The sequence below is a fragment of the Narcine bancroftii genome, chromosome 6 (genome assembly GCF_036971445.1).
Source record: "Narcine bancroftii isolate sNarBan1 chromosome 6, sNarBan1.hap1, whole genome shotgun sequence".
Lineage (NCBI taxonomy): Eukaryota > Metazoa > Chordata > Chondrichthyes > Torpediniformes > Narcinidae > Narcine > Narcine bancroftii.
This window is the reverse complement of record NC_091474.1, coordinates 64,246,742-64,535,099: the sequence shown is the minus strand read 5'-3', so window position 1 is coordinate 64,535,099 and position 288,358 is coordinate 64,246,742. Positions and strand designations below refer to the sequence as shown.

General features: G+C 41.9%; 4 protein-coding genes, 1 long non-coding RNA gene and 1 other non-coding gene across 23 annotated transcripts in view; 5 read left to right on the top strand and 1 right to left on the bottom strand.

Annotated features, from left to right (window-relative positions):
* Nucleotides 1-97,291, top strand: part of lyst (lysosomal trafficking regulator) — a 344,523-nt gene extending 247,232 nt beyond the window's left edge. For 2 of the 6 annotated variants that reach the window (XM_069885164.1, XM_069885169.1), the window contains exons 28-54: nt 7,155-7,307; nt 15,887-16,048; nt 16,898-17,089; nt 20,243-20,415; nt 21,123-21,329; nt 22,511-22,687; nt 24,395-24,471; nt 25,685-25,873; nt 35,358-35,503; nt 35,604-35,700; nt 36,028-36,089; nt 36,176-36,231; nt 36,856-37,008; nt 50,270-50,514; nt 50,810-50,876; nt 54,124-54,280; nt 55,950-56,090; nt 60,454-60,671; nt 64,968-65,198; nt 65,754-65,946; nt 79,294-79,430; nt 81,183-81,281; nt 85,734-85,873; nt 86,477-86,574; nt 87,366-87,522; nt 90,548-90,619; nt 96,537-97,291. In XM_069885164.1, the coding sequence (XP_069741265.1) occupies nt 7,155-7,307; nt 15,887-16,048; nt 16,898-17,089; nt 20,243-20,415; nt 21,123-21,329; nt 22,511-22,687; nt 24,395-24,471; nt 25,685-25,873; nt 35,358-35,503; nt 35,604-35,700; nt 36,028-36,089; nt 36,176-36,231; nt 36,856-37,008; nt 50,270-50,514; nt 50,810-50,876; nt 54,124-54,280; nt 55,950-56,090; nt 60,454-60,671; nt 64,968-65,198; nt 65,754-65,946; nt 79,294-79,430; nt 81,183-81,281; nt 85,734-85,873; nt 86,477-86,574; nt 87,366-87,522; nt 90,548-90,619; nt 96,537-96,675 (3,938 nt within the window). In that variant the 3' untranslated portion in view covers nt 96,676-97,291. The remainder of the gene's footprint in view (nt 1-7,154; nt 7,308-15,886; nt 16,049-16,897; nt 17,090-20,242; nt 20,416-21,122; nt 21,330-22,510; nt 22,688-24,394; nt 24,472-25,684; nt 25,874-35,357; nt 35,504-35,603; nt 35,701-36,027; nt 36,090-36,175; nt 36,232-36,855; nt 37,009-50,269; nt 50,515-50,809; nt 50,877-54,123; nt 54,281-55,949; nt 56,091-60,453; nt 60,672-64,967; nt 65,199-65,753; nt 65,947-79,293; nt 79,431-81,182; nt 81,282-85,733; nt 85,874-86,476; nt 86,575-87,365; nt 87,523-90,547; nt 90,620-96,536) is intronic. The other 4 variants (XM_069885166.1, XM_069885165.1, XM_069885168.1 and 1 more) reach the window with 4 other exon arrangements.
* Nucleotides 97,292-114,663: 17,372 nt separating this feature from the next.
* Nucleotides 114,664-140,709, top strand: LOC138736154 (guanine nucleotide-binding protein G(I)/G(S)/G(O) subunit gamma-4). Of its 6 annotated transcripts, none has more exons than XM_069885159.1 (5): nt 114,664-114,781; nt 120,872-120,952; nt 128,126-128,235; nt 128,511-128,621; nt 135,373-140,709. In XM_069885159.1, exons 4-5 carry the CDS (start codon nt 128,535-128,537, stop codon nt 135,499-135,501), a joined length of 216 nt encoding a protein of 71 aa, XP_069741260.1. In that variant the 5' UTR covers nt 114,664-114,781; nt 120,872-120,952; nt 128,126-128,235; nt 128,511-128,534; the 3' UTR covers nt 135,502-140,709. The 6 variants fall into 6 exon arrangements, with proteins under 6 accessions (XP_069741260.1, XP_069741262.1, XP_069741259.1 ...); XM_069885161.1 differs by lacking the exon at nt 120,872-120,952 and adding an exon at nt 118,512-118,680; XM_069885158.1 differs by lacking the exon at nt 120,872-120,952.
* Nucleotides 140,710-149,474: 8,765 nt separating this feature from the next.
* b3galnt2 (beta-1,3-N-acetylgalactosaminyltransferase 2) lies at nt 149,475-199,375 on the top strand. 8 transcript variants are annotated; one of them, XR_011340113.1, is made up of 14 exons: nt 149,476-149,699; nt 158,321-158,438; nt 167,490-167,590; nt 169,157-169,350; nt 174,447-174,542; nt 177,207-177,317; nt 177,775-177,865; nt 182,692-182,875; nt 184,907-185,029; nt 189,068-189,227; nt 193,260-193,316; nt 193,780-193,920; nt 195,114-195,207; nt 195,330-196,461. XR_011340113.1 is itself a non-coding variant. In XM_069885154.1 (13 exons), exons 1-12 carry the CDS (start codon nt 149,588-149,590, stop codon nt 193,909-193,911), a joined length of 1,479 nt encoding a protein of 492 aa, XP_069741255.1. In that variant the 5' UTR covers nt 149,476-149,587; the 3' UTR covers nt 193,912-193,920; nt 199,119-199,375. The 8 variants fall into 8 exon arrangements, 5 of the variants coding, with proteins under 5 accessions (XP_069741257.1, XP_069741255.1, XP_069741254.1 ...); XR_011340115.1 differs by lacking the exon at nt 189,068-189,227 and having other exon boundaries at nt 195,330-196,462; XR_011340116.1 differs by lacking the exons at nt 195,114-195,207; nt 195,330-196,461 and adding an exon at nt 189,307-189,459 and having other exon boundaries at nt 193,780-193,811.
* Nucleotides 195,992-280,667, bottom strand: tbce (tubulin folding cofactor E). The gene is made up of 17 exons (XM_069885150.1): nt 280,508-280,667; nt 267,048-267,202; nt 260,221-260,305; nt 256,197-256,385; nt 245,673-245,761; nt 240,598-240,697; nt 239,013-239,115; nt 238,858-238,934; nt 237,152-237,247; nt 235,599-235,663; nt 225,924-225,988; nt 221,591-221,743; nt 212,489-212,642; nt 210,426-210,494; nt 207,275-207,334; nt 198,558-198,649; nt 195,992-197,490 (listed from the first exon to the last, which is right to left on the bottom strand). Exons 2-17 carry the CDS (start codon nt 267,151-267,153, stop codon nt 197,401-197,403), a joined length of 1,593 nt encoding a protein of 530 aa, XP_069741251.1. The 5' UTR covers nt 267,154-267,202; nt 280,508-280,667; the 3' UTR covers nt 195,992-197,400.
* LOC138737797 (U6 spliceosomal RNA) lies at nt 235,414-235,520 on the top strand. Its single transcript, XR_011341239.1, has one exon. It is a non-coding gene; the product is annotated as a U6 spliceosomal RNA (small nuclear RNA).
* On the top strand, nt 264,048-266,122 carry LOC138737518 (uncharacterized). Its single transcript, XR_011340994.1, has 3 exons — nt 264,048-264,188; nt 264,424-264,555; nt 265,858-266,122. It is a non-coding gene; the product is annotated as an uncharacterized lncRNA (long non-coding RNA).
* Nucleotides 280,668-288,358: the final 7,691 nt, after the last annotated feature.

Below are 288,358 nucleotides of genomic sequence, written 5' to 3'. Positions count from 1 at the left end.
TGAGAATGTTTAGTCGTGATTTATTCACACCCGATGTATAGTTATTTGTGTATTATTCCAGATTGGTCTGTGTGTTTGTGTGTTCTTTTGTGAATTCTCCTGTACATAAATAAAGTCCACTGTTTGTTGATAACACATGTCCAGCCTTGATTCTCTTTGAGCCCATTGAACCTATTCTTGAACACATACCTTCTTTTGAGGTATTTCATGATGGACCAAACACGAACACAGCTCAGCGCGGACATTGGCGACTTCAGGGGTTTCTACGAGGCTCTAAAGGCTGTGTACGGCCCCTCACCCCAAGTCCAAAGCCCGCTGCGCAGCTCAGACGGCAAAGTCCTCCTCAGCGACAAGATCTCCATCCTCAACCGATGGTCAGAACACTTCCAATCTCTTTTCAGTACCAACCGCTCAGTCCAAGATTCCGCCCTGCTCCAGCTCCCTCAACAGCCCCTAAGGCTAGAGCTGGATGAGGTTCCCACCCTGGATGAGACATATAAGGCAATCGAACAACTGAAAAGTGGCAAAGCAGCAGGTATGGATGGAATCCCCCCAGAAGTCTGGAAGGCTGGCGGCAAAACTCTGCATGCCAAACTGCATGAGTTTTTCAAGCTTTGTTGGGACCAAGGTAAACTGCCTCAGGATCTTCGTGATGCCACCATCATCACCCTGTACAAAAACAAAGGCGAGAAATCAGACTGCTCAAACTACAGGGGAATCACGTTGCTCTCCATTGCAGGCAAAATCTTCGCTAGGATTCTACTAAATAGAATAATACCTAGTGTCGCTGAGAATATTCTCCCAGAATCACAGTGCGGCTTTCGCGCAAACAGAGGAACCACTGACATGGTCTTTGCCCTCAGACAGCTCCAAGAAAAGTGTAGAGAACAAAACAAAGGACTCTACATCACCTTTGTTGACCTCACCAAAGCCTTCGACACCGTGAGCAGGAAAGGGCTTTGGCAAATACTAGAGCGCATCGGATGTCCCCCAAAGTTCCTCAACATGATTATCCAACTGCACGAAAACCAACAAGGTCGGGTCAGATACAGCAATGAGCTCTCTGAACCCTTCTCCATTAACAATGGCGTGAAACAAGGCTGTGTTCTCGCACCAACCCTCTTTTCAATCTTCTTCAGCATGATGCTGAACCAAGCCATGAAAGACCCCAACAATGAAGACGCTGTTTACATCCGGTACCGCACGGATGGCAGTCTCTTCAATCTGAGGCGCCTGCAAGCTCACACCAAGACACAAGAGAAACTTGTCCGTGAACTACTCTTTGCAGATGATGCCGCTTTAGTTGCCCATTCAGAGCCAGCTCTTCAGCGCTTGACGTCCTGCTTTGCGGAAACTGCCAAAATGTTTGGCCTGGAAGTCAGCCTGAAGAAAACTGAGGTCCTCCATCAGCCAGCTCCCCACCATGACTACCAGCCCCCCCACATCTCCATCGGGCACACAAAACTCAAAACGGTCAACCAGTTTACCTATCTCGGCTGCACCATTTCATCAGATGCAAGGATCGACAATGAGATAGACAACAGACTCGCCAAGGCAAATAGCGCCTTTGGAAGACTACACAAAAGAGTCTGGAAAAACAACCAACTGAAAAACCTCACAAAGATAAGCGTATACAGAGCCGTTGTCATACCCACACTCCTGTTCGGCTCCGAATCATGGGTCCTCTACCGGCACCACCTACGGCTCCTAGAACGCTTCCACCAGCGTTGTCTCCGCTCCATCCTCAACATCCATTGGAGCGCTCACACCCCTAACGTCGAGGTACTCGAGATGGCAGAGGTCGACAGCATCGAGTCCACGCTGCTGAAGATCCAGCTGCGCTGGATGGGTCACGTCTCCAGAATGGAGGACCATCGCCTTCCCAAGATCGTATTATATGGCGAGCTCTCCACTGGCCACCGTGACAGAGGTGCACCAAAGAAAAGGTACAAGGACTGCCTAAAGAAATCTCTTGGTGCCTGCCACATTGACCACCGCCAGTGGGCTGATAACGCCTCAAACCGTGCATCTTGGCGCCTCACAGTTTGGCGGGCAGCAGCCTCCTTTGAAGAAGACCGCAGAGCCCACCTCACTGACAAAAGGCAAAGGAGGAAAAACCCAACACCCAACCCCAACCAACCAATTTTCCCTTGCAACCGCTGCAATCGTGTCTGCCTGTCCCGCATCGGACTGGTCAGCCACAAACGAGCCTGCAGCTGACGTGGACTTTTTACCCCCTCCATAAATCTTCGTCCGCGAAGCCAAGCCAAAGAAAAAAGAAAGAAACAGCCTACTTCTGTTTCTTTATCTTGTGATCTTGTAAATTGGAACTAAATGTGAGAATGGTTTAGGTCATGGTGGAGTGGCCGAGCAGACTCGATGGCCGGAATGGCCTACTTCTGCTCCTTTATCTTGTGATCATATCTTGAAACGCTGGTTATATATCTTTACCTCTTATGGATGCGCAAGGCCTGATGAGTTCCTCTAGGACTTTTGTGTTTTTACTACAATCGCAGCATCTGCAGATATTCTTATTTCCCTTGTACCATAGGGTAATGGCATGGAGAGGATGTTTCTTATGGTGGGGGAGTCTGGGACCAGAGGGCACAGCCTCAAAAATACAAAAACGTCAAAGACGTTGGTGAATCTATGAAATTTGTTGCTGCAGATGGCTGTGGAGGCCAAATTGTTGGATATATTTAAGATGGTAGATAAGTTCTTAAGAAGGAAGGAAATCAAAGGTTAAAGGGTAGAACACACTTGATGATTCGAATGGCCAAATTCTCCTCCTCCTCCTTATGCGATGACAACCTCCATTTGTTCTCTTGCCCTCCACTCTTTCTCTGCATCTTAACTTTAGTTTCTTTTTTTTTCTGGAAAGTAATTCACAAAGCACTATTTTTCTCTTTTGAGCATCTTCTGTTTTTATTTAACAAATCTAGCATATGTGATCTTTTGCTTTTGTAAATGTTAAATGTGAACGTTTTTCTCTCTACCGTCTTTTCAAGCTTCTCACAATTTGTGAAAACACTCTTTTTTTCAACTCCCATCTAATGTCATTAATTTGTACTATGCCCCAATTAAAATTCTCATCACGAGGTGAAACCTGTCATTTTTGTCACTTTATCCAAGGCTTTTATAATTTTATACATCTTGTTTAAAACTTTATATTACTTATCTAATCTAGAGAACACAACTCCATCCTGGCAAATTTTTCCCATAATTAAACTTCAGCCCTGGCAACTTCTTCACAGATTTCTATTCCTATCACATCCTTTCTATAAAACTATGCACTGTAATTTAACTAAAGCTTAATTTAAGCCTTGTTCTCCCTCTCTTGTGTTCTATGCCTTGTACCTGTATAATAAAATTATCACTTGTAACAAGCAATCTGCTATAAAATTAGCTGGTAAAACAACATCAATGGAAGAAAAAGAATTGTGAGAATTTTAGGCCACAGTCTTTCATTAAGACGAGAATGCAGAGGGGAGATAGCCAGTATAAAGTGAATGAGGTGGGAGGGGTTGGACAGGGGCCAGTGGGGATTGGTGAACCAGGGAGGGGTGAATGATCACGGACAGAGGCAGTTGATAAGCATGTGCCAGACACAGGGGGAGAGAGAGAGAGAGAGAGGCAAGAGAGGAAAAAAGAGATCAGGTGGTGGAGACAAAACCTGTCAGTGCTGAAATTTTGTAAGGTGACAGACTGGCATAATGACAGATGGGTCCAGGAGGTCCCAAAGAGGGGAGGGAGAAAAATTCAGGGCAAATGATAGAAACAAAGGATGAGAATAAAATTTTCTTCCTAAAGAGACAACACTATAGAGGTAGTACTGATTAAACATATGGGCCTAAAGGTAAATTAATCCCTTGATCCTGATGGAATGCATCCCAGGGTACTGAAAGAAATGGCGGAAGTTATAGTATATGCATTTACCAAAGATGTCTGGCTTTGAAAGATTGGAAGACAGAAAGCAACACACCTCCATTTAAAAAATGATGAGGCCAAAAAGAAGGAAACCATATAGGCCAGTTGGAGTCAGCCCATAGTATCCATATTCAAGAAAATCCTTGAAGCTATCATTAAGAAAGAAATAGTGAGGCAACTGAACAGAAGTTATTCTATCAGTCAGTAACAGCATGGATTCAAGAATGGCAGGTCTTGGTTACTTGAGTTATTTGAATATAACAAATACAGTGGATAGAGGGGAACTGAAATGTTGTATCCCTGGGTTTCTAAAGGCATTGATAAGGTGCCACAAAAGACATCAGCATAAAGATTTGGAGGTAATATATTAGCATGGATAGAGGACTGGTTAACAGATAAAAGGCAGAGAGTTGGAATAAATAGGCGTTTCTCTAGTTAGCATCAGTGGTGAGCAGAACACCTCATGAATCGATGCTAGGCCTGCAGCTGTTCATCATATACGTAAATAATTTTGAAGAGGTGGCTAGATACTGTGTTTCTAAGTTTCCATATAACACTGAATTGAGTGAAAAAGCAAATTGGGTAAAGAATACGGAGAGTCTACAGAGAGATATAGATAGGGGTGGCCAACCTTTTAATTTTTAATTTAGACGTACAACATGCTAGCTGACCATTTCGGCCCACGAGTTCATGCTGCCCAATTAACCTACACCCCCAGTACATACTCGTGGCTCAAAGTGGCCTGTTAACATGCTGTATGTCAAAATTAAAATTAAAAGGTTGGCCACCCCTAAGTTAAATCAACAGGCAAACATCTAGCAGATGAACTACAATGTTGAATCATCCACTTTGGAAGAAATATTAATCAATAGGATTATGATTTAAATGATGACAGATTGCTGTATACTGTTGTGCAGAGGGACTTTGGAGTGCTTGTGCATGAATCACAAGAGGTGAGTTTGCAGATGCAAAAGGTCATCAAGAGGGCAAATCAGATGTAGCCTTCATTGCCAGAGGGTTTGAACTTAAAAGTTGGGAGGTTTTGCTACATCTGGTATGTTCACACCTGGAGTACCGTGTGTAGTTCTGGTCTCCTGAGAAAGGATATACTACCCTTGGAGGCAATGCAGAGGAGTTTCATCAAGTTGATTATGGAAGTGAGGGGGTTAGCCGATGATGAGAGAGTAAGTCACTATTGGACAGAACTCACAGAAGTTTAGAAGAATGAGGGGAGATCTTATCAAAACAATAGATAAGATTGAAGTTGTTTCCACTGGTGTGTGAGAGAATAGAACTCAAAATTCAAGGGAATAGATTTAAGAAAGAGATAAGGGGGAGCTGCTTCTCCCAGAGAGTAGGGAATCTGTGAAGTTCTCTGCACAAGGAGGTAGTGGAGGCACATGTATTAAAAACACAGCCTGAAGTTTGCGTAGTCAGAGAATTAAGGGTTGGGGGTAAAGATGGCATGTGGAGCTGAGTCTATGGATAGATCAGCCATGATCTTGTTGAATGACAGAGCACTCAATAGACCTATTATTTATGTTCTTATGAGCTGTTGGTGAAGGACAGGCGGACTCAAATAGGGAAGAGGGGTAAGAAAGCAAGGGAAATGTGGTTGGAAGAGTGTGGACCTGAAAAGAAGAGGCATGAGAATCTGTGAGAGGTTGGGTGGGGAAAGGAACAAACATGGGATGGGCTGAAGGGGGAAGAATAGAAGCAGCTGAGAGGAGGGAGGATGCATGGTCTGAAATTGGAAAATTAAATTAAACAAGAAAATCTGCAACTGCTGGGGTCGGGTGCAATACACAAAAGTGCTGGAGCAACTCAGCAGGTCACACGATATCGATAGGAAGTAAAGGGTAACCAACGTTTTGGACCTGAGTGAGCCCTTTGTCAATGTATGCATGTAGATGCTGCTGAGTTGCTCCAGCTCTTTTGTGTACTGGCAAATTCAATAATTGTAGACTGCCCAGTCAGGCCTAACTCTGACTGTAGAGAAGGCCAAGGATGATAATATGGGAAGGGAAGTTAAAATAGCAGGAAGTTCAGGGTAGCCATTGTGGATTCTCTGCAAAACAGTTATCAAGTCTGTGTTTGGTATCACCAACGTAGGAGAGGCTAAATTGAAACTGCCAAATGCAATGGATGAGATTGGAAGAGGCACATGTGAATCTGCAATTGCAAGGGGGATGTACCAGGGGCAAGGGAGAAATGAGCAGAGAGGGATTACCAGGCAAAGGGTTTAAAGATCCCTGCAGAAGGCGGGAAGTGGGGTCCAGTTGCACTTGGTGGAAATGTTGGTTATCTTTAGTGTCACCTTGGCCACATTATCTTCTTGACCTGCTACTTTCAGGTTCGTATGTGCAATTCAAGATCTTTCTATTTCTTTTCATTCCCAGATGTGCAAACTAAAGAAAATAGTGGATCCCTTTACTCTGTTTGTTTTCCCATGTCCACTTATTTACACTTTTCCAAGTTAAATTTAATTTGCCACTTGCCTATGTGACCAAACCAGTGATATCTTTTTGAAACTTTCATCTTTACTATTCAGACTCAGGATTTATTGTCATGGACAAGTCATGAAATTCGGGGTTTGCAGCAGCGTCATAATGTAAACATTCATATTATAACCATCTTACTACATTCCTATAAAAATAACAATAAGAGCACACGAAAAGTAAAGCAGTCTCTTTGGTTCACTGATTATTCAGGAATCTGAGGGCTGCAGGGAAGAAGCTGTCTTTGTGCTGCTGAGTGCTCGTCTTTAGGCTCCTGCACCTTTTCCCCCGATGGTAGCAGAATGAAGAGTGGATGGTCTGGATGGTGGGTGTCTTTGAAGATAGAGGCTGCTTTTTTAAGACACCGCCTCATGTAGATGTCCTCGATGGGGTGAAGTCTAATGCCTGTGATGTCACAGACCAAATTAACAGCCCTCTAGAGTTTATTCATGTCCTGAGAGTTGGCAACTCCATACTAGGCAGGGATGCAACCAGCCAGAATGCTCTCCACAGTACACCTGTCGAGGTTTTCAGTGATATACCAAATCTCCTCAGTCACCTTACAAAGTATAGCTGCAGACAAGCCTTCTTTGTGATTTTATCAACATGGAGGCTCCAGGACAGATTCAACTCAAAATAGCAAAAATAGATAACTTTTAATGAAAGTTCTCCAATCTATACCAGCCTGTATCTGTGATTTGAATTTAATTAATGTCTGTCCTTGTGTAGAAATGGCTGTTATGCTCCAGTTCCGGGTCCTTCAGAGTGCCATTGAATTTATCAAATCAACAGCAAATCAGGATACACAGAATATGAGTAGCTCCTTGCATTTACCTGCAACTCAACACCATGCCATTCATCAGAAGAGAAAGAGTATTGCTGGTGAGTGTTGCAGTTTGCAACTGGTTATTTTTACTAACCATGGGTTAACTATTTGATATGCAAGCCTTTTTCACAATTAGTATTTTGTATTAATTGTGATTATCTCAGAAGACTTTTGCAGTTTTTGTTTTTCTTTGCTATAGTATGATAAATTTAAATCAACCCCTCGTATAAATATATGGAATAAAGCCTGCTAACCTTGCCAACTTGGGATATTGAGCTAATTTTTGAAATTATTTTATTTATAGATTTTCAAACACAAACAATTTCCAGGAACCAATCACAAATTAGATTTATCCATTAGGTACAAAATTTGCCCTTGAGTCCAAGCCATTTATTCCCCCCCCCCCAACACTGAACAGACCACAATTACATACAATGTTCAAGACACCCACAACAAAGTTAGGGAGCACATCAGGGATTTGTCATGGCCTGATAGCCAGCACCTGGGCTGGTACATTTTTCTTGACTTTACTTGATTGGGTTGGAATGGACCTCCCTGCCTCCTCCCTCAGTAGAAGAATAGACGGGAAAGGCAGGATAGCCGAGATACGAAGATCCACACTATAATTGTACTCCTATGAAATTTAAATACGGTTGCCAAATATTTTGGGAAATGTTATATTTTTCCCTTAAGTTGTAGGTAATTTTCTCCAGAGGAACACAGCTTTGCATTTCCACATTCAAGCGTGCAATGCCCAATTGAGAGTCAGCTTTCCAGGTAACCGCTTTGCACTTCCAGGCCACTGTCAATGCAATCATTACAAATTGGATTTGGAATTTGGACAGCTTCATTTTCAGCCTTATATCCATCATATTTCTCAATCGGAACAGCTCTAAGTCCTGTGGGAATTCTTTACCGATGATTTTTTTTTTCTCTAGGTCTTGGCCTAGTTCCCTCCAGAAGGGTCCCTCCTTGGTACATGTCCAGGTTGCATACACAAAGATTCCTGTCGCAATACTACATCTGAAGCAATGGTCCGAAATTTATGGTTTAGCCTTATTCAATTTTTGCATTGTCAAATATAGCTGGTGGAGAAAGTTATACTGCACCAACCGACACCTCACATTAATAATCACGGACATCCTGTTCCAACAGAGATCTGATCAGCACCGCTCATCAATCATTGTTCCGTAGGGTATTGGGCAATTTGATATATTTCTATTCTAAAAATATATATTGTCACCCTTTTCAGAAATCTATTGTGATTCATATGGTGACCGCTGTCTTGTGAATTTTTATTTCCGTGCAGTTACAAATACTCAAAGCAATTAGTGTGATCTTGATATCTTATTTCGCTCGTTACAAGTAACTATTGTTTAGTAAGTCAATGCTGTGTATGCATTCAATTTTTAAAACTATTTCTCATGCCATAAAGCTTGAAATAATTGGTTGTAAATATGCTTGAGTTCTTTTAATTACAGATATGTATGAACACAATGAAAATAAAACTGCTCTGTCATTTCTATTTTTAAATGAAAGAACTTCCAAGATAATAACACAACCCAACACACAAATTAAAAACTGCAGTCATTAGTTTGTTTAGTTGAGGTTATTATTATTTAATTGTACAAGTCCAACCCGATGAAACAGTGTTCTCCAGTCCTTAGTGCAAAAGCATGCAGACGCACAATCAGACATAAGATGTATACAGACAAATAATATATATGCAGTACAAGTATTTCCTCCAAATAAATAAATAAATTAGTGGATGGATTTTGTTTCATGACCAAGAGAATCTCAGATGGTTAGTGTGAGCAGTTCCTTTGGTCATTCAGCATTCTCACTGCCTGCGGGAAGAAGTTGTTCCTCAGCCTGGTGGTGCCAGTTCTAATACTCCTATATCTATTCCCCAATGGGAGCAGCTGAAAGATGAACTATGTACAGTACCACTCTGATTATCCAAAATCAGATTCTCTGAAATCCTCATTTATCCAAAAATGTTTTAATTTAGAATAAATGAGGATATCCGAAACAATCAGAAATCCTTATTTATCTGAAATTTTTTCGGAGCCAAACTGACCTCCCAGCTTGAAAAAAAAATTCACTCAATATGAAATTAGAATCCCCTCGCTTCAGGTAACTCCTCCCCTCTCTCTTTCCATTTCTTCTTTACCTTCCCCTATTGACTTTTCTCCCAAACTCTCCCTCTCAAACTGCGTGCCACTGACTCCCAGCCGCAAGTAGTCCGAAGAATCCCTTGCCCCGGTGTCATCAAGGAGAGTGAACTCTGAGCAGGAGCAGGGCTTCGGGCTCAGTGGCGTTCCATTCCTTCCCCTCACCTTCCCTCCTATCCCCTTCCCTCCCACCCTCGATACAGAGGAACTCCCGACTCCAACCCTCCCCTCAGTCTACTATTGCACACGTACACCGGGCTCCCTGATGTTCGTGTGTGGTAGGCTTAGGGGAGAATTCGGAATCGGGATTCGGCCATCAGGAGCTCCAGTGACTGGGGAGACAGGAGCCTGCTGACTGACCAGTGAGTGTTCTACCGGCCAGGGAAGCCTTCCCTGGGATCAGCGGCAGCAATGGGTTTTTTTAAATAAGAATTAAACATTATTTTAATGCTTAAAAGGCCTTCCTTGTTGTTGTTGTTTAAAAATTGATACGTGATTTGCTGTTGCTACTGGGCTGTTTTTAAAAAATGACCTGTTCTCCAAAAAAATCATTTATCTGACATGGGCCTGGTCCCAAGCATTTCGGATAATCGGAGTTGTACTGTAATTCTGTTAGACAAGAGTGTAGATTGGGAAATCAGTGAGAAAATCAGATTGCAATTTGGAGTTAGAGGATCAGAGTGAAGAATTATGTCATTCAGAATCTGAGAGATTCTTGTACGTATATCTGATTAGGTGATGAGAAAGGAATATGAATGTTCATTGCAATGATGCAGTCTGATGTTAGAAGAGCAGTGTATAGGTTGGGACAGCATAATTTAAAGGATAATTTATCAGAGATGGAAATACTTAGCAGTTCAGACAGAATCTGAGAAGACAAATACTTATGTTTTGATTGATGACTAAAACTGAAAATATTTTGGGGTAAGAGGGGAGCAATCAATAAAAGTCCTGTATCTGTGTGGAAGGCAAGATAATTAAATGAAGTTATAAGGCAAACAGAGACTAATTTTTTAAAAATTCAAATGAAGGTCTAGAGGAGTAATTGATGAATGTAGCAGAATCGATATTTTAAATTGTTGAAAATATTTGGCACATAAGACGTAATATTTCTTATTGAAAATTATGTTGTTTGTCAAATTTGGGTTGAATGTCAGGGTTATAATGGGAATGGGACAGAATTATTTGACAATTATTAGAAGCATGACCTAAAATTAGTTTTGTATTGACCTCAATCTCCAAATTATAATTTCTTATGGTGGAACCTGTATGATTCCAAGCTATGTCTGCTTTTTGCTAGGATATATTGAATATTCTCTTCCAGCCCTACTGAGGGCATCCTTGTGCACTAAAATGAGGTTTTTTGCCACCTAATCTACATTTGGGAGGCTGTGTTGTACTCAGCAATTCTAAATTAGTTTAGAACACTAAATGGACTGAAATACATTATTACACTCTTGAATTTTGAAGGATAGAAGAGAGCTGGTAACAAGTATTTTACCATGGGAAGCTGGAAGGGGGATATTGAAGAAGGTTAAAAAAAGTTACCAGGTTTTGCATATTTTCCATAAGAGGTATCACAGGATAGAAGGGATTGGTAATATTTCAAGGACGAACCGATGAGTTATGATGCAAAATTTCCTTTCTATGCTGATTTGAGTGGGGAAGATGCATCCAATTGCATTGCAGAGTCTTATTAAAAATACTGAAATAGCAGTGTGAGCTTCTGGTAAGGTAGATGGGGAGGCTCAAGTGGAAGGAACCCTGTTGTACTTTTGGAAAAAGGAAAATGGCCTTCTGTAGTCAAAATATTGAGTACAGGAATTGGGATGTTATGATGAGGTTGTATAAGACATTGGTGAGGCTAAATTTGGAATATTGTATGCAGTTCTGGTTGCCAAATTACAGGAAAGCTATCAGTAAGATTGAAAAAGTGCAGAGAAGATTTACTACGATGTTGCCAGGTCTTCAGGAGTTGAGTCACAAGGAAAGATGAAACAGGTTAAAACTTTATTCCTTGGAGCATAAAAGAATGAGGGGAGATTTGATAGAGGTTTACAAAATTATGAGGGATATGGACAGAATAAATGCAAATAGGCTCTTTCCTCTTAGATAAATACAAGAGGGAATAGCTTTAGGGTGAAAGGGAAAAGGATTAGGGGGAACTCCTTCACTCAGAGAGTAGTGAGAATGTGGAATCAGCTACTATCTGACGTGGTAAATGCAGGCTCACTTTTAAGTTTTAAGATAAATTGGATAAATACATGGATGGGAGAGGTCTGAAGGGTTATGGAATGGCTGTAGGTCAGTGGGGCTAGCAGAATGATATTTTGGCATAGACTAGAAGGTCAGAATAGCCTGTTTTCTGTGCTGTAATGTTCTATGGAATGGTATCCAGAAGTTCAACAAATTAATTAGACGGGAGCTCGTGCCCTGTTATCTGTCAAGCAGAGAATCCATGGTTAAAACTGAAAAATGAAAATGGGGAAAAGGGGAAAGGTGGTGGTGAGAAAGTGGAAATGAGGTGTAAACATAGTATGAGATGGCCATGTTGAACTATATGACTATAAATATTAATGGAATACATGACCAAATCAAAAGGAAGAGGCTATTAAATTTACTGGAAAAAAAATAGATACAGCATTCGTGCAGGAAATGGATCTAACTGAAGTGGAACACAATAACTTAAGGAGAGACTGGATAGGGCACGTAACGGCAGCATCATCTAATTCAAAAGCCAGAGGTGTAGGTATATTAATCAATAAAAATGTACCAGTCAAAATAGAGGAGGAAATAATAGATCCAGCAGGGAGATATGTAATGATAAAGTGTCAGATATATTCAGAACTCTGGAATTTGGTCAATATATATGCACCTAATGAAGAGGATCAAAAGTTTATGCAAGATATTTTTTTGAAGATTGTAGATACGCAGGGGAATATATTGATAGGAGGGACTTTAACCTTAATTTGGATTCAAAGATGGATAAAACTGGACAAAAGACTAGCAAAAAGAACAAAGTAGCCAAATTTGTGGTTAAATCAATGCAAGAAATGCAACTTTTGGATATATGGAGGAGACAACACCCAAAGGAGAAGGAATACTCGTATTATTCGAGTAGACATAAGACATACTCAAGGATTGACCTGTTCCTGTTGTCAGCCCATATTCAAGGGAGAGTTAGGAAAACAGAATATAAAGCTAGATTGTTATCTGATCACTCACCCCTGTTATTAGCAATAGAACTGGAGGACATCCCACCAAGAACATATAGATGGAGATTAAACACCATGCTACTTTAAAGACTGGAATTTAGAGAATTTATTGAGCGCCAAATTAAAATGTACTGAAATAAATACGGAATCAGTGAAAGACAAATTTATATTATGGGATGCAATGAAAGCCTTTGAGGGCAGATAATAAGTTATGTAACTAAGATGAAAAAGGTCTACAATCGGGAAATAGAACAGCTGGAAAGGGAAATAGTAAGTACAGAAGAAGAACTAGCAACAAGGGAAGATACAACAAAAAGAAGAGAATTGGCGGACAAAAAAATAAAATACGAAACACTACAAACGTATAAGATGGAGAAGAACATAATGAAAATAAAGCAGAAGTATTATGAGCTAGGAGAAAAAACGCACAAAATACTGGCTTGGCAGCTTAAAACAGAACAAGCTAAAAGAATGATATTGGCATCAAGGAAAAAGGACAAACAAGTTACATATAATCCAATAGAGATTAATGAAAACTTCAAGGAATTGTACGAGCAATTATACCGAACTGAGAACAAAGGAAAAAAAGACAAAATAGATGAGTTTCTAGCTAAAATAGAACTACCGAAATTGCAAGAAGAGGAGCAAAACAAATTGATAAGCAGAGAATCCATGGTTATGGAAGAAGCAAAATGTATTTCCAGAAAGTTGTGATGATCTGATGAACCTAAACAACAGAAATCAGAGTGGAGACCTTAAAATGTATAGGTTGTGGAGGAGTATAATTGAAATATGGTGGATATTAGTCAGTAGCCAATCTTCAAGAATAGAGAATTTAAATAAGGAATTAAAGAGTTAGAAATGGTCAGTACTGTACTGTAAAAATTGCAAGTTGAAACCCGATTGAGGTTAAAGTTGATACAAACACTCAGTGTTCATAAAAAATCAGAAATTACAGTTTACCAGGTGAGAGGCAAAAGAGTGATTTTTTTTTATTAGATCGTCCGATTATCCGAAATGGTCAGGGCCGCGCCAATGTTGGATAAACTTTTTTTTCAGATAACTGGTCTTTTTTTTAAAAAACAGCCCAGTAGCAACAGCAAATCACTTGTATCAATGTTTAAACAACAACAAACCTAAAGGGAAGGCTTTTTAAGCATTAAAATAATTTTTAATTTTCACCAAAAAAGTCCTGGCAGCCACCGGGCAAAGCCACCGGGCAAACGCAACTTCTGCCACCGATCACTGAGACCTCCCAACCATTGTTTCAGCCAATCGCTGACACGAACCCACCGCTGCTGCTGCCTGGACCAGTGGAACACTCACTGGCGAGTTGGAGGGCTCCTGTCTCCATTACCGAAGCTCCTGACGCTGGAGTCCTGACTCGGAATCCTCCACAAGGCCTATCACACATGCACACAGGGGAAGTAGGCCGAGGAGAGGATTCAGAGTCAGTGTGCCAAGGAGGGAAAGGGTGGAAACACCACTGAGCCCAAGGTCCCACACCTGCCTTGGAGGCCACTCTTTTTGATGATGCTGAGACAAAGGATTCTTTGGAGTACCTGTGGCTAGGAGCTAGCAGCACACAGTTTGAGAGGGAGAATTGGAGAGAAAAGTCAATAAGGGAAGGTAAAGAAGAAATGGAAAGCGAGATGGGAGGGAGTTACCTGAAGCGAGGGCATTCTAATTTCATGTCAAGTGAATTTTTTTCAACCTGTGGGGTCAGTTCAGCTCTGAAAAAATTTCAGATAAATAAGGATTTCTGATTTGTTTCGGATATCCTTACTTATCCAAAACGAGGATCCCGGTGAATCCAATTGTACTGTAATTGTTTTTGCGTATGTCTTTAATGTGTTGAATGACCTTGGGGAGGAACACCACAAAAGTTGTCAATCCTGTTCCTTTGAGTGCAGCAGGCACTCACAGGGACAGGGCTGAAGCAACACCTTTGTTGCCAGTGTGCTGGGAGCTGAAGTTCACACAATAGCTGTGGGGCCCATGGGAGGCGACCAGTGAAACTGGCTATCCACCCCATTATCCATTTCTTTCTCCTATGTTAATGTGCGACGTGATAAGTATTTCCTGCATTTTCTGTTTTAATTTCAGATTTCCAACATCTAGAGAATCTTACTTTTAGAAAATTATCAGGTTGAGCTAGTGTAATTCAAAATTTGAAATTTAGGGTATCATTTAGATTGGGAATCAAAGGAGAGGTAGAAGTTGAAGGAGTATTGTAAGGGTGGGGTGGCATTAGAAAGATTGCAGAAGAAACTCAGCAGGATGTTACCTGAAATAGGGAGCTTTACTTTTGTGGAGAGATTGGATAGGCTAGATTTATTCTTGTTGGAATGTGGGATGCTCATAGGTTATTTCATAAAGGTACTGGATATAAAATTATGAGAGCCATAGCTAGGGTAGATGGTGTTTTTTCTGAGAGTGGGGGACTAAAACTTGTGGCCGTAGGTTTAAGGTGAAGAGCAGAGAAATTTAAAGAAGATCTGGGGGCAAGCTTTTTCACACTGAGGGTGGTAGATATATGGAACAAGTTGTCAGAGAAGTGATAGAAACAGATGCAATTATGCAATTACGATCTGAGTGTAGAAAGCTAATCAGCAACTGATCTGAGCCATCAATGGTTCATCCATAATAAAGGATTGTATCTGTCAATGAAACCTGCTTATAAGGACTGATTAAAGCTCAGTTTGGATTTGTAAGAACAATCTTGAGCTCATGTAATTTTAGTCAAAGCAGCAATTATCAAAATTTTAAATATTCATGTGATTTTTTTGGTTCTACTTGCTTTCTGCTCCTTGTTATCTTGGTATCTACATTAACAAGAATTCATTTAAAACTGATCTTTAATTGGTTGAAGGGACAATACATTCATAATAAAGTCTATAGCAAACATTTTGCTTTAGTTTAAAAAGGGAGGGCCTGCAATATTTAATTTAAAGTCTTGTGATGACAGATTGGAAATAAACTCGGCCTCGGTTAATTCTTACATTAACGCGGAAAGACGGGTGAAAGATTATCTGTCAAACACTTGTAAACGTGTGGGCTCTGTTGTTTACTATATGATGTAAGTAGAGATTGGAGAATGTTGTTAGAAATGATATCAAAACTTGGGATGTGGATTTTGCTAATTAATCTAATCCTCTGCCATCAATGTGTTGCAGGCAGTACCATTTATTCATTGTTTAGTTTTCCCCAGCATACATCTCTACAATTTGTTTATTTACAACAAAGGTTCAATTGCATTGAAAGATGCCATTATTCCACGGCTACCAAGACAACATTTCTCCTCGTATGGTCACCTTCCAATGGCTTATAGCTTGAACTTAGTGCATCATGAGTCATCCTTACCACTCCCAACTGGATCCATTTCCTATTCTCTCCCTTCAGAAGCAGGTGTAGTAATGGTCTTCTGAATTAAGAATCTGGAAAAACATTTCATTCTGAAATGTTTTGTTTCAATGGCAGACTGTAAAATGTGCGTCGTGGAAGAGAAAAAAACATCTCTGATACTGTAAACCTACTATATCTTTGAAGACTCAAAGTTTTAAGGTGCATATATATTTCAGCATGAAGTAGAAATACTCTGAAATGGGAATTATATATACTCAGAATTAGAAATTCAACCACATTTTCGGATAGATGACAATTATATTTATTTTTAGGTTTACAGTATTGAGTTCAAATCAGTGCTTGGATACACTTTTTTGCCACTGATTTGTTTGCAGTTCTGCTACAATAGATACAGTACTAACCAAAAATACTACAAAATAGAGTAGCAGTAACCTTCTCCAACTTGATTGGAAGCCATTTATTCAACAATTTACATAAAGCGGTGTGGTTCTGCATTCACTATTTGCTAGCTGTTTACCAACTTCCTTCGGTAGCTCTTAGTGCCAATGTTCATTTGCTAATATTCATAACAGTAATTTGTGAGGACGCTTTGAAATTTTACCACAATAAAAGAGCAGGAAAGATCATTTTGAATGAGACTATTCAGAATTTGTGATGTTAATGGCTGAAATTGTGTTTTACCAGAACAAAATCTTCCTTTGCTCCTTTCTAAGTGTATTGTGCTTTCCTAGCTTGTAGTTTGATTCTTTATTGCTGAGCTTAATACTCTCTTAAAACATTACACTTTATAATCTTTAGGCAGTTTTCACAGGGTGGTTCTATATATATAAAAAAAATAGTAAATATACAGAGTTAACTGAAGCTGATTTGACTTGGAATCTTTATTGCCAGGCCCTCGCAGGTTCTCAGCTGCTCCATCTGATGCTTTATTGATGAGAATGCGATCAGTAGCCAGTGATGAACTCTCTGAGCTCATGCAAAGGAGGATGAGCCATGAAAACTCAATGAGAGCTTCTGAGACAGAATTTGTACAGAGACTACAGAGACTCACAATTTTATCTGTTAACAGGCTAATCTACCAAGGTAGGTAATTTAGTTGCCTTTTCCTTTTTCATAGCTTGGTTTCATTTGAGTCCACAGACACTAACAATTCCCAGGTTTCTCACTGCAGTTGCCTTTCTTCATCATGAAGCTTGGTGGACTATCCCCTTATGGAGGGCTTCACAATCAGCCAACTATTGACTTCATTTTTACTCATTCACTTTCCTGTGGGAAATCATTATGTGGGGCTAATTCATCCCATCTTCATATCTCTCCAGCGTCTCATTGTTCACTCAATATTCCAGCATCTTCACTTTGTGCTTTTCTGTTCTCATTAACATGATTGCAATTTTGCAATGAAGACAGCCCTACATTAAATTGAGCAGAATTTCAATCAAAAGGTAAATTTCTTGTGATGACCAACTGATTTTTAAAAATGGTTTATTCTTGTAAGATACACAAGGACCTGCTAAATGTGCTCACCATTATTTTAAAAGGAAAGGTTGGTCAGTCTGGTAATGATGAATTAAGAATGCTAGTGTAATCATTTAGACATAGTTAGCATGGCTTTTCGAAAGGAATGGTGTCCTAAATGTCACTCCTAGTTTTGATACTAAGCTAAGTTAGACAACAGACTCGCCAAGGCAAATAGCGCCTTTGGAAGACTACACAAAAGAGTCTGGAAAAACAACCAACTGAAAAACCTCACAAAGATAAGCGTATACAGAGCCGTTGTCATACCCACACTCCTGTTCGGCTCCGAATCATGGGTCCTCTACCGGCACCACCTACGGCTCCTAGAACGCTTCCACCAGCGTTGTCTCCGCTCCATCCTCAACATCCATTGGAGCGCTCACACCCCTAACGTCGAGGTACTCGAGATGGCAGAGGTCGACAGCATCGAGTCCATGCTGCTGAAGATCCAGCTGCGCTGGATGGGTCACGTCTCCAGAATGGAGGACCATCGCCTTCCCAAGATCGTATTATATGGCGAGCTCTCCACTGGCCACCGTGACAGAGGTGCACCAAAGAAAAGGTACAAGGACTGCCTAAAGAAATCTCTTGGTGCCTGCCACATTGACCACCGCCAGTGGGCTGATAACGCCTCAAACCGTGCATCTTGGCGCCTCACAGTTTGGCGGGCAGCAGCCTCCTTTGAAGAAGACCGCAGAGCCCACCTCACTGACAAAAGGCAAAGGAGGAAAAACCCAACACCCAACCCCAACCAACCAATTTTCCCTTGCAACCGCTGCAATCGTGTCTGCCTGTCCCGCATCGGACTGGTCAGCCACAAACGAGCCTGCAGCTGACGTGGACTTTTTACCCCCTCCATAAATCTTCGTCCGCGAAGCCAAGCCAAAGAAAAAAGAGTGCATCTTGGGCAGATTTATCAGCATTACTTTGCCAGGACCTGATCTAGTCACCGGGTACTATCAGATGGAAGGACACGCCAGACTTGCTTCCCTGCACATGAATCAGGCGAGTCCACACAATTTATCTGATGCCACTGTGTGCATCAAAATTAATGATGTGAGGGTAAATTGCTTAATAGATAGTGGAAGCACTGAAAGTTTTATTGACCAGGGGTTGGTCAACCACCTTTCCCTCCCCACATGCCCAAGTGAGCACCAGATCCTGTTAGCAGCCAGCAGCCTTGCGGCTGAGGTAAAACAGTTTTGCAGGGTTACTCTAGAAATCCAGGGCACAAAATACGAAGGGTTCAAATTACGCATACTCCCTCACCTCTGTGCCCCGGTACTATTGGGGTTAGATTTTCAGTGCCAGTTAGAAAGCATTAAAATAGTGCACAATGGGCCTCACCCCCCACTACACCTTAAGAAGAAACAACACTGCAGCCTGTCTGTCCTGATCATAGAACCCCCTCTGCTGTTCACACACACCTGACCCCAGAATGCACACCAATAGCCACAAAGAGCAGGAGGTACAGTCAAGGGACAGAGCCTTCATTAGGACAGAGGTCCGCAGGCTACTACAGGAGGGCATCATAGAGCAGAGCACTGAACGAAAGTACTGGATAAACTCAGCAGGTCATGTAACATCCATAGGAAGTCAAAAACAATCAACATTTTTGATCTGAGTCCCTCATTGGGGGATGTAGAAAAGCACCTAGCCTGTTGATTCCTATGGATATTGTGTGACTCGTTGAGTGTCTCCGGTACTTTTTATATACTGCACTTGAATCAGCTGTAGATTTTCTTGTTTAATTCCTGATCTGATCTTGCCTTGTGATTAGATTTGTGTGCAAAAGACCCTGCCATGTGTATTGTCCTGTGGTGGAAATCTGGGGAACTTCTGCATGGATTCTCTTTTGAGATTCCTTGCAGAACTCAAGTGAAGCGAGAACTTGGGGTGGGTTGGAATATTGAGCTTGCATTGCTAAAAACTACTAGTAAATTCTGCGCTGCTGTTTATCACCTTTCACCTGCTGTGAAAATTTCATTTTAAAAAACACGTAAGCTGTTAAGGTAAAACTGCAAGGATTAATTCCTTAATGTGAATTTAGACCGTACCTTGACATTCTACAAGCAAATTGACAGTTGCACCAATTTGTAATATAGTCATAACATGTGCCAGATAGTGCACATATAACATTTTAGCAATTGTGCTAAAACAGTAGGTTGGTGAACTTTGCAGCTGATATTCTGCTAGACTGACTTTGCTGTCTGCATCTGTAGACACAATGGACCAAATGTCCCAGGTAATTTGCTCAAAAAATTTTTTAAATGTAAAAAAGCCATTCTGAAATACTATTGTTTCAACAAAATATACCAAGAGAGAAGAACCAAATTAAAATTGGTGAAATGTCATTTTGGAACTAACATCAAGAGCAAAATGCTAACTTAAATATGATACATTTTTCCAATAATAAATTAAATATGGAAATCCAAGTTTCCGTGAGAACATGGGCAATGTAAAATATTTGTACTTTGTGGGCCTTGCTTGGTAACCCAGACATCTTTTGTGTACATAAAATGTAAGCAAAGTATTTGTGTCAGAAAAAAGTTAATTTAAACATGTTTTTCTAGCAATAAACATGTTGTTTATTCACTAAACGTGTCAATCTGTTTTAAATGCTAAGTCAGTGAAACGTCCATTTCCATTGTGTTATTCATTGCCTATTTTTTTAAAAATCTGGGTATGAGCTGAAAAGTGTTTATTCATGTACTTAATTAGACCTTGAATCTGACTCTCTGGATTTATTGAGCACATCTGAATATCCAGATCTAAGTCACGTACCTCTGAGAGAAGGCTTCGAGGAAGGTGCATCAGAGCTCCCCAGCAACAATATAAAAATATTTCGGAAAGAAATGCTAAAATTGATGATTGAAGGAATTAAAATATCTTTGGTGAGTGATTCACTTCTCCATATCCTACTATTTATTTAAATCAGAGGGTTCTTGTTATTTCTGGCTGCATGGATAGAATCCAAAGGATTTGGATGTCATTTATTAAGCATGAATCCTATGGGAAAGCTACTTTGATCCAATTTTGTAGATTATCTTCAATAATGATAAGTCTGCCCCTTGCTGGACTGGCCACTGAACTTACTTTTTCTAGATGTGGAGGCCCATGTGAGCTGACCCTTATCTAATAGTTGTCCTGTGAGATAGTGTGGACTCAATTATGTGAGCTCACCAGCCATCAAGGATTGTAATGTCTCCAATAAAGATGTTCAAAACCAATTGGAATAGATTTAATTTTTTTTTAGTAAGGTTCAGTGTGTTGTAACACATGCTTCCTAACGTGAATCTGAGGTTGAGAGGCAAAGTGAATGCAAATCCTCTCTTCAGTAACTCAGTATTCTGCCACTGGACTCACTGGTGAGATTAAGATTTAAGCATTTGACCTTGCATTTGGAAGACAGAGTCCTTAAGGTGTAATTGGCTGACATATATTAGATCGTTTCATAACTGCTGGATTCATCCAGTGAGATCTGACCCATGAAGATGAGATCCCAGCATATGTATTCAACAGTTATTGTTTAACTTGATGCAGGTTCCTTCAAAAATTGACTTCATTTTAATCCCTAATTTGTTTACCTGAATTGGTTTAGGAAGCAGGCAGAAACAACCCTCCACGTCAGCAGTGGAAGCGCATGCTTTGGTCCTGCAGGGAGACGTTCCGATCCCAATTGGGTCGGTTGCTTGTTCATCTTCTGTGTCCTGCCCGTCTATTAGAAGAGAGGAAAATGGCTTTGGAAATAGTTTATGAACCAAACTATCAGGAGATTCTGCGAGAATGTCTTAGTCAAATGTTGGAGGTAAGGCATCTGCCATTAAAGTTTGCCATATAAATGCAAGAAGTAGTTCTAAAGCATGTGTGTTAATCATTTTATTATTGGGGTAAAATGATGAGCTAATAATTCTGTTGGAATGGATACAAATGTAAGTACTATAAATGTAATCACTATACAGTTGATATCCATATTTTAACACATTTTTATTGCAGTGCATTGTATTTGAAAATTACCTAAATATATATTGAACTAAGAATGTTCAAAAAAAACAGAAACCAAATGAGGCAGCTTTTTTTTTTTTTTAAATTTTTTATTTTTCACACCATAAATCACAATAGCCATGATATACACTTTTTCTTTTCCACACATTTACAGTGACTTTTTCTCCCCCCCCCCTCCCTCCTCCCAAGCCACCCCCCCCCCTCTCATCCATTTTAGGTATACAATCTAGGTTGCATTAATTCAGTCAGACAATGTTGTCATTCAACAAAAATACACCAGAAATTCTACTGAGTCCATTCTTTTCTTTTCTTCTCCTTCCATCAACTTAGGTAATGTTTGTTCCCGGTAGGTTTTCGCTATTGTATTTAATGTAAGGCTCCCATACTTGTTCGAATATTTCAATATTATTTCTTAAACTATATGTTATTTTTTCTAATGGAATACATTTATTCATTTCTATATCCCATTGTTGTATTTACAAATTATCTTCCAATTTCCAGGTTGACATAATACATTTTTTTGCTACGGCTAGGGCTATCTTGACAAATCTTTTTTGTGCATCTTCCAAGTCAATTCCAAATTCTTTATTTTTTATGTTACTTAGGAGAAAGATCTCTGGATTCTTTGGTATATTGTTTTCTGTTATTTTATTTAATATCTGATTGAGATCATCCCAAAATTTTTCTACTCTCTCACATGTCCAGATTGCATGAATTGTTGTTCCCCTTTCTTTTTTACATCGAAAACATCTATCAGATACTGTTGGGTCCCATTTATTTAACTTTTGCGGTGTAATGTATAGTCTGTGTAACCAATTATATTGTATCATACGCAGCCTCGTATTTATTGTATTTCTCATCGTTCCAGAACATAATTTCTCCCATGTTTCCTTTTTTATCTTTATATTTAAATCTTGTTCCCATTTTTGTTTAGTTTTACCGTGAGGCAGCTTTTAATGGTGTGTCTTGTTCGGATTACTATAGCATGGACCCAAGCTGGCACTGTATTTGTATGAACTGATGCATAACCACATGGAGGCCTTGTCCAATAAACAGCAGTCTGCAGCTGGCAACTTTTATACATCATTAAAGCTCTGTGGATACAAGTGTATTCCTCTTGGTGCTCCACCCAAACCAGATCTCATTAAAGCTGTTGAAGAGGTATGAAGCATGGCTCCCTTTTTAAAATGGAACCTTTTCAGAATAACCTTCTCTTGCATGCAACAGTATATTTAGCTGTCTGGTCTATAGATAAAATAAAACTGCATCTGTAATGGAATGGTAACCATTTGGAAGATATAGTATTTAAGGTGTGGCATTGATACTATAGTAATATTTAAACAAGTTAAAGCCAAGGTATCATCTATTAAAAGCTGTGAGGCATTGTGCCCATCCTGTGTTGTATTCTTTTCGCATCTTGCCATAACCACCTAGTTTAATTCATAGTTTATTTACAAATTCTATGAAAATCAAGATGTGCCCAATTTCTGTCAGCTGGCAATATTTCCATTAAAATTATGCCTTAGAGCTCTCCCAGTTACTCCGTTAGTTTCTCCACTGAGAAACCGAGTTAATTGGATCTGGAAGATAAAGACAACAAATACTAAGATTCCGGTAACTTTGGTACAGTAAAACATCCCAAGGCTCATTAGAGACATTTTCAAATTTATTTTGAAATTGAGCCACGTAATTGGTCCATAATCATATGCCTTGATAAAGGAAGGGTTCAAGCTTTATCTTTGCTACAGCTGAATTTCTCCAGCTTTGTGTTTACTTCAGCCGTAGTGTCTCCAGACTTTTGTGTTTTACCTTGGTCAGTAACTTACCTTTTAAAGAACATTTTGAAGGCATGCAGAGCTGTTTCGGAAGTCCATTCGGCCCATTTACTTACTGTAATCACGACTATCACTGCTGGATACGATTTTCCCTGCCTATATGATAAATGAAATCTCCTGGTTGATATAGTTAATGCTCTCTCGACCACAGCTGAAACCTATTCCACCAAACTGTCTATCAATACTGATTCTGTTTCTGAATCACTAAGATGAGATTATGCTTAACCAATGTCCCTTTACTATCAGAAATACTTTCTCACTTTCACAGAGAGACAAATGGAGATGAATAAAGAACCACTGAAGTTTTTTTTTTCAATCTTATTATTATTATAATTTATAAACACATACAGTTCAAAGAGATATGAAAAATACATAGTAAATAACAAATTAATACAGAGATATTAAACAATAATATTGCAGAATAAAAATATATCATAAAAAAATTTTAGATCAGTTTAGAGTATGAACTATCTCTAAAAAAATATGATATAATTAATAAAAAAATATAAAAAAAGAGAGAAAAAAAAACCCCCAAAAAGGAAAAAAAAACAAATCTGAATTAAAAACTTTAAAAAAAACCTACCGATATAGCTAAATCACGCCGATCACTCCGATCTCATCTAACAGCCCAATTATCATACATAATCATAAAAAGAAAACAGAGCCAGATCAACTCACCACAAATGAAAATATTGAATAAATGGTCGCCAGGTTAACTCAAACTTAGAAGGGGATTCATAGAGAGAGTTTCTAATTTTCTCTAAATTTAAACATAGTATAGTTTTTTTTCAAAATTGGGTTTTGTTTTCTCAGTAATGCGGAAAGATCCTTGCTCTCAGGCCCCCCCACCCCCTTCCTGCCTAGTAAATATTTTGTGTCTCCTACTGAGACGTTTCTATTTACATTTATGGTACAGATCTTGATTCTGCAAACATGGGACTGGGCAAACAGTAGACCATTGTCTCTTTTTTTTTTGATTGAATAAATATAAATAAACATTGAAAGTGAAATACATAATAATTTTGTCTTTCAGGAGCAGATTAAATATGTGAATGAGGAAATTGCAAATAAAATAGCCTGGGAAAAGAAAATTATGACTTCTCAGCAGAGGTAAAGTCGCAGTTAGCTAATGTGTACATTAGGATACCAACTCTAGGGATGCAGGTTCTGCACTGAATTGACCTTTGGCTGAGCCTGAAAGGAAGGGGAAAGCATCAACAGAAATGTCTCAATCAGGATTTCTCTCGTGAATTTACCCCCAACTCCTAAAGCACAGAAGATCTGGTAATTGGGATGTAAGCCACCTCTCCTTTTTGTTGGTTATCCATTGATTCAATAGCAGCAATAAAAATGAGGATGGGTAAACATTTTTAGAACAAAAAAGTGTTTTCCATGATGAGGACAGTTTCACTCAATGTATTGTAAAATGTATTTATGCTGCAATGTTTTTTTTAAAATAGACAACGTTTCATCTGAAGATTGTTAACAGCAACTTAGACTTACAAAGCCCATCTCAAGCAGTGGAGTGCTGTGGGGCTCTGTAATGGGAGAGTGGCTTAAGGAGGAACTGGAGAAGGAACAAAACATCTCAAAAAAGATTGAAAGAGGGAGATTCAAGGAGCCAGGCTCATTGCCAGAGTGGATAATAGTTAATTTGTGGATCTGAAAAATAGCCATAAATAACTCAAGGATATGGGGACAGTGCAAGACTTAATCTGAGTCATCCTCTCATGCTGGATGTTGATATGATACGTTGGAAGGATTAAAAATCTTGTGCCCCAGTATGAATAGAGTAAATAAACAATCTTGACGATAAGTGCAGAGTTGAATCATCAGCGTGCACGTCGAAGCTAAATAAATGTTTATGGATGTAAAAGGCTAAGAATAAATGATTTGTATTTAAGAGAGAATACACAGTGGCCGAAGTAAAGGCAGGAAACTGGTGTTAGAATAAGCTCTGATGAAAGGTCATCATCCTGAAGCTTCAGCTCTGTTTCTCTCTCCTCAGATCCTGTCTGACCTGTGGAGTATTTTCAAAATGTTCTGTTTTTCTTTCTGATATCCAGCATTTGCAGTTTCTTTTTGTGCTTTTCAAGATCATTATCAACTGCCACTGAAAAGTGCATATAGAAAATAACTGGATGAAAATGAGATGGATTCTATTATTAAGTAGCTTCTTAAAATTTGTTGAAGCATAAATCATGATTTATACCTTGATAGCAGTATTGGAAGGCTGCTAGGGAGGGGAGGGAAATAAAGGTTTTTAAAAGTCCTCGATAAAGTAATTTTTCTGCCTAGCTCAAGATTTGTTTTTTTTTTTCAGCCTCCTTCAACGGCTGGATTTGAAATCTAAAGATATTTCCAAAATAGCTGCTGAAATCACTCAGAATATCTCTCTGGAGCAAGGTATGGAGAGGAAGAAAGTGATTCAGCACATCAGGAGAATGTTCAAGATAGATTTAAGTGCTGGCAGGCACTGGCGAGAACTTGTCCAACAGTTAACGCATGAAAGGTAACTTTTAGAAGTAAAAACCAGGTGTTACATTTACCTATGTACATTAGTTACATACTGATAATAGATGCTAGGTTATTTGTTCTAAAGATTTAAAATCCATGTCTCACCAGTGAATAAGATGTTCTTTGGCTTGGCTTCGCGGACGAAGATTTATGGAGGGGGTAAAAAGTCCACGTCAGCTGCAGGCTCGTTTGTGGCTGACAAGTCCGATACGGGACAGGCAGACACGGTTGCAGCGGCTGCAGGGGAAAATTGGTTGGTTAGGGTTGGGTGTTGGGTTTTTCCTCCTTTGCCTTTTGTCAGTGAGGTGGGCTCTGTGGTCTTCTTCAAAGGAGGTTGTTGCCCGCTGAACTGTGAGGCGCCAAGATGTACAATTGTAAAGAAAGGATCCCTTAATAGAAAACATTGAATAATTAAATTGAGGCATCTGCAATGTTCTTATCTACTTTGTTTATAATCCTTGTTTATCACATCCGATTTTTGTATATTTTGCCAATTTTACTTGGCTACCGGGACCTAAACAAAAGTTCTGCTACAATTTTAAATCCTTTTCTGCCTATTAACTCTTATCTCAATTGTATGTTTTACTTTCATACCCTTTCTAGCCATGAGATGATTTCTTCCTCAATAATCTCTCCCCTTTTCCACCCCAACTCAATCCCTTCCCCCCCCCCCCCCCCACGACTTTTTATCATTTTCATTATTTGGAGATCTTCCAATCTGATAAAGTTAACTTTTGTCATTAGGTGTGTAGTGTACATCGAAAGAATCAAAGATTTGTTGATCTGAACCACAGCTTTTATTAACAAAAGACTCACTTGTAGAATGATCTGGGTCTGGCGAGGAGCAACCCTTTAAGACCCGCCATCCTATACTACAATATACACATATATACTTCGGTGATAGAATCGTACTATCACATTCACCCCTTCTTTGAAAACTGACCCTGGGGTGAATGGAGGGCTGTAAAAAAAGGGGGTGAGAAGTGCATAGAAGGGAGCGGATGGAATGTAGGGCGCTAGTGAGTACGTCCTGTCAGCGAGCGGTGGGGAGGCCTTTGGACCGGAGGGAAAACGTGACCGCTTTCCAGACGGTGGCATTCTCTCTTTCGACCTGCTTATTACTGCATGGGTTATAGCTGGTGGTCAAGCTTGAAGCAATACCACACTCCAGGAGGTTCTTCCGCAGTTCAGCGCTCATAAACGAGGACCTCCAGTCACTGTGGATGTAACCGGGGTACCCGAAGATGCTGTGTTAGGCCTCTATAACTGAGGAGGTGGTCATGTCCAAGCAGGTCACAGCGAATGGAAAGCGAGAGTACTCGTCGATCACGTAAGAATGTAGGTGTTATAGTTGGTTGACGGTAGGTCCCCTTGAAGTCCACGCTTAGACGTTCAAATGGCCGGGTGGCTTTGATGATGTGGGTGTTCTCCGGGCGGAAGAAGTGTGGCTTGCACTCAGCGCACACTGGGCAGGCTCGGGTCATGGAGCTAATCTCCTCGACCGTGTAGGGCAGGTTGCGAGCCTTTACGAAGTACATGAACCTAGTGATTCCTGGATGACAGAGCTCCTCGTGGAGTCTCTGCAGCCTGTCCAGTTGTTTGTTGGCGCAAGTTCCACCGGAGAGCGCATCTGGCAGGTCGTCAGCAGTGTAAAGCACCTGCCAGCGAGGTAGTGCCTCCAACGACGTACCGCTTCGACTATGGCCTGGGCCTCCTTCTCAATAGAGGAGTGTCGGCTCTCCGGGCCCTGGAGGGTCCTGGAGAAGAAGGCTATTGGCTGGCCGGCCTGGTTCAAAATGGCTACCAGTGCAAAATTGGATGCATCGCTCTACTTGGAACAGAATGGACTCGTCAATGGCGTGCAGCGTTGCAGCGGCGAAGTCCGATTTGATGTGGTCGAAGGCCGCTCTGGCTTTGGTTGACAGGGGGAAGGAGGTGGTCTTGATAAGTGGCCATGGCGTACTGTAGAACCCATTGGGCGTAGTACAAAAAGAAGCCCAGGCAGTGTCTGAGTGCCTTTTGGGTGTGGGGGGGTGGCAGGTCCATGAGAGGACAGGTCAAGGTCCAGTATTACCACCCCGTTTTCCACCATGCAATCTAGAATTGCGAGCTGAGAGGTCCGGAAGACACACTTGTCGAAATTGTAGGTTAAGTTCAGCCAAATAATTGTCTGAAAAAATTTCTCAAGGTTGGCATCATGATCCTGCGTGTCATGGCCACAGATGGTGATGATGTCCGGATACGGGAAAGTAGCTGTTAGCCCGTTCAGGTCTACCATCCGGTCCATTTCCCACTGGAAAACCGCAATGCCATTCATGACCCCAAAGGGTACCCTGAGGAATTGGTACAACCGCCCGTTCGATTCGAAGGCCGTGAAAGGTCGGTCTTCTTGACGGATCAGAAGCTGGTGATAGGCCGAACGTAGGTCACTGGTGGAGAACACACGGTATTGGGCGATTTGATTCATCACATCCGTGATCCGTGGGAAGGGGTACACATCCAGAAGCGTGAAGCGGTTGACTGTCTGGCTGCAGTCAACCACCATCTGCAGCTTCTCCCTGCTTTTAACAACCACCACCTGAGTCCTCCAGGGACTTGAGCTGAGTTTGATAATGCCCTCGTCCAGCAGTCTGCGCACCCCATTTGTGATGAATTTCCTGTCTTCATAACTATACTGCCGACTTTTGGTGGCCACTGGTTTCCAGCCAGAGGTGAGGTTTGCGAAGAGTGCTGGAGGTGCGACCCAGAGGGTGGAGAGGCTACAAGTGGAGCACTGGGGCGTGGGGGCTGGTGGTATGGGCTGTCGTTGGCATGAGGCCTCCGAGATGAAGTGGTTACAGACAGAGAGTGGGGAGTGGGGCCCCCCCATAATGCAGGTAAACTTCAGAACTGGCACTGAAAATCCAATCCCAGCAATACAGGTGCGCACAGTTGAGGGAGGACTAACAGTTTAATATCAGTAAATGTGATGCCCTGGACTTTCAGGGTCACCATGCAATACCCCTTTATGCCAGTCGAGTGTGATCAGGTCACCAATGAAATCTTTTGGTCAGTGGGGAGAATGACCAGTCCACAACGTTGGGCCAAGTCTGGACGGATAAAACTCTCAGTTGACCCCGAGTCAAATAAGCAATTAGTACAGTGTCGGTGCACTTTAATCAATTCCATCACTTTTGTGAGCGGATGGGGGCAGTCCTGGTCCAGGGTCACTGATGCAGCGACCTGTGCTGGGGACTGTGGAGTCTTGCATGATGACGTCATGCAACGTCGAGCCTGAAGTGCACTACGTGTGTGTGGTGACGTCACCGGAGCAGTCAGGCTGGAGCTGTCGTTGGCAAATGGCTGGAGCTGCTGCTTGCAGCCGGCTGGGGCCGTCGGGCTGCCAACGGTAAGTGCTGGGAGCCGTTGCTTGCAGTCGGCGGTGGGACGGTTGGTCGGGCAGTCGGCGACGGTAGTGGTGGTGGGTACCAGGTCGATAGCGGTGGTGGCGGGTACCTGGTTGGTGGCGGCGGTGAGTACCTGGTCGGCAGTGGCGGCAACAGGTACCTGGTCGGCAGCAGCAGTCGCTGAAGTCAGGGCCAGGGTCAGAGCTGGGGTGGTCATCACCGGACCCGGAGCTGAGGCGACCGTTACTGAGGTCGGAACTGGAGTTGGGGTGGCTGTCAATTGAGTCGGAGGTGGAGCAGCCATTATCGGGGCCGGTGCCTGGATGGCTGTTGCTTCGTGTGGGTGGTCCAAGCAGGCCAACGTCATCGCGGCGAGGACGGAGTGTCCCTTCCGCGTGCAGTGCCTGCCCCGTGATGTCAGGCGCTGCCGCGCGATCGAGCCCTCGCTCTCATTGGACGAGAAGTTTGAATGAGGGATGGTGGTTGGGCCTCACACGAGGCACTGTGTTTGGTGGTGGCCATTTTGGAGCGACAGACTACAGCAAAATGGCCGTTTTTAAGGCACTTCTGGAACCTGGCTTTCCTTGCAGGACACTGGGACCTGCTGTGCTTGTCCGTCCCGCAGAAGTAGCACTTCGGGGTCGCATCAGGCAGGGTAGCGGCGGCAGCCAGGTCATCGGAGGCCCATGGGATAGTAGGGTTAAGAGCAGGCATCCTACTCACTTCATAGCGTGGGGTCCAGCCCTGAGAGTAAGCATCCATACTTAAGACCGCAGCCTCAATCGTCTCTGCAATCCGGGTCGTGTCCTCTAGGTTTTCTCCCCCATGCTCTAGCAAGCGCTGACTCACCTAATTCGATCCGACCCCGGCCACATAAGCATCCCGAATGAGATCGTCGGTGATCTCAGCTGCAGTTCTGTCTGCTCAGACACAGACTCTGCCCAGTAACCTTAGTGCTTGGAGGTTAGCTCTACAGGACTCACTGGGCAGTTGCCTCCTGGTTGCTTTCTTGTACCAACCATAGACCCTGTTCACAGGTTGCTTGTAGAGTCCTTTCAGCACCTTCATGGTTACTGTGTAGGTGGCTGCATCCTGGATGCTCTCGTAGACCCTCGGGGACACCATAGACATTAATACTAGCAGTCGATGGCCGTCCTTCATCATGGCAGGGTCAGAGAGCTGTAGGTAAGCTTCGACACACTTCACCCAGTGCTTGAAGTCATTCAGGGCAGTAGCTGACTGCGGGTCGATATTGAGGCGTTCCAGTCGCAGCATACGCTCCATCCCGAGAAAAGCTTTTGTTAATAAAATTGTAGTGCATGTCAAAAGAATCAAAGACTTGTTGATCCAAATCAAGGCTTTTATTAACAAAAGACTGGAGCGTATCACATGTAGAATGATCTGGGTCTGGCTAGGAGCAACCCTTTAAGACCTGCCAGTAGGTGTGGCTACGCTCTCAGTCAATCACAGCCATCCTATACTACAATATACACATATATACATCAGTGATAGAATCCGTACTATCGCCCCTGACCCTTCTCCTCTCCCGCGGCAGCAACCCCACACCTCTCTCCCCTGTGGTAGCGACTCCTCTCCCGCTGATTGTGGCACCACCCCACACCCCCTGCCCCCCCACGACATCGACCTCTCCCCCCATGGCAGCCACCTCATTCACCCCCCCCCAAATGTGCCCGCCCCCTCTCCATCTTGCGGCAGCGACCTCTTCCCCCAACCCCCCCCCCCCCCCCCCCCACCCCACCTTCACCAGGGGTTTCCATGTGATGACAGCACACAAATGCTGACGTCACAGGAGTAACCGGGTTGGCCATTTTGCTTTTCAAGCCGCCAGTGGACTCATCCTGGGTAAGTTTAACTGGGTTCCCTGACTACCTCGGAGGTAGGGCAGGGATGGACGACACTGACCGGGTTGGACCCTTCCAAGCTGCTTTGTGAGTGGGGTGCGAACCGGGCAAATTGCCCAGTTAACCCCATTTTACGAGGCAGCTTGAAAGCACCTACTGAGTCAACCAGCATTGAAACCACGCTCTTTTGTTCAACAAGTCTGCTCAAATCGTTTTGTTTTTCATATTTTACCATCAACAGCAACTCACCATGCACTCTACCTACAGCTTGCAATTAATCTTTAACCCACGTGTGTTAGGGATGTAGGAGGAAAGTATTCGACCTGAAGAAAGCCTACACTGACAGGGAGAATATGCATACTCCACATAGACCAGCGCCGAGATCATGATTGAACCCAGGATACTGGAGCTGTGAGCAGTAGCTCACTGTGTTGTTCTGAAAACATGATTACTGAACCATGGTAATTAGTCTCCATGTTATGAACAAGTGTTGAACATGGAATTAAAGTTCAAATTTATTATCAGTTTATACCAGGACAGTAAGAATATTGTTGGTTCTGTGAACTGTTCTGAAAACTGACTCTAACATGCATCCAGCAGTACAAAACAGGTGAAATAATGCATTTCTATGTGTGATATTTCAGTGAAAAGATCAATTATTACATAGATAAAGCATGGGAACACAGTTCTGAGGTCCATTCATGAGCTTGATTCATGAGCAATATCTACCTTGGCCACATTCTCTTCTCCCTCATCCTATCAGGGTCAAGGTTCAAGAGTGTGAACTCATGCACCAACAGGGGCAAAGACACTAAGCCTTTTCACAACGCCAAGTACGTATAAGTTAACCCTCCAAATTGGAGGATCAAATCGCAGGAATTGCGCAGTGTGAAAAGAAATAACCGGGCAAGGCGAGTCACTTTCAACCTGGCTCCGAGAAGAGTTGAGAGCCCACTCTGACAGCTCCACGCCCCATTGCCTGAGCACCGCTCTGACAGCTCCACGCCCCGCTCTGACAGCTCCACACTCTGACAGCTCCCTGCTCCACTGCCTGAGCCCTGCTCTGACACCTCCACACCCCACTGCCTGAACCTTGCTCTGACAGTCTACACTCTGACAGCCCCCTGCTACGCTGCCTGAGCCCCGCTCTGACAGCTCCACGCCCCGCTGCCTGAACCTTTCTCTGACAGTCCACACTCTGACAGCCCCCTGCTCCGCTGCCTGAGCCCCTCTCTGACAGCTCCATGCCCCGCTGCCTGAACCCCACTCTGACAGTCCACACTCTGATAGCCCCCTGCTTCATTGCCAGAGCCCCTTCCTATGCGATCCAAGCACGATCTGAGCTCCCCTCCACAGTTTTAGGTCCCCTGAAAGCAGCCACCACTTCCTCTTCAAATTACAGACGCGTTACCCAGAGGAGTGGCGTGAGGGAGCGGGCAGCATGAGGAAATGGGGTGGGGGAGCATGCGGTGTGAGAGGGAGCAGGCCCAGAGGAAGGGAAACATGATGGAAGCAGGGCAGGGGAGTGGACCCGGCGTGAGGACTGCTCGGCTGAGGCGCTGTGGGCGCTCTTGGGCACTGGTGGCAAAGCAGCAGTGGCATCCCACTTGCAGGAAGCAGGGCGATGGTCCGCCATGATGGAGCCTGAGCATCACCATGAAGGGGTGGCCGCTCTGGTTGATGCTGTGGCCTCTCACGTTGGAGCCCATATGACCCTGATGTCCAGCCTTCTGCCCTGCTTGGGTGCCAGCTCCAAGCAGCTGATGCTGGCTCACTCACTGGCCACTCTGAGTGAGGCAGCGCAGGGCGAACTATTGATCAGTATTTAGTAAACCTTCCATCAAAAAATGACACAAAAAGTATTTTTTGTTAAGTATACAGATGTCATTAACATTTCAACAATAAACATATGACACATTAACCTGTTGTGATTTTGTGCTTATAAAGATCATAATATCTAAAGCTCTGACAGCTGTGAAATGTCACTGTGCAGTCAGCTGATTGTCAGAGCATTGTACGTAATACGTCACTTGTGACGTCGCTGCTGGAAGCGGGACCCCCCCCACCCTTAAAATCCCAAGTAGCAGAATTACCTACAAATAATGGTGCAGTGTGAAATGCTGCTGGGTTCAGCTTGCCCTGCAATTTTTCCTCTTGGTGCATGATTTCATGCTCTTGATCCTTGACGCTGATAAGATGAGGGAGAATGGAGTGTGGCCAAAGTAGATGTGGCTGCCTCACTGGAAGAAGAAAGCATGCGTGTTTAGAAAGCAAAAATCAGGCAGAGCTCATGAGAATTATAAGGTAACCAGGAAGGACCTTAAGAAGGGACTTAGGAGAGCTAGAAGAGGACATGAGAGTAGAATTAAGGAAAACCCCAAGGTATCTGAAGAACAAGAGGATGAGAGTAAGGGTAGGACTGCTTAAGATAAAGGGGGTAGGGGAGGTCCTTAATTAATAGTTTGCTTCAGTGTTCACAGGGAGAGGATCTTGATGAATGTAAGGTCAGCATAGCACAGGAAAGTGATAGTACTCGATCTTCTGAAAAACTGATGTCCCTGGGGCTAAGTGGGATATACCCCAGAAAGCAAGGGAAAAGATTTCTGGGGCATTGACAATGATCTTTGCATCCTTGCTGGCCACAGAAAGGGAACTGGAGGATTTGACAATGGCAAATGTTATTCCTTTGTTCAAGAAAGGTAGTAGGAATAATCCTGTGAAGTGTTGACTGGCCAGTCATATGTCAGTGGTAGATAAACTATTGGAGAGAATTCTTAGGCGCAAGATTTATAAGCATTTGGAAAAACATAGCCAGCATGGCTTTGCAGGGGGCAGGCCATGCCTCACAAGCCTAATTGAGGTTTTCAGGAGGTGACAAAGGAAATTGATGAAAGTAGAGTGGTGGATATGGTATATATGGACTTTAATAAGGTGTTTGACAAGGATCCCCATAGTAGGGTCATCCAGAAAGTCACAAGCCTTGGGATCCATGGAAATTTGACTGCATGCTATTTTGAATTGGCTTGCCCTCAAAAGGCAGAAGATGGTAATTGATGGAGCATATTTTGTCGAGTTTGGTGACTAGCGGTGTTCTGCATGGACAGATCTTGTAATTTTTATAAAAATTACCTCATCAAAGAATTTGTCAGTTGGACCAATAAATTTATTGGTGACACAAAAGTTGGAGGTAGTGTAGAAGGTTGACATAGCTTACAATTGAATATAGCCAGGATGCAGAGTTGGGTGGAGAAGTGGCAGATAGAATATAATCTGGAAAAATATGAAATAATACACTTTGGAAGATAGAACTTGAAGTTGAAGTACATGGTTAATGGTTGGATTCTTAACAGTGTGGAGGAATAAAGGAACCTTGGGGACTAATTCATAAATCCCTCAAAGTTGCTGCACAAGTTGATAGAGGGGTTAAGAAGCCATATAGTGTGCTGGTCTTCATTAGTTGGGGGATTGAGTTCAAGAGCCGCAAAGTATCATTGCAGCTCCATAAACTCTGTTTAGACCACACTTAGAATATTTTGTTACGTTCCGGATGGCTCATTGCATGAAGATTTAGAGAGGGTACAGAGGATATTTATCAGGATGCTGTCTGGTTTGGAGAACATGACTTATGAAGAAAGACTGAGTGAGCTCGGGCTTTTCTCTTTTTAGCGACAAAGGGTAAGAGGCAACTTAATAGAGGTTCGTAAGATTTTGAAAAACATAGATATGGTGAATAGCCAGCACCTTTTTCCCCAAGTATTGATAACCAGAGGAAAGTTTGGAGGAGTCTGGAATGCACTGGTAGAGGCTGATACAATAGGGACATTAGAAAAACTCTCAGATAGGCATATGGATTTAAGAAAATGGAGTGTTATGGGTTGCAAGGGAGGGAAGGGTTATATTGATGTAGCGTAGATTTATATGGGAACCAAACTGTGCTGTACTATTCTATGTTCTAATCAACACACATTCTGTCCATATACTATGCTTATCAAGAGAATGATTGATTGAAAGATGTGTAGTGAGTGGGTTTAATAAAAAAAAGTAATCCAATGCAGTATTTCAGTCGGTTTGAAGAACTTCACATGATGATTACCCCAACTGTGTTTTACAGAAACAACTATGACCACTGGTGAAATAAGAAACAACCTTAAGTATGATTGCTGGGTATTACCTGTTTAACAATAAATAACTAGCTATTTAAATATTATCATGTCAATCATTTTATTTCTAGGAGTGTCTGGTATGATCCTGTATCATATCCAACTTCATGGCAATTGGATCCAACAGAAGGTCCCAACAGAGAAAGACGACGTTTACAGAGATGCTATTTGACTATACCCAATAAATACCTGCTCAGAAATCGTCAAAAACCTAAGGGTAAATAGATGGGATAAGCTCCGATTGTTAAGTTCCAGATGGCTCATTGGATGAAGATTGTGAGAGAGTACAGAGGATCATTTGCTTTCTTCTTTTGCAGAACCACTGAAACCACCTTTGTCATTTTTGTTCGAGGATAAATCTCGTTCTTCTTTTTCATCATCTGTAAAGGATAAAGCGACAAGTGAGCCTATCAGGTAGTTTAATCACCTAACCATGTTCTTCATAAATGACTCTTATTCAAATAGTCATTACAGTCTGCACAGGCGTAAAGTGATTGTCACCCAAGTAGTAGTGACAACGGACAACTCAGAACACAGCAAACTGCATTGTACCCATGCCAGCTGTTTAAAGATTAAATCCAATCCCTTGCTCTTTCCCAGTGCTTCCCAATTTTTTTATTTTTATGTAAATACATAAATTCAGATAAAAGTGATTTCCTATTTAAAAGGGAAAAGATATCAGTGGTATTACAACTGTTGGAATTGATAACAACACAGACTAATATTTTGTTTTCTAATTAGATTCATACGCAAATGTATCAATGTTGCGCCTGCTCAAGAAACAGTTGGTGAACTCCTCCTAGGTTAGTAACATATAAATTCTCCTTGTATTTTCCTTTGAGTATTGATCTGTGACATATATTTATTATGGAAATCTGTTGTTTTCCAGGGGAGTCGGGAATGTATTTTGTTGAGGACAATGCGGCTGATGCTTCTGACCATCCTGTAAGTAACACAATTTTTTGAATATTTTATTGGATTTATTTTAATTTAGGAATATAAAATTTGTGTGTTCAGGCATTGTTAAAAAGTTAATCTTTCTCTGACTTGAAAGTGCAGCCAAATGAATCTTTAAACAGAGTTTTAACAATATAGTAGAAATGTAATCATTCATGTTCACAAGTGGTGTGTTGTCTTCAACTGGCAACTTGGCTCAGTAATAATATTGTACGCACATCTCAAATTAAGAAGCCACGTTACACTCTTCATGCCTTAGGTTCTCATCTTTTTAGCAAATCGGAGCTCCCAGTCTAAATTTTTAGAATGAGATCGATTCTGAACGCTGATAATCAGAACTATTGCAACGATGTTTTCCTACCATATGAACTGTCACTCAGCAATACTGAAAGAGTTTTAAACTAAAACCTCATCTGGCATTTCAGAAAGACATAAAGTATCCCATGATCTCAGTCATAGCAAAATGGGGGTGTTTTCCCAGTGTTTTGACTAACTTTTATTTAAGTTTACATAAATTGGGGGATGGGAAATGTTTTAGAATATCCTGAGCTAATTGTAATGCTTATATTTGTGAAACACAAAGATTTCTACCCATTTAACTATATGTTGCAGAGTTCTGCAATGGAAATGGAGCCAGCTTCATTCTCATGGACATATGAAGAAATTAAAGAAATTCATAAGCGTTGGTGGCAGCTGCGTGACAATGCCCTGGAAATCTTCCTAAGCAATGGCAGAACTCTTCTTCTGGCATTTGACAATGCAAAGGTATATCTTAAATGCACTTTCATTCCACTAGAGAAAAGAACAAAAGAGCTCAGTGGCAATTTGCTCTCACATTTTCGATGTGACTGCAATTCCTTGAATATTCGTCATTCCATGAGCAGAGGGGCCTATCAGCACCTCCCTCCTTTCAACCTTTATATGGGTGTCTCTTGGTAAACAGTGATTGCTGTGTTTCACTGCAAGGCAATCTGACAAGAGATGCTTAAAAGGAGTTGTGCTAAGACCAATTTACAGCTAAGTCAATGACCAAACCAGGCAAAACAAAGAGATAAAATTAGCATTGACTTATTTAGCAGAATTGTATTTACTATTCAGTAAATTTGTATTAAATTATCACAATGCTGTTTTCTTTGCATGTTTCTGAAGGTCAAAAGGTTGCATTGTCATCAATTTAGTGGAATGAGACGTGATGGAGTAGTGGCCGGACGGTGAACTCCAGCCCTCTCCAGAAAAGTCGGGAAAAACAAGAGAAAATACAAAGGCACAGAAATACAAGTTAAAGAAAAGTGAGTATAAAGGTGGAAAGAAGATGGAGACAAAAGGAGAAAAATCAAAATCAACGGAAAGAAGAGAGGAAGAGAAGACAACGGAGGAAAAAGGTGAAGGCCTTACCTGTCCGAAGAGGCCCGCTGTGGAGAGAAGACCCCACTACCTCAGGTCGGTAGAAAGAGAACTACAACAATGGCTCACAGAGCCGAGTAAAAGTGCGCAACCGCGCATGCGCGACTCCTCGCGCATGCGCGATGCGCATACAAAAAAACACACCGACGGGAGGGGGGACCAGCTGGGGAGTCGATCTCCACAGCCGGCAACGACAGCTGCAGAACACCTGCAGCAAGAAGAGACCACAGAAGACAATGGAAACAAGAAAGAAGAGGAGGAAAGGGCAGCAAAGAAACAACAGATGGTCAACCTAGAGGAAGAAGAAGAGGAAGAGGAAGAGTACAGGGAAATAGAAGAAGAAAAGATAGGCAAGGTAAAGGAGGTACTTGCTCTTGTTAGAGGATACATGGAGTCATTTAAAGAATGGCAAACACAGGAATTCAATGATTTAAGAAGAAGAATAAACAACACAGAAAAGAAAATAAATAAAATGGATATGACCTTAACAGAAATGGGGAAAAAAATGGACAAGATGGAAGAACGGGCAATAGCAGCAGAAATGGAGGTAGAAGACTTAAAAAAGAAATTGGAGGAATCTAATAAAAAAACTAAAGAGACACAAGAATTACTAGCCCAAAAAATAGATATAATGGAAAATTATAACAGAAGAAATAACATAAAGATAGTGGGCCTTAAGGAAGATGTAGAAGGCAAGAATATGAGGGAGTTTATAAAAGAATGGATCCCTAAGGCCCTAGGATGTCCAGAACTACAGCAAGAAATGGAAATAGAAAGGGCACATAGAGCATTGGCCCCTAAACCACAACCACAACAAAAACCAAGATCTATTGTAGTAAAATTCCTAAGATATACTACAAGAGAAAAGGTACTGGAGAAGACAATGGAAAAAGTAAGAGAGGGCAACAAACCACTGGAGTATAAAGGGCAAAAAATCTTCATTTATCCAGATATAAGCTTTGAACTCCTAAAGAAGAGAAAAGAGTTCAATGCAGCAAAAGCAATTTTATGGAAGAAAGGATATAAATTTACACTGAAGCATCCTGCGGTATTGAAAATATTTATTCCAGGACAACAAAACAGACTATTCTCGGATCCAGAAGAAGCACGAAAATTTGCAGAACAATTACAAAAATAGACTGAGGGATGAAGACGGGTAATGAGAGCAAAAATTATCACGATTGATATGTATGTGGGTAAAGACAAAAATAGACTGAGGGATGAAGACGGGTAAGGAGGGTAAAAATGACCACGATTGATATGTATGCGGGTAAAGAGGTATAAGAGTGAATAGAGACAATGGGCATATGTGAAAGTATCTGTAATTAGAGGAAAACATAGAAAGTATAGACAAGAATTAATAAGGGAAGGTAATGGAATAGAGAGAATAAGGAGGGAACTAAAAGAGTGACCTTTGTGACATATAAAAAACGAAATCTTTTCTGGGGGGGGCTGGGTGGGGGGAAAAGAGCGGTCACTGCAAAATCAGTTGACGCTTGCGAGTGGATTCGCAAATCCAAATGGAGAGGGGAGATGTGGTTGTCCGACAAGGGATAAAGGGCAACTCAGGAGGGGAAGGGGAGATTGGGGATAAAGAAGATAGAAATAGGAGAATAAGGAAAATGTTGGATGTTGTAGGAATGTTGTCTGGTAAAGAGTTGAAAATAAGAAAACAGAAATGGAAAAGGAGGAAAGGTAATGATGGAGAAACGGAAAGAGAAGATAAACAAAATATAAAATGGCTACGCTGAACTATATGACTCTAAATATTAATGGAATACATAACCAAATTAAAAGGAAGAAACTACTAAATTTACTGAAAAAGGAAAAAATAGATATAGCATTTGTCCAAGAAACACATTTAACTGAATTGGAGCACAAGAAATTAAAGAGAGATTGGGTAGGACATGTAACAGCAGCATCGTATAATTCAAAAGCAAGAGGAGTGGCTATATTAATTAGCAAAAATGTGCCATTTAAAATAGAAGAGGAAATAATAGATCCAGCAGGGAGATATGTTATGATAAAATGTCAGATATATTCAGAGCTTTGGAATCTACTTAATATATATTCACCTAACGAAGAAGATCAAAAGTTTATGCAAGATATCTTTTTGAAGGTAGCTAATACGCAAGGGAACATACTAATAGGAGGGGATTTCAATCTGAATCTGGATCCAAATATGGATAAAACGGGGAAAAAAATTAACAGGAAGAACAAAGTAACCAAATTTATAATTAAATCAATGCAAGAAATGAAACTTGTGGACATATGGAGGAAACAAAACCCAAAAGAAAAGGAATACTCATACTACTCGACTAGACATAAAACATACTCAAGGATAGACCTATTCCTGTTATCAGCCCACATACAAGGGAGAGTTAGGAAAACGGAATATAAAGCTAGACTATTATCGGACCACTCACCCCTGTTATTAGCAATAGAGCTAGAAGACATCCCTCCAAGAATGTATAGATGGAGATTAAACCCCATGCTACTTAAAAGACAGGATTTTAGAGAATTTATTGAAAAACAATTAAAAATGTACTTTGAAGTAAATACGGAATCAGTGGAAGATAAGTTTATACTATGGGACGCAATGAAAGCATTCATTAGAGGGCAAATAATAAGTTATGCAACCAAGATGAAGAAGGACTATAATCAGGAAACAGAGCAGTTGGAAAGGGAAATAATAAACATAGAAAAAAAATTAGCAATAAAGGAAGATACAACCAAAAGAAGAGAATTGGCGGATAAAAAAATAAAATATGAAACATTACAAACATATAAGGTGGAGAAGAATATAATGAAGACAAAACAGAAATATTATGAACTAGGGGAAAAAACACACAAAATCCTAGCATGGCAGCTTAAGACAGAGCAAACTAAGAAAATGGTATTGGCAACAAGGAAAAAAGACAAACAAATTACATATAATCCAAAAGAAATTAAGGAAAACTTCAGAGAATTCTATGAACAATTATACCGAACCGAAAACGAAGGGAAAGAAGGGAAAATAGATGAATTTTTGACTAAAATTGAACTACCAAAACTACAAATAGAGGAACAAAATAAATTAACAGAACCATTTGGAACAGTAGAAATACAAGAGATAATAAAAAATTTACCAAATAATAAGACACCAGGAGAGGATGGACTCCCAATAGAATTCTACAAAACATTTAAAGACCTAATAATACCGCCCCTCCTGGATGTAATCAACCAGATTGATGAGACACAAAACTTACCAGATTCATGTAAAACAGCAATAATTACAGTGATACTAAAACAAGGGAAAGATCCACTCTCACCAGCGTCATATAGACCAATATCTCTGCTAAACACAGATTATAAGATAATAGCTAAACTATTAGCGAACAGATTAGCAGAACAGGTACCGAAAATGGTAAATTTAGACCAAACTGGATTTATCAAAAAAAGACGCACAACAGACAATATTTGTAAATTTATTAACTTAATTCATGCAGTAGAAGGAAATAAAGCACCGGCAGTAGCAGTTGCTTTAGACGCAGAGAAGGCCTTCGACAGAGTAGAATGGAATTACTTGTTCAAAGTATTGCAAAAATTCAGTTTACCGGAGAAGTATATTAATTGGATTAAAGCATTATATAAGGGACCGTTAGCGAAAGTGACAGTAAATGGACATGTATCAAAGCAATTTAACTTAAGCAGGTCAACGCGGCAGGGATGCCCACTATCACCATTATTGTTTGCGCTAGCTATAGAACCACTAGCAGAATCGATAAGAAGAGATAATAATATAAAAGGAATAAAAATAAAAGACAGGGAATATAAAATCAGTCTGTTTGCGGATGATGTGATAGTGTACTTAACAGAACCAGAACTATCAATAAAAGAACTATATAAGAAATTGAAGGAATATGGAGAAGTGTCGGGATACAAGATAAACGTAAATAAAAGTGAAGCAATGCCTATGAATAACGCGGATTTCTCAAAATTTAAGGAGGAATCCCCATTCAGATGGCAAACGCAGGCAATAAGATACCTGGGTGTGCAAATAAACAAAAATCTAGGCCAATTATATAAACTCAATTACAATCCACTAATGAAAAAATTACAGGACGATTTAGAGCATTGGAAAGAGCTACCACTAACACTGATAGGAAGGATAAACTGTATTAAAATGAACATTTTTCCAAGGATACTATACTTATTTCAGGCATTGCCAATACAACTGACAGAAAAATTCTTCAAAGAGTTAAAGAAAATAATAAGGAGATTTTTATGGAGAGGGGGGAAACCGAGGATAGCACTAGACAAATTAACAGAATGGTATAAACAAGGAGGCTTACAATTGCCAAACTTCAAAAATTATTATAGAGCCGCACAATTAAGGTACCTATCAGATTTTTATCAAACAAGGGAAAAACCAGACTGGACGAGACTAGAATTAGATAAAATAGGGGAAAAGATACCTGAACACATATTATATAAATGGGACGAAAAATTGGTACAACATAGAACTTCTCCAGTATTACACCATCTCCTCAATATATGGAAGAAGATTCATGTAGAAAGAAATAAAATAAATTACCAAATACCAAAACTAATATTGACGCAAAATAAGCTACTCCCTTTTACAATAGACAACCTTGCCTTTAGAAAATGGGAAAAAAAAGGGATTAAAAGAATAGAAAATTGTTTTTCAGGAAGTAGATTCTTATCCTTTGAACAAATGAGAGATAAGTACAATATAACGGGAGATACAGCGCTGGCATATTACCAACTGAGATCCTACTTGAAAGATAAATTAGGAAGCAACTTGAGTTTACCAGAGGGAAGTAACCTTGAATATGTGATTACAGATACAATGTTAATCAAAAGATTTATAAAAAATATGTATATTAAACTGCAAGAAAAGGAAAATGAGGAAACAAATGGTAAAACTAAACAAAAATGGGAACAAGATTTATATATAAAGATAAAAAAGGAAACATGGGAGAAGTTATGCTCTGGAACGATGAGAAATACAATAAATACGAGGCTGCGTATGATACAATATAATTGGTTACACAGACTATACATTACACCGCAAAAGTTAAATAAATGGGACCCAACAGTATCTGATAGATGTTTTCGATGTAAAAAAGAAAGGGGAACAACAATTCATGCAATCTGGACATGTGAGAGAGTAGAAAAATTTTGGGATGATCTCAATCAGATATTAAATAAAATAACAGAAAACAATATACCAAAGAATCCAGAGATCTTTCTCCTAAGTAACATAAAAAATAAAGAATTTGGAATTGACTTGGAGGATGCACAAAAAAGATTTGTTAAGATAGCCCTAGCTGTAGCAAAAAAATGTATTATGTCAACCTGGAAATTGGAAGATAATTTGAAAATACAACAATGGTATATAGAAATGAATAAATGTATTCCATTAGAAAAAATAACATATAGTTTAAGAAATAATATTGAAATATTCGAACAAGTATGGGAGCCTTACATTAAATACAATAGCGAAAACCTACCGGGAACAAACATTACCTAAGTTGATGGAAGGAGAAGAGAAGAAAAGAATGGACTCAGTAGAATTTCTGGTGTATTTTTGTTGAATGACAACATTGTCTAACTGAATTAATGCAACCTAGATTGTATAACTAAAATGGATGAGAGGGGGGGGGGGATGGGGGGGTGGCTTGGGAGGAGGGAGGGGGGAGGGAGAAAAAGTCACTGTAAATGTGTGGAAAAGAAAAAGTGTATATCATGGCTATTGTGATTTATGGTGTGAAAAATAAAAAATTAAAAAAAAAAAATTTAGTGGAATGAAATGAAATATTTGTTTTACAGGATTGTGAACTCTTCAAAACAAAATGAGAAAGAAACTTGGGTATCTTTCATTGGCTCCTATCTGATAAAGACATCAGATTGTGTCAATGCGCACAATGTAATTTCATACCATCATCTCCATTCTGTGACTAGAAATCACAAATGGGAAACCGAAGATGAGATTCTCTGTACAACTGAGGAAGTTAAATCCATTTCAATCCTGAGAAATTTTCAGCAGTTTTTATAAATTTTTTTGTAGTATTTTATTTATCATTGTAAATATATTTAACAGTCAACAATCATACAAAATGTCAAGAAAACCCATCCCTCCACCCCCCTCCCCTCTGTATAACTCCAGTTAAACAGGGAGGAGAAAAAAAAGCAAAGATAAAGAAGCAGAAAGATCCCGTTGTCAATGCGTACAGTGAAACACATAAGTGACATGATGGTATCATAATGTTAAAATCTTTACAGAGGTCTTTTGGCCAGTCAAGTGCCTATATATTCTAAATAGGACTGCCAGAATTTTAGGAAGGTGTTATATCCCCTCCTAAAACTGTATGTGATCTTTTCAAATGGAATACAGCTGTTCATTTCTGAAGACCACCTATCAATGAGGAGATGGGTGTCAGATTTCCATGTTACTGCAATACATTTTGTGTGAATTTAATTTGGAATTTAGTTAGTGATTGACTAACATTTGTAAAATTCCCCAGAAGACAAAGATCTGGGTCTACTGGGAAGGTGACTCCTGTGATTTTCGTTAGGATATCACACAGGTCATACCAGAAAGGTCTTACCTTCTTGCAGAGCCAGGTAGAGCGTAAGAAAGAACCAACCTCTATCCCACTTCTAAAGCACATCTCTGAAAACTCATGTTAATATTTTTATAGTTTCTGTGGGGTGAGGTACAGCTGATGGAGAAAATTATAATGAACCAGTCTATACCTGGCATTAATAGTAGCCAATAAACTTCCAGAGTTGTTAATCAATTGTTATGTCTAAATCTGACTTCCATCTCACTCTGGATTTATGCAAGCCTGGCTTTGGGCTCTCACTCATCAATATTAAGAACATACTAGAAATAAATTTATGTACACTCCCTTCATGGAGTAGTTTCTCCATCTGAGTGAGTCCCGGTAAAGTCATTTCAGGGCCCAAATTGGCCCTAAGGAAGGATCTTAACTGGAGGTAACAAAAGAATGTTTTGTTGGGCGTCATATTTCTTCTTCAACTGTTCAAATGACATGAAAGGTCCTTTTTCATAACAATATCCAGATGTTGTATCCCATTATGGCACTAGTCTTCAAAATCTTGTTCAAAGTCATGGGTATAAGTTCATTTTGCCTTAAAGGTGTTTTCAGTGATAATTCCCTTTTCAGTCTAGAGCCTCCACAGGTCTTACCTCATATTTTAACCAAGTATTTTAAAATGGGGTTGTCTGTCTTGATGGATATATTTCTGGAATTCCATTTATAAATAAAAATCATTATGTACTTTCTCTTTTAGGGAGTGAAATCCAATTTGTACCCAGGAGGGGGCATCATCACCCTCACAAAATTAAGAAATAAATCTCATTTGGCCCACCAAATAATATTTTTTGGAACTAGCCAACTGGATGCCTCCTAATCTATAATCCCATGTTAACTTTTCCATGGATACTCTGGGTACTTTACAATTCCATATAAACTGCCCAACATGCTTATTAAGGGTTTTAAAAAAGGTTTGGGGCAGTGGAATGGGCAAGGACAGGAAAAGATACTGCAATCTTGGCAATATATTCATTTTCACACAGTTGACTCTGCCAATTAGAGTAATGAGAAAGTTCACCCACCTACTCAAATATTCAATTTTACTAAGTATAAACATAGAAAAATAGGTGCAGGAGTAGGCCATTTGGCCCTTCAAGCCTACACCACCATTCAATATGATCATGGCTGATCAGTACCCGGTTCCTGCCTTCTCCCCATACCCCTTGATCCCCTTAGCCACAAGGGCCAAATCTAACCTACTCATAAATATTGACAAGGAACCGGCCTCAACTACTTCCTGTGACAAAGAATTCCACAGAACCACCACCCTCTGAGAGAAGAAATTTTTCCTCATCTCAGTCCTAAAAAACTTTCCCTTTATCCTTAAACTGTGACCGCTGGTTCTGGTTTTTCCCAGCATTGGAAACAACCTACCTGCGTCTAGTCTGTCTAATCCCTTAAGAATTTTATATGTTTCTATATGATCCCCCCTCATTCTTCTAAATTCCAGAGAGTATGCAAGTCCTTCCATCTCTGGTATCATTTTAGTGAATCTTCTCTGCACCCCCTCCATGGTGAGGATATCCTTCCTCAGATAAGGCGACCAAAACTGCATGCAATACTCCAGATGTGGTCTCACCAAGGCCCTGTACAGCTGCAGCAGGATCTCTGTACTCAAATCCTCTCACTATGAACGCCAACATAGCATTCACCTTCCTCACCGCCTGCTGCACGTCCACGTCCTCTTTCAACAACTGATCCACAGCAGCACTCCTTTTCCTAAACAGATACCATTTAGATAATAGTCCTTTTTCATGTTCTTACCTCCAAAATGGATAACCTTGCATTTATCCACATTATATTGCATCTTCCACGTCTTGGCCTAACTTGTCCAAATCACGCTGCACCCTCCTAGAGTCCTCAACACAGCCAACCCCGCTACCCAACTTAATGTTGTCTGAAAATTTTGAGATATTGCTATCTATTCCCACATCTAAGTCGTTGATATATATTGCAAACAACTGTGGCCCCAGCACAGCCCCTGCAGTACCCCACTAGTCACTGGCTGCCATTCCAAAAAGAACCCATTTATACCTACTCTTTGCTTCCTGTCCATCAACCAATTCTCTATCACATTAATACCATACCTCCTATATCATGCTTTTTAAGTTTGTACTAGTCTTCTACATGAAACCTTATCAAATGCCTAAAGTCCAGATATACCACATCCACTGATTCCCCCCTATCCACTCTACTGTTTATATCCTCAAAAAACTCTATTAGATTCATCAGACATGATTTTCCCTTCACAAAACCATGCTGACTCTGTCTAATGATACCACTACTCTTCAGATGTACTGTGATTGCATCTTTAATAATTGATTCTAGCATCTTCCCTATGACCGATGTCAGGTTAACTGGTCTGTAGTTTCCCAGTTTCTCTCTCCCTTCCTTCTTAAAGAGTGGGGTTATGTTGGCCACCCTCCAATCCTCAGGAACTAATTCAGTATCTAAGGAGGTTTGAAATATTATCACTAATGTATCCACTAGTTCCTGGGCTATTTCCTTCAGCACTCTTGGATGCAGACCTTCTGGCCCTGGGGATTTATCCACCTTTAATCTCTGCAATTTAACTAATACAACCTCTCGACTTACAATTATTTCCTTTATACCCTCCCGCACATTAGATCTCCGATCCTCAACAATTTCCTGAAGATTAGTTATGTCTTCATTGGTGAAGTCAGAACTAAAGTAGTCATTCAGACAGTTTGCCATACCCTTGTTCCCCATGATTAACTCACACGTTTCTGTCCACAACTGACCCACATTTGTCTTAACCAACCTTTCTCTTAACATATCTATAAAAACTTTTACAGTAATTTTTTATGACCCCTGCCAGCTTCCTCTCATAATCTCTTTTACCTTTCCTAATTAATCCTTTGGTCCTCTTCTGCAGAACTGAATTTCTCCCAATCATCAGGAATTTTTTTTTTTGACAAATTTATATGCTGCTTCTTTGGATTTGAATCTCTCTCTCTGATTTCCCTCGTTAGCCATGGATGTGCTACCCTCCTTGATTTATCCTTTTTCCAAACTGGAATGTACATTTGTTGTACTTGCTCTAATCTATCCTTAAATGATTGCCATTGCATTACTACCGTTAGTCCTTTAAGTACCATTTGCCAATCTATTTTAGCCAATTCACATCTCATACTATCAATACCCCTCTTCAAGTTCAGAACCTTTGTTTCTGAATCATCTCTATTCTAATGAAGAATTCCACCATATTGTGGTCACTCTTGCCCAAGGGGTTCTTCATTACTCAGTACCCAGTCTAGAATAGCTTGTTCCCTCATCACTTCCTCAACATGCTGATTTAGAAAACAATCCCACATGCATTCTAAGAAATCCTCTTCCTCCTTACCCTTAATTAAGTTAATATAAATTCTGAAGATCATTATCTAACTTTATTCCAAGGTATTTAATGAATGGGGTTGTTTGCTGGTACTCAATCTGATGAAAATTTGTTGGTGGGATAATTTCACTTTTCCCAGTTTACTTTGTATCCTGAAACTTCGCTGTAAGCTTTTAATAAAGTCTGTAATTTAGTAAGAGAATTAACCAGATCCGTTTACAGGATAACATCATCTACCATAAGTTTAATTTTGTGATTTCTCTGACCCACCTTAATACCCTTTATCTCTGAGTCTGCTAAGGATCAATAGCTAAGATAAAAAGTTCTAGAGATAAGGGACAACGCTGTTGACTCGACCTGCTCAAAGGGAATGTTGTCCTTTAGTGGTGACCCTGGCTTTGGGTCTGTGATAAAGAGTTTTAACTCAGTTAATAAACTGCTGTCCAAACCCAAGCTTGGCTAAGACTCTAAGCAAATTGGCCATTCCAGCCTGTCAAAGGCTTTCTCAGCATCCAGAGCCACAGCCTGAGACTTTTCTTAATGGATAATATTAAAGAGCCTACATAGATTGTTGGCTGATCAACATTTCAAAATAAAGTCTCTCTGGTCTGGATTTATTAATTTCAGCAAGTATTGATCAAGCCTGTTAACCAGGGCCTTGGAAATCAATTTATAATCTGAGTTAACTAATGAAATGGGGTGACATGAAGAGCATTTTAATGGGCCTCTGTTTTTTTATGAATTATGGCAGTAGAAAATGATTCAGGGAGAGTTTGAATTTTATATGCTAAATCAATTATATCCATGATGAGGGGTATAATTAATTCCTTAAATTCTCGATTAAATTCTGGCAGGAAATTTATTGAACTGTAGTGAGCCTTTTGGGGTAAAGGAGAGGTCCAGATTTGCTTGATCTTCTTGGTCAAGTTTGGGGAGTTCAACAGTGGATAAAAAAAAATCACAATCTTGGTCAGGTCTTCTGGAGATTCTGATTTATATAAATTTGTATAGGACCGTTTCAATGTGTCATTAATTTCTGTTGAATTATATGAGACTGAGCTAACTTCAGTCTGAATTGAATGAATTGTTCTCGAACTTTCCTCTGCTTTCAATTGCCAGGACAAGACTTTATATGCTTTCTCTCCCAGTTCATAATATTTTTGTTTAGTTCTTAGAATTTTTTTTCAATTTTTTGTGTGTAATGTATTATACTTGAGTTTTTTGTTTACATGCACTTTATATACTTCCTTGGAACCAGTATACACGACACTTTCCTTATTCTAATATATCCTAATTTCAAAGTATCATCTTCCAAAGCAGGGGTTCCCAACCTTTTTGTTCCTCTGTACCCCTTGGGCATTTTTATAGGTTCCTGTGTACCCCTAAAAATTAAGGATTTAAAAAAAATGACATTGTGCAATCTGACTGCAGATTACAACACCATGTATTGAGTAGTGGTTATTCTGTTAGACCTAATGTACCCCCGAAAAGTGCAAATATACCACTGGGAGTATATGTACCCCAGGTTGGGAACCCCTGTTCTAAAGCATGAGCTGCGATATTCCGAATTTAGATATCTTTAATCCAACAAATCAAACTCTGTGCCTGATACTTTATGTAGTTTTCATTCGTTGATAAAACGGATAAACATTTTGCATAGTCTTTCATAACGGTGAATAACAAAGCATTTACTGTATGATAGAGATACAAAAAGCTTTTAAAGGGATACACAAATTCAAAGAAAAATTTCTTGTGCTCATGCTTCCTTCACATCTTGTAGAATGAGAGGCATGCTGTTAGCCTGGGTAGATATTATGACATATTACATCATAGTATTGTAACACGACAAACAATAGACAGGCACAAAATTAACTAAGAATCAAAAACACAAAGTTTTAACCTTTCCAGCCAGACTGCTGGAACTCCTTTTTTTATTTCAAAATTTCTGTTTCCACTCCTTCTATGTCTGCCGATGTATTTCTTCTTAATACTTTTTGTATATGAGATTATCTGTCCCCTAAGCTATGCTTTTAACATGTCCCATAAAATAAAACTATTGGAAGCAGAGGGACAGTTTATCTCACAGAATAGCTTTATCTAGTCTAATAAATTTGCAAAATTCTGGTTTTTGAAGTTGGGTAGGAATCAGTTTTTTTAATTCTTTATCCATCCTTAACATTGTGCTTACTGAAAATCTTCATTTCAAGCTTTTCCAGATGACAGTGTATACTTATTATGCCCTTCCAGCTTGTGTCACAGAGATACACATTCCAAAAATGTGTAATTGAACCATGGAGATTTATGGCACAGAAAGTGGTTGTCAGCTTACTGTGTTTGTGCCAGCTATTGGCAAGAATTATCCAATTAACTTTACTGCCCCTTACTTCCATGAGGTCTATTTTCACCATAGTTTTCATACAAAGGGCGCTATTCTCTTTAGCATGGTATTTTTATTGTGAGTTATATCAAAATCTTTTCCAAAAGACTGCTGAAACTTTTAGTACTTCATCTGAATTTTGGAAGAGGTGTTTATAAATCAGATGTATCCTAATATTGATTGACTTTCAGATACTGTCATTAATTGTTGCATATTGTCACAAAAGTATTGTTTGTTTACGAAGTTAAATCTTTTACCATTTAGGTTCGGGACAATGTACATCACAACATCCTGTCGTCCAGACTCCCAAATTTATTAGAATATGGAAACATTACAGCTCTGACTCATTTATGGTGCTCGGGACAGATAACCAATTTTGAGTATTTAACCCATTTGAACAAACATGCTGGACGCTCTTTCAATGATCTCATGCAATATCCTGTTTTTCCTTTCGTGCTGAGTGACTATTGCAGTGAAACAGTTGACTTGAGTGAGCCTGCCATTTACAGGTAACTTTTGTATTCAGATGGTTTTCAAAAGAAGAGTCACGTTTCATTTTCTCAAATCTGAATGTCTGTGTTGCTGTCTTCTTTCCATTCCTATTTGTAACACTGACCGGGGGGGTAATCCTTGATGGATTGTATCCAAATTAAACCAACCTAATATCATGAAATTGAAAAAAATATTTTTTTTAAATAAAAATATATATTTATAAATATATAGGGTATTATCTGATGCATATTTTAAGATATTAATTTTTTCTGGACTTTTTTTGATGAATGGAATTTGTTATGATCATTTCAGAAACCTTTTGAAACCTATTGCTGTCCAGTCCAAAGAAAAGGAAGATCGCTACGTGGACAACTATAAGGTTGGAGGATAACATACAAATTTATTTTCACATTTATTATACATAAAATTAATATTTTAAGTTACTTTAATATATGAATCTGTAGGCTCATCAATAGGATGATGAAAAGTGATGTTTTAGTTAATTTACAGCTCTGTTAGGGCCATTCAATTTTCTGAACTGTACCATGATAATAGTATCCTTCAACTGGAGGATATTTCCCTCATTTATTAAGCTGAGATTCACCCACCCACATAACCCATAACCTCTCTGACACAAGATCCTTTCATCAGCTGGGGTGGTGTAGCAGTCAGTGGGAATGCAGGTTTATTCCTAAGGCCTGGTGCACTCTGTGTGGAGTTTACATATTCCCTCCATGAGTATGTGGGTTTCCTCCAGATGCTTCAGTTTCCTTCCTCATCTCAAATATTTAGAACCATAGAACATCACAGCACAGAAACAGACCCCCTCGACCCTTCTAGTTTGTCCAACTGACTTGCACCCAGTCCATAGCCCTCCCATCCCTCTCCCATCCATGTACCTGTCCAAATTCTTCTTCAATGTTAAAATTGAGCCTGCATTCACCACTCACACCACTCTCTGTGTGAAGAAGTGCCCCCTCATGATCCCCCTAACCTTTTCCCCTTTCACCCTTAACCCATGTCCTCTGGTTTGTATCTCACTTACTGTCAGTAGAAAAAGCCTGTCTACGTTTACTCTGTCTATCCCTCTCATAATTTTAAATTAAACCTTTCCTTCTTCTACACTCCAGGGAATAAAGTCGTAACCTGTTTAATCTTTCCCTGTAATTCAGTTCTGAAGTCCAGGCAACATCCTAGTAAATCTTCTCTGTACTCTTTCTTTCTTACTGATATCTTTCCTGTAGTTAGGTGACCCAAAACTGCACCCAATACTCCATATTTGGCCTCACCAAAATCTTATACAACTTTACCATAAAATTCCAACTCCTATATTCAATACTTTGATTTATGAAGGCCAATATGCCAAAGCTCTCTTTACCTCTGACATCACTTTCAGGGAATGATCTATCTGTATTCACAGATCCCTCTGTTTTTCTGCACTCCTTAGTGCCCTACCATTTGCCAAAATGCAACACTTCATATTTGTCTGCATTAAATTCCATCTGCTATTTTTGAGCCCATTTTTCCAGTAGATTATTTGCTAGTAGATAAAATTGCAACTAGTCGATGGCAGGAAAATTAAGAAGAGTTCATAGGCAGGGATATAAAAAGGGAGGCACATGGAATGAAAGAGATTGCTCATTATTATTATTAGGCTGGACTTGAATATAGAGGACAAGATCGAGAAGCCAGCACAGTAGTGTGTTGTACATTGGGATCCAAATCTTCTCTATGTCATCTATACAGTGCTCTCCATAATGTTTGGGATAAAGATACCTTTTTCCTTTATTTTCCCCTGTGCGCCACAGTTTTGAATTTAAAATTAAACAATTCACATGTAATTAAAGTGCACATTCCAGATTTTATTCAAGGTTATTTGTATACATTTTGGTTTGACCAAATAGAAATGACTGCACTTTTTATACATAGTCCCCTCATTTCAGGACACCATAATGTTTGGGACATTTGGCTTCATAGGTGTTTGTGATTATTCATTATGTTTAATTGCTTCATTGGTACATACCCCTCCATAAATCTTTGTCCGCGAAGCTAAGCCAAAGAAAGAACAGGTATAAGTGAGCTCGGCTTGCTTCTCAGCTTTTGATCGTCTTTGGAGTCTGTAGTTGCTGTTTTTCAACACAAGGAACAGAGTTGTGTTCAAAGAAGCCGTTATGAGGCTGAAAAACATGATTAAAACTGTAAGAGACATCATCCAAAATCAAGATTACCAAAATCAATAGGTTAGAACATCATTAAGAAAAAAGAGTGTACTGGTGAAATCAGTAATCGCAAATGGACTGGTATTCCAAGGAAGACCTTAACTACTGATGACGGGAAAATTCTTACCATAATGAAGAAACATTCCCAAATCCAAAGGTGATCAAAAGCTTAGAAGCAAACCTAGCTCTCTTATACTTGCACCAATGAAGCAATTAAACATACCCGAGTACTCACAAACACCTATGAAGCCAAATGTCCCAAACATCATGGTGTCCTGAAATGAGTGGACTATGTATAAAAAGTGCTGTAATTTCTACATGGTCAAACCAAAATGTATACAAATAACCATGAATAAAATCTGAAATGTGCACTTTAATTACATGTGAATGATTTGATTTTAAACTGTGGAGCACCAGGGCAAATAAAGGAAGCAAGTGTCTTTCTCCCAACCATTATGGAGGGCACTGAATACTGGAATAGAAGCCAGTTCAGGATCTTAAATTATATTGTAAATGAAATTATAAATCATTTATGTTATAGCATAAAATAATCCAGGTAAATTGTAAACATTGAAAGGTTAACTCATTTTAATTTTTTTAAATTAAAAACAATAAAATTTGTTTTATTTACAACATGGTAGAAGCTGATTCCAGCAATTGAACCCTATGCCGCAATTTCACCTAACTAAATTTTGGGGGGTGGGAGGAAACCGGAGCACTCAGGAAAAACCCAGACAGGTCTTTGGAAGAACTAGAAACACCTTACAGACAAGTGCCAGATTTGAACCTAATTCACTGGCACTGTAATGGTGTTGTGCTAACCGTGCTGCCCAGTTTGAGTGCTTTCAAATGGAACCATACCAGGTGAATCTATCATCAGCTGCACCTACTTCCAAAAGCTGGCTCAGAGCAAATGACAATTGTTCTGTCACTTTTTTAAATAATGTATTGATGAGTTGTTAACAATTACAATGCAAAGCCACTTTTGAGGGAAGAAGAGGAAGGTAATTTGACCAGTGAGCTAGTGAAGGGCTAAATTAAGCCAGTGGGAGATTCATGGAACCAACTTGCTCAGGCCAGAAGCAACCAGATGGCTCTATATTGAATGATATATTATATGGGTTTTTTTTGTTGTTGAGATTGCTGGTTGCATTTTCTTTCAGCTCTGGAGATGATACGCGATTCATAATGTAGTCAGTTAAATCCCTTACCATCTCTGAAAAATTTTCTGAAATAACCTGGTTGCCAGTTTCAGGTGATACCTTAACTAGTATGTCATACACTAAGCTAGAATTTCTTACCAATTTCTTCTCAATTCATGGGCTCCTGCAGTAGGTTGCCAACTGCCTCAATCATGACGTGGTGTCAGGAGTAGTAGTTAAGCAAATAATTTTTTTTTCCTGTCAGTACCTGGAGGAAGAATATCGAAAGGGGGCTCAAGAAGATGATCCAATGCCACCAGTCCAGCCATATCACTATGGGTCTCATTATTCAAACAGTGGGACAGTCCTGCACTTTTTAGTCAGGATGCCACCATTCACCAAGATGTTTCTGGCTTATCAGGGTAAGATTCTTTGAATAATCCTTTTCATCAATCTGCAAAATTAGTTTATGATAATGGAAGAGGTGCAAGCAAAGTGTTTTGTAGGATATTAAGTTTCATCAGAATGGCTCTGTATAATCATGAATCCATTCAATACAGGTGTCTCACCATACCACTCACCCACTTAAAAAGATGGCATAAGTTCCTAAAGAAACCTTCTTAATGAGAATATTTTCATAACAGTAAGACAGAAGGCCCTAAACCTTTTGCAAGAGATACCAATACTATGATACTAAAAGTTAAAAGTTGGTCAGTCTCCTCTCAGTAATGATAAAGCTGAAGCGCTTCTGGAAAAAATTAAAGTCAATTATTTGAGGCTGTTGTTAACAGGTGGAAGAGCAGAGGTGTTCAAGTGCTCGCCATTTTAAATATCTTGTTTATTTCAGTCTCCTTCACATTAATCCCAGTTGAAAAGAGTATTCAGTATTACCACTTCTCACTGTCCCAATTTTGAAAGACAGAATCCAAATGTGTTCCATGCCTTTCATTTATTAAATGACATTTAGAGTTAAATAAAACCCTCATTGTAGCAAAGATTTTCTAAGTGAATACTTTTTATCTGGGGGATAGACCAAAGGAACTGCTCACACTAACCATCTGAGACTCTCATTGTACAAGACTATATTTATTTATTTTTATAGATACTGCATACGTATTATTTGTATGTGTGTTATGTCTGGTTCTGTACATGTCTTGCACTGAGGACTGGAGATCACTGTGTCATTGGGTTGTTCTTGTACAATCAGATGACAATAACTTGACTACTAGAATTTGTTCTGTAATCATTCTTATTTGAAGAAACATTAAGAGGTGAAACAAACTAAATGATTCGACTTTAACAGGGATATAGGAACAAGATATGTACACAATTCTTTGAGGTAGCTAGTTGACTTATTAAGATTGTTGAATGATTGCAGCAAATTTTTGTAGTATGGAATACATAGACTTGAGTGGGGCTGGAAGCAAACTCAATATTAACAAACAAAAAAGAAAAGTATTTAGTGTACAGTGGAGGGAGTCATAGAGCTCTGCTGCACAGAAGCAGGCACTTTGTCCCATCTTGACCACTCAGGCCAAGCTAGTCCCATTTGCCTGTGTTCAGTTCATATCCCTCCAAATCTTTCTATCCATATACCTTTGCAGTTATCCCTGCATCTACCACTTCCTCTGGCAACTTGTTCCATATACCCATGACACTGTGGAAGAAAGTGCCCTCAAGTCCCTTTTAAAACTTGCCCCTCTCACTTTAAATTCATGTCCTTTAGTTTTAGGTTCCCTATCCTGGGAAAAAGTCAATGACTTGTTACCTTATCTATGCCCCTCATGATTTTATAAACCCCTTCGGTCCTTCTTTTGTCTCCTGTTCTTCAGAGAGAAAAGTCCCAGCCTAAACAGCCTCTTTTTAAAATTCAAGCCCACCTATCCTGGTAACATGAAGAGAACAGGACCAATTGGATATATTTCAGAGATGCTGCAGTTTGGCTGAATAGTTTCCAGCGTTGTCTGATTCTCATGCACTTTGCATGAATATTTATTGCCAAGCCCCAGGAAGCAAAAGATTTTTAAAAGCCTATTGTTGAAATATGTTTATATTGTAATATTAACTGTGAGTTGTATTTCTTCTGCCTAGATCAAAGTTTTGATATCCCTGATCGAACATTTCACTCTATGAATACAACTTGGCGCCTTTCCTCGTATGAATCAATGACTGATGTGAAGGAACTCATTCCAGAATTCTTTTATCTTCCAGAGTTTTTAGTCAATAGAGAAGGTGTGTACTATAAATAAATATTTCATGATCTGTTTACTTTTTATGCCATGTGTCAAAAAGAAATACTTTATTGTCCTTTATCACGTTGATTTTAAAGTTATTTTGTTTTTGAAATTCAAATCATTTAAACATACAGCATGGTAACAGGTCTTTCCGGCCAACGAGCCCTTGCCGCCCAAATACGCCAATTAACCTACAAACCCCATGCAGTTTTGGAGGCGGGAGAAAACCCATACAGGTCACGGGGAGAACATAGAGAACATACAAACTCTTCCAGACAGGACTATATTGGAATGTGGATTGCTGGCTGGCACTGTAATAGTGTTGCACTTATCGCTAAACTAACTCTGCCATCCACGATAAGACTATATATTCAGCACGGTCAACAAACCAAAATTACGTAGGCACATTTCAGAAACAAGAAAATCTGGTGCGCGCTATCTAAATCTGTTCTGGTATTAATGGTATGACTGGCATGGGCGAGAAGCATTGCTCAATGAATCTGCAAGAGTGTTTCTAGCGATACATTTTTGTTTGGTTTAATGCTCCATGCCTGCTATTTCTGTTGAAAAGTGTGCCAACTCCCCCTCACCTATGACCAATCTTTCTCTAAGCTCTTGGTCTGCTAACATACAAGTTCTCAAATTATCATTTTTTTTAAATCCTTCCATGGCCTTGCTCCTCCCTACCTCCACTGCCTCTTCCAGAAACCCCTTTGTCCATGCCCATTCTGCATCACCATATTATTGATGGCTGTACTTCATCTTTAGTGAGAAAGAAATTGCTAGTGTTAACACCATAAAATAACAGAGCAGAAATAGGTCATTTGGCCAATTGAGGCCACTCCACTATTCCATATTCTCCCACAGCCCCATCCCCTGCCTTCTCCCCATAACCTTTGATTCCCTGACTATTCAGATATCTATCAATCTATGCCATAGGGTGTACCCTATGGCCTTGGCTCTACAGCTGCTTGAGTAGCTAATTCCAGAGATTTACCACTATCTGGCAAAAAAATTCCTCCGCATCTCTTTTAAATGGTGCCCTTCAATGCTGAAGTTGTGGCCTCTTGTTCTTAACTCCCTTACCATGGAACATAACTTTGCCACATCTACTTTTTCCAGGCCTTTGAGCATCTGAGATGCTTCAATGAGGTCCTCCCTCATTCTTCTGAACTCTAAGGAGAACAGTCCAAGAGCCATCCAGTGTTCCTCTTGTGCTAATCCCTTCATTCCAAGAATCATTCTTGTGAAGCTTCTTTGAACCCTCTCCAATGCCAGCACATTATTTCTTAAATAAGGAGCCTAAAACTACACCCTGTACTCCAACTGAGGCCTCGCCAGTGCCTTATAAAGCCTCAACATCACATCCCTCTCTTGTATCCTATTCCTCTAGATATGAATGCCAACATTGCATTTGCCTTCTTCACTACTGATTCAACCTTGTGGTTAACCTTTGAGTACCTTCACGAGGACTCCCAAGTCTCTTTGAAATTCAGATTTTGAATGTTCTCCCCATTCAAATATTCCCAGCAAGCAGGGGGAGGAGGGATGGTTCTGGTGAATGGAGAGGGAAGGGGGTGAAGTACTGGAAGACAGAGGTTAAGGGAGGGAGAATGGAGAATAGGCTAGCATAAACCAAAGAAGTCGATGTTAATGGCATCCGGTTGGAGAGTGCCTTTTTGGAAAATCAAGTGTTCCCCCAGTGGTGGGATAGTGCATGAGGCCATGAACAGACATGTGAGCATGGGAGTGGGGTGTGGAATTTAAGTGGTTGGCCAATGGGAGATCCCTGTCACTGATGAGCACAAATCGAAGATGCTCAGCAAAGCAATCTCCCAAACTGCACCCAGTCTCTCTGATGTAGAGAAAGCCACAAAGGGACCACCAGATGCAGTAGAGAATTCCCACCTATATTCAAGTGAAGTGTTGCTTTACTTGAAAGGCCCATTTGGGGCCCCATATGGTGGTGAGAGAGGAGGTGTAGGCGCAAATGTGGCATTTCCTGTGGCCCCAGGGGAAAGTGTGGGGGGGGGGTCGATTGGTGGGGAGGGATGAGTGGACGAGGGAGTTATGAAGGGAATGGTCCCTAAGGAAGCCAGGGAGGAGAGGGGAAGATATGTCCAATTGTGGGATCCTGTTGTAGGAGGCAGAAATTACGGAGGATAATGAGTTTGATGCAGAAGCTAGTGGGGTGGTAGGTGAGAGAGAACAAGGGGAATCCTGGTTATGTCTCTTGTCAAAAAAGAAACAAAGGGCTTTTTAAACTTTCTATCTGGAGGATGGTGATGTAAAGGGATTGGACATCCATAGTAAAATTAAGGTGGACAAGTTCAGGGAATTGCAAGTTAGTGAGGCATTGTTCATATAGGTGGGGAGGTATTGAACCAAGGAAGAAAAGATGGATTCAAGATAAAACAATACTAGAGCAAGTAGAAACAATGAGTCAACCTGGATAATTGGGTTTTGTCTCTTTGGTAAGAGGTAGAACCGGGTATTGCAGGGTTGAGAAACAATGAGATTAGAAGGAGGCAACCAGAAGTGATGAGTTTGGTGATGGTGATGGAGACAGTTGCTTAATGTGCTGTGGTGGAAACCTGTAGAAGGGCTAGGTAGGGGGAGGTTTCTGAGAGCTGTTGTCTGGCCTCAGCAGGTTTGATAGTGAGGTTGGGATTGATGCAGAGAGGGGTGAGGGGAGAGCATTTGAAGGAGGTGAGATTAGAATAAGAGAAGGGAGTGGTGCAGTTGAGACAGTTGATGGTCTCAGCAGCAATTGGAAATAAAAAGATCCAGAGTGGGCAGCTGGCCAGAAGGAAGAAGGCTTAAGGTGGGAGAAGGGGTCTTGGGTAGGTGGGGGGAGAGTGGCAGTCATGGAAGGCCAGGAGACACAGGCAATGGGAGAAGCGTACAGCATCATATCATGCGGAACTCATTAAGGTGTGGGCGGAAGGGGTCAAAGATAAAGCCTCTACTGAGGACCAAGCACGTTGTCTCAGAGAGTGGAAGGTCAGAGGGGATGTAAAGACTGAGCAGGGGTCAAAGTGGGAATCAGTGTAGAGGAGATTAGGGAGGTCAGAGGGTGGAGATGGAAGGTAAGGGAAGTCAAGGATAGCTCGAGGGTTGGGGAGGTCAGAGGGTGGAGGTGGAGTGTTGGAGAGGTCACAGGAGGGAGGAGGAGGCTAGGGAGGTCATTGGGGAGAGGGAGGGTAGGGGAAGTGGAGGGTTGGGGAGATCAGATGGGGAATGTGGGGGTAGGGGAGATCAGAGGGGAGAGTTAGAGGGTGGGGGGTCAAAGGAGAGTTGAGGGGGAGATGAAAGTGTCTGAGGTTTGGGGGTGGGAATAAGTGGGGAGCTCAGAGTAGAGTAAGGAGAGGTGCAGGGGGGTGGTGAGGATAAGGTATGGGGGATGATGAGCACCGAGATCGGGATTGCAGCAAGTGTCTGCGTCATTGGGACCCACATGAGAGTCAGTGTTGGAAGCTGTGGCCCAAGGGTGACCAGGGCCCGGGTGAGTGTTGGCAGCTGAAGAGTCAGGAGCTTTGGAGGGTAGGTAACTGGGTCCCAGGCTGAAGTAAGTACATAGATGAGGCCTCAGGAGCTCTGTTAGGTGGGTGGCCGAGGCCTGAGTTGGAGTCAACAACCAAGACGTTGAGAGCTCCAGAGGGTGGGTGGCCGAAGCCCAAGCTGAAGTCTGTGTCCAGAGCAGCGGGAGGTCCATCCACGGGTGGGACACCGGCTAGAGTTGGTGGCTGAGGCTTCAGGAGTTCTGACAAGTGCGCAGCCGGTGCTCCACTCCCATGTTCACATGCTTATCCATGGCCTCATGTCCTATACCACCAAGACCACCCATACATTGTAGGAGCTCCATCTGGGCACTCTCCACCCGGATGGAATTAACATCTACTTTGGTTTCTGCTAGCCTACTCGCCGTTCTCCTTCCCTTTCCATTTGTCTTAAATCCAGGTCTCCACCTACTTCCCTCTCCACTCACAGAGCCATTCCTCCTCCCTTGCTGTTGTGCCCTCTCTCCCTTATCTGCCTATTACGTCCTGCCTTTGGGACAGTGCTCTTGCCCCTCCTCCCCGACCATTTTGCTCGGGCGCCTGCTGATATTTTTTCATACCTTGTTGAAGGGTTCAAGCCTGAAATGTTGATTCTGTATCTTTATCTTTGCTACATAAAATACACTGACCAGCTGAGTTTCTCCAGCATTATGTTTTTACTTCAACCATGGTGTCTGCAGACGTTCATGTTTTACTTATATTAACAGAATGTTAATTGATCACCTAGACTGTATGGTAACAGTGATCAAGTCATTGAATTAATTCTTTATATCAGTGTAAACTTGACGCATTTTTACATAGGTTTTGACTTTGGAATGCGACAGAATGGAGATAGAGTGAATCATGTAAACCTTCCACCTTGGGCTCGCAATGACCCCAGACTCTTCATCTTGATTCACCGTCAAGCCTTGGAGTCGGACTATGTTTCACAAACTATTTGCAATTGGATCGACTTGGTATTTGGAAACAAACAAAAGGGGAAAACTGCAGTTTATGCTATCAATGTCTTTCATCCTGCAGTAAGTCTCTATCTATTCAATTCTTAGAGTTCCTGTATGAATTGTCTCCAAGGCTTCTAGCAATTTTTCAGTGCAGAAAATAGTTCAGTGCTGTATTTTTTTGTTGAGTATTGCAATAAAGAAAAAAATATCTGAATTTTTAAAAAAATGTATGTAAAATGGAACTGATTGGTTTAAAGTTGGTGTTGTGTGAGTGTTTTGTGGTGGGAAACATCTTTTCTCCCTGGATGCTGGGAGGGAAATACTCTGTGTTTCGATGATTGACTACTTTTTCCTAATCTCTATTTTTGCATAACATGCAAGCACCTTTTTTTTAAAAAAAGGTAAGATGTAATCCAATACAGGTGCCAAACCTTTTATTCGGATTTCCAAAAACCGGCAACCTCCGAAAACCAGCACTTCGGTGGATGACATCTGCTCATCAAATATGGAGTTTGGCGCCAAACATGACCCTCGCTCAACTCCTGTGTATCCCATCACATTCCACATTGATAATTTGCGGTATCATCACTTAATAAATGGCCCTTCATGGCACAAGTGTGATAATCTCTTTATAAGAGCCACCCCCCTGTCAGACACCATGGCTGATTAGCGCAATCGTTAATCTGCAATAAGATCCTCTCCCTGTTGAGCATCATCACCACCTGCCCTCCCAGTCGACACTACCAGTCAGAAGCCTCTGTGAAGCCTATGAACATGCCAAAGAAAGCTGCAGAGTCCCCTATGGGTAGCAGTGAGATACAGAAAAGGAAGCATCTTCCATTATCGATTGCGCAGAAGGTGCCATTATTCCGGAAGCTTGAGAGTGGTGTATCTATGCATTGTCTAATGGAAAATGATGGTGTTGAATGTCCACCATATATGATTTGAGGAAACAGAAAAAACAGTTGTTGAAGTTTTACAGATGACCACAAACTGATGAATAAAAGAAAAAGTAGGGAAAAAATGTAGATATTGACCGAGTGCTTACTGAATGGGTGCAACGATGAAGTGAAAGCATGCCATTGACTGGACTGCTTGTAATGAAACAAGCTTGAAAATTCCATAAAGAACTGAACCTTGAGGGTAAATGTGAATATTCACATGGTTGGCTGCAAAAAATTAAGAAGTGTCATGGTATCAAATATCTTAAAATTTGTGGTGAAAAAGCTTTTGCAGATTATGATGCCGATGAACATTACATTTGATGAATTTGCCGAAATGATACCTGATCAAAACCTTAGCCCAGAGCAAATTTAAAATGCAGATGAGACCGCTCTCTACTGGTGACCCTTCCTAGAAAGACATTAACAACCACAGATGAAAAAGCACCCTCAGGTTTCAAGGACTCTAAGGACAGGGTGACTGTTCCTGGGTATGCAAATGCTGCAGGTACACACAGGTTAAGGTCAGCGGTGCATTGAAGAAGCCAACATCCTCGCTGCTTTAAAGGTGTAGCAAGGTTAACTGTGCATTATTATGCCAATAGGAAAGCATGGGTAACACGAGAAATTTTTACTGTTGGTTCAATAACCACTTCGTACTGGTTGCATGTGCACACTTGTACGGAGGCTGGCCTGGAAGAAAACTACAAAATGTTATTGCTCCTAGACAATTGTCTGCGCATTCCCCTGCTGAAGTTCTTGTGAGAAATAATGTGTTTGGCATTTACCTCCCCCCGCTAATACACCCTTTGTGACCAAGGAATTTTATGCTCAATGAAGAGCAACTACAAGGACTTTTTTCTGAACTGTGCACTCGACGCAGATGCATTAAAGACTTGAAACTTTCTCTCTAAACTTAAAGGATGCAATTTATGCACTTGTTAATGCATGAAGAAATGTAACTGAAGCAACATTAAAACCTGCTTGGCATAAACTTTGGTGTCAACGATGCTCAATGAAAATGAGCCTACAGTGAAGACTTTGAAGGTTTTCGTGTCAGTAATGAGAGGAGGATGATCGCTAACCTCACTGCCTGCGCCAAAAATGTTGCAGCAGAAAATGTAAACATGTTAGAGGCAGCTGACATCGAAGAAGTGCTCAACATTGACAATGATGCACCCGTTGTGTGATGGGGAAATTGCTGAAATGGTGTGACATACCGATAAGCATGAGGAGAGCAGTGATGAGGATGAAGACATTGGGCGCACAAGTGAAAAAATATCCATTGATGATAGGGTTAAAATGTGCAATCAGTTAATTGGCAGGATGGAACAACGTTCATTTATCAGTGAGCATGAGATTATGTCTTTTTATTTAAAGAGAGACTGCTTAGAGAGAAACCTCATTCAAATAAACAGACGACATTAGCAGAAGTCTTTAAAAAAGAGTTCATTCTAATATAAGGTTTGAGCTGTAATGAGCGTCTACTGCATTTGCACTGTTTGAGACGTGTGCACCAGTTTTATTTTGAAGTTTTACTTTAAAATAAAAAAACATGCTAGTGATATCATGGTATTTATTTCTCTAAATTCATTTAACACTCCGCCTCCCCAGTTTTGTGTGATTTTGAATCATCACATTTGCTTAAAGAGACTGCCATTTTAAAATGAATCCGAAATCTGGAAGATTTCGAACAACGGCAGGTATCTGGTCCTGACGATTCCGGATAAAAGGTTAGGCACCTGCAGTGCTATTCCTAGTTTTTTTTTCTTCATCCATTGTGAGGGTTTTCTTGTGCCAAGCAACTCATGGATAAAGTACTCAAGCCATGTCAAAAGCATATCAGTGTGTATTTTTGCATAAATGATCCAGTATTGCCCAGACTTATCCTGCTTTAATATACAACCAATTAAAATAGCCTTTCACTAATGTTAATTCTTTCCATTGTGATCTTAAATACATTCAAAGAATGATAAATAAAAATACAAATTAAAATATTGCCAATAGTCAAATTCTGAACTAAAACCAAATGATGAAAGTGTAGGTAGGTAAAGCAACACAAACATTAAAAAAAAGCTCTTCTCAAAACGTACAAATCAGAAATATTTGCTGTAAAATTGCAAGGATCATAAAGTTCAAGAGCTGAATTTGCATTTGTAGTTGTCTTGTCATTGATATATTTTTTAGTAATCATTAATTTTAGCCCTGAAATTACTGCTGTTTTTCATTGTACTCAAGTACATGTGCAGTGCTAAACAGTAAGAGATGGAAAATTGAATTATTGAATTCATTGGATAACTTTTTCCAAGTGTCGGTACATACTCGATGAATAGCCTCTTATACTGTTTGCTTCTGGATAAAGTTTGTGATTTTATTTTTTATCTTAAATGGCTGCATCATTTTAACTGGTCTTATGGCACTGTAATTGACGAGTAACATCTGGACAGCTGTTAACAAATGTGATGTGATCCCTGGGTTGCAAATTTTTAGCAAGTTACAATCTTAAAAATGTTAGTAATTGATTAAAACAATATAAATCTGGTTGCCACTGAGAAAGATTGATGCATTCCAACTTTGGAAGGACAGCTCCCCATATGGGATGAAAAGAAGTTGAGATAATTTCTTTTTATATTTCTTCTTAGTCTTTCCCCATGTTTGGTTCTCCATTCCCCTAACCTGACTCTCTAACTAAAAACAAAAGCTTATTTCAAAGATCTGCCTCAGAAAAGGCAGATTAAAGCAGCTTTATATTGATTTTCTGTTCGAGGAGTTCCTTTGGAAAAGATCAGGCTTGTAATATTTATATTCAACAAAAATATTCAATTTCTAATCAGCTTCGATTGGTAATTGAAAACAGCTGATATTCCAGAATGGTCAGTACCTGCTCAGGAAAGATTCTGTTCCTTATTGATGGGCAATTCTGAGGCATTTGAGAGCAAAAGAAATCATAGGGGATTTATGTTGCCATGGTCAAGAAAAAGTTAATTTTTCTTCTTTGCTTCTCTGTGGCATTTCCCTTAAAATTTTGAACCATTTCAATTTTAGACCAATATGCTGAAGGATGAATCTTTCAATACAATGGGTGGCACAGTGGTGTTGAGGCTGGTGCAGTTGTTTCATAGCTCCAGTGACATGGCTTCAATTCTGACCTAGAGTGGTGACTGCATGGAGTTTGCACATTCTCACGTGATCACTGTTTTCCTTGATGCTCCAATAACCTCCCACATTTCAAAGGCTTGCTGGTTGTAAGATTAATTAGCTACTGTAAATTGTCCTTCAGTTTAGGTGAGTGGTGTGGGTCAGAATAACTGGAAGAATTGATTATTCTGAGAACTGATAAAATGGGCCAAATGGTCCCCGAGTATGTCTTATCAAAAATAGGAAATATTTAAAATCAGTTTTACAATAAACTTTCTTCATATTCTGCTGATAGACTTATTTTGGCATGGATGTTTCTGCTGTTGAAGACCCAGTGCAAAGACGAGCCCTGGAAACCATGATCAAGACCTATGGTCAGACACCTCGGCAGCTCTTCACAGCTACTCATCCAAGCAAGCACGGGCCTAGACTGTCAATGGAAGGGGAGTTGCCTGCAGCCATGGGTCTCCTTGTTCAGTTTGCTTTCAGGGAGAGCAGAGAGCACAGCAAAGAAGTCATCTACCCGGTATTTATTACAGGCTGTTATGTTGTATAAGTAATCCTTGCATTTACAAAATAGAGGAAGTTAACTTCCCCAGTCAGTTTACAATTTATTTTGGAAGAGATTGGATGGCCACTCTGCTTTCCTTATCTAAGGTATTGAATGTGCTCTGCATTTGTAACTGGTATCGGTTACCTTTTATTAAAAATTTAGTTGATTTGTAAAATTAAGGCCGAAAAGAGCTGCAATTAGTGTTTTAAATTTTAGGGTTGTCACTTGACAGAGCTCCTTTCTTGTTTGCTATTTCAGTTCTATTTTCAATCATTTATTTTCAAATTTAATCATCATAATGTAAAATCTTGGACCATATACCATATATCAGAGAACTTAGACTCTTTCAACTGCAATTTTTCTTTCCTTCAAAGCTTGTGAAATTTTAATTGTCCATTTAATCAACAGTTCAATTAGTTTGCAAGTTTGGTAATTACAAACTACCAACTTCTAGTCACATTCAAAAATTCCTGTTGGGCTAATCTATAGAGGGATTACAGTGATTGTTTTTCTTTAATATCATACAAGCAGAGTCCTCTATCGTGGATTAAAGGATTGAAGTGGGGTGAATATGTGGGTTCTCCCAGTGCACCAGATCCTGTAATTTGCTTCAGTCAATCCCATGGAGAGCAATTTGGATTACTACTAGCATTGCCAACCAGAGCCATCTGTGGTCTATCAAGAAAATTTTGTCTCATGATGACATACAGCAAAGAGCAAGGTATGTTCTTCATTCTACAAAAGGTTTCCAGGAATTGATAGAATGACTTGGAACTTGGAGCACAGTAGAACGGCAATAGCTGGACCTTGCTGATAGTTATGCTCTGTGTGAGTTGCCTTCTCTCCATTTTAGTCCTTCAGTAAATCCTCTTATTTCCTTTATCTACATTTAGTTTACAAGATTTCTCTGTTGTTTCACCTTTTGTACCTTTATAGCATCTATAGGAGACGACAATATATTGCCGACATTTCAGGCCTACTATATTCACACCGTGTGCAACCTATCATGCTTCACTGTCAACTATTGCCCAGTGAAGGTAGTGATCCTTAAGAAAGTGGTGATGAACTGTGATAATGTTTCTCATAGGTACTCCCACAGTATTAATAGTCCCCAACAACCTTAAAGGAAATCCAGTTGATAATCAGGATGGTACAACTCCTTAAAAAAAAATACAACCTGTACCCACAGGTTGTAGTGAATGTGATGCAAATCAAGCAGATTGCTCTGGTCCAGATAGGATGGAACTCTTAATTTCTTTGGAGTACATTTGTGCAGCAAATACAGAATTAAAAGCAAAAGTGCTGGAAATACTCAGGAGGTTAACCAGCATATGTGGAGACAAAAGCATAGTTAATGTTTTAATTGATAATATTTCTGGATTGCTGGCTGTGCCAGTGAAGATAAGAATATGTACATATGGTGAATGAATGTGTGGCAGAAGAATTGGTGCAGAGGGCGGGGTTTCAGATTTGTGGATTATTAGGATTTCTTCTGGGGATGACATGTATAAAAGGGACAGGTTACACCTGAATGACAGAAGGGCCAATGTCCTTGCAGGTAGGTTTGCTATAGCTTTTGGGGAGAGTTTAAACTAGGTTGGTTGGGGAATGGGAGCCAGAGTCTTAGCTCAAATGATGGAAGCAGTTGATGTAAAATTAAATGCAATGTGCAGTGAAACAGTGAGGAAGGATAAGCAATGGATATGGCATAGGTGATGTCAGTTAGATGGGTTGAAATGCATTTAATGCTTGAAGAATAAAGGCAATGAACTTATTCATCAGGGCTAGGGAAGTGGCATTGCTAATTGGGGATAGTATCACACCTGCTGAAGGGGTACATCGTGGAGCGATTATCTGCTGAGTCAGTGTGAGTGGAAGTTAGAAACAGCGATCACTCTATTGGCATCGTACAATAGGTCCTCCAATAGCCACCAAGGAGCAGATAAGTAGGCAGGTTTTGGAAAGGTGCAGAAATAACAGGGTTGTTGTCATGGGTGACTTCAATTTTTACAATATTGAATGGTACCTACCCACTTAGTGCCAAATAGTTAGATGAAACAAAATTAGATGTGTCCAAGAAGGAATCCTGACGTAGTACATGGACAAGCTAACCAGAAGAGAGTCCATATTGGACCTTGTACTGGGCAAAAAACTTGGTCAGGTGATAGATCTCTTGATAGCGAGCATTTCTGAGATAGTGACCACAGCTCCCTGACTTTTAGCACAGCCATGGATAAGGATAGGAGCAGACAAAATGGGAAAGTACAATTGATGGAGGTATACATAATGTTGTAAGATAGAAACTTGGGAGTGTTAATTGGGTACAGTTATTCTCAGAAATGCACAGTAGAAATTTGGAACAGCATGCTGTTGTGCAGAGGGACTTGGGAGTGCTTGTGCATGAATAAACAAAAAGTTAGGTGGCAGGTGCAGCAGGTTATTAAGAAGGCAAATGGAATGTTGGCCTTCATCGCTAGAGGAATTGAATTCAGGAGTAGGGAGGTAATGTTGCAACTGTATAAGGTACTGGTGAGACCGCACCTGGAGTTCTGTGTCCAGTTCTGGTCTCCATATTTGAGGAAGGATATACTGGCTTTGGAGACGGTCCAGAGGAGGTTTACTAGGTTGATCCCTGGAATGAAGGGGTTGACTTATGATGAAAGATTAAATCATCTAGGATTGTATTCGCTCGAGTTCAGAAGAATGAGAGGAGATCTTATAGAAACATATAGGATTATGAAGGGTATGGATAGGATAGATGTAGGAAGGTTTTTTGAGCTGACCGGGGAAACTAAAACGAGAGGACACAGTCTCAAGATTCGGGGGAGTAGATTTAGGACAGAGATGAGGAAAAATAGTTTTTCCCAGAGAGTAGTGAATGGAATTCTCTAACCAGGGAAGTGGTTGAGGCTGCCTCATTAAACATATTTAAAATTCAGTTACATGATAGAGGAATTATGGGATATGGGGAGAAGGTAGATAGGTGGAGTTAGGTCATAAATTAGATCAGCCATGATCGTATTGAATGGCGGAGCAGGCTCGATGGGCCATTTTTGGCCTACTCCTGTTCCTACTTCCTATGTTCCTATGTTTTTGAAAGACTTGCATTGGGTTCTGGATAGGTATATCCATGGGTTAGAATGGAAGGGTAAAGGAACCATGGTAGACATGATAAGTGGAACATTTAGTCAAAAGGAAAAGGAAGCATAATCGAGGTTTAGGAAACAAAAATAAGGCAGGGACCTCGAGAATTATAAAGGAACAAGAAAGGAACTTAAGAAGGAACTTGGGAAGCTAGAAGGGGAAATGAGAAGGCCTTGTTAAGTAGGATTAAGGAAAACCCCAAGGATTTCTACACAGATCAGAAAGACATGATGACTAGAGTGAAGGCAGGACTGCTGAGGAATAAAGGAGGTAACAAGTTCCTAGAGGAGGTGATGGAGGTCCTTAATGAATCAGTATGGTCTATGGAGAGGGACCTTGATGAATCTGAAGCCTATGAAGATCAGGCTAATGTGATGGCATATGTCAAAGAGAAAGGTAATGTTGGAACTTCTAAAAATCATTCAGATCGATAAGTCCCTGGGGCTGGACTTGATATACCCCAGGTTGCTATAGGAAGCAAGGAAAGAGATTGCTGGGCTGTTGATGATTATCTTTGTGTACCGGAGATAGAAGGATGCAAATGTTGTTCCATTGTTCAAGAAAGGTAATAGGGATAATCCTGGTTATTATTGGCCAGTGCGTCTTGCAGCAGAGGTGGGAAAATTATTGGAGAACATTCTTTGGGATAGGTTTTACGCGCATTAGTCTTATTGGGTTAGACAGAATGGCTTTGTGAGGGACAGGTCATGCCTTGGGTCTAATTGAGTTTTTTGAGGAGCTGACAATACAAGTTGATGATTATAAAGTAGTAGATGTGGTGCATATGGATTTTAGTAAGGCACTTGACAAGGTTCCCCTCAGTACAGTGCCCTCCAAACTGTTTGGGACAAAGACGTTTTTTTTCCTGTGCTCCACAGTTTTGAATTAAACAATTCACATGTAATTAAAGTGCACATTGCAAATTTTATTCAAGATTATTTATATGTATTTTGGTTTGACCACATAGAAATTATAACACTTTTTATACATAGTTCCCTCATTTCAGGACACCATAATGTTTGGGACATTTGGCTTCACGGGTATTTGTGATTATTCAGGTATGTTTAATTGCTTCATTGGTGCAGGTATAAGAGAGCTCGGTTTGCTTCTCAGCTTTTGATCACCTTGGGAGTCTGTAGTTTCAACATGAGGACCAGAGTTGTACCAATGGAAGTCAACGAACCCATGAGACTGAAAGACGAGAATAAAACAGTAAGAGACATCACCCAAACCTTAGGATTACCAAAATCAACTGTTTGGAACATCATTAAGAACAAAGAGTGTGCTGTTGAGAATCAAAGGGACTGGTATGCCAAGGAAAACCTCCATTGATGATACAGAAGAATTCTCATCACATTGAAGAAAAATCCTTAAACGTATGTCCAACAGATGAGAAACACTCTTCAGGAGGCAGGTGTGGACATGTCAATGACAACTGTCTGCAGAAGACTTCATGAACAGAAATGCAGAGGCTACATTGCAAGATGAAAACCATGGCAAAGGTCATATGCTTTAGATCTTGGGCAGTTCCTTTACATCTCCACACTTTGCTCTTGCCATCACTCTGAGATAGTTAATCTCAGTCTCATCTGTCTATTAGACCTTTTTCCAGAATTCTGCAGGCTTTTTAAAATAATTGTCCATTTGCATCTTGCAACGTAGCTTCTGTATTTATTTTAATGAAGTCTTCTGCCAACAGTCGTCATTCACATTATGGAGGGCATTATAGGCTCATCCAGAAAGACATGAGGCATGGGATCCATGGAAACTTGCCCACAGAAAGCAGAGGGTGGTAATGGAAGGTGTACATTTTGCCTGGAGGTTGGTGACTAATGGTGTTCCACTGGTATCTGCTCTAGGATCCCCGCACTTAGTGATTCTTATAAATGACTTGACGATGAAGTGGAAGGATGGGTCAGTAAGATTGCAGATGACACGAAGCTTGGAATGTTGTAGGTAGTGTATAAGGTTGCCATAGGATATTGACAGGATGCAAAGTTGGATGAAGAAATGAAAGATGGAGTTCAATCCGGATAAGTGTGAAGTGATGTACTTTTGAAGAATAAATTTGAAGAGCACATGGTTAACTTTCTTGAGGTCTTTCAGTGGGGACAGGAATTATTTGATTTTGGCAACAGTGCGGAGCTGGAAAAAGCTAGCTTTTACTTCTTGTCTTATTTGTCAAACTTGAAGGTGGAATTGAATATCACACCAAGGGATTTGACGTGTGGTTTAATGAGGGTGGCTAAGTTGCCAAGGATATTGGTGATAATTTTGGTGGAGTTAGGGGGGTGCAAATAGGATGATCTCAGATTTGCTTTCATTTAGCTGCAGGAAGTTTTGACCAATCCAGCACTTTATGTCCTCCAGACAGTCGATGAGGCTGGTTATCTTTGCTTAATCGTTGGGCTTCAGGGGAAGATGGAGCTGGGTGTCATCAGCATAGCAGTGGAAGGAGATACTGTGTTTTTGGATAATATGGCCAAGGTAAAGCATGTATAAGGAGAAGAGAAGGGGGCCCGGAATAGACCCTTGTGGGACACCACAGGAAAGGTAGCAGATGAGGATGAAAATTTGCCCATGTTGACTGAGAAAGTCCTATCACTAAGATGAGATTTAAACCAGTTCAGGGCCGTGCCATTAACACCAACCCTCTACCAGAGATGTTCTATTAAAATAGCGTGATTCACCGTATCGGACACTGCACTAAGGAGAATTAGAATGGCGTAGCTTCCTGAGTCAATAGTCAGGAGCAGGTCATTGTATACTCTTGGTAAAACAGACTCTGTGCTATGGTGGACCTTATAACCTGAATGGAATTTTTCAGATGTGTTGTTTTGATGTAGGTAGGGCAACAATTGGCTAAGGACATTTTTTTTCAAGTACCTTTGACAGGAATGGTATTTTAGAAACAGGTCTGTAATTTTTGGGTTTGGAAGGATGTAGGTTGGGTTTTTAAGGAGCGGCTAGACCACAGCGCACTTGTAGCAAATTGGAACTGTCCCAGTGGCTAAGGAACTGTTAATAATAGAGAGGATACTAGGGCCCGATATATCAAAAACATCCCACTGGAGTACACATGTCAAACTCAGGCCTCCAGGCCAAATTTGGCCCGTGATATAATTATATTTGGCCCGCAAGATCATATCAAATATGTATTAGAGCTGGCCCGCTGGCTGCCGCGCCAGTATAGCGCATGCACCGCTAATACTACAAATCCCAGAATGCTTTGCAAATGCGTTGGCGCCGGCCCGTCAGCCCGCTAATCGCCCCCACCTCCTCTCTTTACTTTCATTGGCATCTGCGACCTGTCGCCCAACTCACATGTAATAAACCCCTTACGAAAAATGGCCAAACGAAAGACAGAAAACAGGACCTTTCAAGACAGGTGGGAGGCAAACTCTGACCCCAGAGTTTGATGAACTTGCATCTAAGAAGAGATGCCAAGTATCTGGTTTAGACCCAGGTGCATCAGAGTAAATCACAGTGTAGCAAGCTAAGCTTGGATTCATATTTTCTTTGGTTAACTTTGGACTGTTCATAGTTGAAAGATTGGATTTTCATTGAAGTAAGTTGTTATTTTTTTGACTTGATGACTTGTGAAAAAAATACATTTAAAAGGAGCTTAAAGGCTATAGAGAAATATTATTTATTGAATATTTTATTTCTCATTTGTTAATGCTTCTTCTGGAAAGAGTTTAACCAAAACTATTATTTAGCATTTATTTTAATAAGAAAAAGTTTAACATTACATATGTTGAAAGAAGAGAAAACATGCAGATGTTGTTGAAAATTTTCAATAAGTATTTAGTTTGGCCCATGACTTAGTCCAAGTTTTTAATTTTGGCCCTCTGTGAATTTGAGTTTGACACCCCTGCTCTGGAGGGAAATGGGGATAATGTTGAGGGGGCAAGTTGTTGACTTCATGGTGAACACAATCTTTCTAAGGGTGGGTAGTGTGATTGGGCAAAAACAGTCCAGGTTGGATTAACAGAGCTGTGGTACAGTTAGATTGAAGATGGAGGGGGAATATTGGTCCTGATGTTCTTGACTTTATTTATGAAGAATTTATTAAATTCTTCACATTTGTTAAGGGAAGCATCGGAGTTGGTATTAGGTACGGGACCAATGATTGAGTTGATGGTATTGAACAAGATTTTGGGAGCTGTTGGAAATTAGGTTGGCAAAGTATTTTATTCTTTCGTCCTTTACTGATTCTTCGAATGTGTGCAGGTGTTTTTCAGAATTTCAAAGGAAATTTGTAATTTGTCTAGCTTCACACATTCAGCTATCCTGCACTCCCTCCTCAGGGCTTTGATGATGTTATTAGCCAAGGTACAGTCTTTAGCTTGGTTTTTTTCTCCTTGAGTGAGGCTACGATATTCAGAATAGAAGAACAGATGGTATTAAATAGGGTCAAAAGTTCCTCAGTGTTGAGGTGAGGATGGGGGAATCTCCATGGTGTAGTTCTTGGGGCAGCTATAAGGGCCTCTGAGAACCGATTCATGATTTGCGAGTTAATGTAATGAGAGTTGTGTATAGGAAGACTAGGTTTGTTTGGGGAGCAAGGCAGGGCTAGGTTGAAAGTAACTGCTGTATGGTCCGACACACAGTAGTAAGGAGCAGGTCATTATATACTCTTGGTAAAACAGACTCTGTGCTATGGTGGACCTTATAACCTGACTAGAATTTTTCAGATGTGTTGTTCTGATGTAGGTTGGGCATCAATTGGCTAATTGTTGTTAATAGATAAATCAGACAACAGGACTAGGTCAAGAGTATGAGTGGGTCCTTTTGGAAGCAGTTCCAAGTTAAAGGACTCAACTAGGTACATGAATTCGCTTACAAGAGGTTTGGTTGGACAGCACAAATGGATATTGAAATCACCATGAATCAGAACTCGATCAAATTTGGGCATGGTGTTTGAAAGGATGTCTGCAAATTGAGTAATAAAATACTTATGCATTTTTGGTGGGTGATATACCAGAACGATTGAAAAAGGGGTTAACTGTGCCCACTTTAATTTGTTGAACTTCGAAGGAGGAGAAATAGCCTGAATTCAATAAACAGCATTTATATTGATTTTTGAACACAACTGCTAAAGCCCCCACACCATCCAGAAGGTCTGAGCATATTGAGAAAGTCACAGTTGTGCAGGCAAAGCTCATGCAATATATATAACCTCTTGGATCAATCTTACGGGTTGGTCTTTGTCAAGAACTTGTCAAAGGACTTTCAGTAAGAATGAGGAGGCAGCATTCAGAGACAAAGTTCAGACACTAACAAACTGGTGCAGAGCAAACAACCTGTAAATCAATGTTAAAAAAACAAAAGAGATGGTTGTCGACTTCAGGGGGGCCCAGGGGATCACACTCCCCTGACCATTGATGGCTCTACCATTAAGGTTATCAAGAGTATCGAGTTTCTTGGAGTGAACCTGGCGGAGGAGTGAACCTGGCCGAGAACCTCACCTGGTCCCTTAACACCAGTTCCATAGACAAGAAAACCCAGCAGCATCTCTACTTCCTGCAACGGCTGAGGAAAATCCATCTCCCACTCTCCATTCTCACTATATTCTACAGAGGATGTATTGAGAGCATCCTGTGCAACTCTTTCACCATCTGGTTTGGAAGCTGCACCACCTCGGGCCTCAAGACCCTGCAGAGGATAAGGAAGTTACTGGGAAAGACCATTGGGGAACCTCTTCCAAGCATGAAGGACATCTACTACACTCGATGCAAGCGGAAAGCAATAAACATTGTGAAAGACTCCACACGTCCCGCATTTGTACTGTTCTCCCACCGTAGCACTCAGACTCTTGCATCCAGAGCAGGAAAGACCTTCCCCCCCCCCCCCCCCACCAAAGCCATCAGGCGATATGGACAGTGTGCCATGGACTTTCAGTGTATTTGTCTTATACCTTAATATTTTTGTGTGTTAACTCCTTTCCTAACTTTTATGCTCTGTTGTCCTGGAGAAACGCTATCTCGTCTTTACCGTGCGAGCATGGTATGAATGATAAATAAAGTTGACGACTGAAATTCAAGATGATTACATCAATCAAACTACCCTCATTGATTCGTTTTGTAACCTTTTATAAAACTGTAATCCAAATAATCAGACAGGATACCCCATGACTATCTTTGAATCCTTGCCTTTCCAAGTTCAAGTTGATTCTATCAGAATTTTTTTCTTTCCAATGATATGAGACTCACTGGTCTGTAATTACCTCACTTATCCCTGCTACCCTTCTTGAATAAGTGTACCACATTTGCTGTCTCCAGTCATCTGACAAACTCTCTCCATCTAGTGAAGATTTAAAAATCACCATCAACGCACTAGCAATATCCCTTGCCTCCCTTAGCAGCCTGGAAAATACAGTGCCTCCATAATGTTTGGGACAATTACACATTTTTTCCTTTATTTGCCTCTGTACACCTCAGTTTTAAATTTGTAATCAAACAATTCACATATGATTAAAATGCACATTCTAGATTTTATTCAAGGTTATTTGTATATATTTTGGGTGACTATGTAAAAATTACAGCACTTTTTATACATAGTGCCCCATTTCAGGACACTATAATGTTTGGGATATTTGACTTTACAGGTCCTCAGATATGTTTAATTGCTTCATTGGTGCAGGGAAAAGAGAGCTCGCCTTTGAGGTCTGTAGTTGCCATTTTTCCACATGAGGATCAGAGTTGTTCAATGAAAGTCAAAGAAGCCTCTGTGAGGCTGAAAAACAAGAATAAAACAATAATCCAAACTTCAAGATTAGCAAAATCAACTGTTTGGAACATCATTAAGAAGAAAGAGCGTACTGGTGAACTTAGTAATTGCAAATGGACTGAAAGACCAAGGAGGACCCCCCACTGTTAATGACAGAAGAATTCTCATCATAATGAAGAAAAATCCCCAACAGTCTGTCCAACAGAGCAGAAACACTCTTCAGGAGTCAGGTGTAGATGTGTCAATGACGACTGTCCACAGAAGACCATGAACAGAAATACAGAGGCTACAACTGCAAGATGCAAACCACTAGTTAGCCACATTAACAGGATGCCCAGATTACAGTTTGCCAAGAAGTACTGAAAAGAACCTGTAGAATTCTGGAAAAAGATCTTGTGGATCATTAAGACCAAGATTAACCTGCATCAGAGTGATGTCAAGAGTAAAGTGTGGAGGTGGAAAGGAACTGCCCAAGATCCAAAGCATACCACCTCAACTGTGAAACATAGTGGGGGGGGGTGTTATGGCTGGGCATGTAAGGTTGCCGCACAGGTACTGGCACACCTGTCTTCATTGATGATGTAACTGCTGATGCTTCCAAACTTATTGAACGACGCGTCATCCTACAGCAAGACAATAACCCCAAACGTACTGCTAAAGCAATAAAGGAGTTTTTCAAATTTAAAAACTGGAAAATTCTTGAATGGTCAAGTCAGTCACCTGATCCAAATCCAATTGAACATGTCTTCCTATTGCTGAAGAGAAAACTTCAAGGGACAAGCCCCCAAAACAAGCAGGAGCTGAAGATGTCTGCAATAGAGTCCTGGCAGAGCATCACCAGAGAAGATACTCAGCTCTTGGTGATGTCTCTGAATCATAGACCAAGCCATCATTGCCTGCAAGGGCTATGCAACAAAGTACTAAATATCACTATAATATACATACCATTGGTATGTCCCAAATATTATGGTGCCCTGAAATGAGGGGGCTATGTAATTTGTACATAGTCAAACCAAAATGTACACCAATACCCTTTAATAAAATCTGGAATGTGCACTTTAATCACATGTGAATTGCTTGAATGCAAAATTAAAACTGGACCATGGGGGCGGGGGGTGGGGGGGGAGGAAAAAATGTGTCTTTGTCGTGTAATTAACTAACACAGGAACATTAATACTAACACAGGAACAGCAATGGAAGATTCGCCAGACAGTGGTAAATTCAAAATAATAGTTTTTATTAAAATATTAATTGCATAACAGTTCTTACTTAACTCTAAACTTATTTAAATCTCAGCTTAAACCCCACTATGCATGAATGTAATTGTATAAATGTGTGTGTGTGGGTGTGTTAAAGTCCAAACTATTTCCATTTAAACTGAAAAGTTAGTTTTAGGCCTAGTATTTTAAAGTCATGTTGAACTTGAAGGTCTATTAAATTGTAGTTCAGAAGTGATTACAAAACATTGTTTATTTAAATTGTGGCTTAAAGCAGTAATGAAGTGTTTGTCAACACTGATTCATCCAGTCCTTCGACTGTTCAAACTCACAAATCTTGTTAAGCTTTTTTCCCAGGAAGAGATTTCTTCTTAAACCCTCAGACTTGTGATCTTCAACTCCCTCTTAACTTCTTAAGAGTTCTGGAGTTTCTTTCCGCAATGAGGCTTCGCCCTTTATTTTCAAAAGATCAGTCGAGAAGTGGTCTTCCTTTTGAAATCCACTTATTTCTGTAGTCCCCTTTTGTTAGGAGTCACATAACAGCACCTATTCTGGTTACTGTAATTCAACTCTTTGTTTCACAAAGGTCTAACACCAGTGTGTCCCATAGGGACTCTCATTTTCCTATTCTGGCTACTGTAATTCAATCCCTGGTTTCACAAGGATCTAACACCAGTGTCTGGATTATTGTGACATAGTACAGAGAAGTATCGCCCTCTCTTTCTAGAGATGACTGTTTTACTCGTGTGTGCTACAGGGTCTTGACTTCTCAAATCCTGCGGTCTTCTGGTTCAAAATATCTGAATTTGACAATATAGTTTTTGACAATATAGTTCTCCAAATCATGTGACATATACATCATCAATGAGGACGGTTCCAATTCTTTGAAATCATGTGACCATTAACTGAAATCTTTAATTTAGCAAACAGTTTCTTGGAAATCATGTGATTTTCATACCTCTGGTTTGTATAGGTCACGACTCCAAATGATGACTTCACTTCTGAATGTATTGTATGGGTGTGTAACCCTGTTCCAAACCCACTACATAAGACATATTTATGAAATATAGCTTAACCTAGTATTAACCTAGAATTACAGTCCTGTTACACTTTTTGGGACTCAAGGGACTTTGTTAGCACTAACACAGGAACAGCAATGGTAAATTCAAAATAATAGTTTTTTAATTAAACTATTGACAACATAACATTTCTTACTTATCTCTAAACTTACTTAACTCGAAACTTTTTTTTTTAAATTTTTTATTTTTCACACCATAAATCACAATAGCCATGATATACACTTTTTCTTTTTCACACATTTACAGTGACTTTTTCTCCCCCCCCCCTCCCTCCTCCCAAGCCACAGATATTTATTTAATATCTGATTGAGATCATCCCAAAATTTTTCTACTCTCTCACATGTCCAGATTGCATGAATTGTTGTTCCCCTTTCTTTTTTACATCGAAAACATCTATCAGATAATGTTGGGTCCCATTTATTTAACTTTTGCGGTGTAATGTATAGTCTGTGTAACCAATTATATTGTATCATACGCAGTCTCGTATTTATTGTATTTCTCATCGTTCCAGAACATAATTTCTCCCATGTTTCCTTTTTTATCTTTATATTTAAATCTTGTTCCCATTTTTGTTTAGTTTTACCATTTGTTTCCTCATTCTCCTTTTCTTGCAGTTTAATATACATATTTGTTATAAATCTTTTGATTAACATTGTATCTGTAATCACATATTCAAGGTTACTTCCCTCTGGTAAACTCAAATTGCTTCCTAATTTATCTTTCAAGTAGGATCTCAGTTGGTAATATGCCAGCGCTGTATCTCCAGTTATATTGTACTTATCTCTCATTTGTTCAAAGGATAAGAATCTACTTCCTGAAAAACAATTTTCTATTCTTTTAATCCTTTTTTTTCCCCATTTTCTAAAGGAAAGGTTGTCTATTGTAAAAGGGACTTAACTCGAAACTTAATGTCAAAATGTGCAAATGTATGTGTGTGTATAATTAAAGTCCAACTCTGAAAAGTCAATGTTTAAAAGTTCAGTATCATTTTAGTCTTGCTTGAAGGTCTTAAACTCTCACTTCAGAAATAATATTTGTTCTATGTCATGGGACTTTACGGTGTTCAGAGCAAACCCCTCAGGATCACCACTGCTCGTGGATGTGCCATTACCTCTGGTAACTTTATTCTGCCAGTGGATCAGGATCTACCCAGAGAGTGCAATGAAAAAATATTGTTTATTTGTTGAAAAGTATGATTATTTTGTTGTTTGACAACCCTGCAGGCAGATGTTCTAATTAAGACACCATTCCATGCTTTTATGAGGGAGGCTTTTCAAAGTTAACTTGGTTAGAAAATGCTTGACCAATTTCGATACCTGTGTGGCACCACATGAAATTTTTAGGCACAGTAACCGAAACAAATTTTGTGTGTGATTTTTAATTAATTAAGTTTAATTTCAATGGAGTTTGTATTCCTATTTCTGGAGGATTTGTCCCAATTCCTCTGTTATTGATCAAGTTAGCCATGATTTCACCATTCCTACCTCTCCCTATGACACCAATGTGCAAAGAAAGGTACTTAGATAGAAAAGGTTTGAAGAGATGTGGGCCAAATGCAGGCAAACTGAACAATTTCAGACGGACACCCTGATTGGCAAATACGAGTTGGGCCAAAGGACCTGTTTCAATGCTGATAACTCTGAATACTCATCTCTCTGTATAAAGACGTGTTTTATGGGTATATACCATGGATTTATTTGTGATTATGCCACATTTCTGGGACCAGTTTCATCAAGTGGAACATCAAATCCCATCAAACAGGTTCATAATTGTAAAGAACCTCATCACATCATCACTGTATTATATTCAAAAGAAAAGAGCTTCAGTCTGATCATTTTACTTGATTGTTGTGCCCTTAATCATTTGTTGCTTTTTTTATTTCCATCTAAATTTTAGGCGTTCGAAGTATGCACAATATAGATATCCAGTGGTCAGCCATCTTGAGTTGGGACTATGCTGATAACATACTAAGACTGAAGAGCAAGCAAAGTGAGCCCCCAGTCAACTTCATTCAGTGCTCTTCCTTGCACCAGGTATATAATCTGATCCTCAATAGCGTCGTCAATGTTTCTTAATGTCTACGCATTCATTTTCAGTGACCAGATTTGCATTTTTTTTCACTCATTGTTTCACAAAATAAATCAAAGATTAACATCTATACCATTAGTGTATCTTATTTCCCTCAGAATTGTGGGATTTGATGAACTTCAAAATCTTAGTTTTAGTCTTTTATTCCTTTGAATGCTGATCCATTACAATGTCAGTACAAAATTAAATAATTGTTTACATTGTAATTATAGTCCTGTACACATATACGGTTTCGTAAGAACCTCGAGGTTTTGGAAAAGGTCGTACAAGAGAGTTGGTAAAATATTACGCACGACTCTAAGAATTAGGAGCATGATTACGTCACATTGCACCTTGTGTCTGCTGCACCATTCAGTAAGATTGTGACAGACCTGATGTTGGGTTCTTCCCCATAGATGTTGATTTCACAATAGACCAGAAATATGACTATTTTCAACTTAAAAATATTAATTGACTCAACCTCCACAGCTCCACAACTTTCTAAGAAAATAAATGCTTCCTCGTCTCTATTGACAAAGATTTGTTTTCTGAAACAATTCTAAATTTCCCACAAGAGCAAACACTCTGAAAGCATTTTTGTCATGTCTCCTGCAATAGTAAAATGTTTCAGTCAGATCACCTCATACAGTATAACTCTGATTATCTGAAATCAGATTCTCCAAAATCCTCATTGATCCAAATTTTTTTAAAATTTCGGATAAATAAGGATATCCGAAACAAATCAGAAATCCTCATTTATCCAAAATTTTTTCAGAGTCAAACTGGCTTCACAGGTTGGAAAAAAAATTCACTCGACATGAAATTAGAATGCCGATTGTCCTCATTTCCCTCCCCTCTCTTTTTCCATTTCTTCTTTACCTTCCCCTATTGACTTTTCTCTCCAACTCTCCCTCTCAAACTGCATGCAGCTGTCTCCCAGCCAAAAGTAATTAGAAAACTCCCTTGACCTGGCCTCATCAGGCTTCTGGGGAGGAGCAAGACCTTGGGCTCAATGGCATTCCCTCCCTCCCGCGGCACACCAGACGCTGACTCCAAATCCTTCCCCTGTGTGTGTGTGTGTGTGCGCGTGCGCGCAAGGCCTAGGGAAGGATTTGGAGTTGGAACTCTGGCGTTGGGAGTTCCAGAGACCGGAGTCCACTGACTCGCCAGTGAGTGTTCCATGAGCCCGGGAAGCCTCCCTGGGGATCGGCAGCAGCGTTGGGTTCATCTCGGTGAAAGACAGTCAGCATTTTTTTGGTGAGAATTAAACATTATTTTAATGCATAAAAAGCCTTCCTTTGTTGTTGTTTAAATATTGATATAAGTGATTTGTTGTTGCTACTGAGCTGTTTCAAAAAAATGACCAGTTAACTAGGCCCAGTCCCAACCATTTTGGATAATCGGAGTTGTATTACTTTTAAGTTCCAAATGTTGTAGGCTTCATTTACCCAATGAAGACCTTTTCTTCCCAGAAAACAGTCTAATGAGCCTTCACTGAACTGCTGCAATCTTAATATTATCCTGAAACAGAGGAAATAAAAACGACTGAATACTAATGCTTTTTAATGAGTCTGACATCGTCTTCAAGTGATAAATTGTATTTTATTGAAAATAGTGAAAGTTCAAAATATATTTTAAGAGCCATACTTTGGCTGCTGACTTAAACCTTATCGTCTCATGTTACATCCTGTTATAAATTGTCTTTGACTCCTTTACAGGTTACTAGTTGTGCGTGGGTACCTGATAGTTGCCAACTTTTTACTGGCAGCAAGTGTGGAGTAGTTACTGCATACTCGAGCAGATTCGTCAACAGCACGGTATGTATTAAAAAGTGCAGTGGACCCCAACTCCTTTCCAAATCTAAGCTTTATCATCTCGGGCATTTTAAAAAGTGCTTTTAATTAATAGAGAGAATTATTGCCCAACTATTTCAGGTAACTCATTAGTGTAGATGGGTACAGGCATACCCTGTATGACATGGTTAATATGTTCCAAACAAGTTCAATGCTATGGAAAACCTCATTATTACAATGCACTTTAATGTAATATGTTCCAATCCTATAAAAGGGATATATAAGACTTATCTTTATTGGCAATAAGTGAACACCGTCTATTTAAGAAAATATTTGCCTAAGTCAAATTGCCCGCATGAGACTTCCACCAAAGTTAGATCGGTACCACCGTGGGATAGTGCAGGGAGCCCGATCACAGCAATAACTTTCAACACAGCCACAAAATGAACTCTCTCTACCCCACATCTTAGCACCTACATTTCAAATATTTTAAACAAGAATCTTGCAAAATATTATGAGGTGGTTTAAATAGCAACAACAATAAAACTTCAACCTTGCAAATTTAAAACTCTGTGTGTCAAGTTAAAACCTTGTGTTTTTTAATTCTTAATTAATTTTGTCCCTAAAAGACTTGTTTGTAGTGTTACTATAGTGCAGTGGTTCTCAACTGTATTCTTTCCACTCACATTCCACTTTAAGTATTCCTGATGCCATTGGTGCTCTGCGATTAGTAAGGGATTGCTTAAGTTGGTGTGTGGGTGGAAAGAAAAAGTTTGAAAATCACTGTTTTAATTGTACCTAATGGACTCGTTATGTTCACGGTTTCCTATCGCCAAAGGAAGTGGGCCAACGACAATTTTTCTCAAGCAAAATATTTCAGTAACAATTGGGTTTAGGGGAGTGATTCTCAACCTTCCCTTCCCACCCACATCTCACCTTAAGCAATCCCTTACTAATCACAGAGCACCGATGGCAAAGGATTACTTAAAGTGGGATATGAGTGGAAAGAAAAAGGTTGAGAAGTGACTATGATATATGTCTTAATATCGGCCCAGACTAATAGGATGTGAGGAGGTGTGAGCACGAGAGAGTTTTCTTTGAATTTTTCTGTGTTCCTCTTTAAATTTGTTTATCTATATTGTTATTAATCTCTTTAAAGTTTGAGCTTCTTTAGATACATTTGATATCTCTATCATTACACAGTAAATAATTTGTTATTCATTGTTATTGAAAGTCTTAATGCGAAGCTATGCAAAATGTTTATCCATTTTATCAATGAATTAAAACGACATAAAGCAGCAGCCACAGAGTTGGATTAAAGAGATCGAAATTCAGAATATCGTAGCTCATCCTTTTGGAAGATGACATTTTGAAATTAGGATATATTAGAATAAGGAAAGTGTCGTCTCTAGTGGGTCAGGAATTTCAAACCACATTATATCAAAACCCGCGCTTTCCAAAACCGTGTTATACAGGGTATGGCTGTATTTGATGGACTTGGCAGATCAAAGGACTTGTTTCCATGCTGCACTTTTCTATGGTTCCATCACTTTGAAAAACTATCAAGGCAATTTGGTCTTAGTATTTTGTTTCAAGGCAGATTACTTACAACTACAGCTTTGCTGCAACTTGTATCAATCAGAATATTGTGGGTTTAATTTCCATTCAAGATACTTGCACATAAAAATGTATGCAGACACTATAACACTGAGGGCTTGTCGAAGATTGTCTTTTTGATGAGATGTTAAACCAGGTCTCTCCTCGGGTGGCTAAAACATTCACTAAACTTGATGATTACTACATGGGAATGTAAAATTGGATGCCGTGTTTCGTTAATTACAACAATTATCACACTTCTTAAAGTGAATGTAAGGCTATTATATCAGCATAAAAGTCTTTCCAAAGCGGACACTTCAACGTCAACAACCAAAGGGAGTCACGCGATGGAGTAGTGGCCGGACGGTGAACTCCAGCCCTCTCCAGAAAAGTCGGGAAAAACAAGAGAAAACACAAAGGCACAGAAATAAAAGTTACAGAAAAGTGAGTATAAAGGTGGAAAGAAGATGGCGACAAAAAAAGAAAAGTCGAAAGCAACGGTAAGAAGAGAGGAAGAGAAGACAAAGGAGGGAAAAGGTGAAGGCCTTACCTGTCCGAAGAGGCCCGCTGCGGAGAGAGAAACCCGCTCCCTCAGGTCGGTAAATAATGGACTACAAAAATGGCTCGCAGAGCCGAACAAAAGTGCGCAACCGCGCATGCGCGAAGTTTCGCGCATGCGCGATGCGAATGAAAAAAAACACACCGACGGGAGGGGGGACCAGCTGGGGAGTCGATCTCCACAGCCGGCAACGACAGCTGCAGAACACCTGCAGCAAGAAGAGACCACAGAAGACAATAGAAACAAGATAGAAGAGGAGGAAAGGGCACCAAAGAAACAACAGATGGTCAACCCAGAGGAAGAAGAAGAGGAAGAGTATGGTGAAATAGAAGAAGAAAAGAGAGGCAAGGTAAAGGATATACTTGCTCTTATTAGAGGATACATGGAATCATTTAAAGAATGGCAAACACAGGAATTTAAGGATTTAAGAAAAAGAATAAACAACACAGAGGAGAAAATAATTAAAATGGAGATGACCTTAACAGAAATGGGAAAAAAAATGGACAAGATGGAAGAGCGGGCAGTAGCAGCAGAAATGGAGGTAGAAGACTTAAAAAAGAAATTGGAGAAATCTAATAAAAAAACTAAAGAGACACAAGAACTACTAGCTCAAAAAATAGATACAATGGAAAACCATAACAGAAGAAATAACATAAAGATAGTGGGCCTTAAGGAAGATGAAGAAGGCAAGAATATGAGGGAGTTTATAAAAGAGTGGATCCCTAAGACCCTAGGATGTCCAGAACTGCAGCATGAAATGGAAATAGAAAGGGCACATAGAGTATTGGCCTCTAAACCACAACCACAACAAAAACCAAGATCTATTGTAGTAAAATTCCTAAGATATACTACAAGAGAAAAGGTACTGGAGAAGACAATGGAAAAAGTAAGAGAGGGCAACAAACCACTGGAGTATAAAGGGCAAAAAATCTTCATTTATCCAGATATAAGTTTTGAACTCCTAAAGAAGAGAAAAGAGTTCAATACAGCAAAGGCGATTTTATGGAAGAAAGGGTATAAATTTATACTAAAGCATCCAGCGGTATTGAAAATATTTATTCCAGGACAACAAAACAGACTATTCGCGGATCCAGAAGAAGCACGAAAATTTGCAGAACAATTACAAAAATAGACTGAGGGAGGAAGACGGGTAATGAGAGTTAAAATGATCACGACTGATATGTATGTGGGTAAAGACAAAAATAGACTGAGGGATGAAGACGGGTAATGAGAGTAAAAATGATCACGATTGATATGTATGCAGGTAAAGAGGTATAAGAGTGAATAGAGACAATGAGCATACATGAATGTATCTGTACTTAGAGGAAAATATGGATAGTATAGACAAGAATTAATAAGGGAAGGTAATGGAATAGAGAGAATAAGGAGGGAATTAAAAGAGGGACCTTTGTGACATATGAAAAGTGAAATCTTTTCTGGGGGAGGCGGGGTGGGGGGAAATAGCGGTCACTGCAAAATCAGTTGACGCTTGCGAGTGGATTCGCAAATCCAAATGGAGAGGGGAGATGTGGTTGTCCGACAAGGGATAAAGGACAACTCAGGAGGTGAAGGGGAGATTGGGGATAAATAAGATAGAAATAGGAGAATAAGGAAAATGTTAGATGTTGTAGGAATGTTGTCTTATAAAGAGTTGAAAATAAGAAAACAGAAATGGAAAAGGAGGAAAGGTAATGATGGAAAAACGGAAAGAGAAGATAAACAAAATATAAAAGGGCTACGCTGAACTATATGTCTTTAAATATTAATGGAATACATAACCAAATTAAAAGGAAGAAACTACCAAATTTAAATGAATAAATGTATTCCATTAGAAAAAATAACATATTGGTTAAGAAATAACATTGAAATATTCGAACAAGTATAGGAGCCTTACATTAAATACAATAGCGAAAACCTACCGGGGACAAACATTACCTAAGTTGATGGAAGGAGAAGGAAAGAAAAGAATGGACTCAGTAGAATTTCTGGTGTAATTTTGTTGAATAACAACATTGTCTGACTGGCTTAATGCAACCTAGATTGTATACCTAAAATGGATGAGAGGGGGGGGTGGGGGGGTGGTTTGGGAGGAAAGGGGGGGGGGGAGAAAAAGTCACTGTATATGTGTGAAAAGAAATAGTGTATATCATGGCTAATGTGATTTATGGTGTGAAAAATAAAAAAATTTAAAAAAAAAAAAAAAAAAAAAAAGTCTTTCCAAAGCAAATTCACTGAAAATGTTAGTGTTTAAAATTCAGTGATGCAGGAAAGGACTTGTTAGGAAAAGATACCAATGCTCATTGTGGTTCAATTTTTTTCAGTCCTCAGAAATTGAAGTGGAATCCAAAGTCTACTTGTATGGCCATACTGCAGAAGTAACCAGCCTGTGTGTCTGCAAACCGTACAGCATTCTGATCAGTGTCAGCAGGGATGGTACCTGCATAATATGGGATTTGAACAGGTTAAAAGATTATATATTTTGTACAGGGACGCCAGTAGTCATAGTTTATAGAATCATGAATTAATATTTTAATGCAATGTCCATGTATACATGCTAAAGAATATTCATGAGTGTGATCATGTAAATACAGTATCTTCACTGGACCTATGTGGCTCAAAACTGTCTTGGAAGGTAAAGTGCAGAGAAAAGCAAGTTGATGGTGGGAAAAGTATGGGGAAAGGAAGAAAGAAATAGGAAGGAGCAGAAGTGGTGAGGGTGGTCCATGAGGGCTGAGGCACAGAGCCTATTTAGCTATCTACAGGTCATTTGGAATGTGATTGTTTTTTTTTTCTCCTACCTCCTGTACCCCAGTGCTATCTTCGCAAGCATGTTCTTCATTTTCACAGGCTGTCTAGCCTCACATCCATACAGTTGCTTTGGTACAATGTGACCAGATGCTGGTTTTACTATGTAACGGACTTGATATTTTCTCTCGATGTGCATGGATTCTTTTGACATCCAGGATCATGTTACATTTTGCTTTTTTTGGAAACTTTAAACTCTAAGTTGTCTCAAAGTTATTTACAGGTCCTAACTACTCCCATCTCTCTATTTGTCCTGCAGATTGTGTTATGTTCAGAGTTTAACAGGACATAAAAGTCCAGTGACAGCAGTTTCTACTAGTGAGACAACTGGTGACACAGCAACTGTTTGTGATTCAGGTAAGAATTATTGATCTTTTGGCTGTTTGCATTGCTGTTTTCAATAGGATTGTTACCTGGCCCCTTCCAGGTTTCGTTGTCATCGTGAGCCAACTTCTAGGAGGCTGTTGACCCTCCAATCTGATGCCTTCTCCCACAATCTCTTTAGCCTAGAACTTGTAAAGCTGATATAACAAGAATGTCTGATGGCCAAATTGGTAAAGTCGTGATGCTGGTGAAACTCTGATAAATTAGTATAGTTCAGATAGTTTGTCTGAAGCTTGCTGTGAAAGAGAGAAAATTAAATCAATAATGTACCTGTAAAAAAAACTTGAACGAACTGGTGTAGAATAAACCTGGGGAAAGAGACATCCGCTGAACTCATGGTTGAATCACCATCTTGGAAATTATTCCATGGCAGGAAAGGAACATCAAACCAGCAATTGGTCAGGTAGGACACTACAATTTTTGGTGCAGGAGCGAGTCTTTTCCCCTTCGAATTCCACTCATCAAGAGTTTCTGTATGAGTAGGTTGAGCTGTTCACAAGCCACATGTGTGCAAAGAACATTTTAAGATAGTAGTGTCTGTAAATGAGTTAGGAGTTAGACACCATTGAATAATTCAGATGGAGCAATTTAATGACCTTTGTACGACAAGGTCAAGTTTATAGGGAATAATAGCACAATGCTAATACATCTCTCCCTTAAGTTAGTTTCGCCCTAATTGTTTCAAGTTGAAGACAATTGTTTATCCACTGTAACATGGATCGTCTTGAAGAATGACCTTAATTGTGCCTTTTTTTTCCCCTTAGTTGGTGGTGGCAGTGACCTGAGACTGTGGACAGTAAATGGAGATCTCAGTGGCCATGTGCACTGTCGAGAAATAATTTGCTCTGTAGCTTTTTCCAATCAGCCTGAAGGTGTATCTGTCAATGTGATTGCTGGAGGGCTGGAAAATGGCATTGTAAGGTCAGTAATATACCACAATAATGGATCTCCAGCTGTCTCTACATGCTCATCTTCTCTACCAGGTCATTGTGCACCATCTAACTCTTGCCTCTGTTTAAGACTGAAAATGCTCCACGTTCATAGAAGAATAGCTTCAATAGAAGGTTGGAGTACAAATGAACTTTTGTGTAACCACTTTTGAAGTACAGTAAGTCATTTTGGTTTACATACCCGAAGAGATACCGTCAAGTCGGTGCAATGCCATTTTATTCCTGGGATTGGGAGGTTATCCTTTGATAGGGTATTGATATTCGGACAATGCTCACTGAAATTTAAAAGAATGAAAGGTGACGATAAACAATTATCTGAACCACCTGCAGAATCGATACTGAGGTGCTGTTTCTAGCTGTAAATCTTAGAACGAAGAGAAATAATCTTTGGATAAGGGAACATCCACTTAAAACTTGGATGAGGAGAGATATTTTAACACACATGGTTATAATACTAATACAAGTTTACTATTTTATGGCCAATTAACAAAGTAATTATTCTTCAGTCCTAATTTTGCTGATCACAGATTTAACACAGATACTGTTGTGCCAGCAAACCTGGAAGTTATGGTCTCCTAAACAAGAAGGGATATTCATGTGCATATTCAAGCACTAGTGAAGGTTTCTGTGTCTACCAACCTTTTGGTTAGCGAATCCAGAGCCTTTTCATTTCATCATCCATCCAGTTACTTGAGCTCCATGCCACCTGATTTTGTTTTGTAACCATTTTGAAAGAAAAATGGATTCTTTCTATTTACTTGGGACCCTCTTCATTTTATAAATGTCAGTACATTTCCCCCTCATTCTCCTTTGTTACAAAGAAATCAGCCCAAGTTTATCCAATCTTTCCTTTCAGCCACAGTTTTTCAGTATTGACAGTGTCAATCATAAACCTCTGCACCCTCTTTAGCGCAATCCCATTTTTCCCGTAATGCGGGGAATTGTACTATGGTTCCATTTCCATCACAAAGGCAGCAGTAGTTTAAGAAAAGGTTCACAGTCGGTGGACATTAATGGTCTTTCCAGTAGCACCCATCTTACACAGACTTTATTAAAAATTCAACATGTTCTCCACCTGGGATTGATTACGTATCAGAGGGCCACTAAGGTGAACTGCTAAAATCAAGGCAGAAGGTGGCACGATGACAACAGCACAGCAATGCTGGGTGGAATGTCTCATCTATATGGAAGTTGCTGTGTCTTGAAGTAAATCTCCTTGGGGGCAGGGAAAGTTGGTAAGCATATGATCAGCATTATAGATCATGTCAGATAGAATAAATATCAATTTCATTATCATTTGATTCTACATGTATAGCTTGACGAAATCAGCGTCTCACACACAAAAAAACACACAATTCACAGTAAATAATGATCACATAATAAATATGCATAAATACCGTTCACCAGTCTCACAGCCTGCAGGAAGAGGCCATTCCACAGCCTGGCAATCTGATTTTGATGCTCCTGCACCTCCTCATGACGGTAGTGGGCTGAAAATACAGTACGCTGGATGAAAGGGTCTTCTATAATTCCTTGAGCCCTATTCACACAATGCTTCCAGTAAATGTCTATAGAGGAAACAGGGAACCCAGTGATCCTCTCAGCTGTTTTAATGATCTTCTGTATAGACTTCTGGTCTGATGCTTGGCAACCATCCTACCACACAATGATGTAGCCAGACAGGACACTCTCATTTATGCTCCTGTAAAAGGTCATCAAGATGGGGGCCAGTAGCCTTACCCTCCTCAGCCTCCTTAGAACGTGTAGGTGCTGCTGCACCTTCCTGACCAATGAGGAGGTGTTGTTGGTCCAGGATAAGTAGTCCCATATAACGCGCCAAGAAACTTTGTGCTCTCCCCGATGGAACCATTGATGTGTAGTGGAGAATGATCATCCTTCTGATCTCCACATTCTTCTCCTTTGCCTTGTCCATGTTGAGACTCAGGTTGTTATTCTTGCACTATTTTACAACCCTTTGAAACTCCTCTGTGTAATGCGACTCATCATTGTTGCTGATGAGGTCAACTGCTGTTTTTTCATCTAAACGTTTGATGATTCTGTTGGAACTGAATCAGGCAGTGTAGCTGAGAGTCAGAAGTGTAAACATGACTGGGCTGAGCATATAACCCTGAGGTACGCTAATGTTCAACGTGATGGGGCTTGAGATCTTGCTGTCAAAGAGACAGGTCCAAAATCCAGTTGCAGAGAGGGTTGTTGAGTCCCAGCGAGGACAGTTTATCCACTGGCATCTGAGGTATGACTGTGTTGAATGCTGTGCTGAAATTGCTCTGGCGTATGAGGCATCATTCTCTAGGTGGAGGGTCAAGGCTATTGCATCATCTGTGGACCGGTTTGAACGGTAGGCAAAAATGCCGTGTTGAAACCAACTTTTATCTCTACTCTGAATTGGACTTTGGATTACTGATTACATAACTACTAAAAATATGAAGGACACCCAAAAGGATTTTTTTTTCTGTTGATTCCCATAGCATTTACTGCACACATTTTTTTGATCTATTAACCTCAGTAACAACTTAAGCTTTAGTTCTGTGATGTCAGAGTTGCAGCTATTCCATTCTCAATTCATTGTTCATTGCTAGAGAGTATGGACCAGTCTTCACTATTCAACTCCCTGAAGTGCAAGTTAAACATTTCCATGAAACATTCTGGTGAATATTTGAGAGAAAGCACATAATAATATTATTGTTCTCATATGTGCTCTGATCAAATTTCTTTCTTGATTGTAATCAAACTAGAAATCTGGTTAAAATAACTGATATTTCTGAAATAGCAGATTAAGAAAGTAGATACAAATGGTTTCTCAGTAGCTTTGCTGACAATTATCCTCTTCTTAGTACATTTGTAAAATTGCTTTCATATTTATTTTTGTGTCTCTGAACCAATTAAACTCTCCTTTGCCCACTCACATAGTTGTCGTATTAAAAAAAATTGAAGTTGATGTTTAAAAAAAAAGAAACCCTTTTTGTATTGGGCAGGCTGTGGAGTACATGGGACTTGAAACCTGTTCGAGAAATTATCTTCCCTAAATCAAACCGGCCAATTGTCAGGTAAGGATGAGCAAAATATTGACAAGGTGAAAAATGTATCTGAGTTCTTTAGTGGGATTGTAAACGAAATGCTTTCTTACGTATATCATAATCCATGTTTGTCTTTGTAAGTGGTGCCATATTCAGAACTAGAGAGGCATCTGGGTGCATCATGGATCCAGATGAACAATGGCAGAGATACTACCTCACAGCACAGATACCTAGATTTAATCATAATCTCCTGTGCTGTCTGTGTGAAGTTTGAATTTTCTCCCTGTAACTGCATAGAATTGCTCTGGTATTTTTAGTTTCTTCCTACATCATAAGGGCGTGCAAGTTGGTTCGTTAATTTGCCGCTATAAATTGTACCTTGTGTGTAGGTGAGTGGTAGAATCAGGAGGAGTGATGGGAATGAGTAAGGATATTGTGGGTTTAGTTCAAATGGATACTTCATGGTCAACATGGACTTGGTGGGCCGAAGGATTTGTTTCCGTGCTATCTGACACTCTGACTCTTGACTAGGCCACATACCAGAGGTTTCTCAGGGGAAGCCAATTTTAGATGGTATGCCAAGAAATTGCTTGTGTTCTATTTATTCAGGTTTCCTGCATATTTTGTATTGTATTCATCCAACTGTCCTAAATTCTGTAATTCCCTCCATATTTTCATATTCTGTCTTCCCAAATTGATCCTTAAAATCTACAACTTTGAGGAATCATTTAGCATTCTCACAATTTCTTTCAGTAAAATTAACTGCTGATAAAATAAATCCAAAATAAAAGCAGAATGCTTGAAATATTCAGCAGATAAGTTGCATCTGTGGGGAGAGAAATAAAGATAATGTTCCAGGTCATTGATGTTTCAACAGGATTGGAAAAACTAGAGATCAAACATGTTTTAAATAACTTTTAGAGATTAACAAGCCCTCAGCACCCACTCCCAGCTGACACCACCACACGGTATGTGTGACCTCGACAATTTCCTTTTCCTCTTTACCTCTCATTTTCTTCTACAATTTAAACATTTGACTTCTAACATATTTATTGACCTGAAACACGAGCTGTGTTTTCTTCTTTTGACCTGCTAATATCCTCTACATTTTCTGTTTTTATTTCATAAGCCTCCTTCGTGTCATATTTGATAATACCTGCTGTATAAATAGAAGCTGTTGTTTGAAAGCTGCCAAATTAACAAATTGGAAACTGTTGTTTGGAAAAAAACTCTGGTGATCGCTGATTGCTGGATTTCTGTTTCATTTAGTTTTGGCTACTCACCCAGAAAATGTACAGTTACAATAAGCGTACAAAAAATTAGAAGAAATCTAAACTGAGGTGTCCATTATTTGCATGTTAACAGATAAAACATTTAAATTTGTTCATAAATTTTTTATGCTGGGGTGCAAAAAGTTCAAAAAGGATCTGAGGAAAAGTTTTTTTCCCCCCACTCAGAGCGTTTGAAGTCTGGAACTCACTGGCAGAGAACATTGTGGAAGCAGATGTTCTCACAACATTTTACCTGATGAGCATTGAAATGCCAGGGTATAAATATCTATGAGCTAAGTGCTGGTAAATGGGATTAGTAGAGATTAGTATGACGGTCAGCATGGACATGGAGGTCCAAAGGACCTGCTTCGGTACTGTATGACTTTGACTCTTCTGTTTACTCTCTTCCCCCCCCCCCAACTAATACAACTCCTCTATCTTGTGGATACTGCCATTCTAGTTCTTTCAATACCATTGAGGACTGTAGGTCAACCTTCCAAAGTGGAGAGTGCAACTGTGGATAAGATTGTGAGTTTTCCCATTCTTTGCCAAGTTTATTCTTTGTTCAAACATTGAGAAGCTGGAGGGACTTAGCAGGGCCAGGAGTATTTACAGAGAAATGTACAGTATATCGGCTTGAGACTCTTTGTCTTAAAACATTGACCTTTTCTCTCCATGGATGCTGCCAAACCTGGTGAATTCCTCTAATTTCTTACTGTTTGCTTGAGATTCCAGTGTCTGCAATTAGAACCATCGAACCACAAAACATTACAGTGCAGAAACAGGCCATCCTGGCCCCTCTAGTCTGTGCCAAACCATTTTTTTCTTAGTCCCCCTGACCCACACCCTGCCCATAGCTATCCTTACCTCTCCCATCCATGTACCTGTCCAAATTCTTCTTAAATGTTAAAATTGATCCCATATTTAGGACTTAAGCTAGAAGCTCCCACCACTCTCTGTGAAGAAGTTTCCTCTCATTTTACCCCTAAACATTTCATCTTTCACCCTTAACCCATGTCCTCTGGTTTGTATCTCACCCACCCTCAATGGAAAAAGTCTATCTACATTTTCTCTGTCTGTCCTCATAATTTTAAATAACTATCAAATCTCCCCTCATTCTTCTGCGCTTCAGGAAATAAAGATCTGTTTAACCTTTCTCTGTAACTCAGTACCTGAAATCCGGGCAACATCCTTGTAAATTTTCTCTGCACTCTTTCCATTTTATTGATATCTTTCCTGTAATAGGTGACCAAAACTGCACACAATACTCTAAATTTGGCCTCACCAAAGTTCTACCGCACTTCTCAATGCCCTACCATTTACCGTATATGTCCTTTCTTGGTTTGTCCTTCCAAAATGCAACACTTCACACTTGAATGCATTAAATCCATCTGCCACTTTTCAGTCCATTTTAGCAACGGGTCCAGATCCCTCTGCAAGCTTTGAAAACTTTCTTTGCTGTTCACAGCACCTCCAATCTTAGGGTCATCTATAAACTTGCTGATGCAATTTATTATATTATCCAGAACATTGATATACATGACAAGCAACAATGGTCCCAGCACCGATCCCTGAGGTGCACCACTAATCACAGGCCTCCAATCTGAGAAGCAATCATCCACCACTACTCTCTGGCTTGTCCTGTCCAGCCATCGTTGAATCCAGTTTACTATTTTGCCACGAAGGTTAAGTGTCTTAACCTTCCTGACTAACCTCCCATGCGGGATCTTGTCACAGCCCTTACTATTGCCCATGTAGGCAACATCCACAGCCTTTCCTTCGTCAAGTTTCCTGGTAACCTTCTTGAAAAGCTCTATAAGATTGGTTAAACACAAAGTTCTTATGTTTCTCTATGTTCAATTTTTCCCTGATCCTACTGTACCACAAGAAAATGTGCAGATCTTTTGATGTCTTTGCCAGTGGTGAGCAAATAATTAGCATTCAATGAATCTTTGATTTTCCTCTTCTTCACATGGTGAGGTTGATAACCTATAGAGAGTACTAAGTATGTTTACCTATGATATCCAACAGTATTAACTATAGTTTGGGTTCCAGGTTGAATGCTTTCCATTGTTTGGCACTGGTTTCTCTGACTCTAGAGTATGTCTAAGGAACAGCATTTGTTCTACTTCCAACAATAAGATAAGTCATTGTGCTGCTATGATACAGGAGTCAGCCATTTGGTCGAAGTCTATGCTGGCTTCTAAAGTGGCAATCTTGTGAATTTCATTACTTCACTCTCTCCCCAAGTGCTTATTCATTTGTACTGATTGATTCTGTTTTCACCATTCTTGCATCTCTTGGTGAAATCAGCTTTTCTTCCATCCGCCTTGTATTCTTTCCCAAAATTTCAAATTTGTGTTCCCTAATTTTTACAATCAACAGTTGAGCTGCTTCCCTCTGTTTCTTTGTGATCTCAGCCAACCATGATTTTGTGAACCTCTGGCAAATCTCCTCTCACCTCCAACATTTACAACCCCACCTTCTCATTCTAATCTTGCAGTCGAACTTCCTCATCCATGGAAGCTTTCAAGCATGTCTTTTTTTTTGCCACGTCTCTAGGTCCTTCACACCCTTCCTAGAGTGGTGACCTAATCAATGATCTCTCACATTCAATAAAACAACCGTGCTTTCTGGATTGGTTTAAGAACCCAAGGATGACTATGCTGTACACTTTCAAAATACTCTCCTATTGCAAGGATTTACAAACATGTAAACCCAGGACACTATTTCTGCACGCCACTCAGAACTACGCTGCTCTGTTCAATTTTGCTCAACTTTATTCTTTCTGCCAATACGGCAGGCAGGTTAGGCTGGAAGATTAAATTTCATGAGATCCAAGGTGAGCTGGCCCATTGGTTTCAAAGCTGGCTTCGTGAAAATAGGCAGAGGAGGGTAGTGGTGGAAGTATGTTTTTCTGAATGCAGGCCTGAGCCTTGGAGTGTCACAGCAGTCTATACTGGGTCCATTGCTGTTTGTCATCTATTTTAATGATTTGGATGCCTATGCAATCAACTTAATTAGAAAATTTACAGATGACATCAAATTGGTGGCATTGTGGACATTGAAGAAAGATGCCCGTTTACAACAGGATCAAGATCAGTTGGGAAGGTTGGCCAACAAGTTGCATAAATAGTTTAAATCTTGATAAGTCCAAGGTGTCGCACTTTGATGTCAAACCATGGTAGGACTTGCACGGTGAATGATAGAGCCCTGAATAGTGTAGTATAATAGAGATAATAGTATAATAGTATAATTGATCCTTGAAACTAGCATCTCAGATGGGCAAGGTGGTGAAAAAGCAGCTGGCCTTTGTTGGGCAGGCATGGAATACAGAAGTTAGGACTTAGAAATCCAGTTGCGCAAGGCATTGGTGAGATCAGACTTAGAATACTGTGCAAAGTTCTGGTCACCAACCTATAGGAAGGTCATCTGGGAACTCCATTCGGAACTCCGCCTGGTGGACTAGTGAGTGGTGGGGAAGAGAAGTAGTTGAGTCTGTTGACTAGACAAGCTCAGTTTAGAGAGAAAGGTCCAAAAAATCTTCATGTAAGGAGAGAAGAGAAACAAAAAGGACACAGAGGAGATTCATCAGAATATTGGACGGCACGGTTGGCGTAGAAGTTATCGTAACACTGTAACAGTGGCAGCAATTGGACCAGGGTTCAAATCCCGCGCTCTCTGTAAGAAGTTTGTTCATTCTCTCCATGTCTGCGTGGGTTTTCCCTGGGTGTTTCAGTTTCCTCCCACAGTTCAAACCAGGGGGGTGTAGGAGAGGTTCAAAAGGCTGTGGCTTAATTCCTTCGAGCAAAGAAGACTGAGGGATAATCTTATAGTGATTTATAAAATCATGACTGGCATGAATAGGGCAAATTCTCAGACTTTTTCCCAGTTACATGTTTCTAGAAAATTGAGAGCACAGGTTTAGGATGAGAGGGGAAAGATTAAGAGACTTGAGAAATAATTTTGTCCCTCAGACAGTGGTGCATGTGTGTAATGAGCTTTCATTTTTTTTAATGGTTTTATAATAAATATAGTGCAATGAAGAAAAGGGAATGAAATTGAAAATACAATATCATATATATATATATATATCAAGATCAAACAGTATAAACTCAGTCCCCACCTCCACAGTACTGGGTGAAGACAGAAAATACATTAATATATAATATAAAAGCCCCCCTAACCTACTCTATTTAAAAAAAAACTAACCAAAAAAAAATTTGAGCAGCTTGCCTGAGGGTTACATACATTTTGTAGCTTTTGATTCCTACCGTGAGTCAAAAAAACAAAAGCAAGACGTTATTTCATCTGGAAGAGTGAGTACATCTAATCACATTAAAAACATTTACATCAAATGAAAATAAGACTTAAAAGGTCACCATGTATCTTCAAATTTCACTGATGGATCAATATCTAATTTTTGGAATGAGCTATCAGAGAAAATTGTAGAAGAGTGCACGATAACAAAGCTTAAAAGACATTTGGACAGATCTATGGATAGGAGGAGATTCTAAGAATATGGACCAAAAGAAGGCAAATGGGACTTGCCCAGAATACCAATTAAGTTGGCATGGACATGAGCTGCAGGTCAGCATACAGATTTTTTTAAATGTTAGTAAAATCCTTAGATTGATATAGATTGATAGAAGTAACTGTTTTCTTTTCTCATGCAGCCTAACCTTCTCCTGTGATGGCCATCACCTCTACACAGCAAACATCGACGGCACTGTGATAGCATGGTGTAGGAAAGACCAACAGAGGATGAAGCTCCCCATATTCTTTTCCTTCCCAAGCAGTTATGCGGCTGGATGATAACTAACCTGCAGAATTGTTTGTACCAGTCACTGTGCACATAGCAGCTTGTCGGACTTTTGTGGTTGGGGTAGGGTGAGGGGAAGATGGGGAAGAATGAAGAGTTCCCTCCCACATGTAAATATCTCAAGTGCAGAGGATACAAATAAAAGGATTGGACATTTTCCCCAATCAGCAGAACAAGATGGAACATGAAAATAAAACAATACACCAGGTTTCACCCAGGCAGTCTGCCACTTTCCTATTCCTTGACTTTGTCGCATATACAGTCAAAGTACTGTCAGTTTGAAACTAACAAACTTTAAGCTCAGCAATTCCAATTTAAATTTGATGTAAATTATGCAATGTGTCAGGTTGTTAGATTTAAAGTGCAATATTTTCTACTTGAGAATCTCCCCAGTTCCGCATAAAACACGCATGAGACCAAGCAGGTTAGTGAGGTACAAGGTAATGAAATCATTGACATGAAAGAGCATGGAAATACCTATGTAAAAGCACCTTAAAAAATGTTTGTGCACGCAACATACTGTATGTTGACATCTGCCTTGAACGTTTACAATTCGTCTTTGCAAGTTTCTCCTGCCTAACCTCAGAAATAAATCACTCTTTGTAATAATTTGATATGATCCTGATTGAAACTTTTTATACTAAGCAAGCATTAGGCAGACCTAAAGTAAGAAAATGATCCACTTAATTGGTTCTTGCCAGATTGCATGAAAGGATAAATGTCGTGTCTTAAGGTGAGTGGATGCACAAGTAATTATTCAGAAAGTGATGTTGGCTTAACTGAAGGCACAATAATGGTGTCAATTAGATGGTTTATGATTAGGCTGTTTCCCCATTTGTGATTGGGTTATTGAACTGGAACCTTGACTGCAACTTCCCTCTGAAAGTTGTCTTTTCTGTACTGTCCTTAATCATATTTAAAAATTAGGGTAAGAAAAAGTGCATCTTGCAAGTTTTTGAAGACCTAGTTTGTCAGTTGTTTTGCTGATGTGAAAACGTGCAAACGTGTAACTTATTTTAAAAATCCTGAAACTGGTGTTCCTCAGACTTTGAAAAAGACCATTTGCTGTCTTTTGTACTTCTCATATCTGTACAAAGTATTTGTGATGAATATTTGAACATTAAATTAATTATAATCTGAGAACAATCTACCTTGTTCCCATCAGATGTTTATTAACTGTTGAAGTCCCCTGCCTCCCATGTGGTAGCGAGCATACCAGAGTCCAGTGTTGTTATTGGCCTGCGCTGGTATTGGCATCTTCTCCTGTGCTTCTGGAAATGCCCAGCCTTGTTCTGCTCCAGTGGACAGTTTACCACTGCTCAGGTCTAAAGCGCAGCAATTCTCATTGAAACAAGTGGAGGAGTTTGACTGAAGGGACAGAAATTAGTTTATTATTTAGAGGAGTTTCAACATTAGTGTGAAGCAGCTCTCCTGTGAGTACAGCCAATTGCCTCTACTGGGACAGTGTTAGCACCCAGATCCCCACTGAAAGACTGGACATCAGAATGACTGGGGCATGCAGTCAATAATATTTGAGGCAGCAGAAGATCTGCCCCATTGTCTCTCGCTTCCTTGGAATAAATTCCATCCTACCTACTGGCATGACCACATTGGTTTATGCAACCTTCCTTTGATTTCACTGCTAACCACACTGAACTTGTGTACCATCAGCATTTGATCTTCCTTATGTTTAGGTGTGCATTAAAGAGGCTCTGAAGGTGCTTACTGATCTAGCAGTTAGATGTTGGATCATTGATCCACAGATGTGAATTAAAATTCCACCAAGGCAGCAGAGGTTAAATAAATGTGCATTTTTTAAAAAAATGTAGTCTCAATTGGTGGACACAAAACCTCTGGATTTTTGTTTAAAACCTCACCTGATTCAGGGTGAAAATCTGCAGATTTGGTTTGGCCCCAGCATGACTCCATCGTGGCTGACTCTTAACTGCGCCTGCACTTCAGGATGGACAATAAGTCGCTGGCAACATTCTCATTTTGTGAATAGTTTCTCTTTGAAAGTCGCATGGGTTTCTAATAAGCCCCGCGGCATCCACTGTACACTGCTCAGTTTTCCCAGCCAGAAGAAAATGTGGCTCCTTCTGCTGGCCCATGCTGTTTGTTCCAGAGTGGCCATCAGCTGAGGCTGCTTTGGTGCCTGGTTCCAAGCACCTCTTGGTGGCCCAGTGCAACACAGGTTTGCCAATGTCTACAGCCAACTGCACTGTTTTTCCAAGCAAGAATCTTTTTTATTTAGATCTGACAATCTGAAATCCTAATCTTCCTTCACTAGATTTACCCTACAATTAAGTAGTCAAAATCCCCCTACTGTTAGTGATTTATTGTTTTCACACTTAATCATTCACTCTTCTGTCAGACTATTGTAGAGACTGTTACATCCCAACAGTGCAGTTCCCTTTTTTTTGTTTCAACCCTTGTGGTTTTTGATGATCTTTGTAGCCTATCTCTCCTTGTACTGTTTTAATCATTAATGCTGCCATACCCTTCCGAATCATGAAACTGTGTCTGGGATCATCAGTAACAAGGCCTGCATAACTTAACCCTTCCCTAACTGCCCCAGTCCACTTGTTAAGGGCCTGGAGCACATACTGACCAGACCATGCGATGATGGCAGATTTCTTCCTTGGAAGGATGATAGTAAACCAGCTGTTTTTAATATCAATCTAATATTTTCTGATTATTATTGCTGATTCTAATACCAGATTATTAAGTGAATGTTAAACTAGTGCAGTAATTTAAGCTCTTTGTCACACTTCCAGATATTTGCCTGTGCAAACGTTTGGTCTCATTTCCTTCACTCTCGATATTGAGGAATGTACAGCCTTTCAAATGTGCAATTTTGCCTAAATCCCTCTGAGAGTACTCTTAAATTCTGTTCTCTTTATCACACCAATTTAAATCTTGAACTTTGGGAATAGAACTCCTGCCCATAAAGAAGTTGATGCCGACTCCATTCGGATGTGATTTGCCAGGATTGCATGGGTCCCTCCACTCCAAGTCTGATGTCCCTCTAGCACCATTTACCAGCCCAACATCTGCCTGAATTCACAATCAAGTTGCAAATATCTCCGTATTGTACCGGATATATGAATGGAGAAACACTACCATTTTGGCGTCCAGAGGCATCTTGGAATATAAAGGTTTAGTCCTGAACTGAGTGGATGGAGAGTTGGTGAGAGAGGCAGAGTGTGAGAGAAGGGAAATGAGGAAGGTGGGGATAGATTGGTAGAGATAGGGAGGGGGTGTTGGACAATACTCTGGAAGGGTGGAGTAATGAGGTGGCAATGGAGAGACTTGGAAGTAGAGAGGAGCGGAAGGTAATGGGTTTGCGAATGTAAAGGGAAGGGGGTATTGAGAAGGTAGGTGGGTTAAAGAAAAGAAGCAGAGAATATTTGTTGAAAGTGTTGGGCTGGGAGAAATCAGAGCAGTGAGAATTGGAGAGGAAGGTTGGACTCCATGAGGTTGAGAGACAAAGGTTGGTACATAGCTGTCTTGTCCAGGACACACTGCCAACCTCAGTGTTGACCACCAGTCCAGGAAGGCCTCTTCCTACCTACCATCTGCCCCTGTTCGATGCCTGAACTTTTTGCTTGAAGTACAATTCTGGCAACAAATACTATATTAGTTATTTTGCCATCATTAAGTCTTTTACTGCCGTTCAGTTGGTGCTTTTGTAATCGCTCTGTTGGATTGCTGGTGATTGTTTTACACTTGCTAACAATTTGGGCTAGATGAATTGCATTTCCTCAGTGTTTGATTCCCTTTCAGGATTTCTAGTGGACAGTTTTATATCTGAACAGGAAGCCCAGAGAGAAAAATCAAAATGTAGAAAACACCATAATAAGACCATAAGACGTAGTAGCAAAATCCTGCCATTTGGCCCATCGACCCTGCTCTACCTTTTAACATCTGCCCGATGCTCTTTTCCTTCAGCCCCATTCTCCTGCCTTCTCCTCAAAACATTTGACTCCTTATTAATCAAGAACACTCAGCAGCTATGGAGAGAGAAAAGTGAGAGTTAACACTTCAGGTCAGAAACCCTCCATTTTTCCTCCAGGAAACACTTCACGGCAATTAGTTCTGCTGTTTGCCTTCCTAAGAGACTGGTTCCTGGCAGTTAGAATTGACTTGGGTCCAGTGACAGGTTGTTGCAGGATGTGAAATGCCTGCGATGTGAAATCAAAGGGGTAGCCATGGGTACCCGCATGGGTCCCAGCTACACCTACCTGTTTATTGGCTACTTGGAGCAATCCATGCTGCAAGCCCATGTGGGCAAGGCCACTCAACTCTTCCTCCACTGCATTGATGACTGCTTTGGTGTTGTCTGGTGAACCCATGATGAGCTCATCAACTTTATTCATTTTGCTGCTAAATTTCACCCCGATCTCAAATTCACTTGGTGCATCTCGGGTGACTTTCTTGATCGCTCCATCTCCATCTCAGGAGGCCAGCTTTCTACAGACATTTTGTTTTACAAACCTACCAACTCCCACAACTATGTCAACTACACCGCTTCACACCAGTCCCCAGTCTATTCCTTTCTCTCAATTCCTCCGTCTCCATCGTATCTGTTCCCAAGATTAGGTCCTCCAGACAAGATCATCTGAATTCTCCTCCTTCCAAAACCATGACGTCCCCTCCAACACCATCATCTCAGCCCTCGTCCGCATCTCCTCCATTTTCCGCACATCTGCCCTGGCCCCCTCTGGCCCTAGACACAAAACATTATTGCCCTTGTCCTCACCTGCCACCCCACCAGCATCCATGTCCAACACATTATCCGCTGCAATTTCTATCACCTACTTGATCCCACCACCAGACACAGTTAACCCAATCCTGCCTTCTGTAGGACCACTCCCTCAATGACTCCCTCGTCCACTCATCCCACCACTAATCGCCCAGAAAGTGCCACACGTGCCCACTCTTCCTCCAGCATCATTTGGGCACCAAACAGTCCTTTCAAGTGAAGCAACACTTGTGTGGGAGTTCTCGACTGCATCTCAATGGTCCCGTTGTGACCTTGGCCACATTGGAGAGAGTGGGAGATCGCTTCTCTTCTCTGAGCACCTTCGCTCCATCCACATCGGTTACAGGGATCTCCCAGTGGCCAACCATTTCAATTTAGTGCCCCACTCCCGCGCTAACATGTCTGTCCATAGCCTCAAACTGTCAAACCAAGCCCCCCCCCCCACCCCTGTAAACTGGAGGACCAGCACCTAATATTCCATCTGGACACTCTCCAGCCGGACGGCATTAACATCGACCTCTCTGCTTTCTGCTCACCTACTCCCTATTCTCTCCCTCTTCCCCATCCCTCCGTCTTCTTTCCTCCTGCTCTCCACCCCCTTCCCTCTCCATTCACAGAGCAGCCATCCCCCCTCCCTGGTTTTTACTGGTGTTCCCTCCCTCCCTCCCTTATCCACCTCTTACCTACTGCCTATGGGATTTTCTCCTCCTCTCACCACCTGACATTTTGTTCTGGTGCCTGCCCACATTTTACTGATACCCTGATGAAGGGCTCAAACCCAAAACGTTGGTGATGTATCTCAATCTTTGCTTTCTCAAGGACACTGACCGGCTGATTTTCTCCAGCATTGTTTTACTTTTGTTTGCACAACAAGGCTGCCTACGTGAGATTCCTGTAACTGAGCAACTATCTGCTGGAGAAGCTCCGTGAGCTAAGCGGCATCAGTGAGAGAAATAGATGAGGATGTGGCGGGGCAATGATGAGAACAGACAGGGAGGGATTAGACATGGATCAGTCGGAGACTGGTGAACTGGGTAAAGGATAACAGCAAAAAAGGCGGGAGACTTTGATGCTGGAATCCAAACCCAACCACGATCTGCTGGAGGAACTCCACGGTTCAAGTGGCATCAGTGAGAGAGAAAATAGTTGACAATGAGAACAGGGTGGATGGGCTGCAAGAAAAAGGTGAATCGGGGGTCGGATGGGAGGGGAGAGGTGGAGTTGGGACACACTGGCAGTCGATTGACAAAGGGAGAGTGAGGGCGGAACAGGGCCAGCTGGAGACAGCTGATGGGAGACACAAGTGTAAACAAAGGCTTCCAGTACTGGAATCCGTTAAGGTGATAATGGTGACGTCGTGGAAACGATTGGCGCAAAGGTGAAGGATAGATGGTAAACAAGCACCTAAATGCTGGAAGAACTCAGCCGGTCTTTTTAGCTTCCATAGGAGGCAAAGATATATTACTGACATTTTGGGCCTGAGGCCTTCAAGGTATAAGCAAAATAACAGGAACTCTCTGAATGGAGGCAGCGCCGGCCGGGGGAGGGGTCCAGACCAACGAAAGGGGTTAATTGGATGTGATAAGGGACGAGGTGAGAATTTAATCATGTCTGTGTGAAAGGAGACTGAAGGGAGAGACGGAGCTGGGGGAAAGGGGACAGCGGAAGGGGGTGGGGGTGTTTAATTAAAGCCAGAGAAGTTGACATTAATGCCTTTGTGTTAGGGTGGCCAGACATCCGGCTTTAGGCCATACAGTCTGGGTTTTGTGTCCTCTGTCTGGCGCCACTTCAAGTTGGCCATTAATTTGTCCTCCATTTGTGGGTGTGGGGTAAGAAAGGGCAAGGGAGGGGGCACTTACCTTGTTAAAATGTGGTGTCCTGGGAGCTGTAGGCTGAGTGTGACCGTGTTTCTTCTTGTTCGCTTGCATGGGCGCCAGATGGCACATAAGTGGTGGACTTCGGGGGCCGGGTATTGCATGCATGGTGGATTGGAGTACAGGGCCCGGCTGGTGCATGCACAGTGGAGTACGGGGGCCGGCTGGTGCATGGGTGGTGGAGTATGGGGCCAGCTGGTGCATGCTTGGTGGAGTACGGAGGCCAGCTGGTGCATGCGTGGTGGAGTACGGGGGCCGGGTATTGCATGTGTGGTGGATTGGAGTACAGGGGCCAGCTGGCACATGCACAGTGGAGTACAGGGGCCGGCTGGTGCATGGGTGGTGGAGTACAGGGGCCGGCTGGTGCATGGGTGGTGGAGTACGGGGGCCAGCTGGTGCATGCACAGTGGAGTACGGGGACCAGCTGGTGCATGCACAGTGGAGTACAGGGACCAGCTGGCGCATGCACAGTGGAGTACTGGGGCCAGCTGGTGCATGGGTGGTGGTGTACGTGGAACGGCTAGTGCATGGGTGGTGGAGTACGGGGGTCAGCTGGTGCATGCACGGTGGAGTACGGGGGCCGGCTGGCGCATGCACAGTGGAGTATGGGGCAGGCTGGTGCATGCGTGGTGGAGTATGGGGGCCAGCTAGTGCATGTGTGGTGGACTGGAGTATAGGGGCCGGCTGACGCATGCACATTGGAGTACGGGGTCCGGCTGGTGCATGCACAGTGGAGTACAGGGCCGGCTGTGCATGTGTGGTGGAGTACAGGGGTTGGCTGGTGCATGCACAGTGGAGTACAGGGCCAGCTGTGCATGAGTGGTGAAGTACGGGGGCCAGCTAGTGAATGCATGGTGGATTGAAGTACATTGGCCAGCTGGCGCATGCACAGTGGGGTCCGGCTGATGCATGCGTGGTGGAGTACGGGGGCTGCCTGGTGCATGGGTGGTGGAGTACGGGGGCTGCCTGGTGCATGGGTGGTGGAGTACGGGGGCTGCCTGGTGCATGGGTGGTGGAGTACGGGGGCCAGCTGGTGCATGTGTGGTGGATTGGAGTACACGAGCAGGCTGGGACATGCACAGTGGAGTACAGAGGCCGGCTGGTGCATGTGTGGTGGATTGGAGTACGGGGGCCGGATGGCGCATGGGTGGTGTACGGGGGCCATCTGGTTCACACATGGTAGACTACAGGGGCCGGCTGGCGCATGAGCAGTGGAGTGCGGGGGCCGGCTGGCGCATGGGCGGTGGTTTAGTTTACTGGGCCTAGTGGACCCTTAGACTGGGGAATGTTTAGCGCAGGAACATAGTTCTGGCGTGAGCGACAGCATTTCCGTTAGCCCGTCGATGTCGAGTGGAGCAGTGGCGGGCTTTGAAGGAAGGTGAGTTTGGCTCCATGTTCGTTTCTTTCAATTCTTTATTTATACTGTATGAATGTATGTGTTGTATGTGCTATGAAGAATGATAAATGATTGAATAAGATAAAGGGCTACAGCAGAAAATTGGTGATTTATTGAAATAGCTAGGATTTTTATAAGCAAAAAAATTTAATATTAGAATATTTATTTAAAAAAATAACTTGCATTTGTTGTTTGTGCAATATGGCTTAATTGTATATGTATTTCTTGAAGCACCATATACGGTAACCTATGACCAGTCCTCAAGGCCAGTGCCAAGGGGGTGCATTTGTGGGCAACCCCTCTGTCCCCACTGAGAGACAGTTTGTGCCCCCCCCCTCCCTGTCTTCATATTAATACCCTGATGCCCCCCCCCCCCCAATTTGACTTGTTCTGATGCAGACTCTGCACGTCCTCCTTTTTGGGAAATGGAGGGAGGGGGCCCAATCGAAAAATGAGGTGCTGTCCTCCAATTTGTGGGTGGCCTCAGTCTGGTCGTGCACTAGACCAGGGACAGACACCTCAGCAAGGGAATGGGATGGAGCATTGAAATGGGTGGCCACTGGGAGATCCACCTGCTGGATACAAAGGGAGAGGCTTCCTGTTGGGGTCTATTTTTTTTAGCCCCAGATCCCAGCACCTGTAATATCCATTGGTTCCAAACAAATTACCAGAACTCGGCCTTCAACACCATTCTCCCAAACAAACTCAACTTCAAATTCCTGGACCGAGGTCTCAGCACCTCCCCTTGTGTGGTAATATGACCACCAGCCAACTGCAGGAAGGGATCAGCCGACTGCAGGAAGATCACCTAAGGGACTGACTCCACCTGGCCGGCGGTCAATCAGCTGACCGGGATATAGACCTGAGTCAACCCCTCCTGAGCCAGTCACACGGGGAGCCACCAAGGCATGAAATGGAATAAAGCCTGTTGTACAGTATTTCCAGTTTTGTCCTTGTCTGCTGTAACCTCAGCGCTACAATTAATTCCAGTAAAAATTTTAAAGAGAGACCATGGAGAAGTTTCTGATGATCGAGAGCTTGGAGATCAATCCCCAACACACGGATGCCCGGGCATGCTTCGAGATCTGGAAGCAGGTGATTGAGGCGATCATTCTAACACAGGCTGAGGTGATCAACACCAACCAGAAACGGCTCATGGAGCTCTGCACCAACCTGGGCCCACGAGCTTTCCAGGCCATCAAGGACTGCACAAACTACGAACCCGCGATGGCCGACCTGGAGAGCATGTACAAGCCCCCAACAAACATGATCTATGCCCAGTACTTCCTCAGCATCAGGTCCCAGCAGCCAGGTGAGACGCCAGATGCCTATCTGGGGGTCTTGCGAGAGCTAGCCCGCCCGTGCATGGCCAAGACCAGGGTGACCGAATGGGAAGTGGAGCGACTGATCTGGAAGGACTGCGTTAGAGAAGTGTTTGACAGAAGCTGCTAGAGGAAAACATTGCCTCACTTACCAGGACTTTGGAGGTAGTCCGCTCCCTGGAGGCTGCAGCCCATCATGCAGAGGTCTTTGATGCCTGACTCCCGCAACCTCCTGCCTAGTAGATGCAGATGACCGCCGTCACCTACATGGAGGAGACTATCACTGCTGCCAACGCAACTCACCCTTGTAAGTACTCTGGGTCCCAGTGTGGGTCAGACAGGTGATTCCACAAAGAGCTGCATAGCGAGGAACTCGCACTGCTCCCAATGCAGGAAGAAAGGCCACTTCACTAGCGTGGGCCTTTCCAGGCCCGTTGGGAGTGTTGCAGAACTCTGCGACCAGCTGGGAGCCCTCCTGAACGCTGCCACGTTCGAGGACCTGGTGACACCATTACTCGCCCTGCCACTTCTGCCCTCACAGCCGACGTCATTTCCGGCCCAGCCACGGACCCACCCCGCTGCTGTGTGCTCACTCCAGGTGCCACCATCTTCCTCCAGACAACTTCCACCTGAATTGAAGAAGTCACTTCCACTCACTCGAATGATGTCATCTCCAGTTCACTGCTGGCTAGGTCACCTGACCACACTGACGCCATGTGTGTCCACTGGGCACCACCATCTTGGGCCAGCCTGCCCCCGACTGCTGCAATGCGTGCACCACATAGACGGGACGACGTGGTCAACATGAGCACATGCCCAATCGCCCACCTGACACACCCCACACCCTGGAAAGAAGCCGCTGGCTGCTATTTGCCTCATCCATTCGGGAGCAGCAACTCAGACCCCGAGATGGTCCTAGCATCTGCCACCTTAAAAAAAGACATTCCCCACAGACTCGGATGCTCAAAAATGGGCATCACTGTCAATGGGAAGGTAACAAAATGCCTGTTCAATCGCAGTAGTACAGAGAGACATGCACCCGAATGTGGCCATAGACAATAGGTGCTGGAGTCGCCCAATTGGCCCGTCAAACCAGCATCACCATTTATCAGATCATGGCTGATCTTTCCCCTTCAATAATCAATCCCAGCCTTATCCCCATAACCCTTAACTCCCCTGCCCACAAGAACCTTATCCAACTCTCTCTTAAATCTATCCACTGAATCCGCCCCCACTACCCTCTGTGGCAATGCATTCCACAGACCCACAACTCTCTAGGTAAAAAATTTCTCCTCATTTCTATGTTAAATGCCCTTTCCTGTATTCTTAAACTATGCCCTCTAGTCCTAATCTCTCCCATCATTGGTAACTTGTGCTCTGATTTCACCGTCAAGCCCTTTGATAATCCTAAATACCTCAATCATGTCTCCCCTCATCCTTCTAAACTCCATCGCATATAATCCAAGTCTTTCTAACCTATCCGCATATGACAATCCTGCCATCCCGGGAACTAACCTTGTAAACCTGCGCTACTCTTCCTCCATAGCAAGTATGTCCTTTCTTAAATATGGGAACCAGAACTGGACACAATACTCCAGGTGAGGTCTCACCAGGACCCTGTACAACTGCAGGAGGGCTTCTCTATTCCTATAGTCCAAACCCCTCTTTATGAAAGCCAACATACCGTTCGCCTTCTTCACCGCTTGCTGAACCTGCATGCTAGTTTCAATGACTGGTGAACAAGTACGCCCAGATCCCTTTGCATTACCCCACTCCCCAGCTTAATACCATTTAAATAATAATCTGCTCTCTTGTTTCTGCCTCCAAAATGGACAACCTCACATTAAACTTCATCTGCCATCTTTCCGCCCACATCCCTAAACTGTCCAAGTCCCCTTGCAATTTCCTGACATCCTCCTCGCTCTTCACACTACCACCGTTTAGTGTCATCTGTGAATTTGCATATGTAGTTATTAATCCCCTCATCCAATCATTTACATAAATGATAAACAACTGAGGACATAACACCGACTCCTGAGGGACCCCACTCATCACATTCTGCTATCCAGAAAATGACACGTTTATCCCAACACTTTGTTTCCTATTTCTCAACCAATTATCTATCCATGACAGCACCCTACCCCCGATACTATGCTCCTTGAATTTGCAAATTAGCCTCTTGTGTGGGACTCTATCGAAGGCTTTCTGAAAGTCCAAGTACACCACATCCACTGGCTCTCTTGAATCCACCCTCCTTTTTATGTCCTTGAAAAATTCCAGATTAGTCAAGCAAGATTTTCCTTTAAGGAACCCATTCTGACTAGCACCGATATTATTATTCCTTCCTAAATATTCTGCTATTTCTCCTTTAATGATGGATTCCAATATCTTCCCCACCACCGACGTCAGGCTGACCGCTCTATAATTTCCCGTATTTTCTCTCCCTCCCTTCTTAAAAAGTGGTACAACATCGGCCACTCTCCCATCTGTGGCACTTCCCCCGAATCTAAAGAACTTTGGAAAATGTCAACCAGTGCTTAAACAATTTCCAGAGCAACCTCTCTAAGCATCCTGGGATGCAGCCCATCAGGCCCAGGGGACTTATCAGGCCTCAGTTCTAACAATTTGCTCACAACCCACCTGCTTCTGGATCTGAATATCTGTCAGATTCTCTGTTTGCTTCGGTAATTTCACCAAGTCCCTAGATACTACTTGACCCCTATCCCTTATCTGATCATAACCTATATCCTCCTTGGTGAAAACAGATGCAAAGTAATTGTTAAATTCCTCAGTCATCTCCATGTTCCCATTGATAATTTCACCTTTCTCTGTTTTTAAGGGCCCAATTTTGGCCCTAACCAATTTCTTCCTTTTAACATATCTGAAGAACTTTTGCTATCCATTTTATATTACTTGTCAATTTGCCCTCGTACTTCATTTTCCCCTCCTGAATGACTTTCTTAGTTTCTCTCTGTTGGTTTTTAAAGGCCTCCCAATCCTCTAACCTCCGCTTTGCCATCTTATACTTATTTCTTTTAGACCTGATACTCACTTGATTTCCTTTGTCAGCCACGGCTGCCATTTGCTCTTCGAAGAGCCTTTCCTCCTCCTTGGGATGAATCTATTCTGAATCCTGTGAAAAATGTCCAGAAATACCTGACATTTTTGCCCAGTTGTCCTACCAACTAGAATGTTCTTCCATTTTATTTTGGCTCCTCCCTCCCTCATAGCTGTATAGTCACCCTTATTCAGCTGTTGCACTAATTTTTCTGACTTCCTTTTCTTCTCCCTTTCCATTTGCAGATTAAAAGTAATCATACTATGGTCACAATAATCTAATGGCACCCCTACCTCAAGGTCTCTTATTAACTCCACATCATTGCACAGTGTCAAATGCAAAATCGACCTACCGGGGTAGGTTCCGTCACAAGCTGCTCCAAGAATGTATCTCAGAGACATTCTATAAACTCACTCTCTAGTTTTCCTACAACTACTTGCAAGTTGAAGTCACCCATAACTACTGTATCACTACCACTCTGACATGCCATTTTTAATTCTTTATTTATACTGATTCCCACATCTGAGCCACTGTTTGGAGGACTGTATATGACCCCCATTATGGTTCTTTTGCCTTTGTAATTTCTCAACCCTATCCAAACAGACTCTACTCCACCCAATTCAATGTCTTTCCTTTCCATCGCCTGAATTTCATTCTTCACCAAGAGCCACTCCACCTCCTCTATCTAACTTTCTGTCTTTTCGATAGGACATATATCCTGGAACATTAAATTCCCAATCCTGTCCCTCCTGCAGCCATGTCTCCGTTACTCCGATAACATCGTATCCTCCAAGGTCCATTTGCGCCTCTAGCTCATCCATTTTATTCCTTATACTCCATGCATTCATATACAATACCTTGAAACTGTGCCACCCTGTTCTCTCCAATTTGCTGCCTGACACCCTTTCTGAAACTCTCCTATCCCTCTTTGCTCCCTCCGGCTTTGAGATTTCACAGTCTATCGGAGCTACCCCTATGTTCTCCTTCCTATCCATTTCACTATCAGTCTGGTTTCACCCCCCCCCTCCCCCACCCCTCCAATTCAGTTTAAAACATATCCAACAGCATTATTAAACCTTACTGCAAGTATATCAGCCCCCTTTGGATTCAGGTGCAACCCATCCTTCCTGTAGAGGTCATGATTCCCCCAGAAGAGATCCCAATGGTCCATGAACCTGAAACCTTGCACCCGGTACCATTCCTACAGCCATAAATTTAACTTCCTAAAAGCTCAAAGTCTTATCCCATGAACTTTTCCATTGCTTTTGCAACCCAGGACCACTCCATCACGGCCCTCGGGTGCTGCTCAGTGGATTTGACAGTGGGGGGGGTGGGAAAACATACCAAGGGTTCAGGCTCCTGATCATGCCCTAGCTCTGTGCCCCATTCCTCTTAAGGTTGGACTTCCAGTGCCATCTCCAAAATCTCACCCTTGCTTTCATTGGGCCCCACCCCACCCCCCTCATACCCCACAGCGCAAAGCCCAGTGACTGTCCCCAGCCCACCTGTAGCCTCTCCACGCCACAGGTAATCCTTCCGCCCTCTTCAATTACCTTGCGTCAGATTGCAACCCCATAGCTGCCCAGAGCAGGTGCTATTGCACAGCTGACAGGGCCTTCATTAAGGCAGAAGTGAGGCGTCTTCTGGCGGAAGGTATCATAGGGCCCAGCACCAGTCCCTGGAGAGCCCAAGTCCTAGTGGTAAAAGGGGGGGTAGCAAACCAAGGATGGTCATCGATTATAGCCAGACCATAAACCGGTACACCTAACCCCTACCCCAAATAGCCGTCCTGGTCATTGAGATAGCCTGCTATGAGGTCTTCTCGTCAACTGACTTAAAGTCGGCCTGCCACCAGCTCCTTATCCACGACCGGGATAAACCATATATTTGAGGCAGACGGGCACCTCTACCAGTTCCGCCGTGTCCTGTTTGGGGTCACTAACGGGGTCTCTGTTCTCCAGTGGGAGATGGACTGCAAGGTAGGCCAGCACAACCTAAGAGCAACCTTCCCGTACTTGAACAATGTCACCATCTGTGGTCACGACCAGCAGGACCAGGATGCCAACCTGGAGAAATTTCTCCAGATGGCCGAGGAGCTGAACCTCACACAATAAAGAGAAGTGCGTGTTCAGCACCACCTGCCTCGCCATCCTAGGGTACATCGTGGCACATGGTGTCATTGGCCCGGATCTAGAATGGATGTGCCCATTAATGGAAGTGCCCCTCCCCCACACATTCAAGGCCCTCCGCAGGTGCCTTGGGGTTTTCTCCTCTTACTCCCAGTGGGTCCCCCATTTTTCGGACAAGGTCCACTACTGGCCAAGCCTCCACCTTTCCCCTCCCCCGAGGCATATGCAGCTTTCGTTCACATCAGGCAGGACATCGCCGACGCCGCGATCCATGCCGTGGACAAAGACACTCCATTCCAGGTGGAGTGCGATGCCTCTGATGTTGCCCTCGTGGCCACCCTCAACCAAGGTGGGTGGGGGGGGTGACCTGTGGCCTTCTCCAGGACCATCCAGTTCTGAGCTTGGGCACTCCACCATTAAAAAGGAGGCCCAGGCGATTGTGGAAGTGGTCCGCCACTACCTGTCAGGCAGGAGGTTCACCTTCCTCACTGACCAACCCACAGTGGCTTTCATGTTCAGCACCACCCACAGGGGCAAGATCAAGAACAACAAGATCTTGCACTGGAGAGTCGAGCTGGCAACGTACAGCTGCGACATCCAGTACAGACTAGGGAAGTTCAACAACTCCCCCGATGCCCAGTCCCAGACTTGCGCCACGGTGCAGTCTGATCAACTGCAGGTGCTGCACGATACCCTTTTGCCACCCAGGTGTCACACGCCTGTACCATTTCATCAAGTCCTGGAATCTCCCCTTCACTGTCCAAGAAGTCCGGACCATGACTGAGTCATGCAGGGTCTGTGCGGAGTGCAAACCGTGCTTTTTCTGCCCGCCACAGGCCCAGATCGTCAAGGCCACTCATCTCTTCGAACAGCCTAACATCGACTTCAAGGGCCCCCTGCCTTCCACAAACAAGAATGTCTACTTCCTCGCGGTTATAGACGAATACTCCCGTTTTCCCTTCACCATTCACTGCCCTGACAACCTCCATAGCCACTGTTATCAGGGCACTGATGCAGATCTTCACCATGTTCAGCTACCCCACGTTCATCCTTCATGAGTGAGAGTCTGCGCCAGCCCCTGGTAGTGCAAGGCATTGTGGCCAGTTGCATGACTAGCTACAACCCGAGAGGCAACAGTCAGGTGGAGTGCAAAAACGGGGTGATCTGGAAGGCAGTCCTCCTGGCCCTGAGGTCCAAAGGCTGGTCCATTGACTACTGGGAAGAGGCCCTCCCCAAGACACTCAATGCTATTAGGTCGCCCTTGTGTATGGCTACTAATCAGACCCCATGACTGCCTTTTCTTGATCCCCAGGAAATCGGCGACTGGGGTCTCCCTCCCAGCTTGGCTCATATTTCCAGGACCGGTGCTCCTCTGTAAACACATGCAGGCCCACAAAACAAACCTGCTGGTCGAACAGGTACTCCTCCTCCACGCCAACCAGAAATACATCTACATCAGGTACCCCAGTGGCTGTGAGACAAGGGATCTGATACCAGCAGAGGCCCCACACCCCAGCATCACAATTAACCAGCCCAAACTCCCCACCACAGGGTCCAACTTCCGCCCCTCCAGAGAACCCCACTCCTGTTGGACCATACCCACCCGGCCACCACCCCCCTGCCCCACTGACAGACGTGCAGCTAGACACCACGCTACCCACACCGACACCTGCCACGGCTACGATGGACCCATCAAACCCTCAGGCAACCACGCCCTCGTCGACCTTTGACCAGGAGCCAACCCTGCAATGGTCCCAGAGACTCCGCTGGAATCTGTAAACACCACCTGGCACATTTTACACACACACCCCAGGACTTCATTTTAAGAAGGGGGTGAATGTGATGATAGGACCACCACCCAACGTGCAGGGGGCGATCTCTGGACCTGCAGGAAGACCACCCAGGGGGCTGACTCCACCTGGCTGCCTGTCAATCAGCCGACCCCACAATCGACCTGAGCTGGCTCCTCCTGAGCCAGACACACGGGAGCCACCGAAGCATGAATTTTGAGTGGAATAAAGCCTGTTGTACAGTCTTATTTGAGCTTGTTATTGCTGCTACCTCAGGGCACCACAACCAGCTGGGGACAAAGGCAGAGGCTTCCTGATGGGGTCCATTTTTTTAGCCCCGGATCCCAGCACCTGTAATCTCCATTAGTTGCAAATGAATAACCAGAACTCGGCCTTCAACACCATTCTCCCAAACAAACTCAACGTCAAACTCCTGGACCTAGGTCTCAGCACCTCCCCCTGCTCCGGATCCTGACCTGGAGTCGTCCAAACTTCCTCCACCCCCACCGAGGCTGGTTCTCAGCCCCCCCCTCTCCCCCCAGGCTGGTTCTCAGCCCCCCACCCAGGCTGGTTCTCAGCCCCCCCCTCTCCCGCCAGGCTGGTTCTCAGCCCCCCCTCTCCCCCCAGGCTGGTTCTCAGCCCCCCCTCTCCCCCCAGGCTGGTTCTCATCCCCCCCCCTCCCCCAGGCTGGTTCTCAGCCCCCCCTCTCCCCCCCCCCCAGGCTGGTTCTCAGCACCCCCCCTCTCACCCCAGGCTGGTTCTCAGCTCCCCCTCTCGCCCCAGGCTGGTTCTCAGCCCCCCCCCTCTCCCCCCCAGGCTGGTTCTCAGCCCCCCCTCTCCCCCCAGGCTGGTTCTCAGCCCCCCTCTCCCCCCAGGCTGGTTCTCAGCCCCCCTCTCCCCCCAGGCTGGTTCTCAGCCTCCCCTCTCCCCCCAGGCTGGTTCTCAGCCCCCCCTCTCCCCCCAGGCTGGTTCTCAGCCCCCCCTCTCCCCCCAGGCTGGTTCTCAGCCCCCCTCTCCCCCCAGGCTGGTTCTCAGTCCCCGTCCCGCCCCCCCCCCCAGGCTGGTTCTCAGTTCCCCGTCCCGCCCCCCCCCCCAGGCTGGTTCTCAGTTCCCCTCCACCCCCACCCCCACCCCCACCCCCAACCCCACCCCCAGGCTGGTTCTCAGTTCCCCCTCCCTCCACTTTAGCATAGAAAACAATCCGGTGCTTTGCATTGGTGTAAAAGCTCAGACGGTTCTTGGAGTCGGTTGGGCAAAGGTTTTGTTGCTGCTGCTGTCCTTATCCGGGCTGAATTGGTGCAGGGAGTCGGCGACGAGCCCTCTGGGGAGAGGTGGCGGGACAACGGGTTCCCTGCTGGGCCCGACGAGGAAGGAAGGGCCGAGTGGAGTGGGCAACACCCAGGACTTGGACGGGAGGAACAAGCCGCCCACTTGCACCCTGCAAATGTGGCGGGGTGGGGGGGGGAGATGTGGAGAGGGAGCCTCGACTGCGACGTTGTTGTAGGGAGGGGGTCCCGTCTCGCTAACAAAATGAAACCTCGCCCATTCGTTACGTAAAGTAGCGAAAAGGAGCCAGGAATCAGCTGCAAGCGCCGATGTGCGTTGATTGGTGGTTCTCTCCCCCCTCCCCCCCCCCCTTTCCTGACGCGCCTACAACATCCTGTGGTGGATCTTCCCCTCCCTCCTCTCACTCGGCGGCAGGTAATCCTAGGTTGCTCTCGGAATCCCCCCTCCCAGGACGAAGCACGATGATGATGTGAGCCAGGTCAGTGCCCCCCCCACTTCGTCACGGCGCGGGGCAGGGTCTGGGAGGGGGGGGGCAGGGTCCGGGGTTGCTGGGCTGGGTTGGGTCGGGGTGGGGTGGGGTGGGGTGGGGGGGGGCAGGGTTCGGGGTTGCTGGGCTGGGTCGGGGGGGCAAGGTCTGGGGTTGCTGAGCTGGGTCGGGGGGGGGCAGGGTCCGGGGTTGCTGAGCTGGGTCGGGGGGGGGGGGGCAGGGTCCGGGGTTGCTGGGCTGGGTGCGGGAGTCAGGGTCCGGGGTTGCTGGGCTGGGTCGGGGGGAGGGGCAGGGACGGGGGTGTGGGGGCAGGGTCCGGGGCTGCCCGCCCTTCGTGACGCGGGTTTCGGAGCCGGGAGCGGGCGGTGAGTTAAGTATCCCCCGGGCGGCCATGTCTCCCCGTCCTTCTCGGAGAGCCCGTCGGGGTAAGATGGGCAGGAGGCTGCTGACACAGGGTCTTCCCCTCCCGTCTCTATCCCACCTCCGGGGGGTGGGCGAGCAAGTGGAAGCCGCTGTGACGCGGGGGGGGGGGGGGGGAGCACGCCCCGAGCTGCTGGACGAACTCAGTCGGTCCCATAAGGAGACAAAGGGACGTCTGGCCCGGGGGGAGACGGGAGGGTCTGGGCCGAAGGGCTCGGTGAAAGACCCCCAGCCGCGCTTGTGTCTGCTGAGGACGAAATGGGACGTGTTTCTGCCCCGTGAGAGGCGGCCGCTCCAGCCCGTCCCCCGGCCGAAAGTTGGCCAGAATGTTGAAACTTTGGCCCCCACCCCAAATAATCTGTGTGCAGCGTCCTGGGAACTTTTCTCTCCCCGCACACACAGGCGGCCGGTTCCAGCCCCACCACCCCAGGGGGAAAGGAAAGTCCACACAACCCCACCCAAAGATGGGGGAAAGGGGGCGAGGCTAGGGCCGGCCGGTCCTTAACTCTCCTCAACCCCTTCCCTCCGCTATTTCCTTTCACCCACCCCTCCCCTCTCCCCAACCTCTCTCTTCCCCCCCCCCCCCCAACCAAAAGAGCAGACCGCCTCCCGGGGTTGAGCTGGAGAAGGTTACAGCGTAACTCAGATCCCCCCCACCCCCGCACTGTGTTCAATCTACGTGGTTTCTTTAAAAGCTTTTGTGCATCCAGTCTCCTCACCTGGGCACCTAAAGTACCCCATGACAATAAACTGCTTGGTTTTCCACAAATAACCTTAAACTCTCCCCCCAGTTGGGCACTTCCGACCAGGATTTACTATTTGAACACATCAATTTCCTCTTGGGAATCTCCCTTTTGTTCCCTAGGATTTGGGTGTTGCTGGCAAGACCAGCGATTTTTTTTCCCTCTAAAAATAGACTTTATTCACAATAAATTATTTACAAAAAAAAGGAAAATATTGAAGGTCTTTTCACATCCTCCTGACATATCCATCCATGTACACTGTTACACGTTCTCTAGCACTTTTGTCACCTGCGGCACCTTATCATTTCTTCCCCCCCCATCCAACCTGTTATTTGAGGGTCTTCTCCTCAGCCTCAGCCCCTCAATGTCCGGTAATGGGAGGACTGGTTCTTCCCCATTGGGCCCTCACCTTGGCTGCACCAAGCATCAGTGTGTCCTCAGCAGCCTGAAATATGCTACACAGCAGCATTCCTGTGTGCTGAAAGACCAACACAGTTCGGGCAGACCGAAGGGCATCTGTCACCTCGTCAATGGTCTTCCACCAGTTTTGGGTGTCTGACTCTGTGCGTGTCCTTGGGTACAGCCTGTCCTCTGTCACGCTGCTGTTGGGGATGAACCCTGACACGGTCCCTTGTCTCCTCCCCACACACTCTTCCTCTACCTTCAGCAAAGAGGTGTGTGTCTCCGCTCCACCGCAAGGTGCGTTGTGGGGATGTTCCGGTTGTACAGGAAGGATCTGACTGGGAGGGCTCCTCTAATTGCCAACCGGGCCAAGTTCTGGTGCTTGTATGTGAGCTCTGGTGAGTCCACCAGATGACCTGGATGGAATGCCCAGCATTTATTGCCCATTCCCGGTTGCCTTTGGGAAAATAGCAGTGAGTGCCACCTTGAACCACAGCCTCCTGGTGAAGGCACTCCTGCAATTGGTGAGGGAGTTCCAGGGTTTGCATCAGTAATGATGGTGTAACGCAGTGGTTCTTAACCATCCTTTCTCACTCACGTACCCCTTACCAATCCCAGATCACTGATGACATAGGGATCACTTAAAGCGGCACGTGAGTGGGAAGAAAAAGGTTGAGAACCACTGATTAACGGGAATATGTTTCCAAATGTTGTGGGATTCGGGAATCTGCAGCTGATGGTGGTGTCCAAATTTATATAGCACCTCACTGCAAGGAACTTCAGAGGAAACTCACAAAAATAAATGATAGCAAACCAACTATCACAGTTCGGTTTTGATCATTGCCAATGGAGAGAAAGGTTTAGTGAGGGGAAACCAGTGCTATTTAATGTTGCAGCTGATTGTAGATGGATACGGGCTTACAGAAGGTTGAATTTGCCATCCTTGGTAGCGTAGCATTTTCTCATCCCCGCAGTGAAAAAAATGCCAGCTTGTTATGTGATCGAGTCTCTGGAGTGGGTGGGGCCTGACCCACAAACTACTAAGTCAGAGGTGAATGTTTCCCACTGATCTGTGGTTGATTAAAATGAACAGACCTGAACTTCTCCTTGCTTGCCAGCCAGTTCGATATTTTGGTCTTCATTAAGGAGCATTTGAATCGTATTTATTAAAATAAGTAGAAACGGGAGTGCATCAATGGGATTGCAGCAGCCAAGTGAATAAACTCCAGATCCAATTGCTGCTCACAGATGCTGTGCATCTGCCATTGAAGAATGGTGTGGGAGTACCCGGCGAAGAGTGTGGTTATTGTGGAGGGCTTGTCGTTGCATGGAGATGCAGCGTGGACGTCCTTAAGGGGCTGCATATGCATAGAGGAGAAAGAAGGTGGGATGTAGAGTCAGAGGATTTGCTTCCGTCCTCTCAATTCAGAGTATTTCAATTTTGTAGAAATCAATTTTTTTTAGCACGACTGAGTTTAATTAATTTTGTATTTTTCTGCTGCAAAACATTGAATATCGACAATAAGTTCTGATTCTGAACTCTGCGGTTTGTGTCTCTGAACTCTGTCTCTGCAGTAGAGGCAGAGTGAGGACGGAGCTGGGAGAATCTGCTCAAAATCGGATCATAACTTATTTGCCAGCATGTCAGCAGAAACCTGTGGGTCTTGATGCACCGTTGGGTTATTTCTATAAAAATCAGAGCGAGTCATGGGTTCCAGCAGTGCTAAACACCCAGCAAGTGATTCTCCCCCTCACTCTCCTCTCCTCCCTGCCGTGCTAATTGCATCTCACAACTAACAGGATTGAATGCAGATGTTTCCTTTGAACCTCTCTGCTGCATGCTTGAGCTGACAGTAATTATCACATCTTCAGCTTCTGCCTCCTGCAGGGTGGTGAGGGGAATAAAGTGCCTGGTCAGGACGTTCACACTCAGCGTATCCTGTCTGCCCGCCTCCTCAGTTCACATCTGCGGTAGACGCACTGTTGGGATAAGATTCGAGACCTGCCGACAGACTCTTCCATTAAGATTCTGTAATGTATTGCAAAGGACTCAGTAGATTGGTCAAAAGTCATTCCTTTTCATAAATCCACGGTACTCTGCTCAGTCAAATTATTTGCCGAGGTCCTGAGATCGCATTCTTTATTATTGATTCTAGAATGTTCCCAGCCACCGAGCTTTCGATTTCTTGTCACGTGAACCGAGCTACATTGAGAGAGTTTGTCCTCGACGTTGAGCAGAAAAGGAAAGGAGGGCAGAGTTATTGAGTTAGAACAGAGCAAAGCCAACATCTTCTCACCAGTGCGGGGATCATTTCTGCTCAACAGGCCAGTTCTCCTTTTGTTCCCTCTCTCCCCCACGTCAATAGTGGCCGCATGTTTGCCAACATCCAGTCTCCAGGTGTCATTCTGTAATTTTGGAAGATAAAAACTATGGGATGAGATTAATGGGTCATTGGATTTGGCCATTTTTGGGCTCCTCAACCTCTAATTCTGTCTCTTTACTGACACTAATTTCTCTTACTCCCTTGTTTACACTGGCCCCTTCTTGGAGGTTTTGGTGCCTTCTGTGAAGGTAGATGTTAATGTAAATCTGTTGTCATAGTTGTGCAGCACAGAAACAGGCCGTTTGTCCATTCAGTTCATACCAGTTTGCAATGAGCCCGCGTCCTAAGCACTTGGGACCAGTTGCAGTGGCCAATTAATCCACCAGCCTGCATGGCTTCAAGGGGCTGGAGGAAACCCACACTGTCACAGGGAGAATGACCCAGTGAAACCCCACAGTCTTGGACAGATAGCAAAGTGGGATAGAGCCCTGCTGTTTTAAAAGTTGGTAAGTGTCCCTTTAATTTCAAAGAACTGTAAAACTGTTACAATTTACATAGGTAAGTTTTAAAAGTTGGGGGAAAAACCGTTAAAAGTATTGAAATAAAATGTAAAATCTATTAATTAAGAAGAGTAGATTATTTTAACTCTGCCCCATCTTTTAATAAGACCGTGACTGATTGACTGTCATCTCAATTTGCATTGCCGTGTACCTTTTTACCCTCTATCTCCCGTGGCCTTGAAGGAAATATCAAAGTGTTCTGTTATGCATTCCATGCACCTACAGGCATGTGCCATTCTGTAATTTTGGATGAGATTAATGGGTCCTTGGATTTGGCCATTTTTGGGCTCCTCAATCTGATTTGCCTAATCTCCCTCCTGTACTTAACCAGCACAGAGTGAAACACAAAAGTTTGAAGACACTGTGATTGTAGTAAAAATGCAACAAATTGCTGGAGGAACTCGGCCGGTCTTTTCAGCATCTATAGGAGACAAAGATTTATTGCCAACATTTTGGGTCTGCGCCCTTCTTCGAGGATTGAGCCAGAACCAGGAAATCTCAGAATTCAGACAGTGATGGCTGGGGGAGGAATCCAGACCAACAAAAGATGTTAATGGGATATGATAAGGGGAAAGGTAAGAAAGGACAGAGATAGGGGAAGGGGGGTGGGGTGTTGATGAAAGCCAGAGAAGTCTATATTAATGCCATCTGGTTGGAGGGTTCCCATTCGGAAGATGAGGTGTTGTTCCTCCAATTTAAGGGTGGTCTCAGTCTGCCAGTACGTGCGCGGACAGACATGTTGGCAAGGGAATGGGGTGGGGAATTGGAATGGGTGGCCACTGGGAGATCCATGCTATTGCGGCAGACAGAGTCAAGGTGCTCGACAAAGCGATATCCCAGTCTGCGTCCAGCCTCCCCGATGTAGAGGGGTACCGGAAAATGGTCTTTCTCCATGTATCTTCGCATCAGCTTAAACATCTAACCAATGTCTTTTCAAACCACTGAAAGTGGCCCAGTACCAATACATAACTTCTTTCTGGCAGGGCCTTTCTGCATCTACGTTTGTATTGCGATGTTCGAGAATTGACACATATTGTCCAATTATTGCCATAAACACATTGCAAGGATGTCAGAGTGATGATTGACTACTTCTGAATGCTGAGATAATCCAGAGAATGCGAGTTAAAATCAAAATAACCACAGGACGCAGAAATCTACTGCACAGGCCCTTCGGCCCACAATGTTGTGCCAAACCAATCACCCGCAACAACTGTCTAGAATTTCCCTCCTGCCTCCACCACCATGCACCCAGCACTTCACGTAGAAAAACTTGCCTCCTCCCAAGCGCCTTAAAACTCAGCCCCTTTCTGTTTGCCATGTAGGAGGGGCGGGGGCGAAAGCCTCTGGCCATCCACGTGGTCAGTGCCTCTTGCTTTGTACCATCAGGTCATATCTCGTCCTCTGTCGCTCCGAGGAGAAGAGCCATGTTCCTTCAACCTATCCTCATAAGGTGCTCTCTCCAATCAAGGCAGCGTCCTTGTGAGTCTCTTCTGCCCCCTCATTGTAACATCTACATCCTTCCGGACATGAGGGGACCAAAACTGGGCGCAATATTCCAAGTGGGGTCCAGCCAAGCCTTGACCCCACAGCTGGAAATCTAAAACTAAAACAGAAAATTCTGGAAATATTCAGCAGGTCAGCCAAACACCGAGTCAAGAAAAAGAATGGGCGAGTTTCGGGCTGGAACCCTTCAAGACTGTGATGTAGAGTAAGGTCAGTGCAACGTGGACAGGATTGGGGGAGGGTGGGAGCAAGACAGAGCCCATGTGGGATTGGTGGACCAGGGAGAGGAGAAACGTGATGGGCAGAGGATTGGCAGATGCCAGACAAAGGGGGAGAGAGGCAGGTAGAGGAAGATGGGTGGAGTGGGAGGCGAGAGCAGCCACCTTTTAGTTGGCCATGGCTCCTGTAGGGCTCTGCTCAGTTTATGGGCCCCTTCCCTGGGAAGAGTCAGGTTTACTTGGTTTCTTCTGTACTTCTACCGACTACATTAAAAAAATTCTATGGTTTTAGTCCATGGCCCACCCTATCCCCCTCCTCTTAAATTTGATGTGACTCCAAGGGGAGGGAGGGGGTGTACAGACCCCGCTGTGAATGGCTGGATTAGAAGACAAAAGTTATCAGGTAAGGAGAAGGTGGTAGAAGCAGGGGTGTGATTAGGGTTGGTGTCACCTAGTGCGGTAACTCATGGTGCCCCCCCCATGGACGACCTCCTGTACCAGACCATACACAATCCTTAGTAATGTCTTTTGTACTAACGTTACTCAGAATTCCTATAGGTCACTGAATGTAACGGGAATCTTCTTTGGCTTGGCTTCGCGGACGAAGATTTATGGAGGGGGTAAAAGTCCACGTCAGCTGCAGGCTCGTTTGTGGCTGACAAGTCCGATGCGGGACAGGCAGACACGGTTGCAGCGGCTGCAGGGGAAAATTGGTTGATTGGGGTTGGGTGTTGGGTTTTTCCTCCTTTGCCTTTTGTCAGTGAGGTGGGCTCTGCGGTCTTCTTCAAAGGAGGTTGCTGCCCGCCAAACTGTGAGGCGCCAAGATGCACGGTTTGAGGCGATATCAGCCCACTGGCGGTGGTCAATGTGGCAGGCACCAAGAGATTTCTTTAGGCAGTCCTTGTACCTCTTCTTTGGTGCACCTCTGTCACGGTGGCCAGTGGAGAGCTCGCCATATAACACGATCTTGGGAAGGCGATGGTCCTTCATTCTGGAGACGTGACCCACCCAGCGCAGCTGGATCTTCAGCAGCGTGGACTCGATGCTGTCGACCTCTGCCATCTCGAGTACTTCGACGTTAGGGATGAAAGCGCTCCAATGGATGTTGAGGATGGAGCGGAGACAACGCTGGTGGAAGCGTTCTAGGAGCCGTAGGTGATGCCGGTAGAGAACCCATGATTCGGAGCCGAACAGGAGTGTGGGTATGACAATGGCTCTGTATACGCTAATCTTTGTGAGGTTTTTCAGTTGGTTGTTTTTCCAGACTCTTTTGTGTAGTTTTCCAAAGGCGCTATTTGCCTTGGCGAGTCTGTTGTCTATCTCATTGTCGATCCTTGCATCTGATGAAATGGTGCAGCCAAGATAGGTAAACTGGTTGACCGTTTTGAGTTTTGTGTGCCCGATGGAGATGTGGGGGGGCTGGTAGTCATGGTGGGGAGCTGGCTGATGGAGGACCTCAGTTTTCTTCAGGCTGACTTCCAGGCCAAACATTTTGGCAGTTTCCGCAAAGCAGGACGTCAAGCGCTGAAGAGCTGGCTCTGAATGGGCAACTAAAGCGGCATCGTCTGCAAAGAGTAGTTCACGGACAAGTTTCTCTTGTGTCTTGGTGTGAGCTTGCAGGCGCCTCAGATTGAAGAGACTGCCATCCGTGCGGTACCGGATGTAAACAGCGTCTTCATTGTTGGGGTCTTTCATGGCTTGGTTCAGCATCATGCTGAAGAAGATTGAAAAGAGGGTTGGTGCAAGAACACAGCCTTGCTTCACGCCATTGTTAATGGAGAAGGGTTCAGAGAGCTCATTGCTGTATCTGACCCGACCTTGTTGGTTTTCGTGCAGTTGGATAATCATGTTGAGGAACTTTGGGGGATAATCATGTTGAGGAACTTTGAATGTAACGGGAATAATAGTGAGATAAACAACTGGAAAAATTAAAATTACACCTAAATTACAATATCGTACTAATTCATTCTCAAAAATGTTATTGATTGAGGTTCACAAACACCATTGACCACAATATTGTTGCTAAAACACCAGAAAATTTGACAAAAGCAGCGTTGAATGGTCGTACCACGTGCAGACGAGATCACGTGATTCGAAGCGTCGTTGTCATTGGGAAATAATAACAGCTCTGACCGGGGTGCAGTAGATGGTTCAAAATGTAAATTAGCGACATGTTCTAGCCTTGTAGGTACATTGGTACATGTAAGATGGGCTTGCATGGTCTTGTAACCATGTAACATGGTTTTGTTATTACTAACGAAAGGGATACTTTAATTTTTTTTAAACATTTCTGCTGAAACACTGCACAAGAATTTTATGGACGGTCATTTTGGTGTCACCCCTCTGATGGTGTCATCCAGTGCAGTCCTCGCCACCCTTGTGATGCCAGTACCCCACGCACCCCACTTTACCCTCCCCCCGCACCTCTCTCGTGATGCCAGTGGGTGAAAGGGAGACCAGATGGAGGTATGAAAGAGAGAGCAGAAGAACCTTGTGGGGTAGAGGGTGATGGACAGGATGGATCCAAAGAAGATGAGAATGGGTGAGAAAGGGGATAGGTAAAGTGGTACAGAGAGAGAGAGGAGATCAGTACTTGAAATGAGAAAGTTCTGTTTGCATACAATTGGGCTATAAACTGCCCTGGCAGAATATGAGGTGTTGTTCCTTTGGTTTGTGGGGGGCTTCACCCTGGCAGTGGACAGTCAGATTGGTGTGGGAAGGGGAGTTGAAATGGCAGCAACTGGGAGGTCAAGATGGTCATTGGAGATAGAGTGTAGATAGTCTGTGAAACGGTCCCCAAGTCTGTGTGACGTAGAGTAGGTTCCATTGGGAGCATCGAACAAGGTTGGACATGGTGCACGTGAATCTTTGCCTCATGCGGAAAGGCTCTTTGGGTCCCCAGATGGTGGTGTGGGAGAAGGGACGGGTAAGAGCAAGTGTTGCACCTCCTGGGGTCGCAGGGGAAAGTACTGGGGGCCACGGAGACTGATTCCTGCAGAAGGTGGAAAGGGGTGGGGAGGGATAGATGAGTCTGATGGTGGGGGGGGTGGGGTCTAGTTGCAGCTGGTAGAAATGACGGAGGGTGACGTGCGAAATGCGGAGGCTAGTGGGGTGAAAGGTGAGGGCAAGAGGTACCCGCATCCCTACTCTCTGTTTCAAAGGAGAGGGGTTCAGAGCAGAACTGCAAGAAATGGAGGAAATGTGATAGATGGCTCTCGTGAGTACAATAATAGGATACTTTGGATGTCCTGGAATGGGAGGTGTCATTTTGAGAACGGGTGACAAACCGAAAAAGGGTGGCATGTCCTTACGGGAGACATGGTGGGGGTAGAAGTCAAAACAACAGAGCTAGGACAGGAGTCAGCCATATCCAGCCCGTCGAGCCTGCTCCACCATTCAATAAGATCACGGCTGGTCTGATCATTGACTCAACTCCACCCACCTGCCTTTTTCCCCAAATCCCTTAATTCCATTTTTATGTAAAAATCGATGTAACTGAACCTTAAATATGTTTAATGAAGTAGCCTCAACCGCTTCTCTGGGTAGAGAAGTCCACAGATTCACTGCTCTCTGGGGAAAAAACAGTTTTTCCTCATCTCCATCTTAAATCTATTGCCCTCAATCTTGAGGCTGGTGTCCCCTAGTTCTGGTCTCACTTGCCAGTGAAAACAATTTTCCTGCCTCTATCTTAGCTACCCCTTTCATAATTTAATATGCTTCTATAAGATCTCCTCTCATTCTTCTGAATTCGAGTCAGTATAATCCCAGGTGATTTAGTACAGTTTGCAACCTTTTTCTTTCCACCCACACCCCACTTTAAGTATTCCCTCTCCCATCGGTGCTCTGTAAGGGACTAAAGGTGGGATGTGGGTGGAAAGAAAAAGGTTGAAAACCACTGTTTTAATCGTCCCTCATTGACTCGTTATGTGCACAGTTTCACAACTCCAAAGGAAATGGGCCAATGACAATTTTTCTCAAGCAAAATATTTCAGTAATAATTGGGTCTAGAGCAGTGATTCTCAACCTTCCTTTCCCACCCACATCCCACTTTAAGCAATCCCTGACTAATCACAAATGGTGTAGGGATTACTTAAAGTGGGATGTGAGTGGAAAGTAAAAGGTTGAGAATCACTAAATCACTATTTAGTCTCTCCTTCTAGGCCAACCCCCTCATCTCTGGGGTAGCTGTGGGAGTCCGTGGGTTTGCAGACTGTGTCGGCGCTGGCTCTCCTCAACTTTGGGGTTACATTCCGGCAGACCCATCAAACGTCAAAAACGAATACTGCACCTAAAATTTTTTATAATTAAATTTTGAATACCTTTATTCCACACTGAAAAAAGAAACATTAACATACACAGCTGAAAGCGCTCTGGGCATGAAGAATGTTTGAAGCATTGAACTAAAATGGTGGGGACGTTAAAGTGACAGGTTCATCAGTTTCACTCTCTTCTAATGATGCTCAAGAACAGCTCGTAGAACGCACTGCACCATCGACACTTGTTAATGGTTTAACAGGCAGAAACTGCACATGTGGTTGAGTCAGTGTCGCGAGGGAGGGTGCTGCACGATACTCTCGCCATCGCACAGCACCCCAAGAGAGTAGCGCACCGCATATTGAAAGCGCAGGAACAGATCGGAATTCAAAATGGATTCGAACCATTGTAACTTAGAAAAATCGTAAACGGGGCATCGGAAGTAGGGGAGCAGCTGCAGAGCTTTGTCTCCTGAGATGGTGTCAGAGCGATTTTCAGAGTGGGATGGAAGTTCGTAGCAAATTTGATAAAATTCTGTAGTTTACATTGAAGACCACACAGATCAGCAAACCTCTACCCTGTGACTCATTTTCCTTCACCTGACCCCCTTCTTTCCTTCTATTGAAACATATCAGGGATGTAGGTGAATTGGGTGGCACTGACTCATGGGCCAAAATGGCCTGTTTACTCTGGTGTATGTCTAAAATCAGTGGTTTTCAAACATTTTCATTCCACTCACATCCCTGTGCCATTGGTAATCTGTGATTAGTCAGGGATTGCTTAAGGTGGGATGTGAGTGGGAAGGCAAGATTGAGAATCACTGCTCTAGACCCAATTGTTCCTGAAATATTTTGCTTGAGAAAAATTGCCATTGGTCCATTTCCTTTGAAGTTCTGAAACCGTGCACAGAACCAGTCAATGAGGGATGATTAAAATTGTGGTTTTCAACCTTTTTCTTTCCACCCACATCCCTCCTTAAGCAATCCTCTACTAATGATGGAGAACCAATGTCATAGGGAATACTTAAGATGGAATGTGAGAGGAAAGAAAAAGGTTGAAAAACAATGGTCTCAATTTAAACATTTTTTAAAATTAAAACCTTTCGTCTGGTATCTACCAATCAGCTGCCTCTGTTCATCATCCTTTGTGCTTTGCTTGTTCTCCAATCTCTATCTGACCCCTGTCCAACCCCTCCCACCCTGTCTGTATTTTACTGCCTCCCTCCTTTATACACTCAGTCTTGATGAGAGGTGCCAGCCTGGCTGTCCTTTCTCTCCCACTGATGCTGCTTGACCCACTGGAGTTCCTCCAGCAGATTGTGTTCAGCTTCGGGTTCCAGCATCTGCAGTCCCCAGGGGTCTCGTCTGGTTAGGTTGCACCTACGGGAGGAAATCAGTTCCAGATCAGAGACCTTTCATCAAAACTGAAAAGGGGCAAAAGTAAGCGTGGATGCGGGGCAGGGGGTGGTGGGGGTGATGTCTCTGATGGGGTAAAACCACGGTGACCATGGGGATCAGCTGTATTCAATGTTGGGCCAATGAGTGAGTGGGAGGCGTTAGAGGGTGAGAATGTGGACAGATGAACACAGGAGTTGCAAGATGAAGGGGAGGTCAAGCATGTTCTGTTATGTCAACGTTCTCATTGACCAGATAACCTTGTTTGCACCTTATCTCTGTGGTAAAAACCTATCAGCAATATGACCCTTCCTGTATCTTTACGAGCTCCTTTTCTGTTCCAAAGAAGCCTCTGTATGACCTGAAACATTGACTTCTCACTGATCCATCCTGACCTGTGAAGCATTTTATGCTGCTGTTGTAGGAAACAACATTTAAAACTTTTGTTAACATACGCCTCCATAGACAGAAAATATTTATCAAAAGCTGGAATTCTCTGCTACACCTGCTGTATATTTCTGGCAAATTTGGATAATGGAGCAACTTGAATCCCATCTCCAGTCAGGCAGTGTGCGTGGAACGTGACACGGTTAATGTTTCAGGTCTGGTACCCTAGTCACGACTGCTTTGATCAAAACTCTCAAAAAGGTTTAGGTTGATTTACCAGGAGTGGAATGTTGTTACCGTAAGTCAACTTCCCAGAGGGTGTCAAGTAAAGGAACAACGAAAATGTTTCATGTGGTTGTCACATTTTAATTCTGCCCTTACGGAATACTGCAAAGTAAAGGGAAATTTTCCAGGTAATTGTAAAGCCTGGCAGACTCCAGATAAGCTCCCCATCGTTACAGCTTCCAACTAACTGAAAGGGTAGTTATACTCCAGGATGGGTAGGTTTTAGGGGGAAGGAGTATAGTCATCAACAACCTTCAATTCAACCCTGGTTTCCGAACTTGAGCGCCAGTCTCAACTTAGTGCAAGGCTGGAGACCTGACACCCTCCGATCAGAGGTGGGATTGTATTCATTGGTGGGCGCAGCACACCTGAGGATCCTGTTCAACATTACCTTGTAGGCTGTGTTGGATGTTGCCTCTATGCTTTGCATTGTTGTCTCTGAGTCTGTACCCACTGGGGGAAGAACTGTAGATCCCCACTTGTGCGTGTGGGAAAAGGATCTGATTTCACACCTGAATTGTGTGGGTTTAAATTTACAAATGTGCAATGAACCTTGCGCTTTGCAATTGTGGTTTTGGATTAATGATCAATGGATGTTTCCAGGTGAACAGTTGAATTTAATTTAGATGATAAACTCTCTGTAAAGGCCAAGATCTTTGGTCACCCTTCCAAGCTATGGTTGTTTTCTGAAACCATTTTCAATTTCATGGCTGTATTTGATGTGAATCTGGTTTCAAAACAAAATTCTGCTTCATTGTTAAGAAGGCCTTCGAGCTCCTGGTATCTTCAGGCCCTGATGCTGGTTCTGCTATTTCATCTGCCCACGATCCCTTGTGTTTCCTCAGGACTCTCACCTTTGCTCGCCTCAGCCAAGTGACTGCAGCCCATGTTTTAGGTCACCAGCTCGAATTCCCCATACCTGCTGATGATGACTCGCTGGCTCTCAATCTGACAGGTGTTGCAATTTTAACTTTTTTTATGGGTGTTAATCTCTGCAACCTCTTCCTGCCACACAAGTCCTCATGATCGCTGGGTTTGGGCAAATCTGAGGCAACAAGGAATGGGCAACAAATCTCATGCTTGTTTGGGAACATCCCAAACGTCACTAAATTTTTTTTTAAAAAAAAACAAGTCTGACAACTTTCCTGTTGAAGCTTTATGCCGAATGATGTTTAGATTGCCAGCTCAATACTTGACACTTCTCAAACTTCAAGACACTTGCTTTTAAAGGCTTGCAGACTGACAGGAAGGAGGATGTCGAGCAACAGCACAGCGAGTATATCTCAGGCCAGGAAAACAGTGGAACAGCTGAAGATGGAAGCCTGCATGGACAGAATGAAGGTAGGTATGAATTTCTGTGGCAAATTTTGTGGGTGAGACCGGGGGGGGGGGGTGAGGGTGTTGCCATTGATCTGGAATGGAGGTGGAAAGTAATCTGCATTAAACTCCCTTCAAAGCCATCATGTTCCCCAACTTTGTATATGTGAAAGTTCTATAAGAGTTCTCAAAGTTCAGATTTATACATACATGACATCACACTCTACCTGAGATTCCTTTTTCCTGTCGGCCAGGCACAATTTCTAATCACTAGTAACTGTAAACTGTACTCCAGAAGAAAGAAATGTATGAAAAAGAAAGAAATATGTACAAGCTGACTGTGTAAATTGGAAAATAAATATTCAGTAATAAATAATCAGAAAGGAGAGATATGGGGGGCTATGGGCGGGGTGTAGGTCAGTGGGTCTAGGCACAGAAAAAAAGATTTGGCACAGATTAGAAGGGCCGAATGGGCCTGTTTCTATGTTGTAATTTCTATAGTTCTAAAGTAAGAGTTGTGAAATGAGTGTCGTTGAAGAGTCTACTGGTGGAGGGTAACAGCTGTTCCTGAACCTGGTGGTGAGAGTCTTGTGGCACCTGTACCAGCGAGAACAGAGCGTGTGCTGGGTGGTGTGGGTCCTCGATGAACACTTTGATGAAGGGCTCCAGCCCAAAACGTTGGTGATGTATCTTCACCTTTGCTACATAAAGGCACTGTTTGACCTGCTGATTTTCTCCAGCATTTGTGCGTTTTTTTTTCAGTGAATCCATTGTAGTCTCCTGGAATATTTGCACTCACTGAGGTGGTCAGAGAGGAAGTGAGAAGATTGGTCACAGGTGGTTGGCTAGGGTTTTGCCTTTACCAGGAGATCGAGGTCGAGAGCAGTCCCCTGACCGGATGCACGAGGTGTTGTGAATGTAGAGACCTGGTTACGAGGACCGCCTGGTCTTTGCCCAATGTTTTTGAATGTTCGTACATGCCATTTCCCCCAACCTATTCCTTGATCCTCAACACTGGCACCTTCTCTTCATCCATTTGTCCTTCCCACCCACATCACAGCCATTCATCCTCTTTCTGAAACCTTGTTATCCCTCAACTTCCAAAAGCCTCCTGAAGGATCTCCTTCAATCCTCATGGCCCATTTAACTGCCTCCCATTACCCACCCCATTTTGCACTATATATGGCTGGATTCAGTGTCATAGATACACAGAAATGTGTAGCACAGAAACAGGCCCTTTGGCCCATTGAAACCATGCTAATTATCAATATTAATTTCCCCCAATTTTCACATCAACACCCAGCACCACCCCCTCTTTGAGGTTGGACCAATCACCCACACACTGGGGGCAATTTACAGTGGCCAGTTAGCCAATCGATCTGGACTTTGGGATGTGGGAAGAATCTGGAGCATCGACAAGAAGCCAACAGGGAGCACATGCCACATCTACGTGGACCATGCTGGAGATCGGCAAAGGGGTGTGAGGGAGTGGACCTGCCAGTAGTGCCGCCATCTGCCCCTATTTCTCCTGACAGGGAAGGCTGAAGTTCCTGGGCTCAGCGCAAGCATTGACCCCCGTGGGCATTGGGCTCATCCTCCCTCGAGCTGTTGTTTACCCCACCCCACACTTTCCCTTTCCTACTGCTTTTATAATTCATGAACACAGACACTCAAAAGTGGGGTGGGGGGGGAATAGGCAGGAAAACGCAATGTTTTTAGCAACCATTTGCTTTTTCTCTTGGGACTTTGCTCCAAGCAGTGTGCAGGAGATTCATCTTTTAACAGGGACTGTCGAACTATTCAGTGGCCAGAGATGGAAAGCCAAGCCGACAGCTGTGTTGATGCACCAGTGATTCACTGGGTCCTCTCCCCTACCTTGTTGGGATGGTAATGACACAGCATTTAATGATATATTACTCATTATACGCGACATCAGGCTACGGCTGCATGCAGACATTTCAATACAATGGGACACCCACCAGGCAATTCAACATGTTGAAAAAATAATCTCAATAAAATTTCAGAAGACCTCTTTAACCCTGCCTGGCCGTTGTAAAGACAGCTAAATAATGAGATTTTTACTGCCAGCTCTTGTTGAAAATTTCCCAAAAAAGGCAGCAAGCAAATTAATTAGACCCTTTCACACCACCAGAAATCGGCAGGTCTTTTATTTGAATTGTATGGCCTGAGGGGGGGGGGGGGGGGGGTCACCCTTTGATCTGCTCCCATTAGTTGCTGACAGATTGTTATTATCAGATAGTAAAGGAACTAGATGGTTGTAAAATTGGCGTTTCAAACATGCTGCCACGCCGGGTAAACAAATTGCCATTGATGGTGTGGGTGAGGTTTATCTGCTGCCACTGAGGCTTCCATGATAATTATAGAGCACTCCAAGGAATTCACAGAGGCACTTTGTCCACAGTTCTCTGCTTCCTGATCACAGACATGGCTTGGAACCACAAAATCCCCAAGACTATATATACCATACATTTTTAAAAAATCCTTCTTTTTAAGAAACGTGATTCACATGAATAGAGTAGCCATCCACTATTTCATGCATCACTCAGAATTGAACTTGTGTTTATCAGGAATCACCCAGAAACATTCAACTGTAAAATTGTTAGACTGTGTTCAAATCTATACAGGACCCCTCCCTGCCCACCTGGCCCGCTCCAGGACCTTCCCTGCGTGCCCGTCCCCCTGCAGTGTCCTCCATCCACACTCAGCCCCCTCTCTCACCTGTTTAATCCCTCTTCCCTGCTCTTTTCCAAAACTTTGCAAATTTCCTCCTTCAAATATTTATTTCCTTTGTGTTTCTACTGGATCAGTTTTCACCTTCCTTTCCAGGTTCAATATCAACTCACTGGCTAAATACAGTTCTTACCTCCCTTAGTTTATGTTTACTTGAGACTGAAAATATGTTTTATCTGGTTCGCAGCCCACCTGCCAATGCAAACAGTTAACTTCCTGTATAATTTAATTGAAGACCCTCATCATTAAATTTTAATTTTTCAATTTAAATACAGATTAACAGCAGGGTGACGAGCCCATGCCATCCAATTAACCTACATCCCTGGTATGTTTCAAACAGTGGGAGGAAACCGGAGCCCCCGGGCAAAACTCACGCGGGCACGGAAAGAATGTAAAAACTCCTCACAGACAGCACAGGATTCGAACCCTGGTCCCGATTGTTGGTGCTGCAATGGTGTTGTGCTAATCTGATCTCTTGCCAATGTCTTTGTCTTTGCTGAAGATACGCTAGACAGAATTAGACTCAATCAATGAGGCTTAATCAGAGTTCCAAAAGATTTATCATTATTTATTCTCTTGTAATGCCCTATCTGAATCCTCGGATGCTATGCTTTTTCCAAAATAACTTTCTTTGCCACCTTTTACAGATTTAAAGTGGTTCGTTCATTGGAATGGTACAAGAAATTTTAAATTAAATTTTAATTTTTTTAAAAATGTAAATGTTAGATATCGAACACAATAACAGGCTATTTCGGTCCACAAGTCTGAGCCGCCCAATTTACACCCAATTAACCGACACCCCTGGTACGTTTTGAACAGTGGGAGGAAACCGGAGCCCCTGCGTAAAACCCTCGCAGACACGGGAAGAACGTACAAACTCCTTACAGACAGCGCGGGATTTGAACCCCTGTCTGGTCCTGATCACTGGTGCTAACCGCTACGCCAACCCTGCCATCAATTGTGTTATACAGCAAGTTAATTGTTTGCATTGATGGATGGGCTGCAAATCAGGGGAAATAAATTTGCGCGTGTGAACCTTATAAATTTGTTCCTGTATTCACTGTAAAATAATGTAATTCTCTTGATCTAGCCTGTCCATTTGTGTTGCTTCACAATTCCTTTTTGTAATTTTACCTGTTTGCATCATTTCTCTTTGTACACTCTCTGGAAGTGTGATCTGATTCTCCTCTCATTATTGTTTATGTGAAATGTACTTCCACAATTCAGCCATAAATCAATCTTGGTCTTCCTGGGTCTGGATTCCCCTAGAAGAAAATAAGTTTCAAGCAAATAATTTGAACATTTTCAGATCCTCAAACATTATCTCTTTCCATCAAAGAGAACATGGACCCAGTTTATACAGACGATGGTCATTGTGGAAGCAGGCCCTTTGGTCCATTTTGTCTGTGCCAACTAACCCAAACTAGGCCCATCAAGATCTCTCCAAACCTCTTCATAAAGGCCATTCTCTTAATGCTCTTTATTGATAACAGTTCATCATCCCCTCAGAACTGATCAGCAAACTCCAAATCCTGGGACTCAACATCCCACTGTGTAATTGCATCCTGGACTTTCTCACCTCCAGACCACATCTCCACAATCTCCCATCAGTACCGGAGCACCACAGGGCTGCATTCTTAGGCCCCTGCTCTACTCACTTTATACCTATGACTGTGTGGCTCGGTACGACAATAACATAATCTATAGAAAGGTGATGAGTCAGCCTACAGGAGGGGGATTGAGTTTGCGGAGGTTTGGTAGGACACCAGCAACCCTGGCAAATTTTTACAGGTGTGTGGTGGAAAGTGTGTTGACCGGCTGCATCATGGTCTGGTATGGAGATGCCAATACCCCTGAATGTAAAGCCCTGCAAAAGGTAGTGGACACAGGACATCACAGGCAAACCTTCTCCACTATCGAGAACGTCTATGGGGAACGCTGCCGTCGGAGAGCAGCCACCCAGTACAGGCTCTGATCTCGCTGCTGCCATCAGGAAAGAGGTATAGGCACCACAAGACTCGCACCACCAGGATCAGGGACAGCGGCTACCCCTCCACCATCAGACTCCTCGGCAACAAATCCAATCAAGGACTAATTTAAGGACTCTTGTGCACTTTATTGGTTTTTTTAAATTCTCTCTGTATTGCACAGTTTGTTTACGTTTGTTATCTGTTTAATGTTCTTTATTTGTTTACGTGCATACGCTGTGTACAGTCTTTTTGCACAACCAATAAGTGGTAATTCTGCCGCACCCACAGGAAAAAAGAATCTGAGTTGTACGTGATGTCATGTATGTACTCTGACCATAAATCTGAATCTTAATTTAATTCTGGTTGCACAGAAGTGGGATACAGTAACAAAAAATCACCAAGATGCTTTGGAAAGGTTGCAGAGATTTTCCAGGATGTTGCCTGGATTGGAAAACATGTCAAAGGAAGCAAAGTTGACAGACCTAGGGCATTTTCACTTTGGAGTGACCAAGGATGAGAGGTGAATTAATGGAAGTATAGAAGATTATGAAGGGCTTCGATTGGGTAGGGAGGTAACACTTTTTCCTCGGGTGACGATAACAAAAAACAGAGGCCATCTGTTTAAGGTGAGTGGTGGAAAATTTTGGGGGATGTGAGTTTTGTCCTTGGAGAGTGGTGGGTGCTTGGAGTGCATTGCTGGGGTTGGTGGTGGAGGCTGGTGCAATATTCAAGATTATTTTATTGTCACAAAATGTGATATTACAGGACAATAAAGCTGACAAAGATTTGCTATCAGCAGAAATTGTCTGTGCCCCTTACAGCCAGAGAAAGAGAAGCAAAAGAGAGATTCTTCCCCCCCCACCCCCAACTCGAGACACTGAGTGTCCATGGATTCACCTCCAGTGTCCAAACCATCAGCAACTTGAGCTCCAGATACACACCTCTGATGTGATCAGGAAGTGTCCAGCACCCTCGGCATCTTCTCGCATCCTGGTTTCGGCACCTGGTTACCCCTTCGGGCAGTTTCGAGTCAGTCTCCAGCAGATTGCAGTCTGGTGTGAATCCCTTGATTGCAGTCACCAGCAGCCCACAACCCATGTGGGTTCCTCACCTCAAGTCACCAACAGCCTGTCTGTTCTTCAGCCTCAGAGCTCGTCCCGTTGGTAGTCTCTGCTTCTCTTTCCCAAATAGGGAGTAGTCACCTCCTCAGCTTTCCTGAAGACTACCCCTTTGTGGCCACTGCCAATCATAGGTGTTGCCATCTTGGGCTCAGACCCCGTGATCACAAGATTTTAAAATAAACTGCCTTTGGCTCATTTAATAGGCCGCTTTAAGCAGCCTTTAACAGAACCAACAGCAGTCGGACTGGGTGTTTGGACCCCACGGGGAGCGATGTGTCTCTGCTCCCGGCAGGCCTGCACCACACACCCCCTCTGACGTGGCCGCTCCCCGCTCTGAAGCGGTTAACATTCCCCCCCCCCCCCACTCTGGTTGTTCCCTTGCTCTGACATTACCAACACCCCCCCCCCAGCTCCAATGTGGCCAAGACAACCCACCCCAGCCTCGACACGACTAACACTCTCTTACCCTGCCCTGAAGTGGCCCAATCCCGCTGCTTAGATGCAACTAGCACCCCCTCTGATGCGGCCACCATCCCGTCTCCACCCCACCCCAATACGGCTAACACCACCCCTGACACCACTGAAAAATCAGTGCAGCCTGGTATGTATCATGGCGCCTTTTTTATGGCTCACTCCCAACATTAGAACCTGGCTATGCCCGAATGGCAGCATTCCCATTACAGCATCTACATTAGTGCCACCTTTTTTCGTAGGGATATTCAAAAGATTCCGATGAGCACGTGGATGTGTAAAAATAAATAAAGGATTATGGGTGTGAGGTCGGGAAGGATTAGATTATTTGCACAGGTTGGCACAATGTGAGGTGACGGTGCTGTGCTGTAATGTTCTATGTTCTCTCATTGTTTTTCACTCCAGGAACACATTAGTCAATGAAATTGAAATAATCACTGATATTTCTTTGGCACACTGTAGGTATCTAAGGCATCAGCTGACCTAATGGCTTACTGCGATGCTCACCTCAGGGATGATCCACTCATCGCCCCTCTGCCTGCCTCGGAGAACCCCTTCAGGGAGAAGAAATTTTTCTGTGTCATCCTCTGATAATGTGCCACATTGACGGGCAGTGAGCTGGGTTGGACTGTGTCCAAACAGAAGGCTGTAGATGGTGGGAGTTACACTTCTGCATGCTGTAATTATCACACCTATTCTAGAGGAATAACCGTGACTAAGTGTTTTACATCGATCATAATTTTGGTGGCACAATGTTACGTTGGCTACGCAATCACAAAAAGTTTTTTTTAAATGAATTTAGGTGTTATTTTTTCTAATTAGACCCTTGTGTTTTGTATATTAAATATAAAATCTTCAAGCACAATCTGGCAATGGCAAAGAGTGGCTTTGGAATGGAGATAAGTAGAGCCATTCTTTTTAAATGTATATAGAGAAGATGGACTGAATTTACCCACTCTGAGCAGTATTGAAGTCCCTTAGAACAGGACAAATATTAAATATGTACTGTGAAATCAAACTACGATTCAGGAACAAAAATAATTTGTATTCATAGGAAATTATTTTTTGGTCTCCCAAAACCAGTTTGGTATATCCTGATTTGCCCAGCTTTGAAATGCTTACCTAAAAATATTGCCAAGTTTAATACATTAATCATTGTATATTTTAAATAGGTTGGGGCTTGTATCTGTGTCCAAAATCCCAGCTGTGTTTACCTGGAACTGGCAGCACTGTTACGTTGGTATTGGTGCAGCTCACACACATCTTCATCTCATCTTGTGGACCAATCATCCCATTCCTTTTTACCTCGATAACTGGATGTGGTAACAAATTCCAGTTTCCAACGCCAGAGTAACTAGCTGAAGCATCTTAGTGGTTACCTTGCATTAACGGCCCTGATTATTAGTCTCCACTGAAGTTCGTGGCCTAAAAATCCTCGTATGAAGTCCACTTGTTTTTTTTTAAAGAACACAGGCCTTCGTTCATCCTTGCAGACCAGAGACCTCATACTTGTAGCGAATATCTGAACCAGGGAACAACCTGTGGCAAGATTCCTTGATGTGATGTGAGCTCCCTCGTGAAGATCAGTGACTCCTATTGCAGCCGAGAGCAGCAAAATATTGCCCCTCTTTTATTTCGGGGAAATGATTTATGATAATCTTTGCCTGGTGCTTTTTAAAGTATGTCAAGAAGAACACATAGAGGGAGTCTTGTGAATTGGGAAGCTCAAAGGCTCAGGAATGCTGAAATGAAAAACTAGTCCTTGGATGAGAAAGAATAGATTGAGGATAAGTAACTAAAGTTTGGTTAATCAAATAGTTTTAAAGTGAGTAATGGAGGAGGAAGAAAGATTTTTAGACAGGAGAGGGAATTTCAGAGCTTAGAATCTGAAATTAGATTCTGTTCTCTAGAGAGCTAGTTTGGAACAAGAAGTCATTGCAATGATGGTAATTAACAGGAGGAATTGGTTAGAATCGGGATGCTGGTCAGCTAAAAAATAAGGAAGATGGACAGGCTGGTATTTGTGATGCCCCTTGAGACTGCCTTCATCAAAACTGATCTTGATGTTGGTTTCATCTCAAATAAATAGGAATACATCAAACGTATGATAATAGCCAAAAATATACATCATTCAATTCAGTACAATCGCCCTGTAAATCTGAATGTCAAATATAAATTGATTAAAAATGTATCCCCGTGCTTAACTTTTGATGTGTTGATTGCACACTCTGGGTAATATTGTCTCCAAGTTCGGAATTCAGCAAGCCTCACATTACTGAAAATGGATCATCATCGGCCTTCTCTCCCTTTGCTGTATTTCCATTTTGTTTTGAATTATATCTTTCAACTCTTTGTATACGTTCTGAAAATCTGCTTTTCGGGGAAATGTAGTTTGTTACCTGCTCCCACGATAATAGAAAAAATGCTCATGATTCACCAGTATTTTTTTTTATCATGATTCTTTGTTGTTTGAGTTCAAAACTAGAGGCAGATTCGGAGCAAGCATCTTGGTGCAAAATGTTTTTCAGGTGCAAAATGTGTTGAAATGCCAAACAAGAAATCAACAAGTGGTTGTCACCTTTCTAGGATCATCCTGGAACCTCCATGAATGAATTTTTTCAAAAGTGCCTGTGAGCCATATCCTGGAGTAAAAGTATTGTAGTCCATTGAAAAAAAGACTTGGGTTTCCATGGTTTTCTTTGGGGGGGGGGTTGGATGAACTATAAAATGCAAGATTTTTAGAGATGGGAAGGGTTTAGATAGTATGGATGGATGTGTGATAATCAGTCTGTACTGTAACTGAACACACAGCAAAACCAGAGAGCAAACAACCAACTTCATTATTGCACTAGCAGGAGCAAGGGGTACAAAGAGGAGTAGACCACGTCACTCTTTCCCAGCACTGAGCCTTACTCAAAGTATACAGCATTTTGACACACCTTGTATGGAACTTTTTGGCGGTGCATTTTTCATAAATTTCTTTGGTTGTTTTGAGGTGGATTGTTCCTATTTTTCACAAGCATCTGTGGTTTATTATTAGGAATGTAGATTAATTATGTCAGTTAATCTTGTTTAAGTTTTGGTCCTTTTTAATGCAAATGCTTTATCTGCAGGGTAAATCAAATCTTTATCACACACAAAGCAGAGAAAGGTCTCTTAGTTTTGCTTATTCTACATTTTCTACATTCTTTACAGATGGATGGTTGGGATGTTCAGTGATGAATCTTTTGGGAATCTGTCCAACCAAAGTTAGGGTCTTGAAATGCATCCATATTGATGTTTAGTGGATGGGGGGAAATAAAATCAAATTTTGTTCTTTAAATGTCCAACTAGTGGAAAACTTTCTAGATGATTCGAGTTAATTATCTACCCTCCCCCCCCCCATCAAGATTTTTGATCTTGCAAATATAGAAGGCTGTGTTATCTGTACCACAGTGCTCCGACTGATTCATCGATAAACAATTCCGTGGCATTCTTTCTACCCAACAAGTCCTGAGCATGGCATGCAGAATAATTTCCAGAGACCTGATTTAAAAATCCTTTTTTTAACTAGTTAAGCTACCATCCTTTTGTCCTTTTTTTTCAATCATTTTAATTTGTGCTTTCCATTTTCTAAACTATTGTGCTCTCTATACAAGCTCTCTACTTGGGCACCTTTATTTCCCATGCTAATGACACAAATTTCTATCATTTTTTCTTGCTTCTCCAATGAAACCAAGGGCTTCTGGCCCTTCTCTGCACCATTGCAGCTTTGAGTTGCTCATTCAGAAATGAAAACTCTGTGTGAAATACCAATCTCCTCGCAGCCCAATTACTTTAAAATCCCCATAACTGAAAAATACAGAAACAATCTTCAAATTCTGCAAATTTCTCCTTTTAATACCTTAAAATATAGTTGTTGCTAAGCAAGTGTTAAAACACAATTTAACTCTTGCTTCAATGTCCTAGACTATTTCATACTCTAGTGGGAGTAAAAACTTATTTTTGAAATCTGATGGATTTTTACACAAAAATCTGTCTTTTTTTTAATGTATCATTTCTATTTTTTAAATATAGGGATGAATTCTTGTTTCTTTGCTATTTTTCTCACCCTTCCAGCACAGTTAGTGCAATGTTGTTACACCACCAGCAACTAGGGTTCGAATCCAGCATTGCCTGTAAGAAGTTTGCATGTTCTCCCTATGTCTGCATGGGTTTTCCTCCAGGTGCTCAAGTTTCCTCCTACCTTTCAAATCGTACAAGGGTTGTAGGTCAATAGGGCGGCATGGTCTGAAAGGACCTGTTACCATGCTGAATGTCTAAATTTTATTTTTTTAATATAATTTTTCCCAGAGATGCAGATTTTTGGCACATTGCTTGTCGTGATCAACTGATTTGTGATTGCCAACAAAATGTTCAAAAACTGGATTCTAATCGTATACCACTTGCACAGTTGGAATTGAAGGGCTGAAAGAATAATCACGAGAAAGGCAGGGCTCGTTTTGTAACTTGACTTGAGAGGATTGGGGATGATTGCAGCATTCCTGTGGTTTTGCAGCAGGAAGACAATCACCAACTCTAACAGGTGAACCATTGTTTTTGGGGAGATTAGAAATGGCAACCTAATTTTCCTTTCCACTGCTTTCACTGGCTGCCAATTTGTTATCTATTTTGCTCAACTGCCCAATAGCCATTATTGGTGTTAAATTCACCACACTGACTAATCTCTCTGCGCATTTGTCATCTTTTGCCAGTGGATGTTGAATGGGTAGGTTTTGATAGTCTTTCCAATCCTGGTGGTGGAATCCAAAAGATAATCTTCAAGCCATTCAAAGAAATCCTAAGATCAGCTGCAGGTCTCAAGCTCGTGTACCACCAACCATTCAGAATTCAATTAATCGGGATACCATCATAGTAGTTTGGAGGTCCACCAGCTTTTTAAATTATTCTTTGAAACAGCATGGAAGCTCCAGGCCTTTGAGGTACTTCTGCAGACTTGCACACCTTTACCCATCACCAGTGTCATTGAGTTACTTTGACAACCTGCTGCTTTGAACTGGTCAAGTCCATGTGGTACATGTATTCCTGCAGCATTCAAGAATTGCATCCAGCGAGTTCGAAGGAGACTTGGAGGCTGTGTTTCGTGTTCACTGTCCTAGATAGTGGAGAGCAGTTTTCTGAAAGGTATTGGCATAGGAGCATCACATCTGGTAAATAGGTTAGTGCAGCACCAATAGAGGAAGTTAATCTGGAGTGAGCACAGAATTGAGTTCCTGTGGCTAAGGAATTTGAAAGTGTTGAATCACAACCAAAATGTGGTTGCATGGGAAATTCAAAGCTAAATAATTTCCTATGACAATGTAATTTGTTGTCAGAGGATAAGCCAAAGAATAACTGGCATTGGGATAAAAATCTACCATGGTTTGTTACAGTCCATACAAATCCATGAGAAATGTGCTAAGCTGATTGTCCCTTTTTTTAAATTGTGAAAACTTTGTGAACAGCACTGATGTATTAAAGGACATGTCAGTCCAGATGTGCTTCCTGGGAGAAATGCACAAAGACTTAAATGTTGCCCAAGGTGCTGCATCAATACTGGGGGCAGCTGAAACACTTTGCATTGATGTAAGATAAGAATACTGTACTTGGCCTCAACCTATTGTTTACTCAACATACTTTTCTCTGAGAAAATCCAGTCCATGCCTTATTTTGTCACATCATGACTAGTGAGCAAATTGGTTGGTGCTTTTGTTAATTTTCTGTTTGGTATTTAGTAAAGATTATGAAATGATTAAAGAGATATTCAATTAAAGTCAAAAATGTCTGAGGTTTTTCTCCTCCTTCACGAACATTCATGAAGCTGATGTCAAAGTGCTTTGCAGCTCATTTTAAAACTTTTATTCTTGTAATAAGGAACTGGAGTGTGGCTATCTGAACTGAGGCCAATATAATCTGACTGTAGTTCAGATTGAGTTGATAAAATAAATAGATGCAGATTGTAGATTAATTGAGGTTTTTGGACGGCACGAGCCTGTAGGCAGGAAGAGCCTGTTAACTATGCTGTTATCGTCTAAATTAAATTAAACCAGATTTGGATCACGCCATGTAACATTTGTGCTTGATCTTCAAACAGAATAGCATGTTTGAAACTGATATTTATTGCATTAATTAGGTATGTAAGAATTCTAAGCACTCAGTCATGGGTCAGGTTTTAGTTTTATCCCAGAGCAGAAACCCACCACAAAGTTTTCAGAGTCTGGATTCCATCTTTATCTTCAAAATCAGACACACACACAGAATCTTCTGATTCAGGGACTTGTGGAAAGTATCCACTCTTTTTGACTTCTGCACTCAACCTACAAAGAATCAACATCCTTGCACAATCTATTAAAATAACATCAAATTGCTGGAAATACTCAGTCGGTTAAGCAGCAATTATGGAGAGAGAAGGATAATGAGTTTATTGTCATACACATAACTGCAATATTCTTGTGCCTTAAGTTCTTACTTGCTGCAGCCAAACAAGTACTTTGCAAAAATAAAACCAATTCCAAGAGTATACATTGAATTATCATACAGATAAAATATAAATATTTATAATTACAGTACAAGTGGATTTTCAATAGAAAGGACAGGTCTTATTGTGGCATTGGAGGAGTTTATGATGAGGGTAGTAAAACATTTTCGGCTGATGACCTTCGTTTTGATACATCAAATGGAATGAAAGATGAAGTGAAACAGTCAGTGTCACTGGAAAATAAGATCAAAAGATTCAGATATGGGATATATTCAACATAAGCTAAACATCTTGAATTATCATTACTGGATCCAAAATATGAAGGGTGGGATTTCAATCAGAATTTACGCAGCATATCAGCACTTGCGGTATTTTGTGAAGGAAAGAGATTGGCTGTGGAAACAAATTTTGTTCAACATCTTGTCAAAAACGAAGGACAGAGAAGGTAAAAGGAAAACAAATAGACTGAGAGAGGTGCAGATCATCCTAAAGGGATCCACTCTGACAAAGGGCAGAGTTCGAGTAATCAAAATGTTAAAAAAAACCATTGTTGAAATTTTTTGAATAAAATGTGAGAAATGCCCCAGGTCAGGCAGAATTCATGGAGAGAGGAAGAGCTGATGTTTCAATAACTCTTAAACCATAAGACAGAAATGCTGCAGAAACTCAGTGGGTCTCACAGTGTCTGCAGGAGGTAAAGATGTATAACTGACATTGTGGGCCTGAGGCCTTCTTCAAGGGATGGGTGAAACAGGCTGGAAGAAAAATGGGGAGGGGGAGGAGTACCGACCAACAGGCACACAGGCAAAAGCTGTTAATTGGATATGATAAGAGAAAAGATGAGAATTGATCTTGGCTCTGAGAGAGATAGCCAGAGAAAAGGAGCCGGGGACAAAGATGGGGGTGGGGTGATGGTTTCTAATGGAAATTGGAGGTCGATGTTAATTCCATCCAGTTGGAGGGTGCCCAGATGAAAGATGAGGTGTTCCTTCATTTTGCTGGTGGTCTCAGACTTAGGGTGGCCATTTCCAAAAAGAGGGGACATGGTCATAGATTATATAAAATTTAAAGCATATTGCCAAAACAAATGCAAAAACACAATATATATCCATGTCCTCCTTTTGGAATGGCCACCCTACTCAGACTAGCAGTACATGAGACCATGGACAGACATGTCAGCAAGGAAATGAAATGGGGAATTGAAATGGGTGACTTCCGGCTGGCTATTGCATGGCATAACAGCAGTAGTGAGGTGTTCCTGTTCATTTTTAAATGTTTCCTATTCATGAACTTCTAACTTTTTAATAGCAAACTTTAACAGGGATTTTAATCTGAAGGTTGCACCTGGCTATTGGAGTCGGGTGGCTCAGTCTGTTGGGATTCGAAAAACTCAGATCAGCAAAAAGCTGACTGGGCAATAGAGAACAAGTGATCCAGGGAAATTGTGACACAGGGTGGTATTAATTAACTTCAACTCAACAGTTTAGGGCATTGGTACTACTGATGGAGTTCTATACAGGCCATGGAGCAACTAATTAGTTTTTTTCTACACATACTTTGCTCTTGTACTAATTAATATTGCTGTTTTTCCAAATGGCTGCTACTTGGAGTGCTAAACCTGCAAAAAAAAGGTAAAATCGGCAAAAGGAAGAAGAGACGCTATCCTTGACTGCAGACTCCATACCTCACATGTTGAACAAACATACAAGGGATGTAACTGCATCGTTAAAAGACACTCAATGGGAAATTAAATCTGCACTTGTAAAGGCTGTACAATTGACGTTTGCTTGGGAGTTGAGGCTGGTTTGGAGTCAGTTAATAGTTTTAACAAGCTTGAAATTTTGTTCTGAATTGTCTGTTAATAAGTTCAGGTTAGCTTTGAAAGTGGTTGATTTGGAGTGTAGAACTTGTCAAAATATATGGATGTTGGGCTTAAAAGAGGACACGGAAAGTGGCCAGCTGATCAACTTCTTTTCATATTTGCTCATGGAGGTTTTTTCTAAGATGCCTGAACTTAACAGAGCTCATTGATCTTTAGCTCCCAAGCCTACCTTACGACAATTTCATATTGTTGAAGACTGCCATTGTAAAGTTATGGATATGCGAAAAGAATATAAAGAAGTCATATCTGAGCTGTACAAGAAAGTAGTCAAATCTACCTTATTATATCGAGCTTGTCTGAGATGGTCATAAGAAACTTTTGAAATCGGTGGTAGAAGCGCACAAACTTTTGAATGAATCTCCTTCAACTTAATCTAATTTCAGCTATTAGTTGGTGTCTTTTTCTAATCTGAAGGTTTTTCTTTGTTTTATTTTGAGTGCAAGAAGTTTGGCTGTTCTCTTTTGTTAATTGAAGGGGTAATATTATGTTCACTATATGGTTTAATGATTTTGCTTTTTCTTTCATGTTTTTATCTTTAGCTTATTTTGTTTTGCTTTTGACAGCAAAGATTTAAATGGAATATATTTAATTTTACTTGATTAATATTGACAGTCATTTCTAATTTTGGTCGTTCATTTATCAATAGGGCAAGTAATACAATGTGTGTAGTTTATTAAGCAATGGTGGGAAAATAGGGCCAACATTAGAATAATGTACACGCACATTGTCTATTTTAAGTGCGGAAAAATCTTGTAAAATCTGTACTTGATTGTTTTTCTTCAAGAAACTCGTATCAGAAATTGTGATAATGCCAGACCTTTTTTTTAAATGGAAAGGACAATGTTTTCATTCTTCTTCTGATGCTAAGATACGGGGAGTTTTTATTTTTATTAACCAGAACATCCCGTTTGTACATCACAACACTCTATCAGATAAATACAGTCATTATATTATTTTTAAAACTATATAATAAAATGGTAGTTTTTGCTAATGTACACGCCCCCAACTCTGATGATCCAGCATGTTTTGAAAGATTTTTTTAGCCCTACCAGATTTGTCTTTATTCACTGGTGTTGGGGGGAGATTTTAACTGTTGGCTAAATACTTTTCTGGATTGTTCATCCCCTGAACCTGCAACCCTGAGTAAATCTGCTGCATTCTTTTTTTGAAACAAATTTCAGATGTTTGGCCTTTTTTTTTCCATCCTAACAGTAGAGAGTACTCATTTTTCTTGAGTGTTTACTGTTCTTATTTTTGAATTGATTATTTTTTTAATAGATAATCAATTGATTGAATCATTCAAATCAAGGAATAGTGATATCTGACCAAGCTACAGGCCAAGCTGAGAAGCCGGGACCTGAGGCTTCCACTCCCTACCATCCTCCTGGCCAATGTATAATCCTTCAAGAACAAATGATGAACTCGAAGCCAAACTTCAACATCAGAGAGACATCAGGGAGATGCTGCATGATGTGCTTTACAGAAACATGGCTAAAAATGGACATTCCAGACATGACACTGCAGGCTAAGGGCTACAGCCTCCATCACGCTGACCGAACACAGCACACCCTGATGCCTTCACAATCAACGTGGGGACTTCAATCAGGCCAACCTGAAGAAGATACTAGCAAACTACCACCAGCGCAACACGTACAAAACCAGGGGTACCAACACTCAACCACTGCTACACCACCATGAAGAATGCATACTGAGCCATACCATGACCAGACTTCGGCAAGTCTGATCACCCGGCTGTACTTCTCCCAGCATACAAGCAGAGACTTGAGACCACAGCGTCAGTAGTGAAGACGGTAAAAGTATGGTCGAGGGAGGTGGAGGAGCATCTGCACAACTGCTTTGAATTGATGGACTCCAACATATTCAAGAACTCATCCACAGGCTTGAATGAATATGCAACAGGTGTCATCGACTTCAAGACTTGCATGGATGCCCAGTGTGCACATACTGTGTGTTCTCCAACCAGAAGCCTTGGATGAATCAGAGAACTTGCATCCCATTGAGGGTGAGAACAAGGGTGTTTAAGGCTGGGAATCAGGATCTTTACAAGAAGTCCAACCTGAAGGCCATCTCTGAAGCAAAGTGGCAATTCTGGAGGAAGCTAGAGAGAGACAGATACGCACCAGCTATGGGAGGGAGTGCGGCCTACAAAGCGAGGATGAACACTCAAGATGGCTTCATTACCCAATGAGCTGAACACATTCTATGCCTGCTTTGAGAACAAGAATCATATGGTACCTACTAGAATCCCTGAAAAGGCTGAGGACCCTGTAATATGTGTCTCCGAGGGTGATATCAGAACATCATTCAGGAGGGTGAACCCTCGCAAGGCGTCAGGCTCTTGACGGCATACCTGGCAGGCTACTGAAAATCTGCGTCAATCAACCCCTCATTGTGGTGGTCAGAGGTTACTCACCTTCTTCAAAATACATCAATTGTGTATCTATAGAAATCCAACAGTATCTTGGCACAGAGATGTATCAAAAAAAAACCTGTTGTGTCTTTTTAATCAAAATTGAAGAATTCAAGGACCAAGTGAGATCTTCAGTGATATGGATGCCAAGGAATTTAAAGCTTGGTAAATACCCCACCACCACTCCATTGATGTAAATTGGAATGTGAATATGGCTTCCGGCATGCCTGAAATCCACAATGGTCTTCTGAATGTTGAGTGTCAAGTAATTATCGGCACTCCACAAGGCCAGGTGCTGAACCTCATCCCTATTTCATCGTCCCCTTTAATTAGACCTTCCATCGTGGTGTCGTCTGTGAACTTGATTATTAAATTTGTACTATACATAGGAATGCAGTTGGAAGTAAAGAGGGAATACAAAAGCGGCTCAACATACACCCTGGTGCAAGCTAGTATTCAAGGTAAGAATGGAAAATATTACACATCTTAACAAATTGAGGTCTGTAAATAACATCTCCGAGGATCTGTTCTGGAACCTCCATGTTGATGCAATCAATAGAAGGCTCACCAGCAGCTAGACTTTGTGAGATATCCGAGGAGATTCGGTATGTCACCGAAGACCCTCGTAGAATTCTACAGGTGTACCATGGAGAGCATTCTGGCTAGTTGCATCACTGCCTGGTACGGACGTGCCAACTCTCAGGACAAGAATAAACTCCAGAGGGTTGTTAACTCAGCCTACGTCATCACAGGCACCAGATTTCACTCCATTAAGGAGATCTACATGAGGCGATGATTTAAAAAAGCGGCTTGTGTCCTCAAAGACCCTCACCACCCAGGCCATGCCCTCTTCACTCTGCTATCATTGGGTGGGGTGGGGGGCGGGGGTGGAAGGAACAGGAGCCTAAAGATGAGCACTCAACAGCACAAGGACAGCTTCTTCCCTGCTGCCATCAGATTCCTGAATAATCAATGAATCAAAGTCGCTGTCTTACTTTTCGTGCACCTTTTTAATATAGTGATGTAAAATGGTTATAATATGAATGTCTGCACATGAGCCCAGGGGACCACGATCTGTTGACCATTGATGGGTCCACCGTTGAGGTTGTCAAAAGTATCAAGTTCCTTGGAGTGCACTTGGCGAAGAATCTCACTTGGTCCCTTAACACCAGCTCCATAGCCAAGAAAGCCCAGCAGCGCCTCTACTTCTGAGGAAAGTTCATCTCCCACCCTTCATCCTCACTACATTTTACAGAGGATATATCAAGAACATCCTGTGCAACTGTATCACTGCTTGGATTTGGAAGCTGTACCTCCCTGCAGAGGTTAGTGAAGTCAGTGGAAAAGATTATTGGGGATTCTCTTCCAACCACACTCGATGCAGGCAAAAGCAATAAACATTGTGAAGGATTCCACACACCCCTCATTTAAACTGATCTCCTTTCTGCCATCTGGTAGAAGGTATCGTAGTACTCGGGCTCTTATGTACAGATTGAGCAACAGATTTTCCCCCCAAGCCATCAGATTCCTGAATTCCCAGAACATTTGTGGCTGTTACTGTAAACGTATTTAATATTTATGTAAATGTGCGCCATAGTCCTGGAGTAAAGCTATTTAGTCTTTACTGTGTGAGCATGGTATGAACAATAAATAAAGGCGTCTTGACCTGACTGTGATGCTGCCACAAAACACCAAATTTCATGACTTGTTCGTGACAATAAATTCTGATTCTGAAGAGAACCATTAGCAATTGCCCTCAGGAACGTAGAGACTTTACAGGGATTTACAGGAAAGGTAATGAACATAAGGTTTCCTTATATGCAGATGATTTTTTTGTAACTAATCCAGATGTTTATTTACCAAACATATTTGTTATCTCAATTTAGCCAATTTTCAGGAGATAAGTTGAATCTGCACAAGTGAATTTTTACTTCTACCAAGATGTTTTAATTTTCCTTTTAAATTTGTGAAGGATAAATTTACTTATCTTGGTATTATAATTACAATCCTTTTAAGGAAAAATTTTCTATTTCATTTAATCATGTTAAATTATTCATTTCGAGATGGTCACCTTTATCTATTTCCATGATTGGCCGTATCAATTCTATTAAAATGAACATTTTACCTAAATTTTTGTTTTCCAATCTATTCCAATTTTCATTACTAAATCTTTTTTTTTATTCATTTGATTTGCTTATATCTTGTATATGGCAAGGAAAACACCCCGGCTTAAATAAAGTTAATCTTCAAATTGTTTCCTAATTTTTGAGTTTATTACTGGGCAGTTAATTTATGTAACCTGATAACTTTTGCTACAATTTGACTGCCCACGTGGGTAGAAATGGAACTTAATTTTGTTAAAAATATTTCCATGTTGGCAATTCTTGGGATTTTATATAAACTAAGTGATAATCCAATAATTAAACATAGTTTGAAAATATGGCACAATTTAGGTTTTTTTTGGATTTCGGAGTTTTTTTTCTTGCCAGCCCTATTATATCCAGTCACATTTTTCAACCTTTACAAGACTCCGCCCTTCAATGACTGGCACAGATTGGGTATTAAATGTTTTAAAGACCTTCTTATTGGCAACAATTTAATTTACCCAAAACCCATTTTTTTAGATAGGCTCTGAGAATTCAGGAGTCTTTTGGCTTTGGGGGAAAAAACTGTTGCCCAATCTGGACCTAAGAGCCTGAGTGCTGCGGTCCCTCCTACCAGATGGCAGGAGATCCCTGATTTTCTGAGAATCCCTGAGGTGACTGTTCTTGACACCTTTTTTGATCTACAATCTTCCCAGAAAGACTTGCTATTTCTTATTCATGATCATTTGGCTGATCTTAGACTAGCCCTGCTAGTTAAAATCAAGAACACCTGAGGGCAGGATTTGAATATTTCATGAGGTTTGGGATTCCACTTGATTAGTCTTCCTTTTGTGCATGGCATTGTTTCTGCAATTTAAAGTGGCGCATTGAGCACATATATCTAAAGTTAAATTGTCTCATTACTATTCAGATATAATTCCTCTTTGTTACAAATGAAAAATAGGTGATGCTTCTTTAGTTCATACGTTCTGGACCTGCCCTGGCTTAGAAGAACTTTGGAAAGATTTTTTCAAACACTATCAGTAATTCTTCAGTTAAAATTGGGAGCTTGCCCTTTATTTGCTAGTTTTGGATTATCTCAAGATGTTGACATCAATTCAAAGCCAATTTTAATCTTCTACCTCACTGATAGCCAGACATGCAATTTTGTTTAAATGGGAAGATAATATTCCACCTGCACAATGGTTGTGATATTATGGCTTATTTAATTATAGAAAAAAAATTAGATATGCTATCAAGGATTCAAATGTTAAATTCCAAATGACATGGGGCCCATTTATTGACTAATATCATAATCTCAAGATTTAAGATTGTTTTTGGCACTGTGTTCTCCAAGTTGGTGGTATTTGATTCATACGTGACAACTTTCAACCTTGGTTAGAGGAAGGGGGTTTTGAAATTTTTATTTTTGGGGTCTTTTTTAATTGTTAAATCTTATTTTATTGTTATGTGTGCTTTAGATTTACTTATTATGAGAATATTGTCTAACGTTTTAATTTTTTTTCCGAATGTTGTACTGTTTAATACATCAAAAGAAAAAGGTTGCCACTGGGAGAAGAGACATGCTCCCAGCCTCCCTCTCCAATGTTAGTGCTGCCCCTGGCCAGCGCTGGAAACTACAACTCCCATGGACCACCGCACATTCCGCGGCTGCGCATAACATGCGGTGCAGAGGCCTCCTGCGCTGTCGGCGGTGAGGGACACGAGGCCGTCCGATAACCGGCGGGGGTACATCTCCAGAGAGGGGGTTTTCACGACAATCAATGCGGAGCGCGGCTGCGCTGGCGGCGACCTGCTTTTGTGTCCTCGCTGTCGCCGTTCACTTTGGCCTGCGGCTCGACGACGGCTTGCGCGGCCGCTTCTTCCAGCTCCGAGGTAAGGGGGGGCTTGAACCATCGAGTAGCGCCCCGACTGACGCACGGGGTCGGATGTCACGCTCCCTGCGACGTCTCGACTGCCGCACCCTTTTTTTTTCTTCTGGGCATGCGCCTTATTGAGCTCGCTGCTCATCGTGGTTTCTGCGGGTGGGTGATGTCATAGGGGGTCAGAGTTCGTCACTTTCAGTGGTAGCCTGAGTCCCTGGTTTCTTGCAGTCCTAGTTGCACTTTACATGCTGGATAGAAATGATTCCAAGCTCATCAATGATCTACACCACCAGCACCCGCTCTGTTCTTGCTGCTGCCATCAGGAAAGAGGTACAGGTGTCACAAGACTCGCACCACCAGGTTCAGGCCATCAGACTCCTCAACAACAAACTCATTCCGGGGCTCCTTTAAGGACTCTTACTTGTGCACTTTAATGATTTCTTTTCTCTCTGTATTGAAGTTTGTTTACATATTTGTTTACATGTGTACATTGAGCCAGGTTTTTATTCTACTACCAATAAGGACTAATTCTGGCCTGCTCACAGGAAAAAAATAATCTTTGGATTGTCTGTGATGTCACTCTGACAGTAAATCTGGAAAGTGGGAGGAGATGGAGCAAGGAAAAGAGTGAACAATGTGCTCAAAATCTCGAAGTAGTGAGATTCTCCACTCACTTGAACATAGGCTGCAGAACAATCAGTTGGTAACTGCAGCTAAACACAATCTCCTGGAGGAACTCAGCAGATCGAGCAGAGCAAGCTTTCATGAAGGGTTCTAACCTGGAGCGTCTTCTAATGCTGTTCAAAGGGGTGGGATTTAAATTTAGATATTCAGCATGGTAACCAGCTCTTTTGGCCTACGTGCCCATGCTGCCCAATTACACCCAATTGACCTATAACCCCAGTACATTTTGGAGGGTGGGAGGAAACCGGAGTCCCCAGGGAACATACAAACTCTTTACAGACAGTGCAGGATTCGAACCCAGATCCCGATCGCTGTAACTGCATTGCACTAACCACTATCCTAACCATGCCGCACTAAAAGGGATATGAGAGGACAGTTTTTCACTCAAGGTAGTGGGTTCATGGAACGAGCTGGAAGACAAAATGTTGGAGGCAGATCACCAAAGGCGCAACTGACTCATAATTAATTTTACATGAACATGAACATGGGGAATAAAATTCTGGAGATTTGATATCGGCAGGGGATCTAATATATTGAGGGCTGCTAGGAGGGGAGACAGCTTATGTCTTTTGAGCAACTACAGGGTAAATACGATATGTCTTATGGTACCTTTCACTGTTTCCTCCAGTTAAGATAATTTCTAAGGCCCTACAATGACCCTAGTGAGGATAAAGCGATGCTTCAACTGGAAAACACACCCAAATTTACTTCAAGAATGTACTCTAAGGTGAAAGCCCCAAGGAGGGGCTACAATAGATCAAGAGAGAGATGGGAGTCAGACCTGGGCGTCACAATTGACGAGAGATGCTAGTTGGATTGTTATTAATTCGAGGTACAGACTGGTTCAATTCAACTTTCTGAACCAGCTGTACCTCACACCGCAAAAGATTTACAAGGCAAAACCAGAGGGGCCGGAGAAATGCTTCAGTTGTGGAGTGCAACCTGGTCCCGCACAAAGGTAGCCCCATTTTGGCAGGACTTGGCCGACATACTAACCAGAATAATGAGGGTAACCTTTCTGCTGTATCTAACGTTACTGGGGAACCTCATGGCCATAAGCTACAAATTAACCAAATTCCAAATTCAATTTGTATTTATTTATTTATTTGTTCAAAGCAACCAAAAAAAATAGACAGCGATGACCTGAAAGTCTGATTCCCCTCTTCTTATCAATCAGTGGATTACCGAGATGAATAGCTATATTCCAATGGAAATAAATTACGTATAATGTTAGAAACCGACACCCCAACTTTGTTAAAATTTGGCAGCCATATTTGATGTATACGAGAGCACAGCTGTAGCTGATTAAAATGTCTTACAGAGATCTACCAATAAAGATGGATTCATAAAAGTAATTATATAAGGGGGTGACTCCAGAGCCTCTATGGACACTTACTGGAAGCACCGACTCCACATTCAGCCTCTTTTTTTCTCCTTTTTTTTCCCTTTTCATTTTCTCTGTCTTTCCCTTTTATTGTGGGAGGGGGGAAATTGGAGGGAGAAGATTGCTGGGAGATATTGATATATTCTGTAACAGTCACTAATGTTATCTCCTTGTTTATCGATGGAAGACAAAAAATAAAATCTTCTTTTAAAAGTGTAACTTCCTGCAGTCATTGGGCTTGGAGTGCAATGCACAAAAGTGCTGGAGAAACTCAGCAGGTCATGCACCACCTATAGGAACTTAAAGGTAACTTGCGTTTGTTACCCTTCACTTCCTCTAGATACTGTGTGTCCTGCTATGTTTCTCCAGCATGTTTGTGCATTGCCCAGGTTAACAACATGGGTGGGAGGGTATGGCATTTGGGACGAAGCGAAGCTTAGACGAAACTGGACCAGTGAGCCTGGTTCTGAGCTGTGGGACTCTGACTACATGTGAAGTATCTGGTTTTCAAAATGGCCTCATCAGTCAACTTAAAAATCCATAAGATTGGAATGGAAGTTCATCCTCCTTAATCCCAAGGGATTGCCCGAGAGTTTTTTTTAAAAAACACTATCTTCTCTGTCTGAGGCTTTGGAGGATTTGCTTCCAATGTCTTTCAGACTAATTTTGATGCTGCCACTGGTGAGAAAAGATGTGTAATGTGGCAGCAGTGTGGGTAGTCTGGGGGAAGTTGATGAGCTCCTATTATTTAGACTTCCGCGTACATCCAAAGCATGGATTTGAAGTTGTGAGTGGCACTCCACCCAACCATGAGTTGGTAAAATATTTCCTTATTATATCATGGCCAATTTTGTGTCTTTAGATGAATCTCCATCATATGTAGTGAGTGCATATAAAATGGATGCTTGTGAAATTTGTGAATTCTTGGAGCTGCCCTATCCAAATTGGAGGGAGATGGTGTTTGTTTTTACACCATTCCTTTCACTTACTGGGTCACTATCCTTGTTTGGTTTCACAGTCAGTGCTGCTTGTGCGTCATAACCTGCACTCTCTGATCTTAGCAATCAATCGTGGATCTTTTCAGCAAGATGTATTCATTTTTGAAATTAAGAGAGGTCACTGGTTTTCTTTGTCTTCCTCTAATCTTTCTATGCACATGTTTCTTGGCTGTGTGAACCTGCCACCAACTCGGTATCTGCCATTTGTGTTCGATTCTTCAAATCTGTCTGTAATCTTGGTTCCCCCTTTCTCAGAAACACACAAATCTCTGGAAAGATCTGAGATCTTTCTTGAGTCTCATGGCATACAATTTAGAATCAGAGTAAGAATTTATTGTCACGAATGTTACGAAATTTGTTGCTTTGCGGCTGCGTTACAGTTCAAATCAGTGCAAAAACAAGAGAAAGTGAGCTCGTGTCTGTGGTTCATTGTCCATTCAGAAATCTGATGGCAGAGGGGAAGAAGCTGTCCTTGTACAGTTCATCTTCAGGCTCCTGTACCTTTTTCCCGATGGGGCTAGTGTGAAGAGGGCGCGGCCTGGGTAGTGGGGGTCCTTGAGGAGAGAAGCTGCTTTCTTGAGACACTGCCTCTTGTACGTGCCCCTAATGGTGTGAAGACTGGTACCGATGATGGCGCTGGCTAGGTTCACAACTCTCTTCCTTGTTCTGTGCATTGGCACGTCCATACCAGGAAGTGAAGCAACCAGTCAGAATGCTCTCCACAGTGCACCTGTAGCAATTTGCAAGTCTTTGGTGACATACTCCTCATGTTCCTCATGAAGAAGAGCCGTTGGCGAGCCTTCTTCATGATTACATCAATGTGGAGGCCCCAGGACAGATCTTCAGAATGTTGGCACCCAGGAACATAAGAAATACGAGCAAGAGTAGGCCATATGGCTCATCAAGCCTGCTGCACCGCCATTCGATGAGATCATGTCTGATCTGATGTTAGGCTGAACTCTACCTACATGCCTTTTCCCCATATCCCTCAGTTCCCTTACTGTATAGAAATCTATCCCACCTTGTCTTAAATATATTCACTGAAGCAGCCTTCAATGAGCAGCGAATTCCACAGATTCACCACCCTCTGGAAAAAGCAGTTCCTCCTCATCTCCATCCTAAATCTACTACCCTGAATCCTGAGGCTATATCCCCTAGTTTTGGTCTCTCCTACCAATGGAAACCACTTAACTACCTCTCTCTTATCCATGCCTTTCATCATTTTATACGTTTCTATAAGATCTCCTCTCATTCTTTTAAATTCAAGCCCCAGATGACTCGATCTTTCCTCATCCCTGGAATCAACCTGGTGAACCTTCTCTAAAACCACCTCCAAAGCCAGAACATCCTTCCTCAAGTAAGGAGACCAAAACTGCATGCAGTACTCCAGATGCGGCCTCACCAGTACTTTGTCCAGTTGCATCATAACCTCCTTGCTGTTAAATTCAATCCCTCTAGCAATGAAGGCCAACATTCTGTTTGCTTTCTTAATAGCCTGCTGCCCCTGCAAACCAACCTTTTGTGATTCATACACAAGCACCCCCAAGTTGTTCTACACAGCAGCAGGCTGCAACTGTTTGCCAGTTAAATAATAATCTGATGTTCCATTCTTTCTTCCAAAGTGATCACCTCACATTGTACTCCATCTGCCAGACCCTTGCCCACTCACTTCTCCTATCTATATCTCTCTGCAGACTCTCCAAATTTTCTGCACAATTTGCTTTTCTGCTCAATTCTGTGTCATCGGCAAACATATACCCTATACTTTGACTCCTTTTCCAGATCATTAATGTATATCGTGAACAGTTGCAAGCCCAGCACCAGCCCCAGTGGCATCCCGCTCTCCACCAGATAAACATCTCTGCAGCCCAACTCTGCTTTTTATTGGTCACCCAATCCTCTATCCATGCTAATACGTCACCACCAAATCTATTCATCCTTATCTTATGTATGTCTTTGTAGAAGAAAATCAATCTTATTGCATTGAAAATGTTGCAAATATGTGTTTTTTTTTAAACAAAGCCTGTCTTTTTTCTTTTTCTCTAAACTAAGGAACCAGCCAGATTTGACTGGTCTGCAAAACCATGCCTTAGACATATTATACTTTGGAATGTGCTCTATGTACAGAGAAAGATAAAAGTTGCTTGTTCTTCTGCAATGTGCTATCTTCCTGGAGAAAGCAGAGTTCCATCCTGGTGTAGATCAGGAAGGTCTCTCTGTGATATCACAAAATAAAGTTCTCGAAGTAAAGTCTGAAGTCTCCACCTGAGTTATTTTGCAAAGAGATTTCCCCAACAGTCTTTTATGTGGCACCTTATCAAATGCCTTCTGGAAATTCAAGTAAATATCGTCCATCTGCTCCCCTTCACCTACTTGAATTTGAAGTCCTTAACATTTTCCCCTGCTGACCCCTCGATGCGGACTGGTCTGTTTTCTTCTGATTTCCCTTTCCTGAAGTCCACAATCGGCTCCTTGCTAACGTTGAGTTCAAGATTGTTGTGGCATCACTCAACTGTCTGATCTCTCACCCTCCTATGCGCATCATTGACATTTGTGATTCTGCCGACAACAATGGCGTCGTCGGCAAATTCGCAGATGGCATTTGAATTGTGCTTCGCCACAGTCATGGATGTAGAGTGAGTAGACCGGCTGGTGGTTTTGCGCACATCCTTGAGATGTACCTGTGTTGATCATCAGTGAGGAGGTGGCATTATTTCCGATCTGCACTGACTGTGGTCTTCTGATGAGGAAGTCTTGGATACAGTCACAGAGATGGGTCCAGGGGTCCAGGTTTTGAAGCTTGTTATCCAGCACTGAGGGTAAGATGGTGTTGAAAGCTGAGCTGTAGTCTATGCAGAGTAGCCTGATTTACGTGTTGCTGTTATCCAGGTGATCCAGAGCTAAGTGTAGATCCAGTGAGATTGCATCTTCTGTAGAGCAATTTGATGGTAGTGGGTCCAGATCTTTATTTAGGTGCATTAGTTCTGGCCAGGACCAACCTCTCAAAGCATTTCATCACAATGGATGTAAGTGCTACTGGGTTATAATCAAGGAAGGAGTTCACCTTCCTTCTCTTGGGCACCAACCGGGATGATTGATGCCTTTTGAAGCAGGTGGGAATCTTCAACTGCAGCAATGAGAGATTGAAAACGTCTGTGAATACTCCAGTTAGTTGGTTGGCACAGATTTTCAGTATCCTGCCAGGTATCCCATGAGGGCCTGATGCCTCAAAGGATGTTCTGACATTGTCCTCAATGATAGATATCAAAGGATCATCAGCTTCTGCAGGGATTCTCATAGGTATTGTTAAATTCTCCTTCTCAAAGCGATATATCCCACACTGTCTGTTATCGAATCCCATGTAAGGAGTTTGTACATTCTCTCCGTGTTTGAGTGGGTTTCCTCCCACTGTTCAAAACAAACTGGGGTGAAGGTAAATTGGGTGTATGTGGATGGCGTGGGCTGAAAGGGCCTGTTATAATTTAAATTAAAAAAAAACAATTAAAAGTTGTTCAGCTCATTGGATAGTGAACCATCACAGCCATTTCTGGTGTTCAGCCTCACCTTGCCATATCTGGGGACTATATGACTCTAGCTTCCTTCGGAATTGCCCCCTTGCTGCTTGTGATGGCCTTCTACTAGTCATACCTGACTTCCTCTAGAGATCTGGATCACTGGCTTAAACACCATCGATTACACTGTCAGCAAGTTGTGTATCCCAGTATGTTCGCATGGACACCCACTCTTCTGCGCACACTCTCATACCTGACTTCCTCTAGAGATCTGGATCACTGGCTTAAACACCATCGATCACACCGTCAGCAAGTTGTGTATCCCAGTATGTTCGCATGGACACCCACTCTTCTGCGCATACTCTCATACCCGACTTCCTCTGGAGATCTGGATCACTGGCTTAAACACCATCGATTACACTGTCAGCAAGTTGTGTATCCCAGTATGTTCGCATGGACACCCACTCTTCTGCGCACACTCTCATACCTGACTTCCTCTAGAGATCTGGATCACTGGCTTAAACACCATCGATCACACCGTCAGCAAGTTGTGTATCCCAGTATGTTCGCATGGACACCCACTCTTCTGCGCATACTCTCATACCCGACTTTCTCTGGAGATCTGGATTACTGGCTTAAACACCATCGATCACACCGTCAGCAAGTTGTGTATCCCAGTATGTTCGCATGGACACCCACTCTTCTGTGCACACTCTCATACCCGACTTCCTCTAGAGATCTGGATCACTGGCTTAAACACCATCGATCACACCATAGCAAGTTGTGTATCCCAGTATGTTCGCATGGACACACACTCTCTGCACACACACTCATGAAAATGGTGACAACTATGGCATATTCATTCAAGTTTGAGGATGAGTCCTTGAATATGGTTCAGTCTGCTGATTTAAAGCAATCCTGCAGGCGCTCTTCCACCTCCCTCAACCATATTTCCGCTGTCTTCACCACTAGTTCAGTCAGGGAGTACGCTGGGAGTAGAAGTATAGCCAGGTGATCAGACTTGCCGAAGTCTGAGGGGGAAGTCCTCAAGGGTGGCTCAGTAGGTGCTCTTCGTGGTGGTGTAGCAGTGGTCAATTTTGTTGGCTCCTCTGGTTTCACAGGTAATGTGTTGGTGGTAGTTTTTTTAGCGACTTCTGCAGGTTGACCTGATTGAAGACCCCTGCAGTGAGTGTGAAGGCATCAGGGTGTTGCTGTCTTTGGCCGATGATCACATTGCTCAAGCCCTCCAGTGCTAGCCTGATTTTAGCCTGAGGTGGAATGTACACTGTGACCAGGATGATGGCAATGAACTCCCTCTGCGAATAGAATGGGTGACACGATGTTCCAGGTCCAGGGAGCAGGATTGTGCTCCACGATGATGAGACCAAAGCAGCCTCCTCTGGCTTTTCCTGATGCCACACAGTGGAGGGGGAAGTCCTCGAGCCGCAGCGCTGTGTCAGGAATGCTCTCTCTCAGCTATGTCTCAGTGAAGCCCAACACACAGCAATCCCTCTGCTGCTGTAATCTGGCTCTGAGTCCATCCAGTTTATTTTCCAAGGATTGCACGTTGGCCCAGAGGATAGTAGGGAGTGGAGGCCTCATGACTGTAACCCTCCTGCCCACCCCCTTTAAATGGAGTCTTCTTTAAATGGCCCATGGGTCAGTTGTTTGCATCTTCTGCAGTTTTTAAATAGCCTGTGCATCAGCTGTTGGAGTTGCCTGCAGTCTTTAAATGACCCGCAGTTAATCCAGGTGAAAATTCTGAAGCTCCTCTGGGGAAGAAAATGCGAGAGATTCATTAGTGTTTGTGAGAAAGTGAGAAAATTTTACACTGTTTAATGCCTTTCTGGGGGGACTATTGTTCAGATGAGGTATTCATTTGAGGCTGGTCTGTCCTGTGAGAGAGACAAAAATCTCTTGACACAATAGCAAGGAAGACCAGGTGAGTTTTCAGTTTCTCAATTGGCAGTGTTTTGTTCTGAACTGCACCCATTCAAGGTACAGTGAAAACAAGCTCTCCTATGTTAATTGGGCATTAATTTTTTTTTTGTAGATTGGACCAAAGACAAGTATGATCTTGTGATTGGAATACTGTCAGCTCGTCAACATCACAACTTGCGAAATGCACTCCGGAAGACTTGGCTGGGGCACGTCCCACAACTGAACCAGCGGTGAGTGTGTTTGATCAGTCAGTGGTTTACTCATAAGATTTAGTTATTTGAAGAGTTCTTGGACCAAGAAGCAGCCTGGTACAGAACATAATAGTGGCAGAAATGGTTTCCTTTTCATGTAATGGTCTTTGCTTTTATTCTTTCGATAGATGTGTGCTTCATAGGCTGAGGCAGCAATTAATTTTCTGTCCCTCACTTTCCTTTGAGAATTAAAAAAAAGTTAGACATACAGCACAGTTACAGGCCATTTCAGCCCACGAGTCTGCCTAATTGCACCCAATTAACCTACATCCCCAGTATGTTTTGAAAGGTGGGAGGAGACTGGGAGAACGTACAAACTCCTAACTGCTATGCCAACCGTGCCAAGAAGGTGTGGGTGAGCTTGCCACCTTGTGCTACTGCAGTCCTTGAGGTGCTGTCAGGAAGGGAAGTCCAGTGACCCAGTGATGGTGAAGAAATGTTGATTGATTCGCAAGTCAGGAAGGAGTGAGGCTTGGAGGGGAGCTTCTGGGTGCTGGTATTCCCATGATTTTAGTGCCCCTGCTGGTAGAGTTTGTGAAGCAGTCTAAATTTATGAAGCCTGTAAACTTGATTTTCTTCTCTGTCCTCTTATTCTGTCACTTTCCATGATTTGTGCAGATACACGACTGGATTCCTCTGTTGCAGCAAGCCCTCAAGAACCATACCAGCTAGCTTACTTTGCCCATTCTTCTTTTTGCTGAAGTGCAAGACTATACTCCTCTCTGTATTAAATTCCATCTCCTACTGTCTGCTTCTTCAACCAGCAGATCTGTCATACTCCAAGTGTGACATCAAAAGATATCCATGTCCACATCATTAATCTTTTCTTTGGCTTGGCTTCGCGGACGAAGATTTATGGAGGGGGTAAAAGTCCACGTCAGCTGCAGGCTCGATTGTGGCTGACAAGTCCGATCCGGGACAGGCAGACACGGTTGCAGGGGAAAATTGGTTGGTTGGTTGGGGTTGGGTGTTAATACTGTACAGGTAAAAGAGGAAGTTCTAACTCAAACCCCGGAAGCACCACTGCCTACTGCCCTCCCATCCGATAAATAACATTTGTTCCTTTGGCCCCTGCTCTTTGCCTTTGGACAAATTTTATACCTTTCATTTCATTGGCCTCATATTTTCTAATTGTCCTTTGACAAATGGCCTGAAAATCCATTGTATTCCTTTCACCGATGTACTCTGTTATTTCATTAAAAAAATTCTATCAGGTTAAATTTAAATTTTGAACACTGCTACAGGCCATTTCTGCTCATGAGTCCAAGCCGTCCATTTTACACTCAATTAACCTACAACCCCCGGTACGTTTTGGATGTTGGGAGGAAACCGGAGTTCGGGAAAACCCATGCAGACACGGGGCGAATGTACCAACTCCTTATAGACTGCACAGGATTTGAACCCCAGTCCTGATCGCTGGCACAGTAAAGGCGTTGTGTTACCCGCTATGCTAACCGTGCTGCCCCATCTTCAGTTTTTTAAAACTAATCTGCCTTTGTTAACTCTAACTTCACCTGGTGCAGTATTTCTTTTCCCTTTGTTATTGTTTCTGAAAGGGTCTCCAAAAGCAAGGTTTAACTGGGGATTAGTGTGTGAGTGCAGGTGGTTGGCAACCAAAGGGGCCTGTTTCCATGCTGCATCTCTTTCTGAGTTGACAGACCAGTGGCGTCTCGCATGTTTTTGCAAGTTTTGAATAAGCCTTTTATGTGTCTTAAAATCATAATGCTGGTCAAACTCAGCAGTTCAAACAACGTACTCTATATAGCAAAGATAAAGATACATAACCAATGTTTTGGACTTGAGCCCTTCATCTAGGTAAGGATTTTACTTCAATCACGATGTCTGCAGTCTTTCGTGTTTTACCTTTAAATGTCTTCTTTGTCCCCACAGTGCTTCTTTGCTCGCTTTTCCCTGGGTGAATCATTGCATTAGAGGCAAGAATGAACAGCAGGATGTTTGTGAAGCTGCTTTCAGGTGGCCAGAATACCCCGATGTAAAGCAGCCTATTCTACCCGAATGTAGCTGACGGGAGGCCACCTGAAAGCAGAAAACCTGGCCCCGAGGAGTACTTACCCAACCCTCCTCGGGGAGGTATATTCTCCGCTTCCGAGCAGTCCCTAGAGGCACCTGAAAGTAACAGCAGCTGCTAGGGGGCGGGCTGATGACATCATGGTGACATCATCAGCCTGAGACACTTTGGCGCGGTTTTTGAAAAACTGGACAGTGAGCAAGCTCGGCATTACCGGTACAGTCACATTTTTCGGTATGTTAGAGGCATTTCTCTTCTCTGCTCCAGGCCTGCCATGATCCTGTGTCCCTTTCTGCTTCAGCCTCAACGCACTGTCAATGACGTCACGACAGCAGGCGGGACTACGGCCACAGTTGACAGGAGCTGGCGTTCGCTCCGAGGTGCCTCTCCTGCAGCTGGGCCTTTCGGGTGCCAGAACCACGCATTCAGTGCTGCCACCTGAACACCAATTCGAACACACCTGCAGCCGTATTCTCAGAGTGATTGCACCTGAAAGCGGCTTGAGATTATGGAGAGGCTGGAGGAAGCATTTCCTCCAGTATTTCTGTGTGTTTTCACTAATCGAAACCTATCAACCTCTGCTTTTAAAATATCCAATGACTTGGCCTCCACAGCTGTCCGTGGAATGAATTCCACAGATTCAGCACCCTCTGGCTGAAGAAATTTTTCCTCACTTTGGTTTCTCAAGAGATGTCTTTTTATTCAGAGGCTGTGCCCTATGGTCCCACACTTTCCTACTACTGGAATCATGGTCTCCACGTCCACTCTTTCCAGCCCTTTAGTTTCAATGAGATTCCCGCCTCATGATTCTAAACTCCAGTGAGGACCTGTCTGGAACCATCAAGTGCCTCTCATATGTTAACTCTCCCATTCCTGGGATCATTCTCATAACCTCGTCTTGACCCTCTCCAACACCAGCACATCCTTCCTTGAATATGGGGCCCAAAACTGCTCACAAAACTTTAGATGTGGTTTGACCTACACCTTGTAAAGCCTGTACTCAATCTTGTCTTTGCAAATGAAGCTGGACAGTGGTAAAAGTGTTGGTAGGGAGAAACTTTAGTTACAGTGACGTTAATTCTGAAGATTCAAGATCGTAATGGAAAGGGATAAAGTTAGGGTTTAAGTTAAGGACCTAAATTAGGGTTTAAGTTAAGGACCTAAATTAAGGGCTGATTTAAATATCATAACAGGAGATTTGGAGTAGATGTTTGGAGTACAGAGGTAATTAAAATTGCGAGGGATGTAGGTAATGGTCACAAAAGAGAAAATTTTAAGATTTTTTTGTGTTAGGTTGAGTGAAGGATAGTATGGACAGCATGGGATCATAAAAACCACAAAATTAATCTTATGGTAGATAATGTAATCCTGTAAACAAATCTGGTTAATTCCCTTACTAAATTACAGACTTTGTTAAAAGCTTATGGCAAAGTTTCAGGATACAAGGTAAACTGGGAAAAGTGAAATTATCCCATTAACAAATTTTGATCAGACTGAGTACCAGCGAACAAGTCCAATCAAATGACCCTCGGGAGGCATCAAAAACCTTGGAATAATGGTGGATAATGATCGGAATTTATATAAACTCAATTACCTCCCGCTACTTAGTAAAATTGAAGATTTGAGTAGGTGCGTGAACTTTCCCATTACTCCAATTGGCAGAGTCAACTGTGTGAAGATTAATATATTGCCAAGATTGCAGTATCTTTTCCTGTCCTTGCCCATTCCACTGGTCCAAACCTTTTTGAAAACCCTTAATAAGCATATTGGGCAATTTATATGGAACTGTAAAGTACCCAGAGTATCCATGGAAAAGTTAACAAGATTAGGAGACATCCAGTTGACTTGTTTCAAAAAATATTATTTGGTGGTCCAAACAAGATTCATTTCTTCATTTTTTGAGAGGGTCGATACCACCTCCTGGGTACAAATTGGATTGCACCCTCTTGAAGAGAAGGTGTATAATAATTTCATGTATAAATGAAATTCCAGAAATATAGTCAACAGGACAGACAACCCCATTTTAACACATGGTTAAAATATGAAGTGAGACCTGTGGAGGCTCTGGACTGAAAAGGGGATTGTCACCGAAAATACCTTTAAGGCAAAATGAACTTATACCCATGACCCTTGTAAGGCTGCCGGACCATATAACGTCACTAGTAGGGTGCTCAGAGGATGTGGGGACCAACTAGCTGACGTCCTCACAGACCTCTTCAATATCTTCAAGAGGCTAGTCATGAAGCGCATCAAGACTCATTGGACCCCATGCAGTTTGTGTATCATCCCAACCAATCTACAGATGATGCCATTGCCACCACGCTCCACCTAGCCCTCACCCACCTGGAAAATAAAGACTTGTTTGTTCAAATGCTGTTCATAGACTTCAGCTCAGCATTCAACACAATCATACTGCAGCACCTGATTATGATATTGAACCTGCTGAGCCTAAACACCTTCCTCTGTAACCGGATCCTCGACCTCAGTCAGTCCAGGTTGGAAACATCATGTCCAACACCATCACGCTGAGTACAGGGTCCCCCCAGGGCTGCGTGCTCAATCCACCGCTGTTCATCATGCTGATCCATGAGTGTGCAGCAAGATACATTTCTAATCACATCATCAAGTTCACTGACGATACAACCATGGTGCGGCTCATAAGCAAGAATGATGAGTCAGCTTACAGAGAGGCGGTGCAAACACTAACGGACTGGTGCAGAGGCAACATCTGAACATCAACAAACAAAGGAGATGATGGTTGACTTCACGATAGCCCATGGGTATCACTCTCCGCTGACTATTGATGACTCCACCGTCAAGGTAGTCAAGAGCACCAAGGATCTCTCCTGGTCCCCTAACACCAGATCCATTGCCAAGAAGGCCCAACAAAGCCTTTACTCCTGCGGAGGTTGAGGAAAGTCCAGCTTCCACCCTCCACCCTCTCTACATTCTACAGGGGATCCATTGAGAGCATTCTATGTAACTTCATCACTGCCGGTTTGGGAACTGCTGGGGTCTCCCTGCCATGATGGACATTTATAACGGCTATTGTTTGCACAAAACTGTAAACATTATGAAGGGCTCCACACACATCTTCCGCAATCTGTTCTCCTTCCTGCCATCCGGGAAGAGATACTGAAGCGTTTGGGCCTTCACGACCAGATTGCAAAAGGTTTTTCCCCCAAACCATGAGGCTTCTGAACTCTGGAGAGACAGGGCAAGCATATGTAACATGATATTTATAAGTGATATGTTATTTATATAAAAAAAAGTTTCTGGTGTAATTTACCAGCTCCACGGTCCAGAGGAAAGCTATCTTGTTTTCGCTGTACACTGCAAAAGGTATGGTATGAACAACAAATAAATGCGACTTGATTTTGAACAACAAGATTCTGAAAATAAGGGGATGCAATGTCTGGAGGACTGTTATCGAAAAGGACTTTTCATGTCATTTGAACAGCTGAAGAAGAAATATGACTTGTCCAATAAGACTTTTTTTTGTCACCTTCAGTTATGATCCTTCCTTAGGGGCAATTTGGGCTCGAAATGACTTTACTGGGACTCACTGAAAAGGAGAAACTGCTCCATGAAGGAAATGTACATGTTTATTTTTAGAACCTACTTTTTATTGATGAGTGAGACCCCAAAGCCAGGTTTGCATAAATTTAGTGTGAGATGGGAGTCAGACTTAGGCAGAACAATCGACGAACAACTCTGGACAGATCTATATCAATGCCAGGTATAGATTGGTCCATTATAATTTTCTCCATCAGCTACCTCGCCCCACAGAAATTACACCAGTATAAACCTGAATTATCAGAGATATGCTTAAGGTGTGAGATAGAGGTTTTTTTTAAATATTCTACCTGGCTTTGCATGAAGGTGAGGCCCTTCAGGTATGAACTCTATGACACCCTACCCAAGATCATGGGAGTCACCTTCCCAGTAGACCCAGAGCTTTGTCTTCTGGGGAACTTTGCCACAGTTGGTAGATCCCTAACTAATTCTCAAATTATCTTCACAGAAGTTGACTTGTGTGTGGCCAGGAAATGCACAGCGGTAACATGGAAGTCTGACTCCCACCTACTGATAGATCGGTGGTCTTCGGAGATGAATAGTTGCATCCCACTTGAAAAGGTCACATAAAATCTTAGGAAGGGATATAACACCTTCCTGAAAATCTGGCAGTCTTATTTAGAGCATGTAGGTACCTCACTGGTGTCAATATAGAGTTACGATCACTACTGGCTAGCCAGAAGACCTCTGTAAAGATTTTAACACTTTGGTATTATCATGTCTCCATATGTTTTACTGTACGCACTGACAATTGATGATTTTTTTTGTGTTTTTTTTTGTTCTTTCTCTGTTTAATAGAACTTGTATAGAGGGGAAGGGGTGGAGGGAGGGATTCTCTTGGTGTTTTGTTGGTTGATAGTTAAATATATTTTAAAATATGGATAAAATATTACAAAAAAAGTATGGGCAGTGTAGGGATAGACAGAAATATACAAAGTTCTGCATGTATACACAGAAGAAGGGATGATAGTGGGATTGTCACTGAGGAAAAAGAATGGAAAATGATTAAAAGGAGAAGAAGAATATGTTGAGAATCTAGCATCTTTGAAGTTGCTGTGCTCAGATAAAACAATTGGGAAGTGCGAGGGAACTTGATCGAGTATTTTAAGAGATTACTCACTCAGACAAGTTGGGTCAAAGGACCTCTTTTAATGCTGTTTTGCTCAATGAAACTATGACTCTTTTTGATACAAATATTTGCCCTTCTTTCAATACACCAGAAATGTGTAAATGATAAAAACACTTTGGGCTGTCTATTGCTTCTGAATGAAGTGCACCTTGTTTTTTTTCCCCACCACTATTTTTGTTTTAGTTCAATCAGAACTGGAGAAAATCAGACAAAGTAGTCAGAGCAGTACCACCCCAAACCTTGAATTGTACTCTATACTCGTAATCTTAAAATGTTGAAAAAAAAGGTAACAGGGATGTAGGTTGATTGGGTGACATGGGCTCGTGGGCCAAAAAGGTCTGTAACTGTGCTGTATGTTTAAATTTTTAAAAAATGATCCAAATATCACATCTGCGATAATTTGGTCAGCGCAATCTTCCCTTTTGATTACACCATCTCCATTCTGTATGGCTTATGTTTAATGTCCAAGCATTAGAACAACTTTGGGCGATTCGTGGGTACAGCTAATAGAGCCACAGCCAACCGCACCAGAGGCCTGGATTTGATCCTGACCCTAATGCTGTCTGTGCGGGGTTTGCCCACTCTCTCTGTGATTGAATGGGTTTCCTCCTGGTGCTCTCATTTTCTCCCACAACCCAAAGACATGACACTTGGTAGATTAATTGGCTGCTGTAAATTGTCCCAAGTATGAGGATGGGAATGTGGAGACGAATGGTGAGAATGCCTGAAAAAAAAATTAAAATGGGATTAATGTGGAATTAGTGGAAATAAATGGCTGGTTGGTGCAGTCTCAGTGGGCATTAGGGTTTGTTTCAGTATTCTATCTCGCTATTACTCTATGACAAAGATACTTTGATGTGAGCAGTGTCAATTTATCAATCTAAAATTTGTTAATATTCACACCTGCAAGCATGTTAAGGACTGAGCTAATATCCACGCAGTGAACACTTCTTGTTACTTAGTTGATGCTTTTTTACCTTGACATTGTCATACAGAAAAGAAAAAGAGAAGAAAAGAGGGGGAGCTTTGTTGCAATGTGAAGATAAAAGTTTTCTGGAGGGGGTTGGGTGGGAGAGAATAACAGTCACTGCGAAATCAGTTGACACTTGTGAACGGGTTCGCAGTCCAAATGGAGGGGGGAGTTGTGGTTTCCCGGCAAGGGACAAGGGGGCGACTCGGGGGGGGGAACACTTGGGGTTAAGGGAATTTTAGATGTGGGAGTGGTTGAAGTATTTTATGTTTTAGAAGTGTTGCCATACATTGAGTTCAAAAAAGGAAAACTGAGAAATGGAAAAGGGGAAAGGTGGTGGTGAGGAAGCAGAAATGAGGTGTAAACAGAGTATGAGATGGCCATGTTGAACTACATGACTATAAATATTAATGGAATGCATAACCAAATCAAAAGGAAGAGGCTATTAAATTTACTGAAAAAAGAAAAAATTGATATAGCATTCGTGCAGGAAAAGCATCTAACTAAAGTGGAACACAATAAATTAAGGAGAGACTGGGTAGGGCACATAACGGCAGCATCATATAACTCAAAAGCCAGAGGTATAGCTATATTAATCAATAAAAATGTACCAATCAAAATAGAGGAGGAAATAATAGATCCAGCAGGGAGATATGTAATGATAAAGTGTCAGATATATTCAGAACTCTGGAATTTGGTCAATATAATGAAGAGGATCAAAAGTTTATGCAAGATATTTTTTTGAAGATTGTAGATACGGAGGGGAATATATTGATAGAAGGGGACTTTAACCTTAATTTGGATTCAAAGATGGATAAAACTGGACAAAAGAATAGCAAAAAGAACAAAGTAGCCAAATTTATGGTTAAATCAATGCAGGAAATGCAACTTTTGGATATATGGAGGAGACAACACCCAAAGGAGAAGGAATACTCATATTATTCGAGTAGAGATAAAACATACTCAAGGATTGACCTGTTCCTGTTGTCAGCCCACATCCAAGGGAGAGTTAGAAAAACGGAATATAAAGCTAGATTGTTATCTGATCACTCACCACTTATTAGCAATAGAACTGGAAGACATTGTTACACAGCATGGGTCCAGAGGGAAAGTTTACCCTTTAACTAAACAAATATTTCAAACTCTCTCCAGACTAAGTCTGTTTGAAAGGTTCAGCTCTGACACAAGGGCCCTGTACTACCTTGGGATATAAATTTCAGTCATCCTTTTAGATCAATTTTCATTTTACTGTGAGTTATTCATTGTTCTGTAGGTTTTTGACAAAGGTGGTAATGAAATTCAAGAACTTTTTTTTGTCTCTTGCAGTGTTCTTGCAAAATTTATAATTGGTACTTATGGCTGTGACATACCCGACAAGGACCGAGAGGATCCATACTCCTGTCAGCTGCTCAACTTTACAAACCCAGGTCAGACTCATTGGATGCTATGGTCATCTATGTTTTTGTGTACCTGACCAGAGAAAGGATCCCAGGATACGAGCAAGCAGAAAATCAAAAATAAGAGCAAAGCACTGGAAATGTGGAACTCAAGGCAGGCAGTTATTGTTGAGGGAAAGCTTTCACATTTTATATTTTCTAGAAACAATTACAGATGTTATGAGTTTTAATCAAGTACAAAGGGAGCAGAGAAAATGGGAATGAGCAAAAGAAGAGAGGAAGACTAGGGAGATCAAAAAGGAGGAGGATCATAGGACAGGTAAAGGGGCAAGCTGCACTAAGTTCCATCAGCTCTGGACATCTTCACTCCCTTGTCAGCACATATAGCCTGCTTCCACCTCAGGATCACAGACGGGGCTGTCTTTAAAGGTTAATGTACAAAAGCAGATTCCACAGTGTCCATAGGAAGCAATGCTATATAACCAATGTTTTGAGCCTGCATCCTTCATCAAGGTATGAGTTGGGAGTTGCTGGGAGTGTCGTTGGGCACCGTTGTAAGAGACAGTCTCAGAACTGCCTTTGAAGAGCGGAGGAGAACGACTTCAGGGGAGGCATCCCTCAAAGAAATTTCACAGTGGAGAAGCTGAATGAAATGAAACTTCTGTCGAAACAACTGATTGTAGTTAATATACAAAACTACTGGAGATACTCAGCTGGTTCCTCATGCAGCGTCCATAGATGGCAAAGACATAGATATAACTAAAGTTTTGGGCGTGTACCCTTCATCAGTGTTTGAGCAAAAAGCCAGCAGGTGTCTGAATTAAAATGTCTTTAAAGGTTCATAGTTTCAGCCTGTCGGCATCCTTTAATTTGTGTCTCTTTGCCAATACCGAGAGATTTGCTGCTTGTTTTAAAGTGAACAAAAAAAATGCGGTTGTAGCTTGCACCTTCAATGTCTGGTTTCCGTTGATGTATGCAGACGTGGTTACCATTAGACTTGTGTCGGAACAGACAGGCTAAGGTAAGTTGCACCTGAAACTACCTGAACCAATATCCTCATGGTCACCAATAAACCCAAATTATCAGCAAATGTATGTTAAAGAAAACGTGTCTAACTGGATATCCGAGGCCAAGCATGAGCTCAGGGCACAAATTTGATTCAGATTTTTGTCCTGGCATCCATATCAATGTGTTATGGATCCCGGGTCACTGATAGATCCTGTCTTCGAGTGAGAAGGTGGTGAGTTCAATTTTTCACTCTGGAGAGTTGAGCAAATTCACAGTGCTGATGCTCTTCTCTGGCATATTCCACAGTGTAAGAGTTGTGATCTTTGAGCTGAAACATTAAGCTTATAGCCTTTCTGGAGTATAATGCAGGTGTTTTGTGAGAATAGGGGAGGTTCTCCCAAGAGTTCTGGATAATTAAATAACATCCCTAAAGCTGGTCATTGCCGTGTGCCCATCAATTTGAAGACTCTCCCAACTTCACCTCAAAGAGATATTTACAATGATGTTTTAGCCTGGACATTATTTTTGAATGACCCCAGTCATGGAAAGCACTATAGGAAAGTGTTTTTTCTTTTTCTCTTTCTGCAGTTGTAGGGAAGGAAATCGAAGCAGTCCGCCTGCCTGGAACTCCTGCCTTGATGATGCTTGGCAGCAAGGTTTCTAAGATTGACTTTCGAGTTCTCCATCCAATTGTCATTACAAGACTTGGTGTATTCCAGGATCAGATGGAAATGGCCTTTCACCAGAACCTCACTGTCCGCCTCTATCAGACCACACTGGAGGTAAATTTCACATGTGGTTACTGGGTCCGGTTTAATCCTCAGATGAATTCTCAACCCTGTATCCTGTCTGTTGCCATGTTCTCTTGCTTACCATCAGCTGGCTTATCCTCGATTAAAGCCCTCATCGTAGTCTTGTTACCTGGTCCATTGCATCTCAAATCTTTCATCATTCAATTTTGTTTATTGGTATGTGTAATGATATACAGTTAGAAAATTTGTTTAGCGAACAGTCCAGTTGTCAACTCATATGTTGTACAGCAGTAAGAACACAGAGCTGAACGAGAGATCAGTTAAAACAGAGCAAAGGCAACATTATTGTCCCAGTGTGAGATTTGTTCTGCAGTCTGATAATGGTGGGCAAGAAACTATTCTTGAATTTGGAGGTGCGTGATCTTACACGCATGAATCTTCTTCCTGATGGGAGGGGATGATTCTTTTCCTATGTTGGCCATCTTTAAAAATCTTGATATACTGCATGCTAACAGGCTCTTCGAGCCCTCAAGCCCGCGCTGTCCAAATACCCCAATTAACCTACAATGCTGGTACGTTCTCAAAAGTGGGGGTAAACCGGAGCACGGGAGAATGTACAAGTTCTCTACAGTCAGTGTTGGATTAGAACCTGATGTAGTAGCATTGCGCTAACCGCAATGATATCCAAGCTGCACCACTACACTATCCATGCCTCCCCGCTGCACTCTCCATGCCGTTTTCCCAAGACAGCAGGAAGTGTAGACAGAGTCATTAAGGGGAGAGGGGGGCTTGCGTGATGGGCTGAACCACATTCACAACTGTTGTTCCATTCCTATCTTGCACCAAGTTCTAATCACCTGTGTTTGCTCACCTGCATTAGATCTCTTCCAGCAAATTTCAAATACTTCTGTTAAAATAATGACCTAGCTGCACTTGCCCTGATCCTTGTATGTTCATCTGCCTTGACCCTAAGTTCAGGAATTCCCTCCATAAAGCTCCATCTTCCTCCATACTTTGAACTTGATTGAACCCTTCCGACATGATTCAGATCAAAAGATATCAGTACTCTCAATGTGCATTGATTTTTAAAAATTATCAGTTTATTCATTCACATGTATTAGTGATGAGGCTGAGGTTTGGTGGTTGCTCGTGGGAACGAGGTTGCACTTAAATCTTTTTTTTAATTTTGAAGAATCTTACAAGGGATAGACTAAAAAAGATATTGAATTTGAGGAAAAATATTCATTTTAATACAATTAACTATTAATGTAATAAGTAAATCTTTCCACTGATTCAAATCATATTTAATTTTAGACAATAAAGGCAAATAGTTCAATTCATATAAATGACTCTAATTACAATTTACCTTAACACCTAAATACTTAATCCGATCTGACCATTTAAATTTCACAATATCCCAACACAAAGAATAACCCATGTCACATAATCTCACTCTTTTCCCAATTAATTTTATAACCTGATATTTCACCATACTGCTCCATGCAAATTCCTCAAAGAATTCAAAGGTTTTGTTAAATATATCAAAACATCATCTGCAAACAAGTTTATTTTAAATTCATCAGATTTCACCTTAATACCTTCAATATTACTATCTTGTCGAATCATCTGAACCAAAGGTTCAACAACTAATGCAAATAGAGCTGGTGACAAAGGGCAGCGTTGCCTAGTTAATCTAGTCAACATAAAAGGTGAAGATACCTGTCCATTTGTCATAACTCTAGCAGTAGGGCTTCCATATAAGGCCTTAATCCAACCAATAAAAAAGGGCCAAAATTAAATTTCTCCAAAACTTTAAATAAAAAAACTCCACTCTACTCTATCAAAGGCCTTCTCTGCATCGGGAGAAATAATCATCGGTAGGTTAGATTTCTCCCATGAAACATTAATTAAAGAAATCAACTTTACAATATTATCTGCTGAATATTGATTTTTAATAAAACCTGCCTGATCTACATGAACTAAACTTGGTAAATATTTAGTTAACCTATTAGCTAGAACCTTCGCCACAATTTTATAATCAACATTTAATAAAGAAATAGGTCTATAATACCCTGCTTTCAATGGATCCCTATCTTTCTTAAGAATAACTGTAATAATTGCTTTAGAAAAATAATACGAAAAAGAATGAACCTCTGTCTCCTGTTTCAGTACATCCATCAATAAAAGGATTAATAAATCCTGAAATTCTTTTTAGAATTCAGAAGTAAAACCATCATCCCCTGGAGACTTCCTGCTAGGTATAGATCGAAGTGCATCTATTATTTCTTGAGCAGTAAAAGAAGCATCCAAATTCCTAATATCCTTATCACTCAAAAAAGGAGGATCCAAATCAGATAAAAAATTATCAGTTTTGGCTTCATCCTCCAGTACTTCAGAAGTATACAATTTTTCATAAAATTTTTGAAAGACATCATTAATTTCTTGAGGTTTATATGTAATCGTTGAATCATATCTAATAGCATTTATTGTTCTCGAAGCTTGTTCCGTTTTTAACTGCCAGGCTAATACTCTGTGAGCTCTTTCGCCCAATTCATAATACCTCTGTCTAGTTCTCTGTAATAATTCCTCAAATTTATGTTTGTAATTAATTATAACATATTAACTAAGCGTATTTTCTTAACTTCCGTAGAATTTCGCTGCAAATCCTTTTCCAAAATCTCAATCTCCTCCTCTAATCTACTTATTTTGGCTACATGTTGTTTCTTAATTTTAGCAGTATTTTTAAAGCATCCCATAAAACAAAATTACTACCAACTGAATCCATATTTATTTTTAAAAAAAGCTGTATTTGATCACATAAATTTACAAAATTCAACATTTTTCAACAGCAAATAACTAAACCTCCAACGATAAACATTCTCAATTCCCTCCAAACCAGTACATTATTAATAACAAAGAATGATCAGACAAAATCCTACTCTTGTATTCAGCCTTGGAATTGTGTGCTGTTACTAAAAATAGATCTATTCTAGAATAAGAATCATGTCGAAGAATAGAACGAAAAATCTTTCTCTTTTGCATTTGACCTTCTCCATATATCTACAAAATTCATATCTTTCATTAATGCCATTAATTGTTTAGCCATTTTAGTCCTAATTACTGACTTTGGAGATTTATCTAATAATGGATTCAAACAGCAGTTTAATTTTTTTCATGTGCCTGATTTAAATTAATAAGAGTCCAACATAAATTCCTCATCATCTATATTAGGAGCATAAAGTCCAACACTCAGAGAACATTTTACAATTAACAATCAAAAGTTTACCAATTGACTCAATAACTGATTCCAATTTAAAAGATAACTTTTTATTAATCAAAATAGCCACTCTTGCTTTCAAATTAAACGAAGAGCTATAACTTGTCCAACTCGATCTCTTAATTTCTGATGTTCCTGTCTCTTGCAAAAAAGCAACATCAACCTTCAATTTTTTGATGTACACCAACACTCTTTTTTTCTTAATCGGATGGTGAGGAAATTTTTATGGAGAGATAAGATGGTAAGGGTATCATTACAGAAATTAACTTGAAAATGCAAATTAGGAGGCTTGCAAATCCCTAACTTTCAAAATTATTATGAATCGGCACAGTTGAAATTTATTAATAGGATGTTTGAAGTGGATGAACCTTTGATATGGGCTAATATTGAGTTATCTCAGATTGGTGAGAAGAAGGTGGATCAGTTTATTTATAGATGGAATCCTAAATTATTGACTAATTATGATTTACCTGTTTTGAAACATTTAATGGATTTATGGTATAAAATCATAGGTACTCAAGGAAAATTTTCAGGTAAAACTCCTTTGTATCAAAAAAAGCTTTTTCCTTTTGAGGTTATGGGTTCAAAAGGTTATTAAATTGGTGCAAGTTTGTTATGAAGCAGGATATTTTATTTCTTTTCAAAGAATGAAAGAGAAATAAGATATATCTTCGGATACTGTTTTGTTTATTATCAAATTAAAGCCTTATTGTTGGATAATTTTGGATGCACTTAACGGTTACCTAGATGATCTAACTTTGAAATTTTACTTACTGAAGGTGGCAAGAAGGGATTTATATCTGAGATGTACGCTTTATTACAGAATAAAATGCTTAAGCTGGATATTCATAAATCTAGATTAAAATGGGAAAAAGATTTGACTGTATCTATTTCTCAAGATGATTGGATGAATTTATGTGATGACAGTATGACTAAAATTGTAAATTGTAAATGTATTCATCAGTTATATTTAACTCTGGAGAAATTAAGGAAATAAAAATTTATTTCTTCGGATTTATGTTTTAGATGTCATAAGGAAGTAGGTTATGCGAGACTGTGAAACCCTTTTGGAATAGATTTAAGGAATGTTTAGAAGCTATTTTTAAATTGAAACTTCCATTTAGATCCTTTAGTATTTTTGTTGGGTTATATTAAGAGATTGAGTTTAGAATAAAATTTAATTAATTTTCAAATTGCTTTTTTGATTGGCTTTAGCTATGGCTAGAAAATGTTTGGCAATTACTTGGAAAAATTAGACGAATTTGAGTATTCAGAGATGGCTTTTAAGAAATGAGATCTTGTATTCCATTGGAAAAGATAACAATTTACATAATAATTACTCCTTTTTTGCTAAAACCTGGAGCCCATATTTGGATTATATGGGGTTGAATTATTAAATCCCCTTTCCGCACATTAGTGGTGTTGCTCCGTAATATGGTAATTAATTAATGAATTCTATGATATGTGATCTCCTCTTTCTTTTTGGGGGTAGATTAGAGGGGTGTGGGTAGGGGTGGGTGGGTTAGGGTTGGGGGGGTTGGGGGTTTGTAGGGTTTTTTTATATAAATAAAAAATATCATGTATATACTTTGTTTTTCTAAGCTGTATCCATTATTGTATGTTTAACCATGATTTAATAAATAAAATTTTCAAAAAGAAAAGAACGAGGTTGTTACACGCCTCTCAATGCAGTGTAGTCCCTGCAATAAGTAACTGACAAACTGGCACAGTGTGGTTACATCTGAAAAGGGTGAATGAGGCAGCATTATGGAACGATTTGTTGGAATTTGCTTTCATAATTTTGAGCAATGGGATGAAGTTACTCTGTACCATGTGTATGTTTTACCAGGAGGTGATTGTCAGTGCTCACTTCAGTCCTCTCAGCTCTGGACAACAAGTTAACCAGATGTGGTATAAACCTGTGGAGAGGTTCCTTCTCCCAAAGGTAGGAGCAAACTTTGGAAAACTCAGTTCACGGTCTTACAAATATTTTTCCCTTCTTTTTCAGATTGGGTAAAGTTGAACTCTGTGGTCTAATGCTGGGGGAAGTGGGACATCTGCAGGCTTCCTGGGCATTAATAGGCTGATTTGTGAGCAGGACGTCAGCTGTCTTTGACTCCCATCCCTCTCTTTCATGGAAGTGCCTGGCTGCTGGTCCCCAGGTTAAATCTTTAGAGGACTTTGATTGGGGGCACAGACACCAGATGATGTCTCAAATGAGACGTAAATATTAGCTACCCTCACCCTGTCAATTTTCTCCAGCTTCCTTTCCATCTCAACTTCTTTCCCTTCAAGATACCGAGCCTGTTTTTCCCCTCTTTTACCCTCCAGTCTTGTTCCTGTTTCCCAAAGTTCATGATTCAGTCTCTCCATTTCTGTTCACCTTACAAGCACTTTCCCAATGACCACGACTGTGGCTGCTGCATTAACTTCTAATGCCCCCATGCATCTTCTGCACTTTCCTTTAACCATCTACCTAACCTATTCTCAAATCATTCCTCTTAAGAAGGCAATCCTTCAGAGTGGCTGCCACTCTGATTTTGTGGGTTTTGAGGAGGCTGCTGAGGCCAACATGGGAACTGCTAATGGGGCAGGGTGTGTGGATAGTATGCAGACTCCTTGCACTTGGAATGGGAAGGATCTCAATACCAACCTGAATGTTGCTCCCACACATCGAGTGCTGGTGGGCTAGGGGTTCATGGGGATGCTCTATTTCTTCAAGGAGGTTTTGAGCAGAACCATAGAATGTTACAGCACAAAAGCAGGCTCTTCAGCCCTTCTTGTCTGTGCTGAACCATTATTCTGCCTAGGCCCACTGATGTACCTAGTCCATACCCCTTCATACCTCTCCCATCCATGTACCTGTCCAAATTTTTCTCATGTTAAAATTGAGCCCGCGTTCACCTCTTCACCTGGCAGCTCGTTCCCACTACACTCTGTGAGAAAAAGTTCTCCCTAATGTTCCCTTGATACTTTTTAATCTTTCATCCTTCACCCATGTCCTCTGTTTTGTTTATCCAGTGGAAAAACCCTAATTGCATTTACTCTGTCTATACCTCTCATAATTTTGTATACCTCTATTAAATCTCCATAATTCTTCTACATTTCAGGGAATAAAGTCTTAATTTGTTTAACCTTTCCCTGGAACTCAGTTCCTCAAGACCTGGCAACATCCTAGTAAATCTTCTCTGCATTCTTTGAATCTTATTGATATTTTTCCTGCAGTTAGGTGACGAAAATTGCACATAATACTCCAAATTTGACTTCACCATTGTCTTATACAACTTTTCCATAACATCCAATTCCTATATTCAATACTATGAAGGCAATATGCCAAAAGCTCTCTTTAAAACCCTATCTACGTGTGATGCCACTTTCATGGGATCATGTATTCTCAGATCCCTCTGTCCTTCCACACTTTTCAGTGCCCTACCATTTACCATGTACCTTAGTTTGTCCTTCCAAAATGCAACACCTCACACTTGTCTGAATTAAATTACATCTGCCATTTTGCAGCCCATTTTTCCAGCTGGTCCAGATGCCTCTGCAATTTTTGAAAGCCTTCCTCACTGTTTACTACACCTCCAATATTTGTGTCATCTGCAAACTTGCTGCTCCAATTTATCACATTATCATCTAGATCATTGATATAAATAACAAATATCAATGGTCCAGCAACCTATCCTTGAGGCACAGGGCTCTAGTCTGAGAGGCAATCATCCACTCTACCTTACCATGAATACCGAGCAACTGAACCTTCCTGACTAACCTCCCATGTGGGACCTTGTCAAAAGCCTTACTAAAGTCCATGTAGACAACATCCACAGCCTTTCCTTCATCAACGCTCCTGGTATCCCCTTGCATGTCTTGTATCTTTTTCTTTATATACCTGCTGACCTTGGAATAGACTTTCTGATTTGGGAGTAAATTACAAAATTCTGTAGACACCGTGGTTGAAGTAAAATGTAAAAATGCATAACTGACGTTTCAGGCTTGAGCCCTTCATCAAGGTATACCTTGATGCCAACGTTGATGGCCTGGAGAAGGAGGACACTGAAGTTGGTTTGTTTTTTCTGTCCAGTGAACCTAGAGGATTTTGCTGAGATAACATTGAAAATATTTTTCCAGTGCCTTGCTGCAGTGTCAAACAGTATTTTTCTCAATCATTCTTAAATGTTGACATGGACTTGGTTTCAATTACGATGCCTCAGAATGGCACTTAATCCACTGTCACTAACCTAAATCTATCTGTATTTCTGACACCTTGATGCTCAATAGCTAGAAACAGCAAGTTTCTATCTCTGACCAGACCTCTTCTCATTTCACTTCAGATCTTCACTTCCAAAGCCACATTACCTTCTACCAGTCACTGGACCATAGGTCGTGTTTCTTGTGCACCTTTTCACGTGTGCAACGCAGATACTGCAATTGGGAAAGGTTCCATTTATCTGAGCAAGGGGCTTCAACAACTGACTGCCAAAGTGGGTGGTGTTAAGGCTGGGTGCCTCCTGTGTGACTGTTTTTTTTTGTTTGCTGCTTTTTGTGATTGAGTTGGAGGCCTGCAGGGCCAGTCCAGACTCTGCTGCTCACACACTCCTCTCTCTGCCAGGGCTTTGAAGGCACCATTGCATGGGAGACCCAAGACTCTGAGTATCTTATCACCATGAACCTCACTGATGTCTTGCTTGACAGTGGAGGGGGAGTCCTCAGGTTTTCTGCAGTAAGTCAATGCTCATCTTACAGTACTTTGACCAATCCAAAATCAAACGGGGGTCTATCTGCAGTAGGTGAGAGGTAATCATTTCAAAACAGTGGCTGAATGAATTGATGTCATGCTACAAGTGAAAGACAATTGAGTGCGTTCCCCAGAAATACAACGAAGAAAATCCAGACAGCTACCAGGGGAGGGTAGTGATGTCCTTCTATGGCGGTGAAGGGTGGGGTGTAACCCTGTCGGGAGTGGCAGGGGTGGGCGGTGTAGGGGATGGAAGGGGCAACACTAGGGAATGTTCTTCATTTAGAGATGCAGAAGTGTGACACTAGTGTAACTGGGTTTTGATCTCAGCAGTGGTCTTGTGGTCCATGTGCGCTAATGTAGAGTGTGCGTTAGTGTTTGAATATGGTCCTACTTTGCCTTTCTCCCACCTGTCATCACATTGATTTGTTTTTGGAATCAGGCCCAGCTGCAGGCTGAGAAGGAAGTGATCCAGGATGGATTCGGACAGGATGTGGCAGCAGTGGCGGGAGGCTTTACCTACACCATCCATGGTAGGTAGGTCATTCAGAAAACAAATTCCAACCTGGCAACAAGTAACTACTCAATCTCTGAATGTTTGAAGTGATGCTGTCAGAATATTGTTACAGCAACATGGCAAGCTGGGAGCTAAGGAGCCTCATGACTCTGCTTTGTAAATGGGTACATAACATTCTCTAAACTCATTTACTCAGGGAAAGGTTGTTGCCCCTGGCAAGGTGAAGTTAGAAAGCCCCTCCTCACACTGCAACTGCACAATGAGCGTTATTTAGTTGGCAGAAGAATGCCGGGAGATTCTATGGTCATGAGATCTGGAACCAACTGAACAGAAAGATGCCACTTTGAGTCTACATCTGGTCTTTGATATCTACCATTCCCATACCCATGCTGTTTCTCCACTTCCCTACTGGGCTGCTTAAGTTTCTCTCTAAATCTTCTTCCCTTCCTCTTTAAGCAAGTGGACAGCAAATCCTGACCATTTGCTGATCTCTTTTGGTATTTGGTTTTTTTGTTACTTTATGTCCCACTAAAAACTTCCTCTTCATTTATCCTCCCCATCTCTTCTTGGTTTTAAACAACTCACTCTGTTGTCCTCTTTTCCTTCTCTACGGCTCACAAGAATGAGAGGGGCTCTCATTCAAAGTTGGAAAGTTCTTGAGGGGTTCAGTGGATGTTTCCTCTGGGTAAAGGGTCACATTCTCGGAATAATGGTGCAGGTTGTTAATTTATCCCTGGGCAGTTTTAGTCTGGACAGTCTCTGCATTAACTACAAAGACTTCCTCAGCATTAGCCCTCAGTATAAAATTAGTAATCTTTGTGTTCTGCTTGGTTTAAGAACAAAATATCTTTTTAATCAGCCATGCAATTCGTATTTAATTTTTACAGGAGAAGCCCAGATTCACTCCAAAATGCAGAGGGCTCAAACCACTTCACAGCTGCCATTGTCAGATAAGGTGCTGCCTGCTGGCATGCAACTTTTCCTGTCTTGCTCTGTTCCAAGACATGTCAGACAATGGTAGTTCTGGAGTTATTAATCTCAGTAGCAGTTGCTAAGCTGCTGGTCTTCCATTGACAATGTCCCTCTAAGAACATGAGAATTAGGAGCGTTACGGAGTCCAGAGGACCCCCAAAACTAGCAGCAATAGATATGCACAACAAGACAAAGGGTTACTTAAACAAAAGTAGTTTTTAATTATATTTGAACAAGAAAACAGAATTAAACTTTAACTTATTACTTAACCTACCTAGCTACTTAATTCCCCCTCTAACATTAAGCACAGGTGTGTGTAATGTATATTTAAGATTAGAAAAGTTCTTTGGATCATAATCTAATCTCATTGGTTGCAGGCAATTCTTGTACTATGCTCAGAAGTTAGCATTACAAAGTTCACCAGTCTTTGGTGCTTAACAGGCAAATGATTACCACTCAGGAGGGTTCTTGCTGGTTTTCAGAGAGAGATTCAGCTGGACGGGCTCACCTTATTTCGGGCTGACAGAGATGCTGCTCTGTGTGGAAAGGCCTATGGTGGTGGCCTCTGCATTTACATCAATACAAAATGGTGTAAGGATTCGGTACGAGTGTCTGGTCACTGCTCAACACTGGTGGAATTTGTGACTGTCAGATGAAGACTATTTTATCTACCACAGGAATTCATCATGGTCCTCGTAGTAGGTGAGTATGTCCACTCCAGAATGAACACTAAGGAGGCAATCTGGGAATTGTATGAGGTTATAAACAAACTGAAGACCGCACACCCTGACGAACTGGTCATCGTCTCTGGGGATTTCAACTGGGCGAACCTCAAGTCAGGGTGACCTAAATTCCATCAGTATGTGGACTTTGCTTCAAGAGGGCGAACACATTTCCAATATGTATCGGGTGGAGCCCCCACCCCACCTCGGATACTCAGACCACATCTCTGTAATGCTGATCCCAGCATCCAGACCACTCGCTAGATGCTACAGACCAATTTGGAAGCAGGTCAAAGCCTGGCCAGCGGGGGCCATCCATGCATTTCAAGACTGCTTTGAGTGCACTGACTGGCACATGTTCAAGGAAGCAGCAACTGTTGGTGACTCCATAAATCTGGAGGAATATATGGCAAAAGTGATCAGCTAGTAGGTGTACTGATGACGTTACTGTGCCAAAATCCATCATTACTTGCTCTAATCAGAAGCCATGAATGACTGCAGAGGTGCAGGTGCTGCTCAGGAACTGAGACACTGTCTTCAGAGTGGGCAACAAGGCAACCCAAGCGATGACAAGAGCCAAGCTGTCTAAGGCCATCAGGGAGGCAAAGCACGCACAGTCACTTCCTGGACAGCAAGGACACGCATGCAACGCATGTGGAAGGGGATCCAAGATATCACTAACCACAAGACTACACAATCTGCCTGTGCTGGTGATGCCTCCCTCCCAGATGAACTGAACAATTTCTAAGCACAGTTTGAGGCAAAAAAACAATGTAGCAATGGGAAGACCACTCCTCTTCCAAATGATCAGATGCTGTGTCTTACAGTGGCTGATGTTAAGAGAGAACTAGGCAAAGTCAACCCAATCAAGGAAAGCTGCTGGAGCGGATAACATTCTCGACTGAGTGCTCGGTGGTTGTGCGGCTCAGCTAGCCGATGTTCTCACTGACATCTTTAACTTCTCCCTGAGAAGTGCTGTGGTCCTTATGTGCTTTATATTTCTCACTGTTGTCCCTGTGTCAAAGAAGTCATCTGTGTCCTGCCTCAACTATTGCACTCACGTCCATTGTCATGAAGTGCTTCAAGAGGCTCAACATGGGACACATCAAGCACCTGCTGCCCCCCTCACTGGACCCCTTGCAGTTCACATAGATCCAAATGATCCATAGATTATGCCATCGCCTTCCATCGAGCCCTCACCCACGTGGAATGTTCGAATGCTGTTTATTGACTTCAGCTCGGCATTCAATCTAATAAGGAAGTTGGCCCTGCTGTGTCTAAAGACCTCCCTCTGCAATTGGATTCTCAACTTTCTGACAGGAGACCTCAGGCAGTCCGGATCAGAAATAGCACCTCCAAGACTATCACATTTGGCCCTTTCAAACTGGCGTTTAAAATGGCATTAAACGGGCAATTTGCCCAGTTAGCGCCCCAGTTACGTGGCAGTTAGAAAAGGTCTGACCCGGTCAACCTCGTCGGAATCCAACCAAGTCCCTAACCTACCTAAGAGGGAGTCAGGGAACCCAATTAAACTATCTAGGTCGCATCCATGGGTGTTTTGAAAATGAAAATGCCCGACCCGCTTATTCCAGTGACGTCAGCACTTGCTTATGTGCGTCACCGGGCAGCTAGCGTCTAAACATCCGGCAGTATTTCCGGTGAGCATGTGACTTGTCATAATGGGGGCGGGTTGGTGATTTAATGGGTCAATTTCCCCCTGCAATTTTCCAGCACCTTTGCCCCAGTAATCGCACCCGGGGCCCAGGAGGGCTACCCAGGTGCTGTAATTTAAAAGGGGCTACAAAACACGGGCCCCCCAGGGCTGTGGCTTAGTCCTCTGCTGTTCACTCTGCTGATCCACGATTGTGCAGCTAAACTCAGCTCAAACCACATCATCAAGTTCGTTGACAGTGGTGGACCTGATCAGTAAGAACGAGGTGGCAACGTAAAGAGACAAAGTGCAGACACAAACGAACTGGTGCTGAACTAACAACCTGTATCTGGGAAAAAAACAAAAGAGATGGTTGTCGACTTCAGGAGAGCCTAGGGAGATCATGCTCCACTGACCATTGATGGCTCCACCGTTCAGGTTGTCAAGAGTATCAAAGTCCTCAGTGTGCACCTAGCGAAGAACCTCATCTGGTCCCTTAACAAGAAAGCCCAGCAGCTCCTCTACTTCCTGTGAAGGTGGAGGAAAGTCCTTCTCCCACCTTCCATTCTACAGAGGATTTCTGAGATCATCCTATGGAACTGTTATCACCGCCTGGTTTGGAAGTTGTACCACCTCGGACTGCAAGACCCTGCAGAGGATAGTGAAGTTAGCGGGAAAGACCATTGATGAACCTCTTCCTAGCATGGAGGACATCTTCTGCACTCGACGCAGATGGAAAGCAATAAACATTGTGAATGATTCCACACACCCCGCATGTAAATTGTTCTCCCTTCTGCCATCTAGCAGGAAGTACCGAAGCACTCAGGCCTGTATGACCAGAGTGGGAAACGGCTTTTTCCCCCAAGCCATCAGGCTCCTGAACTCCCAGAACAGATGTGGATATAGTGTACCGTGGACTTCCAGAGTATACGTCTTAGTACCTTAATATTTTAATGTGTTAACTGGTTTCCTACTTGTATTTATGTAAAAATGCTCTGCGGTCCTGGAGAAACGCTATCTTGTCTTTACTGTGTGAGCATGGTATGAACGACAAATATGACTTGACTTGGAGTGCTGAATGCAGTTCTGGTTGCTAAACTATAGAAAGGACATAAGTAAGTTGGATGGGGGGCAGAGTTCTTTCACCAGGATGTTATCAGGACTGCAGGACTTGGAGTACAGAGCAAAGTTGAATGTTGGGTCTTTGTTCCCAAGAGTGTTAGAGACTGAGGAGTGACCTTTGGAGGTTTGTAAAATCACATGAGGCATGAAAAAAAATGAATGCTCACTGTCTATTTCCCCGAATAGTTGATTCTAGAACTCGATGGTGAGCGGGGAGAGATTAAGAGGGGTAACGTTTTCCACTCAGATGGTGGTCTGTGTCTGGGATCACCATTTCCTTCCATCACAACGTAGCTAAAGCATGTCTGAGTGTGACAGATTGGGAATTCTCCAAACACAAATGCAAGTTGACACCCCTATTCTCCTTTTTTTCAGATGGTGCTGCTCTCCTCGAAAGCCTTGCCACAAGACCCAAGAGGTTTGAAAGCCATAAAAACAAGCTCAGGGAAGAGGATGCTGCCTTGCAAGAAGAAAGCCAGACCTATGGGGATATTGTTTTTGTGGATGTAGTAGACACCTATAGGAATGTGCCACATAAATTACTGCGCTTCTATCAGTGGTAGGGGATGCTCGTCAATTATTCATTTGCTGTGACTCTAGGTTTGTCCCTGTCCAATCTGATTTAAAAGCTTCTGGATTCAAACTCCATTTCAGAATCAAACATGATCTTGGGAGACACTTGAATACTGCACCATTCTTAAAATTTCAAATTTTTATTTCATATTGAAAAACAAAAATATAGGAAATATATGCAATCAGAATATATCTTTCTTTGCATTCATAGTGTTGTGAAATCAGTAGATTATTTTTGCCATCACACCACTGCATATTCCTCTAAAGCACCAGTGCCACTCCATGGTCTCCTCTTCGAACATCCCTCAAATCGTGTTTGAGGGTCTTCCATAGGACCCAGCCTTTCATGGTCCACTGGTGGCGACCCTGTGACAGCGCTGAACTGCCTGTGGTTCTGTCCTTCACATGAGTCGCCATACCTGAGCATGTCCTACTCACTCGATGAGAGGAGGTGACTTTTCCCTGGTGTCCCATAACCACATCACTTTCAAATAAGCACAGTTCGAACTCCCTGTCTCAAAGTTCTGGGAACCTCTTCTGACCCACTACTTTTCCAAGAAGTTTGAAGAAAAACAATTGTGCAGGCAACCTGGTGTTTCTAATTTAGCTGCAATGTTTCATGCAATGTGTCTGTGACTGTGCTTTGTGAGAAAAAACAACCATGACGAGAACATAGAACACAACAGCACCTACAGGCCTTTTGGCCCTCAATATTGTGCCGACCCATGTAGTCCTTAAAAAAAATATACTAAATCCTCCCTACCCTGTAACCCTCTATTTTTCTTTCATCCATGTGCCTGTCTAAGAGTCTCTTAAATGGCCGTAACATTCAACCTCCACCACCATCCCCGGCAAGGCATTCCACATGTAAAAAAAAACGTAGCCTTGATGTCTCCGCTAAACATCCTTCCCTTAACTTTGTATGTATGTACAGGTACACGATCCTTTATCCGACATCTAAAATCCAGAAAGGTCCAAAATCCGGCAAATGGGGACCAGCAGCCGGGGGAGACTGCCGGGCGGTCGGGGAACCGGCGGCCGGGGGAGACTGCCAAGCGACAAAGGGACCGGCGGCTGGGGGAAGATTGCCAGGCGGCCAGGGGACCGCGGTCAGGGGAGGTGGCCGAGGGACAGCGGTTGGGGGAGACAGCCGGGCAACTGGAAGGGGGTGGGGGTGGATTTGGCAGCACAGTTCGGGTGGGCTTAAATCTGGGGCAGCTGGCTCTTGTTCTGAAATCCGGAAAAATCCAAAATTCGGAACTCTGTCCCCCAAGGGTTCCGGATAAAGGATCGTGTACCTGTACATGATATTCCTACCCTGGGATAAAGGCACTGGCCGTCCACCTTATCTATGTTCTCATAATCTTGTAGATCTCTATTAAGTCTCCTCCTATCCTGGTAAATCTCTGCACCCTCTCTATTGCTTCCACATCCTTCCTATAACGAGGTGACCAGATCTAAACGCAATACTCCGTGTGGTCTTACCAGAGATTGGTAGAGTTGCAAAATGACCTCTCAACTCCTGAACTCAATCCCCCTGATTAATGAGCCCAACATCCCATCGGCTTTCTTAACTATCCTATCAACTTGTGCTGTGATCTTGAGGGATGTATGGATTTGGACCCCAAGGCCCCTCTGTTCATCTGTACTTTTAAGTAACCCATCGTTAACCCTGTAGTCAGCCTTCTGGTTTGTTCTAAAATGCATCACCTCACACTTATCCGGATTGAAATCTATCTGCCCAACTCTGCATCCTGTCAATATCCTCTTGTAACCTACAACAACCTTCAGCTCCACCACAACTCCTCCAACCTTCATATCATCCACAAACTTACTGACCCATCCTTCCGCCTCGTCATCTAGATCACAAGGACCCCAGAGGTTCCAGTGGTGAAAAAATCTGTATGAATCCAGTAATGGAATGGTATTTCTGAATACATAGGAGTCTTAAGTATGGGTTCTTAATCATTTGCAGTGATATAATAAATCGAGACTACGCTTTTTTTGTTACTCACAGGTCGGTGGACTCGACTGACTTCCGGCTGCTGCTAAAGACTGACGATGATTGTTACGTGGATGTAGAGGCAGTGCTGGAGAGAGCAGGGGACAGGCTGGGAGCCACGAATGTATGGTGGGGAAAGTCAGTATCTATGTATTCATAAAATATTCACACATTCAATTAATCTTAAGCAGTTCAAAAGGAGAGATCTGCAGGGCTTTGTAGCATAGAGTCAATGAATGACACTCACTGAACTGTCCTTCCAAAGAGCTAAAATGTGATTCTGAAGATTTGATAATGAAGAACTGGCTGCCAATGTTTCACTGTCATTTATATTTGTTTAATGTGGTTCATCTTTTTTATACTGGATAAAGACTGCCTTCTGACCAAAGTCCATTTATCATCTACTACTCTGTCATCGTTGCACCCATGCTCATTCACCTCATTCTCCTTTCCCTTGCTCTTCTTTTATTCCATTTTAAACTTGTCTTCCTTTTCCACCACTACCTTTAGGCTTATCTTCTCTCTTCGATATTTATTCACGATCTGGACTCGTGTAAGGGCATAATTTTGAAGTTTGCAGATAGCTTAAAATCTGGACATTTAATAAAGCAAGTGGAGGTCAGTGATGGAATTTTGAAAGACTGAGGCCAATCTGGTGAGATGGACAGGCACAAAACAAATCACATTTACCACTGGGAAGGTGAAATAATAAATTGCATTTGTAAGTGGTGTGGGGCAATAGAAACTGGTACAATTTTAAAGGGCTGCAGGAGCAGACTGTGTAACCCCCAAATGTATGAAGGTCCAGTAACAGATAAAATTGAAGGGACCAGATGGATTAGAATTTGTAAAATGTGTGCAGGATAGCTTTTTTTGCAGCAATACGTTGAGGTACCCACCAGAGAAGGGGCAGTGTTGGATCTACTGTTGGGGAATGAGATGGGGCAGGTGACTGAGGTGTGTGTTGGGGAGCACTTCGGGTCCAATGATCATGGTACCATTAGTTTCAACATAATTATGGAAAGGGATAGGTCTGGTCCAACAATGAAGGTTTTTGAGTGAGGGAAAGCCAGATTTGAAGAAATTAGAAGGGATTTGCAAGGAGTGGTTTGGGCTGATTCGTTTTATGGGAAGGAGGTGGAGGAGAATTGGAGGTCTTTTAAAGGTAAGATTTTGAGGGTGCAGGATCTTAATGTTCCTGTTAGGATAAAAGGCAGAGCCAAAAGTTCAAGAGAGCCGTGGTTTTCAAGGGAGATTAGAAAGTTGGTTCGAATTAAAAAGGAGGCCTACATTAAATATAAGAAACGGTATAAGCAAGGTGCTTGGAAAATACACAGATTATAAAAGAAGCTTAAGAAAGAAATTAGGAAAGCGAAAATAAGGTATGAGGTGGCTCTTGCAAACAGGGTGAAAGTAAATCTGAACGGTTTTTACAAATATGTAAATAGCTAAAGGAGAGTGAAGGATAAAAGTGGTCCCTTGAAGAATCAGAGCGGACAAATGTGTGTGGAGCCAAATGAGATGGGGGAAATATTGAATGAGTTCTTCTCTTTAGTATTCTGGAGGGAAAAGGAAATGGAATCGTGTAGGATAAGAGAAGCAAAAGAGGTGATTATGGAAAATATAGGGATTAGGAAAGAGGGGATATTGGAACTTTTGAGGCATATAAAGGTGGATAAGTCTCTGGGTCCCAACGGGATATTCCCCAGGACCTTGAGGGAAATCAGGGAGGACATAGCGGAGGCTCTTACAGTGATTTTTCAACAGTCACTAGAGGGGCCCATGGTGCTGTGGATTTGGCGTGTCACAAACGTGGTTCCTCTGTTTAAAAAAGGTTCCAGATGTAGGCCCAGCAATTATAGACCTGTAAGTTTGACATCGGTGGTGGATAAACTAATGGAGAGTATTCTTAGAGATGATATGTATAAGTATCTAGAGAGGCAGGACTGATCAGGGACACCCAACATGGGTTTGTTCAGGGAAGGTCATGTTGACAAATCTTGTTGAATTTTTTGAGGAGGTGACTAGGAAGGTTGATAAGGGTAGAGCAGTAGATGTAGTCTATATGGATTTCAGTAAAGCATCAGATGGGTTCAACGGTGGCTAGAAGGTAGATGCCAGAGAGTCATGGTGGACAACTGTCTGTCAGGATGGAGGCCGGTGACGAGCGGTGTGCCTCAGGGATCAGTGTTGGGTCCCTTGTTGTTTGTCATTTGCAATAATGATTTGGATGATGGAGTGGTAAATTGGGTTAGTAAATATGCGGACGATACAAAAATAGGGGGAGTTGTGGATAGTGAAGATGGTTTTCATGGACTGCAGAAGGATTTGGACTGCTTAGAAGAGTGGGCTGAAAGATGGCAGATGGAGTTTAATGCTGAGAAGTGTGAAGTGCTTCATTTTGGGAAGAATAATCAAAACAGGATGTATGCAGTGAAGGGGAGGGCATTGAGGAATGCAGAAGAATAGAGGGATCTTGGAATAACGGTTCATCGTCTTTGAAAGTGGTTTCTCATGTGGATAGAGTGGTGAAGCAGGCTTTGGGTTTGCTGGGCTTTATAAATCAAAGCATAGAATATAGGAGCTGGGAGGTGATGTTGAGACTGTTCAAGGCATTGGTGAGGCCAAATTTGAAATACTGTGTGCAGTTCTGGTCCCCAAATTATAGGAAGGAAATCAAGAAGGTAGAGAAGATTTACAAAAATGTTGCCTGGATTGTCTCTAGAATACAAAGAAAGATTGAGTAGACATTGAAGTGTAGAAGGTTGAGGGGGGATTATGAAGGGGATAGACAGAGTAGATGTGAATAGGCTCTTCCCCTTGAGGGTAGGTGAGATTGGAACAAGGGGTCGTGAGTTAAGGATTAGAGGGAAAAGGTTTAGAAGTAACATGAGAGGGAGCTTCTTCACTCAGAGAGTGGTGGCTGAGTGGAATGACCTTCTGGAAGAGGTGGTTGCAGCAGGATCAATTTTGTCATTGAAGAGAAGGTTGGATGAGTGCATGGATGTGAGGGGATTGGAGGGTTATGGACAGGGAGCGGGTAGGTGGGAATAGAGAAGATCACTTAAATTGGTGGGGACTAGAGGGGCTGAGATGGCCTGTTTCTGTTCTGTAATTGTTATATGGTAGTTTTGAGAGATTATTGGCTTAATGGATGAGTGTGGAGGAGAGATCAAAGCACAAAAGCAAGGAACTTATTACAAACCAGTATAAAATGCATTCTGCAAAATCATGTTCAGCACATTTCACCAGAAGACAGCAAAAGTTTTTGAGGTGGCGCAGGTAAGATTTGCTGTTGTGGTATCAGGAACGAGAAGTTGGGGATGTTCACAGGGCAAAGGAAAATGAGATCGATCACATTGTTAAAAACTGTGATTGGCTTTGATTAGTAAAAGGAAACTGGTTCAGGAAAGTGAATGATTGGTAATTGGCAGTCTTAGATTTTATGTGGTCAGCCAAAGAATTAGAGATAATATAGAGGTGAAATAAGGAATTTTTTAAAACAGCATTATGATCTGAAATACACTCCTGTATTGGAGAGCAAAAACATATAAGAGTTACATTCACAAGATACTTTTATGTATGCTTGAAAGAAAATTGCTGAGCAAAAAGGAAGAACAGGAGGATGGTGAGATGACCAGAGATTGCCTTTCTACCTATCCGATATTAGCACTCAGCGAGGGTGAAACCGATGGGATATGGCTCCAATTGCAAGATGCTGGCGATTTGACAGTTTATAGCATAAACAAAAAAATGTCCGTTGATCCCTGGGGTTTCCCATCAGAAGGGAAGGGGTTTGAGAAACTCAGCAGGTCCCATTGGAGTGTTGGGTTTTGTTAGAGAACAAGCAACAAAAAAAAACATATTCCTACGGGAAAGTAGATGTGAAGAGATGAGAAAGGACAGCGCAAGATGGAGCGACAGTGAAGTCCGGATGAGGTGTAGCGCAGGTATGAATGACTACAGTGTTCAAAAGAACAGGAGGTTGAGTTGGCCTTGTAGAAAGCCAAGGTACTGCGCCTTGAGCTTATGTAGACTTTAAACGTTGACCTGTTTGATCCAAATGATCTTTGCTTTTCTCCCTGACTGGATGTCACGCAACCAACTCAGCTTTTCAGCATCAACCACATCTGTCCAGTAAAAGCTGCAGTTCATTGATACTCGTGATTTCCCCAGTTTCAGGCAGAATTGGGCAGTGGACGGCAGTGGGAAGTGGATGGAGCTGGAATATCCAAGCCTGGTATACCCTGACTTCGCATGTGGTTCTGGTTACGTTGCCTCGCATAACCTGGTCCAGTGGCTGGCAGATAATGCAAGGGCACTCAAAGTCTATCAGGTACTGGGGCTGCGCCCCGTGTGTTTTAACTGAGTTCTGCACACCTTGCTGTAAATGAACTGTTTGCTTTTCCCTTTAGTATAGATTTTAAGCATTCAGCACTTGCTGGGTGAAGAGAGGCCAGGGACCACCAGTTCCCCTGCATCACCCAACGGTGGAGTCAGTTGCAAATCGCTATATGCACCCTCAAACATACCATAAGGAAAACCAAGTGGCTGGGAACTTTGAGAACGTGAGTGCAAAACTCTCCCTTTCTCCCCAGTTCACTCCCCAGCTGCCATGCATACAGATTATGGCCAGGCTTTGTCCAACTTCCACCTTGAGACTGACCCTGGGAGAATGGGATGGCTCCTCTATTTTTACTCAGCACAGTACTTCTACGGCAGCTCAAAATGTAATTTTTGGAAATAAATCATTTTATTTGGGTTGAAGACTTTCACTACCTACCCAACTGGAAGAGTCAATGTCTCAAGTGATTACCCTCCACTAACTCCAGAATCAGATTTTTGTTTAATTAAAACAAACAGGGCAATATTGCAAGCTTAGCTGAGGTGCGTGATGGTACAGTGTGACGTTTTTGTGAGGATTGCCGACTTCATTGAAGTACGGTATGATCTGGTCATGGGGAAGGGAGAGGATGGATGGAGAATTGGGACATTCTCATACCCATCTGGACTAAGCACATCTTGCACCTTTTCATTAGAGGTTTTTTTTTAAAAATTTTTTCACACCATAAATCACATTAGCCATGATATACACTATTTCTTTTTCACACATATACAGTGACTTTTTCTCCCCCCCCCCCTCCCTCCTCCCAAGCCACCCCCCCACCCCCCCCTCTCATCCATTTTAGGTATACAATCTAGGTTGCATTAAGCCAGTCAGACAATGTTGTCATTCAACAAAAATACACCAGAAATTCTACTGAGTCCATTCTTTTCTTTCCTTCTCCTTCCATCAACTTAGGTAATGTTTGTCCCCGGTAGGTTTTCGCTATTGTATTTAATGTAAGGCTCCCATACTTGTTCGAATATTTCAATATTTTCATTAGAGGTTGATGGTAAACTTGTGTCTGCACTTAACTCTGAACAATAAATGCCTTGATGGAGGGGCTTAAGCCCAAAACGTTGGTTATATATTTTTATCTTTGCGATATAAAGATGCAAAGAAAGATTGAGTAGACAGGGTCTTTATTCATTGAAGTGTAGAAGGTTGAGGGGGGATTATGAAGGGGATAGACAGAGTAGATGTGAATAGGCTCTTCGAGATTGGAACAAGGGGTCGTGAGTTAAGGGTTAGAGGGAAAAGGTTTAGAAGTAACACGAGAGGGAGCTTCTTCACTCAGAGAGTGGTGGCTGAGTGGAATGACCTTCCAGAAGAGGTGGTTGCGGCAGGGTCAATTCTGTCATTTAAGAGGAGGTTGGATGGACAGGGAGCAGGTAGGTGGGACTAGAGGAGATCACTTAAATCGTTGCGGACGAGATTGGCCGAGATGGCCTGTTTCCGTACTGTAATGGTTATATAAAGAACAGTACAACTCCGATTATCTAAAACCGGATTCTCTGAAATCCTTATTTATCCAAATTTTTTTTTTAATTTAGATAAACGAGGATATCCAAAACAAATCAGAAATCCTCATTTATCTGAATTTTTTTTGGAGCCAAACTGACCTCACGGGTTGAGGGAAAAAAAGTTCACTCGACATAAAATTAGAACAATTTCCTTGTTTCAGATAACTCCCTCCCCTCTCTCTTTCCATTTCTTTTTTACAAGATAAAGGAGCAGAAGCAGACATATAAGTACTCCCAGCGATCTGGCCTCCACTGCTTTGTGTGGCAGTGAGTTCCACAGATCCACGACCCTCTGACTAAATAAGTTCTTTCTCCTCTGTTTTAATTGGATAATTTCTAATTTCTAAGACTATGACCCCTTGTCCTTGATTCACCCATCAAGGGAAACACCTTATCTACATCCACTCTGTCAAAACCTTTCAATATTTGAAATGTCTCTGTGAGATTCCCTCTCATTCTCCTGTACTCCAACGAATACAACCCGAGAGCTGCCAAACACATATGGGGAATATGCCAGCCCTTGCATTCCAGGAATCATCCTAGTAAATCTCTGCACTCTCTCATCCTTTCTAAGATAGGGGGCCCAAAACTACACAGTTACTCCAAATGGAGCCTCACCTTCTCCTACTGACTTTTCTCTCCAGCTCTCCCTTTCAAACTTGTACCGTCTCCCAGTCGCAACGGTTGGAAGAATCCCTTGTCCTGGTGTCATCAAGGAGAGTGGCTTCCCGGCAGGAGCAGGACCTTGGGCTCAGTTGTGTTCCCTCCCCTTCTCTCCCTCTCTCCCTCCTTGGTTCAACCAAGCTCCCCACACTTGGCCTACTACCTTCTAGACCATCACCCCGGTGTGCATGTGCTTAGGGGAGAATTTGGAGTCAAGAGTTCTGGAGACCGGGGAGGCAGGAGCCCGCCATCTTGCCAGTGAGCGTTCCACTGGCCTGGGAAGCCTCCTTGGGGATCAGTGGTTGGTCGGTCTTGGTGATCGGCAATGGCAGTTGGGATGTCTTGGTGATAGGCAGTGGCATTGTGACAGTATTTTTTTTTGATGAGAATTAACTATTATTTTAATGCTTAAAAAGCCTTGTTTGTTTAAACATTGATACGTGATTTGCTGTTGCTACTGGGCTGTTTATAAAAAAAATGACCAGTTACCCAAAGAACAGTTTATCCGACACAGGCCGGATAAACCATTTTGGATAATCGGAGTAGAACTGCACACTGACCAGCTGAGTTTCTCCAGCAGTGTTTTTACTTCAACCACGGTGTCTGAAAACTGTGTTTTACTTCTTATCCAAACTTTTCATGTTGAGTTAAGATCAAAGGCTGATACAGTTGGTGCAGTGTATGGAGCAATGCTATTACTGCTTCAGTGACCTGGCCTTGCCTGTAAGGAGTTTACATGTTCTCTGTGACTTGTGGGGGTTTTCTCCTACCTGTCAAACAGATACTGTGCATTTAGGAACACAGGTTCATGGGCTGCAAGTGCCTGTTACCACATTTTTAAAAGTGGAATCAAGTAAGATTACATTTGCTGTTTAGTGATTTCCATTAGTTTTCTTGTGTGTACGTTGGAGTCTGAACCTTTTATATTATTGATGGACCAGGGTCTCTGCTGAAGCTCAACATTTTCCCCACACTCTTTCCAACCCATTTACCATTTGCTGTGCCATTCGGCCCCTCAAATCTATTTCACCATGGCTAGGTCTTAACTGACCTTAGTCCTTCATCAGATCTCCATTCGCCATCTTTGGTCCAATAACCCTTAATCATCTAGTGAAAATGTATTTCTCGGCTTTGAACATTTCAATTGAATCGCCCTCAGGTTTTTGGAGAGGAGCTAACATTTCTTACCCCTTTGTGAGCTGCCTGATATTACTTGTGAATGGAAGGTCAACGTTGTCCCTTTTGTTCTGGATTCTCTCCTTCACAGAAATTGGTTTCTCCCTCATCTTTTCCAATGTGTATAGTGAGGGAAATGTAACCAGATCATAGGAAAGCTATTTAGTGTTGGATCCAACCTTTTTCATGGTAGTTCCATAATCTCTCCACAACTGACAATCCAACTCTAATGTACAATGCTTTATTCTGTACCAGTTAGTTGAAGATCAGGTGAAGTTTGGGTTAGAGATAGTTTACAATTAACAAATTATAAGCAATAATATCATTTTTTGACGCACAAAATAAAACCAGGAGATTGTCAGAATGAAGTTGATAGTTTTCAATCGGAGAGGAGAAACATTCTCAGAAAGCAGATGTCTTTGGTGATTGTGAACTTTGTTGTCCTCTGCTGTCATGGTCTTTGAACTATTGCAGCTGATATTGTGAAATATTTCTGCATTGTTGCTGAGGGATCATTGAACTCATGGTATTCCTCATGAATCCAGCCTTGCCTTCCAGGACTGGCTCGATAGAAGTCTAATTTTTGAATGACAATCTTTAATGATCTGTACTGTGGCTGCAGGGGGAAGATGTCAGCATGGGCATTTGGATGGCTGCTGTTGGACCACAGCGACATCAGGTGAGTCAATCACACCTGCCTTGGGTGTTGCCTCCTCTGAGGGACTAGAGGCTGGAAACAGACCCTTGGGATCACCATCCCTGCCTACATTAATCACATTTCATTATCCAATTCTCTTCATCTCCACCAGCTTTTATCCCTCTCCAATACAAATGGGAGGTGCTTTACAGTAGACAAGCCCAGGTCTTTTGGCTGTGGTAGGAAGCCAGAGCACCTATGCCGTCACAGGGAGAACGTGCAAAGTCCACACTGAGAGTGTGAGAGGCAGTGACTGAACCCGAGTCACTGGTGTTTGGAGGGCAGCACTTTTGTGGAAAATTTTTTAAAACCTAGCTTTCGGAAGGGTCTTCCATTTTTATTGTAAAGCCTTTTAATTCTTGACTCTGCTATGAGGCACTCATCACTGATTACACTGTAAATGCGTAGATTAAGGTACACCTCACTTTTCTCTCCCTGCCTGCAGGACACTCGATGGTTGTGTGAGAAGAAGTGTGTACCCGGTGCACTCTCATCGCCCCAGTATTCTCCAGCAGAGCTCCTGGAACTGTGGAAAAATAAGGAATTGTGTGGAAACCCCTGTGACTGTCAAAAGTGAAGATGACTCGTGAGTTCTTAGCAAAACAAGATAAATGTCAAAGACTTTGAATGTTCCTGCTTCAGAATGCGAACACAATTTTTGTGGTTGATTGGAATGGAAAGGTGAGGGCATCTGAAGCGATGACCTGAGTGGGGTGGGGGACCTACGGTCCTTCTCCACTTCATAGGCTTTGGAGTAGTCACGTTACCTACTACCAAGCTTCAGAATGGTTGAGAACTGGTGGTACTCTGCCTGTGCCACTAGCTTGTACATATAATTCTGTGAAACAAATGAAGACTTGTCTTGATTATTAAACCATCATTTGAAACCTTGCTATTTTTGTATTTCCAAAAATTAAAGTACTTGAAATCCTTTTTTTTTGGGTTCTTTTTCTGCAGTAACATAAGAGTTTTTAAAAATAAGATAAATCAGGGGTTCTCAACTTTTTTATTTACACTCACATCCCACCTCAACTAATCCCTTTGCCATCGGTGCTCTGTGATTAGTAAGGGATTACTTAAGGTGGGAGGGAAGGTTGAGAATCACTGCTCTAGACCCAAATTATTACTGAAATATTTTGCCTGAGAAAAATGGTCATTGGCCATTGGAGTTCTGAAACCGTGCACAGAACGAGTCAATGAAGGACGATTAAAACAGAGGTTTTCAAACTTTTTCCACCCACATCCCACCTTAAGCAATCCCTTACTAATCACAGAGCACCTATGGCAAAGGGATTACTTAAGGTGGGATGTGAGTGGAAAGAAAAAGGTTGAGAACCACTGGTTTAAACATGAGAAGAGTTTTGAGTGGAAAACAGTTGGGAATTGAATAGGGGGTGGAATATTGGGAGTCCCTATTGTCAAGGTATGTTAACACTTCCTTGGGGAAAATTTATTTTTGGGATCCAAACGTTCATCCTATTTCTGATGAGAATATATCATCAAAAATGTTTTTTGGTAATTAAATGGAAGAAGTGAATTGTAAAGGCAACAGTGATGGGAACATGCTGACAAAGTCACTCTGGGATTTAGGATGTACATTTTGAGTAATCGTTCCAGGAACCATATTTTCTGTGTGACATGTACAATTCTGGATGCTACTGTGAAAGGGGTGACTGGAATTGGCACAGCTAACCTCCAAACAAGAGGTTGTGAAGTGGGTGATGGTTAAATGGAGAGCAGCTCAGGAACGACTTTACTGGGATTTCTTAATCTTGTCAGCAAATAGTGATCTTCAATAATAACACCAGCTGCAGGGAGGAAGAATTCAAGCTGATAAGAAAGAATCACGTCCACACCATCGTCTCACACGTTGGTGAGTATTTTCATATTTCTCATCGTGGAAGAGTAATTCAGGCAAATGTATCATTGTTATCTTTTGGGCAATCTCATTTCCCTCAGTTATTTAAAGTAATGTATTCTTCCATTTGTGCCCAGAGACAGGCAGAGGTAGAGCTGGGAGAAGAGGATGAACTCAATTTCAGGACAATTGGTTATTTTCAGTAGGAAGGAGGAAGTAAGATTTCAAATAGTGAAGAAATGAACTGTTGGGACCGCATCAGAAAGATTGCCATACGCCAGTTCCACCTGATCTGGATTACACAGCAAATGGAAACACAGGCAATGGGACTGCTCAGAGCTACCACAGACCTGATGGTATTTCATTGATTGTGTAGCAACCACCTTGGGACAAAGCAAGTCTTTATTATTGTGCAAGTATGAGAAACTGATCAATCCATACCCATTTTGTCCAGGACTTCATGTAGCAAACAGGTACACAATCCTTTATCTGGACATCTAAAATCCGGAAAGCTCCAAACACCAGCATTTTTTTCCTGGTGCAGCGGAGGAAGAGAGAGAGATGACAGCACGACTCGGGTGGGGAGAGAGATGCCTGCACAACTGGAAGGGGGTGGATACGGCAGCACAATTTGGGTGGGCTTAAATCTGGGGCAGCTAGCTTTTGTTCTGAAACCTGGTAAAACCCAAAATTTGGAACACATTTTCCCCCAAGGGTTCCAGATAAAGGATTGTGTACCTATATAATTACTGATCATAGAGTGTACACTTTGTGAAAGATCCATCTTTGAGATACAAAGTCTGATTGCTGCAAAAACCTTTTATTTGGAGAGGAATGGATTTTTGCATTCATTTCTGTACAGCTATTTAAAGTAATTACAACTCTTCAAACCCACAACAATTGTTGTTCAACACTCTTAAGGTATGTGTCTCTGTGGTAACTTTTCTGAGAAAGCCTCAAGGAGAAAAATATTCTACACAGTTCTGGTTGTTTTACACCTTGGACAATAGGGAGAAAATGTGGAGAGAGAGGAAGTAATATTTCTGCTGTAACCTTTCGTCAAAACTCAACAATTAAAACAATGAAGTAAATTGAACGCAAAACCACATTAGGGACCTGGGGTAGAGTAAAAGCTGAGGAGATGCTGAACTTGGGGGGGAGGGAAGAGATGAGCAATCCATGATGCATTCAGCACTGTTGAGATGTTCTCAGAAAAGAAGGGCAACTACCAACACTCTCTGCTTGTCCTACTGTCACTCAAATGCCAAAATTGAAGTTAAAATATAGATATATGTATGTGCGTATATATCTTATCTATATATATAGATAGACATATATATATATCTATATATAGATCTATATAGATCTATATATAGATCTATATAGATCTATATAGATCTATATATAGATCTATATATAGATATATATATCTATATATAGATATATATATGCATTATCAGTCCATTTAATTAATTGTCAACATAACAGTGCCTTGCAGTTCATGATGCAAACTGCTGATGAAGTTACTAAAATTATTGTTTTACGCAAGAATTATAATGGCTCTCTTCCCAGGAATGTGTAGAACATCACTATCCTTCAAAAGTAGCACTGCGTTCCACACCACGAGGTGGAAAGGGAAAGGCCACTTCCAACATACAGCAATAGTTCAGATTCGTTCTGCCTACCCTGAACTTCACCCTCAGAGGGAATAGGAAAGAACAGAGTTCCGTCAAGAATCATCCATACTCACCCATTAACAGAAGCTAAAAGTTTAATGCATAACATCAAGGCTCAAGGCCAACCAACCAAAAGACACTTAACAATGAACCTTTCAGCTCAGTTCAAATAATTCTGGGTTCAGAACCAGAGGATGTAAAAGGCAAACGTCAACTGCTCAAGTTTGCATTATAATTTTGGAGGAGGTGCCACCGTGGTCACACAAGTGATGTCATTTTCGAACTGCACCTTGGTTCTGTTAATTGTGAGCTTTTTCAAAAGCTCAGTGATGTTGCAGGTGCAAATTACACTTCCACCACATTCTGTGTCTCCAAAAATAGCACTCGAAAGTTCATGCAAGAAATGTTCACAGAGCTGTAAGTCTGTATCACAGGAGTTCACACGAATCTGCAACAAGGTGCTGGATTGGGGCTGCAAAATGTCTTCCCTCAAATGCTGAATGTTCTTCCTTTACTTGATATACACCCTCACCTACCATCGCACTAATATACAGTCTCCACTCTCTATTGAGTAATATGAAAGCGGCTTCAGATCATTATCCATGTCTATCTCCATGTCCATCTGTGAAAAGATACAAATTTGTTTCTAATCACATTATAAAAACATACAATAATGCTCTGTTAAGTCAAACTATCTATTACTGCACAGTGAGCTAATGTAGGATTAGGCAACATTCTGTATAGTGTTACGGAGTCCAGAGGACCTCAAAAACTAGCAGCAATAGATATGCACTACAACACAGGGTTACTGAAACAAAAGTAGTTTTTGATTATATTTGAACAACAAAACAAAATTAAACTACTTACTTAACCTACCTAACCTACTTATTCCCCCCCCTCTAATACTAAGTGCAGGTGTGTGTAATGCATATTTAAGATTAGAAAAGTTCTTTGGATCACAGTCCAATCTCACTTATTTCAGGCAATTCTTGTACTGTGCACAGAAGTTAGCATTAACAAAGTTCACCAGTCTTTGGTGTTTAACAGGCAAATGGTTACCACTCAGGAGGGTCCGTGCTGGTTTTCAGAGAGAGATTCCTTTTGTTCCAGGACATCCACAACTGATTCCTTCTCAATCAGTCTTGCTGATGAAACTTGCCCCCCTTCAGGGTTCTCCAGATGATCCTCTTTCTTTCAGGTCATGTTTCAGATCACCAGTCTTCTCCTTTGACCAGGCAGCCTTCAAAAGTTTGCCAGCTTGTCCTTCTGGAACTGATTTCTGTGTCTTTCCTCTGTTTCACGCCCTCCCTCTCTGAGAGCCAAACTGTTCCGAGTCTGCCTGCAAAGATCACATGCTATCCCGGGCCAGCTGTATTCTGCACCTTCGTTGCTCTTTCTGCAAAAAGCACCCTGCAAAAGTCCTGTAAAAATTCTGTGTTTTAAAATGTGTCTGTGTGCAAGCTGCTCTAGCAATTCCTCCCAAGCCACCTTTAAATACTCGGTCATAATAGTGTGTTAGCATGTACTGCACGGAATATTAATGTAATTCTTAATACTACAGTAAACCCATATAATATGGCAGCTTAAGTTGGTTCAACAATCATATGACACAGTGTTGATTTTGGAACCATATAACAAAGAACTTCTATATCTGTGTCATCATTTGGCTAAATAACTAATTTGCCTCACCTTTGAACTGATGTACGTTAATTTTAGTTCAGCACCTGGGACTTTGAGCAATCGATGAAGCAGCCCCCTGACTTTCTGAATGATCATGGAATCTGCATTAATGAGAAAACAGAGTTTAAAGTTTCAAGATTTCTATTAAGGCACAATGTCTTCCTTTAATTTTTGAATGCATTGCAATTTTATGTAATAATAAATTAGAAAATGGCTACAACCTAATTGTATTATAGTCAAAGTGAGCAAAGTTTGTTATGAAGTATCTCGAAGAGCTAGGAGGTAGAGTAGAGAGACATAATAAAGCAAAGGGTAACTGCATTCCAGAAAGAACCTTGGAAAATCAGTCGTCAGGAGATCCAACAAGAATGGAAAACATTGGTTGGATCTGCCAATTGGTTGACGTGCAATGGGAATGAGATAGGGCACAGTTTTAATCAGGAAATTAGAAGCACATGTAACAAGGACAAAACAATAATCTTCATTTGTAATAAAAAACAAAAATGGCTGGAAAAACTCGCACATCAGGTCACATCTGCTGAGATTTCCTAATTTCTGTTTTTATTTCAGATTTCCAATATCTAGATTCGCCCACCACCACCTCACTTGCAACGTTTAGGCTAGGCAAGCCGAATTAGCAGGACGAGTGGAATTGTGCACAAGATGGTCTTCTCAAAGATCTGATCGGGGAGTAAGCTCTTTTAGATCCAGTATTACACAACAATCATTTATAAACAGAATTAAGAGATATTTAATAATATGATAGAATTTTATATTGTTTATGTTATTTTGTTCAATCTAAATAAGGACATGAAGCAAACTGCAAATGCACGAGTTTCCTTTGGTAGATTGGAAACTACATTCTACCGCTTAAATATCCCTTTAAAACACAAATCGATATGTAACCCAGCCACAGCCAACAAAATAATTTAACAATAGTACTATTTCAAAGGATAAAGGTTGTATCTTACCAAAAGAGCAGCAAGGCTGAAAAGGTTTTAGAATTCAAAAAGAGGTGGTCAAAGGCATTAGTAGGAAAAGGGAATGTGAAATGAGAGTAACCTAGCAAGAGATATTAAAATAGAAATGGTAACTTCTCAAGAGATGTAACATGTTGGGAAAGTTATTGTGTGTCTGTTGCATATTGAGGCAAGAGAAATGATAGGGAATAAGTGACAATCAAAATTAAACAAATATATTACATTGTCTTCACGATAGAGAATGAGGAGCAAAAAGAAATTGTACTGAAGATTTGAAGGAGGAGCCTTTGAGGAATGTGCGCACACTCAATGGCACATTCCAAAATGTTACAGGTTCTAGAATGGATCCTATTGATTGGAAAGTCACAACTCTATCCCCATCTACAGTACGGTGGCGTAGCAGTTAACGCAATGCCTTTACAGCCCCAGCGATCGGGACTGGGTTCAAATCCCGCGCTGTCTGTAAGGAGTTTGTTCGTTCTCCCCGTGTGGGTTTTCCCTGGGGGTTCTGGTTTCCTCCCAATGTTCGAAATGTACCAGGGGTGTAGGTTAATTTGGTGTAAATGGGCAGCATGGACTGATGGGCCGAAATGGCCTGTTACTGTAATGTATGTCTAATTATGAAAGAAAATTGAAGCCTACTACCCAGTTAGCCCAAAGTGAGATAGTTAGGGAACTTAAGAATATTAGCACTAGAAAAGTGAATGCAGATTATGGAAAAGACCCAAGTCTAACAAATCTGGTAAGAGTTTCTTGAGGCTGTAGCTAGCGGAATAAATGAGAACAAACCATAGATGTGTTAATCAGATAAAGTTAGATCACATAGGATCAGAGTACTATATCAGCAAGGATTAAGATTGGTTGTTGAAAAGAGATAGTAGGAATAAATGGATCAGTGGTGAATTGTTACAGTGGCTACTTATTTGAATTAAGAGATTAAGTGTTCTGTTTAGGCAAATTATGTGGAATGCAGAGAAGCTTCAGGGAGACACATGAAATTTAATGTGGCAAAAATGTGAGAACACGCACTTTTTGAAATCAGAATTCTGCTCAGTAAAACTCCTATAATCTACTATCTAATCACGTGGACATTCAAATTAATTCCACATTTGGTTCACTGGGTAATATTATCTTCACCTTGAGACTCACCAGAGCCATGATTGTTGCACTCTCTAAGCTCCCCTGGGCTTCAGTTCCCACAGTCCCTTTAAATTCACCTGGGACCCTCTCCAAACTTTCATGGGTTTTGATTCCTACACTCTGTAAACGCTGGATTCCTTGGAAAATTTATTATAATACGAAGTGAACTGGAGTTTTGGATATTAATAACATCCATAAATCTGTAAAAATCTACCAGCACAGCACCAAAGTTCAGTTAATGCTGGACTATTGAAGTTTTACAGGGTTACAAAATAATTTGGGATATGAAGAAGTTAATGACGACAAACTCAAATCCTGCAATCTACAAGACTGCAGGAGCGGAGGAGTCACGTGATGGAGTAGTGGCCGGACGGTGAACTCCAGCCCTCTCCAGAAAAGTCGGGAAAAACAAGAGAAAATACAAAGGCACAGAAATACAAGTTAAAGAAAAGTGAGTATAAAGGTGGAAAGAAGATGGAGACAAAAGAAGAAAAATCAAAATCAACGGTAAGAAGAGAGGAAGAGAAGACAACGGAGGAAAAAGGTGAAGGCCTTACCTGTCCGAAGAGACCCGCTGTGGAGAGAGGAGCCCACTACCTCAGGTCGGTAGAAAAAGAACTACAACAATGGCTCACAGAGCCGAGTAAAAGTGCGCAACCGCGCATGAAAAAAAACACACCGACGGGAGGGGGGACCAGCTGGGGAGTCGATCTCCACAGCCGGCAACGACAGCTGCAGAACACCTGCAGCAAGAAGAGACCACAGAAGACAATAGAAACAAGAAAGAAGAGGAGGAAAGGGCACCAAAGAAACAACAGATGGCCAACCCAGAGGAAGAAGAAGAGGAAGAGTACAGTGAAATAGATAAAGGGAAAGGCAAGGTAAAGGATATACTTGTTCTTGTTAGAGGATACATGGAGTCATTTAAAGAATGGCAAACACAGGAATTCAATGATTTAAGAAGAAGAATAAACAACACAGAAGAGAAAGTGAATAAAATAGATATGACCTTAACAGAAATGGGGAAAAAAATGGACAAGATGGAAGAACGGGCAGTAGCAGCAGAAATGGAGGTAGAAGACTTAAAAAAGAAATTGGAGGAATCTAATAAAAAAACTAAAGAGACACAAGAACTACTAGCTCAAAAAATAGATATAATGGAAAATTATAACAGAAGAAATAACATAAAGATAGTGGGCCTTAAGGAAGATGAAGAAGGCAAGAATATGAGGGAGTTTATAAAAGAGTGGATCCCTAAGACCCTAGGATGTCCAGAACTACAGCAAGAAATGGAAATAGAAAGGGCACATAGAGCATTGGCCTCTAAACCACAACCACAACAAAAACCAAGATCTATTGTAGTAAAATTCCTAAGATATACTACAAGAGAAAAGGTACTGGAGAAGACAATGGAAAAAGTAAGAGAGGGCAACAAACCACTGGAGTATAAAGGGCAAAAAATCTTCATTTATCCAGATATAAGTTTTGAACTCCTAAAGAAGAGAAAAGAGTTCAATGCAGCAAAGGCGATTTTATGGAAGAAAGGGTATAAATTTACACTGAAGCATCCTGCGGTATTGAAAATATTTATTCCAGGACAACAAAACAGACTGTTCTCGGATCCAGAAGAAGCACGAAAATTTGCAGAACAATTACAAAAATAGACTGAGGGATGAAGACGGGTAATGAGAGTAAAAATGATCACGATTGATATGTATGCGGGTAAAGAGGTATAAGAGAATAGAGACAATGGGCATACGTGAAAGTATCTGTAATTAGAGGAAAACATAGATAGTATAGACAAGAATTAATAAGGGAAGGTAATGGAATAGAGAGAATAAGGAGGGAATTAAAAGAGTGACCTTTGTGACATATGAAAAATGAAATCTTTTCTGGGGGGGGCTGGGTGGGGGAAAAGAGCGGTCACTGCAAAATCAGTTGACGCTTGTAAGTGGATTCGCAAATCCAAATGGAGAGGGGAGATGTGGTTGTCCGACAAGGGATAAAGGACAACTCAGGAGGGGAAGGGGAGATTGGGGATAAAGAAGATAGAAATAGGAGAATAAGGAAAATGTTGGATGTTGTAGGAATGTTGTCTGGTAAAGAGTTGAAAATAAGAAAACAGAAATGGAAAAGGAGGAAAGGTAATGATGGAAAAACGGAAAGAGAAGATAAACAAAATATAAAATGGCTACGCTGAACTATATGACTTTAAATATTAATGGAATACATAACCAAATTAAAAGGAAGAAACTACTAAATTTACTGAAAAAGGAAAAAATTGATATAGCATCTGTCCAAGAAACACACTTAACTGAATTGGAGCACAAGAAATTAAAGAGAGATTGGGTAGGACATGTAACAGCAGCATCGTATAATTCAAAAGCAAGAGGAGTGGCTATATTAATTAGCAAAAATGTGCCATTTAAAATAGAAGAGGAAATAATAGATCCAGCAGGGAGATATGTTATAAAATGTCAGATATATTCGGAGCTTTGGAATCTACTTAATGTATATTCACCTAACGAAGAAGATCAAAAGTTTATGCAAGATATCTTTTTGAAGGTAGCTAATACGCAAGGGAACATACTAATAGGAGGGGATTTCAATCTGAATTTGGATCCAAATATGGATAAAACGGGGAAAAAAATTAACAGGAAGAACAAAGTAACCAAATTTATAATTAAATCAATGCAAGAAATGAAACTTGTGGACATATGGAGGAAACAAAACCCAAAAGAAAAGGAATACTCATACTACTCGACTAGACATAAAACATACTCAAGAATAGACCTATTTTTGTTATCAGCTAGTATGCAGGATAGAGTAAGAAAAACAGAATATAAAGCGAGAATGCTATCGGACCATTCACCCTTAATACTGACAGTAAAGCTAGAGGACATCCCTCCAAGAATGTATAGATGGAGATTAAACCCCATGCTACTTAAAAGACAGGATTTTAGAGAATTTATTGAAAAACAATTAAAAATGTACTTTGAAGTAAATACGGAATCAGTGGAAGATAAGTTTATACTATGGGACGCAGTGAAAGCATTCATTAGAGGGCAAATAATAAGTTATGTAACCAAGATGAAGAAGGACTATAATCAGGAAACAGAGCAGTTGGAAAGGGAAATAGTAAACATAGAAAAAAAATTAGCAATAAAGGAAGATACAACCAAAAGAAGAGAATTGGCGGATAAAAAAATAAAATATGAAACATTACAAACATATAAGGTGGAGAAGAATATAATGAAGACAAAACAGAAATATTATGAACTAGGTGAAAAAACACACAAAATCTTAGCATGGCAGCTTAAGACAGAGCAAACTAAGAAAATGGTATTGGCAACAAGGAAAAAAGACAAACAAATTACATATAATCCAAAAGAAATTAAGGAAAACTTCAGAGAATTCTATGAACAATTATACCGAACTGAAAACGAAGGGAAAGAAGGGAAAATAGATGAATTTTTGACTAAAATTGAACTACCAAAACTACAAATAGAGGAACAAAATAAATTAACAGAACCATTTGGAACAGTAGAAATACAAGAGATAATAAAAAAATTACCAAATAATAAGACACCAGGAGAGGATGGACTCCCAATAGAATTCTACAAAACATTTAAAGATCTATTAATACCGCCCCTCCTGGATGTAATCAACCAGATTGATGAGACACAAAACTTACCAGATTCATGTAAAACAGCAATAATTACAGTGATACTAAAACAAGGGAAAGATCCACTCTCACCAGCGTCATATAGACCAATATCTCTGCTAAACACAGATTATAAGATAATAGCTAAACTATTAGCAAACAGATTAGCAGAACAGGTACCGAAAATGGTAAATTTAGACCAAACTGGATTTATCAAAAAAAGACGCACAACAGACAATATTTGTAAATTTATTAACTTAATTCATGCAGTAGAAGGAAATAAAGCACCTGCAGTAGCAGTTGCTTTAGACGCAGAGAAGGCCTTCAACAGAGTAGAATGGAATTACTTGTTCAAAGTATTGCAAAAATTCAGTTTACCGGAGAAGTATATTAATTGGATTAAAGCATTATATAAGGGACCGTTAGCGAAAGTGACAGTAAATGGACATGTATCAAAGCAATTTAACTTAAGCAGGTCAACGCGGCAGGGATGCCCACTATCACCATTATTGTTTGCGCTAGCTATAGAACCACTAGCAGAATCGATAAGAATAGATAATAATATAAAAGGAATAAAAATAAAAGACAGGGAATATAAAATCAGTCTATTTGCGGATGATGTGATAGTGTACTTAACAGAACCAGAACTATCAATAAAAGAACTATATAAGAAATTGAAGGAATATGGAGAAGTGTCGGGATACAAGATAAACGTAAATAAAAGTGAAGCAATGCCTATGAATAATGCGGATTTCTCAAAATTTAAGAAGGAATCCCCATTCAGATGGCAAATGCAGGCAATAAGATACCTAGGAGTACAAATAAACAAAAATCTAGGCCAATTATATAAACTCAATTACAATCCACTAATGAAAAAATTACAGGACGATTTAGAGCATTGGAAAGAGCTACCACTAACACTGATAGGAAGGATAAACTTTATTAAAATGAACATTTTTCCAAGGATACTATACTTATTTCAGGCATTGCCAATACAACTGACAGAAAAATTCTTCAAAGAGTTAAAGAAAATAATAAGGAAATTTTTATGGAGAGGGGGGAAACCGAGGATAGCACTAGATAAATTAACAGAATGTTATAAACAAGGAGGCTTACAATTGCCAAACTTCAAAAATTATTATAGAGCCGCACAATTAAGGTACCTATCAGATTTTTATCAAACAAGGGAAAAACCAGACTGGACGAGATTAGAATTAGATAAAATAGGGGAAAAGATACCTGAACACATATTATATAAATAGGACGAAAAATTGATACAACATAGAACTTCTCCAGTATTACACCATCTCCTCAATATATGGAAGAAGATTCATGTAGAAAGAAATAAAACAAATTATCAATTACCAAAACTAATATTGACGCAAAATAAGCTACTCCCTTTTACAATAGACAACCTTTCCTTTAGAAAATGGGAAAAAAAAGGGATTAAAAGAATAGAAAATTGTTTTTCAGGAAGTAGATTCTTATCCTTTGAACAAATGAGAGATAAGTACAATATAACTGGAGATACAGCGCTGGCATATTACCAACTGAGATCCTACTTGAAAGATAAATTAGGAAGCAATTTGAGTTTACCAGAGGGAAGTAACCTTGAATATGTGATTACAGATACAATGTTAATCAAAAGATTTATAACAAATATGTATATTAAACTGCAAGAAAAGGAGAATGAGGAAACAAATGGTAAAACTAAACAAAAATGGGAACAAGATTTAAATATAAAGATAAAAAAGGAAACATGGGAGAAATTATGTTCTGGAACGATGAGAAATACAATAAATACGAGGCTGCGTATGATACAATATAACTGGTTACACAGACTATACATTACACCGCAAAAGTTAAATAAATGGGACCCAACAGTATCTGATAGATGTTTTCGATTTAAAAAAGAAAGGGGAACAACAATTCATGCAATCTGGACATGTGAGAGAGTAGAAAAATTTTGGGATGATCTCAATCAGATATTAAATAAAATAACAGAAAACAATATACCAAAGAATCCAGAGATCTTTCTCCTAAGTAACATAAAAAATAAAGAATTTGGAATTGACTTGGAAGATGCACAAAAAAGATTTGTTAAGATAGCCCTAGCTGTAGCAAAAAAATGTATTATGTCAACCTGGAAATTGAAAGATAATTTGAAAATACAACAATGGTATATAGAAATGAATAAATGTATTCCATTAGAAAAAATAACATATAGTTTAAGAAATAATATTGAAATATTCGAACAAGTATGGGAGCCTTACATTAAATACAATAGCGAAAACCTACCGGGGACAAACATTACCTAAGTTGATGGAAGGAGAAGGAAAGAAAAGAATAGACTCTGTAGAATTTCTGGTGTATTTTTGTTGAATGACAACATTGTCTGACTGAATTAATGCAACCTAGATTGTATACCTAAAATGGATGAGGGGGGGGGGGTGGCTTGGGAGGAGGGGGGGGGGAGAAAAAGTCACTGTAAATGTGTGAAAAAGAAAAAGTGTATATCATGGCTATTGTGATTTATGGTGTGAAAAATAAAAAATTTTAAAAAAAAGACTGCAGGAGCAATTAACGAGTATTTGAAAAAGCTTTCAAAATGTTGGGATTTGAAGGAGGTGAGGGGGAAGGTTGGACGAGTAAAGTCAAGAAAAGTGAAACAAAAGTATATCCTGTTGCATTTTTAAGTGCTTTGGCTTGAACTCATTTTCAGTTTCTGTGGAGGACACATTCCAATGCCACCTAAAAATAACTGACGGAGGTGTTTATGAGAGCTGGCTTTGCACACGTTTCGTATTCAAACCATGACCACACTTAAAAGTCATGATTCATTGAGGGTAAAAATTTTGGACCATCTTGAGGTTGGAAAATGTAAAACAGAAACATATAAAGTGCTTTTGTTCTTTTCTTCAAATTCTGAGCACTTTTCTTACCTGGTAGTTTCTTCTCTATGAGCTTCTGATCTGGATTTTCTGGACATTTGATTGTCAAATCTGTGAGACACATCGGTAGACAATTTTCTTGGCATTGCTTTATCGCTCTTCGTCTACTCCCTTCACTTATCCACAATACCCTCCCTTTACCACTATATATATCTTCAGTTAGTTCTATCTTCACCATCCCAGAACTAAACAGATATCGAGATGCACTCACAATGATTTGACGTAGTTCATCAAGGTGCATTCAATGCAGTGAAGATGAGCAACCACGTCAACCTTATCTCAGAATGCAACGAGATGATCTGTGCTTTCTGCAACTCAAGCGGGTTGCTCTGTCCAATTGGCATTTCCACCCCACACTAGTCTTCACTTCTCATCCAAGTATTAACATTGAAGTAGTAAAATGGATTCAACAATGGCTGAATGGGAGCTGCCAGAGAGTACTGGTAGGTAACTGTTTGTCAGATTGGGAGCCGGTGATGAGTGGTGTGCCTCAGAATTCCGTATTGGGTCCATTACTGATTGTCATATACATTAATGATCTGGATGATGGGATAATAAATTTGATTAGTAAATAAGCTGTGGATAGTGAAGGAGGGTTTCAAAGCTTGCAGAGAGATTTAGGCCAATTAGAAGAGTGGGCTGAAAGATGGCAGATGGAGTTTAATGCAGATAAATGTGAGGTGTTACATTTTGGTAGGGCTAATCAAAATAGGACATATATGGTGAATGGTCAGGCATTGAAGAATGCAGTAGAACAGAGGGATCTAGGAATAATGGTACATAGTTCCCTGAAGGTGAAGCCACATGTGGATAGGGTGGTGAAGAATCCTTATGATATGTTGGCCTTTATACATCAGAGCATTGAGTATCGGAGCTGGGATGTTATGTTAAAATTGTAAAAGGCATTGGCGAGGCCAAATGCACGGTTTTGGTCACCAAAGTATAGGAAAGATATCAACAAATTGGAAAGGGTACAGAGAAGATTTACAAGAATGTTGCCAGGGTTACAGAGTCTATGCTATAGGGAAAGGTTCAGTTAGATCTTTATTCTTTGGAGCATAGAAGGTTGAGAGGGGATTTGATTGAGGTATTTAAATTATTAAGGGTATAGATAGAGTTTTTGTGGAGAGGCTTTTTCCTTTAAGAAAGGGGGAGATACAAACGAGAGGACATGAGTTGAGATTTAGGGGGAAAACATTTAGAGGAAACATGAGGGGAGACTTGTTTATTCAGAGAGTGGTGGGTGGGTGGAACCAGCTTCCAGACAATGTGGTGGAGGCAGGCTCGATATGTATATGAACGGGAAAGGAATGGAAGGTGACAGGTTGAGTGTAGGTCAGTGGGGTCAGGTGGGAGAACGTGTTCAGCATGCACTAGAAGGGCCAAGTTGGCCTGTTTCTGTGCTGTAATTGTTGTATGGTTATCAACATTACCCCATAAATCAGTGCTAAAGGGAGGGGCAGCCATGCAAACAGAATCCTTCCCAAGAGTCACTCACATGCATCATTTTATATTAATCACACATAACCATACCCTAAAATTTAGTAATTCAATTAAGACATTTTATAATAATCTAGTTTCACTTCCGAAAGATTCCAAATAATGAGATTTGTTTAAAATAGCATAATTTAGATTACAAAATCCTATAACCATTGTTAATCTGGAACTCAACTGTTTGGATTTTTGATTCACCCATCAATTTGCTGCATTACAAACTGAGTTAAATTTTAATTAAGAAAATACATTTACCAACTGAAAGTAATTACTTTTATTGCATGTTATATTTACACTATATTGTAATTTAATTTACTCACCCAGTGGTCCTTAGACTAGAAGGTAAATCTGCACACTCCCTCCATACCAGCTGAAGACTTCAACTGCATCATGTGACTAACTCGGCACACAATGCACAGGGGCTTCTGGTTCAAGCATTAGCAGCAGATCCCTCACCTCCTTCACGACCAAAGGATATTGCAACTACCTCCTTCTGGCCTGCTGTTAGTAGTTACACTTGACAGAATCCTCTCACTGGCACAGAGGCCATGTAAAACAGGTCATAAAAGATGGCCCCTCCACCACACCAAGTATCACCTAGTACCCAGTCATGTGTGGGAAACAATACATGGAATGGATTCCAGGTCTTTTCACATATAAAGATAATCAAACTTTGCTCACTGTCTGACTTAGAGCTTGTACTGGAGATATGTGGGCTGACCACCTGGCCCACTCCCTCACTGCCACATTGGAGCTTCTGGGGTGGCATGAAGAAAGTTGTGCACCATGGCCTTTAGGGTATCTTTCATGCCTCAATTCTCACCAATCTGTTTCCTCCTGAATCCCTGTTCATTACTTTTCTAAATATACACCATAGCTTTGCAAGTGGAAATACCTCTTTAAATGTAACTTCTGGAATATTCTCCCTTTTCAGGACAGGGCTTCCTCTCTGCCAGTTGATGGAGTCCTCACTCACATCTCTCTTTCCTTGTGTCCGTTCTCACCCACCCCTTCCCCTGACGGAAGAGAAGGAGACTTCCCTTGGTCCTCACCGGCCTCTGCATCTTTGGCCATCTCCGCCAGCTGCAAAGGGATCCCATTGCCAGTTGCATCTTCCCCTGCCCCCTTTTCAGCAGGGACCACTCTCACCATAACCAGCTAGTCACACCCACCCCTTGCACTTACACCTGAAAATCCTCCCTCCCCACCACTCAGCGACCCACACCTCCTCTCCAGGGGAGATAAAGTGTACATCCCCTCCAATCTTGTCTATTGCATTGGATGTTCCCAAGGAGGTCTCCTCTACATGGTTTCATCTTTCCATCATCCCCCACTTCACCTGGTCCCAGCTCCCGTCTCAACCCCAGCCTCTCTCATCTCTTTATACTGGCTACCTCCCCTCTACACCACCCATTCTCAACGGGGCCCCCAGCACATTCGGGGGGGGGGGGGGGGGGGGGCTCAGACTGAGATCATAAATTTTTTATTAGCTGCTCTGCACTCACTCCTGAATATTCTTCCTCCCACAACGCACCAACCCATTTTTCAACTATTTCTCCCTCGTCAGTTACGCAGCCATGATCTCGGGGTTTTATAAAATACCTTTGCAGCACAGTGTAATTTTCACTTTCAACAAGCATGTTCTCACCCAACAGCTGATCCTTCAGGGTAAACAACTTCTGATGCTCCATCTCGGCTTCTTCTGGGGCTCCAAACACTGCAAGAGAAATCAAGATTTTAGTTCACCTGTAGGCTAAACGAAAAAGATCAACTTATTTTGAACCCGGAATTATCCTGGGCCAGTTTACGTGGTTAATGCTGGAGCAAAGGTTTTTTGTTTTAGCTGATGAGTGTGCGCAGGAATCTCTCACTGTCTGGGCAATACCACAGAGTACAGTAAGCTCAAAAGAAAACAGAGTATTGACATCACTGCGGGAGGAAGGCCAGAACTTGCACACAGGACCTTCTTTCAGCCGACTTCAATGGAGTGTCTGTAAACTAAAGTGGGCAGCAGACAGTGTAATTAAACAACATTTCCAAATGGCAACAAATAGAACTTGAGGTACTGACAGAACAGAGGCAATTGGTATTTAAGGTGATGTGCTCATCACAACGATCCACTTGTTCCACCAACTTTACCTCAACCAGCAAGGGGGAAAGAAACAGAATCTGATGCCAAGAAATGGGACCTTTTCCAAGGGCCCACAAATGTCCTGCGATAAGGAAAACAGTTTGATATTAAAACAAATCTGCGTGAAAGGATGCTCCCCACAGTTGGTTCAGGGCAAACTACTGAAAGAGCAATATTGCTGGTTGAACAAGATATACAGCAAACTGAAACACCCACCAATTAAAAACTACTGATCTTCAATGTAGCAAGTACTCAGACACTTTAAAATGCAGATCAGATCCAGAAACCAGAGCTAGTGAAAGAAATCAGTCCTTTGCACATCTTGTCCATTGCTCCTTCATTATCCTTTGGCTTTTTGGGAAACCACAAATTGTCTGGGATTGAATCATTTCACTGCTGCTTTTAGCGAGAAGTGATAAAAATTGAAGGCCAAACAGGCCATTTAGACACTTCAAGCCTGCTCCACGATTCATCAAGACCTTGACTGATCTTCTAGCTAATAACTCTTTTCCACACTATCCCGAAACTCCTTAATGCCCTGAACTCTAACAAACTGTTTAGAATGAACTCTGTGACCGAGTCTCCAAAAGTCCCCATCTCACAGATGCCGTTAATGTAACACAAATGTGCATTTTAAAAGCTGTAAGAATCACTTCAGTATAATGTTATTAACAGCCTCTAGTACATGACAAAGATTTGGTGGTACACATCTCTCTGACCCATTCCATTGTAGGTGTAACGAGTCATTCAGAATACTACAGATCCTCCCGTGCATGCATATGCTCACTCACTTTTCACATGAAACATTTATTTATCCTTGTTGTTCACCAAATCAGAAACCGGCATTTTTTTCCTGGGGCTGGTACAGCGGAGAGAGAGAGTGAGACGGCAGTGTGACTCGGGTGGGTGAAGGGGGAGAGAGACGGCAGCGCGACTCGGGTGGGCGAGGAACGAGAGACAGCAGTGCAACTCGGTTGGGTGGGGGAGAGACGGCAGTGTGACTCAGGTGGGCAAGGGGGGAGAGAGAGAGACGGCAGCGCGACTCAGGCGGGCAAGGGGGGGGGGAAGACGGCAGCACGACTTGGGCAGGCGAGGGGGAGAGAGGGGGGGAGACGGCAGCACGACCCGGGTGGGCAGGGGTAGAGACGCCAGCACGACTGGAAGGGGGTGAATACGGCAGCAAATTTGGGTGGGTTCACATCTGGGGCAGCTAGCTTTTGTTCTGAAATTTGGAAAAATCCGAAATTCGGAACACACTGTCCCCCAAGGGTTCCGGATAAAGGATTGAGTACCTGTATTTCTAAGTTAAAAGTAACATCAAAGAAGACCAACTGAATCTGTTCCTTTATCCAATTCTTGACTGTTCAGAATTTCAACTGCCTTTGTCTAGTGTTTTCAGTATTCCTAATGTCTTACTAATAAAAGTCTTGCCCACCTCAGTCTTGAGACTTTCAACTGGCTCCATACATTCAGCAACTTTTAGAAGATGAGTCACTAACTGAAAGTGGGTTCAGCAAAACCAGGGGAGAGGAGAGAGGGTCCTGGCAAACCACAAGGACACGACTTAATGGTTCACTCACATTCTATGAGTGCTTGATATCTAGGATGCTTGGCACAGAATTCCTTATCAGGATTGTTTTTCCCCGGATCATGGTGTCCTCCAGCTTTCAGCCAGTCCTTGCCAAACCTCTTGCGATAATCTAGTTCTGCACCCTTCCTCTCATCAGCCGAAATCTATGCCAACATTCAAACATTAGTAAAGTGATCAAACACACTGCAGAAGAAACAAGAACAGCAAGATGGACATGAATCAAATGGAGTATCATGCACCAACAACTTTTAATTAAATAATTACATGCACCATTAAACTGGACAACAGTGATTCAAACAAGCAACTGCAGAAAATGTGACCACCACAAATCAAGATTAGGAAATGGAGCAGATTTCCATGTGGCAGCAGAAGAGGTCCTAATAACAATACTTGTTTAGCAGTGAATTAAACTCCAATATATGCCCCCTTCTTTACCTGTGATTAATTACGTGTGGTGAAGACTAAGTTACAATCAAGAAAAATTTTAACTGGTCTGAACCAATAGGATTTTTAAGTCAATATCGTTGCAGAGTAATAAATAACTATTGTATATGTGAAAAAGCACACACATATGCTGGAGAAACTCAGCAGGTCAAACAGTGCCTTGATGTAGCAAAGGTAAAGATACATCACAACATTTCGGGCTGGAACCCTTCATCGAGGTGTGTCATAAAGGCATTGTTTGACCTGCTGAGTTTCTCCAGCATTTGTGCGTTTTTTCACGTAACCACGGCTTCAATATTTACCATTGTATATGTGTAAATCAGGCTATATGCAGTTTGTCTGGACCTTACTAAACTGTGTGACCTTTGTCGGTCATGGTCAACCATGGGTACTGCACCTCTGGTAGACAAAGCTGGAGTGGCCTCTCCAGGGCACTTATAGTTAATAAACTATACAAGTGTAAATTTATCGAACTCAGCAGGTCAGACAGCATCTGTGGAAACAAAAGCAGTTAGCGTTTTCGAACGGATCTGATGAAGGGTTCCTGATGCTGCGTAACCTGCAGAGTCTTGCCAGCATTTTGTTTTCCTTTCAAATTTCCAGCATTTGTCTTATTAAATTTTCGATTATAAACTTCCTTCGATATCAGAGGCCAAGAGAGTTACTTTAAAGAAAACTCATGCTGTGAGTGGGTGGCAGTGATAGAGGAGGTCGCTTTCTAGCAAATAAATGGAACATTTGGCCTCACTATGGCGGAGGAAGAGGCCGAGTATCAACGGGCCAGTGTGGCAATGGGACGGTGAATTGAGAGAATGTGCAACTGGAAGAAGATCAGGATCTCATATTCTATCCTACAGTCTGATGGTAATGAATATGGAATTTTCCAATTTCTGGTAACCCACTCCCCAGTGTCCCTCTTACACTCCCACCCATCATCTCTCCCCCTTCATTCCCTCTCATCACTTCTTCCCTCATTATATTAAATCCTCACACTCCTACTCCTCGTTCCATCTGCCATTACCTCCACATCTCTCCCTTGCTTCACCTTTCCCAATCCCTCCCACCCCTGTTTCTATCTGCCCACTATCCCTCCCTCATCCAGTTCTACTTATCACCGACCAGCCTTACGTGCCCTCCCCCACCTAGCTCCACGTTTTCTCATGTTTCAACCTTTCACCTACCACCCTTGGTCTTCCTCCCCACCACACCATCTACCCATCACTCTCCCCCACCCATCCAATCTGGTTCCATGAATTTCCTCCCAGCCACCTTAATCTCTCAGTGGGTCCCTCCTGTCCCGTCCTGCTGCAGAGTCTCAGCCCAAAATTGTGACCACCCATTTGCCTCCACAGATGCTACTGAGTTCTTCCAGCAGTTTATTTTAAAAAGCTCATTACATCTCAGCAAATTTCTTACAGCTCAGTTGATATAAACTGATTTTAGATACCAATAAATTACACAAAATGATCTGATAACTGCATCTATAAATACTTATGTTGAAGGTGAAGAGGCTATAATTAGTCTGAATGCCAGAGTGACCATTCAGTCAGACCTTTGGATGAACAAGTCCCACTTCTCCACAACCTTTATTTCCCCATGTTTTCAATACTACCAATGAATTTGCTTCAGGAAAAAGATCCCAGGTTATGCCTAATGGCTTTGCAAAAATTGTTGCTTCATTCCCTTACTGATGTTTTTAGTGTCAGGTTGTGCTCTATGGTCATACACAACTGGAAAAAGTCTCTCCTCATTTACCTCAGTGGGTTAACTTACCAATGGTCCTCTTGACCTCTTAATGTCCTCTGCTCTAAAGAAAGTGGGGAGCTGAGCTTCCATCATTTTCCACATACTTGAAGTCCCTTACACTTGGCACCATGCCAATAAATCTAACAAATCTCTTAGCTAAAGTGTGACACCCAAAATACTTTGGGCAAGGCCCAGCCAGCATTTTAGCTTTACAATTACATTCTTAACAAACATATGCTTTTTAAAATAAAAAAAAACAAGAACTGCCTTTAGTTAATACACAAAAAAGTGGTGGAGAAACTCAGCAGATCCCGGAGGCAAAGATGTATAACCAACATTTTGGACCTGAGCCCTTCAACAGGGTGTTAGCAAAAAGCAGACAGGTGCTTGAATATATAGGCAGGGAGGGGGGTGGGGGGAAAGAAGGGGCAAGGAGAGGAGTACAGGCCAACAGTCAAGAGGTCATGGTTAGGAGGACAGGAAGGAGAGAAAAGCTGGGAGTCGATTGGGGGATGGGAAGTGGAGCTGGAGGAAAGGAAAAAGGGAGAGAGAGCTTGAGAAAAAGAGACATAGGAATGGGGAGGAAGAGATGGAGGCGGCTAACAGAAACTGAGAAGGCAATGCTAATGCCATCTGGTTGGACAGTGCCAAGATGAATTACAAGCTGCTGTTCCTTCATTTTCCTCTAATGGACAGGCATGTCAGCATGTGAACGGGACAGGGAATTGAAATGGGTTGCCACTGGGAAATCCCCGTTACCCTAGTGGGCTGAACGAAGCGATCTTCCAGTCTGCGCCCAGTCTCTGATGTAAAGGAGGCCACAATGGGAGCACTGGATCAGAATTTATTGTCATGAACAGGCCACAAAAGTGAGGTCGTGTCTGTGGCTCGTTGTCCATTCAGAATTCTGATGGAGGAGGGGAAGAAGCTGGTTTTGCACCATTGGATGTTCATTTTCAGGCTCCTGGACCTCCTTCCTGATGAAAGCAGTGAGAAGACGGTGGTGGTGAGGGTCCTTTCTTGATGCAGCAGATGCCCCTTCATATTCATAAATGAAGTGTTGCTTCACGTTTTGGGTCCCCAAAAGGTGGTGTGGGAGGAGGTGCTAAAGATGGACCAAGTGAAATTGAGGTCAGGGTGAAAGTTGAAAGCATTGTGGATAAGGTCGACGAGCTCATTGTGGGTGCAGGAGGCAGCACCAAAGTAGTCATCGAAGCAGCGGAGGAGGAGATGAGGGGCCTTGCCTGTGTTTGCTTGTAGCATGGATTGCTCCACGAGGCCAACAAAAAGGCAAGCATAGCTGGGGCCCATGTGGGTACCCCTGGCTACCCCTTTAACCTGGAGAAAATGGGATGAACCAAAGGAGAAGTTATTGAGGGTGAGGACATGTTCTAACAGCCGGAGAAGGGTGGCGGTGAAGGGGGACTGGTTGGGTCTGTTGTCGAAGAAACAAAGGATTTTGGAGGCCTTCAGTATGAGGGAATGGAGGTATAGAGTGATTAGATGTCCATGGTAAAGACAAGATGTTTGAGTTCAGGAAAAGGGAAGTTGTTTAAGTGATGAAGAACATATGAAGTATTGTGGATGTAGGCAGGGAGGACTGGACCAGTCAACTGTCAGCTCACCAACTTTGCTGCAGGGGAGGAGTCACGTGATGGAGTAGTGGCCGGACAGTGAACTCCAGCCCTCTCCAGAAAAGTCGGGAAAAACAAAGGAAAACACAAAGGCACAGAAATAAAAGTTACAGAAAAGTGAGTATAAAGGTGGAAAGAAGATGGCGACAAAAAAAGAAAAATCGAAAGCAATGGTAAGAAGAGAGGAAGAGAAGACAACGGAGGAAAAAGGTGAAGGCCTTACCTGTACGAAGAGGTCCGCTGTGGAGAGAGAAACCCGATCCCTCAGGTCGGTAAATAATGGACTACAAAAATGGCTCGCTGAGCCGAGTAAAAGTGCGCAACCGCGCATGCGCGAGGAGTCGCGCGTGGGCGATGCGCATGAAAAAAAACACACCGACGGGAGGGGGGACCAGCTGGGGAGTCGATCTCCACAGCCGGCAACGACAGCTGCAGAACACCTGCAGCAAGAAGAGACCACAGAAGACAATAGAAACAAGAAAGAAGAGGAGGAAAGGGCACCAAAGAAACAACAGATGGTCAACCCAGAGGAAGAAGAAGAGGAAGAGGAAGAGTACAGTGAAATAGAAGAAGAAAAGAAAGGCAAGATAAAGGATATACTTGCTCTTATTAAAGGATACATGGAGTCATTTAAAGAATGGCAAACACAGGAATTTAATGATTTAAGAAAAAGAATAAACAACACAGAAGAGAAAATGAACAAAATAGATATGACCTTAACAGAAATGGGAAAGAAAATGGACAAGATGGAAGAACGGGCAGTAGCAGCAGAAATGGAGGTAGAAGACTTAAAAAAGAAATTGGAGGAATCTAATAAAAAAACTAAAGAGACACAAGAACTACTAGCTCAAAAAATAGATATAATGGAAAATTATAACAGAAGAAATAACATAAAGATAGTGGGCCTTAAGGAAGATGAAGAAGGCAAGAATATGAGGGAGTTTATAAAAGAGTGGATCCCTAAGACCCTAGGATGTCCAGAACTACAGCAAGAAATGGAAATAGAAAGGGCACATAGAGTATTGGCCTCTAAACCACAACCACAACAAAAACCAAGATCTATTGTAGTAAAATTCCTAAGATATACTACAAGAGAAAAAGTACTGGAGAAGACAATGGAAAAAGTAAGAGAGGGCAACAAACCACTGGAGTATAAAGGGCAAAAAATCTTCATTTATCCAGATATAAGTTTTGACCTCCTAAAGAAGAGAAAAGAGTTCAATACAGCAAAGGCGATTTTATGGAAGAAAGGGTATAAATTTATACTAAAGCATCCTGCGGTATTGAAAATATTTATTCCAGGACAACAAAACAGACTATTCTCGGATCCAGAAGAAGCACGAAAATTTGCAGAACAATTACAAAAATAGACTGAGGGATGAAGACGGGTAATGAGAGTAAAAATGATCACGATTGATATGTATGTGGGTAAAGACAAAAATAGACTGAGGGACGAAGACGGGTAATGAGAGTAAAAATGATCACGATTGATATGTATGCGGGTAAAGAGGTATAAGAGTGAATAGAGACAATGTGCATACGTGAATGTATCTGTACTTAGAGGAAAATATAGATAGTATAGACAAGAATTAATAAAGGAAGGTAATGGAATAGAGAGAATAAGGAGGGAATTAAAAGAGTGACCTTTGTGACATATGAAAAGTGAAATCTTTTCTGGGGGGGGCTGGGTGGGGGGAAATAGCGGTCACTGCAAAATCAGTTGACGCTTGCGAGTGGATTCGCAAATCCAAATGGAGAGGGGCGATGTGGTTGTCCGACAAGGGATAAAGGACAACTCAGGAGGGGAAGGGGAGATTGGGGATAAAGAAGATAGAAATAGGAGAATAAGGAAAATGTTGGATGTTGTAGGAATGTTGTCTTATAAAGAGTTGAAAATAAGAAAACAGAAATGGAAAAGGAGGAAAGGTAATGATGGAAAAACGGAAAGAGAAGATAAACAAAATATAAAATGGTTACGCTGAACTATATGACTTTAAATATTAATGGAATACATAACCAAATTAAAAGGAAGAAACTACTAAATTTAAATGAATAAATGTATTCCATTAGAAAAAATAACATATAGGTTAAGAAATAATATTGAAATATTCGAACAAGTATGGGAGCCTTACATTAAATACAATAGCGAAAACCTACCGGGGACAAACATTACCTAAGTTGATGGAAGGAGAAGGAAAGAAAAGAATGGACTCAGTAGAATTTCTGGTGTATTTTTGTTGAATGACAACATTGTCTGACTGGCTTAATGCAACCTAGATTGTATACCTAAAATGGATGAGAGGGGGAGGTGGGGGGGTGGCTTGGGAGGAGGGAGGGGGGGGGAGAAAAAGTCACTGAAAATGTGTGAAAAAGAAATAGTGTATATCATGGCTAATGTGATTTATGGTGTGAAAAATAAAAAATTAAAAAAAAACTTTGCTGCCAATTTCCACCCTGACCTTAAATTCATGGTCCATCTGTAGCAATAATCTCCCCTTTCTCGATCCTTCTGCCTCTATCTGGAGAGACAAACTCTCCACAGTCATTTTCCACCAACCCACCAACTCCCACAGTTACATTGATTACACCTCTTCCCACTCTGTTGCCTGGAAGGATTCCATTCCCTTCTCACAATTCATCCACCTCCACCGTATTTGTTCCCAGGATGAGGTCTTCCATATTAAATCAAACGAGATGTTCTCCTCCTAATAAATGTGGCTTCCCCTCTACTACCATCAACTGGGTCCTCACCTGCATATCCTCTATTACCCGCACATCTGCCCTGCCCCCCTCCACTCACGATGGAACAACGACAGGATTCCTCTTGTCCTCACCTACATCCCCAACAGCCTCTGGATCCAACATATTATCCATCGTCCGTAATTTCTGCTACCTACAAGGTGATCCGACCACCAGATACATCTTGCCCTCTCCATCTTCTACAGGCACCACTCCCTTATGACTCCCTCAACCACTCATCCCTTCCCATCAATTTCTCCTTCGAAACCTACCCCTCTGACTACAGGAAATACTATACCTATGTCCATACCTCCCTCAACACCATTCGGGGCCCAAACAATCCATCCAAGTGAAGCAACACTTCACTTGTGAATCTGCAGGAGTCATATGCCACACCCAGTGGTTCCATTGTGGCCTCCTCTACATCGGAGAGACTGGACGCAGACTGGATATCGCTTCGTCGAGCACCTTCACTTTGTCCACTGCAATAGTGGGGATCCCCCAGTGGCCACCCATTTCAATTCCCTGCCCATTCCCGTGCCGACACGTCTGTCTATGATCTGGTGCAGTGGCAAACTGAGAGCACCCCCAAATTGGAGGAACCACACCTCGTATTCCGTCTGGACACTGCCCACCTGGTTGATATTAACGTTGACTTCTCCGGTTTCATTTAGCCTCCTTCCCTTCCCCTCTGTCTCCTTTCCTTCAGCTCTGCATTCACAGAGCTGCTCCCCTATCCTGATCAATTCCAGCTTTTATCTCCTGCCCCCCTATCCATGCCACCCATGGCCTCTTGGCCTGTGCTCCTCCCCCTGCCTCTTCCATTTTCTGTGTTTTTATTCAAGGGCCTGCCTGCTTTTTCCTCATACCTTGAGAAAGGGCTCAGGCACGAAACATTGGTTGTATATCTTTGCCTCCTTCAGACCTGCCGAGTTTCTCCAGCACTTCTGTGCATTAACTACAATCACAGCACCTGCAGACTTGCTGGTTTCACACTAGCACAGTTTTGTCAACTTGCTTAAATTTATTAGTAGTTAATACTTAATCTTAGAATTGCACAGAAATATTTGTATGCAAGTAAAGCCAAAATTCTTCAAGTGTTAATACTCACAATTAAGTTGAAACCCACTTGCTGGAAGGACCCTTTTCAGTAACCCCCGAGATGGATAAACACAAACATGTATTATTTCTATGTGGGGGAGGGTTGGATTTATGTTGTAGCGATTTTTTTTTAAATAAATGTTTTATAAACTAGATGCAGAGATGATTTTTCTAGCTGTGCAGTGAAATTGACTGGGAACTGAGGAGAAACTCCTTTAGTCCAAGAGGGATGCGTACAATATATGGGATCTACTCCCAGAGTCGATACGAGTAGCATGCGTGCATTTAAGGAGAAATTGTAAATGGAGAGATTTATTAATATTAAATTAAACTGAGGCCTCGAAGCACCAGCACAGGCTTGTTGAGTTGAAGCCAGTTTTCTGTGTCGTGTGACAGATTATGTTGTGTTTTATATTGTATATAGATATGTTTTTGGGAGATAAATTGGGGCAGGTTTTTTTTAGTGTGGGTCACATACAAACACTTCAAAACAGATCTCATTTAAAATACTGGAGCTCTGTTCAAGCCAGACAGGGCAGCTCCTGGGGACCTTTGCAAAAACTTTGGAGAGTGCCCAAGAGACTTCACTAATGGATTGTTGTTTTGAAAAGCAACAGATGAAAGAGAGTGGAGGAGTAGTTCGGAGCCGCAGGCTGTCTGGAGGACATGTGGTTTTGCAAACACAGAGAGTCAAACAGGCTTTTCCTCAGAGAGAGAGAGGGAGGGAATTCAGTTCTACAGTCAGCAGCAGCAGCTGGGACTGGAACAGGACAAGCTGGAAAGCTTCTAGAAAAACCCTATTTTGAAGACGGGTTGTGAGTGCTTAGTTCAGCCTGGTCAAAGTCCTTGTGGTTCATACAAGAGGAGAGGACTGGCTGCCTAATGCTTCACTTGAAATAAGGGAAACAAAAAGGAACTCTGTGATGACCTGAAAGAAAGAGGTAATCATCTGGAAAACCCTAATGGGGCAAGTTTCTTCGGCAAGACACTGGCGTGGCTGATTAGAAGGGATCAGTTTGTGTCCTGGAACAACAAATCTCTCTCTGAAAACTGACAAGAACCTTCCTGACTGGTAATCATTTACCTTTCAAGCACCTGGCGAACTTCATAAATGTTACATTCTGTGCACAGTGTAAGAATTGCCTGCAATCAGTGAACTTGGAGGAATGAGAAGTGAGATTGGACTGTGAATCGAAGAATTTTTCTAAACTTACACACACATTACATGCACGTGAACTTAGAATTAGAAGGGGGTTAAGTAAGTCAATAGTGATAAGTTAAAGTTTGATTCTATTTAAAGATAATTAAAAGCAACCTTTGTTTAAGTAACCATTTGTCTTGGTGAATATCTATTACTGCTGGGTTTTGGGGTCCTCTGGGCTCGTAACAGTAGTATGTTCCATTCAATTTTCTGTATGAACACTTACTTCCATCTTGTTTAACACTTTCAGACCTCCCAGCTTCGCGATGATAAGCTGCCGTACAGTCTTTGGGTTCTTCTCGCATTCCACCAAGGAATAAACACTAACTTTCAGCTGTTCCAAGCATCGTAATTTGTTTAACTCATTCACAGTTGAAAACTTCAAAACATAAAAGGAGACCATTTCTTATGCACTTTTAAGTCATCTCGTTTTCTCTTAACAAGAAGCTGTGCTTGGAGGGTATGATGCCATTGTGGTTATGTCCTAAGATAAAACTCCCTGACACATAACCAAACAGCCACAACAGCAGCTGAAGAATTAAACACAGTAAATCTAATCATCAGGAATAAAAAGCTTGCATCAATAACAGAGTCTATGAAATTAATGGATTGTTGTAAAGACCTATCTGATTCACTAATGCTCCTTACTCAGCCTCTGCTCTGTGGGACTGCAGATTCATAGCAAAATGTAGCTGTCATTCCACTGCTGAAGGAAAAGCAAGAGATAGAAAATAAACGCACATTACAACCATGAATAAAAAGGCTCACACCCTGGACACCTCTCCCACATTTGTTGACTTGCAGGTCGCAGCATTACTCTTATGGAATCGCACCCTGCAGCCAAACTGCCAGATACACTGAAACCTCGTTAGAATGCGATTCGTTAATCCACAGAATCGCTTATAGCGCGGGTGTCTGTGGACCCCAAACGTTGCAAATTTTGAAAGATAGTTGGATGGAAACTAGGATGGGCTTGACAGATTATTGATATGTGTTTTGCCCTCAAAATCTGTTTCTTTGATCAAGATGACAAAGGGAACCAATTGAAATTATAAATTAAATACTTAACTTATTTTTAATAGATGTGTTTGACTGACATTTTGTATATTTACAGCTTGAATTTAGTTTCTTCGAAGGTGTTAATCTGCATAAATTACCTCTATTATCGCGAGTCGATTTACTTCTCACCTATTTAACACCGTGCTTTATCAAATAGTGCCGCATTAATTATGTTCTTTTGTTTGGCTCAACTTGTGAAAATTTAACTGCAATTTCACTGCAAGAATGATCAAGAATCACTAATATAAAAGCCCTGGTGCTGGAAGTCACATCATCAGTTTCATTCAGAATACCAATATTAAAAGAATGTGTTCGCTTTATTTCATTGAAATTGTTAGTTATAGATCGCAGATCCTTCAAAAACTGGCAAAATTTGGGTTTGATTATCCGTGGGCACTGACATATATGCATCTGTTCCGCGGTATGAAATCTTGGACCCCCAACTTCCACGTTCTAACGAGGTCTTACTGTACTTGCATCACAATCCTTGGGATTTCCTGTCTCCACACAGGAGGTGACAGCTGGGAGGAAGAGGGTGGGTGGTGTCCCTAAGTCCTATGAAGTCTAATGGTATCCAGTCAAATGTACACAAGGAAAGCCCCTGCTGCTAACTCCCTCAGTGATGAATCAGTGCTCTTCCACATTGACCATCACATTGGATCTCAAGAGAGAGCATAAAGCAGAATGTGGAAGGAGGAACTCCACATCCATCACCAACAATGTGATCAATTGGCCAAAGACATCTTAGTGAGAAAACCAAGTCCAGGAAAAACACCTCTTCCTTTCCATGTCAACAATGCTGTAGAAACCAATCCACACTCCTTGCAGAGACTCTTCCTTTCCATGTCAACCACGCTGTAGAAACTAATGCACACTCCTTGTAGAGCCAATGAAGGTGTCTTCTAAAATGCTGTGGCAATGGGAGATATTCTAAGCATCTTTTGTAGTTTCAAACAGGGCTTCCATGGGAAACTTTGGACCATTGATAGTGGGAGTATGCAGTGCCACACTCATGGACCAGAATAGCCCTTAGTTGCATATGACTGCAAGTTGTGTAGAAAGACAAGCCAGATGTTGCACAGCTAAAAAATAAGGGCCAGGCTGATGCAGCTCAGCACAGGCCCACATCCAAAGCAATCAGCAGAAGCAACGTGCCATCAAGAGAGCTCTGAGCAAAGTATTTAACTGTGATTTCAGCAATGGAACCTACGAAAGGCTCCAGCCCAAAATATCAACCATTCTTTCTGCCCCCACGGATGCTGCTCAACCCTCTGAGATCTCCAGGAACAGATTTGCCAGATGGATTCCTGGCTCAGGGAGAGAGCAGGCGGATTGGGTTTAAACACTCGGGTTAGATGCTCATTCGATAGGGGTTGAAAGGGAAGCCGCAGGGATGATGACGTCTCCTGAATAGGGTGACTGAACACAGGGTTTACTGTCTTATGATCAGCCATTCCGAACTGAGCCGAGAAGAAATTTATTCACCAATAGGGTGACAAAACCTTTGGAATTCTCTACTCCAGCTACTTACAGAAGCACAGTCATCAGGTGTGTTCAAAGTGTGTTCACGATGGACATTTCTACGTTTTACCCCCAAATTTCCAAAGACATTAGATCTCAAAATTCTAGCAATCTCTAACTTCCAATTAGCACCTGACAACGTAGATTGCCCTTTGCAGAAGACAGCGCCAAACCTCTGCGTTAGGTTCAAAGTTCCTTTACTTGTCACGTAATAATACATAGAAATGTAATAATATACGTAATACCGGTATACTTCAGTCTTCTGTGAGGGAAACACAGAATTGCCATGAGCATTGCCCGGCTCCCACAATAATAAGAGAAAGAGAAGCAAAAGAGATTCCCTTCAGAGACACCGAGTGTCCGTGGATTCACCTCCGGTTCTCCCGCAGCCTCTGCAGCTACACAGACTCCTGTTCAAACCATCGGCAACCCGAGCTCCAGGTCCAATCCTCCGATACGATCAGGAAGCCTTCAGTGCTCGAGTCCATTCAGGAGCCCTTCTTGTCCTCAGCACCTATCAGGGACAGTCCCTGATAACACAGCTGAAATGGACTGTGCACGTGTCCTCAACTTTCTACTCAGCTTAATGGTTTTTTAAAAAATATTTAATTCCTGATCGCAACGTACACTTCAGGCAACGTGGTTCGACTGAGCTCAACACGCTCCCTAAATGTGAAATTAAAGCCAGGAAATTAATGGGAAAACATCAGATGCAAAATAAGCTCTCTTGAATTCTGTGCTGTCCTCAGGTGTTGGAACGGTAAGGACATACTAGTGCTTCTTAAACCTCTCTCTCCTCATTCACGTTTATCTCTGGGCGAGAGCTCTTGCCCCAATATCTTCTCCTTGGACTCCGTGTCATGTTATTTATAAATGCTCTCACAAAGCACTCTGAGACATCTTACAGTGTTAAAAGTGCTGCAAGATGCCACTGACGTGCCACAGGCAACAAAAACAATCTCCCATTGAGATTGTGAACAAACTGATGGAATTATTAATATTTGGCCTTACGATTGATGCAGGGGCATCATGAACATTTTCTCTGCCCCATCAGCAGCGACTCAAGTTAAAAGCATTCAGCCTGGCAGCTAAAAGCATAAAGTTAACTGGACTGGAAAATAGTGATGCATATCAGGAATGTAGACACTGTCTACTGCAGAACATTAAGGAAGGTTTGATTGACAGGTTTGGGATTAACCTTGTGTAATCCTATTGCTTTGCAGTCTGATGCAGTCTAAGGAGCCAAGTTCAGCCTGGACCAAACAGCGCTGGGATGGGAAAGACTAAGCACTCTGACTTTAGGATCCGATATCATACACCGTTCCTCATCCATGACACCATCTATATTGCACTCAAGTAAAGCTACACAAGTCCAGGAACAGTGTGCCAGTAGCAACGACAAGAGCTCAAGAAAATCTAACCAGACAAGCAAGGTCTCAGATGTCTGATTTCCAATTGTGCAGGAAGACGAAAGAGAGCGCAAGGCTCCATTATCAACTCTACATTTGAGTGCAAAAGCTTCAAGTCTCAGCATCTCAACCCGAACGAGCAGACCACAAACCATGAGAGCCAGTGGGCATAAGTGAGCTGCCATCAAAGACATGGCATGCTGCCAGTGTCCTTGGCAGGCACCACAGGCTGATGCCCAAAGTCTATGTGTTAGCCTAGTACTTGAGCACTTGTTACAGGGAAGCAAAGTATACATAAGGTTGTGTCTTGCAAGGTTGCAAACCTTTGGAAATAATTTGCAGAGGGATAACATGTAAACTTTACAAAATTTACAAAGCTATGTTCCACATTAAACAAATCATTTTGATTTCTAAATGACTTTCAATAACTTTTAAGTAAACTAAAGGAACATTGTTAACAAACTGAATGGCAGCTAAAGTAGGAATTGTAATAGAAACAGTGGTGTGAAAATGTACAGATTTACATCTATTGTATTACTTTTTGAATGAAGTTTATAGAAATACACTTACATCTGATATTGGATTCTTGTCGATAGTCAGGAAGGTTAATTTGGGAAACATTGCAGTTTTACCATCTGGCAGAGAACAAAAAGAGCTAGCTGTAGACATAAGGAAGTCTGCATTCCACAAACCCGAACCAACTGTGCCTGCAATTATGTGTGACCGCAAGCCAACATATGACTGCACTTTCAGTACCTCAACATGGCATGAAAAGCAATTCAAACGTGCAGATCATAACGTCAATCAGCATTCTGGACCTTGCATTGCAGGGATGTAATATGACCGTTAAATGTAGGCAAGAGTTTGCTCTGTGGAGTGGAAACACCTGCCACTGTTAGATGTCAGATTTCAAACACCAAACAGATGCAATAGAAGATGGTGGTTGGGGGGGGGGGAAGGGGTGAATAGGGTGGGGGAAGAGAAAACAGAAGTGGATGGCTCGCCACGGCAGGAGGGAAGATGAATGCCAATTTGAAATAGAAGTGCAAGTGAGATAGGCAAGCTCCAGTATCGACTGGAGAGTAAGGTGGGGAAAACTGTGTGGCTGAGGAGAAGGCTCTGCCTGGCGTACTGAGACAGCTGTACTAATGGCAAGACTTTTGCTCAGGGATAATGCACCGCTGTGAGCATCAAAATTAATGGCCAAGTGGAGATGGGAGCTCCAACCTGCATTCTGTGAGATTCCTATGACCCAAGGGACGATATCCCCTCACCAACCCCCCGCCTCCCCCAAACTGTACATTATACTTCCCTCTGCCTTTTAAAATTAATGACCACATTGGCAAGTATAATCATATTTAAACGTATAAAAATCACAGCCCAGCAATCAGGCAGGGAATCTTCTCTCTGCATTGTTTTGCACGAGGGGAACACAGAAAAAAAAAGTAGAAAAACTAAAAAGTCTGCAGACACCATGGATGAAGCAGAAACACGATGCTGGAGAAACTCAGCTGGTCAAACAGTGCCTTTATATATAGATACATAGCCAACATTTTGGTCTTGAGCCCTTCATCAAGGTAACACAATTCTCTTCGAGAAGACCACAAACATTAGGACATGTCAGATTTAAATATATCAGGTGTCATTGATGGACACATCTTGCACCCTTTGGGTGGCAGCAAACTACTTGTGAGTTCATGACTGGCATTCAGTTTGTGTTCCCAGTCATCGTCAACACACACCGAAATGCTGGAGGGACTCGGTCAGTCTTTTCATCATCTGTGGGAGTTACTCAAATATCTCCTGTAGACGCTGAAAAGACCGGCATTTTTTTACTACAATTGGTATCTGCAGATTTTCGTGTTTCACCCAGTCCTAGTTACACCAAGCAGCACAACTACTTTCCACTATTAGGATCCATCTTGAAAGTTAAATCAGATTACCCTTCACAATTAAAACTCTAAAATCTCTTTACCAGAGGAAGTCACACATCATGGAAACAAATCCATGCTGCCCAAGAAAGCCCCACCTGCCTACATTTGGCCCATCCAATTTTTTCTTAAATGTTGCAACAGTATCTGCCTCAACCACCTCCAGCGGCAACCTGCTTCAGACACCCACCATTCTCTGTGGACAAATATTACCTCTCAGGTTCTTGTTCAATCACTCCCTTCCACCCCCTCACCTTAAATCTACTCCACTCTGGGTAAAAGATTCTGAGACATTCACATAGATAGGAACGGTTTAAAGGGATATAGGCCAAACAGACAGGCAAATGCAATTAGCTTGGGTAGACACCAAGGTCAGCATGGATAATTTGGGCCGAAGGGCCAGTGTTCTTGCTGTATAACCTCACGACCCTCTCTGACTCTTCTTGTAAAGTAATCCTCAGAGTCCATGGGGTATTCTAGCAAAACTACACCAAATTTGGCTCCAGTATTCATATATTCACCCTATGGTGAGCCCCCAGTACAGTTCACCACGTTGAATAGATAACCAGGGTTTGTGCATCATCAATTAGCATCTGTGACTAGCTTCTGCATATAACTGATCCTTTTGGATATGTCAGGTTCTAATTCTTCACTATTTCTTTATACGTCCAAAGGTTATATTTGTATATTCTGAAATTCATTTGCTACAATGCTGTCCCATCTCCTTTTTCTTTTGCTTGATATGAATGTAAAACATACGATAGACAATGCATGGAGAGAATAAGGATACATGATTGAAAAGATTACAATATGCAGCAATCAGTAAATAATAGTCGTGTCTTCAACTCCCCGCACTCAAAAAGAATTCACTTTCCAGTTAAACTCTCTATTCTAATCTAAAAGAAAACCAAAAACTAAAAAGCCTTGGATCAGCATTCAGCAAACATAAGAAGCCTGGTCCTCACCCAAAGGAGAAACTTAATGGTATCAGGAAGGGACAATAAATCAGAGAAAATGTTAGAAATTATATCAAACGAAAATATTGTATGAATGGGCGCCAATTTTCTTCAAATTGAACAGAGGAATCAAATGTGGCACTTCTAATTTTCTCTAAATTCAAACAGGCCATAGTTTGAGAAAACGATTGAACTATATAGTAGGTGGAGTGGGGGGGTCCTTCCATTTAAGAAGAATTGCTCTCCTAGCCGTCAGGGTGGTCAACGCGATCAGCCGATGAGCAGAAGCCGGACAACCACCTACATCCGCTCCTAAAACTCCAGAAAGAGCAGTTAAGGGATTTGGTTGTAAATCAATTGTGAGAATTACTGAAAGAGGTCCAAAGATATCTTTCCGAAACCGGACAGGACCCAAACATTTGGGTCAATGAAGCCGCTTACAAATTACACCCGTCACAGATCAGATTAAAATGAGGAAAAATCTGGGGAAACTTGTCCTCAGACACTTGCACCCTTGGATAAGGGAGTGTTGAGCCCACATTGATGAGGTATTAACTCATTGAAGAATCTTTTCCCTCATCTCTGCAGGAAGAGTTTTAGAGCTCCTGCTCCCACGCCCTTTTATCGGGCGAAACTGGTCGCAATTTTAATAACGTATAATGATTGCTATTAAATCCTTCTGAGAGGGGTTCAAACAAAAAAAAGCATCGACCATATCTGACTGATGGAGCAGGGAAATTAGTTAATACAGCATTGAAAAATATCGAAACAAATGCGAATTAGGGAGACCATATTTGTTTGGAAGATGCTCAAAAGTACATAAGGAAACCTTCCACGAACATATCTTGAAAAGGTATGATACCCTTAACCTTCCAAAAAGTAAAAGCTAGGTCATTCACAGATGGCTGAAAAACCAGATAAAGTAAAAAAAATTCTAAATCAAAACTCCCCCAGAAATGAAACCATAATGTGTGCTTGGGTTATCAGTTTCCTAACCTTGGGAAGTGCAGAAGGAAGGGCAGCTCCCAATAGGGAAACAATTGAAAATTTCTCAACCGATTTCAATTCCAGATTTACCCGTGGCCAACGCTCAGGTTTATCAGAATAATAAATCCAGAACATGATACTTTGAATATTAATTGCCCAGTAGTAAAATCTAAGGTTGGGTCGAGCCAAGCCCCCATCCTTTCCCAACTTCTGTGATTGAGTTTATTTAGCCTTGCATTTTTATTCTGCCAAATATAGGAAGATACCTTGGAATTAATAATATCAAAATAGGATTTTGGGATAAAATTGGAATGGATTGAGGTCAATTTAGGTAAAATCATCCTGATTGCATTAATATGCCCTGATGATAATGGGGACCATATTAAAAGGGATTGTTTCACAAAGGAAAAAAAAATTAACATAAATCTTTACATTTTTTAGGAATTTTAACACCTAGATAAGTAAAATGATGCCTAACGACCTTAAACAATATATGCTCATAAAAGGGTACCTGTATATTCAGTGAAAATAATTCACTCATGAAGATTTAATTTATAGCCAGAAAAGAAACTAAATTACGAAAGCAAAGATAAAAGAATAGATTTCTCAGGGTCTGAAATGTGTAGCAACAAATCATCTGCATATAAAGATACTTTATGTATAGTATCTCCCCTAGTAACTCCCCCAATATCATTAGAATCTCAAAATGCAATTGCTAAGGGTTCCAAAGGTAAATCAAACAGTAAGAGACTAAGAGGGCAGCCCTGTCTAGTTCTGCGCTGGAGCCTAAAGAGGGAGGGCCTTTGATTGTTAGTAACAACAGATGCAGAAGGAGTGTGATAGATCAATTTAATCCAAGAAATAAAACCAGAGCCAAAATTAAATTTCTCTAAAACCGATAAGGCCTTCTCAGCATCCAACGAAATAACACATTCCGGAATTTTAGCTGAGGTAATGTCTCTTAATCCATCTTTGCAAGTTGATACCTGTTCACACTGTTTAGAGTTGGTGTCACTGGCAAAGGTGCAGCTTTCTATCCCTCATCCAGATATTTTACAAGTTGAAGCCCTAACACAAAGACTTGACAACTGACCATTGGTCAGCTCTTGCCAGTTTGAGTACCTGCTCATTATACTATCTGCGTCCTGCCAGTTTCCCAACTAGATCAGCAACATGCCTTCAATTCTGAGAGCTTATGCCTCTTGGAAATTCATATTAAAAAAATTTCTAAAACTCACTGTGGGCAGATCTCAGCCACATTATGATCTTGGCCCTGCTCTAGTTCAATTGCATGGCACAGATTTGCCCTCTACATGCCAAGTCTTGACAGATCAAAAACAAGCTGGGTAGTCACATGCAGCTCCTACAAAATCTATACATTTTGCCAACAGCTCCACCCTTGTTGACTGATTAATTGGAAATGATGAATCAGAATACAGGATGGAGATGGAGAAGCTGGTTGGGTGGTGCCAGAACAACAAGCTTGCTCTCAATGTCAACAATCAAGGACTTTTCTTTTTTTTATTATATAATTTTTTATTTTTCACACTGTGAACCATATCAGCCAAAATACATACCAACATTTCCCTCTTAAATATACACAGTGGCAGGGAGGAGTCACGTGATGGAGTAGTGGGCGGTAGGAGAATACCAGCCCTCTCCAGAAAAGAAGAAATAAAGTGAAGAAAATACAAACCTCAAGAAACACAAAACACAACAAATAAAAGATAAAGGTGTGGAGAAAAGAAAGAAAATGGCACCCAAGAAGGAAAAAGCTAAACAACGGGAAAATAAGAAGTAAAGACGCCGGAAGAGAAAGGAGAAGGCCTTATCTGCATGAAGAGGAAGGGACCCGCCATGGAGAGAGGTGCCCGCTCCCCGAGGTTAGTGGCGACCCCGCAGAGTCGCGACCTCCCGACCGCGGGACTGCAAAAATTGCTCTCTGAGCCAAACAGAAGTGCGCAATGCGCACACTAAGGTAAAGGAAAACACCGACGGGAGGGGGGTCCAGGTGTGGAGTGAACTTACACAGCGCGACCAGCTGAGTGATGCCCGATAACAGGGCTCTCAGCTGGAAGAAGATGAAAGCGACAGGAAAGGGAGTGATAGGAAAGAAAAACAGCAGCAGGAGGCCCAACAGATAACTAGCCCAGAAGAAGAGGACCAACAGCAAGAAGCCATGAAAAAAAACACCCAACAAACTGAGGCAAGCAGCTCAACAAGAAAGTCAGAAGAGACACAGATACAAGGAAGAGAAGTAGAAGACACAAACCCATGAGCAGACACAGAAGAAGAAGACCAAGCTCTGCACAGAGGAATAGAAGGTAAAATAAATGGACAGTATATAGATAAAAAATTTCAAGAACAAATGAAAGCACGGCTGGATATCTTAACATAAATTTATAACCTTTTTTCCATAGGATCTATTTTGCTGTATTAAACTCCTTCCTCTTCTTTAGGAGTTCAAAACTTATGTCTGGGTAAAAAAATATTTTTTGACCCTTGCATTCCAATGGTTTATTGGCTTCTCTAATTTTATTCCTTGCCCTCTCCAGTATATTTTCTCTTCTTGTATATCTCAAAAATTTTACTAAAACGGATCTTGGTTTTTGATGTGTCTGTGGTTTCGGGGCTAGTGTTCTGTGTGCCCTTTCTATTTCCATTCCTTCCTGTATTTCTGGCATTCCCAGGACCTTTGGGACCCATTCTTTTATAAATTCCTTCATATTTGTGCCTTATTCATCTTCCTTCAGGCTCACTATTTTTATGTTATTTCGCCTACTATAATTTTCCTACATATCAATTTTCTGAGCTAACAACTCTTGTGTCTCTTTAACTTTTTTATCACTTTCTTCCAATTTTCTTAAGTCATTCACTTCCATTTCTACAGCCATTTCTCGTTCTTCCACATTTTCTAATCTTTTCCCTATTTCTGTCATGACCGGCTCTATTCTATTCACTTTTTCTTCTGTCATTTTTCTTTTAATTTCACTAAATTCTAATGTTAACCATTCTTTTAATGCTCTCATTTGCTCTTGAAAAAATAACTTTATCTATATTCTGTCCATCTGTTTTACCTTCTATTTCTCTGTGCTATTTCTCTTCTAGGTCTTCTTTTTCCTCTTCTTCTGTGTCTGCACCTGTGTTTGTGTCTTCTTCTTCTCTTCCTTGTATCTGTGACTCTTCTGACTTTCATGTTGAGTTGCTTGTCTCACTTTGCTAGGCTTCTTCTTGCTTGGCCTCTTGCTGTTGGTCCTCTTCTTCTGGGCTACTCATCTGTTGGGCTTCCTGTTGCTGCTCTTCTTTCCTTTCATTCCCTTTCCTGTCGCTTTCCTCTTCTTCCAGCTGAGAGCCCTGGAGTCGGGCATCCCTCAGCTGGTCGCGCTGTGGTTGCCCGCTCCTCGGCTGAGCCCCCCTCCCGTCTGTGTTCTCCTTCTCCTTAGTGTGCACAGTTGCGTTCTTTTGTTTGGCTCAGAGAACCATTTTTGCAGTCCAGCGGTCGGGGGGGTCACGACTCTGCGGGGTCGTCACCAACCTCGGAGAACAGGCTCTCTTCTCAACGACGGCTCCCTGTTTCTTCATGCAGGTAAGGCCTTCTCCTTTCTCTTCCGGCGTCTCTTCTTCTTTTTCCCCATTGTTTTTACTTTTTCCTTCTTGGGTGCCATTTTCTTTCTTTTCTCTACAACTTTATCTTTTATTTGTTATGTTTTTCATTTCTTGAACTTTGTATTTTCTTCACTTTATTTCTTCTTTTCTGGAGAGAGCTGGTATTCCCCTACCAGCCACGACTCCATCACGTGACTCCTCCGCCAATCAAGGACTTTTCAAAGGACTTTTGATAGGATGGAGATGGAGAGGGTTAGTAACTTCAAGTTCCTGGCAGTCCAAATATCATAAAATCTCTCCTGTAGCCAGCACATCAAGGCAACTGTGAGAAGGCATACCAATTTTGCTACTTTCTCAGAAGTCTGGGGAGATATGGCATATCAAATACTCTGTCAAACTTCTACAGTTGTCCTGCGGAAAGTATACCAATTGGTTGCATCACAGTCTGGTTTGGGAATGAGTGTACCCAGGAATGTAGATGGCAATAAACATAGCCAAATTCATCACAGACTCCAATCTCCCATCCGTTCCACACATCTACGTGATAAACTGCCTCAAGGAAGCTGCTGCCTTTGGGAAGAAGGTACGGAAACCTGAGCAGGAAATGGAGGAGATACGGTCACACAAAGGTCTGCAGGCACCGTGGTTCCATCTCCTCCGTGCTGTCCCTACTTCCTGAATTCGGTAGTTTCTCAGGATAACAATTATATCTTTATAAGAGTGAACCTTTTCTTATCAATAATCAGGAGTATTTATATGTCTTTAAAGTTGTTAAGACCAATTTACTTTTTTGGGTATTAAAATTATGAGAAATTTTAAGGATCTGTATAAATATAATTATCTCCCCCGATAGAATATACAAAATAAACACTTTCCAGATGGTCTCCAATGGCACTGTCATTAGTTGGTCATATTAATGCAATTAAAATAATAATTTTACCAAAGTTTTAGCAAACCTTCACTGCAGAAACAAGTTGGAGGAATGGGTCTCCCTTATTTTAGCTTTTATTTTTGGGCTATTAATATCCAGTATATTACCTTTTGGATTTATTATTCAGACGTACATGAATGTCCTTTATGGGTAAATTTGGAGAGGAATTCAGTGGGGGGGGGTACTTGTTGGCCTCAATGCTGGGAGCTCCTCTACCCTTTGTGTTATCCAAACTTAAGCATACAATAAGCATTTGGTTCCAGTTTCGTACATTTTTGGGTTTAATAATTTTGTTTGATCTAGTGGAAGACATTTTAATTTTTTTTTAAAGCATAATTAATTAATCAGGGGTTTTCAATGTGGAAAACTAAAGGAGTAATAACCCTTTCAGACCTATTTGCAGGAGGCCGCTTAATGTTTTTTAATCAGTTAGCAGACAAATATGATTTGAGCAAGGCACAGTTTTTAGGTATTTGCAAATTGGGGACTTTCTGCATATTTTACTTCCAAACTATCTAATATGATAGAAACCTTTTTCAGATGTATCCACTTCAAAAAAGGTTAATAGCTACAATGTATAATTGGATACTTAACTTGCGACTGATATCCGATTATTAAAATTAAAGGTGCTTGGGAATTTTAATTCCAAGAAATGCTTCTGGACGATCAATGGGATCATATTTTTCATCAATTTGTGCCTGTCATTCCTTTGATTTATGTCTAAAGATAAGTTGGCCTGTATTTTTCCCAATGTAAACCCTACCTGTGATAGGTGCAAATGTTGAGGTAGCCACTTAAATTGTATGTTCTGGTCATGTTCAAAGCTAGATAATTTCTGGAAAGATGTCTTTCAATCCCTAATAAAAATTCTAGGATAGAATTACAACCAAATCCATTAACAGCTATTTTTGGAATCATACCAGTGGAGACTGGTCATATGCCTGACTCCGCACACCGAATAACTGCCCTTTCAACATTATTGGCTAGAAAAGCCACATTACTTAAATGGAAGAATCTAAACCCACCTACTCTACTTCAATGGTTCTCTGTTGTCATCTCATGTTTTAGTTTGGAGAAATCCTTTTAAATTTAAGGAAGTCTGCCGACAGTTTATTCAAATTTCCATATAGTGTAAGAATAATAATTCTATACTGGATTCTCCCCAAGTTCCTTATGGTAAATTTGGTTTTAACCAGGAAACCCTTTGTTTCCCACTTTACTCTCAGAATGGATGGCCCAGTCCCTCTTTCTTATCTTTTCAGATTAGTTAGAGGGGATTTTGTAATAAAAATAAAAATATTCTCTCTCTTTTTTCTTTATAAAACTAATCTGTTCTTTTTCTTATACATTTGAAAGTAATGTAACTTTCCTCTTGTGTATATGTTCAATATAACTCAATAAATAGATTGAAAAAGAAAGGGATATGTTTCTATTTGGATAAGGAAGTGAAGGGGCTGAGTCAGTTAATCTAAACTGGGACACGGGGGATTTTCCATTCCTGGATGGGGAGCAGGTGGAAAAAACAAAGGTTTTGCTCTTGCCCACTCTCTGGTTGCCACATGGGTAGAGACAAGTTTGGATGTGTTGGAGCTTGCTGGCACAAGTTGCTCTGACTGGTAGAATGAGGGGGAAATTCAAAACAAAAGCAAGTGCTCGCTTCGGCAGCACATATACTAAAATTGGAATGATACAGAGAAGATTAGCATGGCCCCTGTGCAAGGATGACACACAAATTCGTGATATAAATTTTTTTTAAAAAAAGATAAAAATATATTTAAACAAAAGCAAACCTTCTAATATAGAGATTTTTTTCCCCCCATAAAGTTTCACTTACCTGGCTGAATATCATCGAAGTACAATGAGGTTAACCCAGTATTTGACAATATGAGTTGCTCCAACCTGAAACGACAGAGGATTGGGATTGGTACACTGCACTGAACTTAATCATAAACTTTTTTTTTGGAATATTTTATTTAAGAGAAAAATGATTATGATTACAAAAATAATACAGTAATGCAATATATCATAATTCTAACATGGTTTATATATAGAAAAAAAAACTTTAAAAAACCCAAACCCCCCCCACCCCCTACCTACAAATACACCCCACCCTCCAATGTTACCCCAAAACCCACTAACCCCTAAAAGAACAAAGGAAAAAAGAAAAGAAAGGAGAAAAGAGAAAACCAAACACCAATTCTTTTAATGTGGATTAAGGAAACCCCACTACAACCAGATCCCCATCTTAAATTTTCCAATTCAAATAATCCAAATATGGGCTCCAAATCTTTTTAAATACATAATATTTATCCCTTAAATTAGATGTTATCTTCTCCAACGGAGTACAAGACCTTAATCCGAATGCTATCTTTGTAAATTAAGTTCCAGATCTTTCCACAAAATAACTATACACTTCCTTGCCACTGCCAACGCTAGTCTCAGAAAAGCTCACTGAAATTTATCCAATTTATGTAACAAACCAAATTCACTAATATCCCCAATTTAAAAAACTTTAGGATCTAAAGAAAATTTTACTTTCAAAATATTCTGTAAACAATCCTTAACCCAAGACCAAAAGGGTTTAACCTATCACGAGACCATACTGAATGTAAAAACGTACCTTTCTGACCATTACATCGAAAACACAAATCAGAATAACTCAAATTATATCTTTTCAAATGCTCTGGAGTCAAGTATAATTGATGTTTAAAGTTATAAGTTACAAGTCTATGCCTAACATTTACAATTTTTGACATACTATCAGTACAAATATTTTTCCAATAATCTCTATCAAAATCAACTCCCAAATCTTTCTCCCATTTAAGCTGTGATTTATGCAAATCAATTAGAGGGAAGAAAGGTTTTGTTTCAGAATGTATAAAGTATTGCACAGAAAACTCAATCATAAACTTCTGCAGAGATTAAAATCAGATTTACAATAAGCAAGATCTGCTCGATAGATCCCCCCATTGCAAATATCACAGGAATTGTCTAACTGCTCTAAAATCGTTGTCCTGCATAGTTATTAAACCAAGAACTGGCTTTATACAGGGAAAACAAAAGAAAGACAAAAGCAGAAAAGAACACTAAAGGCTTTCACAGCACCTTTAATTGTAGCCAGCTTTGGAAACTGAAAAACCCCTGTATTTTAATACTAGCGATGTCAATGAAAAACACATTGATCAAATACAATGGAATAATTTACCAAAATAAAACATGCAATGCTTTGGAGCACCATGCTCATTTCAGGAAGTGGAATTGCACTTGTGCGTCGAGGGAAGCATGAGTTTCAGTAAAGGTTCACACACAGATCCTCCACACTGCAAGTAAAAGTGAAGCTGGGTTCCATTTGAAACTGGAGCTCCACCGCAAAGAACAGCCTCTAACCTTGGCAAATATGCAATGTGCACCAGTTGATCCGCACCAGCCAGCGGGTTGGAGCTGAGGTCCAGTAACGTCAGAGTTTGCAGAACTCCAACAGGCCTGGAAACAAGGAACCAAATAAATGAAATGATGCAGAAGGCACAAGCACACATATGGGCAGGTATGCACACACTGCACAGATCACAAAGTACAGTAAAGAGTTTGATTTTTGAAAAAAAGCCATTTTGAATATTGTGATTAATATGCTACTATATCAAGCAGTGTACAACTGAGTGATTTCCTTTCCATGGGAGAGAGGTAGACACTATAGGGAATCATCCAGTGCACACATCTCTTGGATTAGCTTCAATTGCCAAACTGGATGGGTTTTAGTTTGATTTTAGGCCAGAGATCATAAAATTTTGTGGTGAACAGTGCATGCCATGAGGTTGAAGGCATGGCTGTGGATGAGACGTGCTGCATGGTCCAGAGGATCTTCTGTCCATCTGTCTCTACTAGCGTAGAGCTGTCACTTGAATGTGATTTTGGAAGGCTGACTGCAACCCCTTCTGCAGATCCCAACATTCAATTTGGAACATCAAACAGTACAACAGAGGAACAGAATTGCTGGCCCACTATTTCCGTACTGAATATGGTGCCAGACTAAACTACATCTGTCTGCTAACCTCACCAAGTTTCTGGAGATGTCCCAGATTTCCTCTAAACTGCATGAACTGAACTGTTTATCTGAGATGCAGTGGAAAAATTTTATTTTGTGTGCTATCCAACTGTCAACCTAGCTTGAGTACACCAGTTAGTGCAAAATAAAACAAAAAGGCAGAATATAATTTACAGAGAATACAGCACAAGGACAGAATTATTTTATTAATGACAGATCCATTCAATAATGGATGATGGCAAAAAAGTCAAGCGTGCGTTATCTTTTGCCTGAAAAGACGGGGGTAGAGGAGAGTGTCACTAGAGCAGGGCGGTACTCAAATATGTTGGCTGCTTTCCTGAGATAGTGGCAAGTGTGTGTCGATGAAGGGGAGGTTGGTATGTGTGGTCCAAGCTGCATTCACATCTTTCTGCAGTTTCTAGTCGTCTTGGGCAGAGCAGTTCCCGTACCAGGCTGTGCTGGGCAGGATACCTCCCTTGGTCACTCAAGCTCCAATGTTATCATGCCCTTTGTTCCCCAAAGGAAATTATTTTCTCAGCATCTTCTTTAATCATCTTAAATACCACAACTAGATTACCCCCTGAACTTCCATACAAATTGACTTCAGAATTCACTCTGCCTTTGGGTCCATGGTTCAGCCAAAGGTCAATCCCAGAGAATGAAGTCAGAGTCAGGGTGGAAAGGAGGTCAGGAGAAAATGGCCAGAAACCCAATTATACATTAAAGTGGCAATCAAGTAAACAATGCACTGTGGGCTTCAGTATTACAACACTAAAAATTCACATTTCAAGACTGAAAACTGTGAGTGAATTTATGACAAATTCGTTGGGAAGTATCATGAACAGAGAGGAATATAATTTGAAGCCCTGTCCAAAGGCAAAACCTAACCTTGTTCAAAATATCAGACCCATTCTGCCCAGTTCTCTCCGTTCCCTCTAACCTCCTGTTGATGCAGTGTAGGCTATTTCAAGAGCTGAGTTAGTCAAGCAGTGAACTGCCCTTTTGTGATCCACAGCCATCAATGAAGAGCCAAAAATATATATAGCTTTACCTTTCCAATACAGAAATGGCATTGGATGACAGATAGGCTTGTTCAAGCACTGGCCACATTGGGGCATAGTCCAAAACCTGCAATGGGATCAGAGTTAGCCTCGTGTCACATCAGTCACTTTGACCAGTTCATAAAAGAGACAGCAACCATGTTACCTGGCCCCACGTCAATCCGTTGTATTGAATAGCTAAGGCTTTCAGGTTGGCAAATGCATCCGACAGTAAGAATGGATTAGAAATTAACGTCAACTTGTTTTGACTAGTGAAAAATGGAAAAGCATATATGAGTACATTTGAAACAACAAGCTACACAAGTTTTTCCTGGAGGCTGACAAGCATTCTAAATGAGCAAGTAAAAATGTTATTTAAGGAATAAAATAACCCCAGGATGTGCTAATCCAGTTACATGTTTAGCCCATCACCCAAAGTAACCTTCTCATTCACCCAAAGACAGATATTACATTGAAAACGTTCCTATTTCACATTTCACTTGATAGGCAGTAACAAAAGGACGAATCCCATTTTATAAATTTAATGGCATGTTTTACTGTTCAGGAAGAAATGGCAGTGAATGCAAGAATAAAAATTGGGATTTAAACCATGTTCATGTTAATGGGTGCTTGATGGCTTTGAGAACTCGGTGGAGTGAAGGCCTGTTTCCATGCTGGTGCCTGGTCCCCGTGACATCAATGGGACAAGGGTTTTGGAATCATTCCTGTGGGAGGAATTCTATTAATAAACTTATTTCATGAAGAATTTCCTCATTCTTCAGTGCCCACAGATACTTTGCAGGCTCCCTTGAACGGGGGAGGTGGGTGGCTATTGAGAAGAGCAAAAGGAGAGGCTGTGCCAACGGTGGTCTGTATGAACCAGGACAAAAAAAAATGAAAGGGGGCAAACTAAAAAAAAATGGGGGCACTGCCGGAGCTACTGTAACGGCAGCACTGCCACTGGTGCAGACCTGGGAGGGCGGAGATACAGTGCTGTTCTGAAGGTTTCAACTGCCTGTTCCTAAAACCAGCAGGTTTTAAATGACCTGTTAAAAGAACCAACGGTCTTTGTAAGTGAAATCCTGCAGCTGAGAGGCCCCAGATGGAGGCTGCAGCTACAAGGAGGAGCAGCAGATCGGCGCAAGGCACCAGAAACAGGAAGAACACCCTGCACACCCACACTCCTAATTGAGAAGCATGGGAGATGACTCTATAGGATGGTGATCGTGGCAGCAGATCAGTGAACAGTTCAGGTCTCTACAGGATGGTGTTCATGGCAGCGGACTAGCGAGGGACTCACACACGCTGTAGCTGTTAGGGACTTGCAGTTGGTGGACCCGCCATAGGCTGCAGGTTGCTGGACACTGGTTCAGGGGAACAAGGTAGAGGAGTTGGGATTCGAGAGGGTGCTGAGGGCAAGGATGTATGTTACATTTTTTATTACACAAAAATAAAAATAACCTTGAACCTGATGACAGCAGGAGGGACCAGACAGGAGCCAGGACAGTTCTGAGCCTGTGACTGGACCAACCCTCATGCCAGACTCCCATCGGGAAGCTGCTGTTTTCTGTGGGTCCAAATTGGTGTCTGGAGTAGGTTGACATTTTGTCAGCTGCCCATAAAATGAATTATTTCACTGTATCTCTGAACATGTGGCAATAAACAATTCAAAAAAGAACACTCTGAGCACAAGGCATCCCTAATCCTGAAGGGCCATTTGAGAAGAAGTAGTCCTTCAGCAACCTACACACCTGAGATCAAGACTTTCCAGTTTCCTTAAGTGCCGAGTAATTTGTGCTACACTCTCCCAGGATGCAAACAGATTCTTGCACAAATCCAGCTCTACAATATCTGGAAGGAGATGGTGAAGGAATAGATTTGGCAAAACCTGCAGTGATTTTGATCTGGGTCCAAACACACAATGTCCTGTTCAGGATGACAAATTCACCCATTGCATGTCACAATTCAAAACCCAGCTGTAAGCAAACTTGGTTAAGATTAAGTGTGAAGAGTGAAGGAATGTGAATAGAGAAAAAGAAGTAAACTGAATTTACATATTTCAAGACCTTAGGCTTCCTCATGAATGCTCCACCACAAACAATTGAGTGTGGTCACTGTAATGCAGGGTAAACAGAGCAAGCTATTGCGAACATCAATAGCATTGGAGACATGGAATGGACACAGATTTGTTTGAATAACTGATGGACATAAGTACACTATTTCTCCTCCAGTGGAACGCCAGTGCGGTGATTTACAGATTGAAAGCCATCCGTACACTTTCTGCTGTCAATCACATTCCGTGGATCAGCCATTTGCTGTGTCTGACGTACATCTGACACCACTTCCCCATGAAGGAGAAACTGACCCAAAGCCCGTGAGATGTTCCCACCACATCTGTGGAAGTCCCAGTGCCGGGCCAGCCACATCTTTCCCAGATGCATGGGGTCAAGCTATCTGACACCACCGGGTCTGAGAAGTGGAATGGGGTGGTGGAAGGCCAGGCAGCCTGCAGGCAGCGAGGGGCTCACCTGTGACAGGAGCCTGATGTTTTTCAACACCTCTGTCAAATCCTTCTGAATACTTTACATGCCTCTGATGGTCAGAGGCATCTAAAAATTATAGAAATAGGTTTCAATAATTAAAAAATCTTTTCCAAAATGTAAAAAAAATTAATACACCATAAAATAATTTTTTTTTTCTCTACAGGATTAGAATAATCTTTAACTATGCCAGCCCTGGTTACCTGGCTGTCTATCCACTCAGCTCTCTGCAAAGATCAAGTAGTGTCAGGTTCCTGCTATGGCACATTCTCAGCCCCACCATAGTGGGATAATATTGCTTTTGCTGCAGTAGTGAGATGGAAATGGTGCCTTCTTGAGCAATGGAGTTAAACAGGAAAGTCTGCAGACTCTGGGATTGCAGTGCAATACACAAAAGTGCTGGATAAATGTCTCCAGGAAGAAAAGGGTAACCAACGTTTCAGGACAAAACCCTTCGTCAAGGTAGGAGCAAAAAGCAGGTAGACCCCTGATAAAAATGTGGGGGGAGGAGGGAGGAAGGGGCAGGGGGTCTAGTACAGTCTAACAGGCAATAGATGGGAAGAGAAAAAAAGCTGAGAAAGGATAGGGAAAGAGAGTTGGGGGAGGGATTTAAGCTAAACTGGAGGTCGAATTTAATACTAACTGGTTGGAGAGTGCTCTTACGGAATATTAGGTGTTGTTCTTCCTATTTGTGGTAGCCTTGGTCTGGCAGTGCATGAGCCCATATATGGGTGTGGAATTAAAATGGTTGGCCACTGTTATGCAGCAGAGAGAAGGCACTCAACGAAATGATCTCCAGCCTATGCCCAGTCTCTCCGACGTAGAGGTGACCACAACGGGAGCACTGGATGCAGTAGATGGCCCCTGAAGGCTCACAAGAGAAGTGCTGCTTCCCTTGGAAGGGCTGTTTGGGGCCCTGAACAGTGGTGAGGGTGGAGGTGTGGGTGCAAGTGGAGCATTTCTTATGGTCACAGGGATAGGTTCCGAGGGGGTTAATAATGGAAAAGGATGAGTCCCAGAAGAAATGGTACCTGCAGAAAGCAGAGATGGGAGGAAAAGATGTGCCTGGTGGTGGGATCACATTGCAGGTGGCAGAAATTGCAGAGGATATACTGGACGCGAGGATGGATGGGTTGGTAGGTAAGGACAAGGGGAATCCTGTCCTTGTTGCTTCTTGGGGCAGAGAGAGCCAGGGCTGATGAGGAGATGTGGATAAGGGTGGAACTGATGGCAGCAGAGGAAAAGCCATGTTTTCTGAAGGAGAAGGACATCTTGGAATTTCTGGAATGGAAGACCTCATCTTGGGAGCAAGATGTGATGGAAACGGAGGAATTGAGAGAAAGGATCGCAATCCGTACAGGAGACAGGGGGGGGGGGGGGTGAAGAGATGCAGGTGAGGTACTTTGAGTAGCTACCATCTGACCTGGGAACCCGACCCAGGTTTATGTACCTGCTCTCCTCTGTCCAGGGCCCTCAACTTCTTCCCCACTCCCACCTAATGCATGGCACCCCTGACTGCAGCACAATCCCTGCAGTCCTCTCCCCTCCACACAACCTGCTGATCCTAACCTCGATCACCTCTCTCACTTCCCGGTACCTGCTGACAACATTTTACAAGGTTTCACTATTCCACTCACTCAGTTTGCCAACGTCACCATCCTAATGAGATCATACTTGGAGTATATGAGTAGAAGTGATTCTCAAAAGCATTATTGAAGCTAGAGAGCTTAAGTTATAGAAGAGTCTTCACAGGCTGGGACCCTGAAGCGTAGGAGACTGAGGGGCGATATTATTGTGGTGTATCAACTCATGAGGGGCATATATAACATGAATGGTTACAGATGCATGCCCAGGATGGGGGAGTCTAAATTTAGAAGCAAGGGAGGTAAAGACCTGAGGGACAGATTTTTTTATTCCACCTCCCTCCCCACCCCCACTCAGGGGGTGGTGCATATATGGAGCAAGTTCCCAGAGGGTGGGAGAAATGGTTACAATTACACCATTTGAAAGATGTTTATACAAGAAGATGGATAGGAATTATTTAGAAGGCATATACAGGTAAACAGGAGTGTAAAATAGTTGGCTAATATGAACGAGTTGGGCCAAAGAGTTCTTTCTGCGCTCTAAAACACCATGACTTTATGAGCTGTCCCTCCTAGGGGCCAATTGCAAGGCCCTGACTAATTGCTTGTTGGTCAATCTGTCCAAACCTCAAGCTCACAACCTGCAGTTGCTCTCCCTCATAACCTTGTGACCTAACCTTGGCCACAAGTGACACATATCAAGAGCAAGGCCGTCACCAAATGGTTATTGGCCTGACATGCTGTGCTGCAGACAGTTAATGTACCACTGCGGGCACCAACACATTTCTGGGTCATCTTAACCTGAAGACAGTTTTGTCTCTGCAGTAAAACCTGGATCCAAGGTGCCCTGCACTCAGCCAGAGAAGCTGCAGGTCTTTCACAGGATTGGGTCACACTTCGGGGGCCCCAGCAGGAAGCCCACCAGCATGTCAAAACTTGGTCCACCAGTCAAACACAGGAAGTCTGAAGTCCACTTTACCTAACCTAGTTCTGAATACATTAGTCCACTTTGAAGCAGAACGCCTTCAACATCTCACAGCTTCCTGAAAGGAGAGAGATATTGCAGCCGAGAGATGTAATCCGCGGAGTACATGGCATGAACACTGCATGAGAAACTCCAACTGCCCCATCTGCTGGCCAAACTGGCAAACATGTGCTTCCATTCATCCATCCCCTTCGAGCCCAACCTTTCCCAGTTTCCCCCAAAGTGGAGACGCTCCCTGTTGATTTCACTAATGGACCAGCCTGGCACCCTGAAGGGGTTTGAAGTTTGGTGCAGGCATTGAGGATTGCCTGGAGACCAGCTCCAGAGCATTGACCGCAGGCAATGACAGTTCGCAAAACCCTCACCTTGACTTCGTGAGCAACCTTACAGCACAGTACAAGCCCTTCAGCCCTCTATGTGGTGCCAACCCATGTATTCTTTTAAAAACTACTAAACCCTCCTTACGTGTAACCCTCTATTTTTCTTTCATTCATGTGCCTGACTAAGAGTCTCTTAAACATCTCCAGCTTCCACAAAGCCTGTGAACATTTAACTGAAGCCAAAGAAAGTCAAATCGGATACAACCCGGTTGCCTGCTGATGACGAAATGTGAATCACAGTTGCAGAAGATGATCAGACATAGTCCAGTCGAAGTTCAGTAGAAGTCATTTACTCAAATAGTCACGCACAGCTTTTTAAAACCCCAAATGATGTCATCACACTGAGACGTTACACAGAACTTCCCGAGATGGCTTGATTAAGCCTCCGTTGAGCCGCTACCCAGCTTAATCAATCTCTCCATGACGATTCCTATGCTGGGCTCTGCCCCAGCTAGATAGCAGAACGCTCCATTCAATAGGGAGCAAACAAATCCATGCCTTTCATTCTCAAACAATGCCATTGAGAGCAGCACCCAAACTGCCACCTCCCCAAGTCCGGAGAAGGAGAAATTCTCCAAACTTCTGGCACCATTTCTGTTCTCTACTGCTGCTGGCCCTCGTACACTTGACAATATTCTCTTCTTCAGCGAGCACCATGAAGGAGGGACAGCAAATGATTCACACCTTATGAAGGATTTTGGTGAGTCCAAAATCTTCACATTAGTTACTTGCCAGGAGTATCACGTGTATCAATCAGTAAGTTATGCTTATTACTGCACACTTTAAAAGCTATTCCTAAATTTCAGAATGCAACACCGGGTGACATGGCTCAATTACACTATATCAAACTTCATGCTTCAGAAGGGTCTCTTCCCGCCCACTTTAAATCATTCTAACCCTTTTCCCTCAGGTGTTTTTGCTATCTTAAAATTCATCCACACCACCCACTGCACATTCCCACATTCTCACTGTTCTTTGGCAAAAGAATTCTTTTGTGAACTTCTGGTGATTCTCACGTTAAAATATTTCAGATTTCGACACTGTACAAACAGAAGCTGTTTTTCTACATTTACATGACTGAATTCCTTCATAAACTTAGTAGCAACACAAAAGTTAAGCACAAGAGCTGCTTGAATCTACTCATGCCACTAAGGCCACCTTATGTGGCAGCTTTTTGGACCAGGTCATCTCTTCCCATCCAACTATTTGCTACTTGCAGAGCTTAAGACACTGCAAGAGGCTCAAATGTATTATGATAAAAAAAATATCAGTTTATTCTAATACATTATAAGCTTTCCTTCTTTGTAAATCAGTGCATCTTTTACAGTGCAAGGATACCGGGACAGATATTGGAGATTTCTTCCTCTTCACTGACATGACTCACTTGACTTCCTCGGACAGAAACCACCCACAATGCATTTAACCACCTGTAAAAGAGACATAAACAAAGGGGATGGTTAAAGCGGTCCACTGCACAGGAACGTCTATTTAAAAAAGACACTGGCTTTCAAATCTGTGCGCTCAAGTGTATCCAGATTAGCAAAATGCAGTTTTGTTCAAAAAACAAACGCAAGAAGGTGTAACTGAAAGACATAGTTCACAACATCTTAATTTTTATTGCAGCTGACAGTTGTATACTTGCCTGGTTCGAGAAGAGTCATGATCAGTATGCAGGGGATGTGATAGTCTAACTTTGCCTTTATACCAATGGAGACCAAAAGTGTAGCACCTCAGCTTTCAATCTGCTGCTCTGCTTTCACACCCGGGCTTAGTGATTTTACTTGTCACAAATTTTGTGATCAGATATTTTTATTCACTGGTTTTCTCGGGTGCTCCTGTTTCCTCCCACTGTTCAAAAAGGGGTTGGAGAACAATTGGGTGGCATGGGCTCATGGGCTGCAAGGCCCTCTTACCAGGTTGTACGTCTAAATTTTAAAATTTAAACAGATGAGATACGGAACTTCAGATGTGATCGAAATGTGCTCTATGAATTGGGGAACTTTAATGCAAGATATTTTTCTTTATTCTCTGTCTGTTTTTGGGATGAAATAAATTAAATTTAAATTTAGACATACAGCACTATAACAGGCCCTTTCAGCCCACAAGCCCTTGCCACCCAATTATGCCCAATTGATCTACAACCCCAGTACGTTTTGAACGGTGGGAACGAAGCCAGAGACCCCAGGGGAAACCCACATAGACATGGGAAGAAAGTACAAACTTCTTGCAGACAGTGCAGGATTCGAACCCCAGTTCCGATCACCGACGCTGAAATAGCGTTGTGCTACCTGCTGCACCAACCCTGCCACCCATTCATAGACAAGCACAGAAATTTCACTGTTGACATATAAAATCATTCACTCTGGACCCCTGGAAGGCACAACGGGGGACTTTCTTCATGGTGAAAAGCTAAACATGGTAGCACTGGAAACTGACTTGCCATGGGTCATTAAAATTTCACAGAACAACATAAAAACTCAGTGGACAGGCGAATGTGTATCATGTCACATAAACAGAGCAATAAAAGTTACACTGCAGCTAAACGAAGCCCCGGTGAAACCTGAACTTGAGTATTTCGAACAGTTCTGGACTTGGACTTCAAGAAGGACTTATTGGATTTGGAGGGAGCACAGCAATGGTTTAGTCGAATTATATTTGGACTTCAATAAATAAAAATCACAAAAAGTAGGGTTGTATTCTCTGCACTTTATGAAATTCAAGACTGATGATTGAACACTCCCAAATAATGAGCGAAAGCCAATACAGACTAAAGCTGATCAGGATGAGAATAAGGTAAACACTTCTCTGCAGAATGGATAGTAAAGGTCTGGCTCTCTTCTGCAAATGGCAATGATTAATTGTTAATTTTAAATTGCTAGATTTTTTTATTAATGAAAATGGGCAAAAAGCAGCTAAATGTCACACATGAGCCACGGTTTGAGGAATGAAAGAAAGGTCTGGAGGTAAATAACCTTCTCCTGTTCCTATTCAGAACAAGCATGGAAAAATCCATCCAGTTTGTCACAACGTTATAGTTAGGACAGCGCATCAGGATAAAGATAATCTGGGAGTGGCGAAAAGCCAGATTAAAAACCTCGAATAGATAAGGGGTAGAAAGCCCCTTCATTATACTTTCCATTTAATTCCCTTTCTGGAAAAACTCTCCAATCTAAATTAGATCATTGTGGGCAGGCAATGGGTTTTGCAATCACCCAGAATCCTCTGATCTGCAGATATCTAGATTGCCAAGAGCAGTGTGGTGATGGAAGCACTCAATACCTCATTCTTCAGTACTCAAGTGTTAGGAGCCCAGAGGACCCCAAAACCCAGCAGCAATAGATATTCACCAAGACAAATCGTTACTTAAACAAAAGTTGTTTTTAATTATCTTTAAACATGCAAACAGAATCACACTTTAACTTATCACTATTGACTTAACTTATCTAACTTAACCCCCTTCTAATTCTAAGTGCACGTGTATGTAATGTGTGTGTAAGTTTAGAAAAGTTCTTTGGTTCACAGTCCAATCATTCTTCTCATACCTCCAAGTTCACTGGTTACAGGGAATTCTGATACTGCGCATAGAATATAACATTCATAAAAGTTCACCAGGCTTTGGTGCTTGAAAAATAAATGGTTACTGCTCAGGAAGGTTCTTGTTGGTTTTCAGAGAGAGATTTGTTGTATGCTGGAAACCTACAACTGATTCATTTTTAATCAGCCACTTCAGTGTCTTTTTGAAGAAACTTGCCCCCTCAGGGTTCTCCAGATGATAACCTCTTTCTTTCAGGTCACCACAGAGTTCCTTTTTGTTTCTCTTATTTTAAGTGAAACATTAGGCAGCCAGTCCTCTCCTCTTGCATGAACCACAAGGGCTTGACCAGGCTGAACTAAGCACTCACAACCCGTCTTCCAAATGGGGTTTTCTACAAGCTTGCCAGCTTGTCCTGTTCCAGTCCCATCTGCTGCTGCTGACTGTAAAAACTGCAGAACTGATCTTTGTCTCTCTCTTTCTCTGAGAGAAAGCCTGTTTGACTCTCTGCTTGCAAAACCACATGACCCTCTTAGAACAGCAACTTCCCCTCCAGACAGTCTGCGGCTCCGACAAGTTCTTTCATCTGTTGCCTTTTGCAAAGGCTGTTGGCCTCGACGTGTCTAACATAACCAGAGCTCCAGTATTTTAAATAAGATCTGTTTTAAAGTGTTTGTATGTGACCTACACTAAAAATCCTACCCCAATTTATCTCCCAAAAACATATCTATATTCTGTCACAGTAGAAAGCACATGTAATTGCCATCTGGGAAATGCAAGGACAAATACAACTGAATACCTAGAATTCCAATAAGCAAATGTACAGTAACTTTCGTTGTCTGTATGGTGGAAGGTTCTGCCTTGTTCATGACAAACCTTGTGAGGGCAAGAGGGAAGAAAGACACAGACAAAATACAACAACTATCTTTGTCTTTTACTGAGCTAGTCATGCATGGCCTATTCTACAAAGGAATTTCAGCATCGCTAAAATGCATTAGGACATTAATAAATGAAAGCTTGGGGGTGTGGTCATGCGAAGGACTTAGGCGTGCTTTGGTTGAGCTCTCCATGAAGAGCATTAAATAGATGGTCAAAACTTGAAAATCAAGATTTTCTTCATCAAAAATGGATAAAACTAGCATGAAGCCAGGGCAGCAGAGAGCAAAGATTGAAGAAGCTTCTTTTCAACCGGGAACATCAGGTGAAAGTCCGAAAGGGAGCGAAGCCAAATGGTCGACGTGATCAACAGAACCAGGTAAAATTGGGAGGTCGGGTCAAGAATTGAGCATCATCCTGGAGAAAATGGAGAATTTGAGTAACCGATTCATGTGTTGAAACGGTGATGAGAGACAGGACGGAGAAAATGATGGAAATAAAAGAGAATGTTGAAGACCTGATGGAAGGAATGGGTCGAGCAGAGATTGAATTGGCGAAAACACATGAAAAATTCGAGGTTTTGGGAAAAAAAAGCCAAAGAAAGAGAGTTGGATAAACAAGGATGGCTGGACAAAATTGACCATATGGAGAACTTTAATTGATGGAACAACGTCCGAATTATTGTACTGAAGAAAGGAATCGAGGGAAGAGACCGGTGAACTTGGAGAAAAACTGCGTATCGATAGAGGTCACCGAACACTTGGACCCAGAAGAGCTAGCAATCAGAGACCAAGGCCAGTTCTGGTGAGACTTTTAGCCACTGAAAACAGGAGACCATTCTGGGAGCAGCATATGATTATTCTAAGCAGAATAATGGCCCACCTGATGTTGATCATGAAAAAGTACTATTTTTTCAAGACTTTAGCTGACCTTGATTAAACAAAGAAAATAATTTGAAGATGCGAAAAGGCAACTATATGTTTAAAAACTTGAAATACTCAATGATAATATCCGCGACTTTGAGAGTTGAATTAACGGGAGGGGACCAGCGATTTTTCAAGACCACAAACGAGGTGGAAGACTTCCTGCAAAGTTTGTAAAAAAAAGATCATGGTTGCCAAGGGATAAGATTGTGAAAATATTTATAATGGAACCGTGGGCAGGGACATTGTGTGTTTTTCTTAAAGGAGATGGATCACTTATTCAAAGTCAAAGAGATTTTACTGCTAAAAAATAGTTTTAAAGAAGAATATGGTTCGAACATTAAAATTTATTAGTGTTAATGGAATTAATGGAAAGGTGAAGAGAAAAAAAGTCTTGGCATACCTAAAAAATTAAAGGCAGATATAGTTTTACAAGAAACCAAATTTTACCAAATTGGAACATGCACAATTAAAAAGAAAATGGATGGGGCAAGTAATATTGTCTTCATTTGGATCAAAAGCAAGAGGTGCAGAGATTTTAATTACTAAAGATATACTACTAATAATAGAAGAGACATTAACGAATCAAGCTGGAAGATTTATAATGGCACAATGTAAAATTTATGCAGATTCATGGACGTTAATGAATATTTACGCCCCAAATTATGATGAAGTCTTTATGAAGGATATCTTTTTAAAACTGCAGGAGGAAGGCAGTTGATTTGGAGAAGATTTCAATTTCTGTTTAGATCCAATATTGGACAAATCAGTGAAAACAATAACAAGGGAGAGATCTGCAAAAACCACACTATCATTTATGAAGGATTTAAATCTAACTGATATATGGTGGCAGTTCAACCCCTTAGCAAGAGACTATTCGTTCTACTCAGGTATGCGATTCACATAAAAGGATTTTCTTCTTTTTAATGTCTGCCCAGTTAAAAAGTAGAGCGGTAAAAACTGGCAAGACTTTTATCAGACCACTCGCCGTTAACGTTGACTATTACGAAAATTTAAAAGCAAGAAAATATATATAGATGGCGTCTTAATGCTACCTTATTAAAGAGGAAGGATTTTTGTGAATTTATTAAGAGAGCAGATGGAAATATTTTGTGAAAACAGTCTTCCTTCCACTGACAAAAGTTTTCTAATGTTGGGATGCGCTTAAAGCTTATCTGAGGGGACGAATTATTTCTTGCACTAAAACTCTTGAGAATATGCGAGAGAATTAGAAGGTCTAGAGAAGGATATAAGATAGGAAAAGAATTTCAAATATCAGGAACACAAGAAAAATATAGAATAGTAGAGAACAAAAAGCTACAATATAATACACTACAAGCATATAGAACAGGAAAAAGTGACGTTAAAAGCTAAACAAAAATATTATGAACTAGGAGAATGGGTACATAAAGTGTTATCTTGGCAGATTAAGGCAGAGGATAAATGCAATAGAAAAGGAAACTGACACTTTAACATGTAATCAAAAAGATAATTTACAGATAGCATGACAGAAGACAGTTGTATACCTTGGAGAAAAGAACAAATATGACTATATAGGGGCCCAAATACAATAAAAAAGGTGCTACTATTATAACAACATGTGATCTCCCCAATGAAGACTTTCTTTTTTTAACCCAACTGTAAGCCCTGACGGTGGACGGATTTCTACTGTGAAGGAGATTGGGGGGGGGGGGGGGGGTGGTGGGGGGATGGTGGAATGAGTTGTTTTGTTTTGTAAGAAAAATTTACATCTCCATATCTCTTAAAAATGGAAAATGTTGATATGTATATTTATGGAAAAATATATAAATGAAAGCTCTCTCTTTATATTTTTGGGCTATTCTTATTTATTTGTCTGCTGAGTTAACAGCAGAACATCGAGCACCCAACATGCTCACCTCAGGGCTCTGTGCTCAGCCCACTCTTGTTCACCCGACTACTGACCCACGACCGCAATGCCCGATCTATCTCCCACAGAGTCATTAAGTTGCAGATGACATGACAGTTGTCGGCCTCATCAGCAATAACAAGTCGCACTCTAGAGAAGAGGTGGAAAATCTTGTGATATGGTTCGAGAATAACAACCTGAGTTTCAATGTGGAGAAGATGAAGGAGATGATCATGGACTTCAGGAGGACCAGTGTTGACCACCCTCCACCGGTAGTAGAGAGAGAGTAGAGAGCACCAAGTTCTTCGGAGTCCATTTCAGGTGACCTATCTTAGACAAAAAAAAATCTCCTCCCTTAAGTCAGGAAGGCACAACAATGACTGCTCTTCCTGAGAAGACTGAGGTGGGCAAGGCTACTGGACACCATTATGTCAACTTTCCATAGGAGTCCCTCGAGAGCGCCCTGGCTGGCTGCATCACAGTGTGGTATGGTTGCTGGAGAGCATCAGATCTGGTCAATCCACGGACCAGAAGAACAGCAGAGAGGATCACTGGAGTCTCTCTCCCTCCTCCCCCCACTATCAATGGGATTTAATAGGACTTTTGTCTAAAAAGGGCTCACAAGATCACTGAGGACCACTACCATCCTGCACACAGCATCATTCAGCTACTCCCATCAGGAAAGAAATACTGGTGCATCAGAGCTTAACCTGCAGGTTGAGAAACAGGCAGTGAGATTTCAGGTTTATTGTCAGAGTATCTACATGACATCACATACAACCCTGAGATTCCTTTTTCATGCGAAAGTGGCAGAATTACCACTAATTGGTAGTGCAAAAAGATAAATTGTACACAGCATAAGCATGTAAACAAATAAAGAATTGTTAACAACCTGTCTGTGCAATATAGAGAGAACAAAAAGAAAATCAATAAAGTGCACAAGTAAAAGTCCTTAAATGAGTCTCTGATTGAGTTTGTCGTTGAGGAGTCTGATGATGGAGGGGTAGCAGCTGATCTTGAACCTGATGGTGCAAGTCTCGTGGCATCGATACCTCCTTCCTGATGGCAGCAGCAAGAACAAAGAACGTGCTGGGTGGTGTGGATCCTTGATGATTGCTGCTGCTCTCCGACTGATGTGGTCAGTAGTGTAGAGATGTCATGTGTCCACTACCTTACGAAGGGTTTTACGCTCAGATGTATTGGTGTTCCCATACCAGACCATGGTTTCTGGTGTCCTGAGGAAGTAGAAGTGCTGATGTGCTTTCTTCACAATGCCATTGGTGTGTTGGGTCCAGGAAAGACTCTTGAGATAGTGATTCCCAAGAATTTACATTTGCTCCCCCTCTCCACCTCTGATCCCCCAATGATCGTTGGATTGCATACCTCCAGCTTTCCTTTCCTGAAGTCAACAAGCAGCTCTTTAGCTTTTGTGACACTGAGTTGTTGTTGGTGCACTATTCAGCCAAGTTTTCAATCTCCATCCTCCATGCTGACTCATCCCTTTCCTTTACACAACCCACTACCATGGTATGCATTCACCCAATGGTTCGCAACCTTTTTCCTTCCACTCATATCATCCCACTTTAAGTAATTCCTATGCCATCGGTACTCTGTGATTAGTAAGGAATTGCTTAAGGTGGGACATGGGTGGGAAGAAAACGTTTGAAAACGATTGTTATAATCGTCCCTCATTGCCTCGTTCTGTGCATGGTTTCAGAACTCCAAAGGAAGTGAGCCAATGACAATTTTTCTCAAGCATGTGATTCTCAACCTTCCCTTCCCACCTAAAGCAATTCCTTACTAATCACAGAGCACCGAAGGCATAGGGATTACTTAAAGTGGAAAGAAAAAAGTTGAGAATCACTCTTAGTCCTACAGCAGGAGTAAGAACCTAGGTTACCAGCTCAAATCAGGGAGTGAGATGCAAAAGAACTGCACTCATTCCCATAACCCGCTCACTCAAAGAGGAGAGCAGTACCCACTGAGCAACAGCTTACTGAAAGAGCATGCAAGCAAGCATATTACAGTACAGCTCATACTTCTGATCCAAAATGATCACTGTCACAGTGTCCTATAATCAATGAATTGTAACCTTGCTTTATTTGCTCTTATGTACTTCAATATATACTTTTACCACACATTAGAAATTGAGAAAATATTCAAGTTTTGTACAATTCAATTATCTGAATTGCTTATTCCATCTTTATTATCAGGAATTCTCACTATATTTTACTGATTTTACTTCCAATCCATTACCAAAGAAATGCTCTTGATTTGTCAGACCATCAAGCCTCAATATCAAGTAGATCAAGGAGTAAGGGAAAAGTTTAAAAGGGGATTTGTTTTACACGGTGAGTGCTTGATATCTGAAACTCAATGCCAGAAGAGATGGTGGGATTACGTACAATCGCTAAGTTTCGGAGACATTTAAATAGGCACTTAAGTCTGCAAGGCATAGAAGTATAGGATATAGGAAAATGGGATGAGTGTACAGGGTTGGCATGAATACACTGGGCCAACTGGCCAGTTTCTGCCCTGTACGACTCTGATTTCAAAAACACTTGAGGTGAAAGGTCATTTTACTAATCTTGATGGCGTGAGTTAGGATCAGAAAGTCATGTGCTAACTGTTCAGAGTGGGCAACTCCATTCTTCCAAATGGGGTGGCACAGTTGACGTAACGGTTAGCTCAATACTTTTACACCGCCAGCAATTTGGACAGGGGTTCAAATCCCGCAGAGTCTGTAAGGAGTTTGTACATTCTCCACGTGACTGCATGAGCTTTCCCCAGGGGCTCCAGTTTCCTCCCACCATTCGAAACGTTCCGGGGGTGTAGGTTAATTGGGTGTAAATTGGGCGGCTCAGACTTGTGGGCCAAAATGGCCTGTTACCGCACTGTATAACTATAAAAAAAAATAAGACTGCAAAGGTAACAAATGCGCATTAAAAATAGGGAAAACATATACAGTAAGCATTGTGCTACAGTGCTCTCCACTGACTTTTTACCCCCTCCATAAATCTTCGTCCGCGAAGCCAAGCCAAAGAAAAACAGTGCTCTCCACAATGTCTGGATACTTTTTTTTCCCTTATTTTCTCCTGTGCTCCACAGTTTTAAATTTATAATCAAATAATTCACATTTAATCAAAGTGCAGATTATCAGATTTTATTCGAGGTTATTTGTATACCTTTTTGTTTGACCATGTAGAAATTACAGCTCTTTTTATGTATCATCCCCTCATTTTAGGGCACTAGAATATTTGGAACATTTGGCTTCACGGGTGTTTGTGAGTACTCAGGTATGTTTAATTGCTTCGTTGGTGCAGGTATAAGAGAGCTAGACTTGCTTCTAAGCTTTTGATCAACTTTGGAGTCTGTAGTTGCTATTTTTCAACATGAGGAACAGAGGTGTGCCAGTGAAAGTCAAAGAAGCCATGATGAGGCTGAAAAACAAGAATAAAACAGTAAGACATCGCCCAAACCTTAGGATGACCAAAATCAACTGTTTGGTACATCATTAAGAAGAAAGAGCATACTGGTGAACTGGGACTGGTATTCCAAGGAGGTCCTCCACTGATGGCAGAAGAATTCTCATCTTAATGGAGAAAAATCCCCAAACACCTGTTCCAACAGATCAGGAACACTCTTCAGGAGGCAGGTGTGGATGTGTCAATGACAACTGTCCACAGAAGACTTCATGAACAGAAATACAGAGGCTACACTGCAAGATGAGAATCACTAATTAGCCACAGAAACAGGATGGCCAGATTACAGTTTGCCAAGAAGTATTTTTAAAATTCTGCAGAATTCTGGAAAAAAAGTCTTGTGGACAGATGAGACCAAGATTAACATGTATCCGAGTGATGGCAACAGCAAAGTGTGGAGGCATAAAGGAACTGCCCAAGATTCAAAACATGCCACCTCATCTGTGAACATGGTGCTGGGGCTGCTATGGCCTGGACATGTACAGCTGGTATAGGTACTGTCACACTTGTCTTCATTGATGGAGTAACTGCTGATGGTAGCAAAATGAATTCTGAGGTGTATAGAAACATCTTATCTGCTCGTCTGATCAAATACCTCCAAACTCACTGAACAACACATCATCCTACAGCAAGTCAACAATCCCAAACGTACTGCTAAAGCAACAAAGGAGATTTTCAAAACTAAAAGCTTGAAAATTCTTTAAAGTCAGTCACCTGATCCAAATCCAATTGAACATGCCTTCCATCTGCTGCAGAGAAAACTTCAGGGATAAGCCCCCGAAACAAGCAAGAGCTGAAGATGGCTACAGTCGAGGCCTGGCTGAACATCGGCAGAGAAGATACTCAGCATCTGAATCTCAGACTTCAAGCAGTCATTGCTTCCAAGGGATATGCAATAGAGTACTAAACACAACTACTTTAATATACATACCATTGCTGTGTCCCAAATATTATGCTCCCCTGCAGAGGGGAATATGTATAAAAAGTCCTACAATTTCTACATGGTCAAACCAAAATGTAAACAAATAACAAATTTAAAAGGTTAAAAAATTGTCTTTGTCCCAAACATTATGAGGGCTCTGTAACATTTGCTATGAATGTATCACAGAATAAGACAGCACTATCAGAGCTTCCTTCTGTTGACCTTTATTCTATCAATACCTTTGTTTAACTTTTGCATCTTGCTTTCCCAAGAATTCGATAGGTTTATTGCACCAGCGAAGGGGATTGCCTTGGTTGTCCTGTATTCCCTGATTGCCCTCCTGCCCGTAGCGGTCCTTCACCGCCGTGAGGAAGTCGATTCCAAAGTTTGTCTTTTGAGGGCGAATGAACGAACCACCTGTCGGGTGACTAATGGAGAGGGAGAGCTTGTTAATGCAAGGGCAGTCCTTCCAAATGTGCTTGAGTGTTCAGTCCTTCTCCAACCACTCTACACTGTGGTAGTTTAGGGGCCTATTAGTCTCTGGCAGCAATCCTGGTGGCAAGACAATTACAATGATCACCAGCCGCCTGAGATTTGGGGAAAGATCTTTGATTTTACAGAAATACTGAGAGAATAGTTGCAGTTTTCTTTATTGGACTTTGGGGTTCTTAAAGGGCCAAATGTCTTATGGTTGAGACCATAAGACAGATGCAAAAATAGGCTATTCAGTCCATCTAGTCTGTCCTGTCATTTAATTATGAGCTAATCCAGTTTCCCACTCAGCACCACTGCCCGGCCTTCTCACCAAACCTTTAATGCTTTGACTAATCAAGAACCTATCAATCTCTGCCTTAAATGCACCCAATGACCCGGCATCCACAATCACTTGTGGCAGTAAATTCCACAGATTTACCACTCTCTCGCTGAAGTAATTCCTATGCATCTCTGTTCTAAGCAAAAGCCCTTTAACCCTGAAGTTGTCCCCTCTTGTCCTAGACTCTCCCACCATGAGAAACAACCTTCCTACACCTATTCTGTCCATGCATTTCAACATTCAAAATATTTCAAGAGATTCCCCCTTATTCTCCTAAATTCCAATGAGTACAGGCCAAAAGCTGTCAAACAATCCTCATATAACCCTTTCATTCCTGTAATCATCCTTGTGAACCTCCTCTGAACCCTCTCAAATATCAGCACATCCTTTTTTAAATGAGGAGCCCAAAACTGCTCAGAATCCTCCATGTGAGGCCTCGCCACTATTTTATAGAACCTCAACATCACATCCCTGCTTTTAGATTCTATTCCTCTTGAAATGAATGCCAGCATTGCATTTGCCTTCTTCACCACTGACTCAACCTGCAAGTTTGCCTTCAGGCTATCCTGCACAAGGACTCCAAAGTCCCTTTGCATCTGGGTATTTTCAATTTTCTGCCCATTTGAAAAATGTCTGCTCATTTATTTTTTCTACCAAAAGGCATGACCATACACTTTCTGGCATTACATTTCATTTGCCACTTTTCTGCTCTTTCGCTTAATCTATCCAAGTCCTTCCGCAGCCTCTATGTTACCACTAAACTACCTGCTCTTCCACCTACCTTTGTATAGTCTGCAAATAAAAGACTGATCTCAGTAAGTGTGATTATGAAGGTGTTGCATTGTTATAAACACCTAACTGTATCGCAGGGAAGGAAGTGCAATGTTCTTTCCATTTGGAGTTTCCTTTCTAAGGCCTCAGTATGGAGGGAGTGGCCAGATCTCTGTCATTCCTCTCTCACTGAATGTCCCTAAATAACATTGTTTCCAACATTTACGTACACTGGGCTCTGTACGTCCTGCACCACCACTGACTGTTAGTTCCTGATACTGTTGAATATTTCAGACACTTAATACAAGCTTTTCTTTTAACAAAATTATCACTAAATCGATCAGCACAAGCTTGCATGCACCAGTGCTGCACTTGCTCCACAAATACCAAGGACAAGACTCAGGATAACATGAGATCCTTCCTGGAAAAGATGGGTGGATCCCCATAGCCTACTCTTCTGGATGTAACACACTCACAATCTACAAATCCAAGAAATCTCACCCACCCACCAGAATGTCTCCCACCCATCCACCCGAATCTCACCCACCCACCAGAATGTCTCCCACCCATCCACTCAAATGTCACCCACCCACCAGAATGTCTCCCACCCATCCGCCCAAATGTCACCCATCCATCAGAATATCTCCCCCATCCACCCAAATCTCACCCACCTGCCAGAATGTCACCCACCCATCCATCCAAATCTCATCACCCATCCACCCAAATCTCACCCATCCATCCAAATCTCACCCACCCATCCATCTAAATCTCACCCACTCATCCACCCAAATCTCACCCATCCATCCAAATCTCACCACCCATCCATCCAAATCTCACCACCCATCCACCCAAATCTCACCCACCTACCCAAAGTTTCTCCCACCCATCCACCCAAATCTCACCCATCCACCCAAATCTCACCCATCCACCCAAATCTCACCCACCCATCCACCCAAATCTCACCCACCAACCAGAATGTCTCCCACCCACCCACCCAAATCTCACCCACCCACCAGAATGTCACCCACCCATCCAAATCTCATCATCCATCCACCCAAATCTCACCCATCCACCCAAATCTCACCCATCCAAATCTCACCCACCAAAATTTCACCCACCCACCCAAGTCTCATCCACCCGTCCGTCCAAATCTCACCTGCCCATCCACCCAAATCTCACCCATCCATCCATCCAAATCTCACCACCCATCCACCCAAATCTCACACCCACCCAACCAGAATGTCTCCCACCCATCCACCCAAATTTCACCTACCCATCCACCCAAATCTCACCCACCCACCATCCAAATCTCATCCACCCAAATCTCACCCACCCACCCAAATCTTACCCACCCATCCACCCAAATCTCACCCACCAACCAAAATGTCTCCCACCCACCCACCTGAATCTCACCCACCCACCTGAATCTCACCCACCCACCTGAATCTCACCCACCCACCTGAATCTCACCCACCCACCCAAAATTCACCCACCCACCCAAAATTCACCCACCCACCCAAAATTCACCCACCCACCCGAATCTCACCCTCCCATCCACCCGAATCACCCACTTATTTCTAATTACAGGTAGTCCTCAACTTACGACTGCAATTAGAACCGAAGGATTGGTCATAACTCGGATTGGTCATAAGTCGGATTTGCATGTCTTAACGAGGTATTAAAGCAATTTTTTTAAAAATTCAACAAATGAACCTTTAATGAAGAATCTCAGCATATGTACAAGTTTTTAAAAAAATTTTGGTCGTAAGTGCTGATGGACGTAACTCATGCCGGTCATAAGTTAAGGACTATTTGTAATTCTGAGCCACGTGTCTTGCTTTGCTAAGTCAGTTTGCGTGCCTGTTTTGCAGTGCCAGCTGCATTTCACAAGGTCAATAAGTTAACACCAGTGGTATTTAACTCCCCGAAATGAGGGTTTATCATTTGGCTTGCAGAGAGTCAGATTCACTAACTTGATGATGTCTGATTTAAATCAATGACGTACAGCTGAAGTGATGGCAAGCAATATAATTTCAACAACATGCATGAATTTTACTGGAAATCACATTGCTCACACTAAAGTGGCCATTTTCAACGGGGTCCACAGCACTTTTGTGGGCGGGGGGGGGGGGGGCGCCACAGACTGATAAAAATAATTTTATGGATGAAACCAACTGAACGACTGCTTTTTTAAAATATTTATAATTTTTCAAACTCAGTGTCAACAATCCATACCAATTATATAGAAGCTTCACCTACCCCACCCCCTCTCGTCCCATCTCCCTTATCCCAATGAACTTCACTGCTTCGCAGGGAAAGGGGCTCAAAGTTTGAGCAGAGTCCTAAAGGGGCCATAGTTGAGAATGGGTGCACTCAAGTATGGCATTAATTGGCACACATAGCAGAGGGTGCAGCCAGTCGGTATCACAGTTTAGGTCAGGGCTTTGAGATGCAAGAAGGTGAAGTTGAAGGGTCTCTGCCTCATTACCAGGGAGGAAATGGTACAAGCAATGCTGATTCGGGGTGCCCAGTGTAGTAGGAACGGCAGAGGTCTGGCTTTCGTTGATCTTAACACTCCCTTTGAGTTGGGGCTTGGGAAGGAAACTGCCAATGGGAAGAGATACTTTTGAAACAACGCCAATGGGAAAGGAAATTAGAGAGAGAAGAACTTCAATTACCTGCACTGGAAATACTGCACTCCTTCATGGGCCCCGTTGTGTTTTCCTCGCTTTGGATTGTCCCATTCCACTCCAAGCCAAATTCCTTGAAAACAACTGACTCATTTTAATGCACAAGAAAGTCTGTAGACACTGTGATTCATTTTAATGTTCATATTTATTTCACACAATAAACAACCTCTCACAGAATTCAGCCATTCAAGGCTCCTGTGCTATTCAGTAAGCTCAAATGTAGTTAGATGCATAGAACATTCCAGAGCACTGAGGAGCAGATAAGTAGCGGATTTTGGAATGGTGCAGGGTTATTGTTATTGGAGTCTTCAAGGGTTAATTACACACAGGATCACAATCTCCTCCAACTCCAGGCACATGTTGCCTCTTTTATTGGCCCCACCTTCATTCTCGTCATCATTCTGTTCTTCACATATGCCTAGAATTCCTTGGACTTCTCCTTAATCCTACAGGACAAGGCCTTCTCGTGCCCCCTTCAAGCTCTCCTAAGTCCTTTCTTAAGCTCCTTCCTGGCTACCAAATAATTCTCATGAATTATTTCCTGCAAAAATTGTTTCCTGCTTCCTATAGTGAGTCTTACACCAGTGGTGGGCAAACTATTGGAGAGGATTCTTATCGACAGGATTTACCAGCATTTAGGGAAATATAATCTTCTCAGGGATAGTCAGGATGGCTTTGTGAGAGGGAGGTTGTGCCTCTCAAGCTTAATTGAAATTTTTGAGGAAGGTACAAAAGAAATATATGAAGATAGATGAGGTGTATATGGATTTTAGTAAGGCATTTGACAAGTTCCCACATGGTAGACTCATTCAGAAAGTCATGGGGCATGGGATCCATGGAACCTTGGCTGTGTGGCTTCAGAACTGGCTTGCCTGTAGAAAGCAGAGGGTCGTAGAAATGTATGGAGGTCAGTGACCAGTGGCATTCCACAAGGATCTGTTCTTGGACTCCTGCTCTTTGTGGTTTTTATAAATGACCTGGACGTAAATAAAGGATAGATCAGTAAATTTGCAGATGACACTTACGTTGGAGCTGCTGTGGACAGTGTAAGTGGTGGTCTGTCATAGGCTGCAAAAAGATAGACAGGATGCAGAGCTGGGCAGAAAAGTGGCAAATTGAGTTCCATGCACATAAGTGTGAAGTGATGCATTTTGGAAGATCAAACTTGAAGACAGAGTAAATGGTTAATGGCAGGATTCTTATCAGTACAGAAAAACAGAGAGACCTTAGGGTCCAAATCCATAGATCTCTCAAGGTTGCCATGCAGGTTTATGCTTATGGTTTGCTGGACTTCATTAGTCAGAGATTGAGTTCAAGAGTCATGAGGTAACATTGCATTCAGTTCTGGTCACCTCATTACATGAAGGATGTTGAAGCTGTGGAGATGATGTAGTCAAGATTTACCAGGATTATGTCTGAATTGTACAATGTATCTTATGAGGCAAGGTTAACAGAGCTGGTGCTTTCTCTTTGAAGTATAGAAGGATGAGAGGTGACTTAATCGAGGTATACAAGATTAGGAGAGGCACAGGTAGGATGAGCGACAAGCACCTTTTACTGGGGCAAGAGCCTCAATCACCAGAGGTCACCTGCATAAGGTTTAGGGGAGTCATCAGGGCTACGTTTTATTTAAACAGAGAGCAAGTGGGCATTTGAAATGCATTTCCAGTGAAGGTGGTGGAGGCTGGTACAAATAGAGACTTTTAAAAGACACTTGGAAAGGCATGTGGATACAAGTAAAATAGAGGGCTATGGGTGTAACATATGGAAGGTTTAGTTTGTTGGGTAGACTAATGTAGAGGTCACACAACATCATGGGCTGAAGGGGCTGTACGTGCAGCACATTACAAAACAAAACATTTCTGAAGGGCCTGTACTGAACTGGATAATTACTTCAATCGCCGCAGAGAATGCAGCCAGCTTCATCATCATCTCTTTTTCCAGACACTGTGAAATCCCACTCTTAACCCTCATTTATTTTTCCCCAGAGTCTTCTCGATTCGTGCAGATCTTCCTCAGTACATGCCAAACCAGTGGTATTGTTTGTTTGCTGCCTTTAGCTTCAATTCCAATCCTATACATCCATTGAATAATCATACACCTATTTTTATAAAGATATACCAGTGGTAGAGATAAGGGGGTTCACATGACTGAATGTAAAGTCTCCACAGACTGACAGTCCTCCTGATGACAAATAGGCAAGTTCTATTATACAATATGTGTGCTACTGATTACTATTGCCAATTTCAAAGCTTCACTTGATTTTAAATCGATTGGTTGGGGGGGGGGGGGGGGGGGGCAGGGAGTTGCAAAAATGTCAAGGGAATATCAGAAAAAAGTAAAATCTCCTCCAAAAAATGTTCCGCCTTTTTCAAGTCCTGTTCTAGTTCTAGTTGTCCATGGAATATTATAACCTGGACCCTTGGCTATTCATTCATCCCCTTCACTTCCTTTTCCCTTCCTCTCCTTTTCAACACAAATCCCATAGGTTTCAACACCCAACTCTAGGTGCTTTAAAACTGCAGCGCCCACCTGCAGCCGACCCTTCTGCCCCAGTGGCAGTGACCCTGTCTCCCCCGCAACAGCAACCCCCCCTCCCACGCCAGCGACCCTCCTCCTCCTCTCTCCCCTGCGGCAGCGACCCCTCTCCTCTCTCCCCCGCGGCAGCGACCCCTCTGCCCCCCCATGACATTGACCTCTCCCCCCCCCATGACAGTGACTTCTCATTCCCCCCCCCCCAGTTCTCCACCCTGGGATCTGGCAGCAACCCCCTCTCTCTCTCCCCCCCACCCCCCCATCCATCACCGCAGACACTTCACCCAGGGGTTTCCATGTGACGCCATCGCTCAAGCACTGATGTCACAGGAGTAACCGAGTCAGCCATTTTGCTGTTCAGGCCGCCGGTCGACACATCCTGGGTAAATTTAACTGGGTTCCCTAACTACCTCCGAGGTAGGGCAGGGATCCGGTTGACTTTGGACGATTCTGACCGGGTTGGACCTTTTCAAGCTGCCTTGTGAGTGGGGCGCTAACTGGGCAAATTGCCTGGTTCACCCCATTTTACAAGGCAGCTTGAAAGCACCTAGTAACTCATTGGTTTCCAAGTGCACAATTCAAAAGCTTGCATTTCAAATGCCCTCTCTCAGAATACTGTAATCATGTCACTGCTTTTTATCAATTGATAGCATTGAATAAAAACTGTTAAAACACAACTTGTTCTACAAGCACTAGCTGTCCAATGGATTTCTAAGAATATCATTATTACTATGTACATGACCAGCACAAAAGTGGAAAGCAAACATGAACATCAGATTTTATTGCAGTAACTTCAGAGATTTTCCATTCTTTATCTTAATTTGCAGTACAATAATCCCTTTCAATATGAAAGAAAGACCCTCACACCTAAAGTGCTTTGCACAACCTTTGAAATCACATTACAACTAATAAAATACAATCGTAAGAGAAACAGCACCCAATTTATCCATGGTTAGCATAGAAGTTAACGCAATGTTATTACTGCGCCAATGACCCGGTTCGAATCCAGTACGTCTTGTAAGGCATTTCTTCTCTGTTCTTCCCATGTCTGTGTGGGTTTCCTCTGGGTGCGCCGGTTTCCTCCCACCCTTCAAAAATGTACTGGGGTTTGTAGGTTCATTAGTGCATTTGGGGGACATGGACTCATGGACTGAAAGGGCCAGTGATTAAAAACCCGGAGTCTGGCAAAGATTGTTAGAGAAGCTGAGACGCCAAGGTCACACATACATAATTGAGACAGAAACTGGCAGGCAGCTGAGATGAAACAGGACCCACATTTGCCCAACACCAGATCTGATATGGAAAGCGCCAGAAGCACCAGCAGCTTCTAAAATTCCAACAACTTGTGAGGGAATGTGAGGAGAAACCCCAACCAACAATACCGTAACGACTGAACAGCAAGCAACAGGAGAACCGAGAAGGTAAACAACACCACCACCCGCAACTGTACTAACACCACCAAACCAGACAGACGCAACAAAGTCTAAGAGGTGGAGAAGCAACATCCTACCACCAGTGCGATTCCGCTGAAATAAATATAGGACTGCAATTGTGTAATTGGAATAATTAATTCTTAAGGGCAAGTGCAGGTAATGAAGCAGTAACAATTTATTTTTAAGAAATTTTAAATTTTAATAAATCTTTTAATTTTTAAAGGAGGGATGTTATATACAGAGGAAACTTGGGACTATTTTATGCTGGAGCATGAACACTGCAAGAGCCGCATCACACTTGAGTGGTGAGCACGCTCAGTGTGATGGTGTACCAATACATGACCAGTAACCTGATGTGAGTAAAGATTTGTGCTGTTAAACTTACAAGCTTTTCTTAGTGTTTATTAAGACATCAGATGGTACAATGAGGACATACCAGGCTGTATGTCAAAATTTAAAACTAAAACTATTTAAACAAGATCCCACAGACAGCAATGATAATGACAAAATAATCTGAAGTTAAACAATATCCAATGTCCTTCAGGAACCTTCCTGCTTTTCCCCGAGTGCCAACATATCCTTTGCACCACTGTGAAGTAGATGGAACCACAATTCACTGCCTTGGCCAAAGGCAGCTACCTGTGACATTGCCACAATTTCCTGCACTGCGGAACTAAAGCCACCCGTAAATTGGAGGAGCCACTCCTAATGTTCCTCCAGGTCGCTCACCAACCGAATGGCATTTACCTCTGCTTCTCCGGTTTCTGTGAGGCTACTCCCATCTCCCTTTCTTCCCATCCCGGTCTCCTCCAGCTCTCCATCCGTTTCCCTCCCCCTATCACTGCTCAGCGTTCTCCTCTTGGGCCCTCCCTCCCCTATCCATCTATGGCTCCGAGCCTGTGGGCCTGTGCTCCTCCCTCCCATTCTTCTGTTCAGGCCCCTGCCTGCATTTTTCTCACACCGTGATAAAGGGCTCAGGCTCAAAATGTTGGTATGATTCTTTATCTTTGCCATGATAAGAACACTGCATGGCTTGCTGGGTTTCTCCAGCAATTTTGTGCATCCTGAGATATTGAGGGCCATGGATGCTGCTTTGACAGTTAAGGGAAAATGAGGAGAGCTTAAAGGATGGAGAATTTTTGTACTTCTCTGTCTCCGAATTCTCTATTGGTCATTGGGTTCATCAGAACAGAAAATGGGAAAAGCAGGTAATCTTGCTTCTTGAGCTGTAGTTGACAAAGCCTTTTGTTCCCCAATGACATTTTCTTAAACTTGTGTAACATTATTATTGGTGGATCCTTGAAATGTGTAATATGAGCCCAACTAAATTCAGTGCTCCTGCTGTGACCTCCTCTCCATCAGTGAAACCAAATCTAGACTTGGCGACTGATTTGCAGAGAACCTGTGGAGCAACATCTCATGTTGCACCTGGGTAGTCTACAGCCAATGAGTTTTCCAATTTCAATTAAGCCACACTGCAGATGCTATAAAACTGGATCAACAGATTGCTGGAGGAACTCAGCGGGTCATGGATTATCCATGGAAGGCAATAGATAGTCAATAATTTGGGCCAGAATGTTCCTTCTCCTCTTCTAATCTATGCTGCTGTTTTTTTTTCCCCTGACCTACCAACCCCCTTCCCATCCCTCACCATCAGAGGTCAATCCACGGGACCATAAGAATGGCAGAGAAGATTACTGGAGATATCCCCCCCTCTCCATCGACGTGATCTATCAGGATCGTTATCTAAAGAGGACCGTTGTCAAAATAATTGAAGACCCCTTCCACCCTGCACACAACATCTTTCAGCTGCTCGTGTCAGGGAAGAGATACAAGAGGATCAGAGCCAGCACCACCAGGCTGAGGAACAGCTTTTTCTCACGGGCAGTTTATTTGTATAGATAAAATACTTGTCCAGCATATGTATTATTTGTCTGTGTGTGTGTTATATCTGGTTGTTTGTCTGTACGTTTTGCACTGAGGACCAGAGAATGCTGTTTCGTTGAGTTGCACTTGGCTTGACCAATTTTTCCTTCTCCTTTTGGTACATTGTGACGACAGTCACATTTCACCCATCAGATCACTCCCCCCCCCCACCAACTTTCTGTTTACACCTGGTCCCATCTGTCCTTCATCTCTCCCCGATAGTTCCCCTTGTTTCCCCCCCCCCCCCCCTTTACATTAGATTGCAGCACCATTATCCTTGATTCCATTTCTAACCAGCAATCTCCACCTTCACTTCACTGGCTCTGCTTGCTCTACCTGCCCCACCCCCCCCCCCCTCTCTGGCCCCTATCAATCACCCTCCCCCTCTGCTGTCCTCCTTCATCTCTCCTTCCCGGCTCCTCTCACTCGTCCCATCCGTACTACCCATCCCCTTTCTCCGCAAGCAGCCACGAGAAAGGGTCTCAACCTTCTCCTTCCGCTGACGCTGCTCGACCTGCTGAGTTCCCCCAGCAGGCTGCCTTGTTTGCATCTGCAGTCTCTTGGGTCTCCTGTATAAATCTGAAAATTATTGCTGGCTGTGGCTGTGATTAGCACAGTTGTCTCTATCCAAAATCATGGCTTACTGAGACTTGAGTACATAACGCAACTGATCCCATCGAGCCAATTCAAATTCCCTGAGTGTCCTGGCCCTAACCCAACTTCAACCAACACCAAACCTGTTCATTACCTCAACGCTGTTTCTGGGAGCTTGCAGTGCACAGACGGGCCATCTCCTACATTAGCGGCTGCACCACTGAAGGAAGTTATGGGCTTTGAAGCCCCCCTTGGTGGAGAAAAGCTGCAGGAGGAATGTCAATGATTCTTCATTTCAAACACTGAGAGAGGTTTCAGGAGGCCTACCTTCTGCTGATGCCACTTCTCCCACAAAGCGCACAGTGCCATATTCATCCCGACAGGCAATTCTTCTGCCCACAGCATCACAGGGCACAGGGTCGCTTTGCGACATCCTCAATGTATTTCAGCTGGCCACTGCTCATCCAAATCGACACAGAGTTCTGTCAAACAAAATCAGATCTTTCAAGTACATATCCCCAGGATTAGGCTGTGAGAATGATCAGGTCACTACTCGTCCTTCCAACTTCTACAGCTCCTATTGGTAATGAAAGGCAAGGTAGAATCATGGAGTGCAGGGACAATGCAAGTGACACTTCTTCAAAAACTATCGAAGCAGTCCAGTTCAGCTATAAAAGTAAATTCCTCCTCAACACAAATTAAACTCAATTATCCCTTAATGTAATTGAATGAGAAAATTCAACCGTTATCAAGAACTTCTTCGTGACATTGCTTCCAGTCCGCCTGAGGATCTATCGCTACAAGGTGCTCAGAAATAACATTGAGAAACGATTGGAGTCCTTGTGGACAGCGAAGGTGGTTTTTGGAACTTGCAGAGGGATCTGGACCAGCTGGAAAAATAGGATGAAAAAGAAATGGCAGATGGAATTTAATGCAGACAAGTGTGAAGTGTTGCATTTTGGAAGGACAAATCAAGAAAAGACGTACACAGTGAATGGTAGGGCACTGAGGAATCAGATACATAATTCCCTGAAAGTGGTGTCACAGGTGGATAGGGTGGTGAAGAGAGTTTTTGGCATGTTGGCCTTCATAAATCAAAGTATTGAGTACAAGAGTTGGGATGTTATGGTCAAGTTGTTTGAGACATTGATGAGACTAAATGTGGAGTATTGTGGGCAGTTTTGGTCAACTAACTACAGGAAAAATATCAAAGAGTACAGAGAAGATTTACTAGGATGTTGCCCGGACTTCAGGAACTGAGTTACAGGGAAAGGTTAAACAGGTTAGGACTTTATTCCCTGGAGCATAGAAGAATGAGGGGAGATTTGATAGAGGCATCTAAATTATGAGGGGGACAGACAGAGCAAATGTAGATAGGCTTTTTCCACTGAGGGTAGGTGAGATACAAACTAGAGGACGTGGGGTAAGGGTGAAAGGGGAAAACTTTAGGCGGAACTTCTTCACACAGAGAGTGGTGGGTGTGTGGAACGAGCTGAAGTGGTGAATTTTAACATTTAAGAAGAATTTAGACAGGTACATGGATGGGAGAGATACGGATGGCTATGGGCTGGGTGCAGGTCAGAGGGTCAAAACAAAATGGTTCAGCACAGACTGGAAAGGCCGAGGGGGCCTGTTTCTGTCCTGCAGTGTTCTATGGTTTTAAATCTGGATCATAATTTCTTAGAGGCAGTAGAGGCTTTTTGAGAATATGTTTGGCCTTTCATAACCCCTCGAGACACCTATCAAGAACCCATATCTATGATGAGTGCTGCAGCAGTCATTTCAAACACAGAAAGCTCAACTATGTTTCATTACTTTCTTGTAAATATTTAGTTGCTGGCAATTGAATCTGAGCCTCACAGGTGAATGTCATCACAATAATTGTTTTTAAGGGAAAATATGCCAGGTATTTAGATGGATTCAAAACCCCTTTTGAATATTGAACTAAAGTTTAAAAAAAACTCTGAGCTCAGTAATTTGTCATCAGTTGGATGCCCACACTCACACAGACACTCCAAAGAAAACAACACAAACTACAATTTAATATTTTTTAAAAAAATGCATCCTCCTACTTTCATTTTTTTAAATTTAATTTAGACACACAACTCGTAACAGGCCCTTCTGGCCCACAAGCCTGTGCCACCCAGATATACCTATGAGCGCATCACATTGTGTAATCAAACATAAATTCTGAGAGTAAAAAACACTATTCTCTTGGCAGCAAGCACAGAGGTGACAGTGAATGGAGTGGAACAGGTTGGGATGTGGTCCACAGAATTCTGGATGTTTATAGAGGATAGGGCCGCCACACAACTGTGCACTCACTGGAACAGTAACAGTCAAGTTGAGAGGTAACAAAGATACAGTTGAGACTTTCAGCAACATCCCTATAGAGAGAGGAAGGGAAGAAATGGGCAATGTTATGGAGGTGGCAATGTCGGCAAAAACACAAGTATGTCGTTCACCTCAGGGGTCAATTACAACACTAAGGTCATGAACAAATTGGTTTTGTGACAGGGATGGAATCATAGTTAGGTATCAGAGGTGTGCCTGCCCAAGGCGTCCACGACACTGAAGCAATGTCCACAGTGTCGATGGAACCCTGACCTGGTGTCACAGCCTTTCCTTCCAGGACCCGACTACCCTTGCTTTGCTTCAACAAGGCCTTCTGTAACAGAACCAGAATTATCAATAAAAGAACTACATAAGATATTGAAGGAATATAGAGAAATATCGGGGTACAAGATCAACGCAAATAAAAGTGAAGCGATGCCAATGAATAATGTGGATTTCACAAAGTTTAAGAAAGAATCACCATTTAAATGGCAAACACAAGCAATCCGATACCTAGGTATTAGACTAGAAAATAATCTAGGCCATCTATACAAATTAAATTATCAGCCATTAATGAAGAAATTACAAGATGTCTTAGAACATTGGAAAGATTTACCACTAACACTGATAGGAAAGGTAAATTGCATTAATATGAATATCTTCCCAAGGATACAATACCTATTTCAATCGTTACCAATTCCCTTAACAGAGAAATTCTTCAATGAGCTAAAGAAAATAATAAGGAAATTCTTATGGAAAGGGGGGAAACCAAGGATAGCGCTAGATAAATTAACAGAATGGTACAAGGGGGCTTACAGCTACCAAACTTTAAGAATTATTATAGAGCAGCACAATTAAGATATCTATCAAATTTTAATAAAACAAGGGAAAAACCAGATTGGACCAGGTTAGAGCTAGATAAAATAGGGGAGAAGGTACTGGAACATATACTTTATAAGTGGGATGGAAAGCTGGTGCAATATAGAAGTTCATCTGCAAATAAATTGACTATATTCCTTCTCCTTTATTTTATCCCTTTTATTTTATTTTCTGTTCTTATCAGTTCTGCTAGTGGTTCTATAGCTAACGCAAACAGTGAGGGAGATAGTGGACATCCCTGCCTTGTTGATCTGCTTAAGTTAAATTGTTTTGATATATATCCATTTACTGTCACTTTCGCCAATGGCCCCTTATATAATGCTTTAATCCAATTAATATATTTCTCTGGTAAGCTGAATTTTTGTAGTACTTTGAATAAATAATTCCATTCTACTCTGTCAAAGGCCTTCTCTGCGTCTAAAGCAACCGCTACTGTTTGAGTTTTATTTCCTTCTACTGCATGAATTAAGTTAATAAATTTACAGATATTGTCTGTTGTTCGCCTTTTTTTAATAAATCCAGTTTGGTCTAGATTTACTATTTTTGGTACATAGTCGGCTAATCTGTTTGCTAATAGTTTAGCTATTATCTTATAATCTGTGTTAAGTAAAGATATTGGTCTATATGACACTGGTGCAAGTGGGTCTTTCCCTGTCTTTGGTATTACTGTAATTATTGCTGTTTTGCATGAATCTAGTATGCTTTGTGCTTTATCAATCTGCTTGATTACTTCCAGAAGGGGAGGGATTAATAAGTCTTTAAATGTTTTATAGAATTCTATTGGCAATCCATCCTCTCCTGGTGTTTTATTGTTCGGTAGTTTTTTTTATTATCTCCTGTAATTCTTCTATTTCAAATGGTTTTATTAATTTATTTTGCTCCTCTGTTTGTAATTTCGGTAGTTCAATTTTAGTTAGAAATTCATCTATTTTGTCTTCTTTCCCTTCGTTTTCAGTTTGATATAGTTGCTCGTAGAATTCCCTGAAGTTTTCATTGATCTCCGTTGGATTAAATGTAATTTGCTTGTCCTTTTTCCTTAATGCCAATACCATTCTTTTAGTTTGTTCTGTCTTAAGCTGCCACGCTAGAATTTTGTGCGTTTTTTCTCCTAGTTCATAATATTTCTGTTTTGTCTTCATTATGTTCTTCTCCACCTTATATGTTTGTAGTGTTTCATATTTTATTTTTTTATCTGCCAATTCTCTTATTTTAGTTGTATCTTCCTTTATTGCTAATTCTTTTTCTATATTTGTTATTTCCCTTTCCAACTGTTCTGTTTCCCGATTGTAGTCCTTTTTCATCTTAGTTACATAACTTATTATTTGCCCTCTGATGAACGCTTTCATTGCGTCCCATAGTATAAACTTATCTTTCACTGATTCCGTATTTATTTCAAAGTACATTTTAATTTGTCGATCAATTAATTCTCTAAAATCCTGTCTTTTAAGTAGCATGGAGTTTAATCTCCATCTATACATTCTTGGTGGGATGTCCTCTAGCTCTATTGCCAATAATAGGGATGAGTGGTCCGATAATAGTCTAGCTTTATAATCCATTTTCCTAACTCTCCCTTGAATGTGGGCTGATAACAGGAATAGGTGTATCCTTGAATATGTTTTATGTCTGCCCGAATAATATGAATATTCCTTTTCCTTTGGGTGTTGTTTCCTCCATATATCCAAAAGTTGCATTTCTTGCATCGATTTAATTATAAATTTGGTTACTTTGTTCTTTCTGTTAGTTTTTTTTTCCAGTTTTATCCATGTTTGAATCCAAATTAAGGTTAAAATCCCCTCCTATTAGTATGTTCCCTTGCGTGTCTGCTATCTTCAAAAAGATATCTTGCATAAATTTTTGATCTTCTTCATTAGGTGAACATACATTGAGTAAATTCCAAAATTCTGAATATATCTGACATTTTATCATTACATATCTCCCTGCTGGATCTATTATTTCCTCTTCTATTTTGATTGGTACATTTTTATTGATTAATATAGCTACTCCTCTGGCTTTTGAATTATATGATGCTGCTGTTACATGTCCTACAGTTTCTTCCTTTTGATTTGGTTATGTATTCCATTAATATTTAAAGTCATATAGTTCAACATAGCCATTTCATACTTTGTTTATCTTTCCTTTCCGTTTCCTCATCACCACCTTCCCTTCTTATCCATTTCTGCTTTCTTTTTTTGAACACATTATAAGACAACATTTCTAAAACATAAAATATTTCCACTATTCTCATATCTAAAATTCCTTTAACCTCAATAGCCCCTCCCCTTCCTGAGTTGCCCTTTGTCCCTTGTCGGGCAACCACATCTCCCCTCTCCATTTGGATTTGCGAATTCACTCGCAAGCGTCAACTGATTTCGCAGTGACTGTAATTCTTCCCCACCCAGCACCCCCAGAAAAGATTTTAATCTTCATATATAACAAAGGTCACTCTCTTAATTCCCTCCTTACTTCCTTTCTTTCCCTTCTTAGATACATACACACACACACACATATATATATATATATATATATATACACCTACATACACATATACATATAGTTTGTTGTCATTTTTGTTCTTGTTACATCTCTTCATCTCTCTGTCTGTTTTGTAGTTGTTCTGCAAATTTTCGTGCTTCTTCCGGATTCGAGAATAGTCTGTTTTGCTGCCCCGGAATAACTATTTTAAGTACTGCTGGGTATTTTAACATAAATTTATAACCTTTTTTCCATTGGGTCATTTTTGCTGCGTTAAACTCCTTCCTCTTCTTCAGGAGTTCAAAACTTATATCTGGATAGAAAAAAATTTCTTGACCCTTGTATTCCAGTGGTTTTTTGTCTTCTCTTATTTTCTTCATTGCCTTCTCCAATATATTTTCTCTTGTTGTATATCTTAGGAATTTTACTAGAATGGATATTGGTTTTTGTTGTGGTTGTGGTTTAGGGGCTAATGTTCTGTGTGCCCTTTCTATTTCCATTTCTTCCTGTAATTCTGGTCTTCCTAGGACCTTGGGGATCCAATCTTTTATAAATTCTTTCATATTTTTGCCTTCTTCATCTTCCTTAAGGCCCACTATCTTTATATTGTTTCTTCTATTATAATTTTCCATTATATCTATCTTCTGAGCTAACTGCTCTTTTGTCTCTTTAACTTTTTTATCAGATTCTTCTAATTTCATTTTTATGTCATCTACTTCCATTTCCATGTCTGTTTCTCGTTCTTCCACCTTGTCTACTCTTTTTCCTATATCTAACATGATCATCTCTAATCTATTCACTTTTTCTTCTGCACTTTTTATTCTTCTTTTTATTTCACTGAATTCTTGTGACTGCCATTCTTTTACTGATTCCATATATTCTTTTAAAAAAATATATCCATTTACTTGCCCTTCCCTTCATCTTCCATTTCTCTGTGTTCTTCCTCTTCTTCTGAGTCCACTCCAGGATCTGTGTCCTTTACCTCTGTCTCTTCTGGTTTTCCTGTTGGGTTGTTTGTTTTATTTTGTTGGGTATTTTTGGTCTTCTTATTTTTATTAAAAGTGTCTTGCTGCTGGTCTTCTTCCTCTGGGTTGGTCATCTGTTGTTTCTTTGATTTCTTATTTTTTCTCTCTTCTTTCTTGCTCTCGTTATTTTCTATGTTTTCCTCTTGCTGTTGTGTTGTAGTTGTCAGTTTCAGCTGTGGAGATCGACTCCTCAGCTGGTCCCCCCTCCCGTCAGTGTTATTTTTGTCTTGCGCATCCGCGAAGATTCGCGCAAGCGCAGTTGCGCACTTTTGTTTGGCTCCGTGAGCCATTTTTGTAGTCCCGAGCTCGGGGCTTCGGCTGACCTCAGGGAGCGGGCTTCTCTCTCCACGGCGGGCCTTCTCGGACAGGAAAAGCCTTCACCTTCTTCTTCCAACGTCTTTCCTTCTTCTTTTCTTCCCGTTATTTTTGGCTTTTCTTTCTTCGCTGCCATTTTCTCCACACTTTTACTTTCACTTTGTTTTGGTTTTTATCTTTGTGCCTTTGGTTTTTCTCTATCTTTTTTTTTACTTTTCTGGAGAGGGCTGGAGTTCCCCGACCGGCCACTACTCCATCACGTGACTCCCCGTGTGATGACATTGTTTAATGGGTTTATTGTATTGTATATGTTGAACATTTAGTGGGTAGGGAGGGGGGTGGGAAGGAGGGAGGGAAGGGAGGGGGAAAAAGGGAGAAAATGACACTGTTCAAGAGGGAAATGTTTGTGTGTATTTTGATTAATATGGTTCATAGTGTGAAAAATAAATTTTTTTTTAAAAAAACAAGGCCTTCTGGGGGCTTAGCCGAGGAGCGGGCAGCCACATTGCAACCAGCTGATGGACGCCCGACACCAGGGCGCTCAGCTGAAGGAAGAGGATGGCAGCAGGGGAGGGAGCGAGGAACCAGTCGAGGGAGAAAGACAGCGGGGTGACCGACAAGAGGATCAACAGCAGGAGGCCTGACAGACGGGCAGCCCAGAAGGGGAGGACCAACAGCAAGAGGCCCAGCAGGAGGAGGCCCAACAAAAATATACAAGCAACTCATCAGGAAAAACAGAAGAAACACAGATACAAAAAAGAGAAGACACAAACAGAGGTACAGAAACAGAAGAAGATCTTCACAGAGAAATAGAAGGTAAAACAGATGGACAGAATATAGATAAAGCCTTTTTTGAAGAACAAATGAGATCATTAAAAGAATGGTTATCATTAGAATTCAGTGCAATTAAAAGAAAAACGAAAAGAGAAGATGATAAAATGCAAAGTTTAGAACTGGTCATGACAGAAATAGGGAGAAGAGTTGAAAATGTGGAAGAGTGGGAAACAGCTGTAGAAATGTAAGTAAATGAGTTAAGAGAAAAATTGGAAGAAAGTGACAAAAAAATTAAAGAGACAAGAGTTGTTATCTCAGAAAATTGAAATGTTGGAAAATTATAGTAGACGAAACAACATAAAAATAGTGGGCCTTAAGGAGGGTTAAGAAGGCACAGACATGAAGGAATTTATAAAGGATGAATCCCGAAGGTCCTGGGAACGACAGAAATGCAGGAAGAAACAGAAATATAAAGGGCACACAGAGCATTAGCTCCGAAACCACAGACACATCAAAAACCAAGATCCATCTTAGTAAAATTTTTGAGATATACGACAAGAGAAAATATACTGGAGCGGGCAAGGAATAAAGTTAGAGAAGATAATAAGCCATTGGAATACAAGGGTCAAAAAATCTTTTTTTACCCAGACATAAGTTTTGAACACTTAAAGAAGAGGAAGGAGTTTAATACAGCGAAAACAATTTTATGGAAAAAAGGTTATAAATTCATGTTGAGACATCCAGCCGTGCTTAAAATATTTATACCGGGGAGCAAAACAGACCATTCTCGGATCCGGAGGAGGCACAAGAATTCGCAGGACTTTCACAGGACAGAAGGAGAGATGAAGAAATGTAACAAGAATGAAGAAAGGCGATAAAGTATATATAAAGATGAAAAAACAATGTATATCTAAAGAGGGAAAAGAGAAGGGAAGGAAGGAAGAGGAAAAAAAAGGGAGAGCTTTGTTATATGTGTAAAAAAAAATTGTTTTCTGGGGGGAGCTGGGAATAACCGTCACTGCAAAATCAGTTGACGCTTGCCAGCAAGATCGCAATCCAAATGGAAAGGGGAGTTATGGTTGCCTGGCAATGGATAAGGAGCAACTCAGGGGGGGGGGGGGGGGGGGGAACGACATTTGGGGTTAAGGTATTATTGGATGTGGGAACTGTTGGAGTATTTTATGTTTTAAATGTGTTGTCGTACATTGAGTTTAAAAAGGGAAGGCCTTAGATGAAAATGGGAAAAAGGGGGATGGAGGTGATGAAGAAGTGGAAAAGAGATGTAAACAAGATATAAGATGGCCACGTTGAACTATATGACTATAAGCATTAATGGAATACATAACCAAATTAAAAGGAAGAGGCTACTAAATTTACTGAAAAAAAGAAAAAATACATAGTGTGAAAAATAAATAAAAAAATTTTAAAATGAAAGAAAAAAATAGATATAGCATTTGTGCAGGAAACACATCTAACTGAAGTGGAACATAACAAATTAAAGAGAGACTGGGTAGGACACGTAGGGCAGCACCTAAAAATTCAAAAGCTAGAGGTGTAGCCATATTAGTTAACAAAACTGTACCAATCAAAATAGAGGAGGAAATAATAGATCCAGCAGGGAGCTATGTAATGATAAAGTGTCAGGTATACTCAGAATTTTGGAATTTGCTCAATATATATGCACCTAACAAGGAGAATAAAAAGTTTATGCAGGATTTTTTTTGAAGATTGCAGACACACAAGGAAATATATTGATCAGAGGGGATTTTAATCTTAATTTGGATCCAATGTTGGATAAAATTGGACATAAGACAAGCAAAAAGAAGAAAGTAGCCAAATTTATGGTTAAATCAATGCAGGAAATGAAACTTATGGATATATGGAGGAGACAACACCCAAAGGAGAAGGAATATTCATATTATTCGAGTAGGCATAAAACATACTCAAAGATTTATATATTTTTGTTGTTGGCCCATATTCAAGGGAGAGTTAGGAAAACTGAGTATAAAGCTAGACTACTATCAGATAATTCACCCCTTTAATTAGCAATAGACCTGGGAAACATCCCACCAAGAACATATAGATGGAGGTTAAACTCCATGGTATTTAAAAGGAAGGAATTTAGAGAGCTTATTGAATGCCAAATTAAAATATATTTTGAAATAAACACGGAATCAGTGAAAGACACATTTATATTATGGGTCGCAATGAAAGCCTTCATTAGAGGACAGATAATAAGTTATGTAACTAAGATGAAAAAGGACTACAATCGGGAAATAGAGCAGTTGGAAAGGGAGATAGTAAGTACAGAAAAGGAACTAGTAAAAAGGGATGATATAACGAAAAAGAGAGAATTGCCGGACAAAAAAATAAAATATGAAACGTTACAAACGTATAAGGTGGAGAAGAACAAAATGAAAACAAAGCAAAAGTATTACAAACTGGGAGAAAAAACACATAAAGTATTAGCCTGGCAACTTAAAACAGAACAAGCTAAAATAACTGTATTGGCATCAAGGAAAAAGGACAAACAAATTACATATAACCCAACAGAGATTAATGAAAACTTTAAGGAATTTTATGAACAATTATACCAAACTGAGAATGAGGGGAAAGATGATAAAATAGAAGAGTTTTTAGCTAAAATTGAACTGCCGAAATTGCAAGAAGAGGAACAAAACAAACTAATAAAACCATTTGAAATAGAGGAAGTACAGGATATATTAAAAAAGCTGCCAAACAATAAAACACCAGGAAAGGATGGATTTCCAATAGAATTCTATAAAACATTTAAAGAGTTATTAATTCCTCCTCTCCTTGAAGTAATGAACCAGGTAGAAGAAACACAAAACTTGCCAGATTCACGTAAGATAGCAATAATTACAGTAATACCAAAGATGGGTAAGGATCCATTAACACCAGCATCATATAGACCAATATCCCTACTTAACTCAGATTATAAGATAATAGTGAAATTATTAGCAAACAGACTGGCCGATTGTCTACCAAAAATAGTAAAACAAGATCAAACTGGATTTATTAAGAAAAGACGAACAGTAGATAATGTCTGTAAACTTATTAATCTAATTCATGCAGTTCAAGGAAATAAGAAACTAACAGTCGTTGTTGCTTTAGATGCAGGAAAAGCCTTTGACAGAGTAGAGTGGAACTACTTATTTAAAATATTACAGAAGATCAATCTACCAGAAAAATATATTAATTGGATTAAAGCATTGTCTAATGGACCATTGGCGAAGGTAGCAGTAAATGGATATGTATCAAACCAATTTAAATTAAGTAGGTCAACTAGACAGGGATGTCCATTATCCACCTCATTGTTCGCCGTAACATTAGAACCATTGGCAGAACTGATAAGAATAGAAAATAAAATAAAAGGGATAAAAATAAAGGAGGAGTATAAAATCAGCTTATTTGCAGATGACATCATAGTATGCTTAACAGAACCAGAGATATCAATAAAAGAATTACTTAAGAAATTGAAGGAATATGGAGAAATATCGGGGTACAAGATCAACACAAATAAAAGTGAAGTGATGCCAATGAGTAATGCGGATTATACAGAATTTAAAAAAGAATCACCATTTAAATGGCAAGCACAAGCAATCTGATACCTAGGTATCAGATTAGATAATAACTTAAGCCACTTGTACAAACTAAACAATCAGTCACTAATAAAGAAATTGGAGGAAGACTTAGAACATTGGAAAGAATTACTGTTAATGTTGATAGGGAGGGTCAACTGCATTAAAATGAATGTGTTTCCAAGGATACAATACTTATTTCAAACATTACCAATTCCCTTAACAGAGAAATTCTTTAATGAACTAAAGAGAATAATAAGGAAATTCTTGTGGAAAGGGGGGAAACCGAGGGTAGCGTTAGACAAATTAACAGAGAGGTATAACCAAGGTGTTTGCAGTTATCAAACTTTAGAAATTATTATAGAGCCGCACAATTAAAGTATTTATCAGATTTTTACCAGACAAGGGAAAAACCAGACTGGACTAAGATAGAACTAGATAAAATAGGGGAGAAGGTACCAGAACATATACTTTATAAGTGGGATGGAAAGCTGGTGCAATATAAAAGCTCACCAGTATTGCATCATTTACTTAATACATGGAAGGAGATCCACTTAGAAAGGAAAAAAACGAATACCAAATTACCAAATACCAAAATTATTATTGACACAAAATCCACTAATCCCTTTTACAATAGACAACCTTTTCTTTAGAGAATGGGAGAGAAAAGGAATCAAAAGAATAGAAAATTGTTTTTTGGGAAATAATTTATTAACATTTGAACAGTTGAGGTACAAATATGGAATAACTCATAGTACAATGTCTGCATATCATCAACTGAAAGCTTATTTAAAGAATAAATTAGGAAACAGATTGATATTTCCAGAAGGAAGCAGCTTTGAATATGTGATTACAGACACAATGATATTTATAATGAACATGTACATTAAGCTGCAAGATAAGGAAAATGATGAAATAAACTATAAACCTAAGCAGAGGTGGAAAAAGGATGTAAACATAAAGATAAAAAATGAAACATGGGAAAAGTTATGTTCTGGAACTATGAAGAATACAATAAACACAAGGTTATGCATGATACAGTAATAATTGGTATATAACAGCATATATATCACTCCTCAAAAATTAAAAGAATGGGTTCCAACATTATCAGGTAGATGTTTTCGCTGTAAGAAGGAAACGGCAACAACAATACACGCAATTTGGGCATGTATGAAAGTGAATACGTTTTGGGAAAAACTAAATCAGATAATAGATAAAATTTTAAAAAATTACATACCAAAAAATCCAGAGATCTTTCTTTTAAGTAACATAAGAAGTAAAGAATTAGGCCTCAAATTGGATAAAACGCAAAAAAGATTCATTATGATAGCCTTAGCAGTAGCAAAAAATGTATAATGTCAACTTGGAAAATGGAAGAGAGCCTGAGAATACAGCAATGGTATACATGGAAATGAATAAATGTATTCCATTGGAAAAAATAACACATAATTTAAAAAATAAAGTCACATTATTGAACAAATTTGGGAACTGTACATGGAACACAACAGAGAGAGCTTGCCTTGAACCTCCATCCCCTAAAATGATAAGAAGACAAAACGGCTTGATCCAGTGTGTAAAAGTAGATGAGACATTTTTCTTGTTTATTTTCCTTTGTGTGAAGACATTGTTTTATGGTTTAATTGTATTGTATATGTTGAATATTTATTGGTTTTGGAGGGCGGTTGGAAGGGGGGGAGAGAGGGAAGGGGGGTAAAAAGGGAGAAAATGCCACTGTGTATATTTAATGAGAAACATTTGTAGATATTTTGGTTGATATGGATCACAGTGTGAAAAATTTAAAAATTATATTAAAAAAAACAAGGCCTTGTACAAGTCTCAGCGAGGTCAGGTTTGAATTTTTACACCCAAGCAGACCTTTAACTGGAGATCTGGGAAAGGTGGACAGTTTGAGAAGCTCCATCATATTTAAGGTATGGGAGGTCAGGAATAAGACGCCAGCTTGCAAAGAGTTGAGGGGAAGTGTGAAGATGGCTGATTTGAAGAGGAATAGACCAGTACTCAAGAAGATAAAACATGTTAGGAATTGTGTGGTGGGAGAATGGAGGTGTCACTGCCTGACACCCACTTTTCCATCAGTAATCAAACAGTTCAGAGTGATCAAAGGCGGAGTGATCTCGTGTCTGTATAAAAAGGGTGGGAGGGAAGTTTTGTTGTTGATAGGCTCCCTCCCCCCACCCCATCCAGGGCCTGCCCCCCCCCATCCAGGGCCTGCCCCCCCCCCCATCCAGGGCCTGCCCCCCCCCCCCATCCAGGGCCTGGCCCCCCCCCCCATCCAGGGCCTGGCCCCCCCCCGATCCAGGGCCCGACCCCCACCCCACGGGCCAGGCTCCCTGCACCACCACTGCTGGGCTTTGCCTTGCCTTACCTGTAGCCAGTTCCCACCCTCTCCTCAGGCCGGTCGGGAGGCCGCTCCGAATCCCCTCCCCAGCCACCGGAACACACTTGCCTCCTGCCCGAGTCCGCCCTCGGTCACCAAGTGAGGCAGCGGAACTCTCGTCGGGGAGCCGCCGTTTCCCCGACGGAGATTTCTCTGTGTCGCAACTGTCGTCATTCTCCGTGTAGAATGCCCCCTGGCGGCTGGAGGAGTAAATCACTGGCGGGGACGCCGCCCGGTCCTCTTCTGAGGACGACGCCGACCAGTCGGACGGATCGTGTGCTGGATGGTGAGGGTCTTTGGTGATGGCTGCTGCTCTTCAACAGCAGGGTTCCCTGTAGATGTTCTCAATAGTGGGGAGGGTTTTGCCTGTGATGTCCTGGGCTGTGTCTACTACCTTTTGGAGGGCTTTACACTCAGAGGTATTGGTGTTCCCATACCAGACCGTGATCCAGCTGGTCAGCACACTTTCCACCACATGACCATAGAAATTTGCCAGGGTTTCTGGTGTTGAACCAAACTTCCACAAACAACTAAGTAGAGGCGCTGATGCCAGTAGTGTCTTGGGTTCAGGAAAGATCCTCTAAGATGGTGACTCAGAAGAACTTGAATTTGCTCCCCCTCTCCACCTCTGATCCCCCAATGATCACTAGATTGTGAACCTCTGGCTTTCCCTTCCTGAAGTCAACAATCAGCTCCATGGTTTTGGTGACACTGAGTGCAAGGTTGTTGTTGTTTACTGAGCTTTTGGGCCTGAGCCCTTCTTCAAGGTTTGAACAAAAAGAGAGTGAGAGAAACCTGGTAAAAAGGGAAGGATGGGAGGGGGAAGAGCCTAGGCCAACAAACAGAAGGTGGGAATTGATTTTGGCCCTGTGAAAAGAGACAAAGGGAAGAGAGAGAATCAGAGCTAGAGGATGGACGATAGGGGGGAAAGATTTGGGGGGAGGTGTCACAGAAACCAGAGAAGTCGATGTTAATGCCATCTGGTTGGAAGGGTGGCCAGAAGGAAGATGAGATGTTGTTCCTGCACTCGGCTCTGTTCACCACAACAGCGTGCATCTCCCAGTGGCCACCTATTTCAATTCCTCGTCCCATTCCCTTGCTGACATGTCTGTCCATGCCCTCGTGCACTGCACTGACATGTCCAAATTCCAGTCTGAGACCACCCGCAAACTGGAGAACCCCCCCATCTTCGTCCTTCTGTCGCCTTTCCCCCAGCTCACTCTTTCTCTTCCTTCTTACTCCTTTCAGAGCCAAAATCTCTCCTCATCATATCTGTACTCTTCCCCCTCCCAGTCCTTCCCCAGCCTTTAATTCAGACACCTGTCTTTTTTCACTGACACCCTGAAGAAGGGCTCAGGTCCGAAACGTCGGTAACCTCCCATGGGCGCTGTGAGACCAGCTGAGTTCCTCTAGCATTTATGCATTTTGTCTACAACCATAGCGTCTGCAGACTTTTGTGTATCACTCTGCGTGTTTTTCTGCTTCAGCCTTGATCTGTTTAACCAGTATGCCCCATTGCCTGGAGCCCTGCACCAGGGGAAACAGTTCCTTCTGTCTACCCCAATCAATCTATTGGTCATCAGTAAGTATTATTAAATGTAATACACTTTATAAAATGTTGCTTCAAAGACCAGCCAAGAGCAAACCCAGCAGCAACATCAGTTCGACTTCTAGCACTTTTATTTTTAAACAGCCATTAATGGGTGATCTGATCGGGTGTTGATGAGCCAGCCTTTCCTCTACACTCATTGTTCACCTCCTGCATGTTCCTGTTTTATTTTCTTCAGATTTATTGTCAGAGTACATACATGACATCACATACAGCCCTGAGGTTCACGCGGGAGCGGCGTAATTACCACGTATTGGTAGAGTTTAAAAAAAACTGTACACACCATAAAACGTAAACAAATAAAGAACTGTCAACAGATAACAAATGTAAACAAACTGACTGTGCAATACAGAGAAAATTAAAAAAACAACAAAGTACATGAGTAAAAGTCCTTAAATGAGTCCCTGATTGAGTTTATTGTTGAGGAGTCTGGTGGTGGAGGGGTAACAGCTGTTCCTGAACCTGGTGGTGCATAGTTGATAGTACTGGTATTTTGCTTCAATGAAATTTCACCTTCATCCCATTTCCTGCCTCCTTGTTCAGTACTGAATCTTACTTCTCTTTGCCAGGATTGAACATTTTGTGCCTGGGTAAAGAGAAAATTCCTTCTCTTTTACCTCACCACTAAACCCAGCTGTCTAGTACTCTGCTACTTTAATGTTTATTGGGTAAAAGTTGCAGAGATAAGCCTGATAAAGAGAGCTGAAATTCTCCATGATTTAACATGTCAGTGTAATGTTGTTTCCGCCCACTTTGTTATGTTCCAGCAGATGGCAGCCAATACTCAGCCCTAATCATGCAGGGAAATGTGATTCAATTGGAATTTAATTCCTGAAAATTGCAAAGTAGTCATTATCTTACTGAAATACTGCTATTTCCTGTTCTTTTGTAGAAAACTATACTTAAGAATGAGCTAAAAAACATGATCTGAAAATTGATGCAAACACGTTAAAAAAAACTCACATCTCAGGAATTTTGCAAAGTTATTGATTTGATTGGCCTTGGACAGGCTTGAGGCCATCACCAATCGAGTCAAACCTGCCCTCGGCCAAGTAATCCACTCAGACACAGTCCCAGTCAGGATGATCTCAGACAGCCTCGCGCTGCTCAGAGATGCCATGACACAGGGGTGAATACCTGCCTGGTCAGCTTACACCAAGAGTAGGGTTTTTAAAAATAATTTTATTTAATACTTCACCGTGAACCATGTCAATATACAAATATTCAGCATTAAAACATACACAGTGACATTTTCATTTTTTTCCCCTACCCTCCCCACCCCCTATAACTTAAAGCAAAAACTAAAATAAAGAAGAAAAATAAATAAACCATAGAAGAACACAAAAGAAAAGAAAGAAAAAGAAATGGTGTCATCCAAAATTTCATATTTAATTATTTTCGTACTTGTATCTTGTCACTTTAAGAGATGGAGGTCTGAAATTGGCGGTTTCTAATAAACTCTATGTATGGTTCCTAAATTAGTTCAAATAAAGCATATTTGTCTTTTAGATTGTAGGTAATTTTTTCTAATGGAAACACTTGTTCGTTTCTATGAACCATTGTTGAATTTTTAAGGTTGCTTCCGTTTTCCAAGTTATCATTATGCACTTTTTTGCTGCTGCAAGCGCCATCATAATAAATTGTTTCTGAGCCCGGTCTAATTTTAGACCTAATTCTTCATCTATTATGTTGCTTAAGAGGAAGATTTTTGGGTCTTTTGGTATCTTATTTTTTGTAATTCTATTTAATATCAAGTTTAAATCCTCCCAAAACATTTTCACTTTTGTACATGTCCAAATTCCAGTTTCTTCTTTACAATGGAATAATTTGTCCGATATTGTTGGATTCCATTCTTTTAACTTTTGAGGTGTAACATATAATTTATGGAACCAATTGTATTGTATCATATTAAACCGAGTATTTATTTTATTAATCATGGTCTCTGCGCATATTTCCTTCCATGTTTCATTCATTATTCATATATTTAAATCTTTTTCCCATCCTTGCTTCTTCATTTCCCTGGTATTGCAATTTGCTGTACATATTTGTGATAATTTTTTTTACTGTCACAGTGTCTGTAATTAAGTATTCATAGCAGCTACTCTCAGGTAATCTTAGACTAGTTCCCAACTTTTCTTTTAAATAAGTTTTCAACTGATAGTATGAAAATATTGTACTATGTGATATTCCATATTTATCTTTTAACAATTCAAATGTTAATAAATTATTTCCCAAAAAGCAATCTTTTATTCTTTTAATTCCTTTTCTAGCCCATTCCTTAAAAAATAAATTGTCTATCATAAAAGGAATTAATGGGTTTTGCGTTAGTAACATTTTTGGTATTTGATAATTTATCATCTTTTGCTCCAGATGTATTCTCTTCCATATTTTTACTATATGATATAGTATTGGTAGATTGTTGTGTTGCACCAGTTTCTCATCCCATTTATAGAGTAAATGTTCAGGGACCTTTTCCAGGAGAAGGGTTTTGATTGGATATCTCACATGTACATGATGGATATGGTCTCCAAAATGGGCTTTGGGGAGGAAATCCGGAATTGGAATAAACTGCTCTACATCTGAATGTGTGGGAATCAGAGAGCTTCCCCATCAAGTCTGGAGTCAGGCAGGGTTGCCCACTATCTCCAGCCTTATTTGTGTGCAGCATAGAGCTCTTTGCTGAATCCATCAGGAAGGATGAGAGTATAAAGGGATGATGTTGTCAGGGAGTGGAGGCATTCAGGTCAAGGCCTCCTTGAATATGGATGATGTTGCTGTATTCTGATTGGACATCGACCCCGGTCAGCAAACTTATCAGCATCTGTAGCCAAATTGAGTCCACAACTGATCACCAGGGATCACACCAGGAGTTGGCCTGGCTGGCGCTGAGAGGAACCGTCCCAGTCAGATCCTTCCTGTGCACCCACATCGCATGTTATCCCAAAGATGACTGTGGTGGAGTGGAGGCAGTCACCTGCCTCTTGCAGAGGAAGAGTGTGTGGAGAAGGATGCAAGGGTCCTTGTCACTGTTCACCCCAGCTGCAGGTTGACAGAGGAAATCTCTGATTGATGGGCTGTTCCTGGAGGTCACACTCAGAGACAGACATTCAGAGCTGCTGGAAGATCATTAACTCGGTGAAAAACGCCCTTTGCCCTTTCTGAAACCTGTGAGTCTTCCAGCACACAGCGATGTCGGCGAGGCTGCAGGGGGACGTGTTGAGGGGTGCCCTGAGGATTGGTGCAGCCAACGTGAGGGCCCTTGCGGGAAGAACCACAGTCTAGAGTCCTCCCATTACCGGGCAACTGAGGGGCTGAGAACGAGGGGAATCCTCTCAACCAACGGGGGGGAGGGGGGGGGGAAAGAAGTGACAAGGTGTCACATGGGTGGTAACGGACTACTAAGAGAACACATGTAACAATGGGAAAGTGTAGATCTGATGAGATTATGGGCATGAAAAGATTTTGAACGGGTTTCTCTTTTGTAAATAATTTATAGAGAATAAAGTCTATTTTTGGAAAAACTATGTTGGAAGGGAATATAATTTTGAGGGCAAGGATCACAGGATAGTAGTTGCATCCTTCCAGACAGCCGCCCAGATTGTGAGGAGGAAGGTGATGCGGACATTTGTGGGAAATGTTAGGTCTGCTTTGTTCATGAATGAGTGAGACAAACACCAGACTGAGTCGAAATCAGGGTTCTTTGTTCTTTATTACCGGATTGTAACACTTGCGACCAACCATGTTAGTCGGAGAATGCATTCTGCCGTTATCAGCAAAATGGTGATTTTTTATACCCTTGGATATGTGCTTAGAACATCATCATATCATTACTTGTCCAATGACTAAAACTGTTGCTATCCTTTCCCTGCTAGCTTCCTGCCTCTCAATCCATCAATGTCTCTCTTATCTTGTAAGTACAAGGATGCATTCACATCTTGTTACTGCCCCGTACATTCCCATCTCATGATGTTTTACCTAACAGGAGTACAAGGACACCTCCCCTTCTTGTTACAGCCCTGTACCGGGTAACTCCCTACACATTCCCATCTCATGATGTTTTACCTTACAATCCCTCCTTTGTCCTCTTTAGAGGACAATCTCGCCCTGACTATGCTACCACCGCGTTACATTAGTTCGCCTATTATTGCCAAGCTCTATACGGGTTCTGTTCACAGGGCAGTTCGGCTGGTGGGCGAGGGCTCCCCCAACCCTCCTTTGCGTACACCCCCCATCCGTCACCCCGATCCCATTGCCCGTTTACAAGTTTCATCCCATTTGCCCCCAAGCAAAAAACTAGCTAACCCCCCGTACATTAGTAAATTCCCAAGTTAACATATGGTCTACAATCTAATTCATAATACTTGTTCTACAATCTGATTAATAATGTTTGTGTTACAATCAATGTTATAATATTTGTTCTACAATCAAGGTTATAATATTTAGGTTACAAGCAAGGTTAAAATTATATGTGTAACAATCTAATTCACAATCCCTCCTTCCCATCACATTCCCCTTCAGACTCCAGATCGATCTCAGCAACTTTCTCCGCCTCCTGTAATGTGAGATAGTCTTGCTCCACAGCCTGCACAGCTTGATATTTCGGAGGCAGTTCATCACGGTCAGCAAAGGCTCTCTCTATGGTCCTCGTGACCAGCGTTCGAATGCATGGAATACAACAACAGCCACAAGTGATAAAAATTGATACAGAAATGAACAAACCCAGCAAAAGTTGTCCTAACAATGTGCTCCATCTCCCAAACACTCCCTGTAACCAGGATAAAACAGGATTGGAGACTCCAGACTGGGCTTTTAATTCTTTCGCCAATGCCCTAAGTTTCGTTAACCCCTTAGTGAGTGATCCATCTGGCCCTGTGTTATTAGAGATAGAAGTGCAGCATAGATCTCCAAACATAGCACACACTCCACCTTTCTCTGCCAGGACCATATCAATCGCTATCCTATTCTGAAGTGTCATAAGGGAAGTTTCTGACAGTTGTTGATGTATTGCCTCAACAACGTCCCTGGTCAAATTTGCAAGGCGCTGGACATTATAGTGAATAAGGTTGATCCTATTAACATTCTTATTTACAGTGATGGGAAAAATTGCACTAAAAACAGGAAAACTTTCAAACCCAGCTGCAATCTCATCGGCTAATTTAAATTCGTCCGGAATATTCCGGGCTTGGCCAATGGCATCAATCCATACCCCATCAGGGTTCCTTCCTCCCGGCCCCAAGAGTCCAACACTCCTCCTTTTTCTCCACAGCCAACTCTCTGTGTGGCGCAATTCTAGGGAATCCTCGTCTCCCTCCTGCCTTTTGACAATCAGCACTGGCGCATTAAGGGTTACTAGAGCACACCGACCATCCCAGTTAGCGGGGAGCCAGTTGTACAGCACTCTTCCTCCACAAAACCACCAAATATCCGCCCTAGCCTGGGTCAAGCGGGTTGCACTACTGCTATGTGAGAGATCAACATGAGTCCTGCACGAGTCGCTGGGCAGCCAACCCACATGGAAAACGTGCGCTGCTGTGTTGTTGTTGGCAAAACAAGTAACATTAGTTATGCCTGTGGATCTAAAGACAGGGGGAGCTACATTAGCCGGAGCTATGGGAAACGTCTGTTCCCATATCAGACACCTATTCAGTGGGTTGGATTCTGACATTAGGTTCAAGGCGCAGTCCATAGCATCTGTCTCCTCAAAAATTGATCTGCTCATCCGTAATAATGGCCTTCCTCGGGCACAGACCCAGCAGTTCCCATACCCTGCTTGGTCCGCATATTTACCCATCTGATCTATCCAGGAGTTTGACTCATCAATACCTGTCTCAATTGCTATCTTCTCTCCCCTGGTCATCTTCGTACTGTCGAATTTTCTCACTTCCCCCTCTTTCGAAGTGGGTTTAATTATGTCCTTTGTGTATGTTAGTAAGTCGAACCTCACCACTCCCCAAGGATCTTTTCCACTAATAGACACTCCAATCATTAGATAGAAGAGGTCTCCGACACCATGTTCTCTCCCTGTGCCACCCTCGCATGTCTTAGAGCTCCATCCCTTCATATTCCACGGGTTGCGCAGCCCCGCCTTTACTGTCAAAATCAGGGGATTCTCTCCTTTCATTGAATAGGTCACAGCACCACGTATCAGGGAGATTTTAGTGAAAAAAATATAATAAGGTTTGCTGGACCCTTTGTTAAGGGGTTTTCTTATCCATCTAGTGTCGGGTCCT

Bases quoted from the DNA above. Each gene is read 5' to 3' on its own strand.
- LOC138736154 (XM_069885157.1), top strand. From the start codon at position 128,535: ATGTCGAGCAACAGCACAGCGAGTATATCTCAGGCCAGGAAAACAGTG. The intron at 128,622-135,372 runs GTAGGTATGAAT...GGCACACTGTAG, and splicing joins CCTGCATGGACAGAATGAAG to GTATCTAAGGCATCAGCTGA.
- b3galnt2 (XM_069885154.1), top strand. From the start codon at position 149,588: ATGCGGAGCGCGGCTGCGCTGGCGGCGACCTGCTTTTGTGTCCTCGCT. The intron at 182,876-184,906 runs GTAGGGGATGCT...TGTTACTCACAG, and splicing joins TTACTGCGCTTCTATCAGTG to GTCGGTGGACTCGACTGACT. The intron at 193,317-193,779 runs GTGAGTCAATCA...CCCTGCCTGCAG, and splicing joins TTGGACCACAGCGACATCAG to GACACTCGATGGTTGTGTGA.
- tbce (XM_069885150.1), bottom strand. From the start codon at position 267,153: ATGTCGCAAAGCGACCCTGTGCCCTGTGATGCTGTGGGCAGAAGAATT. The intron at 239,116-240,597 runs GTGTGTAGGTTG...ATTTTTCACTAG, and splicing joins CTGGAAAGTCTTGATCTCAG to TCAAAACAAGTTGACGTTAA. The intron at 238,935-239,012 runs GTAACATGGTTG...ATCCCATTGCAG, and splicing joins ACGGATTGACGTGGGGCCAG to GTTTTGGACTATGCCCCAAT.